We start from the raw sequence: 288,358 nt of genomic DNA on the forward strand, positions 1-288,358 counted from the left end.
CCACACTCTGTTAAGAGAATATGTCTGTTTTCCTGCTTTTTGTCTACTTGCTTACTTACTCAATATAGTTCCATCAAGTTTTCTTACCATTGTGACTTGCCCAGAAATTCTTATTCGAAATCAAAGTCAAGGACCCTCAGTGAAGAGTCCTTACTTTTACAGGAGAATTTCACAAACCCTCTCCTGCCTCCTGTGACAAGAGAAAGGACCAACTTCCTCCCTCCCTTTCTAGAGGATGAGCCCTCCAGGCCACAGCCACATGAATGCCCCCTCAAGGCATTATCTTCTATTATGGGCTCCCATCACTTCAAAGGCTTTATATGGCTCTTTGTTTGGGGCCAATAACCCAATCATTCAGCATTCTCGCCTCAGTGGGAGCTAATGGTAATAGCCTTGCTGAGAAAAGCTGGCTGGAGATTGCTCTGAAGCTGCACAGTTTGAATGGGGTGGAGTGTGGGCTGGTTTGAAGCCAAGTTCAACACTGTCCTCTATGGCATCATAATTGCACTGGTCACCCCGGAAACAGCAGGAGTCCAGGCTGTCCTATCAGAACCCAACCTAACATCAGGATGTTGAGACTCAGAAAGAAAAATTCTCAGTACTTTCCAAAGATCATGCTCAGATCTTTTTCTGAGTGTCCTTCCTAGCAGCCTGGGAAACTGAGGCTCATCATCCCTGTATGGAAAATGAGATTAGTCCAGGAGGAGACCAGACATCTCAAGATAAGATCTGAGTGTGTGTGTGTGTGTGTGTGTTCCTGTCAGTCCCTGGTTTGCCTGAAGAATTTGATGAAAGTCTTTCACCTTTACAAATCTTTACTCATGAGAGTAACCCACCAAATGCCAAAGGGATCTGTGTAGTGGAAATAAGGTACTGCCCATCTAAATCCACATCAAGTTCAAAGCAGTTTCAGGAATAGCTTCACAACCTTTCATTTTTCTGTTAATGAGCTGGAAAGAGTGATGGTAAAGAACTAGATTTAGTGTAAAGAATCACATTAAAATATTTTTTTCTGCCAGTACTGGGGCTTGAACCCAGGGCCTTAGCACTATCCTTTAACTTTTTCACTCAAGACTGCAACTCTACTAATTGAGCTACGCCTCCACTTCCAGCTTTTTTTGTTTGTTTGTTAACTTGACATAGGATCCACAGGCTTTCCTGCCTGGTCTGGCTTTGAACTGCGATTCTGAGATTGTACCCTCCCAAGTATCCAGAATTGTAAGAGTGAATCACTAGCTCTTGGTTCAGTAAAATGCTTTAAATCTTAGTCAGGAATTGAGACTAGCCTAGGCTCCTTAGCAACATCAATCTTCAAGAAACAGCTTTTAAGTTTGAATAGTATGCATTTAAATATAGTAACTCGACAGGTCAGTTTCAGTAAATGGAGGGTTGTGTTTGTGCATGCACGTGTGCATGTGTGTGGCATATGGGATTGGACTCAGAGCTTTGCACTCTTTGCTCAGCTTTCTTGCTCATAGCTGGCACTCTACCACTTGAAGCATACATTCCTTTTCCTGGTTAATTGGAGATAGAGTTTCTCACATGTTTTTTTCTTGGATTGGCTTTAAAATCTAATCCTCCAAATTTCAGCCTGCTGAGTAGCCAGGATAATAGACTTGAGCTACTGGTGCTGAGCAAATTTTTTTAAATCGGTTGTGGGGCTTGAACTCTGGGCCGGGGCACTATCCCTGAGCTCTTCACCCAAAGCTAGTGCTCTACCACTTGGAGCCACAGAGCCACTTCTGGCTTTCTGGTGGCTAATTGGAGATAAGAGTCTCATGGACTTCACTGCCCTGCCTGGCTTTGAACTGTAATCCTCAGATCTCAGCCTCCTGAGTAGCTAGGATTACAGGTGTGAGCCACCAGCATCCAGTTGCAGCTAATTTTTAAGAGAGCTAATCCACTTCACAAACAACACAAGCATGCCAAGACTGAAGACAGTGGAGCCCGTTTAACTTACTACAAAGAGAGATCACAGTTGAAGAGCAATTCCTAGCTAGGAATTTGGCCTACTGGTAGAGTGCTTGCCTAGCATGCATGAAGATTCCCCAGTACCACCTACAGAGAAAAAGCCAGAAATGGTGCTGTGGCTCAAGTGGTAGAGCTCTAGCCTTGAGAAAGCCCAAGGATAGCACTCAGGCCCTGAGTTCAAGCCTCAGGACAGAAAGGAAGAAAGGAAGGAAAAGAGCTAGTGACTTCTTCAGCTTCCTCTCCTCAAAAGACTTGTCTGTGCCCTAACATCCCATGCCTTCCCTAGAATGAAGCGTTTCTGTTTCTGTCACCAGACTGAACCCTGATGTTAATGGTAGCCTGTCAGCTGTGCCATTTGCTTGCAAAAATTAAAGCCTGTCTGCTGAACATCACATAATCTCAGTTCCCAGCCTCCAAGTTAAGGAAAGGGTTTTAAACCTGCTCAATCTAGTCTGGATGCCTTGGTGACACTCACTTGGCTTCATTAAAATTGATTCTAATGACAAAAAAACACACTACCAGGCTGGGCGTGGTGGTTCACGCTTTGTAATCCTAGCTACTCGGGGGGCTGAGATCTGAGGAGCAAGGTTCAAAGCCAGCCAGGGCACAAAAGGACCTGAGACTCTTCTCTCCAATTAATCTCTAGAAAACAGTAAGTGGGCTTGGCTCAAGGGTAGGTAGGGCGGTAGCCGTGAGCTGAAGAGCTCAGGGACAGTGCCTAGGCAGAGCTCAAGTCCCATGACCCCCACAAAAAACCAAAAACAAAAACACCTCTAGAGGTTGGGGATTTGGGATTTAGCTCAGCAGAAGAGCCATTGCCTGGCAAGTGCAAGGCCCTGAGTTTGGTCCTTAGCTCTGGAAATACAAAAACAATCAAACAAACAGCACTAGTGCCAAGTCAGATCCAATCATACCCAAATAATTGAAGAAACAGCATATGGATGCTTGAAAACATCTTTTTTTTTACAAAAAGCTTGATGACAGTATACTGCTCCCCATTCCTCCCCTCCTAGAACCCAAGTATAAATCCAAACAAAGACCTATGAAGGGATATATGCCTTTACAGTATGAGTTTCACTTTATTATTCATTGGGTATTGAATAAAATTTCCTGCCTGCTCCTAGAACTGTTCATATATGAACCATATTGGGTAGGACCTCAGATTCACCCACAGGTCCAGGTTTGTCTGGCCAGAGCAATTTCATCTGGCCACAGGAGTAGGTTTTGTATCACCTCTGTAGCTTGGATTCAGGAGGAGTGGCTGTTACTAATCCTCTGGAAGAGGCTGTGCCGAGAACCACGAAACCTTTACTTCCTCTATGCACTGCAAGTTCCCAACCACAAGCACCAAAGTAGAGGGGCAGGCAGCACACGACCTCAGCAGCCGGAGCACCAGCCTAGCCATGGCCCCTGAGGTAAGTGCTGCTGCCCATCCGGGCCAAACCACAGCTCCAACAGTTTATTCTAGGACACAGGGATGGGCTGCGCTAGAAGGCTGAACAGGCAGGTAGAAGCTTTGGGCCTCTTTATAGTGGGAACACTAGATGAGAAATTGAAAACTTAACTTGGCCACTAGCCACAGGCTAGTGTCATCCTGTTTTTGGCTTTAGTGCCTAATCTGCCAAATATATGGAATTGGTAGAGGCTCAGCTTTGGTGAACTCTAAGGTTCCCTTCAGTTCTGACTTGCATTTTGGATCTCGTGTGCTGTATTGAATTTGCACTGGGGAGGCCTGATACTATGGGGTGATTGTGGGTTGTGTGGCGAAGATGGACTTGTTGGTTGTAACTGGATAAAAATAATATCTGGCTGAGCACCAGAGGTTCACACCTATAATCTTAGCTATTCAGTAGGCTGAGATCTGAAGATCATAGTTCAAAGCCAGCCTGGGCAAGAAAGTCCATGAGGCTTTTCTCTCTAATAAGGAAAGAAAGAAAGAAAGAAAGAAAGAAAGAAAGAAAGAAAGAAAGAAAGAAAGAAAGAAAGAAAGAAAGAAAGAAAGAAGGAAAAAGGAAGGAAGAAAGAAAGAAAGAAGGAAGGAAGGAAGGAAGGAAGGAAGGAAGAAAGAAAGAAAGAAAGGCAGAAAGAAAGAGGAAGGAAGAGAAAAAAAAGAAAAGAAAGGAAAGGAAAGGAAAAGCCAGAAACAGATCTGTGGCTCAAGTGGTAGAGCATTAGCTCTGAGCAAAAGAGCTCAAGGATAGTGCCCAGACCCTGAAGTTCAAGTCCCAGATTCAGCACATGTGCAGGCACGCATGTGTGCATGTACATGTAAGCACACACACACACACACACACACACACACACACAGGTGCAAGTCGGGCATGGGGGTACATCCCTGTAATCCCAGCAAGAGGGTTACTTGAGTCCAGGAGTTTGAGACTAGCCTAAGCCCTTTTTTCACAGGTATAAGTCTCTGAGTTCAAATCCCAGTACCACCCAAAAAATAGATTTCTGCAAGAGCTCTATGAGAGAGTGCAGTTGAAGGCTAAATAGGTGTTCTGCCTATGTAGGGGAGATAAACATAAGGTAGAAAGCAGGGGGCAGGAATTTGGGGTCTTCAGATAAGGGTTGAAAAGAGGAAGGCTAGTGATTGAAAAGATGACAGAAGGTATTAAACTAGATGTGGCCTCAACACTGAGGCCAGCAAGCTGTGCTGTTAGAGAGCACCAAGAGAACTCTGAGTGTGGGAGGGAAGCTTTTTCTCCTGCCCAATATCCATGGGCATATAGAACAGCACACCAGATTGGAAAGTTAAGGACAGTCTAGCCAATGAGAGGGGAAGTTACCATCAGGAGGGGCAGTCCTGGGAGAAAAGGGGTGATAATTTCAGGGTTTGATCTAGGCCCTTAGGGCTTGCCTCCCAGAGCCATTTGCTCATCAGAGAATTCATACTGGGGAGGACAGACTGCAGACTTTTTACAAAGCCCACCCTCCCTTCCCTCTTCCTTCCCTCCTGCAGGTGAGCCAACGGCAAACGCTAGATGCCTCAGACATTGCTTTCTTTCTGGAAAATTCTAGCTCTTCCTATGACTACGGAGAAAATGAGAGTGACATCTGCTGTGTGTCCCCACCGTGCCCACAGGATGTCAGTCTGAACTTTGACAGGGCCTTCCTCCCTGCCCTCTACAGTCTCCTCTTTCTGTTGGGGCTGCTGGGCAACGGGGCTGTGGCAGCTGTGCTGCTGAGCAGGCGCACAGTTCTCAGCAGTACTGACATGTTTCTGCTCCATCTGGCTGTGGCTGATATCCTGCTGGTACTGACGCTGCCGTTGTGGGCAGTGGCTGTTGCCATCCAGTGGGTCTTTGGGTCCATCCTCTGTAAACTGGCAGGTGCCCTCTTCAACATCAACTTCTATTCAGGGGCTCTCCTGCTGGCCTGCATCAGCTTTGACCGCTACCTGAACATAGTGCATGCAACACAGCTCTACCGCCGGGGGCCCCCAACCCGTGTGACTCTCACTTGTGTTGTTGTCTGGGGGCTCTGTCTGATCTTTGCCCTCCCAGATTTCATCTTCCTGTCAGCTCAACATGACAAACGACTCAATGCCACCCACTGCCAGTACAACTTCCGGTTGGTGGGCCAGAGGGCTCTGCAGGGACTACAGCTGGTGGCTGGTTTTCTGCTGCCCCTACTGGTCATGACTTACTGCTATGCCCGCATCCTGGCTGTGCTGCTGGCCTCCAAAGGTCAACGGCGCTTGCGAGCCATGAGGCTAGTGGTGGTAGTAGTGGTGGTCTTTGCTCTCTGCTGGACCCCCTATCATCTGGTGGTGCTTGTGGACACTCTCATGGACCTGGGGGCCTTGGCACGCAACTGTGGCCGAGAAAGCCAGGTCGATGTAGCCAAATCGATCACCTCAGGAATGGGTTACATGCACTGTTGCCTCAACCCACTACTCTATGCCTTTATGGGGGTCAAGTTCAGAGAGCGAATGTGGATACTACTTATGCGCCTAGGCTGTCTCAACCAGAGAAGGCTCCAGCAGCAATCATCATTATCCCGCAAGGATTCGTCCTGGTCTGAAACCACAGAAGCTTCTTTTTCAGGCTTGTGAAGCTGGGATGGATATGCCCTTTTGCCCATGTACCCTAATCCCCTACACTTACATGCACACAATTGGAGCTCTTCCCTCCCTCAACTGCTGGGCTGGCTCTTGTTGCCCCACACCTTGCCCCTGGAACTCACTGGCAGACCTAGAACAGTGGGAACAGCTCCACTGCTTCTCCTTAACTACAAAATTCCATCCTGCCACTTCTGAGGTGACTGCATGGGTCCTTAGTGCTCTTCTACTTGTTAATTACTAAGTAGAACTTGGCCTTCCCCATATGCAAGGAATATGAGACGAACAGCAAAGGTCCTGGTCTCTGCTTCTGTATAACTTTTAATGTGGTCCCCAAAACCTTTATATTTGCTCACTGCTCACCTTTATTAAAAATTAAGCTTAAAACTTTTCAATAAACATGCTAATTTGGACTAAGGTGTGTCAGCAATCATTATTCTAGCCAGCCCTGAGCTCAGGAATGTTCTTCCTGTTTTTTCCTGTCTGGCCATGTCTGTGTAAGCCTATCCTGCCTGTTAATATCTCTATAGATTTTTCTTTGCTTGTCTGGAAATTCTTTTCTCTTCTATTGCCTCTATTACTTACCTGGCAGTGGCTAGTGAGCACTGTCATGGTTCTGAGTGTAGGCAGTGAGCAATTGAGCAGCAGGCTGTTTGGATAGTCTGGTCACACCTTAGTGAAGGAGCCACCAAGTGTATGACTTAGGTCCCTGCACTCTAAAACTACAGGCTGGCAAAAAAAAAGTAGTGGTAATATCAACTGGGCATCCATATGCAGAAAATTAAAAGTGGATTTTAGTTTGTCATCATGCACTCATATCAACTCAAAGTGGATCTAAGAACTCAATGTCAGACATGAAACTTTGAAATTACTGCGAGACGGAATAGGAAAATCACTAGAATGCATAGGCATAGTCACAATTTTTTTGACGTGTCCCAGGGAGATTACATCAAAATAAGTTTCTGGACAGCAAAGGATATCATTACTGAACTAGAAAGACAGCCAACACACTAGAAGGAGATCTTTACCAGTAATATATTGAACAAAGGCTTATATCCAATATATATACAAGGAGCTCAAGAAACTAACCCCTCCCAAGGCTAATAAACCAATTATTAAATGGGTAGAGCAGAAAAGGAGCAACTTCTCAGAAAAGGTATGAATAGCAAAGAAACACAGAAATATTCATTATCCCTACACACAAAGGAAATGCAAGTCAAAACAAATCTGACATTCCCTCTTTCCCAAGTTAGATTGGCCAATATCCTGAATTGGAGCAACAAATATTGATGGGAACGTGGGGAGCAAAGAAACCCTATTACACTGTTGGCAGGAATGTACATTTGTACCACAACTCTGGACACAGTCTAGAAGTTCCTCCAAAAAATAACCATAGATCTTCCCTACTACCACTCCTGTGCATCTACCCAGCTAATTTCACAAGCCAGGATACCCTAAAGACATTTGAACATCCATGTGAACAGTAGCCAAAGGGTATGGAAAACAGCTCAGATGTCCTTCAATAAATGAGTAGATCAAAAAATGTGGTACTGTATTACACAATGGCACTTTACTCATCCATGAGAAAGAATAAGATTATAGGCTGGAAGTTTGACCTAATGGTGTTGTACCCGAATTCCTAGAACCCCGAAAAGACCACCAGAGGCCACATTCAAAGCTAAAGAGCAGGTGTCGTTTTATTTACGAGTCTAGACTCGGGCCTCCGAGTACCAGCAGCCAGCAATGCTGAAAAGGCCCTGAGCAAGAACTTTACACTGCTTTTATAGGGAAAGTACAATTACCTGATTAGCTATTTAACTCAAACCACTGGTCGAATCAGAGCTCAGGTGTCTAACCACTGAGCACCAAGCTATTACCACCTGGGGTTCAAGTACATGGGCCCTAAACAAGTGGGGGAGGGAGTCATTCCCAGAACATGGAACAATCTTGGCACAACAATGGTAGAGTGCTTTTCTAGCATGCATGAAGACCCAGGTTCGATTCCTTGGTACCACATACATAGAAAAAGCCAGAAGAAGCCGGGCATGGGGGCTCACACCTGTAATCCTAGCTACTCAGGAGGCTGAGATCTGAGGATTTCCAATTAACCTCTAGAAAACAGGAAGTATGGCTTGGCTCCAGGGTAGGGTGGCAGCCTTGAACAGAAGAGCACAGGGGCACTGCCCAGGCCCAGGGGTAGGGTGGTAGCCTTGAGCTGAAGAGCTTAGGGGCAGTTCCCAGGATGAATTTAAGCCACATGACCCACAGAAAAAGCCAGAAGTGGTGCTTTGGTTCAAGTGGTTGAGCTCCAGCCTTGAGAAAGTCCAAGGACAGTGCTCAGGCCCTGAGTTCAAGCCACAGGACTGGCAGAAAGAAAAGAAAAAAAGAAAAACACATCAAAAAAAGTCTTTAAAAAGAATAAGATTATGTCATTTGCAAGGAAGTGGATGAATCTAAAACAAATCATATTAAGTGAAGTAAGCCAAGCTCAGAGAGTCAAATGGCACAAGTTTTCTCTAATACGTAGAAGCTAGAAATAAAACACACTAGAACATGATAAATTAAGCAGGACTCTAAGCATTCACACACAGTGAGACCAAAGGAGGATATTTTTAGGAGAGGAACACAACGGTTCAATGCTGATACATATGACCATATAAAACATTATTTATTGAAATGAACTCCAGGAAATGGAAAAAGGTTTTCCTTGCAGCTGTTTTTGATTTGTCTTGTTTGTTCATTTATCTGTCATTGGGAGGGTAAATGGGACACAGAAATAAGGGGACACAGGATAAACAAAGTGTTGAACCATGTATCTCGTGGATGGGATGTTGAGAAAAAAAATGGGATAGAGCGAGGGAATTGGGTGGCATTGTACAAAAAGAAATGTATTCTCCCTGATTTATGTAACTATAACACCTTTGAACATCACCTCTTTAGTGACAATAAAAATATTGCAATACCAAAGGCAAACCACCTAAGTCACAAGACAGTGAGCCCAGGACTCAAAGCATGAAGGTCAGGGCCCTTTAGTATACAGCGAGGTGACTTAAAAGACAAGTGGCATTTCCAAGGGTGACAAGAAGACAGTACTTCTAGTCAGAAGGGAAGAGCAATGTATATTGGGGGAGCATTATCAACAGTCCCAACTGGCTGCATTTAAGGGTTCAGAGAAGGGTTGAAAATAAAACTGAAAGGTAGTTTGGGATCACATGATGGGCCTAAGTTTGATCCAAAAGCTGTGTGGGTCATTTGAGTGACATGAGAAGTGATGCAGGCTCTTACTATGGAAACAGCATTGGGCTTAAAGAAATGCCAACTGGGCTGCAAATGGCTTGCTAACAGTCATTCATATGGGAGGTAGGCTGTGGGGACCAATTATCTACAGCAGGTGCTGGGGCTAATTTTGAGTGGAAGACATAATGGGAGCTACTCAGAATTGCTGAGTTAAGGCAGAAGGTGAAGAACTGACTGCACTGTCAGTTCCCCTTACAAAAGTCACTAATGTGACATGACCCAGTTCCATCAGCAGCTGAGCTACAGAGCAAGACCCTCTCCAAACATATGCACACACCTAACAACAACAAGATATGGTAAAAGGAAGTGAGGATGCTAACCAGCTGACAAATTTCTCTGGATTGATTGGACCCAATGTCATCCCAAGGTTCCTTAGAAGTAAAAGGGGCATAGAAAGGGAAAGAAAGCAGATGTTGCTGGCTTTGAAGGCGGAAGAAGGAACTATAAACCAAGGACGGTTGGTAGCCTCTAGGAGCTGAAAAACCAAGGGAATGGGTTTTCCCCCTGGAACCTCCAGAAAAAAAACAGTCTAATCAACACCTCTACATTAGTCCAGGGTAACTCATCTCTGTCTCTTGATCGCTAAAAATGTAAGGAAATACATCTGTGTTATTTTCAGCCACTGTATTGTGGCAATCAGAGGAAACAAATGCAATGGAATCCAATTCACATCCTGGACATACATCTTGAAGTAAGGAATATACTGAAGCACTTGCGGTCAGGCGCAGAAATAATAAAAAAAAACACAAAGTGAAATGCAGAAAACATTTATTTTTTCCCCGAACTGCATGACCCAGACAACTTCACTAAAAGTCATCAGCAACTCAACTCACAAAACACATTTGTTTTTTTTTCTATGTAGGGCAAATGAAACAGGCTATGTGTACTAGCAGCCCTTTTTGTAAAGTGCTGCAACTTATTCTCTTTACAGTATACTTCTCATTCTCTTAACCCACCATTCTTGAAACTTATTTTTCTTCCGTTTTGTTCTACATGTTAAAGCTATGTAAAGTTAACACCTAAGGTACATCTAAAGGGTTTCAAACATGAATAAAATGAATGCAAAAAAAAACATGTGCTTAAACTCAAATAGACTTAACAGAAATATTTTTTCTAAAAATTGCTTGTCAGTGAACAAATCAGCTTGTAAAATTGCACTCTAAAACAATTTTGAGGATTTTTCTTTTTTCTCGGCAATATAATCCTTGCTCAGCTTTCTCATCACATCCCCATGGAAGTAATGGGGCATCTCAAGCAGCACCTTTCTGTAATTCTGCTTCACATACATGGCAAATGGTCTCACATAGGGCTGAATGGGGGTTCCATCTTTTCGCAGTAATGGTAGCATGACAAGAGTGCCTCTGCATCTGGGGCAGAGAAAACGTTCGGTGTTCAATGATTTGGTGTAGCGGCCAATTCTAATGAAGAAAAGGATAACCATACAACAAAGGAATGAGTTACTAGGCCCTGTATCATATCCAACATGACAGCTTGCGCTCAATACAATTTTTCTGAGAGTATTGTCCCTAGCAGCCCCTGAAGTCAAACTAGCTCAAATTAGAAGGGAAAGAAAAAATCATTTGGGGGGCTGGGAGTTTGGCCTAGTGGTAGAATGCTTGTCCAGTATTCACGAAGTCCCAGGTTCGATTCCTTGGTACTACATACACAGAAAAAAAAGCCAGAAGTGGTGCTGAGGCTCGAGTGGTAGAGCTTCTAGCGTTGAGAAAGTCCAAGGACAGTGCTCAGGCCCTGAGCTCAAGCCCAGGACTGGCAAAAAGAAAAAGAAAAAAAAATCATTTGGATGTCAGAGTGAAAGGTAACTGGAAAAAGTCTTAGAAGTAGGAGATCTGTAAGAACAAGGTTAAAGAACCGCATCTCAATGAATAAAACTGTCATACAACCTACATAGATGACCTACCTGAAAAATAACAAAAGCAAAAGAGGTCTGGGATTGTGGCTCAAGTGGTAAAATATCATCTACCTAGCAGGCTGGAGGGAGGCCTTAAGCTGAAACCCCAGTTCTACAAAAACAGTCTGAGAAAGGTCTTACCTGGTTCCACACTCAACGCATTCATAATAAATTTTGTAGTTAATACTATAGTTGTGGCACCGGGTGATCAAGGGCAGCTCTGGGTGTATCTCATTGCATTTATTAGCATAAAATTTCCATGAATCACCATGAGAATCTTGGACACCATCAATCAGCCAGGAGGCTACATGGCATATTTCATGCATTAAGGTATCTCGGATTCGATCTTGGAATAGAAACAAACAAACAATAATAACCATGAGCATTAAAACCAAGGATGTAGCTGGGCACGGTGGCTCATGCCTGTAATCCTAGCTACTCAGGAGGCTGAGATCTGATGATCATGGTTCAAAGTCAGCCAGGGCAAGAAAGTCTGTGAGACTGTTATCTCCAAACCCCCACCAGAAAACCAGATTGATAGCCTTGAGCTGAAGAGCGCCCAGGCCCAGAATTCAACCCCCACGACCAATCAAAAAAAAATGGGGGCCAGCAGTTTGGCCTAGTGGTAGAGTGCTTGCCTAGGACGCACGAAGACCCAAGTTCAATTTCTCGGTACCATATACATAGAAAAAAAAGGCCAAAAAAAAAGGCCAGAAGTGGTGCTGAGGCTCAAGTGGTAGAGCTTCTAGCCTTGAGAAAGTCCAAGGACAGTGCTCAGGCCCTGAGTTCAAGCCCAAGACTGACAGAGAAAAGATGTTCTAACTTGCTACCCTTTAATACTCACCTTCACCCAACAAAAAAGTATCATGACTGTTGTGTGTGTGTGTGTGTGTGTGTGTGTGTGTGTGTGTGTGTGTGTGAAGGCAGCACTGAGTTTTACCTTCCCCAGATTCTAAAAGTAAAACTTCCACCTACATTAAATTGATTTTATTAACATCAGAAGCTTAGGTGAACCAGTCTTTTTTGAAGAGCTCCGGTGTGCTCATTTTTAATAGGACATGGCTAAAAATATATGAGGCAAGATTTGGTTTCTTACCTCCAGAAACAGAAGGGGAGGGGAAACTAAAGTACAGCTATGGGGATTTGGCTAAGAGAGGCTCCAAGGTCAGATGTGGATCAAATTTCAGCAAAATAAATTTTTAACAACTAATTGGGTTTATAAAGAAATGCCACTCAAAACTCAGTAAGGGTAACAACATGACTATAATTCAAGCTGCTTAGGCGCTAAGGCCAGACAATCACTTGAGCCCTAAAGCTTAAAACTAATCTGGGCAACATAGCAAGACCCCATCTCAAAAAAAGTTTCCTAGGGGGTGGGGGGAAGGAAATGGGGACAAAAATATGAGAAGGGATATCAATGTGTGAGAAGTAATGCACTTACTATCTGGTGAACGTAATTGTAACCCCTCTAATACATTACCCCAATGATTAAAAAAAAGTTTTCTAGCCAGTACTAGTGGATTATGCATGTAATCCTAGATACTCTGGAGATTGAAATCTGGAGGCTTATTGTTTAAAGCCCAATTCTAGAAAAAAAAAGACCCTGTAACTCCCTCCCCTCCAAATAACCAGCAAAAATTAGAGTTAGGAGTGTAACTCAAGTGGCAAAGGACCACCTGAAGAACTGTGATACCTTATATTCAAACCCAATACTGCCAAAAAAATTGTTTCCTGAGAGTTAATAAGGGATAGGGATGTAGCTCATGTCTAACATGTGTGAGGCCCTAAATTTAATTCTCAGTAGCAAAAAAGTATATATTCAGGAGGAGGTAAAAATTGTGAGCAAAGGCTGGGGCCAGGAAACATGAGTATCGTTGTGTATTATGATGCAGCAATTCTACTCCTGAGAATTTACTCAAAAGATTACAAACCAAGGTACAATAAAGCCATCAACACAACCATGAATAAATCAAGAAAATGTGGCCTATATAACTGAATTTTAGTCATCCATTAAAAAGAATGATACTGTACCATTTGTAAAGAAATGGAAAGACTTGGGAAAAAATGCATTAAGTGAATCAGTAAATCAGGCACAGAGGCATGTTTTCCCTTGTATGTGAAATGTTGATTTAGCCTATAAACTCAAAGTAAATATATGAAAGTGAGACAAAAGTATATACAAATATATTAACTGAAAATCCGTAGATTCAAGTGTAATTCCTTAAAAAGATAAAATCCAAGTTCAGGAAAATAAAACACCAGGAAGAAGGTACTCAAAAAGGATAGTAGGGTGGGGTCAAAGGAAAGGGATAGAAGAAAGATAAGAAAAAGTATCCAATGCACATTCTACAAAATTAACAAGAATGAAGGAAGAGTTGGGTGGGGAGGGATGGGTGAGAATGTTGAAAGGGGTGGTACTGATCAAGGTACATTCATAACGGCCTTATTTATTGGTAACTCCTTTGTACAACTACTTAAATAATAATAGTAACAATAACAATAATAATAGAGTTAGAGTCAAGGTGGGCCAAGGAAAGCAGAGATAGATTATAATGGCCTCCAACCCAGGCTCTATTTGTTGAAAAGTTCTAGGTTTCTCAGAAAGAAAGCAACACAGTGGTGCACAGGACTCAATGCAGCAAGAAGAGGCTAATAAGAGGGTTCGTGTCTGAATGAAGGCAACAATGGAGAAAGAAGGTTTGCTGATATGGTAGAAAGAGGAGACCTTGACCCTCAGCTGCTAAGAGAATTGCAGGTTCTGACTCTGGCAAGGGAAACATGTGGACAGGCCTGGTAGAGAGACTGGTGAACTAGATCCCCAAGAATGGTAAGCATCCAACAGTTAATCCAACACACAGTAGCAACAAACATTCTACCCAAGAATGACATTTAAACAGGTGTAGAGGAAGACACAGGTCAAGTGGTACAGCATTTGTTTTATAAGCTTGAGGTTTTGAGTTGAACTCCTAGTAATATAGAAAAGAAGGAAGAAAAAAAAAGCTGCCATGCTCTGTCATTACCTGCAGAGTCGCAGACTTTCAAAGAAATATGAATCCTCGCATGGCGCTCCCTCTTCATGTTCCGAATCTCATTTGCAATACACAAGCCAGCAGTGTGCAGCATCTTTTTATTCCAAACAATGTCTATTGCCTTTGGAAGCTGATAATGAAAAGAAATCAGAAATTTCTAAGCAGACCAGAAACTAGTAACTAAAGATTTTTTTAATAAAGAGAAACTTTTTCCTCCAGATTCTTGGCTCAGAATAAGTTGAGGAGAAAGCTATCCAAAAGGTACAAACATTCCAGGCCGAATAAAAGCCAAGTTGAAATTCAGGTAAGGATGATGTACAGGCAATCTGACAGGGCACAGTGACTCAAGCCTGTCATCCTAGCTACTCAGGAATTTTGGGAGGATTATGGTTTAACTCTAAGACAGGTATATAGTACAAGGCACTTTCTAAAAGTTAACAGAAAGCAAAAAAGGGCTGGGAGTGTAGCTTAAGTGGTAGATCAATTGTCCAGCAAGCATGAAGTCCTGAGTTCAATACCCAGAAAAATAAGTATCTCTCCCAAGCTAATTCCCAAGGTCTATTACCTGGTCCTTTACTACCTAAAACTAATAGAGCTTACTATGCCCTAGGCACTATGGTAGGCCTCATAAATTATGGAATCCAGTTGCAGACCAAAAATTATTTGAAAAAGAAATGACATCTGCTTTGCATGTATCAATTTTCCTCTTACCACTATTCTCCAAGCAATATAGGGTTATATGTGTACTATTCTAAATGCATTCCTATTATAAGTAATATAAAAATATGAGGATATGTGTAAGTTAGAAGCAAATACTTTTCCATTTTATAAAAGAAATATGAGTACATGGATTCTGTTATTTGTTGGGAGTACTATGACCAATCCCCTAAAGATATATAGGGAAAACTATATTGTTATTTGCCTCATTTTAGAAATGGCAAAACAGGCAAACTGAGGTTAAGAGACTTGTCCAAGTTTATACAGCTCTTTGTATGACTGTTCCATATGAACTCTCTGCTAGGAAGTAAAACTTCAAGACTTCTCCTTTGTCACTATTGTTCCTGTTACTTCAAAAACCAGAAGCCTCACTTCCTCCAGGCAACCTTACTTTCTGAATACTAAGGCTCTCAGTCATTCTTCCCCTGCTTGTCCACTGTAACAACCATCTTTCTTATATAGCTAAACCCCCAAACATTCTTCATTTCATATGCACATCTCATCTTGCTATCAAAACTGACACTTCTCCAGGGCATGACACATTGTATAGTACCCAAGAATGGTAGCACAAAGAAGGTGTTCCATAAATGCTTATTCATTGATACTACCTTGTCATCAAAGATGGTACTATTAGCCAGTTCATAGATTCTCTGAGTCAGCTCATCTTTATTGCGCTTGAAATTTCTTCCTGAATATTGTTTCAACTTTTCAATTCCATGAAAGAAGCATCCAGGTATTTTGCATACAGATTTCCTGCAAAGGTGAATTCAACTTTTACATGACTACAGAAAAAAGTAGAAGAAATTTATGCATATGAGTCAAACCAAGGGCCTGGAGTGTGGTCTAGTGGTGAGTGCTTGCCTAGAATGCACAAAGCCCTAGATTCAATTCCTCAGTACCACATACACAGAAAAGTGGTAGAGTGTTAGGACAGTGACCAGGCCCTGAGTTCGCGTCCAGGACTGGCGGGGGAAAAAAGTCAGACCAAGACAGACTGAAAAACTTGCTGCTGCTTCTTTCTTCCAGGTCCTTAGGTAAAGGTGATTCCCAAGCTTCCAATGGTAGCCTTTTCTCAGGTGTGAGGCCTAGTTTTAATCTCAACATGACTGAATCCCACGCCAACAGCTGTAGTCTCAAACCATCCTGATACCTAACCTCTAAATTTACAATTAATTGCTCAGTGCAAATTTCCATCTGTTTCACACAAATCAACTCCCAATACAATATGCTCAATTATCAAACTTCTGCTGGAACTGGTTGAAAACCTCAATGGCATTTTTAATTCATTTTTACCCTTACTCCATGTTCAGCTGGGCAGAGACAAACTAATATTTACTTGTTATAGGATCACTAAGCCAGTCTCTCTCCTTCCCAAGCTCAAGTTCAAGTTCCTTTTCTCCCCTTTATGCTCTGATAAAATGTCTCTCTCGCATGCACACTCTTCAGTTCAAGGCTACCACCATAACCTTGAGCCACAGCACCACTTCCAATTTTCTAGTAGTTAATCGTAGATGAGAGTTTTACAATCTTTAGTGCCTGGTCTTTAGTGCCTGGGCTGGCTTTGAACTGCATTCTTGAGATTTCAGCCTCCTGAGTAGCTAGGATTATAGGTGTGAACCACTGTATTGGCAAGTATTGCTTACTACCAGGCTCTTTTTCTTCTAATCCAATGCCACATACTCCTCCAGATTTGCCTTTTTAGGTCACATTCCAATTAAAATATCCCTTTGGTTTTTCATGACCACTTGGGCTAACGTTCAAGGTTCAAGTAAACCTGATCCTAGCTTCTATTTCTAGCTACCATTTCAGTCTGACCAAAGTGGGCAACATCCCTTAGACACAAATTCTGATTACCCACAACATAGAGTGATCCCATTTCTACTTTTATTGTGAACAACAATCCGTATGGCTTTTTATCATTTGTAAAGAATTTCCTTTCTCATCAGCAAGTGTATTGATTGGTTGAGAAGGGATCTTACAAACTTTTTGCTCAGGTTGGCTAGAACTGCAATCCTCTTGATTTTAGCTTCCCAAGTAGCTAAGGTGACAAGAGCCACTGCATCTGAGTTGTAATATACTTAATCCTCACAAGTACTCTTCAAATAAGTTATTACTATTTCTGCATATCTGACAAGGAAACTGAAGTTCAGAGTTACTTGCCCAAATTTCACAGAGACAATGAGTCTTCTAACCCACATTTCAGTCTTTCTATTAAACCATAAATGCTACTCCATCTTTCAAGGCCTAACTGAAGGCACAAAAAATAACTGCCTCATACAAAAGGTCCCACACCAATAATAAGTATTTGTTTAAACTTCAGAAACATTCCAGAGAAATAAGCCCACAAAGCTAGAAAGATAAAACAGGGGCCAACAGTGTGTAACTGCACATGACTCCAGGGACAAAGATTACAAGATTCATAGGAATCGTCAAACTGCAAAATAAATCCTACTTAAGGAGGCTGGGATGAGGAAGAAATTACCAGACAAGGCAAAGACTTCATCTTAAAGTCTGATAATGGATCACAGTGAACAATTACCTAATTTGGAAAGCAAATTTGCATTAGAAACAGAGCCCATGAAAACCTGAACGCATCTGCAGGATTCAGAAAAGGATGCAATTCGAGTGTGTTCAGACAAAAACTGGCTTTGAGAAATAGCAAGTTTCATCCTCAAGGACCATGTAATTCATTGTAAACTGGTCATCCCCACATCACAGGAACAAATAAGATTCTACACTGGATATACGGGATCCCACAAATCAGCAAGCAGCCTGCATAGGAATAATACTAAGTAAAACAGGAACACTCATACTGACAAAGGAAGTACCACAACAATAGGAAAGAGTCTAAACAGGCTTATCACTTTTGAAGGAAGAACAGTCTTCTCCCTTCTTTTGTTATAGTCTCTACCAAAGCAACCTGGATATGACCCAAGCTATCTATCCCTATAGGCAAAGCAATTTAATATGAACCTAAGAATCCAGAGAAGATAGTTAGAATTGCTGATAACCCCCAATGCCTACCATGCCACATTTTTCCCTGGCCTTAAGATATACCTTAATCCAAAAATGAGAGTTAACAGTTAATTACAGGATGAGAGGGGACCTTAGTGGTAATGTTTGCCAAACATGTATTAGGCAAAACAAAACAAAGCAATGCAAAACAGAAAATGAGCAAGGAGCAGTGGCTCACATCTGCAATTCTAGCTACCCAGGAGACTGAGATCTCAGGATCAAGGTTCAAAGCAAGCCCGCACTAACAACCACAAACCATGAGACATTTATCTACATTTAATCAGTAGAAAAATGAGAAATGGGGCTGTGGCTCAGGGGTAGGGCAGTAGCCTTGCGCTAAAGAGCTCAGGACCAGCACCCAGGCCCAGAGTTCAAGGTCCATGACCCATAAAAAAAAAGTGATCATAAAAATAAACACCAGAGAACAGGGAGATTGGCCTAGTGGTAGAGTGCTTGCCTAGCATGCAGAGACTGGAGTTCGATTCCTCATATATGTATTACATACATGGAAAAGCTGGAAGCGGTGCTGTGACTCAAGTGATAGAGCACTAGCCTTGAGAAAAAAGCCCAAGAACAGTACTCAGGCCCTAAGTTCAAGCCCCAGAACTGGCAAAAATTAATTAACAGAGAGGTCTTTACTTTGCTTCCCTTGAATGATAATTCAAATGTAACTATGAATTGATCCTCAACGGAAGTAAGGACAAAGAAAGATTCTGCTATCTAGAAAATATAAGGGAAAAGTGGAAAAAGTTCCTGGAACCAAAATGAAAACAGGTATGTTGGGAATTTTTCAATTATTATGTCTTCAACCTAAGTAATCAGTTATTTTCAGAAATAAGAGCTTAATATAAATAAGGGAACGAAATTGAGCATGGTGGCATTTGCCTATATATTTATGAGAGGCAGAGACAGGAAATTCTCTAGTTTGAGGCCAGATCAGGCAAAAACTATCCTATCTAAAAACAAAATATAAGCAGGGAGGTGGCTCACACCTATAATTCTAGCTACTCAAGGTGGCTGAGATCTGAGGATCAAGGTTCAAAGCCAGCCCAGGAACAAAAGGACTTCAGACTCTTATCTCTAATTAACCTCTAGAAAATGGGAAGTGGGGTTTGGCTCAGTAGGCTGGTAGCCTTGAGCTGAAGAGCTCAGGGACAGCACCCAGGCAAGGGTTCAAGCCCCATGACCCACAAAAAAATAAAATAAAAAAAGTAAAAAAACAAAAAACTGTGGAAATATAACAATGAAATACTCCTATATATAACTAATGCAAGATATTTTTTAATAATAAAGGGGCTTTAGCTGGGTGTGGTGGCTCATGCCTGTAATCCTAGCTACTCGGGAGGCTGAATCTGAGGATCAAAGTTCAAAACCAGCCCTGGCACAAAATGACCTGAAACTCTTATCTCCAATTAACCTCTAGAAAATGGGAAATGGGGTTCAGCTCAAGGGTAGGGCAGTAGCCTTGAGCTGAAGAGCCCAGGGACACTGCCCAGGCCCGGGGATAGGGTGCTGGCCTTGAGCTGAAGAGCTGAGGGGCAGTGTCCAGACTGAGTTTAAGCCCTATGACCCACAAAAAACTAAAATAAAAATAAATAAATACATAAATAAAGGGGCTTCGCCAGGGCGCAGTGGCTCATGCCTGTAATCCTAGATACTTAGGAGGCTGAGATCTGAGGATCCAGGTTCAAAGCCAGCCCAAGCACTAAAGAATGAGATTCTTATCTACAATTAATCACTAGAAAAAGTGAAGTGACGCTGTGGCTCAAGGGTAGGATGGTAGCCTTGAGCTGAAGAGTTCAGGGACAATACCCAGACCCTGAGTTCAAGCTTCATGACCCACAAATATAAATAAATAAATGAATGAATGAATGGGCTTCAGAAGTAGATTCACTGCCTAGCAATCTAGAGACCCTGAGGTCAAGCCCCAGCACCAAAATTGAAAATCAGTATGAGGACTAAAACCAACTCATTTTACTGTGTGATATTTTATCTTTGATATTTCACAGAAGATTGGGGACATACCTCAGTGGTGGAGCACTCCACAGAATGCACAAGACCTGGGTTCCATCTCCAAAAATGCAAACAGCAAAACAAAACAAAGCCACACAAAACAAACAAAGATACACACAGTAATGAGTGACTGGGTTCATAGAAATCACTGGGAAAACCTGGAAGATATACTTGAACTCCCTTCCTTAGGTGAAAAGAATATATGTCAGCTCTACCTTCTGGACACCTCCATTGCCTTTCTTTATAAAAGGCACACTTGTAGCCACCAGGTTGTACTTTGCTGAAAGAAGTCTCTCATTTGGCTACACACCACTCTATGAGCTGAATTTATAGACAAAGGAATCCTCAGATGCCAGAGCTGTTGTGTGGGCAGAAAGGCCCTACTCTGCCGGGATCTTGGCAGAACATCCACACCCAGTCTACCACTAGGCTGCTGTACAAGAGGGAGGAGTGAAACTGGCAGGTGGCCATATGGGTCCTGACATGTCTTTCTCTCCCCACTCAGTTTTAGAAATCAAGCTCTGTTTCCCCAGTGACATTCCTTTATCCTCTTGAAAATGACTTTTTTACCAGTGGACAGTTGAACAGAAAGCAAGGGTACAACTAATTCCCATGTGATTAGGAATGAACAGTACATACTCAAGTTTTGCAGTGTTATCCTTTCTGGGTCTCTTCATTAAAATCTTAGGTATTTGTCCATTGTCATCTGAAAGTATAATAAGAAAATTAGTATCATCAATCAAAGTTAATTCCATCGATCAAGAGAAAAGTAAGCTCAGGAGGAGTCCCCCCAGGACATCCATTCAAGGGAATCACTGAAACACCAGTATAGTGAGCTGGGTAAGCTGGGGAACTGATGACTATGTCCTTAAAGGCTAGGCTATGTGGGCTACTCAAACACACAGGGGTATAAGGAGTGGGATGATATAACTCATACCCTAGGCAGTACCTTCACTTCTACCTTCATCTCCACTCACATTGCCACTAAATACCAGAGGATTCAGAAGCAAGAATAACTGTCACTCCATTCTTTACTTGAGGAATGAATTGAACATCTGTTACATGCTAATCATGAATCTAGAACCTAAGAAAGACTTTAGCCTCACTTAAGATGAAAAAGATTCCTCCTGTGGGGGAAAAAAAACTACTGAAAGCCAGGCATGGTGGCTCACTGAGATCTGAGGACTGTGGATCAAAGCCAGCCCGGGCACTAAAGTCCATGAAACTCTTATCTCCAATTAACCACTACAAGACTGGAAGTGGCGCTGTGGCTCAAGGGGTAGGGCGGTAGCCTTGAGCTGAAGAGCTCAGGAACAACGCCCAGTCCCAGAGTTCACACACACACACACACACACACACACACACACACACACACACACACACACACTACTGGGAGAATAGACTCGGGATCATTAGTCAACACTGAAGAGATTTTTTTGAAAGAACGCAGGGCCAGGTATGTGGCCTAGTGGTAGCATGCTCATCTAGCATGCACTAAGCCCTGGGTTCAATTCACCAGAACCACATACATAGAAAAAGCCAGAATTTGCTCTATGGCTCAAGTGGCAATATGCTAGCCTTAAGCAAGAAGTGTCCAAGGACAGAGTCCAGGCCTTGAGTTCAAGCTCCAGGACTGGCTAAAAAATTGAGAGTTTGGCCTCGTGGTAGAGTGCTTGCCTAACATGCATGAAGACCCAGGTTCAATTCCTTGGTACCACATACATACAAAAAAAGCCAGAAGTGGTGCTGAGGCTCAAGTGTTAGAGCTCTAACCTTGAGGAAGTCCAAGGAAAGTGCTCAGACCCTGAGCTCATGCCTGGGACTAGCAAAAAAAATTGGAACCCAGGAGGGGGGACCAGTTGTAACTTAGTTTCATAGAGAATCTGACAATATCCTGAGGTCTTAGAAAAAAATGGGATAAAATTCAATCCCAGGAGGAAGGAAAGAATGAAGGAAGGAAGGAAGGAAGGAAGGAAGGAAGGAAGGAAGGAAGGAAGGAAGGAAGGAAGGAAGGGAGGGAGGAAGGGAGGGAGGGAGAGAGGGAGGGAGGGAAAGGGGAGGGGAAGAAAAGGAGATGGGAGATAAAGGCAGAAAGGAGAAAAGGATGAAACAATGGAAGAATGAAGGCAGAAAGAGGGAAAGGAGGAGTAGAAGGAAACAGAAAAAAAATAGAACCCTCTTAGAAAAAAAAGAACAAGAGTGAAATTGCTGCAGGGAAGTAGAAGAAAAAATAAGAAATACCAAAGCATGAATATGTGTATGAATATCTTAGAGGTAGATAGCTTGCATGTATAATGGAACAGAATGAAACCTGTTAAAATTGTTTTAGGAAATGAAGAAAAAGATAAAGCAGAGTGATAGATGAGATTGATTAGAATACATTGTATACTAAAAATATGTGCTAATAAAACAATATTTAAAGTATTAAAAAAGGGAAACACATAGATATTTCCATATTTCTACAAAGATTATTTCCATGGTAGCCAAATCTAAATATTATTGCCATATTGCTGTAAAAGTTCAGAGTTTATAGGGAGGACAGGTAGGCTTGAGCATTAGCACAGGGAAATCAATCAAACAAGTCATAGCAGATACACATGGCCACATTCTCTGAGACAATCATACTTGGCGGCAGGTGTCAAACACCTGTCTTTTTCCTTGTTTGCTCCACTTCACACATAGAAATTTTATCAGCTAACAACTTTTCACCAGTTATATCTAAGCAAGCCTCAGGATCATTTGGTGATTGACCAAGGTTTTCACCAAGATACTGTTTCTCAATGTTATTATCAGATGAATCATATTGGGAGACAGCAAATCCACCCACCTTACTTTTATTTAAGAAAACCTGACACTGGGCCGGGAGTTTGGCGTAGTGGTTAAGAGTGCTTGCCTAGCATGCACGAAGACCTGGGTTCAATTCCTTGGTACCACATACATAGAAAAAGCTGGAAGGGGTGCTGTGGCTCAAGTGGCAGAGTGCTAGCCTTGAGTAAAGCCCAAGGACAGTGCTCAGGCCGTGAGTTCAAGCCCCACAACTAGCAAAAAAAAAGAAAGAAAACCTGACACTGACAATTATATTAGCTTATTAGTGTACAAATTGTTATGGTCATCGTCACTAACTTGAAGGCTTCTGAATGAATGGCTCTGCCACAGGGTCAGACAACACTTTGAAAATCTCATCTGAAACTCCAGATCGAATCATTTACAAATTGTTCCCTCTGCTTCTCCTTAAACCCATCATATTACTGAGGATAAATGGAACAATCTGGGCAAAATGACATTTAAAATCACAGTTAGGGCTGGGAATGTGGCTAACATACATGAAGCCCTGGGTTTGACTCCTCAGTACCACACACATAGAAAAAGCCGAAAGTGGTGCTTTGGCTCACGTGATAGAGTGCTAGCTCAGAGCAAAAAAAGCAACTCAAAGGCAGTGCACAGGCTCTGAGTTCAAGCCCCAGGACTGGCAAAAAATTCACAGTTAAGCCAGGTACCAGTGGTTCATGCCTGTAATCCTAGCTACACAGGCTGAGATATGGGAATTGCCAGCCCAGGTAAGAAAGGCGGTAAGAAAGACTCTTATCTCCAATAGACTACCAAAAAAGCTGAAAGCGGAACTATGGTTCAGGAAGTACAGCATTAACCCTGGGCAAAAGAAGTTCAGGGACAGTGCCTATCCAAGAGTTCAAGCCCCAAGACTAGCACAAAAAAAAAATCGGTAATCTTCTTTCCTTTATGCATTTTTTCCCTATCTGTCTCCTTTATTACTCTGATTTTGCTAAGAGTACAGACAAATAAAAGAGCACTCAAATTGCAGTGGCAGACCATTTTCTCTAAAGAGCACAATGTACTAGCTTAATTTTCTCAAAGAGGAGTCTGTATGCCTGGCTATATTCACATAGCAAAATAAGAGAAAGTGGATGTTTCTTTTGCATAAAGCTAAATTTCTTTTTTTTTTTTTGCCTGTCCTGGTGCTTGAACTCAGGACCTGAGCACTGTCCTTGGGCTTTTTTAAGGTTAGATCTCTATCACTTAAGCCACAGCACCACATCTAGCCTTCTCTGTGTATGTGGTACCGAGGAATCAAACCCGTCTTCTTGCATGCTAGGCAAATACTCTACCACTAGGTCAAACTTCCAGCTCTAAGCTAAATTTCTGTTACAGAGGAGACTGTGATTATGTGATTGTGACTATGTGCTGGCTTAATTTCTGGTACGCCCTAGTTTATGTAACTATACAGGTATTAAATGATAGCTAGCTCTCTTGAAACCATAGCTCACAATTCTCTAGCAAGTTGGAAAGAAGATGGGACCAAGCCTTACTCCATTTTTCTTTGGTGATTCCCACATATACAGAAGAGGAAAAGAAGGAGTTGGAGGTATGGCTCAGATGGTAGAGCATTAGTCATTAAGACAAAGTATCAGGTACCCAAGTAAAAGTCCTAGTCTCAGACCAAAAAATGTGTGGGGAGAAAATGAAGATACAGCAGAACAGCTCCTAGATCCTCAGTCTCAGCTCTTTACTTTTTTCCTTTGCTTTTTGCTAGAGCCCTGGACAAGTAAGAAGTCTTCTGTGGGGGACCCTCAAAATTTAATTAGTATGAACAGTTGTTGCTGTGATAGGAAGTGAATCTGCAGATGTAAGAACCCAGACATTCATATTCCACACATGCAGAGAAAAAATGGTAGCACTGGTTACCAAGGAATTATAAATCCCAACTTTCTCTGCTATGATTTGAAACTGCTAGTAAGGTTTCAAAGCTTACCTACTACTCTAAGAGAGAAATATACTTGCCTCCAGTGCTTATAGTGCATATCATATATTCGTTGGTCATGTGGACATTTTCATCATCACTTTCTGAGTCCATGTTCATATTCCTAAGCAATAAAATACAAAAAGAAAATAAATAGAACTCTAAACATCTATTCTCTTCATGATATTTTCTCGAGTAATTAACTTCTTGCCAATATTTGGTCTTTTCCCCAAGGTTAATTCGTTTTCCTTCTTGGAATTATTCAGGTTTTCCATTATTCCTCATTTTCCATCTTCTTATGAATCTTTACCTTTTTTGCACATACTTTCTAAAGGAGATACCTTTCTTCTGTGTTTAGTAAAAAATGTACACTCTCTCAGTTTATTATCCTAGCAGTACTAGGGGAATAACAGATCAGGGAAAAGTCTATTTGATTCTCCTCCTCCTCATCAACTTAGAGATGCAGTTATAGGACAAAGATGGAAAGTAACAGTTGAAAGTCTACCTTATAGCACATAGGATTTTTTTTCAGCACCACTCTTCAGTCAGAAGCCCACACCTAATTCTGACGGCAAGGTTTCATACATAAATCACAAATTCCTCTGCCAGGATTCACACACAGAAATGTCCTTGTATCACTCAGCTATAGAAAATAAGCTGTTTCCTCAATGATATTCCTTTATTCCCCTGAAGATGCCACCTGTACCCAGTGGACTGAATAGAGAACACGTGTGCAACCAATGCCCATGGGATTAGAAATGAACAGTACATACTCAGTATCAATTTTTTCAACTTCATCATAGCTCGATTTCTTCTTTGAACGCTTAGGATTCTGAGTCTGTGCTTCACCAGCTGAAAGGATCATAAGAAAATTAGTACCATCAATCAACTAAGAGAAAAGCAAGCCAAGAAGAACTCCCACGGTCAAGCACAGCACATTTGTCTATTTAAAAAGCTATAGATGTAGATTACATACACTACCTTTCTGGGTGACTGTCTAGAGAATCACTGACACCAGTGAAGTGAGCCAGGTTGCCCTGTCACAGGAATTAAGAACTATGTCTTTAGAGGCTAAGCTTTAAATATGTCACATGCTAATCATGAAGCTAGACTGAGAAAGGCTTTGATTAAATGAAGATCACCTTTGTGAAGAAGAAGCTACTGAGAACAGACTCCGTATCATGATTCAACACTGGGATCATAATTGATGCATCTGAAGAGACTTTGCAAGATTCAAAACGCAGGAGGAAGTTGTCACTCTAACTATGGCTTCATAAAGGAGCTAACAATGAATATAATGGGATCTTGACTTCTATCCTCAGTAACTCAATCCCCCTCCCCCCTCTCTCTGTCTCTCTCCCAGAGGAAGCAGAGAGAATAAGGCAAAACGAGGAGGGAATAAGAGAGAAAACATTAGGGGAATACATAATGAGTGAATATGCTCAGAATAAAAGATTCAGGAAGAAATCCCTCCAGGGGAGTAAAACAGCAAAAACTTAGAGCTGAACTATAGGAAAGAATGCAAGAGTATGCGTCCCAATTTTCTTTTTTTTGTGTGCCAGTCCAAGATTTTGAATTCATGGCCCTGATACTGTCCTTGAACTTCTTTTATCAAGGCTAGCACTCTACCACTCTAGCCACAGTACCACTTCTGGCTTTTTCTGTTTATGTGATATTGAGGAATCGAACCCAGGACTTCATGCATGCTAGGCAAGCACTCTAGCACTAAGCTACATTCACAGCCCATGTATCCAAAATTTCTACAGCCACTTTTTACTGGAGTGAATTCATCTAACTTCTGCTAGGAAGTTGCTAAAATAGTTCAGGAGTCTGCAGAATAGGCAGTTGGACCACAAATACATCAAGCAAATAAAGCACAGCAAATACACTTGGGCCAATAGCCATATTCTCCAAAAAGACTTACTTCACTCGGCAGGAGTCATGCTTGTATCTTTTAGGGTTTTTTCCTTCTTTTTCCTTGTGCTCTTCAACACACACAGTGTCTTCTATCTCAATTGGATATTTCACATTTGTAATTCTAGGTTAACCTCAGGATCATTTGGTGATTGGCTAAGATTTTCACCAAGATCCTATCAGATGAATTGTACTGGAAGACAACAAACTCATCTTCCTCACTTTTACTTGAGGAAACTTGGTCCTAATCATGGAAATTCCCTTTCATTATTTCAGGAGTACACAAATTGTGTTATGGTCGTAATCAGTACTGATCAGAGACTCCTGGGAAACTAGCTTGACCACAGGGTCAAAAGATGCTAGTTACTCTTCCAAAACCTCTTCTGAAACTCCAGACATAATCATTTGTAAATATGCTCCCTGTACCACCTCCTTAATACACAACATTACAGAGGATAAATTCAACAAGCTGGACAATGTGACATTAAATTTAAGCATCTTGCTTACTTCATGCTGTTTTCTCTATCATTATTTTTTTTGTGGGTCATGGGGCTTGAACTCAGCCTGGGTGCTGTCCCTCCAGCTCAAGGCTACCTCCCTACCCTTGAGCCAAGCCCCACTTCCTGTTTTCTAGAGGTTAACTGGAGATAGGAGTCTCTGGTCCTTTTGTGCCTAGGTTGGCTTTGAACCTTGATCCTCAGATCTCAGCCTCCTGAATAGCTAGGATTACAGGCATAAGCCACCCTGCCTGGCTGACATTATTATTATTATTATTATTATTATTATTATTATTATTATTTTACTGAGAACAATGACAGATAAAAGAGCAATAAAAATCAGTCACAGGTCACTTTCTTGAAATACCATGATATACTTGTTCAATGTTTCTCAAATAGGAGTTTGTATGCTTGGGTATATTTACCATTTTGTAGCAAAATAAGACAATGTAGAGTTTCTTTTGCACTAAGTTTAATTACTATAATTTAGAAAATACTGATGCCAGAGGTAGCTCCCACCTGTAATCTTAGCTAGCTACTGAGGAGGCTGAGATCTGAGGATCAAGGTTCAAAGGGATCCTGGGCACAAAAGGACCAGAGATTCTCTCTGCACTATTCATAATAGCCAGGTGACAGAAACAATCCAGATGCCCTACTGCAGATGAATGGTTACAAAAATTGTGTGTAATACACACACACACACACACACACACACACACACACACAATGGAATTCTAAATAGCCAACAGACAAGATAAAATAATGGCATTTGCAGGGAAGTGAATCTAGAGCGAATCATGTTGAGTGAGACAAGTCAAGATCAAAGGAACAAAAGGTACATGGTATTCTTAATATGTGGCTATCACATCCAAACAGTACAAGAACAAGGACTCAATATTTGTGTACCCAATGCTATGGACATGGGGGTCCTGGAAATACATTAAACACAACTACATAGACATAAAAATTTATGACTCTATAGACATAATGTTTTATTACATAGATTAATATGCATCTATGACATACAAACCCTCAGCCTAATTTTAATTATGTTCTAAAATCTAAGTGCCAGTGATTATATATAGAGATTCCCTTCTTGAATACTTACTTGTTAAATATGTCATTTAAAATATGATATAAAAATCAATGTTAAAAATTCTTTAAAAAACGGGGCACCTGAGACTCTTATCTCCAATTAACCTCTAGAAAATGGGAAGTGGAGCTTGGCTCAAGGGTAGGGTGGTGGCCTTGAGATGAAGAGCTCGGTACAACACCCAGTCCCAGGGGTAGAGTGGTAGCCTTGAGCTGTAGAGCTCAGAGACAGCACCCAGGCCAAGTTCAAGCCCTGTGACACACACACACACACAAAAAGAAAATACTGTTATGTATTTGTCATTATATGTTGGCTAAATTTTGGGTGCTCCTTAATTTATGTAACTAGGAGAGTAATGGTCCTAATAGATGAAAGAGATACCCTATAGATTGGAAGAAAAACTACTAGTTAATATACAACAGTGGCCTAATATTCAGAATATACAAAGGACTCTAGAAACTAACCCCCCTCCAAAATCAATAACCCAATTAATTAATTAATGGGAAAAGGAGCCTAAATAGAGACTTCTCAGAAAAAAAGCAAGAATAAGCAATAAACATCAATGAACAAAGATGTTCAACATCTCTGGCCATAAAGTAAATGTAAATATAAATAATATTGAACTGGGTGCAAGTGGCACAAGCCTATATATAAGTCTAGCTATTCAGGAGGCTAAGTTCTAAGGATGGCAATTCAAAGTCAGATTGGGCAGAAAAGTCTGTGAGTCTTTTAACAGTAGCCTTGAGTAAAAGAACAGTGACCAAGCCCTAGGTTCAAGTCCCAGGACTGACACAAAGAAAAAATTGGGATCCTATCTCATCCCAATAAGAGCAGCCAACATCAAACTAGAACAATAAGAAATAATGGTGGGGATCGGGAAGATCCTATAACACTGTTGTTGGGAATGTAACCTGCTACAACCACTCTGAAATGTGGTTTGTAGTTTCCTCAAAAACAAAAACATGCTGGGTGCTGTGGCTCACACCTATAATCCTAGCTACTCAGGAGGCTGAGATCTGAGGATCCGGTTCAAAGCCAGCCAGGGCACTAAAATCCATGAGACTCTTATCTCCAATTAACCACCAGAAAACCGGAAATGGCACGCTGTGGCTCAAGGGGCTGGGTGGTAGCCCTGAGCTGAAATGCTCAGGAATAATGGACAATGCCCAGGCTCAGAGTTCAAGTCCCACAGCTGACCAAAACAAAAAACAACAACAAAAAAAAATTCCACATACACAACTACTATATGAGCCAGCAATATCATGTTTGGGCATCTACTCAGAGCATTACAAGTCAGTATAGAATAAAGACACTTATACATCCATGTTCCTTGCTGTATTATTCACAATAGCCAAGTTATGGAAACAGCCCAGATCTCCTACAATAGATACAAAGATCAAGAACATGTAGTATATGTATACAGTGGAATTTTGTTATTCTATCAGAAAGAATTATGTTATTTGTAAGGAAATAGATGGACCTAGAAAAAATTATGTTAAGTGAAATCATTCAGGCTCAGAGAGATAAATGGCACATATTTTCTCTCATATGTAGAAACCAGATCTAAAATACAAATATACATGATAATGTATACAGGGATATATATAGGGATACAAATAAATAGAGGGAAGGATGAGCAAATGCAGTCATTATACTCAATGTACATTTCATAAAAATTAAACTACATAACTTGTAGGTAGATATGGGAGAGGAAATGAGGGAGAATGATGGAAAGGTTGACATTGATCAAGATGCATTGTATTCATAACCTGACTTTCAAAACCGTAAGTTCTTCTGACAAGCACTTAATAATAAATATGTTTTCTTAAAAAAATGGTAGCTGGGCACTAGTGGCTCATGCCTAGCGACTCAGGAGGCTGAGATCTGAGAATTGCAGTTCAAAACCAGCCTAGGAAGGAAAGTCCATGAAACTCTTATCTCCAATATACTACTCAGAAAAACCAAGAAGTGGTAGAATGTTAGGTATGAGCAAAAGAAGCTCAGGGACAGTGCCCAAGCCCTGAGTTCAAACCCGAGAACTGGCACAAAAAAAATAAAATAAAAAATAGATGGGGCCCAGAGTTTGGCCTAGTAGCAGAATGCTTGCCTAGCATGCACAAAGACTCAGATTTGATTCCCCAGTACCACATACATAGAAAAAACCAGAAGTGGTGCTGTGGCTCAAGTGGTAGAGCTCTAGCCTTGAGAATTCCCAAGGACAGTGCTCAGGCCCTAAGTTCAAGCCCCAGGACTGGCAAAAGAAAATAGATGGTACCTGGAACAGCTATAAACTTAGCTCATAAGTTTCTAGCAAGGTGAAAGAAGGTAGGGCCCAGGCCTTACCTGTTTCTTTTCGTGTGATTCCCACATGTAAACGGGAAAAGAGAAGCTGAGAGTGCAAAAGCGCCGCTCCCACGTTCTCAGTCACACTTCTTCAATTCTCCATTCTGCTTTTACCTTGGAGCCTTAGATAGGTAAAAAGTCTTTGGTGGGGGCAATACTCCAGTTCTAAGGCAGCATAAACAATTGCTGTTTTGGTAGGAAATGAATCTGGGGTGCTTAGAACCCAGTCACATCCATCTCCAGTACATATGAAAAAAGAAATGGTGCCACTGGCTACTAAGGGATTATAAACTCAATGTTCAGTTTTATGGATCATGAAAACTACTCTGCCAAAAGTTTCAGAGCTTATCTACTACTCAAAGGTAGAAGTATACTTGCCTTCTTTGCTTTGCTTGTTTATCTTAGTTTTCTTTGTTTTTTTCAAGAGTCCAACATCAGATTCAGCAATAATTTGCCTAATCAATGAAAAGAGAGGGTGAGGGAGATCAGAATACTTTCTTTTCTTTATGACAATTTCCATCTTTCCTAGAATGAACAAGGTAAGATGACCTCTTGCCAACAATGTCTTTTCCCCACAGTAACTCAATATCTTTCTTTAGAATTATTAAGATTTTCCATTGCTCCTGATTTTCCATCTTTCTATGTATCTTTCCCTTTTTCACACATCCTTTCAAATGGAAATAATCTGTTATTTGTTATGTATAAACGGGGCACTTTCTCGGTGTATTATTCTTTTATGTGTGTGGGGGGGTCATGGGGCTTGAACTCAGCCTGGGTGCTGTCCCTGAGCTCTTCAGCTCAAGGCTACTGCCCTACCCTTGAGCCAAACCCCACTTCCCCTTTCTAGAGGTTAATTGGAGATAAGAGTTGCCCAGAATGGTTTTGAACCTTGATCCTCAGCTATCAGCCTCCTGAGTATCAAGGATTACAGGCATGAGCCACTGTACCCAGCTTTGGTTCTCCTTATTATCATCATCTTAGAGATGCTGTTGTCTGACAAGGATGCAGAGTGACAATTGAGACAGTATGCCTTAAAGCACTGAGAGTTCTCCTTAGTACCATTTTGCAATCAGAAACCAATATTTCTCTAATGGCAGGGTGTTACACATAGTATATAAATGGTTCTGACTGGAGTCACAACCAGAAATAGGGTAAAATGACCAAGTACCCGATACTAGGGCCAAATCCCTGGCCCCACTAATTGAATCAGACTGAACTTTACCACTTTCTTATATTTTTAAGTCGTATATGACAACTATGACATACATTTTCCTTGTTTTTGGGGGGCAATACAAACATTTGAATTTGGGCCACGAACAATTGTCTGGCTTCAATCTATCCTCTGCATTTTATCTTTGTCAGTAGGTAGGACTACAGGTGTTAAGTCACCAGTGTCCAAATCACATTCCCATTCTCTCCACTCCTTTTCACTCACTTGCCCCTCAAATCACTTTCAGATATTCACATAGCTCTTCTATGAAAATCAAATGAATATTCAAGGATTGTCTACTAATCATGCATATATATTTCAGATATATATATATATATGATATATATGTATAGGCTATATGTATACACAACTATACACACAGACATTCATCATTCCATAAACATCATGGGTTTTTGTATGGGTCCAATTTCCTTCTTTGTAAATTCAGTGGGGAGAATTAAATTTGAGTCAGCAGGCACATGCTTCATGATGTCTGTTTTGTAAAGATACCTATTTGTCATTAGGTGTTTCAGTACTAGCCCTGCTAAAGGCTTATAAGTGTCATGTCCCAAACGGAATTCATTGCCTTTCTCCTGAAATCCACTCTTCTTACTGTATGCCTTCTACAAAAGCCATGAGAGTGTACTATAACATAAAAATTGATTCTGTTTAAATATTTATTCAACATCTACCTGGCACAGACTAGAACAAAACAAATTTTGTTTTCATTTTATTTTTTGAGACAGGGATTCTCCATGCAGCCAGGCTTACCAAATACTTGAAGTGTAATGTATCGGTCTACTAAGGGCTAAGATTACAGGTGGCACCATGTCTACTTAAAACTTGGATTGACACTTGGATTCTCCTATATCTGTCTACTAAGTGCTAGGATTACAGGTATGTGGCACTATGTCCACCTGAAAACTTAAGGCACTTTTATCCTAAACTAAAACTATATTTCAAACAAGACTTCTTAGGAGAATAAGAGTTCACTTAAAATGAGCTGGGAACCGGGGGCTCCCACCTGTAATCCTAGTTACTCAGGAGGCTGAGATCTGAGGATTATGGTTCAAAGACAGCCCGGGCAGGAAAGTTCATGAGACTCTTATATCCAATTAACCACCAGAAAACCGAAAGTAGCACTGTAGTTCAAGTGCTTGAGCACTAGCCTTGAGCTGAAGAGCTCAGGGACAGTGGCCAGACCCAGAGGTCAAGGCCCATGACCAACCAAAATAAATCAATAAACTAAATAAATAAATCTAGAAGGCCGTTTAGCTGCCTAAAAAACTCAAAATCCTGAGCTCAAATTCCAGTACAACCCCCATAAAAAGAACTCAAGTAACCAAGAACAATGCAAATATTTTACATCCTAGTAATAATATCTATATTACTGCACGTTTGTATAGATCTGTCACATTGTACACCTGAAAAGGGTAAATTTTGCCACATTGAAAATGTCCCTTTAACATATAATATAAAATATAATAGAACAATTTCAAAACAAAGGAAGTAAGAAGCCAATTAGAAGGAATCCTTGAGACTCTTGTTGCCAAATAACCACCAAACAGCTACAACTAAATGCATGGTAGCAACTATAAGAAAACCAAAGAAAATGCACAAAGACCCACTGGGTGCCAGTGGTTCACATATGTAATCCAAGCTACTCGGGATACTAAGATCTGAGAATTGTGGTTTGAATCCAGCCCAGGCAAGAAAGTCACAATTAACCACTAAAAAGCATAAAACAGAGCTGTGTTTCAAGTGGTAGAGCACTAACCTTGACCTTCAAAAGCATGAACAAAATTGATCATAAAAGAGAAAAGAAATGACCAATTAATATTTCCATACTTAAAAATTAAGGACTGAAATATAGAAAGCAATGTTGCCTATCATGAGATTTCAGATTTATTCAAGTACTTGTTTTGGTATCCCTATAGTTTATCACCTGGACAACAACCCTTAACCTCACTTTGGCCAGAATAGAGAATTCTTTAATAGGAATAGTACGCTGGCATCATGGGGTAGCCCTATAAACAATCACTCTTTGAAGTAGATGCAGAAGCATCAGAAGTTCAAAGCCAACCTAGTCTACTTAAGAAGAGTTTGACTGTGTGCAGTGGCTCAAGCTAAGATCTGAGGTTCGTAGTTCAAAGCCAGACCAGGCACTAAAGAACCTGAGACTCCTCTCCAATTAATCACCAGAAAACCAGAAGTGGTGTTATGGTTCAAGTGGTAAAGCTCCAGCCTTGAGCTGAAGAGCCCTGGACAGTGCCTAGGCCCAGAGTTCAAGCCCCATGACAGACAGAAAAAGAAAAAAAAGAGTTTGTATCAAAACAAGAGAAGTAGGAATCATACTAGGGAAGGCTGGAATTTGGTTATGGTCATAGCACAGAGACAGACAGACAGATACTGGGCTAAACAGAGCTTGATTTAATACAGGATATGCCATTTCAACTTGGCATCAATATAACCAAAGCACTGGAAGTGGCATTCAAACTGTCCACTTGTTTTTCCTGAGTCGAGAACAGAAGATATAGCTCACAAAGATAGTCATACTTACCCAACTGGTTCTTGCTTTGGGGCCACAGCTAAATAAGACGAAAAATACAGCATTAGAAAGCATAATAAATATAATACAATCTCCCCAAAATTATATCTCCTTGGACTGATTAAAACCTTTGATTCTAAATGCAGCAGTGGTACTCAATAGAAACTGTTGAAAATAAACTATACTATTTATGGGTGGGACATGAGAGAAAGAAAGAGCAAAACAAGGGGCGACATTGTCCTAAAAGGAACATACTCATTACCTGTCTTATGAAATGGTAACCCGTGTGTACATCACCTTTATAATATTTTTTAATCTTTTGGTTCTATTCCCCACAAGAGAAAAAAAAAGGAATTATATCTCGCACAAAGGATACACAAGAGACCCAAAAAGGTTTAAAAAAAGAAAAAAAAAAAAGAAACAAGCTAGAGGACAATGGATAAACCTAGCTATCCAGAAGGCTGAAAACATAAGAAGGAGGTAAGAAGCCAATTAGAAGGAATCCTTGAGATTCTTGTTGCCAAATAACCACCAAACAGCTATAACTAAATGCATGGTAGCAACTATAAGAAAACCAAAGATAATAGATAATGTGTGTGGTCTAGTGGTAGAGTGCTTGCCTAACGTGCACAAAGACCCAGGTTCAATTCCTCAGTACCATATACATAGAAAAGCCAGAGGTGATGCTGTGGCTCAAGTGGCATAGTGCTAGCCTTGAGGACTAAGGACAGTGCTCAGTCCCTCAGTTCAAGCCCCAAAACTGGCAAAAAAAAAGTGAGAAAGAGAGATAATGTGGAAACCTGAATTCAACACCAATACTGGTACAGAAAAAAATTGGAATGAATGAAAAATATATATATATATAATTTCAAGAAAATCACTGACTATAGGGACATAAACCACCAACCTAGAAACCACTGTAAGAGGGCAAACCTAGGATTGCCTTATAGAAAGCTTTTCAAAACTCATTTCAGACATCTACAAAGAAATGTCATTATGAGCATTGTAGTTTAAAGAAAACCCTACTTACAGGTTTCAAATTCATCACTGCTGCTTGAATCCACTGTAAGAAGATGCCTAAAAAAATAACATATTCTCTGTGAAATGAGTGCTACCAATGCTATAAACAAAACAATCAACTTTAAAATCTCAATAAATGTACAAGACATCAGTTTCTAAAATACAAAAAGTTCTAAATAAAACAGAATCAAATTATTCTGAACTATAATCTCTCAAGATGGAAAATAAGTGACCATGTAAAACTAGACTTTTACATTTTTTTATATACAGTACTGGGGATTGAACCCAGGGCATCATGCTTGATAGGAAAGTGCTTTACCACTAAACTATAACCCAGACCGTGATCTCTATTTTCCCCCATGCCAGCCAAATTGAGACTTTCTTTTCTCTACTTATCTAGATGCTGGGATTATAGGCATGTACCACCACACCCAAATGACTCAACATTTATTGAGTATCTTCTATATGCTAGGTACTATGGATACAAATAAAGAATAAAACTTCCAAGAATTTTAGTCTAGTAGTAAGGAGAAAAGTAAATAAAAGTTTGTCATGAGCTTATTCCAGAGTAAATGGAATCCAATACTGCACTTATTTCTGTCACACTGGGAATGGAAGCCAGGGCCTTTCTCATCTTAGTCAAGTACATGAACACATCCCTAGCCCCGACAAATTTCTTTTTTTTTTCAAGTGCCCCAAGGAAATTCTGATTCAGGGGGTTACAAGGCCACATCTTCTGAAACACTACTTGAGTTATTCAAATCTTCTTTTACCTTAAAACTGAGAACTTAAAATGTAATAGTCAAACATTGAATAGTAGATATGGATGGAATACTGTTTGCCTAGCATTCATTAATCCCTACGTTCTGTCCACAGCACTAGAAAGCAAAACAATACAAGACAAAATGACAGAGTAACAAGAAAACTCCATGTGAACAAGCAACAATACAAGTCTTCAAATAAATTATTCTTCCTGTAAACTGATTCATATATATACATATATATTACTAATAAATAAAAGCTTAAAATAAGTTTTAGTGTTATTTTAAGGGAGAAAATTACTTCAATGGATTCTGGATGAAAAGATGTGGTGATTGCTTTCATTTAATAATGTTTTTTGCCTAAATGATCGGTGGTATCAATTTTATACAGCAAAGAAAAAGGAATTGTCTAGGCTTTGGTGGCTCATGCCTGTAATCCTAGCTATTCAGGAGGCTTAGATCTGAGGACTGCAGTTCAAAGCTAGCCCGTGCACAAAAGTCCACAAGATCATCTTCAATTAACTACCAGAAAATCAGTAGTGCTGTGGCTCAAGAGGTAGAGTACTAGCCTTGCAGTGAAGAGTTCAGGGGCAGTGCCCACACCCAAGATTCAAGCCTCATGACCGATCAGAAAAAAAGGTGTATGTGTGTGTGTGTGTGAGGAAAAAAGAGAGGACTACAAGTAATTCATTTCACTAGAACATTTGAACTTTGAAAATTTACAGCAGATAGGGAACATAGCTCAATGGAAGACTACTTGTCAGCATACACAAGACACTGGGTCCCATCTCCATAACTGTAAACAGAAAACAAAACAATACAAAACAAACACAAAGTTAAACACAGAAATAAGAGTGTCTAGGTTCAAAGAAAACACTAAAAACCATCCTCCCTTCCTCCTTCCCTCTAATTCTAGCAGATGAAAAGAACAAATCATCTCCGCTTTCTGGACACTTCCACTGCATTTGTCTTGATATAGGGTAATTTTGTTGCCACTAGGCAGTACCCAGCTGAAAGAAGTCTCTTCTTTGGCAACACACCACTATATGAACTTACTTTAAAAACACAAGAAACCTCAGGGGCAAGAACTAGTATGCAGGGATCTTTTAGCAGAGCGCCCAGACCCAGGCCACCACTGGGCTCCAAAAAAAGGGGGAAGAGGTAAATTGGCAGGTGACTGATGGGTCTTTGCATATGCTATTTACTCAAATGTAAGAAATACAGTTGTTTCTATAATCGAGTCCTGTATCCCCTTAAAGATCCCTTCAGTATCCAGTGGAACAGACAACAAGTGTATACCAATCAATACCTAAGTAACTGAGTATGAATGATACATACCCCTTCTCCCATTTCCCACCAGGTTTCTTCTTAGAAGGCTTGTGTTTTTGTCTTCTGCCACCTGAAAGAATAATATCTGATTTGTATCCTGAAAAATTGGCATTATCCAGCAATTAGGAGAAAGGTAAAACTAAACAAAGCCACAGTCAAACACAGTAAAATACACGAGTAACATCTATTAGCAAAACTATATACAAAGGTTGCATATTTGCTGCCTTCTGAGTGACTTTGTCTAGCTGGATAAGACCATCATAGAAACTGAGGACTATATCCTTAGAGGCTAGGTTATGTGGGCCACGGAGGCACACAGGGGAATAGGAATAAAATGGCTCATATCCACAAAAGCAGACTTCAATTCATCTGCAAACCTAACCTTTCTACCTTCTTCATTCACACTGCTAGTAATTCTACCAGCAGCTTAGGAACTAAGAGTTTCTGTTACTCATTCCTTAAACACGAGTCGCATGCCAATCATGAAGCTACAGCATGAGAGAAAAGAAGATTAAAATGGAGAAGATTCCTCCTGTGAAAAAGCTACTGGAAGAATTGGCTCTGAATAACACTGTGATCACGACTATTGTATCTGAAAAGTCTTAAAGAGGTTGGTAACCTTTTATATTCATAGGAACTACCATCATAGTATGGCCAGATCTTAGGAAAATGTAAAAAGGTTCAATCTCCAGTGCAAGAGAAAGGAAAAATGAAAGGAAAGGAGGGAGATTGAAGGAAACGGATGAATAAAGATAGATGGATAGGGGGGCCGAGAGTTTGGCCTAGTGGTAGCGTGCTTGCCTAGCATGCACGAAGACCTGGGTTCAGTTCCTCAGTACCACATACATAGCAAAAAGCCAGAAGTGGTGCTGTGGCTCAAGTGGTAGAGCCCTAGCCTTGAAAAAATTCAGGGACAGTGCTCAGGCCCTGAGCCCAAGCCCAGGACTGGCAAAAAAAAAAAGATAGATGGATAGGGAGAAGGAAACAAAGGAAGGGGGAGGTTAAGTGAAAGGGGAAGGGAGGGAAATGAAAAGGAAAGAAAGAAACAGAAGAGACGGGGAGGAGAGAGGGAAGGAAAGGGGAGCAGAGGGGCAGGGAGAGAGAATGAAATGGAAGAGGGTAGGAGGGAAGAAAGGAGGAGAAGGAAAAAGGGAGAAGGGAAGTGAGGATGAGAGTTGATAGGGTAGGAGGGAGGAAAGGCAACAATGGAAGGCAGAGGACAGGAGAGAAGATGAAAACCCAGAATGGAATTCCTTGAAGACAAAAATGACAAGGAAAAAATATTCCAATGAGTAGAAGAATACTCAGAAAGATGAGTACAAGACATTTGGTATGCCTCTCACATTTTAAGAAAGATCCTTTCCACTGGGGTGGCCAAATCTAAATGCTGCTAGGAGATTGGGGCTGGCAGACCACAAGTACAGACCACAGCCTGACCACAAATACATCAAACAAATAAAGCACATTAGACTTACTTGGCCAGATATCCCCATTCCCAGGGACACAGATTCGGCATACCTGACTTTACAGGCGGCACACTTAAATGTTTGGTTTTTTCCTTCTTTTTCTTTGGTTGTTCCACTTCACGCACAGGGACAACAGATTCAACTTTTTTACCTGTAAATTGTAGGTTAGCCTTAGGATCATTTGAGGATTGGTCAACTTTCACCAAGATCCTATTTCTTGATCTTATAAATTGAACTGAGCTGGGAGACAGTAAATCCATCCTCATATTTATTTGGCCCTGATTGTGGAAATCCCCTTCTATTTAGCTCAGAGATCTATAAATTGCTGTCATCACCAATCTCTGTTGGAAGAGCCTAGGTGACTAGCTATATAAATAGTTTCCGTTTACCCCACATTATACGCTAAGTATCACATTATTAAGCACAACTTAAAATAAGTGGACACTGTGAACTTAAACACAACAATTTAGAGTCTTGGTTATTTTATTTTGTTTTGTATTCTGTAGTAACAGATATAAAAGAGCAATCAAAGAGCAGTGGCAAATCACTTACTCTACATAGAATAATACATTTACTCAATGTTTCTCAGATAAGAGTTTGTACACATGGATATATTCAATACTCCATAGCAAACTGATAGAACGTAGAAGGGTCTTTTGCATCAATTTAAATTTCTATAATTGAGGAGTTTCTTTTCCTCAAGTTAAAATTCTATGAAATTTCTATATAACTCTATAACTTCTATGTAATCCTAAAATTTCTATATAATTTCCATAAAACTGAAAACTATAACTGACTTTATGTGATTTGTGATTTTCTGGATAAACTTCTCGTATTCTTTAGCTTATGTAATTAGGTAGGTATTTGATAATAGTTAGCACTGTTGAAACCTTAGCTTACAAGAATGGTGGAAAGGTGGAAGTCTAGTAAGGTGGAAAGAAGGTGGGCCTGGGTTACTACTTTCTTGTTCAAGTGATTCCTGTATGTAAAGAATAGATGAGAGTTCGGGCTGGAAGTCTGGCCTAGTGGTAGAGTGCTTGCCTAGCATGCGTGAATACCTGGATTTGATTCCTCTGTAACAAATACATAGAAAAAGCCAGAAGTGGTGCTGTAGCTCAAGTGGTAGAGTACTAGCCTTGAGGAAAAAAAATCCCAAAGACAGTGCTCGGGTCCTGAGCTCAAGCCCAGGACTGGCAAAAAAAAATAGGTGAGAGAGAAGGTAAGGTAACAGTTCAGCAACCCTGGATTCTGACTCTCAGCACTTCTGTTCGGGGTGAAAGTATAAGCAGGTAAAAGTCTAAGGGGGATACTTTAGGTGTAAGGCAGCATAAAAAGTTGCTGCTGTGCAGGAAAGGGATGTATAGGGAGAAAGCAGCCAGTCACTTTCACATCCAGCATACATGGAAAAAGAAATGGTAGCACTAACTACTAAATACTAAAAGATTATAATCCCAAAGTTTAGCAACTTCTACCATGAAACTGCTGGATGATAAAGCAATAAAGCTTCAGAATTCACAAACTTTCTACAGGAGAAGTATACTTGCCTTTTTTGGCACTTTTCTTACATATTTTAGGTTTCTTTTTCTTCAGAAAGATGTCATCATCAGATTCTGAGTCAGTAAAGATATGCCTAAACATGAAACATGAAAAAAGGGCAGGAGAAAGATTTGAATATAACATTCTTCTCTGTGACATTTTCCACCTTTTCTAGAATGAACAAGATAAGATGGCCCTGTGCTAATATTTGGTCTTTTCCCCATAGTAACACAGTTTCCTTTGGAACTATTCAGAATTTCTGTTACTCTTGATTTTCCATCTTTCTATGCATCTTTCCCTGTGTCTCATATTGTTTCAAAAGGAGATGCCTATCATGTGCTATGTATAAACTGGGCATTCTCTCAGTATAGTATCCTAACAATACTGGGAAGACAAGGCCAGAGATATGTCTATTTGGTTCCCTTTCTTATTATCAACTTAAAGTGCAATAGTCTGGCAAAGACAGAGAGCAAGAGTTGACACTGTCTGTCTTAGAAAATGTAGGTTTCATCGTAGCACCACTCTACAGTCAGAAGTCAGCAGCAAATTATGGTAGCAGGATGTCACACATAGCATATAACAGTTCCACCAGGAGTCACACACAGCAATTGCCCTTGCACTACAGCAAGGTTAAATTGTTCCAGCACCTCTTGGGGTCCTTTGCTAGCATTTTTTAGTCCAGGAGGCTAAAGTTCATCACCTTCTAATATTTATTTTCTAAGCATTGCATGATAGATGTGATATATATTATTTAGTTGGGGGACAGTACTAAGATTTCAGCTTGGCCTCACACTTGCTTGGCTTCTTAACATGGCTAAACCACTATGACTTGACCAGTAACTCTGACCCTACTGTTTGATGAATATTTTGAAGATAATGTCTTCCTAACTATTCTGTTTAGGCTGCCCCAAATTCACTATCCCCTGGATCCCACCCTTTTAATTAGGATTATACAACTTAGCATTATAAGTAGTCAGTGACAAACCCGTATCCCTGTTTTATGTACTGTTTCCTAAGTTCCCCAACTCACCTCCAGGATTTTTTCAAAGCCTTCTATGTCAAGCCAATCAACAATTAAGGATTGTACTGCTAATCATAGATGTGTACATATTTGTAGTACTTATATGTGCACTTATATGTGCATGTATGTATACATACACACATGCGTGCATACATACAAACACATATGCCTATATGGCGAATCTGTGGAAGTGATATTTTTAAGTTAGCAAGCAGAAGTTTGATGATGTCTGTCTTGCACAAGTAGGCATCCATCCTCACTAAGCTTATCCTGGGCTCTACTGGTCCTTAGATGTCTCAATATCAACCATGCCTTCAGGCCTCTGAATGTTATATCTCAAACAATTCATTATCCTCCCCCTGAAGTCCATTCTTACAGTATGTCTTATAAAGAAGCCATTATGGTTCTGGATCAGAACATGTGGGAAATCTTGGCAAGCTCATCAAGCATGATTTTATTTAAATATTTGTGCAACATCTATCCGACACAAACTGGAAGAAACAAACTTTTTTAAAACAGGGTCTTCCTGTGTAGCTGAGACAGACAATATACTTCAGATTTTCCCACCTCTGACTCCTGAGTACTGGCCATATGGCCACATCTAGCACAACCATATGGCTAGGCACCTCATTGGGAAAATGCAATTTTACTCTTATCTAGAATATCAAGTTGTTACCTACTTACCCAATCAGTGGTGGCTTTGGGATTGCAGCTAAATTAGATGGGGGGGGAGAAATCCACAGCATTAGAGAGAATATTAAGCATAATACAATCACTCTAAAATCACTATCTATAAATTAAACCTTTATAAAAGTCACATCTCCTTGGGCTAAGTAAGGGTGGGCCTCTAAGTAAGCTTAAAGACTTCGGTTCAACCCCCAGAAACTAAAAAGAAAATTAAGAAAAGTATTAATTAGTCAGTGAGAAAGGAGGCTCACACCTGTCATCCTAGCTACTCAGGAGGCTGAGATCTGAGGATCTCCATTCAAAGCCAGCCAGGGCACTGAAGAATGTGAGACTCTTATCTCCAACTAACCACTAGAAAACTGGGAAGTGGTGCTGTGGCTCAAGGGGCAGGGCAGTAGCCTTGAGCTGAAGAACTCAGGAACAACACCCAGGCTCAGAGTTCAAGCTCCATCACTGACAAAATTTTTTTTAAAAAAAGGGTTTATATCTCCATTGTAGGAATAAAAGATACATAGCACATACAACAACAGAAAACCCAGGAGGTAAACAAACACACACACACACACACACACACACACACACACACACACACACACACTAGAAAAATCAAGCTACAGGACTGTAGCTCAGAGAATGGAGATAGGAAGCTAAGCACACAAGAAGGAGGAATCTTTGAGACTCATCTCCAACTAAGCAGCAAAAAGCTGGAACAGGTGTTGTGGTTCAAGTTGAAAGGTATCAAGTATGGTGGTTCATGCTTGTAATCCTAGCTATCCAGGAGGCTGAGATCTAAGGATCTCAGTTGAAAGCCAGTCTGGACAAGAAAGTCTGAGACTCATCTCCACTAACTACAAAAAAAGCCAGAATTGGAGCTGTGGCTCAACTGGTAGAACACTAGCCTCAAGTAAAAGAAGTTCAGGGAGCCAGGCACAGTGGCTCAGGCCTGTAATACTAGCTACTCAGGAGGCTGATATCTGAGGATCAGTGTTCAAAGCCAGCATGGGCACAAAAGAACCTAAGATTCTTATCTCCAATTAACCTCTAGAAAATAAGAAGTGGGGCTTGGCTCATGGGGAGGACAGTAGCCTTGAGCTGAAGTGCTCAGGGACAGCGCCCAGACTCAGTTCAAGCCCTATGACCCACCAAAAAAAAAAGTTCAGGGACAATGCCGAGACCCTGAGATCTAGCTGCAAGACAAATACATGCGTGTGCATGCGCACACATGCACACATGCATGCACACACACAAACACACACACAGAGATAAACAAGGAAAGGAATTTAGCCTAGTGGCAGAGTGCTTGCCTAGCATGCACAAAGCCCTGGGTTCAATTCCTTAGTACCACATACTTAGCAAAAGCCAGAAGTGGTGCTGTGGCTCAAGTAGTAGAAAGCTAGCCTTGAGAAAGCTTGAGGACAGTAAACATGGCCCTGACTTCAAGCCCCAGGATAGGAAATAAAAAAAGAAAGACACAAGCAGACTGCTGTGGCAAACGTCCACAATCCTAGCTACTCAGGAGATTGAGATCTGTGAATCTTGGTTCAAAGCTACCCCAGACACCAATGTCTCTTATCTCCAGTTAATCACTTGAAAATGGGGAGTGGGGCTAGGCAGTAGCCTTTAGTTGAGGAGATCAGGGACAGCACCCAGGCCCAGAGTTCAAACTCCATGATCAACAAAGGAGGAAGGGAAGGAGGAAGGGAGGGAGGAAGGGAAGGCAGGCAGGCACACACAGGGGGAGAGAGGGAGAGGGAGAGAGAGGGGGAGAGAGGGGGAGAGAGGGGGAGAGAGGGCGGGAGGGAGGGAGGGAGAGAGGGAGAGAGGGGGAGAGAGGGGGAGAGAGGGAGGGAGGGAGGGAGGGAGGGAGGGAGGGAGAGAGAGAGAGAGAGAGAGAGAGAGAGAGAGAGAGAGAGAGAGAGAGCAGAGACACTAAAGAAATAAACTTAACCTGTCATGAAAGAGACTTAGTCACGGCAAATCTAAGAATAGGTAATGCAAAGCATGCCAAATCTCATTTCAGGTATCTAAAAAGACATTTCAATATGAGCCTTGCTGTGGGAAAAGGACTCTACTTACAGGTTTCGAAGTCATCACTGCTGCTTGAATCCATTGCACAAAGATGCCTGAAAAAATATTTTCTTTGAAATGAGTGCCACTTATATAAGCCAAAAAATCTTAGCAGTCTCTAATAAATGAACAAGACAACCACAGTTTTCCAAATACAACAAGTTCTTACAAACTAGCACTAAATAAAAAAAAAATACTGGGGCTGGGAGCATAGCCTGGTGATAGTGTGATCACCTAGCATGCATGAAGCCCTGGGTTCAATTCCCCAGAACCACATACACAGAAAAAAGGCAGACGTGGTACCGTGGCTTAAGTGCCAGAGTGGTAGCCTTGAGAAAAAAGTGTCCAAGGATAGCGCCCGGGCCCCAAGTTCAAGACCCAGGGACTGGCGTGTGCTCTCTCGCTCTCTTGCGCTCTCTCTCTCTCTCTCTCTCTCTCTCTCTCTCTCTCTCTCTCTCTCTCTCTCTCTATATATATATATATATATATATATATATATATATATAATAAAGTTAAGCCAGGCCTATGGCAATATCATGAAGAAGACATTTAATGATTTTAATGATTTCCATTTCAGCCAGACATGGTAGACACGCCTGTAATCCCAGCACTCAGGAGTCTGAGGCAGGAGGATGAAGAGTTCAACATTAGCTTGGGATACATAGTAAGACCCTTTCTCAAATTCCTATCCCTAAAATGTATAAAGATTCCAAACCCTACCTGCAGTGTGGCTCACAGGGTGGCTCACTCCTGTAATCCTAGCTACTCAGGAGGCAGAGATCTGAGGATCAAGGTTCAAAGCCAGCCCAGGCACAATTAACCTCTAGAAAAGGGGAAGTGGGGCTTGCCTCAAGGGTAGGGTGGTAGCCTTGAGCTGAAGAGCTCAGGGACAGCACCCAGGCAAAGTTTCAAGCCCCATGGCCCACCAAAAAAAATTGTTTTAAATAGAGGCCAGGAGAGTGGCCTAGTGGTAGAATCTTTGCCTAAAATGCAAAGCCCTGCGTTTAATTCCTTGGTATCACATACACAGAGCAGAAAGTGGTGCTGTGGCTCAAGTAGTAGAGCTCTGACTTTGAGAAAGCCTAACGACAGTGCCCATAGGCCCTGAGTTGAAGCCCCAGGACTGGCCAAAAAGTCAGTAATTTTTCTGTACAATAATGAGATGAAGACAAATCAGAAAAGCACCTTCATTTGTAATAACCTCAAAACAAAAGCTTAAGAATAAACTAAAGATGTGAAGGACTTCTACAATGAAAACTCTAAAACTTTAAAGAAGGAAATTGAAAAAAGCTTAAGGAAATGAACATTTTTCCATGCCTCCCTTAGTAGGAAGAATAATACCAGAAGAATAACAATACCAAATTTCAACTGTATTGCAGAGCTATAGTAATTAAAACAGTGTGGTACAGGCCCAAAAAAAGGCCTGAGGACCACTGGAACAAAAGACCCAGAAATGAACACATACACCTATACCCACCTAATATTTAATAAGAAAACCAAAAACTACAGGCTAGAAGAACCTTTCTAACAAATCGTGCTGGCAAAACTGGAAATCCATATGCAGAAAACTGAAACTAAGTCCTTACGTATCACCTTGTACCAGCATCAATTCAAAACTGTATATAAAACCTAAATTGAAGACCTAAAACCATGAAAATATTACAGAAAATATTAGGGGAAAATTAGGGCTATTGAACACAGGTAGAAACTTTCTAAATAAAAATCCAGAAGCAAGCTGTGTGCCAGGGGCTCATGCCTGTAATCCTAGTCACTCAGAAGACTGAGATCTGAGGATCACATTCAAAACCAGCCTGGGCAGAAAGTCAGTGAGACTCTTATCTCCAATTCACCACTGGAAAAGCAGAAAACTGGAAGTGGCGCTATGGCGCCAAGTGGTAGAGTGATAGCCTTCAGCTGAAGAGCTTAGGGACAATGCCCAGGCCCACAGTTTTCAAATCCTACAACCAACCAAAAAAAAATCCAGAATTACAGCAAAGAAATATTTGATAAATGGGACTATATCAAACTAAGAAGGTTCTGCATAGCAAAAGACATAGCCAACAAGCTAAAAACATAGCCTACAGAATGGAGAAAATTTTTGCCAGCTACACAACAGACAATGACCTAAAATCCAGAGTACACACGTAGCTTAAAAAAATTAAACCCGGGGCCAGGAGTTTGGCCTAGTGGTAGAGTGCTTGCCTAGTATGCACGAAGACCGGGGTTCAATTCCTCGGTACCACATACATAGCAAAAAGCCGGAAGTGGTGCTGAGGCTCAAGTGGTAGAGTGCTAGCCTTGAGAAAGTCCAATGACAGGGTTCTTGCCTTGAGCTCAAGCCCAGGACTGGCAAAAAAAAAAACTAAACCCAACTGCTACACGATAAAGTTGGAGAGAAACTGAAATTCATTGGCCCAGGCAAAAACTTCCTGAACAGAATCCCAGAGTCACAACAGACTGGAGAGAGACTCAATAATTGGAACTACCAAAAAAAATAGAAAGTTCCTGCACAGATAAAAGCATAGCTACTAAAATAGAAAGACAGCCAAAAAACTGGGAAAAGATATTTACCAATAATACATCAGACAAATGCCTAATATCCAGTATCTACAGGGAACTCAAGAAACTAATCCCCCCCAAACCCAATAAACCATTCACTAAGTGGACAAGGGAACTAAAGAGAAACTTATCAAAAGAAGAGGTTAAAATGGCAGAAAAGCATATGAGAAAATGCCAATCATGCAAGGTTATAAAGGAAATGCAAATAAAAACAACCCTAAGATACCACCTTACCCAACAAAAATGGCCCAAGATTTTGAACTCAGACCATGACAGATGCTGGCTGGGTTGTGGAGAAAAAGGAACCCTACTGCACTGCTGGTGGGATTATAAGCAAGTTCAGCCACTCTGGAAAGCAGCGTGGAGGTTCCTTAAAGAACTGAAAATACTTCACTTAATATGATTTTTTCTAAGTCTTTCCATTTCCTAACAAATGGGTTGATGTCATTTTTTCTGACAGCAGCATAGAATTCCATTGTGTACAAATACCACAACTTGTTGATCCACTCATCAACTGAGGGACATCTAGGTTGGTTCCATATCTTTGCTATGGTGAATAGTGCTGCAATGAACATGGTTGTGCTAGTGGGTTTAGTATGTCCTTGTTTCTGGGTGGTTGGGTAAATGCCAAGTAGTGGAATTGCTGGGTCATAGGGGAGTTCTATGTTTAGCCTTTTGAGGCACTGCCACACTGCTTTCCATAGTGGTTGAACGAGTTTGCACTCCCACCAACAGTGTAGTAGTGATCCCTCCTGGCCACATCCCCTCCAGCATCTGTTGTCATTCGTTTTCCTGATCCTGGCCATTCTAGCTGGAGTGAGGTGGAATCTTAGAGTTGTTTTGATTTGCATTTCTTTTATGACCAGAGATGTTGAGCATTTCTTCATGTGTCTATAGGCCATTTTTGTTTCTTCTTCAGAGAAGACTCTCTTTAAGTCTTTGGCCCATTTTTTAATGGGATGGTTGTTACTTTGGAGGTTAGTTTTGGAGTGATTCAATTTTTTGAGTTGTTGATATATTTTAGATATGAGGCCTTTGTCCGTTGTTTGGTCGGTGAAGATCTTCTCCCACTCTGTAGGCTTCTTCGTCATAATCAGTAGAAACCTTGGGCTCTACTAGCAGAGATTTGCAATAGAGCAAAATCTTGATACATAAGAACATATAATGTGAAGCTAATTGAAAGGACTTCCAGGATAGTGAAACAAAAGCCTTATAATGAATGATTGTTGTCCTTAATGTACTATGTTGTCTCTCATCTCCTTTGCTGTCCCTTGGTTATCTCATATTGGTATAGTATCTCACCTTGTTATCTGATTTATTGAATTTATTTGTATTTGGATATTTGAAATTTGATAGGGAAGGGGGGAAAACCAAGACGGGTGGGGGGTGTGGGGGGGGAGGGATACGGGTACCAAGACATGTGAAAGGGTATCAATGTATGTGAATTAATGCACCTTCTATCTGGCAAATATCATGTAACCCTTTTACTAATTACAATAAAAAAATTTTTTAAAAAAATAGAAAATAAAAAAAAATAAAAAATAAAATGTAAAAAAAAAAAATTTTAAAAAAAAGAACTGAAAATACATCTTCCCTACAATCCCGCCATACCACTCCTGGGCATCTATCCTGAACAGCATAACCCAAGATATGATAAGAACACCTGCTCAGCTATATTCATCTCTGCACTATTCACAATAGCCAAGCGATGGAAACAATTCAGATGCCCTACTGCAGATGAATGGATAAAAAATGTGGTATACAATGGAATACTACATAGCCAACAGACAAGATAAAATAATGGCATTTTCAGGGAAGTGAATGAATCTAGAACAAATCATGTTGAGTGAGACAAGTCAAGACCAAAGGAGCAAAAGGTGCATGGTATCCTTAATATGTGGCTATTATATCCAAACAGTGCAAGAGCAAGGACTCCATATTTGCATACCCAATGCTATGGACATGGTACTGGAAATATAAACACAACTACATAGACTTAAAAATTTATGACTATATAGACATAATGTTTTATTACATAGATTAATATGTATCTATGGCATACAAAACCTCAGTCCAATTTTAATTATGTTCCAAAATCTAAGTGCCAGTGATTGTATACAGAGATTCCCTTCTTAAATACTTGTTAAACATGTCATTTGAAATATGATGTAAAAATCAATATTAATAAATTCTCTAATAAAAAATTAAACCCTCAAAAAACCAACAACCAAATTAATGAACTAATGAGATAGAGTTTTCTCATAAGAATCAAAAATGGCCAATATACACATGAAATGCTCAACATATCTGGCCATAAAGGAAATGGAAATCAAAACAACACTGAGATTCCACTTTACCACAGTTAGAATGACCACTATCAAGAAAACAAGCAGGAGGACACAGCCAAAAGGGAACATTAATACACTACTGGTGGGAATGCAAACTTGCCCAAGCACTATGGAAAGCCATGTAAAAGTTCTTCAAAAATAAAACACAGAACTACCCTATGATCCAGCAATTTCACTTCTAGGCATTTACTCAAAATATTACAAACCAGGGTTCAGTAAATTCACCATCACAACCATACTTATTGCTGCACTATTCACTATAGACATTATATGGATTTAGCCCAGATGATCCTCAGTGAATGACCAGATCAATAAAGGTAGAATACATAACACCATGGAATCTTACTCATTTATTGGAAAGACTGATATTGTACATTTGTAAAGAAATGGAAAGATGTGGCACTGTGGCTCAAAGTAGTAGAGCGATAGCCATGAGCTGAAGAACTTAGAACTTGAACAGCACCCAGGCCTTGAGTTCAAGCCTCACGACAGACAAAAAAAAAAAAAAAGAAATGGAAAGACTTGGAAAAACTTATGTTAAGTGATCCAGGCAGAGAGAGACAAATGATCCATGTTTTCCTTTGTATGTGGAAGCTAGCTGTAACTTACAAACTCATAAATACATTGGGTGGGATGCAAATGTATAAAAATGTATTAACTGGGGCTGGGATATTAGCCTAGTGATACAGTGCTTGCCTAACATGCACAAAGCCCCGGGCTCAATTCCTTGGTACCAGATACATAGAAAAAAGCCACAAGTGGTGCTGAGGCTCAAGTGTTAGAGTTCTGGCCTTGAGGAAAGCCCAAGGACAGTGCTCAGGCCCTGAGCTCAAGCCTAGGACTGGCCAAAAAATGTATTAACTGAAAAATGATAGATTCAAGCAAGACTTTAAATAGTGTAATTGCTTAGCCAAAATCAAAGTTCAGTGAAATAAAATACTAGGAATCAGGCATTCAAAAAAGATGGGGTTGTAGTCAAGAGAAAAGGGGTAAAAAATGAAGAGAAGAGTAGGGGGTAAATGCAGACAAGAACCCAATGTAAATTAAACATCAAAAAACAGAATTGGGTAGATTCAATATGGCGGACTAGATACAGAGCCAATTCTAGAGCTCTGTCTGCTTAATTAGAAATACAAAGTTCCAATCTGGAATTCCAGCTCTAGAGTTGCTGCCAGAGAAAGGCAAGCAGTCAGAGCTTAGAAACATCAAATTTATTATTCAGGACAAGGAAAAAAACCAACAAAACAACACATCTACATAACTAGGTCCCATCCCAGCCTGCCAGGGTATGGCCTAATAATCTGTGCAGATCAAGGCTCAATATACTGTTCAGTGAAGAGCCCCTCTCAGAACAAAACCACGTTCCGGACAAAACTCTGCTTTGGAAAGCCTGACACAGGAAACTGCCCTTAGGTGAGTGCAAACCTCCAGTCAGAATAGCCCATGGTTCCGCTGTGATCTTTGCCCAACTCAGATCTCTGCTTTGCTTAGAGCAATCTGCCTAGTAAGACAACAGCAACAATGAAATGACTTCACAAGTCTTCACAAGTGAAACCCAGGAAGGAGACCAGGAAAACACCAAATATGGTGAGTTACACACTGACCTCCCCTAAGTAGTTAGGAAGAGCAGCTTGGGAGGAACTCCACCTCTGGCTCATGGGACATAGAAAGGTAGGGAGAGAGCATAAACAAGACACAAAATTCTGAGCTCCTAAAAACAGGGACTGCATAGTCTCAGCCTGCCACAAGCATAGTGAGGCTTTAATCTCCTTCAGACTGTGTCAGGAATTTGCACATGGGGAGTTTCGGACAAGGGACCAAGTTTGGTGATTGGTACTCAAGAAGGCATCAGTCTCAGCCTGCACTAGGGAAGAGAAGATTCAGCCTGTGGCCCAGATTGGGAATGGGTGCACCCAGGAAAATGGACAAAGTCAAGAGCTTCTATTCGGAGACCAGACACCTTTTCTTGAGTATTTAACATTCTGCCTTCAGGGAACAAACTTGTACCTAAGGCTTCAGGCCAAGCTTAGCCCCCAATACAGATAAGAACTGATCCCATCAGTAACAGCTATAGAGAGGAACTGAAGAGTGATAATCCAAACCAGAGTCCAACCCCTGAGATCAACCCTCAAGGCTAAGTTATGATAAAGCAAGCCTCCAACCAGTGCTATCTGAAACAGGAGACCAGGCTGGAAGACTCCTGATTACAAAGTTCTACCTCCAAACTCAACCACCAGGGCTGAGTGAAAAATTGGGCTTTGAACCCCAGTATTGGTCTCAGTAGGATATTTAACCCCTGGAAAGTCTTGGCAGTACCCTTAACATCTGAACAACCATAGCAAGTCTCTAACACTCAGTGAGAACACAGCATGGCCTCTAGCCATGGGAAAAGCCTCATGAGACCTCTAATACCTATCAGTAGACACAGAAGAAGACCTAATAGCCCACATATGAATACCACACACAACACTGCCAGTGTCCCACTGGGGGGGTCTACACACACAGCCTTTCCCATTAGTACATCCATGAAGGGGACACTTCTGGCCACCCCAGCCCAGGGACAGCTCCTATTCAAGCCTAATCTTACATACTGAGCAGAACTGTGACAACCTGGGGGAGGTAGTCCTGTATCCAGTTGGACCCCAAAGCCTACATGTATGAGAAGCTGCTGGCTACAACACTGAGCATTTCACCTAGACCAGACAGACTACAAACTCAACCTGGGCATCCATACACGGAACACCCCCAAGCCATAGCATCAGGTATCTGTGCCTAGTTGACCCCCAAAATCCATCTGTGCTTTACCTTGTGGGATACCCTCAGCTGAACATGGGGGATCTATACCCATCCAGTCACAAAAGCCTGTCTAAATATCCTAGTGGGGTGCCAACAACAGCATTCAGCACTGGGGTCTAACTGGCACAAAAGCCTCTGTGTCTCCATCTGCAACACCCTCAGATACACCAGGGATAGAGATGAAACTTAGCTGGACCCAAAATCTTGCTCACACGTTTCTGGAAGACACCAACTATACAGTGCCCACAAGAAAGCCAGAAAAACACAGCCCATTACCACTAAACCTAATAGCTAATCTTAATGATCCCTCCAAACCCCGAACACAAATATATAAATCACAGCAAAGATCACAAAATTCATAAGCAATCAGGACAACTTGCCACTCTCAAAAACCAACAACTCAAGGAAAAACTAGTGAGAGTGAAGAAATATGGACAAGAAAAGAACCATTAAAGGAAGAATGAGCAGATCCAAAACCAAATAAAAGAATTCAAGGAAGAGAATGACAGACTCAGATACGAAGGTAGAAACATTACATACCTCAGTGACAGAAATTAAAGATGAAATTAACACCCTGAGAACTGACATCAACAAAGCTAGTATACAAGTAATGCTCTACCTCCCTACTGCAAAACATTAGAAAGCATAGGCAACAGAACCAGTGAAGTAGAAATGGCATCAGGAATTGTAATAAAACAGAGGAAGTAAAGAAAAAAAATGTTAAAGGAATGGAAAAAAAACCTATCAGAAGGAAGAACACAGCAAATGAGAGATTCAAGAATTGGCAGATCTGGCCAAACGATCAAATCTACACATAGTTGGGATAAACGAGAAAGATGAATTCAAAACCACTGAAAACTTACTTAACAACATAGAAAATTTCCCACATCTCAAGAGAGAATATCAGTTTTGTGAAAAACAAGCGTATAGGATTCCTAAAAGACAGAATCCAGAAAGAAAAAATACCTCTAGAAACATTGTAGTGAAAACTTTAAAACGAAGGAATTAATTTTAAATACATCAAAATCAGAGAAGAAACTTTATTATATGAAAAGATGAAAATTACCATACATTTAAGGCTGGGAGTTTGGCCTAGTAGTAGAGTGCTTGCCTGGCATACACTCAGGTTCGATTCCTCAGTATCACATACATAGAAAAAGGCAAGAACTGGTGCTGTGGCTCAAGTGGTACAGTTTTAGACTTCAGAAACCCCAAGGACAGTGCTCAGACCCCTGAGTTCAAGCCACAGGACTGGCAAAAAATTACTACACATTTATCCACACAAACTCTGAATACAAGAAAAGCCTGAAGTCAAGCTCTGAGTGACAACAATTGTCAACCCAAACTGGTGTAACCAGTGAGGCTAAGATTCACAACTGACACGGAAACTGTAAGTTTTCATGACAAACAAAAATGAAGGGAATTCATGAACACTAAACGAACACTATAAAGGAGACTAGAGGGAAACATGCAATCTGAAGAAAACAAAGTGAAAGAAAGACAGCATTGAATAAAAAAATCATTAGACTAGGAAGCACAAGAAGAGGAAAAAAGCACACTGCAGGAAAAAATAAAATAGCAGGAAATAACTTATTTCTCCATTAAATGTTAAACATCCAGGGTTCAATTCCCCAACCACAAGACATAGAGCAGCAGATTAGATTAAAGAACAAAATTTAAACATTTGTTCTTCCCAAGAAACTCATCTCACAAAGATAAACAAAGGGTGGAAAAGATCTTTCATGCAAATGTATCTTGCAAGAAGGCATGAGTAGCTTTACTGATTATTGGACAAAATAGACTTCTCATTAAAACCAGTATGAAGAGAAAAAGGTAATTACACATTAATAAAGGGAATGGTACACAAAAATCACACTGATTAATATTTATGTGCTAATCAACCTAAATACATTATACAAACACTCAGACTTACAGAACATGATAGACCCCAACCTAACAATTGTGGGACACTTTAGCATACTGCAGAAAACACTCAAACACATGGAGACTGTTGTTCAGTAACTGAACAACAGATATATAGATCACTGAAAAAATAAAATGGGAAGTCAGAAATATCTTAAAATTCCAGGAAAATGAAAACATCTTTCCAGAACCTCTGGGATACTGCAAAATCAGTGTATAGATGCAAGTTCATAGCTTTATGTGCACATATAAAGAGAACACAAACAGCACAAGTAAACATGATACAACAAAAGCTAATAGAAAAATAGGAAGGGGGCCGGGAGTTTGGCCTAGTGGTTGAGTGCTTGCCTAGCATGCACGAAGACCCGGGTTTGATTCCTTGGTACCACATACATAGAAAAAAAGCCAAAAGTGGTGCTGAGGCTCAAGTGGTAGAGCTCTAGCCTTGAGAAAGTCCAAGGACAGTGCTCAGGCCCTGAGCTCAAGCCCAGGACTGGCAAAAAAAAAAAAGAAAAATAGGAAGAAACCAAACCTAAAACTATTAGACAGAGAGAGATAATAAAGATTAGGTCAGAAATCAATGCCTGTAATCCTAGCTACTAAGGAGGCTGAGATCAGAGGATTCCAGTTCAAAGCCAGCCTGGGCACAAAAGACTGTGAAACTCTTATTTCCAGCTAACCACCAGAAAACCAGAAGTGGCACTGTGGCTCAAACTGGTAGAGCCCTAGCCTTGAGATGAAGAACTCAGGAACAGGGCCCTGGCCCAGAGTTCAAGCCCCATGACTGACAAAAAAATTATACATAATGAGCTGGAATGTGGCTTACTGGCAGAGCGCTTACCTAGCATGCATGAAACCCTGGGTTCATTCCTCAGTACCTCATAAATAGAAAAGTTTGCAAGTGGCTCAGTGGCTAAAGTGGTAGAACACTACCCCTTGGACAAAAACTCAGGGACAGCACCCAGGCCCTGAGATAAACCTCAGATCTGACAAAAAATTAAAATTAAAAAAACTATATATAAAATTCATGAAACAAAAGGCTCATTCTTTGAAAAAAATCAATAGAACTGACAGACTACTGGCTAAACTGATGAAGAAAAGAGAGACTCAGATCAACAAAATCCGAAATGTCAAAGGAAATTTTCCAACATTCAAAAATCCAAACTATTAAGGACTACTTTCAAAAATTATATGCAGATAAGCTAGTAAATCTAATGAAAATTCATAAATTCCTAGAGACAGAAACTGCATAAAAGTGAACTACTTTATTAGGTCTATTACACATGAGACTGAGGAATTAATTAGCAATCTTCCAACAAGGAAAAGCCCAGGTACTGAAGGATTTATGGTTGAATTCTACAAGACTTTTAAAATTGAACTAATAACACTGTTACTCCTTAAACTTTTGTGTGAAATTAAAGAAACATCAATTCTAAACTCATTCTATGAAACTAGGATTACCCTCATCCCAAATCCAGGTAGGGATCAAATGGAAAAGGAACTATAGACCAATCTCTGAGGAAAACAAATGCAAAGCTCTTCAATAAAATAGCAGCCAACAGAATTCAGCAAGTTATCAAAAATATCATACATTATGATCAAGCAGATTTTATCCCAGATATGCAAGTCTGGTTTAACATATAAATCAACAAATGTAATACATCACATCAACAGAGCTTAGGATAAAAAACATATGATCAAGGCAATAGATGCAAAAAAAAAAGCCTTCAATAAAATCCTACATCCATTCATGTAAAAAGCTCTGGAGTAGCTACGAAAAGCCAGGAGAATATACCTTAAGATAATAAAGGCTACATATGCTGTCAGATAGTGAACATACTGAATGGTGAAAAAATAAATCCATTCTCTCCAAAATAAGAAATAAGGAAAGGATGCCCACTTCTCCACACCTCTTCAATGTAGTTCTAGAATTCCTAGCCAGAGCAATAAAGTAAGAAAAAGATATAATGATTCACATAGGGAAAGAAATCAAAGTATACCTGTTTGCAGATGACAAAAGGAGTATCCATCTCCAAGCTCCTAAAACTTATCAATAACTTTGGCAAGGTAACAGGATACAAAATTAACCTATAAAAATGAGTAGCCTTTCTGTATACCAACAACACAAACAAAGAAATCAGGGGGGAAGGGGCCAGAAGTTTGTCCTAGTGGTAGAGTGCTTGCCTAGCATGCACAAAGACCCGGGTTCGATTCCTCGGCACCACATACATAGGAAAAAAAAGCCAGAAGTGGTGCTGAAGCTCAAGTGGTAGAGCTCTGGCCTTGAGAAAGTCCAAGGACAGTGCTCAGGCCCTGAGCCCAAGCCCAGGACTGGCAAAAAAAAAAGAAATCAGGGGGGAAACACCATTTACAACAGCTTCCACAACAAAAACAGTATCTAGGAATAAACCTAACCAAAGAAGCAAAAGACCTATATAGCGAAAGCTATACAAATATGAAGAAAGGAATCAAAGATGCCATCAGGAAATGGCAAGACCTTCCATGTTCATGGATAGGCATAATTAATGTTGTAAAAATGGACATACTGCCAAAAATAATCTATAAATTTAATGTGATTTTAGTGAGAGAAAAGAACCCAAAAATTCATATAGAACAACAAAAGACATAAAATAGTCAAAGAAATTCTAAGTAAATAATAATAATGCAGGTGGTATCACAATCCTAGACCTCAAGCTCTACTACAAGAGTTACATTTTTTAATGCTTGCTATTGGCATAAAAATAGACCTCAAGATCAATGGATTAGACTTTTGAAGATTTGGAAATAAAGCCATAACTTTACAGTTATCTAATATTTGATAAGGGAGCCAAAGATATACAATGGAAAAAAAGATAGCCTCTTCAATAATTGATGCTGGGAAACCTGGGCATCCATATGCAAAAAGCAAAAAGGATCCAAGTTTGTCATCATGTACTCAAATCATCTCAAAGTGGATCAAAGACCTCAATGTCAGACCTGAAAATTTGCCGTTATTGCAAGAGAGAGAGGAGAAACACAAGAATTCATAGGCATAAGCAGAAAGTTTGTGAAGAGTCCCAGCATATAGAAGAGATATTTGACAAATGGGACTGTATCAAAACAAAGTTTCTGAATAGCAAAGCATATCATTTAGTAAACTAGAAAGTCAACCAACAATACAATTGGCAAAGGCCTAATATATAAAATATATAAGGTGCTCAAGAAACTAACCCCTCCCAAAGCCAATAAGCCAAATACTAAATGAGCAAAAGAGCTAAGGATCAACTTCTCAGAATAGCAAGGAAACACATGAGGAAATTCTCATCTTCCCTGCTATGAAGGCAGTGAAAATCAAAACAACTCCAATATTCCATCTTATCCCAGTCAGATAGGCCAACATTATGAATTTGAACAATAACTAATGTGGGAGATGTGGGGGGAAAGGAACCCTACTGTACCGTTGGTTAGAGTATAAACTGGTATAACCACTCTGGATAGCAGGCAGGAGGTTCCTAATAAAAACAGAGGGGCTGGGAGTGTGGCCTAGTGGCAATGTGCTTGCCTATCATGCACAAAGCCTGGGTTCAGGTCCTCAGTATCACACACATAGAAAAGCCAGAGGTAGTGCTGTGGCTCAAGTAGCTGGAAGTGGTGTTATATCTCAAGTGGTAGAGTTCTAGCCTTGAGAAAGTCCAAGGACAGTGCCCAGGCCATAAATTCAAGCCCCAAATAAATAAATAAATACAAAAATAAATAAACATAGATCTTCCTTATAATCCAGTCACACCATTCTTGGGCATTTACGCAGATCATCACAGCCAAGATACCATAAAGACATTTGTACATCTATGTTCATTGTTGCGTTATTCACAATAGCCAAGTTGTGGAAATGCCCAGTTTTCCTATAGTAGATGAGTATATCCAAAAAGTACACTGCCTACACACAAAGGAATTTTACATAGCCAGTAGAAATAATAATATTATATCATTTGCAGGAAATGGATGGACCTAGAGAATATCAAGTGAAGTAAGTTAAACTCAGAAAAACAGCACATGAATTCCCTCATATGTGGAAGCTAGATGTAAAATACCAGTACATAATAAATTTTGTATGTCACTAGACATTCACATACAGTGAAACTAAAGGAGGATACTCTTAGGAGAGGAACAGAAAGCCACCATACTTATATGTGTCTGATCACAAAAAATAAGTTAAAATGAATTCTAGGAAATTAAAACAAGGGTTTTTTTTTCTATTATGCTGGGGTTTTTTTTACCTTTTTGTTTTGTATGTTTGTTTATATGTGTTTGAGGGGAAGGCACAGAAATGGAAAGACACAGGATGAACAAATACAGCATTGGAAGTCACTGGTCACTGTGTTGGAAATAAACTCTACAGCCTGTGGGCAGGATGGAAGGGAAAAACAGGGAGAGAACAAGAGAATGGGTGACATTATCCAAAAAGCAATGTGCTCTTAGCCGGGTACAAATGGCTTACACCTGTATTCCTGGTTACTCAGGAGACTGAGATCTGATTATTTCAGCTCAAAGCCAGCCCAATCCATGAGACTCTTATATCCAATTAACTACCAGAAAACTGGAAGTGGCAGTGTGGCTCAATGTAGCAGACTGCTAGGCTTAAGAGAAAAAGGCTCAGGGACAGAGCCCAGGTCCTGAGTCAAAGCCCCACAACTGACAAAAGAAAAAGAAAAAGAAAGAATTGTACATTTTTACTTTGATAATAACAATTTTAAATTTTTTTTAAGAATCGAATATATATCCTACAAAATTGGGAATGGATAGGTAAAAATGTAGAATGTTATAAGGAGTGGCATCGATCAAGATGAATTAATAAACTGCCTTGTTAAATGCAACTCCCCTGTACAACTATTTAAAGATAATATATTAAAAAAAAAAAAAGAGGGGCCAGGAGTTTGGCCTAGTGGTTAAAGTGCTTGCCTAGCATGCACGAAGACCCGGGTTCGATTCCTTGGTACCACATACATACAAAAAAGCCGGAAGTGGTGCTGAGGCTCAAGTGGTAGAGCTCTCGCCTTGAGAAAGTCCAAGGACAGTGTTCAGGCCCTGAGCTCAAGCCCCGGACTGGCCAAAAAAAAAAGAAGCTCAGGACAGTGCCTAGGCCATGACTGCCAAAAAAGAAAAAAAAAATCTTCCTAAAAAAAAAGAACACCTCCTTTGAGCAAAAAAATAAAAAACTGTGCCCAGGTTCTGAGTTCATGCCCCAATACTGGCACAAAAATAAAACGGGAATTGTACTTTTTTACTCCTAAATACTGGCAAGCAAAAACATGAGGATTCCCATTAAAAGGCCCACCTAAACAAAAGTAGCAGAGCGATAGGTTCTAAGCCAACCTGGAGAAGAGTCTGAGAGAATCTATGTTCCAAATAACTTGCAAAATGTCAGACTATAGCAGGGTGCAGTGGCTCACACCTGTAATCCTAGCTACTCAGGAGGCTGAGATCTGAGGATCAAGATTCAAAGCTAGCCTGGGCACAAAAGGACCAAAAACTCTTATCTCCATCTCCAATTAACCTCTAGAAAATGAGAAATGGGGCTTAGTTCAAGGGTAGGGCAGTAGCCTTGAGCTGAAGAGCTCAGGGACAGCACCCAGACCGAGTTCAAGCCCCATGACCCACAAAAAAAAAAAGACTATAATCCAAGCAATATGGCAGAGCACCAGCCTTGAGCAAGAGACAAGAGATGTGAACACAGGTCCTGCGTCCAAGTCCTGGTACTAGCAATAAAAAGAGAAAATGCAAAAGACAGAAAAGAACCTCGAAAGACCATGAGACTCTTATTCTCCAGTTAATCACCAGAAAACTAGGAATGCCTCTGTGGCTCAAGGAGGGGAGCGCTAGCTGAAGAGCCCAGGGACAACACTCAGGCCCAGAGTTCAAGTCCCAACACTTACCAAAAAAAAAGGGGGAAAGAAAACAAAAATGGCTGTGACTCAAGGACGAGGGCGGGCCAAGCATTCAATAACAACAACAACAACAACTACAAAAACAGGGTAAACTGAGAGGACCAAAAGAGGAAGAAAGATTACAAGCAACAAATTTCACGATGTAACATTTGAGATTGGGGACGTAATTCCTTGGCAGAGCATTAGCCAGCAAGGTACTGGAAAAACTTGGAGGAGAGTCAGGAGTTTAATCAAGTGGTAGAGTACTTGCCTAGCGTTCAAGAAGCCCTGGGTTTGATTCCTGACCCCTAAACTGAATTTAAAAAAACAAAACTCAGAGTTCAGAGCTGCTATGTGGGAAACAAAGCCCCATTCTGTCACCTAACTGCAAGGATCTTGGCAGAACACATAAGAGGAAGGAGAGGAGGTAAAGAGGAAAGAGAGGATCTGGCAAATGGCCAATGGGACCATTCATGTACTCTTCACTCAAGCATCAGAAATCTAACTCTGTGCCCACAAACATTTCTTATTCCCTTGAAGATCCCTCCAGTAGAACAAGCAACAAGTTTAAAACCAATGAATGCCCATGTGATTGTGAATGATACTTACTCAGTCTTCCATTTTTCACTTGGGATCTTTGAAACCTTGCGTTTTAATCCTTTGGCAGCTAAAATAAGAATAACTGATTTATAACCAGAATATTGGTACCATCAAGCACTTTGAAAAAAGGTAAACTTTACAGCAATCCAACAGTAAAGCACAGTAAAACAGATATCAACTATCAGTAAAACTATGCATGAAGATTTCATATTGCTGCCTTCTGAGTAACTTTTTCTAGGGGATCACTGACATACCAGTGCTGTGAGCTGGGTAACACTAACACAGGAACAGAGGACAATGTCCTAAGAGGCTAAGTTATATAGGCCACTGTAGGCACACAGGAGTGAAATTACTCATATCCACAGCAGCACTCTTCAATCTGCAAACCCAACCTTTCTTTTTTTCATACATATTTTTATTGTAATTAATAGAAGGGTTACCTTATATTCACCAGAAAGAAGGTGCATTACTTCACCAACATTGATACCCTTTCTCATGTCTTGGTCCCCATTTCTCTCCCCCCACCTCTGCCCCTCATCTTGTTTTCCCCCCTTTCCTATCCAATTTCAAATAACCAAATAAACATATATACAATATATCAGATAACAAGGTGAAATACTATAATATGAGATAACCAAGGGACAGCAAAAGAGATGAGAGATAGTACATTAAGGACAACAATCACTCATTATATGGCTTTTGTTTCTATATCCTGGAGGTCCTTACATTTAGCATCATAATATATGGCCTTATGTATCTAGGTTTTGTTCTATTGTAAATCTCTGCTAGGAGAGCTCAAGGTTTCTACTGATTATGACAAATGAGGAAAACCATTGAGCCTATGTTCTTTTGAGTCTGGCTTACTTCACTTAATATGATTTTTTCTAAGTCTTTCCATTTCCTTACAAATAGGGGGATGTCCTTATTTCTGATAGCAGCATAGAATTCCATTGTGTATAAATACCACATCTTGTTGATCCACTCATCAACTGAGGGACATCTCGGTTGGTTCCACATCTTTGCTATGGTGAATAGTGCTGCAATGAACATCGTTGTGCTAGCGGATTTAGTATGTCCTTGTTTCTGGACGATTGAGTAAAGGCCAAGTAGTGGAATTGCTGCAAACCCAACCTTTCTAACTTCATCTCCACTCACACTGCTAGAAACTCTACTAGGGGATTAGAAACTAAGAGTTTCTATCACTCATTCCTTAAAGAAACTATTAAATATAACTCACATGCCAATTATGAAGCTGGAATCTGAAAGAGACTTTAGTCTCACTTAGAGGAAAAAGATTCCTCCTGTGAAAACTACTGGGAATATACTCATCAGGCTCATGATTCATCACTGTGTGACCATGATTCATACATCTGAAGAGACTTCAAAAATTGAGAGTTGATTGAAGAAACATTTGTACATTCTTAGACTCAAAGTTTGATATAAGCCAAGCATATATTACAGGCATAAGACACTGTGCCCGGTTAAAACACCACATTTTGAACTTTCCGTGTGTGTGTGTGTGTGTGTGTGTGTGTACACGTGCAAGAGAGAAGAAAGAGAGAGACAAAGTATACTATAGCCAGGAGTGTTGGCTCATGCCTGTAATCCTAGCTACTGAGGAGGCTGAGATCTCAGGATCATGGTTCAAAGCCAACCTGAGCATGAAAGTCCATGAGATGCATCTCCAATTAGAAAACCAGAACTGATGCTGTGGCTCAAGGAATAGAGACCTAGACTTTAACTGAAGAGCTCAAGGACAAAGCCCAGGCCCAGAGTTCAAGTCCTGACAGAAAAAAAAAGTCTTGTATTAAAATAAGAAGAGGGCCAGGAGTTTGTCCTAGTGGTAGAATGTCTGCCTAGCATGCACAAAAACCCGGGTTCAATTCCTCGGTACCACATACATAAAAAAAAAGCTGGAAGTGGTGTTATATCTCAAGTGGTAGAGTTCTAGCCTTGAGAAAGTCCAAGGACAGTGCTGAGGCCCTGAGTTCAAGCCCAGGACTGCCAAAAAAAAAGGCCAGGCTCAGGCCTGTAATCCTAGCTACTTGGGAGGCTGAGATCTGAGGATCAAAGTTCAAAGCCAGCCTTGGCACAAAAGGACCTGAGACTCTTATCTCCAACTACCCCTAGAAAACCTGAAATGGGACTTGGCTCAAGGGTAGCCTTGAGCTGAAGAGCTCAGGTACAGTGCCCAGGTGGAGAAAATAAAATAAAAAAGAACCATGGCTCAGAGCATAGCCGAGTGGTAGAGTGCTCACCTAGTGTGCACAAAGCCCAGGATTCAACTCCTTGGTACCACATATTCAGAAAAAGCTGGGAGTAGTGCTGTAACTCAAGTGGCAGGGAACTTACCTTAAGCAAAAAGTGTCCAAGGACAGTGCCCATGCCCTGAATATAAGCCCCAGGACTAGCAAAATTAAACAAAATAAAAAATAAATTTAAAAAAGAACCTTTTACACCATGACAGTTGTGCAGGGAATAGCCAGGTTTTTGCCATGTATTTTATATCAAAATAGAATAAACCATTTTTTACAAAAATTATTTTTAAAAAATTGAAAACCTAGCAGAGATGAGCCTCTTTATGATCAGAGTAAATGATAGTATGATAGAGTTCTATATAAAATGAGATTGAGTTTTAGCCACAGTATAGAACAGAAAAAAACATATAAAACAAAAACAGAGAGAGACACAGAAAAAAAGGAAATTAACAGAAGAGATTGATAAAGTGATGAAGAATCAGTGTGGGACAGGAGAAACAGAAAGAAGGAAAAGAAAAATAGTATATCCTTAACACAAAATTACAAGGAAAATGTACTCTAGAATTATAGAAAAACAAATACTATAAAACAGGAACATAAGAAAGACAATGCCATAAATATGACTCCCACGTTTCCACGAAAGGCCTTTCCACTGGGGTTCCTAAGCCCAACTGCTGCTAAAATGTTGTCATAATGGCTAAAATCCTGTAAGCAGGACAGGCAATCATGTAGCCATATCACAGGAACATCAAAAATAAGTCACAGCAGATACTCTGGGTAGTTGGGCACCCAATTTTTATATAAAGAAACTTGGCACTAATCAGGGAAGTCATTTTCTATTAGCTCAGGAGCATATAAATTGTTTTGTTATTGTCATTTTCAGTAAGAGCTGAAGGCTTCTGGTTGAAGGGCTCTGACATGGGATCAGATATATCTTTCAAAATCTCATCTAAAACTCCAGACACAATCTTTTATAAATATGTTCCCTCTACTACCTCCTTACACACATCACATTACTGAGGACAAAATGAACAAGCTGGACAATGTGACATTAAAAATTATACGTAAGAATCATGCTTACGGGCCAGGAGTGTAGCCTAGAGGTAGTGTTTGCCTTAGCATTAACAAATCCCTAAGTTTGATTCCTCGGTACCACATATACAGAAAAAGCTAGAAGTGATGCTGTGGCTCAAGTAGCAGAGCACTAGTCTTGAGCAAAAAGTGTCCAAGGACAATGCCCAGGCCCTGATTTCAAGCACCAGGACTGGCAAAAAAAGATAAAAAGGAATCATCCTTATTTACTTTATATTGTTTCTATTCTTCACTACTATTATTTTACTGGGAGCAGTGACATAAAAGCAATCAAAGAGCAGTGTCAAATCACTTTATTTTTTATTTCTTATACTTTTTGCCAGTCCTAGGGCTTTCTCAAGGCTAGCACTCTTACAGTACCACTTCCAGCTTTTTTTTTGTATATGGGCTACCAAGGAATAAAACCCACGGCTTCATGCATGTTAGGCAAGAACTATGAGGCCACACCCTTTGTCCCTCAAATCACATTTTCTAAATAGTACGATGTACTTGCTCAGTGTTTCTCAGGAATCTGTGAACTTGGATATATTCACTACTTCATAGGAAAATAAGATAAAGTTGGAGTTTCTTTTGTATCAAGTTAAACTTCTACAATTAATATCCTCATTAAATGTCTAGGATTCTCTAGCTTCTGTAAACATGCAGGTATTAGATAATAATTGGCACTGTTAAAACCATATCTCATAAGTCCCTAGCAAGGTGGAATGAAGGTTAGCTCAGGCCTTATTCCTTTCCTCTTCATGTGATTCCCACATACCAAAGAGCAAAGCTGAGAATGCAGCAGAAAAGCCTCTCAGTTCTTAGTCTCAGCAGTTCACTATCCATTCTTCTTTTAGGCCAGATCTCTATACAGGTAAGAAGGCTTATATGAAGAACCCTCAAAGGTTAAAGCAGCACAAACAGTTGTTGCTGTGATAGAGAATGGATATGGTGGTACAGGAACATAGCTGCATACACATCTAGCACATATGTACAGAGAAATGGTAGCACTGGCTACTAAGGGTTTATAAACCCATTTGCCTATTAGGATTCAGAAATTGCTAACACTAAGGCTTCAGAGATCACCTACTACGCTAAGGAAAAAAATATACTTACATTCAGTGATTATCCTGCATGTCTTAGCTGTGCTGCTTGTTTGGCCATCTTCATCATCAGATACTGGCTCAACAATTGGGTACCTAATAAATGAGATATGAAAAGAGATCGGAACACAACATTCTTCTCTATTGTACTGTGCACCTTTTCTCAAACTAGTACAATGATGCCTTGACAATAGTTCATGTTTACCCCACAATAACTCAGTTTACTTCTTTGAAACTATTCACTTTCCATTACTCCTGATTTTCCATCTTCCTATGTGTATTTCCCTGTGTCTCACATTCTTTTGAAAGGAGATGTCTATCATGTGCTAAGTATAAACTTGGCACTCTCTCAGTGTATATTATCCTAACAGTAAATGGGAAAAATCAGGTCAGAAAAATGTCAATTTGTTTTCCTCCTTAGCAACTTACAGATGAGGTAATAATGAGAAAAACAGTGATAGTTAAAGATTGTCCACCTAAGAGAACAGAGATTTCTCCTCTCAGTATAACTCTGCAGTCAGAAGTCAGCACACAACTCTGGTGGAAGAGTGCCATACATAGCACACAAACTGGGAAAAATCTGAGTCACGGTAGTTTGGATCTTCTCTTTATTACCAACTTATAGATGCAGTAGCTTATATAGTCAGTACAATGATACTCTGGACAATATCGTGGACTAAAGAAAGAAAGAATAAAAGGAAGGAAGGAAGGATAGGTAGATAGACAGGTAGATATTGGACTAAAAACAGAGCTTGATTTTATATAGGCTGAACCATTTAAACTTGGTATGGATATGACCAAAGCACTGCCACAGGAGCTTCAACTGGAAGTTGCATGCAGGCTAGGTCAGAGATAAAAGACATCAGGTAAGCTGTCCACTTTTCTTTTTATTATGAAAGCCAGAGGTTAAGACATAGTTCACAAAGACATTATGAAGAACAAATTGACCAAGTAGATAATGATCCAGAGATGAGGAATGCAATAGTATGTTGAAACTGGTTATGAAGGCAGCCAACCATTTTGGTCTTGCCAGGTACCTCATTGTACTCACAGAGGAAATACATTTTTACCCTTAAGTCTTCTTACCCAGAACATCAGGCTATTGCCTTTAAAAGGAAAGTTTCAAAGACTGTCTTACTTACTCAATTGGCTCTTCCTTTGGGAATACAACTAAATCAGAAGAGAAAAAATACAGCATTAGGAAGGTACTTAAACATAATAAAAATCTCTCTAAAGGGGGAATAAAAAATCTCTACAATCAATATGTATAGATTTGAGCTTGTAAATTCCTGTTCCAATGAAGATTAGATCTGAGTTCCATCCCCAGTAACCAGAGGAAAAAGGATTTACATCTCCTACAAAAGATATACAAAAATACAAGAAAGTTTAGGAACCAAAAAGGTTAAACAAAATTAGAGTCAGGCACCTGTGGCTCACACGTATAACCCTAGCTGCTTAGGAGACTGAGAACTGAGGATCCTCGTTCACAGCCAGCCCAGGGCCCTAAAGTCCATGAGAGCATTGTGTCCAATTAAACACCAGAAAACTGGAAGCTGTGATGTGGTTCAAAGTAGTAAAGTGCTACCTATTTTTTTTCAGTAATGGGGCTTGAACTCTGGACCTGGGTGCTGTCCCTGAGCTCTTCAACTCAAGTCGAATGCTCTACCACTTGTGCCACAGAGCCACTTTCCATTTTCTGGTGATTAAGTGGAGATAAGACTCCCCATGAACTTTTGTGTCCGAGCTGGCTTTGCACTGTGATCCTAAGATCGCAGCCTCCTGAGTAGCTAGGATTACATAGTTGAGCCACTGGAACCTGGCTAAAGTGCTAACTGAGCAAAATTGCTCAGGGACAGTGCCAATGCCCCAAGCTCAAGCATTACAAAAACAAAAACAAACCTAGAAAAGCTAGTTGGCTGTGGTTCCGCCACAATTTTAGCTACACTGAAGACTCAAAATGGAGGATGAAGTTGTGACGCTACCCACAGGAACTAAAGATGTAACTCAAGTAGGCAGAGCATAAACTATAAGAAAAACAAAGTCTTGAGTGGGGAAGCATGGCCTAGTGATAGAGTGCTTGTCTAACATGTATGGAGCCCTGAGTTTTAGTCCTTCGTAACTCATGCACAGAAAAAGCCAGAAGTAGTGTTATGGCTCATATGCTAGAGCACTAGCCTTGAGATATCGCAAAGACAGTGCCCAGTCTCTGAGTTCAAGCCCCAAAAACTTCAAAAAAAAAATAAAGCCTCTGGGTGCTAGTAGATCACACTTGTAATCCTAGCTACTCAGGAAGCTGAGATTGTAGTTCAAAACCAGCTGGGGCAGAAAAGTCCCCCGTGAGCCTCTTCCTCTGCATGACTACTCAAAAACTGGAAGCAGGGCTGTAGATCAAAGTGGAAGAACACCAGCCTTGAGCGAAAGAGCTCAGAGACAGAGCCCAGACCCTGAGTTCAAGCCCCACAACCAACAACAACAACAAAAAAAGCTAAAACAAGCTGATGCATGTAATACTAGCTACTGAGGAGGCTGAGATCTGAAGATCAAGATTCAAAGTCAGCCCAGGCAACATAAAGCCTAGAGACTCTTATCTCCAATTAATCACTATAAAATGGGAAGTGGGGCTTGGCTCAAGGGTAGGGTGGTAGCCTTGAGCTGAAGAGCTCATGGACAACGCCCAGGTCAGAGTTCAAGCCCCATGTCCCCCCCCACACACAAAAAAACTGAAACAGTAGGAGGCCATGTGTTCAGTACCTAATACCCCACAGAAAAGAAAAAGCTTACAATAGGAACAGGAGTATATAAACAGAGGAAAAGCAAATTAAACTTCACCAATCTAGAGAAGCCTTATTTTAGGCAAACCTAGGACTACTGTAGGCAAAGTATCTCAAATCTCATTTCAGATATCTACAAAGACATTTCAACATGAGCCATGTTGTTTTGAGAGAACTCTACTTACAGGATCCCAAGTCATCACTGCTGCTGGAATCCAGTGAGAAAATTCCCCTGGGGTGGAAAAACAGATTCTCTTTTAAATGAGGTCTCCCAACATAAGCAACCAAATTTCAAAACTGAGACCTTCCTATTGCTCCTTCCCTAAAGGCTGGGATTATATCTAGCTGATTCACTATTTATTGAGCATCTACTATTTGTTATGTATGTACTAGGGCTACAAATGGAATGAAACTTCTATAGACCTTTTTCTCTACTGACAAGAGAGGGAAAGAAAATAGACAAGATTTATAAGATTTACTCTGAAATGACTGGAGTAAGAAACTGCATTTATTTTTGTAGTACTGGGAATGCAGGTTTGGACTTTGTTCACCCTAAGCAAGCACACTTCGCAGTGAGTTACATGCCTAGCACTTACAAACATCATTTGGAACAAGCACCTTAAAGAAATTCTGATGCAACAGCCCAGGTGCACAATGGCTCACACCTGTATTCCTAGCTACTCAGGAAGCTGAGATCTGAGGATCAAGGTTTAAAGCCAGCCCAGACACAAAAGAACCTGAGACTCTTTTTTGTGTGTGTGCCAGTCCTGGGCATGGGCTCAAGGCATGAGCACTGTCCTTGGGTTTTCTCAAGGCTAGAGCTCTACCACTTGAGCCATAGCACCCCTTTTGGCTTTTTTCTATGCATGTGGTACTGAGGAATGGAACCCAGGTCTTCGTGCATGCTAGGCAAGCACTCTACCACTAGGCCAAACTCCCAGCCCAAGAACCTGAGACTCTTATCTCCAACTAACCCCTAGAAAACCTGAAGTGGGGCTTGGCTCAAGGGTAGGGTGGTAGCCTTGAGCTGAAATGCTCAGGGACAGCACTCAGGCCAGTTCAAGCCCCATGACCCACAAAATAAGAAAAAAAAGAAAGAAAGAAAAGAAAGAAAAAACAAAAGAAATTCTGTTGCTGTAGGCTAACAGATGACATTTTCAGAAACACTATTTGAGCATTAGTCTTGTTTTTTCCTTATAATTAGGAATTCAAAATATTATAGTCAATAGTCAAGCATGTTGTCTGTCTGACACAGCTACTTAGAAAATTGACCTGGAAAGAAATCATTTTGAGCCCAGGATTTTGGACCAGCCAGGGCAACAAAGCAACATCCACAATTCAAAAGAAAAAATATTCAATAAAATCTGGTGCTGGTGGCTTAAGCCTGTAATTTTAGCTACTCTGTAGGCTGCATTTTTCTGGGGTTAAAGATAAAATGTGTGGTCACCAGGCTATACCACACTCATCACTCTTTGACCTGAGCTTAAAGACAAAAGAATTCTCAGAGGCAAGAGCTGTTGTGTGGGCAGAAAGGTCCACTCTACCAAGTAAATGCTGGGATCTTAACAGGCCCAGTCCACCACTGAACTTCTGAGCAAGAAGAAGTAGGAAACTAGCAAGTGGCCTATGAGCCCTTGCATGTGCTCTTCATTCAAGCATCAGAAATCTAGCTCTGTGTCCAGAATCACACTTTATTATCCCCTTGAAGATCCATCTCGGCTTCCAGTAGAACAGGAAACAAGTGTACAACCAATCAATACTCATATTATTGAATGTGAATGATATATACTCAGTCTCCCATTTTTCACTGATGTCCTTTGAAGACTTGCGTTTTCGTCCTTTGGTAGCTGAAAGAAGAAGAGTGGATATATAACCAGAAAATTGGTACCATCAAGCACTTTGAAAAAAAGTTAACTATACAGCAATCCAACATAAGCACAGCAAAATAAATAAATACCATCTATCAGTAAAAGTATGTAGGAGGGTTGCATATTTGCTGCCTTCTGAGTATTTCTGTCAAGGGGATAACTAAGACATAAGTGCAGTGAGCTGGGTAACAACATCACAAGAACAGAGAACTATGTCCTTAAAAGCAAGGTTATGTGGCCAGACACAGTGGCTCATGCCTATAATCCTAGCTACTCAGGAGGCTGAGATCTGAGGATCAAGGTTCAAAGCCAGCCGGGGAACAAAAGGACTTGAGATTCTTATTTCCAATTAACCTCTAGAAAACAGGAAGTGTCCCTGAAGATCTCAGGGACAGCCTCCAGATCCAGAGTTGAAGCCCCAAGACACACAAAAAAAAAGAAAGAAAAAAATGGAAAGTGGGGCTTGGCTCAAGGGTAGGGTGGTACCGTTGAGCTGAAGAGCTTAGGGACAGTGCCCAGGCCGTGTTCAAGCCCTGTTACCCAAAAAAGTGGGGGCCTGGAGCTTGGCCCAGTGGTAGAATGCTTGCCTAGCATGCACTAAGACCTGGCACCACATACATAGAAAAAAGCTGGAAGTGGTACTGTGACTCAATGGTAGAACTCTAGCCTTGAGAAAAAAAAGTCCAAGGATAGTCCTCAGACCCTGAGTTCAAGCCGCACAACTGGCAAAAAAAAGAAGCTAGGTTACATGGGTCACTGTAGACACACAGGGGCATAGGAGTGAAATGATGTAACTCATACTTGAAGCAACTTCAATCAGCAAATTCGCCCTTTCTTCTTTCGTCTCCATCCACAGTACCAGTAACTCTACCAGAGGCTTAGGAACCAAGCTTACTGTCACTCATTCCTTTATTTAAGGAATTTATAAAACATGAGTCACATGCCAATCACGAAGCTAGAGCCTGAGAGAGACTTTAGCCTCATTTGGAGGGATAAGATTCCTCCTGTGAGAAAGCTACTTGGAGAACAGACTCAGGATCAAGATTCAGCACTATGTGACCATGATTAGTGCATCTGAGACTTTTAAAAGGCCAGGAGAATCCAGGAGGAAGGAGCTGCTTAATTGAATGGCCAGAGGAATTAACACAATGGTGGAGTCCTGTGTAAAATGAGATATAGAATTTTATCTACAGTTTCACACAGAGAAAAACTAAGAAAAACGAAAGTCAGAGAGAGAGAGAGAGAGAGAGAGAGAGAGAGAGAGAGAGAGAGAGAAGAAAATGAACAGAAAAGATTAGAAAGGGGGTAAAGAAGCAGTGAGAAAGAGAAAAGAAAGGGGAAAAAGAGCAGAAAAATGGCCAGGCACTAGGGGCTTACAGCCTATAATCTTAGCTACTCAAAAGGCTGAGATCTGAGGATCATCGTTTAAAACCAGACCAGGCAGGAAAGTCTCCAACTGACCACCATAAAACCAGAAGTGGCGCTGTTGTTCAAAGTAGTAGAGCACTGGCCTTGGGCACAAAAACTCAGGGATAGTGCTCAGACTCTGAGTTCAAGCTAAACAAATAACTGAAAAATAAAAATAGTATATATTCAACACAAAACTTGCACAGAAAAAGTACCCTAGAGTTGTAGAAAAGTGAATATTGAGAAATACGAGCATGAGCTGGCACGGTGGCTCACGCCTGTAATCCTAGCTATTCAGAAGGCTGAGATCCAATGATCATGGTTCAAAACCAGTCCAGGCACTAAAGTCCATGAGACTCTTATCTTCAATTAACCACTAGTAAACCAGAAGTGACACTGTGTCTCAAAGAGTAGGGCACAGCCTTGAGCTGAATAGCTCAGGGACAAGGCCCAGGCCCAAAGTTCAAGCCCCCAATAGGGAAGGAAAAAGAAAAACAGAAATAGGAGCATGATAAAGACAATACCATAGGTATGACTCTCAGGTTTCTACAAAGATCTTTTCTACTGGGGTGTCCAAACACCTAATCACTGCTAAAGAAATTTTCATAACATGTAAATCCTGAAGGCAAGACAGGCCTACCAGCCCTACCACAGGCATATCAAAAAAGAAGGCACAGCAGACAAGCAGGGCCAAATGGCCCCATTCCCAGGGAAAGATGTAGTGAGCATACCTGTCTTAAGAGATGTCACACATATATGTTTGGTTTTTTCCTTTCTTTTCCTTGGTTGTTCCACCTCACCGACAGAAACTTCATCAGTGGATTTTTTGCCTGTAATGTTTAGGTTAGTCTCAGGATCATTTGGTGACTAGTCAAGACTTTCACCAGGATTCTGTTTTTCAATATTATCAGGTGAATTATGCCAGGAGACAGTGAATACATCCACTTTATTTTGTTTGCACTGGCCTGGGTCTTAAAATCAGGGCCTAAGCGCTGTCCCTAAACTTCTTTTGTACAATGTTAGCACTCTAGCACTTGATTCATAGCTTCACTTCTTTTTTTGTGATTAAATGGAGATAAAAAGTCTCATAGACTTTTCCTGCCGATGGCTTTGAACCACAATCTTCAGATCTTAGCCTTCTGGAGTAGCCTGATTACAGATGTGAGCCACAGGTGCCCAGCTTATCCACCTCATTTTTGCCAGTCTTTGTCTTAAGCTCAGGGCCTGAGCACTGTCCTTGGACTTTCTTAAGACTAGAGCTCTACTACTTGAGCCTCAGCACCACTTCTGGCTTTTTTCTATGTATGTGGTACCAAGGATAGAACCCGGTCCAATAACTCTTCCAGAATTAAATCTGAAACTCCAGATAGTCTTTTATAAATATGCTCCCTCTAACCCCTCCTCAAATACATCACTTTACTGAGGGAAAATTGAACAAGCTGGAAAATGTGGCATTAAAAATTACAGTTAAGAGACTGAGAGTTTGGCCTAGTGGTAAAGTGCTTGCCTAGCAGGAAACAAAGATCCAGGTTTGTCATAGAAAAAGCTGGAAGTGGTGCTTGGCTCACATGGTAAAGAAAGTCCAAGGACAGTGCTCAGGCCCTGAGTTCAAGTCCCAGGACTGGCAAAAAAATTACAGCTAAGTATTTTGCTTACATCTTGCTTGTTTCCCTTTTTGTCTTATTATTATTATAATTATTTTACTGGGAGCAGTGAATTTCTTTTGGATCAAGCTAAATTTCTATGACTCAGGAGACGATTTATTTAGTGATTATTTCCTGGCTAAACTTATAGTATTCCCTAACTTGTGTAACTATGCAGGCACTAGGTAGTTTCTTGAGTGGTTGAAACCATAGCTTACAAGTCTCCAGCAAGCACCCAAGCTTTATTCCCTTCCTCTTCAAGTGATTCCCACATATGAAGGAACAGAAGAAAAAAGCTGAAGGCGCAACAGAAAAGCCCCAGTCTCAGCTTTTAATTTGTCCCTTCTGCTTTTAGTATGGATCTCTAGGCAGGTATAAAGTCTTCAGTGGAGGACACTCAAGGATTAAAGCAGCACTACTAAAGGATTACAAAACCCCCATCAGCCTATTAGGATTTAGAAACTATGGAGTACTAAAGCTTCAGAGATCACCTAAGAGATTTCCAGAGGAGAAATATACTTGCCTTCAGTGCTTTTAATGCATATTTTACCTGGGTTGCTGGTTCGGCCATTTTCATCATCAGATATTGCCTCAACAACTGGATACCTAATCAATGAGACATAAAAAAGAGATCTGAACATATTACTCTCTTTATAGCATTGTCCACCTTTCCTGGAATGAACAAGGTTATCCCTTGCCAATATTTGGTCTTTTCCCCCCCAATAAGTCTGTTTCTTTCTTTGGAACTATTCAGATTTAACAGTTTTCCTGATTTTCCATCTTTCTATGCATCTTTCCCATTTTCATACATGATTTTTGTGTGTGTGTGCCATGGGGCTTTAACTATGGGCGTGGGCACTATCTCTGAGCTCTTCAGCTCAAGGCTAGTGCTCTACCATGTTGAGCCACAGTGCCACATCCAGTTTTTTGGTGATTAATTGGAGTTAAGAGTTTCAAAGACTTTCCTGCCTGGGTTGGCTTTGAACTGTGATCTTCAGATCTCAACCTCCTGAGTAGCTAGATAAGAGGCATGAGCCACCAGTGCTCAGCTCATACTTGATTTCTGAAGGAGATACCTGCTCTGGGTCAACTGTAAACTAAGCACTCAGTATATTATCCTATCAGTACTGGGAAAACCAGGTCAGAGATTTGTCTATGTGGTTCTCCTATTACTTAACAGATGCAGTGGTCTAACAAAGACAGAAACCAGCAGTTGACAGAATGGAGGTCTCTCCTGATTACCACGCTACAGTCAAAAGTCAACGCTCAACTCTGGTAGAAGGATGTCACACATAGCATACAACTGCTCACCAGAAGTCACACTCTGTATTACTTAGGTTGAAGTGTTTAAGCACCTCTTGGGGTCCTTTATAATTCGCAGGCTTAAGTCCATCACCTTTCCAATATTTTCTAAGCAATGTATGGTAGCTATAATATATATTACTTAGTTTGGGGGCAGTACTAAGATTACACTTGACCTCACACATGCTTGGCTTTTTTACTTGGCTGATGCTCTACCACTTGAGCAGTGGCTCCGACCCTCCTATTTGCTTAATGTTTTGGAGTAGATACGTTCTTTTTTTCCCTAGCCTACACTGCTATCCTTCAGATCTCAACATTCTGAGTAGCTCAAATTATTGGTGAAAGTCACCAATATCTGGATCTTATCCCTCTTCACCCTTTCCTTCTCATTTACTTCTCTTTCTCAACTCAACACCAGGATTTTCTTTGCTTATTTGTGGTCATGGGACATGTATTCTGGGCCTAGGCATTGTGCTTCAGTTCTAGACCTTGAACTCAGTGTCACACACTTATGCTTAGGGTTTTTTTTTTCACTCAAGACTTTTGTCCTACCATTTGATTTTCTGTTTAACAGATTTCTCTGTGTATGCTGGCTCCAAACTGTGATTCACAGATCTCAGCCTCCTGAATAGCTAGATTACTGGCTTCTCTCTGTGGCTCCCTGACTTCAACTGTCCTTATGAAATCCAATGAACAATCAAAGGTTGAGCAATTAATCCTGCATGCATGTATGTGTATATATGTGTGTATATGTATGGATATAGATGTATACATGTATGTATATACATATGTATACATATACACATGAGCATGCATAGACAGACGCATAAACACAAACATACAGGGTCCAATTTACTTCTTGAAAGTTTTATAGGGAGGACTGATACTTTTGGGTCTAAAGGTGTACTTTGACAATATATATCTATTGTACATGGGTAGACACCTACTCTCACTATGCGACCATCCTAGGTTCTATTAGTCCTTAAATATTTTCATTATTAGTCCTGCCTACAGGACTCTGAATGTAATATTCCACTCACCATCTTTTTCTTGATCCACTCTTCCCATAGTATGCCTAATAGAGACTCCATCTAGGTTTGGACCAAGACGTGGGCATTTCTTGTAAGCTTTATCAAAAACTGATTTTTAACTATAAGCTCACTATCACTTTTCTAATAAAAAATAAGTAAATAAATCACTGAATTTCTTTAAATATTTGTTCAACATCTACTTGGTGTCAATCTCAGGACAGACACACACAAAAAAATCCAGTCAAAAGGCTGGAACACATTTCTGTGAGTTTTTTTTTAATTAGCTTAATTTATTGTCATTATAGAAGTGGTATACAGAGGGATTATTATAGAGATGATATAGAGGGATTACATGAGTCAGATAATGAGTACATTTCCTTTCATACACTATTCTGTGTACCTTCATTTTTCTCCCAGTCCTACCAAAGTTCTATAGCTCACATTCATCAGTGTCCAGTGATTTCCACTGCTGTACTTTTCTTTTTCCCTAGAATTCTACACCATTCCCCAACCTTTCTGAAGATTTATACATGAACACATGCCTACATAAAGTAGACAGAATAATAAAAAGAGAAGTCTTTTGTTTCCATCCCTTGGAGTTGATTTCAATACATACATAATTTTTTTTTGCTTGAACTCAGGGCCTGAGCAATTTTCCTGGGCTTTCTCAAGGAGAGAACTTGACCACTTGAGCCACAGCACCATGTCCAACTGGTGGAAATGAGTTAATGAGGAATCAAACCTGGGTCTTTGTGTATGCTAGGCAAGCACTCTACCACTAGGCCAAACTCCCACCCCCAGTCTATGTATATTTTTATACTTGCATCTTTGTATGTCTCTCCTAAGAGTAATCTCGGTTGGTCTTATTTTGTTTAAATATCTAAAAACCTGTAAAAATTTATCATATCCAGTATATTTTAAATCTAATTTCCACATATCAGAGAGAACAGGCAACATTTGTCTCTCTGAGCTAGGCTTACCTCATTAAGCATGGCTTGTTCTAGTTCCATTCATTTCCCTGCAAATGACATTACTTTATTCTTTCTTTCTTTCTTTCTTTCTTTCTTTCTTTCTTTCTTTCTTTCTTATTTTCTTGGCTAGTTGTGAGGCTTGAAATCAGGGCCTGAGCACTGTCCTTGGGCTTTTTCAAGGCTAGAGCTATACCACTTCACCCACAGCACTACTTCCGGCTTTTTCTATGTATGTGGTACCAAGGAATCGAACCCAGGTCTTCGTGCATGCTAGGTAAGCACTCTACCACTATGCCAAACTCTTGGCCCCTATTTTATTCTTTCTAATGACTATGTAAAATCCCATTGTGTATAGGTACCACATGTTTTGGATCCACTCAACTATTGTAGGGAATCTGTGCTGTTTCCCTATCTTGGCTATTGTGAATAGTGGGGCAATGGACATGGATGTACAGGTGTCTTTATCATATCCTGACTCATGATGCTCAGGGTAGATGCCCAGGAGTAGTTTTTTCAGGAACCTCCGGACTGCTGTCCAGCATGGTTATACATGGTTTACATTCCATTTTTTCCCTCCATATCCCTGTAAACATTTGTTGTCTGAATTCACAATGTAGAGCAATCTAACTAGGGTGAGATGGAATGTCAGAGTTGTTTTGAGTTGAATTTTTGTGATGGTATCCCCCGCCCTGGTCAGTTGTGGGGCTTGAACTCGGCCTGTGTACTATCCCTGAGCTCTTCAGCTCAAGGCTACCGCATTACCCCTGAAGCCATAGTGTCACTTCCTGTTCTCTAGTGGTTAATTGGAGATATGAGTCCCTGTGCTGGCTTTGAAACGCAATTCTCAGATCTCAGTCTCCTAAATAGTTAGGATTACAGGCAACAGCCACCGCGCCCAGATTTTTTTAAAATAAGAAATGGGCTCCTCATATCGTTTTAACTGTCCAAACACTTGAGATTCAACTACCTCTGCTTCTTCAGTTATTAGTTATATGCCACTACACCCAATTTTACTTTTTAAAAAAAATGTCTAGTACTGGGCGCACAGTCTCAAACCTGTAATCCTAGCTACTCAGGAGGCTAAGATCTGAGTATCACAATTCAAAACAGCCCTGGCAATAAAAATTCCATGACTCTTACCTCCAATTAACCACCAGAAAACCAGAAGTGGCACTGTGGCTAAAAGGGTAGGGCTGTAGCCTTGAGCTGAAAAGCTCAGGGACAACCCCAGGCCCAGAGTTCAAGTCCCAATGTATGTGAATTAATGTACCTTCTATCTGGCAAATATCATGTAACCCTTTTATTAATTACAATAAAAAATATTTTAAAAATATGCAGTATCTATATACAGTGGAATTTTACACAAATCCTGTTAAGTGAGGTAAGCCAAGGTAAAGGAAACAAACAATACATGTATTCTCTCATATGCAAAGCTAGATCTAAAATACTGGGGCAAATAAATATTATAGGTCTCTAGGAATTCATACGCAGTGAACCAAAAGGGGATATTGTTAAGAGAACAGAAGGCCACAATTTCTTTTTTTTTGGCCAGTCCTGGGGCTTGAACTCAGGAACTGAGCACTGTCCTTGGGCTTTCTCAAGGCTAGAGCTCTACCAATTGAGCCACAGCACCACTTCTAGATTTTTTCTGTGTATGTGGTACCAAGGAATCGAACCCAAGTCTTCACGCATACTACGTAAGCACTCTACCATTAGGCCAAACTCCCAGCCCAGAAGGCCACAATTTCTGTGTCTGAACAAAATAATATTTATCAAAATATACTCAAGGAGCTGGACGCGGTGGCTCAGGACTATAATCCTAGCTACTCAAGAGGCTGAGATATGAGGATTGAGGTTCAGCTGTTCAAAGCCAGCCTGGTTCAAAGCCAGCTCAGGCAATACAAATCGGAGACTCTTGTCTCCAATTAATCACTATAAAACAGGAAGTGGGGCTGTGGCTCAAGGGTAGGATGGCAGCCTTGACCTAAAGAGCTCAGGGACAGCACTTAGGCCCTGAGTTCAAGTCCCATGACTCCCACCCACCCCCAAAGGAATGAACTCTAGGAAATGAAAACAAGGTTTTTATTTTCCTTTTGCTGTTTTTGTTTTCTTTCTCTTTTGTTCTGTTTATTAGTGTTTGGGAATATAAGGGAGGCAAAAAATAGAGGAACAAAGGGTGAACAAATGGAACAATGGTACTCAGCATTGTGTTGAAAATTAACTATAGATCTTATGAGTGCATGGAAGGGAAACATTGGCAGTGTGTGAGGGAAGGGGTGACACTGTTCAAAAAGAAATGTACTTTTTGCTTGACTTATGTAACTGTATATGGCATTTTATTGTGTACCATATTAAACAAGTCTGCTTAGGAACCATGGTAGTTCAATTACAAAGAAAATAAACTACATGTGCTGTGTCATAACTACAACCCTAGCTACTCAAAAAACTGTGATTGATAGGATCATAGATGCACCCTACCTTAGGAAAGAGCTCCCAAGACCCCATCTCAATAAAGAAAAATAAGTGCAATGTTGCAACCAATGAATGATTGTATTTTTTAAGTGAAAATAGGAAGATTCTGGCTTATTAAAAGGCCTGAAATGGGCTGAGAGCATATCCTAGTGGTTAAGAGTGTTCACCTAGCATGCACAAAGCCCTGGGTTTGATTCCTCAGAACCACATACACAGTAAAAGCTGGACGTGGTACTGTGGCTCAAGTGGCAGAGTGCTAGGCTTAAGCAAAAAATGTCCAAGGACAGTGCGCAGGTCCGGAGTTTGAGCTCCAGGACTAGCAAAAAAAAAAGCGCTGGGAACAGTGGCTCATGCCTGAAACCCTAATTACTCAGGAGGCTGAGATCTGAGAATCTTGTTTCAAAGCCAACCATGGCACTACAAAGTTGAGAGACTCTTATCTCAGGAGAGTCAAAGCAAGCGGGCACAGGAAAGTCCATGAGACTCTTACCATCAACCAATAAACTACTCCAGGAAAAAAAAATGTGGTAGAGCCTTAAGCAAAAGAAGCTCAGATACAGTGCATATTCCTCAAGTTCAAGATGCCAAACAGGGGGAAATATTAAAAAAAAAAAAGAGCATGGCGCAGTGGCTCATACCCGTAATCCTAGCTACTCAGGAGGCTGATCTAAGAATCGTGTTTCAAAGCCAGCCCAGGCACTACATAGCCAAGAAACTTTATTTTATTTATTTTTTTGGCAGTTTTGGGGCTTGAACTCTGGGCCTGAACACTGTCCTTGGGCTTTTTCCTCAGACTAGTGCTCTACCACTTGAGCCGCAGCCCCACTTCCAATTTTTCTATATATGTTGTACCTAGGAATTGAACACAGGTCTCCGTGCATGCTAGGCAAGCACTCTACCACTAGGCCAACTCCCGGTCCCAGAGCCAAGAGACTCATCTCCAATTAATCACGAGAAAATGGGAAGTTGGGCTGTGGCTGAAGGGTAGGGTAGTAGCCTTGAGCTGAAGAGCTCAGGGACATCACCCAGGCCCTGAGTTCAAGTCCCATAACCACTCCCCCCCCCAAAAGAAGCTTGAAAATAGAGGTAGAGGTAGACCCTGTTCTTTTAAAAAAAATAACTTAAAGGCCCAAGCTGGGCACCAGTGACTCACACCTGTAATCCTAGCTACTCAGGAGGCTGAGATCTGAAGATTGTGGTTCAAAGCCAGCCCACGTACTAAAGTCCATGAGACTCTTATCTCCAATTACTAGAAAACAGAAAGTGGGGCTGTGGAAGGACTCAAGCTCTTTATTCCTTTTATTCTCCTTTTACAATTGACTAAGTTATATGAAACCTATAATAAAACATTTCAACAATTTATACTAATAAAACTTTAAAATTATTCACCAGGAGTGGTGGCTCATGCCTGTAATCCTAGCTACTCAGGAGGCTGAGATCTGAGATTCCTGGTTCAAAGGCAGCCTAGTATGTGAGATTCTTATCTACAATTAATTACTACAAAAGGAGAAGTAGGGCTGTGGCTCAGAGGTAGGGCACTAGCCTTGAGGTTAATAGCTTAGGGACAGTGCCCAGGCCCAGAGTTCAAACCCCATGACCCACAAAACAAAATATTAATTTTGAGTAAGTTTTACCAAAATTATAAAACAGAAAACAGCTTTGCATATCTCACCAATCCGGGGCGTGTAATTGACCAGGCTGGTCAGGCTTTTCTTCTGACTTGTCCATTTCTGTAGTGAAGACAAACACATATTTGCTTAAGAAAGCCAGAACTCAGAAGAACAGATCCATTTTTACATTCTGCATTTATATTTGCGTACTACTATTTTATACTCATTTAAAGCCAAAAGCTTGCTTTCTTTTCTTTATTTATTTTTGGCCAGTCCTGGGCTTGGGCTCAGGGCCTGAGCACTGTCCTTGGGTTTTTTCAATGCTAGAGTTGTACAACTTGAGCCACAGCACCACTTGTGGCTTTAATCTATGCATGTGGCACCGAGGAATAGAAACAGGGTCTTTGTGCATGCTAGGCAATCACTCTACCACTAGGCCAAACTCCCAGCCCCTACTTTGGTTTCTTTTAGACAACAGGAGGGTTTAAACCTAGTACCACAGGGTTGCCACTTGAATTACACTTCCAGCTTTCTAAATTTTCTTTTGTTGAATGAAAGTATCTACAATATATTTTTATTATAAAGATGATATACAGAGTTGTTATAATTAGATATGTTAGGTAACTGAGTATATTTCTTTCTGAACAATGTCAACTCTTCCTTCCTTGTTTTCTCCCAGTTTTGCCGTCTCCCTCAACAAGTTGTATATTAAAATATATTTTGATGCTGGTTTTCCCTCATTAACAAAATCACCAGTGGCTCACGTATGTAATCTAACTACTCAGGCGGTTCAAAGCAAGTGGGCACAGGTAAGTCCATGAGACTCTTGCCTCCAATAAACTACTCAGAAAAAAAAAACACCCTGTGGTAGAACCTTAACCAAAAGAACTTCAGGTACAGTGCATATTCCCCAAGTTCAAGATGCAGAACTGGGGAGAGACAAAAAAAAATAGAGAGAGAGCAGGGTGTGGTGGCTCATGCATATAAGCCTAACTACTCAGGAGGCTGAGATCTGAGGATCAAGGTTCAAAGCCTTCCCAGGCACTAAAATCCATAAGACTCTTATCTCCAATTAACTACTAGAAAACCAGAAGTGGCACTGTGGTTCACAGGGTAGGGCAATAGCCTTGAGCTGAAGAGCCCAGGGACAGTGCCCTGTGCCATATTTCAAGCTCCATGACCGCAAAAAATAAAATAGCAATGGCTCCCATTCAGATATGAAAATTTCATTTTGAAGTCAGTCCACGCAAGAAAAATTCATGAAATTCTTTTCTCCAATTAACTACTAGAAAACCTGAAGTGGATCTGTGGCTTAGGAGTAGGTGGGGCAGTAGCCTTGAGCTGAAGAGCTCAGGGACAGTGCCCAAGCCCCGAGCTTCAGCCTCAAGACCGACCGAAGAAAGGGGAAAAAAGGGGAGGGGGAGAAAGGGGGGGCTCAAGCAGGGTGTAGTAGCTCACTGCTATAATCCTAGCTACTGGGAGGCTAAGATCTGAGCATCACAGTTCAAAGCCAGTCTGGGCACTTAAAGTTCCATGAGACTCTTTATTTCTACAATTAATCACTAAAAAACAGGAAGGAAGTGGCACTGTGGTTCAAGGAGTAGGGAAGTAGCCTTGAGGTGAAGAGCTGAGCGACAGCGTCCAGGCCCCAAAGTTCAAGCCCCATGAACAACAAAAATAAAAATAAAAATAAAATAGGGGTCAGGAGTTTGGCCTAGTGGTAGAGTACTTGTTTAGCATGCACAAAGACCTGGATTTAATTCTTCGGTACCATATTCATAGAAAAATGCTCGAAGTGGTTCTGTGGCTCAAGTGGTATAGCCTTAAGAAAAAGCGCAAGGACAATGCTCAGGCTCTGAGTTCAAGCAAAGACTGGCAATAAATAAATAAATAAAATTTTTTAAAAATGCTGAAGTAGTGGAAAGTTCATTGGTCTAACAAGCATGCCCTCAAACCACAGTAGTAAATCAATAATAAACAGCCCAAAGCAGCCAGAGGCTTCTCAGATCACCTCAAATGCCCTGTTGCTGAGGGCCAGAAATCAGGGAGATATGCAACATTCATTTTAGCCACTACATCGTTTTTTCTTCAACCTTGGCATCAATTACCCATGCTCAACACCTACCCAACGTTCTCACTGTGAACATGAATCCAAGCCCACACCCACACTCCTCTAGCCTCCTTCCCACTACTTCTACCACCTTCTGGAAAGCAATTCAGTAGCCATGCACTCATACAGTCCCAGTATGTTACTTCCATAATGCCACACTGGATAATTGTTCTATGAGGTGCATGGTTCACCATCAAGCCCCTCACCTACTTCTGCCTACGTCACTCCTCTAACTTCCGCTTCGCATTAGTAAAGCAGGAACATTAGTCACGTTCGCAGCTAAGACCAACTCTGTAATCTAGTGCCAAGTGATCCTAACAGGCATTGCCCATCCACGTAACCATCTCCAACCTTTACAGACCTCTTCAAGTCTGTCAGTTGTCCAACTAGCCTGTCTAGGACTCCCACTTCAGAACTACGGCCACCTCAGCCAGGCTCCCTCCAATCAGGCTTTGATGTCTCCATCCTTCCACCAATGAGGCTTGGACCTTTCTACCCTTTTCCTTACTATTCCCACTTCCAGCCAGACTCCTAAAGATTAGGCTCCACCCCTAATTGGTGCTCTGTGCTGCCATTGGCTTTCCTGCCACCGGCGCTCTGGCCAATGACAAGCTCCCGCCAAGGCTGCGCTCCCGCCTATGCCGCGCTCCGGCTACCAATACCATGTTCCCGCCTACGCCATGCTCCCGTCACCAATACAGCGTTCCCGCCACCAATACCACGTTCCCGCCTAGTCCGCGCTCCTGCCACCAATACCACGCTCCCGCCTGGTCCGCGCTCCTACCAGCAATGCCACGTGCCCACCACAGCCTCTCCTGCCACAACCACTCAGGCCACTTCGGCTCCCACCTATACTGTACTCCAGCCACAACTACTCCTGGCACAGCTGCTCCCCTGCCATAGGCGCTCCAGTAAGCTAATGTGGCCCCCGCCACATTTGTCACCAAAGCTATAACTAGCACAGCCACTCCCACCACTGTGCCGTTCTGGCCACAGCCACTCTAAGAATCCACAGTTGCTTCTGTCACATCAGCTCCAGCCACAACCACGCACCGACCACAGCTGCTCCCACCCACTACTGCTGTGCTCCGGCGACAGCCTCTCCAAGAAGCCACTGCGACTCCCGCCACAGTTGCTCCAGCCACAGTCGATTCCACCAAGTTGCTCCGACCTCAGTCGTTCTCACCAAGGCCTTGCACCCACTCCAGCCACTCCCACCACAGCCACTCCCCAGCAACAGCGGCTCCAAGCGGCCACTGCGCCTGCCGCCCCAGCCGCTCGTGCACCGCAGCCCCACCTTCATGCTTCTAATGCCTCTCCCCTCCCCCATTGCATGCTACCTTCCCTCGCCCTACTCCGAACCCCGCAACAAGTCTTAAACAGCGTAAGTGAGGCCTGGGACAGAGACCTGTACCACACTGCAACAGTCCCCCTTAAACACCGTCCTTTGCACCCAATCCGGAGCCATTCATCTACAGCTTGCACAGACACACTCCCCACTCCGCCCAATCATCTACTTTCTCCCCCATTTTTGCAATACCAAAATACTACTCAAATTTATCACTCAAAGCACTTTATATACAAACGGCCAATTTTATTTTGCCTAAATGTAAGTAAAGCATGTCAGCAATGAGTGTAAGGCAACCAGCAGTCCTTACTTTAATTAAACCTGCCCAGCCAGTATTAACCTCTCAGCCCACTTCAGCCCACCACGCCACTCACCCGTCCTTGTTCCCGTAGTCTCTAAGATGGCCGGCAAGGCGGGAGACACCCACATTTTTATGGAAGAAGGCGGGACCATAGAGCAGGAAGTGACTTTTCCCGCCCTGTGTGCACCTATCATCACCTAGAACCCAAATCCACACTTCTGCGATTATGAATAAATTATGTTCCCAGCGGTCAACCAGTTTAACCATAAAACCACCTACCATACGTACTTTTGGAATTACGCATATTTCCTTTTCACAGAACGTTTTGATTACTACACAACGTCCACAATGCTACATTTCAATACAGAGGTCATAGACCCAACCGCAATTCTATTAGGGGTTCCTAATTGTTGGCCTTGAATTCGGGCCAAAGCGCTTTCGCTGAGCTCGTTCTCTCATGGCTATCGCTATAGCGCTTTGAGCCACAGCGCCGCTCACACTTTGAGTGGTTAATTGGAGGTATGACAGTCACTTTTCTTCCCTGGACTGACTCTTAACTGCAACCCTCACATCTCAGTGTCTCGACTAGTAAGGATTGCATAAAGACTGATGCTACAAGGTGAATCCAGCCATAAACATTTCATATTGCTGGGCACCGTGGCTTACGCGGCCATTCCTGCTTGAATTTTCTGTTTTGTCTATTTTCATAGGTCTATGCTTAAGTCTCTTAAAGGTTTGCCAACAAGTTGAGCAATTATTAACTGATATAGTATAACATGAAAAGACAATTAGAACTATTATTCAAGAAGTAATAGGTAAGCTGGGCACTGGTGGCTCACGCCTGTAATCGAAGCTACTCAGGAGGCTGAGATCTGAGGATCAAGGTTCAAAGCCACCTGGGCACAAAAGGACCCAAAACTCTTATTTACAATTAACCTCTAGAAAAGGGAAAGTGGGGTTTGGCTCAAGGGTAGGGGGATAGCTTTAACCTTAAGAGCTCAATGACAAGGCCCAGGCCCAGGCCCAGGGAGAGGCAATAGTCTTGAGATGAAGTGCTCAGAGACAACACCCAGGAGCAAGGGTAGGGTGGTATCCATGAGATGAAGAACTCACTGACAGCACCCACGCCAAGTTCAAGCCCCATGATCCACATACACACACAAAAAAACTTTCCTTTTTACGAAAAGTGAGGGTGTTTGTTTTGTTGTTCCTTGCTTAAATCTAACCAGTAGCAGCTACGAAGGGAGGAGTCACCTAGTTCTCTTACAGAAAGGAAGAAACCAAACACCTAGAAATATTGATATATGCTCTTTGTGAAGCCTAAATTAATTTTGAAGTTTCATGAACCTCAGTAAAAAGTTATTTCTAAGCAGTCTCCATTTTGTAAAGTTCTGAGAAATATCCTAACTGCCTCTTCTCAGAAGAACTGTAAGATGCTCCATCAGATGTTTACTCAGACAGCTGGCAAGGACATTCAAAGGTCATCTCATGGACTGCAGCTGTGTTCCATAGCTAGCAAGATCATCCCGACCTAAACTAATGTGGAAAACCATAAGATCAAAGCCAATAAGAAATAATGGAGTGTTCCAATGTAAAAGTTAACCAAAACATGAGGCTAAGGCTGTGAAAATGAAAAAAAAACTTGTTTGTTCCGTACTATAAAATCTGTGCTAATTCTGTACTTGGGGCCTCCAAGCATCACTGGTTTCTAAGGCGCAGAGGACCAAGCTCAACCTTACTAATAAACGGCTCTTTGTTGCTTGCATTGGTCATGGTCTTTCGGGGGATCGGGAACTTTGGGTACAACACTCTTCAGGTCCAGATAAAAGACAAGCAGGAACCAGGGCAGTGGATCAAGTCTGTAATCTTAGCTACTCAGGAACCTGAGATCTGATGATCAAGGTTCAAAGGAGCCAGGCCAGTGGCTCACTCCTGTAATCTTAGCCACTCAGGAAGCTAAGATCTGAGGATCAAGGTTCAAAGCCAGTCTGGGCACAAAAGAACCTGAGACTCAACTCCAGGTTTGAGCTGAAGAGCTCAGGGGCAACGCCCAGGCCGAGGGATAGGGCCGTAGCCTTGAGCTGAAGAGCTCAGAGACTGCATCCAGGACTGGGGGCCACACCCATTCTCTGCTATGACTGTTGGAACCTTACATTTCTCATTAGCAGCTTTAAAAGACATTCCTGGTGTTCATTGCAGTTGCCTCAAGTATTTCATTATTACTAAGCTAGGAATTCAAGCCCTATGACCCACAAAAAAAGTTTCTATTTATGAAAATTAAGCGTGTTTGTTTTGTTGTTCCTAGTTTAAATCCAACCAATGGGAGCTACCAGGAGAGGAGTCACCTAGTTCTCTTACAGCAAGGCAGAGACCTAGCACCAAAGAACACTGATATATGCTCTTCAGGTGCAGATAAAAGACAAGCAGGAACAAGGGTGCTGGATCACATCTGTACAATCCCAATTACTTAGGAAGCTGAGCTCTGAGGATCAAGGTTCAAAGCCAGCCCCGGCATGAAAGGACCTGAGACTCATCTGCAACTAACACCTAGAAAACCTGAAGTGGGGCTTGGCTCAAGGGTAGGACAGTAGCCTTGAGCTGAGGAGTTCAGGGACAGTGCCCAGGCCAAGTTCAAGCCCCGTGGACCACAAAAAAGAAAGAAAAAAAAAAGAGACAAGCAGGAAGCCGGGGGGGGGGGGGGGGGCTCTGTGGCTCAAGGGCTCTGTGGCTCATGCCTGTAATCCTAGCTACTCGAGAGGCTGAGATCTGAGGATCAAGGTTCAAAGCCAGCCCAGGCACTAAAGAACTAAAGAACATAAGGCTCTAACCTCAAATTCACCACCAAAAAACCAGAAGTGGTGCTGTGGCTCAAGAGGCAGGGCGGTAGCGTTGACCCAAAGAACTCAGAACAAGAACCAGGCCCAGAGTTCAAGCCCCACAACCAACCAAAAAAAAGACAAGCAGGGAGATTGGCCTAGTGGTAGAGTGCTTGCCTAGCAATTATGAAGACCCAGGTTCGATTCCTCAGTACCACATATATAGAAAAAAGCTGGAAGTGGTGCTGTGGCTCAAGTGGTAGAGCTCTAGCCATGAGAAAGCCCAAGGACAGTGTTCAGGCCATGAGTTCAAGCCCCAAGACTGGATAAAAAAGGGGGGGATGGGATGTGGCAAACCTCTTGCCTAGAAAGTGTAACGTCCTGGGTTCGATCCGCAGTACCAAGAAAAGACCAAAAAAAAAAAAAAAGACAAGCAGTTACTGGCACAGTGCTGGTGGCTCACCCCTATAAGCTGTTACTCAGGAGGCTAAAATCTGAGGATCACAGTTCAAAGCCAGTCTAGACCGTACACTATGAGACTCTTATGCTCAATTCAGCACCAAAAATAGAAAGTGGTGCTATGGCTCAAAGTGATAGAACACTACTAACCATGAGCAAAAAAAAAAGAAAAAGCTCACAGTATACTGACTCCGTTCAAGCCCTATGAGAAACCAGAAAAAAAAAAGAGAAGTTGTTGTTTGAACAATTTGGGTGCTCAGTTTTACTCCAAATACACTAAAAAGCAAATGCTTTTTGAGCCGCCCCCCCCCCATTTTGTTTTTTCAAAACAAATGCTTTTTTTTTTTTTACCAGTCCTGGGGACTGAACTCAGGGCCTGAGCACTGTCCTTGGGCTTTATCATGGCTAGAGCTCTACCACTTAAGCTTGAAAACAAATTCTTTTTAAACTACTCCTTTCTCTGACAAACACCCATAGTTCTTAAGTTTTTGTTTTTGTTTTCCTTGCCAATCCTCGGGCTTGACCTCAGGGCCTGGGCACTGTCCTGGGGCTTTCTCTAGGATAGTGCTGTACCACTTGAGCCACAGCACCACTTCTGGCTTTTTTTCTATGAGGAATCGAACCAAAGGTTCATGAACGTGAGGCAAGCATTATACAAGTAGACTATGTTCCCAGCCCAACTTCATTATTTTGTTAGAAGACAAAACTTGTCTGAATTAGGTATGTTTTGTACCAGGCATTGTGTGAAGTGTTTTATGTAATTGATTCTTTGGGGTTGTGTGTGTGTGTGTGTGTGTGTGTGTGTGTGTGTGTGTGTGTGTATGTGTGTGTTTGCCAGACATGGGCATTGTGCCTGAGCTGCTTTTGCTCAAGGCTAGCACTTTTCTATTTTATGTGGTACTGAAGAATATAACCCAGCGCTTCACGCATGGCAGGCTAATACTCTACACTAAGTCACATTCCCAGCCCCTGTAATTTATTCCTTTTAATGATACTTTAAAATGTAGGAAAGAAGTTAGGTACAAAAGGCCAGGCTTGGTGGCTCATGCCAGTAATCCTAGCTACTCAGGAGGCTGAGATCTGAGGATCAAGGTTCAGAGCCAGCCAGGCACAAAAGGACCTGAGACTCTTATCTCCAATTAACCTCTAGAAAATGGGAAGTGGGGCTTGGCTCAAGGGTAGGGTGGTAGCCTTGAGCTGAAGATCTCAGGGACAGTGCCAAGGCCAAGTTCAAGCCACATGACACACACAAAAAAGTAAGGTACAAATAGTGTGCTTCTATAGTACTAGTTACTATGGAAGATAAAGTGGAAGTATGGAATAAGCCCAGAAGTTCACAGAAAGCCAGGACAGCATAGCAAAATTACTTAGTTGAAGGATTAAAAAAAAGGCAATTATAGCACTCACTTTACAGATCACATTGCTAAAAAAGATTGAGTCAAAATAGAGTAGTGGTGCATACCTGTAACCTCAGCTACTCAACAGACTTGAGATCTGAAGACTGGAGTTTGAAGCCAGCCATAGCAGAATTCTGTGATATTCCTGTCTCCAATTAACCATAAAAAGCAGTGGAAGGGCATGTGGCTCAACTGGTAGAACAATTGTCTTGAGCCCCCAGGGCCCAAAGTTCAAGACCAAAAAACAAAAAACGAATTCTGCCTGTAGCTGGTGGCTGATGCCTCTAATCCCATTCATGAGGCTGGGATCTGGTGATCCAGGTTCAAACCCAGCCCGGACAATAAAATCCATGAGACTCTTATCTCCAACTAACCACCAGAAAACTGGAAGTGGCCCTGTGGCACAAGTGGCAGAACAATAGCCTTGAGGTGAAGAGCTTGGGGACAGTGCATAGGCCGATTTCAAGTGCCATGACCGACAAAAAAAAATAGTTAGTGAAGCTGTGGTTCAAGCAGTACAACCCTGCCTTCAGAAAGTTTCTGGATCAAGAATTCAAACCCCTGGATTTATAGTTTGTCTGTCTCACTCACACACACACACACACAGGCATATACACACAAATCTGCAGTAAGCCTTGGAGGGCATTTAGAAGGGAAGTTGGAAATTACCCAAAATATTATTGAAAGGAAATGTTTACCTATCAAATTTCTGAAAACTGGAATTACATTCAAGTCTCTAGTGCATTGAGATCTAATCAGCTAAGCAAGCTTGCAATCTTGAAATCCAAACAACTAGGAAGCTAAGACCGGAGGATCACCTGTTTCAGGCAAGTCTGGGTTACAAAGCCAGATCTTGTCTTTAAAAACAAGATACAAGAGCGAGGACTCAATATTTGCATACCCAATGCTATGGACATGGTACTGGAAATATAAACACAACTACATAGACATAATTTATGACTCTATAGACATGTTTTATTACAGATTAATATGTATATGACATACAAACCCTCAGCCTAATTTTAATTATGTTCTAAAATCTAAGTGCCAGTTATTGTATATAGAGATTCCCTTCCTGAATACTTGTTTAATACATCATTTGACATATGATGTAAAAATCAATTTTAATAAATTTTTAATAAAAAAAACAAGAGGGGCTAGGAATTTGACCTAGTGGTAAGAGTATTTGCCTAGCATGCACGAAGATCCAGGTTTGATTCCATACATAGAAAAAAGCTGGAAGTAATGCTGTATCTCAAGTGGTAGAGCTCTAGCCTTGAGAAAAACTCAAGGACAGTGCTCAGGCCAGGAGTTCAAGGCCCAAGACTGGCATTAAAAAAAAATCTACAAAAACAAGGGCTGGGCCCAGTGGCTCATGCCTATAATCCCAGCTACTCAGGAGGCTGATATCTGAGGATCAAGGTTCAAAACCAACCAGGGCACAAAAGAGCATGAGACTTTTATCTCCAATAACCACTAAAAAATAGAAGTGGGGCTTAGCTCGAGGATAAGGAGGTAGTCTTGACCTGAAGAGCTGAAGAACAGCAACCAGGCCAAGTTCAACACCCATGACCCACCAAAACAAGAACAACAAAAACAAGGGCCAGTCGCTTGGCCTACTGGCAGAGTGCTTGCCTAGTGTACAGAAACACCCGGGTTCGATTCCTTGGTACCACATACATAGAAAAAGCCAGAAGTGCTGTGGCTCAAGTGGTATGGTTCTAGCCTTAAGCTCAAGGACAGTGCCCCCCCCCCCTCTCTCTCTCACACACACACACACACACACAAACATGACACAAGAAGGGCAATGGTGGCTCATGCCTGTAAATCTAGCTACTTAGTCTGAGGTCTGAGGCTGGTGGTTCAAAGTGAGACTGAGGACCAAAGTCCTTGAGACCCTTAGCTACAATTAACTACCAGAAAAGCAGAAGTGGCACTGTGGCTCAAACTGGTAAAGGGGTAACCTTTAGCTGAAGAGCTCAGGGACAGTACCCAGTCCCCCCGCCCACAAAAAAAAAACACCTTTCCTCATGCTTGTGTTTGAGTCCAATCAAAATAGGAACTGGAGCTGGGCAGCAGTGGCTCACACCTGTAATCCTAGCTACTCAGGAGGCTGAGATCTGAGGATCAAGGTTCAAAGCCAGACTGGGCACAAAAGACCTAGAGACTCTTAACTCCAATTAATCATTAGAAAGGGGGACGTGTGGCTTGGCTCAAGGGTAGGATGGAGGCCTTGAGCTGAAGAGCTCAGGGATAGCACCCAGGCTGAATTCAAGCCCCATGCCCCCCCACCAAAAAAAAAACTGGAGGGAAAAAACTTGCTCCCAACCACCAAGAAAAACTAAGGGCCGGTAAGAGTGGTAAGAGCTTGCCTAGCATGCACAAAAACCTGGGTTCAGTTCCTTGGTACCACATACATAGAAAAAGTTGGTGCTGTGGCTCAAGTGATAGAGCTCTAGCCTTGAGAAAGCCCAAGGACAGTGCTCAGATCCTGAGTTCAAATCCTGGACTGGTGTGAAGAAGAGGATAAGAGGGGGAGAAGGGGAAAGGGAAGCAGGGAGGAGGGAGGAGAGGGAGGGGAGGGGAAGGGGCAGGGAGGGGGAGGGGGAAAAAGAGAGAAAGCTCCATTTGACCAAAAAAACAAGGTAATTATTGGGCTTGGAGTTTGGCTTAGTGGTAGAGTCCTTGCCTAGCATGCAATAAGACCCGAGTTCTATTCCACATATATAAAAAAGGCAGAAGTTGTGCTGTTGTGCCCTGGCTGCATTGGTAGCCTTGATGAAAGCCCAAGGTTTTTCTATCTAACCCAAATATGAAGATACAAAATACATCAGCCACATTAAGGGAAAATCATTCCTTTATTTTTTTTAAAGATCACAAGACAACATCTCAATTTCTGTAGCACAATTTAAATGCTTTACTTTTCTGATAAAGCAGAGTATAATAGAAAAAAAAACAATTAGTTTCCAGTAATATCTATATCTCTATTCAGAATTAAGTCTTCCACAGACATGTTACCTGGAAATAAAAGTCTGTTATAGTCAGCAAAGCTTTGACCAGAACAGCTACTTTTCGTGCCAGGAGAAAAATTCATCCCTATAGTAGGAATGATGTGCTATGTAAAGTAGCTGTAAGATCACAGCTTTGAGGGCATTGAAAGTATATTATCCTATTCCACGCTGTGTGAATGTCAATCAGTTATCTGTAACCATGCTGGCAACCTTTCACCGATATTTCAGATAAAAAATAAATTAAATCCCTTAACTGACATTTCTTGATCTACATTATTAAAAGGTACACAGTTCATTAACACATAATTCTGGTTCAGAATTACATCTGAAACTCTTTGCTGAGATTTTGGTTAATAAGACTCAGAAATTCAAGTTCTTATTATTCAATAATTTGTCAAATAGGTACATTCAGGCAACAGCTGCAACTACAGAATAGGTGCACTGCCTCAGTGCTTTGGAAAGACATAATCTAGAACACTAGTAGCAGACAAAAATGATCTGTGACTGGATAGTATAAGTGCAGTACAGCAAGACAAAACATATATTCATATGTTGGCTTGTTTAAGCCTCAAGCCCTCAAACTATTCTTAAAAATCAGTAACTTTATTCCTATGGTTTTTAACACCAAGAAGGTCAAGCTCTAGGAGGGCTAAAGTCTAATTTGTACTCCAAACCAAGTACAGTTTATTACTACTGAGGCTGTATCTGTACAGACTTTAAGATTAAGTCCACAGACAGTTATATAATATGCTAACAAAGTCTGAAAAATAATCACTGTATACACTGATGGTCCTTCAGAGATCTTACTTTATATAATAATCTTTTCAATAAACATTACTTAATGTATTGGAGATAACTGCAACTTACTAATCAAATATTTGAATACTTATACTTACCTGGGGTTTCATTTCTGCTGAAAGAAATAGGAAGAACAGGACTCACTTTAAAAAAAAACAAATTTTGAAAGGTAAAAAATCTTACATACACTATCATTTTTTGGAAGCAGCATAGAAGGGGCAGTCCAGTTAAGAGCTAAACACTGGTGAAAAGGTCAAAATTAGGCAAAAAAATCTATTATAAATGACAGTACCACAAATATGTACTTCATGATTAATAACTCCTAAGATTTTTCATTTGGCACCAGATGGTGTGCTAAAGGGAAACACTCTGGGTTATCTTGATTCAGACTTGGTTTTGTTAGTAATTACAGGAGAAGTTTTGAAGGGTCATGGGGGGAAAGAAGGAAACAGGGAGATAGATTAGGGAAAAAATCTGAGTCATCATCTAAAGCAACAAAGCACTGATAGCTCCAAACGTTTAGGTCAGACACTAAAATGACTGATATAGGCTCAAGTGGTTTATAAAACCTATAAAAAGACTACACCAGCAAAGTCCCTGTTAATCTGTCAGCTCACAAACTAAAACAGGGAGCAACATTTTAGCTTAAAACCTTATCTCAGAAAGAATCAAATCACTTCACATGAGTAAAAATACTTGAAACCAAACATTTAAAAAAGCTCCAATATCACAAAGCATAAAGAAAAAAATAATTCAGAAGACTCGATCAATCCATGGAATCACAAAATGGCTGGACAATCTCTATCTCCCCTCCATACTAACCATCCCATGGAAGACCAAGGGAGAATAGACCTTCCAGACCTATGCACCACCTTGTTGCTGCAAAACCCTAGAGATTCCATATGGAACAGTAGTTTCCCATCTCTTGTGTTTCTCCCTATCATGCAGGAAGCAAGTCTGGCTGTGCTATTCTATTATTATATATCACCCATCTGCAACATGATACTGTACAGATAAGTAAAAAGTTGTTAACTAGTTCCCTTTCCCCCAGAAGGTTGAGGCTCAGGTATAGGAGTGATTCTCCTGTGCACAGTCTTTATTTAGGCTGACTCAGTGACTTCAACAGGTTTAATCATGTGGTCAGGTTTGTTGCCAGCTGCATAATGCTCCCACATCTGCAGGTAGAGCCGCTCTAGTTCCATTGTGTATTGTTTGGTGTTGAATAGAGGGCTAGATATTCTCTGTTTCCACACTTTGCCACGAATTTTCTTCAGGCTAGGTAATAAAATAAAAAAAAGGAAAACCCAACTCATAAATCAAAAACTTGGAACAACACTGTAAAACTACTTATGTACCTTTGTGGGGAACAAAACACACAATCGAAGTTCACCCTAGCTTCTTTTCTGGCTGGCCTGTTAACTCAATGCTGAAAACATAATGATCAGAGGTAACTAACATAATGCTAATACTTATAATCAAGTTCCCTGCACAGAAATTTACAGTTTCCTTCCTAAACAAGTACATCCAAGAGATGACATACTTTTTATTTCATTTCTAAACTCAAAAATAACTGTAATAGGATATTACTATTCCTATACGCTATGATTAGAATGGAAATTGCTTCCTGCCAAGTACATGCCTGTACTTCTAGCTGCTAAAGAGGCTGAAATCTGAGGACTGTAGTTCACAGTCAACTTGAGCAAGATAGACCACGGTATCTGTGGTATAAACACCTGTCTAGTAAGCAGGAAGCTCTTAGTTTAAATCCCAGTACTATAACAACTATAACAACAGCAACAACAACAACAAAACACCAAAAAAAAAGCTGGAACTGGAGATGTGGTTAAAGTGGGAGAACATTAACCATGAGCAAAAAGCCTGATGGAAGACATTGGGCCCTGACTTCAAGTCTCAAAACTGGCCTACAAAAAAAAAGGGGGGGCTGCATAATGTGTGTATTAGCCCTCTGACTTATCAGTAATTTTCAATCAATTCTAAAGAAACAAGCCAGGTACCTGGTGATTCACACCTATAATCCTAACTAATAAAGAGGCTAAGATCTGGTAAATCAAGGTTCAAAGCCAACCTGCACAGGAAAGTCTGTGAGAATCTTACCTCCAGTTAACAAAAAGGGAAGGGGACTTTTGGCCTCAGTGGCATTAGGCTTGAGCCAAAAAGCTCAGGAACAGTGACCAGGTCCTGAGTACCCACAACTAGCACACACACAAAAAAAGAGAAATACAGACACATTTGACCACTCAAAGATGTTCACTGAAGCACTGTTTTTAACAGGTCAGGTTCCAAATAAAAATGAAATATCAGTTCATGAAGATTTTAACAATACAGAAAACACTTAAAAGGGATAAGCTTACTGCCATCATTTTCCTCGTGTACCTGAATTATTTATTCAATACAAAAGTATTTCTAGTATCACTAAGAAAATGCTTCTATTTAGAGACAGGAATTAGAGGTAAACAGTACTTTCTGGAAAATAGGGGGAGGAAATAGAACTCTTTAGTCTCTCCCTTTCTGAATATAATAAGTACAAAATTTAGTCTCTCCCTTTCTGAATATAATAAATACAAAATTATTAGTTCAGAAGCTAGAACACAATTGTGTATTTGTAAAAGCAAGAATGTTTGCTGTGACAGAACTGATAAAAAGGCTGTGCATCTCTCTGGGGCTCAACCAAACCTCATTCATATTAATGCTACCTTCCAAAGAGAAAATTTATGTGCTACATAGTTATTTAAATTCTCCATTACAGGAGAATGATTAAGAAGTGATACATCCATACAATGAAATAATATCCAACAATAAAAAATGAATTGGTGGAATTCAAACAGCCTTTTAGAGCATATACTCCATGGTTTCATCTGTATAAAGTTCTAAGGAGGCAAAAACTGATTTATGCTTAAAAACATCTAGAAGTTATCTCTGGGAGTTGGTAAGAGACCGACTGAGAAGTAGCAAAAAGGAACATCCTAGAGGGGAGGTAATGTTCTTTATCTTGATAGAAATTTGAGTTATTACCAGGCCTGGTGGCTCACGCCTAGAAACTCAGAAGGACAAAAAATAAATTTGAGTTGTCAGGTATTTCTCAAAACTCAATGAATACCTGACTCGGGTCTTTCATTATTTATAAATTCTGCTTCAAAAAGGAGAAAGAAATACTCAATTATGGAAAAAAATAGACAGAAAAATGTGTAGTAAAGCAACGATAAAATGTTAATGGTAAACTCTGATAGGTAGATATGCAAGCACTTATAATAAAATTGAACATTTCCACAGCAAAAATGCTGGCATTCAGAAAGTACTGCATGAATCAAAGTTACAAAGGTTTGGTAAGATATAAATATAAGCCCGGCGCGGTGGCTCACATCTGTAATCCTAGCTATTCAGGAGGCTGAGATCTGAGGATCTTGGTTCAAAGCCAGCACAGGCACTAAAGACCACTAGAGACCGTGACACTCTTATCTCCAATTAATCACTAGAAAACCAGAAGTGGCACTGTTGCTCAAGGGGTGGGGTGGTAGACTTGAGCTAAAGAGCTCAGGGACAGCACCCAGGCCCAGAGTTCCCGCCCCAGGACAGACAAAATTAAAATAAAATAAAAAAGATATATAAATATAGGGCAGGCGCTGGTGGCTGACATCTATAATACTACTCAAGAGGCTTTGATCTGAAGATCAAAATTAGAAGTCAGCACAGAGAGGAAAATCTATGAGACTACCTCAATTAACCACCAAAAAGCCAGAAGTAGAGCTGTGACACAAGTGGAATGCTAGCTTCTAGCCCAAAAATAAAAAATAAATTTAAGTTAAATTAAAACAACACAACCCCCAAGCCCTGAGTTCAAGCTTCAAGACTTGCACGAAACAAAAATTTTCACTTTTCTTATATGTACATGATGTTCTAAGGACAGTAACTTTTTTCCAGTCCTGGGCTTGAACTCTGGGTCTAAGTACTGTCCTTGGGCTTTCTCAAGGCTAGAGCTCTACCACTTGGATCCACAGCACCACTTCCGGCTTTTTGTATATATTGGTACTGAGAAATTGAAACCAGGTCTTCATGCATGCTAGGCAAGCACTCTACCACTAGGCCAAACTCCTGGGCCCTCAAAGGCCAGTACTGAGTTTTGAACTCAGGGCCTTATACTCAGCTTGCTTGCTCTGCTGGTACTCTACCACATGAGCCATATCTCTATCCTTGCTTTCTAATGGTTAATTTTAGAGATGAAATCTAGTGCAATTTTAATGTCTAAACTGACTTTGAACTTTGATCCCCCCCCAAAAAAAAACTCAGCTTCCTGAGTAACTACATATAAGCCACCAGCATCCAGCTTTCTGAAAACAAAAATACTTTGCTAAGTGCTTACTATACATCAAGAGCTTCACATGAAATACCTTTTCTAAATCTCACATCTCTGGTTTTTACTACCACTAAGCTCACTTTTATAAGTGGAGAAACAAGGTGCATAGAAATAAACTGGTCTAAGGTTATAAACTCTGTAAATATAAGAATCTGGATTCCAACTCAAACAATCTTAAGTGTGTTTCTTGTAACATACTACTTTTCAAAAAACAAAAGAAAAGTAACACTCCACAATATCCAATGGAAAATAATTTTTTTTGCCAGTCCTTGACTTGAACTCAGGGCCTGAGCTGTCCTTGGACGTTCTCAAGGCTACAGCTCTACCATTTGAGCCTCAGCACCACTTTTGGCTTTTTTTTCTATGTATGCGGTACCAAGGAATCGAACCCAGGTGTTTGTGCATGCTAGGCAAGCACTCTACCACTAGGCCAAACTCCCAGCCCGGCAAAGTCCTTTTTTTAAAAAAGCTGGGCAAGGTAGCAGCACATTTGCATAATACCACCATTTGGATCACAGAAGCAAAAGGACAAGCTAGCCTGACCTGTCTCAAAAAAAAATAAAACAAGAGAAGGAAGGGAAAGGAGGAGGTAAAGGAGAAAAGAATAATCAATTTTATCTTCTTTATTTTTTTGTTGTCAGACCTGGGGACTGAACTGTGGACCTAAGCACTGTCCTTGAGCCACAGTGCCATTTCTGGCTTTTTCTGTTTTGTGATACCCAGGGCTTCATGCATGCAAGGCAAGCACTCTACTACTTAGCCACATTCTCAACTTCATCTTTCCTGTTTCACTCATCTAATATTCAATTAAGGGCTTTGTTTTATGCTACCAACGTAAAATGGTAGAATTAGGGAAAAGAACTAACAATTTTAAGGTTTTTAAAACTTTGAAGGGTTAAGTAGGGTGCAGTAGCTCGAACCTATAATCCTAGCCTACTCAGGAGGCTGAGATCTGAGGATCAAGGTTCAAAGCCAATCCAGACAAAAAAGGACCTGAGACTCTTATCTCCAATTAACCCCTAGAAAACAAGAAGTGGGGTTTGGCTTAAGGGTATGGTGATAGCCTTGAGCTAAAGAGCTCAGGGACAATGCCCAGGCCCAGGGGCAGGGGTAGGGCAGTAGCCTTGAGCTGAAGAACTCAGGGACAGCGCCCACCCCATTCAAGCCTCATGATCCCCCCCCCAAAAAAGGCTTTAAAGGGGTATACCAACTTACTCACCAATGTATGAAAGAACCAGTGTCTCAATGCTCCCTCATCAATATATTTAAAACCTTTTTATTTTACAGTTAAATTATGGATATAACTCAATAATTTATTTTAACTGGCATTTCTCCTAGAGAAGCTAAAACTTTCCTTGTTACTCATTTGTATTTCCACTTCAGTCAGTTCTCTTGTCATTTCCTTGTTTAATTTCCTATATGAGAGGATTTAAAATTTAAATAGTCTTTCAGGTACCAATACCTGGAAATAGGAAGATTCATTCCCTCTTGTTTGCCTTTTCTGAATTTTTCAATTTAGTCATTCATTCTTTAGAGAGTAAAAAACCTAGTGATTAACTTCATTTACGAAATCTTAAATTTCTTTTGCTAGAGATCATGCAACTCACCTATTACCCTTACTTTATGGTTTCATTTTACAATTAGTATGTAATCTATACCTTTAACATTTAATTTGTTCTCAAGAAGCTTTACTTACTATTCTAGATCTGTTCCCAGTTTCACAGCTATGTCTTCATATTCTTGTCTGCTTTTAGCAATCAGTTCAAGACAACCTAAGCAAGTGAGCTGTGAAGCTGCAACTCTAGAAGCAAGAGTCTCTCCTGCAACATAAAAAATTACATTGATTAAAATATATCTATGATCTACAAACCCTTAGCCTAATTTTGATTATGTTCTAAAAACTAAGTGCCTGTGATTGTATATAGATTCCCTTCTTGAATACTTGTTTGTTAAACACGAATCAATGTTAATAAATTCTTTAATAAGAAAATCAATAAAAATACCAACTTTACATCTGAAAAAGTAAACAGCATGCAGTGATCAATGTTATTTACATTACATATTCACATACTACACAAGAGAATAGAGCCAAGTGTTAAGAAAGAAGCAAGTCTCGTTTTCTATCATCATGCCTTCAAAGTTGTACGTGCCTAACCCCCAAGAGGATTTAATATAAAAATTAAATATGAATCTAACGATGTATCAGCAACCTACCTGGCATAGTGACCATGGGTGTTCCTGCCCAGAGGACATCCATTCCTGTGGTGTGTCCATTGCACAGTGGCGTGTCCAGGCAAACATCAGCCAGCTGGCCTCTTCTGACATGTTCTTCTTTAGGAGCCACAGGTGAAAAAATGATACGGTTCTGTGGAAGGCCCATATTTTGTGCATATTGTTGAATATTGGGCTCTCCTACTGCCGGAAAACGCAACAGCCATAGCACACTATTGGGTACACGTTTCAGAATCTAAAAGTGGGGAAATCAGAACATTAACAATATATCTATGTTTCTCAACAACGGTCCCCTTCCCATAGGCTTCCAGTTATAGTAGTATACACTTACCCTCACTATACCATGGACACTCTGTCATGGTTCATGTATTGGGCCTTCACTGTACACATGTTGCTTTTATTTTAATACATAGTTATCCCTCGCGTATCTCAAGAGCTACGTTTCAGAGACCCACATGATAGGTGAAAAACCACCAAATAGCAATAAGGAAACAGCGACAGAGAAGGTCAACTATAAAACGCTGCTACTTCAGATTTTCACCCATCATGGGGGTCTCAGGAACACTCTGTGATAGATGTAAGATCACTGTACTCATTCTTTACATCCAGAAAGTAGCCAACTTTCAACCTAAGTCTCTCTTTCACATAGATTTGGTCAATTGAATTATGCTTCTGTTTAGCTACCCCAGACAGAGTTTGAAGAAAGAAAGTGAATTAGAAAACAAAAAATTACTCATAGGCACACTTGGAGGTAGCTATATTTGGTGGGAACTGATACAAACAGTAGTTTTTGGCAAGAAAGACTTGTTAGGTAGGTATTTTTGGCTTTGTGACTAAGCAGACTGTCATGAACTATTTGGTTCTTTTACACCTTGAAAGCACCACACACAATATATAAACATATAAGTGTGGCTGTATGTTAATAAAGTCTTATCATTTATTGAAAAAAACTAGCAAGAAAAAACTAGCAAGAGCGTAGTGGTAGTATAGTATAGTTTAATGGAAGAATACTTGCTAATATACAAATTAAGTCTTCGAGCACCAAAAATGAAAACAGCAGTCTACTTGATTAGGCCCACTGGCCATTGTTTTCAAGCTCTAGACTTAGACCTACATCTAGTCAATGTACCACAAAAATTCATAAAATAATGCCCCTAGCAGTACTCTTTGCATGGCAGAGTAAGAATATTAATAATAAATAATAACCTGGAAATAGCTCATGCCAGTAATCTTAGCTAATCAGGAGAGTAAGATATGAAGACCTATCATGGGCAAAAAGTCTGTAAGATTCTTAGCTCCAATTAACTACCATAATAAATCTAGACGTAGAGCTGTGGCTCAAATGGAAGAGCACCAGACTTGACCAAAAGACCTAAAGGACAGTGCCCAGTCCCTAAGTTCAAGCCTTAGTTTAAGTATTAAAAATAAACAGATGAATTAAATGTAACACTAAAAACACTACAATGCCAATTCAATTTTGCAGACAAACAATTTTGTTACAAGTTGGTGGCTTTCCAATTTTTTTTCAGAAAGTAGGGATTAAGGAATCTTAGATACACACATATTCCTGTTCCTCCTTTGTCCTACTCATTCATATATATAAACAAAAGAATCAGGGTTCTAAAAACAACAAGCAAGTCTGGCCAGGAGCACAGCCTAGTGGTAGAGTGCTTGCCTAGCAAGCACAAGGACCTGGGTTCGACTCCTTAATACCACATACATAGAAAAGGCCTGGCTCAAGTGGTAGAGCACTAGCCTTCAGAAAAGCCCAAGCACAGTGCTCAGGCCCTGAGTTCAAACCCCAGGACTGGCAAAAAAGGGAAAAACCCACCCAGCCCCCCCTTCCTATTTTTAACCCTACAATAGTCCAAGATAGAACACATAGGTTGATATAATCAACTATTGCTATGAATTTTTACTAGGAGTTCACAGACTACAACCCATAAGTCAAATATAGCAATGCCTTGCGCCAATGGCTCATATCTTTAATCCTAGTTACTCAGAAGGCTGAGCTCTAAAGATTATTCTTCAAATCCTGACTTTGAGTCACTTATCTCCAATTAACGAGAAAAAAAGCCAGAATTGGACCTGTGGCTCAAGTGGCAAAATGGTGGTCTTGAGGGGGAAAACAAAAACAGGGGCCAGGAGTTTGGCCTAGTGGTAGAGTGCTTGCTTAGCATGAACAAAGATCGGGATTCGATTCCTTGGAACCACATACATAAAAAATAAACCAAAAGTGTTGCTGAGGTTCAAGTACAGCACTAGCTTGAGAAAGCCCTAGGAGAGGGAGAGGGGAAGGGGGAGGGGGAGAGGAGGAGATGGGGAGGGGGGAGGGAGGGAGGGAGGGAGGGGAGAGAGAGAGAGAGAGAGAGAGAGAGAGAGAGAAGAAAGAAAGAAAGAAAGAAAGAAAGAAAGAAAGAAAGAAAGAAAGAAAGAAAGAAAGAGAAAAGTAAAGCAAGCGAGCAAGCCAGATACGGTGGCTCACACTTGTAATCCTAGCTACTCAGGAGGCTGAGAACTGAGGATCGACGTTCAAAGTGAGCCCCAGCAAGAAACACTCATTGCCAATTAACAACTAGAAAATGGGAAGTGGTGCTGTGACCCTAGGCGGTAGCCTTGAGCTAAAGAGCACAAGGACAATACCCAGGCACAGAGTTCAAGCCCCAAGACCTACAAGAGAGAGGGAGAGAGGGAGGGAGGGAGGGAGGGAGGGAGGGAGGGAGGGAGGGAGGGAGGGAGGAAGGGAGGAAGGGAGGGAGGGAGGGAGGGAGGGAGGAAGGAAGGAAGGAAGGAAGGAAGGAAGGAAGGAAGGAAGGGTTTAGCCTTTTTGTTTATGTTTATGCAAATATGGTTTAGAGCACTATCATTCAACTCAGAATTGACTCACATTAATGCCCAAGCCAGCCTATTTCCACTTTCTAAAAAGCTAAATGACAGGCATGTTATCACCAGCCCAGAAATTGAGTCTTGTAAAGTCCTTCAACAAAGTTTGCAGACCTCTGGTTTTAGACAGAATTCTTGCTTTAGACAGAAAAAGCTTCTTAAAAAAACAAGGTGTCGGGCCAGGAGTTTGGCCTAGTGGTTAAAGTGCTTGCCTAGCATGCATGAAGACCCAGGTTCGATTCCTCAGTACCACATACATAGAAAAAAGCTGGAAGTGATGCTGAGGCTCAAGTGGTAGAGCTCTAGCCTTGAGAAAGTCCAAGGACAGTGCTCAGGCCCTGAGCTCAAGCCCAGGACCAGCAAAAAAAAAAAAAAAAAAAAAAAAAAAAAAAAAAAAAAACCAAGGTGTCACCAATGGGTCATCAAGGAGATCAGAACAGAAATCCAACAGTTTATGAAAATTAACAAAAAGGAGCACAAAAAATACCAGCTCCTTTGGGACAAAGCAAAGGCAGTACTCAGAGGAAAATTTATAGCTCCGAGTGCCTACAATTAAGCACCTGGAAAAAGAGCAATAAACCAACCCTAATCACAGTAGAAGGAAGCAAACTATTAAAATCAAAGCAGAATTAAATGAATTGGATTCAAAAAAACTACAGAAAGAATCAACAAAACAAGGAGTTGGTTCTTTGAAAGAATTAACAAAATTGACAAACCCTTAGCAAAGCTTACCAAAAAAAAAAAAAGCTTACCAAAATAAACAAAATCACAGACGAAAATGGTAATACCACAACAGAAATTACCAAGATCCAGAGCATCATGAAGGAATACTTTTCAAACCTTTATACCAACAAATTTGAGAATCTAGAAGAAATGGATGAATTCTATAAGGTCTTCAAAGCAGAGCTCACACCAATACTCCTCAAGCTCTTCAACGAAATTGAAAATGAAGGCTCTTTGCCAAACTCATTCTATGAAACCAGTATAACCCTCATCCCCAAACCAGACAGAGATTCATCAAAGAAAGAGAAGTATAGACCCATTTCTTTGATGAATATAGATGCAAAACTTCTCAACAAAATACTGGCCAACCGTCTACAACAACTCATCAAAAAAAAAATTATACACTATGATCAAACAGGATTCATCACAGGGAGGCAAAGCTGGTTCAACATACGCAAATCAATTAATATAATTCAACACATCAACAGGAGCAAGGACAAAAATCACATGATTGTCTCAATAGATGCGGAAAAGGCATTTGACAAGATCCAACACCCCTTTATGCTAAAAACTCTGGAGAAACTAGGAATCCATGGAACATTCCTCAATATAATAAAGGCTGTGTATGACAAACCCACAGCTAGTATTATACTTAATAGTGAAAAGCTAAAGCCATTCCCTCTAAAATCGGGAACGAGACAAGGATGCCCACTCTCTCCACTCCTCTTTAACATAGTATTAGAATTCCTAGCCAGAACAATAAGGCAAGAAGCAAGCATAAAAGGGATCCAAATAGGGAAAGAGGAAGTGAAACTTTCCCTCTTTGCAGATGACAGGATTCTGTATTTAAAGAACTCTATAGACTCCACTCCCAAGTTCCTTGACTTGATTCAAAACTTTGACAAGGTAGCAGGGTATAAAATTAACCTTTAAGGGCCCGGAGTTTGGCCTAGTGGTAGAGTGTTTGCCTAGCAAACACTCGAACCGGGGTTCGATTCCTTGGTACCACATATATAGAAAAGTTGGAACTGGTGCTGTGGCTCAAGTGGTAGAGCACTAACCTTGAGGAAAGCCCAAGGACAGTGCTTAGGCCCTGAGTTCAGTCCCCAGACTGGCAAAAAAAATTAACCCTCAAAAATCAACTGCCTTCCTCTATGCCAACAGTGAGAGGAACGAGGCAACAATCAGGAAAGCAACTCAATACAATAGTCTCAAAGAAAATAAAGTACCCAGGAATTAACTAAGAATCTAAAGGACCTTTTTGATGAAAACTTTAAAACTCTGAAAAAGGAAATTAAAACAGAACTGAGGAAATGGAAAAACCTCCCATGCTCCTGGATTGGAAGAATCAATATCGTGAAAATGACAATCTTGCCAAGGGCTATCTACAAATTCAATGCAATACCCATCAATATCCCAATGTCATTCTTTAAAGAAATAGAAGAGGCAATCCAAAATTTCATATGGAATAATAGAAGACCCCATATAGCAAAAACACTTCTCAGGGGAAAGAACAGCGCAGGAGGAATTTCAATACCAACCTTTAGACTCTATTACAGAGCTATAATAATCAAAACAGCTTGGTACTGGCACAAGAACAACCCTGAAGACCAATGGAATAGAACTGAGGACCCAGATATTAATCCACAGACCTATAGCCACATAATATTTGATAAGCGAGCCAAAAAATAGAATGGAAGAAAGACAGCCTCTTCAACAAATGGTGCTGGCAGAACTGGTTAAGCACCTGCAGAAAACTAAAGTTGGATCCTTCTTTGTCACCCTGAACTAGAATTAACTCCAAATGGATCAAAGATCTCGAGGTAAAAGCCGACACACTGAAAACTTTACAAGAAGGAATAGGAGACAAAGTAGGTCTCCTTGGCACAGGTCGAAAATTTCTTAATAAGGACCAAGAAACACAACAAATCACAGAAAGGCTGGATAAGTGGGACTGCAATAAACTGCAGAGCTTTTGTATGGCAAAGGATATAGTTAGTAAATTAATTAGGAAGCCTATAGAATGGGAAAAGATCTTCACTAACCATATAATAGACAAAGGCCTCATATCTAAAATATATCAATAAGTCAAAAAATTGAATCACTCCAAAACTAATCTCCAAAGAAACAACCATCCCATTAAAAGATGGGCCAAAGACTTAAAGAGATTCTTCTCTGAAGAAGAAATAAAAATGGCCTATAGACCCTGGTTTGAGTCCTTGCTACCATACATACGTAGAAAAGCTCGAAATGGTGCTGTGGCTCAAATGGTAGAGCACTAGCCTTGAGGAAAGCCCAAGGACAGTGCTCAGGCCCTGAGATAAATCCCAGGACTGGCAAAAAAAAATGGGGCCAGGAGTTTGGCCTAGTGGTAGAGTGCTTGTCTAGCATGCACGAAGACCCAGGTTCGATTCCTCTGTACCACATACATAGAAAAAAACCAGAAGTGGTACTGAGGTTCAAGTGGCAGTAATTTGGATTTTAAGAATGAGCCAGGGCCGGGAGTTTGGCCTAGTGGTAGAGTGCTTGCCTAGCATGCACGAAGACCCGGGTTCGATTCCTCGGTACCACATACATAGAAAAAAGCCGGGAGTGGTGTTGAGGCTCAAGTGGTAGAGCTCTAGCCTTGAGAAAGTCTAAGGACAGTGCTCAGGCCCTGAGCCCAAGCCCAGGAGCGGCAAAAAAAAAAAAAAAAAAAAAAGAATGAGCCACTAGCTGCTGGCTTGTATTGTTTTATAAGAGTCCCACTGGCCATCAAACAACATGCCCCTTGTAGAGTCCTTCAGTTTATTACCTAGATGAGCAATGAAAGAAAGAGTACCCAAAGCTACTGTGGCCTTGTGCAATACGCACACACTCGAGTTATTTTATATTCTATAGCTCTCTTCCAAGGAGAAAGCGCTGGCAGAAAGTCTCATGACAGCCACTCAGAGGAGACAGGAAGATAAGTGGAAGATGGTCTTAGAGCCATTCCTCTCAGCCTTTCTTCCTATCCTCTCAGGTTCTGGGAGGTTAATTCCACATTCAAAATTCAGATGGGCTAAGCCTTAAACCTTTGTTATCTTGGCTCCTGTGCACACACATCAAGATCATCTGATACAGTGGTGAAGTCTTTTGCTATACTAATCAACTCATAGGAGCTATCAGCTATACAATTTGTGACATTTAAGTAAAAATATTTAACAAGTTTTTGGCAGGCATAGTGGAACATGCCTATAATTCCACTGCCTGGGAGAATAAGGCAGTTGAATCCCAAATTCCAGGCCAGCCTGGGTTACATAATGAGAACCCTTTTCAAACAAATGAACAAAAGAAACTAAAATAACTACCAACCCAAAGAAGTTTCAAAAGGAACATTTTCATACAAATATTATAGAGATTATAAATTGAAATATGACTGCGCTGTATTTTCAATAAAGTACCAGTATTTCCTGAGATCAGGAATGTAGTTTACTCCAGAATAGTTTCTGAGCATGCCTGGGGCTCTGTTCAATCCTTACTGCCACAAAAAAAGAAAGAAAACTAAATGAACAGGAAAAAAAGAAGGATGTCAGCCGCGGGTGGTGGTTCACACCTGTAATCTTAGGTACTGTGCAGGCTGAGATCTGAGGATCTAGGTTCAAAGCCAGCCCACGCACAAAAGGACCCGAGATTCTTATCTCCAATTAACCTCTAGAAAACGGAAGTGGAGCTTGGCTCAGGGGTACAGTGGTAGCCTTGAGCTGAAGAGCTCAGAGACAGTGCCCAGGCCAAGTGCAAGCCCCATGACCCACAAAAAAAAAGGGAGGGTGCCAAGCAACTCACATCTGTAATTTTAGGTACCCAGAAAGCTGAGATCTGAGGATAAAGGCTGGAGGTCAGCCAGGGCAGAAAAGTACATGAGATTCTTATCTCAAATAACCAATAAAAACCCAGAAGTTGGAGCTGTGGTTCAAGTTATAAAATGAGTACCAGCCTTCCTTGAGCAAAAAAATTATGTGAGCAAAAGAGACCTTGTATTTAAACCCATTTATTGTTTTCTTTTGAAAGTTGCTTAATGTGAAAATTAAATACTGGAAGGAAAGACCTGGGGGACCTCAGTGGCAGAGTACTTGCCTGGCATGCACAAAAACCTGGGTTCAATCCAAAGCACTGAAGGCAAAAAAAGCTTCAGCAAGGTGTAATTTTTCATTAGCAACCAGCTGTTAATCATGAGTTTAGCAGTGGTACTCACTAGACATTATGTTGAAAATGAAGAATACAAGTTGTAGGTGGGGATGGGAAGGGAAAACTTAAGAGAGAGCAAGGGAAGGGATGATACTATCCAAAAAAGAAATGTACCATTTACCTAATATATGTAACTATAATCCCTCTGCACATAATCTTTATAACAATTTTAAAAAGTAAAAAATAGGGGCTGGGAGTTTGGCCTAGGGGTAGAGTGCTTGCCTATCATGCACAAAGACCCGGGTTCGATTCCTCGGTACCACATACATAGAAAAAAGCCAGAAGTGGTGCTGAGGCTCAAGTGGTAGAGGGCTAGCCTTGAGAAAGTCCAAGGACAGTGCTCAGGCCCTGAGCTCAAGCCCAGGGCTGGCAAAAGAAAAGTAAAAAGTAGCTCTTCTGGGCCGGAAGTTTGGCCTAGTGGTTAAAGTGCTTGCCTAGCATGCATGAAGACCCGGGTTTGATTCCTCGGTACTACATACATAGAAAAAAGCCGGAAGTGGTGCTGAGGCTCAAGTGGTAGAGCTCTAGCCTTGAGAAAGTCCAGTGCTCAGGCCCTGAGCTCAAGTCCAGGACTGGCAAAAAAAAAAAAGTAGCTCTTCTGACAAAAAAGAATTGTTCTTATTACCTGACTTACATATGTAACAGTGACTCCTCGGTATATCGCCTTTACAATAACAAAAAAAAAGTATAATTTCAGAAGAAAACTAAAAATAAGTTTACACATACTCACATTTGCCCACATCTGCAATGTAGAAGGGTCAATTTTATACAACTGATTAAAGTTACAATACACAATAGCATCTTCTGGTAATCCATACTGAGAACGGGTGGTTACAATAATGGTACGAGGAACCTCTTCACCAGTTGCAGCTTTATTATTGATCTAAAACAAGGAAGAGAATGATTATAGTTAAAGATAGTGTTAAGGGCTGGGAGTGTATCTCTGATATAGCCGGTTGATTTTTGTGGTGGGGCATCCTAGGGTTTGAACTATGTCCCTGAGCTTCTTTTCCTAGGTCAAGGCTAAACCTCAACCATTGGAGCCACAGCACCACTTTCAACATTTTGATGGTTAACTGCAGATAAGAGTTTCATGGACTTTTGCTCAGGCTAACTCTGAACCATGATCACAGCCTCCTGGGAGGTAAGATTAAAACATGAACCACCAGTGGTGGGTCCAGTTTGTTATTTTTTAATCAATAAATCCATAAGATGTGATGTACATCATTTGCAGTCATGTCCCTGAACTGCACTGAGAAAATATTCACAATTTCCTAAGATGCCAAAAAAAAAGTGTTGCCCAAATGTAGGGGTGCAGTATCTGTACTATAAAATTCTGGCTCTAATTAAAAATGAAACCCCTAATATCTACATAATGAAACCAATTTAAAAAATGTTTTAAGCAATAAAAAAGGAGGATGAGTCGGGCTCATATCTATAATCCTACTCACAAGGATGAGATCTTAGGGTCACAGTTCAAAGCCAGCCCTGGCAGAAAAGTCTTTGTGACAGTCCTATCTCCCAGTTAATCACTCAAAAACTGTGAGTGGAGCACTAATGATAGCACTCAAGCCCCCAAGTTCAAGCCCCACACCAAACACACACACACACACAAAAAAACAGGGTAGGAATACAAAACAGGATAGGAAGACAAGTTCAAGGGCTGCTGGGCTTACACAATAAAATTCTGTCCTAACTCAAAGAAACATATGTGGTTAGTTGGGAGGGTGTGGGGGAAGGAAAGGGGGATAAAAACACAAGAAGGGATATCAATGTTCAAGAAATGAAACCACTACCTGACTAATGCAATTGTAACCCCTCTAGACATTACAATAAAATACATACAATAAAAATGATAAGTAAAATACAATAAGGAGGAGGAGGAGAAAGAGGGCGAGAAGGAGAAGGAGAAGAAGGAGAAGCAGCAGCAGCAGCCACCAGGTATGGTGGCTCACACCTGTAAATCCTAGCTACTCAGGAGGCTTAGAGGATCAAGGTTCAAAGTCAGCCTAGGCACTCTAGTCCCAGAGACTCTTATCTCCAATTAACTACAAGAGAACCTGAAGTGGAGCTGTGGCTCCAGGATAGGGCAATAGCCCTATCTTGAAGAGCCCAGGGACAATGCCCAGGCCCTGAGTTCATGTCCCACAACCAACAAAAGAAAAGAGAAAAACAGAAGAAAAAAAATAGAGAAACATACACAGTCACATACTGGTGGTTCAACCTGTAATCCTAGATACTCAGGTAGCCTAAGATGTAAGGATCACAGTTTGAAACCAGCCTGGGCAATAAAGTCTGTGGGACTCTCTTCACCAAATAACCACCAAAAACCCTGTAATGGAGTTGTGGTTCAAGAGGCAGAGCTCTAGCCTTGAGCAAAGTAAGTTCAGAGACTGTGCCCAGGCTCCAACTTCAATCCCAGGACCAGCACCAAAGGAGGGGGGGGTGAGTGGAGCTCAGGGACATCAGCTAGGACCTGAGTTGAAACAGCACAAGTAAAAAAAAAAATCAGACTGAGTGCTGATGGCTTACATGAAGCTGAGATCCAGAAGCTCATAGTTCAAAGCCAACCCAGGTACTACTGACTCAAAATAACTAGCAAAGTAGGGCTGAAGCTGTAGCTTATATCGAAGAGCACTCACTGGACAAGAGCAAGCCAAGCAAGTTCAAGGCTCTGAGTTTATACTCCAGTATCACAAATTTACAAATTTAGATAACTTAATAAAGGAAGCAAAATCCTACTAACCCAACAGCAAGAATTTGCTTACCTTTTACTTGCATGAAATACATCAAACATCATCACACTTCAGGACTAAACTGCAACTATTCCTCCAAATGGACTCTTTTCCCAAGTCTGTCTCCTCAGATTTACCACCATTTCTAAGCTAGTTAGTAAAATTTGTCTTAGTTTCCAAACCCCCACATTTGAATGTTCTCTTACATGATTATTGAGAATGGCTATTTCAACAAAATTGTTAATCGTGAACATGTCTGGGAGATCCTTGTCTTTTGATATTCTCTTGACAGAACAACATATTTGCTGCTTATTCACAACATATTTGCTGCTTATTCACATAAACACTATATGATCACTAAAAAAATGCTGTGTTGCTATGGTTAAACATGAGCCCAATGTAATTCCATTCACTGGAGGACACAGAATTATAGTGCACTGTGCTGAATATAATGACAAACCCCAAATGCTACATAAGCATTGAGGCCAAGTATCAACTGGAATAGAAAGGGATAGATTAGAAAATAAAACAGGAAGAGATTCCTAGTGGAAATTAAAAGTCTAAGTAGGAATTTCATCACAAAAAATGTGTTTACAGAGGCTGGGAGTATGGTCTAGTAGTAGAGTGCCTGCCTAGCATGCACGAAGCCCTGGGTTCAATTACTGGGTACCACATACACAGAAAAAGCTAGACGTGCTCTTATGGCTAGGTAGTAGTCCAAGAACAGTGCCAGGTCCTGAGTTCAAGCCCCAGGATTGGCAAAAAATATATTTAGAGAAGGAATGAATAAGATACATGATGCCACCATATGGCCAACATATGTATGATATACAGTGAGAGAGTAAGAGATGGGATAAAAGGATGGTATTAATACAATAGTGTCATAGTAACTAAGCTGGCTCAGTACCAGGGACTTTTTGAGCATAATCTATTAAAGATTTCAGTTTCCATTGAACTCACTTCCTCATGTGTAAAACAGTATCAATAATGCTTATGATGACATTTAAAGAAAATAACTGCATTACTTAGTAATATGTAAAAGCTTTTATTCCCTTCTTACCTGTGTGGTTGCCAGTCCATTGCTAATACTGAACCCATTAATTGTTATCTGGATCTGCCCCCTGTTAATCATTTCAATTACTGCTTCTGCAATAGTATTCATAGGAATGACAGGCATATTAAGAGCTGCATTACTGCTGTCTGCATTGTCTCCTCCATCAGAAGATTTCATCTTTAAAAAAAAGAGATACAAAACGCTTAACTAGAGGAAAGATCCCAAATGTAGTTAACTTCATTTCAATGACAAATTGACTAGATTCTGACCTTGACAATTTTCACATCTGGTAGGCTATCAAGAAATGCTTTGAGATCGATGCCATTCAGAACAATCCGATTGTCATAAATGTGCCCATTGGACTTAAAATCAATGACTGCTTTTTTCTAATGGAAAAAAAGTAATTATAGACACGCATCTTAGGCTATATATGGACAATAACAGGCTACAAATGACTAGAATTCATTGAAATACTCCACAGTAGTGTTTTCTATCTACCTTCAGATGAGGGAACATATTAGCATGATCACCAATAAAGAAAGTATGAGGCATATAAGCCAGCTTCTCAGAATATTGCTCAGCAACTTCTGCTGGTGAGGTTTCCTGATCTGTGATGATATAATCCATAAAAAGTGCACCGCTAGTACCAGGATATCCAAGCCACATTGCCTTTAAAAAAAAAGAAAAGAAAAGACAATGAAGACTAAAGCCTTCTTCATTGAGGGTAGGGAGGGAGATGGAGAATGGGAAAAAATGATGAAAGAAGTGACATTGAACAAGATATATTGTTCTCATAAATTGACTTATGCAATTGAAACCTCTTTGTACATCTATTTAACCATAAAAGAAGAACCTTCACTGGTATTCCTATCTTTAAATTCATCAAGGCCAGGATCTGGTGACCTGTAATCATAGCTACTCAGGAGGCTGAGATGTGAGGACTGTGGTTCAAAGCCAGCCCGAGCACGAAAGTCCTTGAGACTCATTTCTAATTAATCACCAGAAAACCAGGAAGTAGCGCTATGGCTCAATGTGGTAGAGCACTGTAAGCCTTGAGCCGAAGGACTCAGGGATAGTGCACAGGTCCACAGTTCAAGCCACACCACAAATTCATTTATTCATTCATTCATCAGTATACATTAAATATGTACAGGTTTTTGTGTTGACTATTCCTCAGAAAATCTTTCATTAAAATACCCTAAGAATTTAAACAATATTGAGTTTTTAAGCCAAGAACAATCAAGAAGGATTTTAGACTAAGCCTGTCTGCTAACCTTGAGCAAAAAGGATCAGAGACAGGGCCCAGGCCATGAGTTCAAACCCCACAACTGACATATAGTAATTTAGTATTGTTCTACACCCAATATTCTACCCTTACACATTTCAAGAACATTAACTTTTAAAAATCATGCATTCTGCCTTTATTTCAAATGTCAGCCAGAGGATTAAAAAAAACCACATAACTGTCTTTTTTAGTCAAATATGCATGGTAAATGATTGCTCTCAGTTCTCTTACCTGAATAGGAGCTGGCCTGAGAGCAAAGAGTTCATTTCGAGCGCCCTTTGTATAGCCATTCATATTTACCAAGATGTGAATTCCATCCTGATGGATACGATCAGCTGCTTTTCCATTACATGGAATCTACAGAATAGAAAACACAACCTATGTACCCTCTTAGACTAATTCTAATTCATTCTACTGGTACTAAATTTTAAAAGCACAAATTAATGATATTACATTAATATAGGTCAGGAATTTGGTTAAGAGTCATGAAAGATTCAGGCGCAGTGGCTCACGCCTGTAATCCTAACTACTCAGGAGGCTGAGATCTGAGAATCAAGGTTCAAAGCCAGCCCAGGTACAAAAGGACCTGAGACTCTTATCTCCAATTAACATCTAGAAAACAGGGAAGTGGGTCTTGGCTCAGGGGCAGGGCGGTAGCCTTGAATTGAAGAGCTCAGGGACAACACCCAGGTTGAGTACAAGCCCCATGAACGCCCCCCTCCAAAAAAAAAAAGAGCCAGAAAAAAGGCCGGGTGCGGGGCTGGGAGTTTGGTCTAGTGGTAGAGTGCTTGCCTAGCATGCACAAAGACCCGGGTTCGATTCCTCGGTACCACATACATAGAAAAAAACCAGAAGTGGTGCTGTGGCTCAAGTGGTAGAGCCCTAGCCTTGAGAAAATCCAGGGACAGTGCTCAGGCCCTGAGCCCAAGCCCAGGACTGGCCAAAAAAAAAAAAAACCGAGTGCTAGGGCTAGGAGTTTGGCCTAGTGGTAGGGTGTTTGCCTAGCATGCACAAAGAACTGAGTTCAACTCCTTGGTACCACATATATAGAAAAAAGTCAGAAGTGGTGCTGTAGCTCAAGCAGTAGAGCTCCAGCCTTGACAAAGTCCAAGGACAGAACTCAGGCCCTGAGTCCAAGCCAAGGACTGGCAAAAAAAGGGTTGGGTGCTAGTGACAGATGCCTGTAATCCTAGATACTCAGGAGGCTGAGATCTGAGATTCATAGTTCAAAGCCAGCCCAGGCAGAAAAGTCCATAGGCCTCTTATCCAATTAACCACTAGAAATCTGGAAATGGAGCTGTGGCTCAAAGTGGCAGACTATTAACCCTGAGCAAAAAGAGCCCAAGGACAGCACCTTAGTGCTGAGTTCAAGCCCCACAACTGAGGAAAAATACAAAAAATTATCAGAACATTATAGAAAAATAAGACAAAAGAAGCAGTTTCTGTCTTCTTCACCTATGTATGGTGTATTCAAGTGTACATCTTTTTTTTGCCAGTTGTGGGGCTTGAACTCTACACCTGGGCATTAGCCTTGAGCTCAAGAGCTCATAGTCAATGTCCTACACCTTGAGCCACAGCACCACTTTCAATTTTCTAGTGGTTAATTGGAGATATGAGTTTCTTTAGTACTCAGACTGGCTCTGAACCAATATCCTCAGATCTGGACTCCTGAGTAGCTAGGATTAAAGGCGTGAGTCACCATGCCTGGTTCAAGTATACATCTTCAGAAGGGTTGGAGGGGAGTACAGAACTCAAGAGAAAAAGGGTGGAAAAAAGAGCAGTGGAGTTCACTGGACACTGATGAAACTGAACTATAAAACTTGTGGGTGGAAATGGGAGGGAGGGACTGGGAGAGAATGAGCAACAGAAGACATTGTATGAAAGGAAACATACTTGTTACCTAAATCAGATAATTGTTACCTGAAACAGGTAATCGTAATCAATCTGTACATTACCATTATAACAATAAAGTAAATTAATTTTTTAATGTCCAAAAAAGGAAGAAGCAGTTTTCTTCAGAATTGAATGTATTAGGGACAGGTTTTAAGATTTGATTGTTATTTGAAGATGGATAGAAGGTTGAAGAATATGGCCATACATGCTCTCAGCATTCAGGAGGTTAAAGCTGAAAGATCAAGAGAGCCTGTGGCTAACTTGTTTAACAGAATGGACTGTGTCCCAAAAATACTTCTCCCAAGGATGAACAAAATGCTAGCCTGGTACTCAGTGTGTACCATGTTGAAAATTAACTATGTAATTTGCAGGAAGAGGTGAAAAGGGTAAAGTGAAGGTGTAATATTGTCCAGAAAGAAGTTTTTATGACTTAATGAAATGGTAACCGTTCTGTATAACATTTTAATAAGAATAACATTTTTAAAAATTTCCTCCCAAGCTGGGTACCATTTGCTCATGCTTATAATTCTATGTACTCAGGAGGCTGAGATCTAAGGATCTTCACTCAAAGTGAATAAGGACAGGAAAATTCATGAGAATCTATTTGGGCTGGAAGTTTGGCCTAGTGGTAAAAGTGCTTGCCTAGCATGCATGAAGACCTGGATTCAATTCCTTGGTACCACATACATAGAAAAGGCCAGAAGTGGTGCTGGGTATCAAGTGGTACAGCACTGGGCTTTGAAAAAAGCCCAAGGACAGTGCCCAGGCCCTGAGTTAAAGGTCCAGGACTGGCCAAAAAAAACTTTTTTTTAAACTACCAAAAAAGCCAGACATAGAGTTCTAAGTCCAAGTTAGGGCACTAGCTTAGAGTGGAAAAATACAGAAACAGGACTAGGAATATGGCTTGGTGATAGAATGCTTGCCTAGAATGCACATAGCGCCCTGGGTTCAATTTCCTCAGTACCACATAAACAGAAAAAGCAGGAAGTGGTACTATGATTCAAGTGGTAGAGCACTAGCCTTGAGCACAAAGAGGCTCAGAGACAGCATCCGGGCCCAGGACTAATAATAATAATAATAAATAATAAATACATAGGAACAGAATCCAAGCCCTGAGCTCAGCCCCAAGATTGGCAAAAAAAAAATACTCCCATTTGAACAAGTAGCCAACCATTTAATAAAATGAATAACAGGAAAGTGAAACATATCTGGGAAGAAAGCACTAAGAGAGGAGAGAGCAACACTATGATGAGATATATACTCTATATACATATTGATATATTATATAGATCGATATGGATCTGACATCCAAACTCTTAACTTAATTCTAATTTTGTTCTTAAATTTATATGCCAGTAATTGCATAGATATTCCATTCTTGAATACCTGTTTGTTAAACTTGACATTTGAAATGATGTAAAAAAATCAGCATTCATAAAATCTTTTAATGAAAAAAAACAATTCAATCATAAAAAAAGGGAAGTACATGAATGGAGAGAAAAAGAGTGAGCAAATGCAGTCATCTTATTCAATATACATTATGTAAAGATTGAACTACACTAACTTGATAGCACGAATGGAATGGAGAATGAAGGAAGGGGTAACATTGTTCACGATGCATTACACAGGGGTGGGGAGTTTGGCCTAGTGGTAGAGGGCTTGCCTAACATGCACAAAGACCCGGGATAGATTCCTTAGTACCACAAACACAGAAAAAGCTAGAAGGGGTGCTGTGGCTCAAATGGTAGAGCTCTAGCCTTGAGAAAGCCCAAGGACAGTGCTCAGGCCCTGAGTTCAAGGCCAAGGACTGATAAAAAAAATACATTACACTCATAAACCTGACTTTCGGAGTTGAAGCTCCTTCATACAACTACTTGATACAAATAATAATAATAAAAAAAAAACCTACATAACTTAAGGGTCTGGCAAGGGTGAATGGGGAGAGAACAAATGAGTGATACTGACCAAGAAGCACTGCACTTACAACCTGACATTTCGAATTGTTAACCTTATTATTCAACTACATAATCTTTTTTGAATGGCCAGAGCACAAAATAGAGACAATAAATGAGTAAAAGGAAAAAAAATAATGGCCAGAACCTGGGTGAGGAGTTACACACCTATAAAGCAAGCAAGTGAAAGACTGAAGCAAGAAAAATGTGAGTACAAGTCTACCCTAGGATATATATTAAGAACAGGTCTTAAAGGAACCAATCCAAGTCACATCAAACTAAACACAAACAAAAATATAGTCAACTATACTTTTCTTTTGCCAATCCTGGGGCTTGAACTCAGGAACTAGGCACTGTCTTTGGGCTTCCTCAAAGAGCTCTACCATTAAAGCCATAGTGCCACTTAACATTTTTTCCAACTTCTGGTGTTTTCTATGTGGTAGACCAAGGAGTGAAACCTAGGGCTTCATGCGTGCTAGGCACTCTATCACTAGGCCAAACTCCTGCTCCTCAAGTGTACTTTTAAAGCAACTGCTATGATGCAAAAAAAAAAAGTTAGGGCATACCATCTTTTGATTTTGGTTCCCAATCTTGAACTCTAGGCTTGGGCACTGTCCCTGAGCTCCTTTTGCTCAAGGCTAGAACTGTATCACTTGAGCCACAGTGCCGCTCTCCAATTTTTCTGCAATTAATTGGAGAAAAGAGTCTCATAGACATTCATTCCCAGGCTGCCTTCAAACCAAGTTACTCAGATCTCAGATTCCCAAGTGTCTTGTACTTCATGTGTGAGCCACCAATTGTCTCAAAACCTTTCTACTAGGACTTCAATGCATACATGCATACATGCATACACACATACACACACACGCATGTGTATGTATGTGTATATATAAATGTGTGAGCTGTCTATCCTATGGCACTCATCTATACATATGTAGGTACATACATGCAAATGGCATTCATCAATTCACATAACAGATTATGTTCATTAGAATGTCACTCATTGATACATATATGCATATATCATTCATCTATTCACATTGCATATTATCTTCATTAACTAATGTGAACAATAAAGTCCATAAAATTAGACGTACATACTCAGCAAATTTATTTCCCAGAAATTTCAACCTTAATTTACCATAAAATTTCACTTAGAGGAAAAAATAGAGCTAAGTACAGAAGACAGGCAAAAGCTAATGTCTGAAAATACTTCATTTATACTTCATACCTCATTTATTTTCCTTAAATGGCCTGTTTATTCTTCATTTTATTAATTTATTAAGCTAATAGTTATTATTTTTTCTATCACAAGTGGTGGCTCAGGCCTAGAGGCATGATTCAAGAAATAAAGCACCTCCCTAGCAAGTACAAGACTCAAGTTCAGAGCTAACACCATAAGTTCAAGTTGACTTAAGTCAAGTTCACCTAAAGAGGCCCAGATCTTAAAATACATTAGAACATAATAAATTATACAAGTTTCTAGGCATTCACACACAGTGAAACCAAAGCAGGCTATACTTAGGAAAAGAAAATACGGTGCAATGCCTATGTGCATCTGATCATAGAAAATATTTATCAGCTGGGCATCAGTGGCTCATGCCTAGAATCCTAGCTTTACACGAGGCTAAGATCCAAGGATCGGGGTTCATAGCTGCCCTGGGCACAAGAATTCCATAGACTCATATCTCTAATTACCTGACAGAAAATTGGAAGTGATGCTGTGGCTCAAATGAGAGAGCACTAGCCTTGAGCTGACAGTACCCAGGCCCAGAGTTCAAGCCCCAGAAGTGCCCCCCCAAAAGAAGCTCAGAGACAACACTCAGGTCCTGAGTTCAAGGTCCAGAACAGTCATATACACACATGCACATGCATGTATGCACATATGTGCGCGCGCGCACATGCGCACACTCGCACACACACGCACGCGCACACACACACACATACATACACACACACATACACACACACAGAGGCAAATTCAGATGAAAAAGGAAAAAAAGTGCTGGTTCAAGGGCTGGCAGTTATACATCCAAGCACAGATATATTACATTTCTACTTTATTTGCAACTTCAAAAAAACTCAAATCATTACAAATGTAAATGAACAAGAAAATTGGCCAAGTGGTAGAGTGCTTGCCTAGCATGCACAAAGACCCGGGTTTGATTCCTCAGTACAACATACACAGAAAAGGCCAGAAGTCAGTGATTGCATATAGAGAATCCCTTCTCGAATATCTGTTAAACATGACATTTGAAATATGATGTAAAAATCAGTGTTAATAAAATCGTTAATTAAAAAAAAAGAAATGGAAAGGCCAGAATTGATGCTGTAGATCAAGTGGTAAAGTTTTATCCTTGAGAAAGGCCAAGGACAGTGCTCAGGCCCTGAGTTCAGGATAAGGACTAGAAAAAAAAAAAAAAAAAGGAAAGGAAGTCAACCCGACTCCCTTTAACAGCACCAAAACATACAGACTATAGCCGTGTGTAGCAACTCATGCCTGTAATTTTAGCTATTCAGGAAGCTGAGATCTGAGGATCAGGGTTCAAAGCCAGTAAAGTCCATGAGACTCTTATCTCCAACACACCTCCAGAAAACAGCAAGTGGATCTGTGGTTCAAAGGGTAGTGTTGTCCCTTGAGCTGAAGGCTTCAGGGACAGCACCCAGGGCAAGGGATAGGGTGGTAGCCTTGGGCTGACCAGCTCAGGGCCAGCACCCAGGCACAGAGTTCAAGGCCTATGACTGACCAAAGAAAAAAGAAAATACAGATTATACCTGGTGCCTATGCAGGAGGATGACATCTAAGAATCACAATTCAAAGGCATGGAAGTCCAGGAGACTCTCTTATGGACCACCAGCAAACCAGAAGTAGCCCTGTGGCTCAAAGTGGTAGAGCACTGGCCTTGAGTGAAAAAGCTCAGAGACAGCAACCAGGCCCTGAGGTTTAGCCCCATGATTGACTCCCCTTTGCCCCCCCCCCAAAAAGCCCACAAAACAAACAATATTTGTATGTATGAGGTTCTGGTTGAATCTCTTAACAAACATACACCCATATACAACTAGAGGTATGGCTCAAGTCTTAACACACCAGCCTTGAGCAAAGAACCTGAGGGAACAGCCACAAGGCACTGTGTTCAAGCCATAGTACTGGCACCAAAAATAATTTTTAAAAAAATCCTCAGTCAAAAATTTATTTAAATTTGATCAAAAAAAAGTTTCAGCTGGGTGCAATGGCTCATGCCTAAAATCCTAGCTACTCAGGAGGCTGAGATCTGAGGATCATAGTTCAAAGCCAGCCCAGGGAACTAAAGTCCATGAGACGCTTATCTCCAATTAACCACTAGAAAATGGGAAGTGGGGCTGTGGCTCAAGGGGTAGGGTGTTAGCCTTGAGCTGAAGAGCTCAGGGACAGCACCCAGGTCCAGAGTTCGAGCCCCAGGATGCACCAAAAACAAACAAAAAAAAGCACAAGGATAGCACTGCACTGAGACCTTGAATTCAAACCCCAACACATGCCCACCACCACACTCATACCCACCCACATACACACACCTCACCTACCTGAGAAAGGTCAATGAAATGATTGGCTTCTGCCATCACCTTCACTCTAAAGTTTGTGCCATCATCTGGGCTCAGGGCATAACAAAATACCTGAAAGGTAGCATAAAATACACGTATTAATCTTGGTTCCAATAGTTCCAAAGACATTAAGTTTAACTAATAGAGTCACTAACACCACCACTATTGGTTATTTTTGTCTTTGAGACAGGGTCTTGCCAGTTCAAGTTGACCTGGAATTCAGTACGTAACTCAGGTTGGCCTCAAGTTTACAATCTTCCTGCCTTAGACTCCCCAGTGCTGGGATTTTAGGCATGTACCAACATGCTCAGTAGCATTTATTTAAAAATAAAAGATTAGAGAAATATTTGTCTTACCTCAAATTTATCTGGATTGTGCATGCCTGGAATAGACTGCATAAGGTGAGAAGTAGGATGATTCCCAAAGTCAGAACTCACATATCCTACACGTAATCGGCCATCACTGAGCTTCAAATCTTTTGGATGTTCATAGGGTGGTTTATGAAGGACATTAATCTATCAACAGAAACCATCCTCATTTATCAAGTATACATGTTCATTTACATCTAAGAAAACTAAAAGACACAAAATGTTCTACACCTACTGAGTAAACTCTAAGAAAACATCGTTTGATACAACCTTAGTAGTTCATATAACATGCTTATCACATGACCTGTTCCTACAACCAATGAAAGAGCCTGAGAAAAATTACAACTCATAGTAATATGAGTATGGTGAACAGAAAATAAACACTAGTCCCAGGACTGGCACTTTAAAAATAAAAATTGTACATAGCACTCTATTTTCTAAAGCAAATTCCAAACTCTTAATGATCAATCCCTATTCTTAATCTCAAAGAGGAATATAAAATATCATACTTTACTAAACATCAATAGTTTTCAATATAAAGGAAAACACTTATTTGTTAATATTCTAAGTTAAGGATTCCATCCTTTGGGTTAAAGGAGTTTATGCTGGAACACAATGGAAGGTGGCTGACAAAGTCTCATTTCCCAGCCTGGGTGAATTTACCTTAATTTCTTTACCCATACATTAAATCTACATCGTTCTCTCAATGTTTTAGTTTACAAAGATTAAAAAAAAAATCACACCTTATCCAAGCAGAGGTTCCCATGCCTCTCAGCAATAGCCTTCCTGAAGCCATGAGAAAGAGGATATAGCATACTATGATGAGGATGCACAGAAGGCAACCTATTCTTCTCTAACTGGTCGGCCACAATACTGACCAATTTCTTCATTCGCTCATCATAGTCTGTCCAATCACAGACAATCTAGGTAGAAGCAAAAAGAAGTTATATGTTTCTGACCTACAATATATCAGATAATCTATTAACAGTTCTGTCTCTAGTCAGGCATGGATTATTAGGGTGCCTAAAAATTAACAGTGATTACAATACTACAAAGACAACTGGACTGTTATTATTTACCTGTAAGCAATGAGCCAAATTACAATAAGCATCAGGAAAATCAGGTTTAAGTTTCAGAGCTGTACGGTAAGAAGCTATTGCTTCTGGAATATTCCCTGAATCCTAGAAATGAATAAAAATGGAACATTAAGAAGTCTCTAAAAATTGAACATTCAGTGTTAAAATGAACAAATGATAGTGAAGAACATTACCTTGTGAATGGAAGCCAGATTGCTGTGGGCATCTGCAAATGCAGGGTTAATCTGTATGGCACGAGTATAACACTGCAATGCTCCCTGAACATCCTGCATCTCCTTTAGAGTATTTCCCATGTTAGAGTAGGCATCCGCAAAGGTAGGGCTGATTCTGAAGGAAAAGACAATGGTTTTACTGATCTACTATAAAAATCTTGAATCCCTAGAATATTAACTTGGTCAACTATTATTAAATGCCATTCTAGAAACTAGGGATATACAGGCAAAGTAGTAGACTGCTTGCCTAACATGCATGAAACACTGGGTCTGATCCCCAGAACTGGGAAAACAGAAAAATAAGCTAGGCGCTGGTGGCTCATGCCTGTAATCCTAGCTACGCAGGAGGCTGAGATATGAGGATTGAGAATCAAAGCCAGCCAGAGCATTAAAGACTGAGTCTTATTTCCAATTAACCACTAGAAAACCAGAAGTGGTGCTGTGACTCAAGTGGTAGAACACTAGCCTTGAGATGAAGAGCTCAGGGACAATGTTTGCCTAGCATGCACGAATACCAGGGTTCAATTCCTCGGTACCACATACATAAAAAAGCCTGAAATGATTCTGTGACTCAAGTGGTAGAGCTCTAGCCTTGAGAAAGCTTAAGGACAGCACTCAGGCCCTGAGTTCAAGCCCCAGGACTGGCAAAAGAAAAAAAAAGAAAGAAAAGAAAAGAAAAAGAAAAGTTAATTTTTATATTTGCTATATACCAAACATTTGGAAATTAAACACTAGAAAGTTAAAAACAATCACAATGCTGTATCTTACCGAATAGCTTCCTTATAATGCATCAGAGCTTCCTGTAGTTTGCCCTGCTGTTGTAAGACACTTGCTAAATTTGAATGGGCAGCAGCAAACTCTGGGAAGACCTAAGAGAGTAAGGATCACAAATTAAAAAATATATATATACATACATATATATACATATATTATTTGGGCTGGGAGCGTAGCCTTGTGTTAGAGTGCTTACCTAGCCTATACGAAACCCTAGGTTCAATTCCTTGGTACTACATACTCAGAAACAGCTGGAAGTAGAGCTATGGCTCAAGTGGCACAGCACTAGCCTTGAACAAAAGTGTCCAAAGGCAGTACCCAGGCCCTGAGTTCAAGCCCCAGAACTGGCAAAAAAAATACTTGCCAAAGCAACAGTAGTAATTTCCCATAACCTAAGAATCTTGTTCAAGTACATTTATAGCCCTGTACTTCTCTCCATCATTTGTCTATTCATCTTTCAAGGGTAGGAGCTCAAATTCCACCTCTTCTATTTGTACCATTTCTTGTTTCAAATATGAGGTACACTTCCTTTCCTCAGTACCACATACACAGAAAAAGCCAGAAGTGGTACTATGGCTCAAGTGGTAGAGTGCTAGCCTTGAACAAAAAAATTTCAGGGACAATGCCCAGGCCCTGAGTTCAAGCCCCAAGACTGGCAAAAAAAATAAGAATAAAAAGACAATTACTGCCTCAATGTTTGGTTTAGTGAATTCAAATGACTTAAACACTATTTTTATAAAAGAGCTGGATAAAGCTGGACAATGGTGGCTCACACTAGTAATTTTAACTATTCAAGAGGCTGAAATCTGAAGATTATGGTTTCAAAGCCAGCCTGGGAAAGCAAGTCCAAGATTCTATGATCTTTGATACCATTTAAACCAAAATGAAGCTATTGCTCAAGTGCTAGTCTTCAGTAAAAAGCTCAGAAATAGCACCCAGGTCCAGAGCTCAATACCCAGCACAAGCACCAAAAATAAAGAGGTAGATCACATGGTACACTTAGGTACTGTCCCTCGATTATCACACAGCCTTAACCACCAACCACATCCCCCCTCAACCTACCTCTAATGCTTTACGATACAAACGAACTGCCTCTTCAATGTTTCCCTGTTCTCGTTTGATGTTAGCTAAGTTGTTTAGAGAGTCTGCATGAGTAGGACACAGACGGAGAGCTGTATTATAACAATCTTCTGCTTCAGCAACCTTGAAAATAAAAATACAACTAATTAAAAAAAAAACTATCCAGAAGGTTCACAGATCCATCCATGATACTGTTCCAACAACCGTAGTAACTAATCTAATGGCTGATAGTACCAAAACTCCAAGCAAACTAAATATTCATCTCAATAGTTACATGTAAAAACAGATAAACTTAATCCTACCAAATAGCAAAGAAGTAACAAAATAGAAATAATAAAACTCCTTACACTGCCTTTCTCTTTCAGAGCATTGGCTAGATTGCAGTAAGCATCAGGGAAATGTGGTTGCAGTTCAATGGCTCGCCTGTAGGTGTCTATTGCCAGATCTATCAGGCCTTGCTCATAGTATACACAAGCAAGGTTTCCGTGGACCACTGCATGATTTGGACTCAAACTTAGAGCACGAAGGTAAGCTGCCACAGCTCTGTGAATAAAGAAAGGTATGCATTAGTGTCAATGAATACATGAATTATAGGTATAACTCATGCTATAATTCATGCTTACTATAGTATACTAAAGCATATCAACTAATTGAAACGCTGAACTTCTGCTTTATTATACTTTATCTAAAGCCAAAAATATCACCTTTATAAAATGTACTTTTCACACAGTGGTTGAATAATAATCCCTTACAAGATTTTCTTCTCAAGAACAATTAATTAAAAATCCAGATTTACATAGGTTACTGAATAAGATCAAGTAATAAAAAAGATAATCATAGCCAGGCGCTGGTGGCTTTCAACTGTTTTAATTGTGGGTGGCTTAACACCCACAATCATAGTTCAGGAGGCTGAGATCTGAGGATGGAGGTTTTCTGCCAGCCCAGGCAGAAAAGGTCATGAAACTTAACTACCAAAAAATACAGAAGGGGAGCTAGTTCCAGTGGTAGAGAAGTAGCCTTGAGCAAGAAAAGCTCAGGGACAGTGCCTAGGCCCTGAGTCCAAACCTAAAGATCAGCACAAACACACACAAAAAAAGATAATCACTTCAACAGCTTTACAATTAAAGGAAATGTCAGCTAAACTCTCAATAAGAGGATAAATGCATGCAGGAAAGACAAGGAAAAATCATACCTCTACACAAATGGTACACTACACAGCAGTCACTCAAGAGGAAGAATATATATTTGAAAAGAAAATGTTTCAATCTGTTACGAACATAATTTCAGTTCATACTCCCAGTATAACAATGACAAGAAGTTTAGCAAAGACACATCTCACCTGTCAAAAATGCGTGCTTCTTTCAAGACATTTCCCAAGTTTATATAAGCATCCAGAAAATTTGGGTCAAGAGTGACAGCCTAAAAATTTTATTTAGAGTTATGTTAAGATTTTGCCAAATTAACTTCTCATTCACAGTGTTATTTTAAGGTCCTTTCATACTTCCAAATACATTTTCCAGAATAATTATATCTTACTTCATTTCTGAACTCTCTCATATTTTATATTTCTGTCTATACTGGGGCTTAAACTGAGGGAATTACACTCTTGCTTAACTCTTCACTCTAGACTGGTGCTCTATCATTCCCCCTTTTTTTGCTAGTTTATTAGAGGTAAGTCTCATGAACATTTCTGTCTAGGTTGACTTTGAACTCTGATCTTAAGATCTCAGCCTCCTGAGTAGCTAGGATTAAAAGCATCTGTCTCCTATTACTTAAAACCTCAATTTCATCAAATAACTTCTCATACTAAGAGTATAGTTCAGTGATATCTATATTGTCTAGCATACTACAGAACTTGGGTTCTTCACCCAGCACTGCGTAAACAAGCAAACAACTAGCTTTCTGTAACTACTATGTTCTTATGAGCAAAAGTGGAAAAAATTAAACGGCAGTGCTGCTGTGGCTTAAAGTGATGGAATGCTAGTTTTGAGCACAGAAAGCTCAGAAACAATGCCCAGGTCCAGGTCCTGAGTTCAAGCCCCACAACCAGAAAAGGAAAAAGTTAAAATTCTAGTTTGGCTGGGAGAAAGCAAGTAAGGGAAGTAGTGACACCCTCCAAAAATGTACTCATAACTTGACTTGTGAAAATGTAACTCTTCTGTATATCACATTTCACTTTTATAGTAACAGTAAAGGTAATTTTTTAATTCAAATTTTGTTCTAATTTAACTGAGCAGAATAGTCCAATCACTGGCATGTTTCATTTTCAACTAGCAAATCTAACTCTAGTTCTAAAGAATAATAGGAGACTAAGTGTGGTAATTCACACCTGTAATCCCAGCTACTTGGGAGGACAGAGCCAGGAGAATCCTGAGTTCAAGGATAGACTGGGACACACAGCAAGGCCATGGTGGAAAAAAAACAGGTTGACATTCAATCCTGATATATACAATATCTTCATTTGGTGTCTATAAGAAATACTTGGGTTGGCCAAGCACGGTGGCTCACACCTGTAATCCTGGCTACACAAGAGGCTAAGATCTGAGGATCATAGTTCCAAGCCAACCCAAGCAGGAAAGATCAAGAGATCCTTATCTCTAATAAACTACTCAAAGAGCCAGAAATGGAGCTGGAGCTCCAGTACTAAAGCACTAGGATTGAGCACCAAAGCTCAGCGACAGTACTCAGGCCCTGGGTTTGGGCTCAGGAGCAGTGGGTGTATGCACACACACATACAAACACTCTCTCAAAAATTTTCTGACCCTATCTCTTGAGTAGCTAGGATTATAAGCATCAGCGACCAGTCTTGGGTTCATTTAATAATTTTCATCATTATTTCAGTTACTGCTGTTATTCCAAGACATATCTTCAAACTATGAGGGAGTCTCTTCAAATTGCATACTAACTTCGTCTTACAATCCAAGTAATACTTCAAGGTTCTTGCTAGCTGGGTACAGTATCACAAGCCTTGTCGTCCTAGCACTTGTGAAGCTGAAGCCAGGAGGATCCTTAAGACCAGAAGATGGGAGACCAGCTTAGGCCACAAAGCAATATCCCATCTCAAAATATCTGATATAACAAAGCATTCTAGACCTGAAATCAGCCTTTTAATCAAGCAGCTCAGCTTTTTGAAGGTAAATCTACCCATTTAAAAAGGCATTTTCAGCCAGGCATGGTGGTGACTCAAGCCTGTAATCCTAGCTACTCAGGAGGCTGAGATCTGAAGATCAAGGTTCAAAGCCAACCCAGGCACTAAAGAGTAAAGAAGGTGAGACTCTTATCTCCAATTAATCACTAAAAAGGGAAGTGGGGCTTGGCTCAAGAGGTAGGGTAGTAGCTTGAACTGAAGAGCTCAGGGACAGTGCCCAGGCCGAATTCAAGCTCCATGACCCACAAAAATTAATTAATTAATTAAATTAAAAGGCATTTTCAGCTGGGCATTAGTGGCTCAGGCTAGCTACTTGTGAGGCTGAGATCTGAGGATTGCAGTTGGAAATCAGCCTGTGCAGGAAAGACTGAGACTTTTTTTTTTGGTGGGTGGTAGGTCATGGGGCTTGAACTCTTGGCCTGACTTAGAACTGCAGTCCTCATATCTCAAGCCTCCTGAGTAGCTAAGATTACAGGCATGAGCCACCACACCTGGTCTATAAGACTCTTATCCCCAATTAACTACCAGAAAACAGAAGTGGGACTGTGACTCAAAATAGTTGAAATAACTCAGTGTCAAAACTGAATTTAAGCCGCATAACTGACCAAAAAAGACATTTTTAATTATTAAACTATATTCTCAATGTCAAGTTGGGAACTATTGTACCGTACACTATGAAATGCTCCAATACTCTCAGAGAAACAAAGACATTATGTAGCTGGATATGTAGTTTGATTATTTTAGTGTGGTAAGAGCACTGTGGATACAAACACCAGTTAACGACTAACCTTTTCAAAGTGATGGATTGCAAGCCAAATCTCCCCTTGTGCATTGAAAACACAGCCAAGATTACTCCAGGCTACTGCAAAGTTCGGTTGCGTCTCAATTGCTTTCAAATAACATGCCTTTGGGGGGGAGGGTTAATGAAAGAAGATGGGAGGGGAAGGAGGTAAAGGGAAAGGGGAAATTTTGTAAAAGGGGGGAAAAAAAAGATTGGGGGGGAGGGAAGAAGGTGATATCATTATTCCTTCTCTGACCAGCCAAAAGTGACCCTGCAGCATAGGCTCGCCTGCGCCAAAACTAATGCGCTGCCACAGATGGCTGCTCCTGCGCTTGCGCCACCAGAACCCAAGTGCAAACCACCATGTTCAGTTCGGCCAACCAATGACCAACCCATTCATAGGGTCTTGTCTTGGAGGTCAGCTGCTGGAAAACTGCGGCTGGACTTCTCTTACCTCAACACCAAAGGAGTCTGGCAATGCTTGCAAGTAATTACCCTGAGAGCAACAATTTAGGCTAAGTATTGCTACCTCCACTGTTTCCCAAAGCATGTTCTTAGAAGGGAGTAAAAATATCACTGACAGGAGAGGGGATGATTTTCATAAACAAATAAATTAGGAAAAGAGGTTTCTTTACTACAGGACTGCCCTGAGCCTTTAATGACACTAAAGGGTTCTCTAAACTTAGTTGTCCATGAAACTCTTCTCTCTCACTGAGCACTGTAAAAGAATGCTAGGGAACACACTTGGGAAAATGTCTCACTACCATCAAAATTATACTGACTCAGATTCCCCAATCTTCAGAGGACTAAAGCAGAAACCTCACATGACCGGATTGCACCTAGGTTGAGGTCCCTGTAATGCAAGCGCAAACATCGCTTGCGCCACCTAACAGCATCGCTCTGCGCATCGCTGCGAACTGCTGCGCTACATACAACACCCCTAGATGCAGCAAACGGCCAACCAGATCCATTAATCTACTAGACAGGCCCACATAGAGAATATTTACTTAATGAGATTAGTTGGACTCGAGGTATGTTATAACCCAATTTTATCCAAAAGGGCTACAGAATAGGACTGAGGGAGCCAGTCAATCAGATTACTCATCTAGTCAACCGTTCACAGGGGCTCATTCGCACGCAATGCGCATTAACGCTGCGCAGCCTTTGCGCTACTGCAGGGTCACAGCGCATCATCAGAAGAGCAGAATGCTGCAATCCAAACAAAGAAGAAAAAAAGGAAAAAAAATGAACAACAAGAAGAGTTAGAAGCTTTTACTAGTAAATTATCTCTAATAATTTTAATATCTTAATTAACTTTTACTTATCTTTGATAGAATTGTGGCTATAGTATAAAACATTCGTTTATATAACTTGCTTGTAAATAAAATTATTTTAAGCTGTTTCTGAAGCCACAAGACAGAAGATTCAGGCATGGAGGCAAATTGTTTTGCTGTGGCAGTTACAAACCCGTTACCATATCTCTCATCATGTGACTTTTCGGTGCGTTCCTTGCTGGAAGAGGAGGAGGAGGTTGTGTGTCTGCCCTAGATCCAGGCCTCGAGCTCCCTTCAGCGAGGCACCTTACGCATGGAATAGGAGGTTTCACCCACCTGAAACCTTCTAAATACAATATCAATGGTGAAAAACCAAAAACAAGAGAGAAAATAAAAACAAGATCATTAGTAAAAGTTCAACAAAGCAATTGAAATTCTTTGGATGTCTATTACATATGGGAATGAGGACAGTCTCAAGTCTGTAACATGGGAAACATGCAGAAGGGAGAGGGTTAATCAGGGCTATTGCATACAGCAGGGATTTTTTTTTTTGCTGGAAGAAAGGCTCTTTGTTTTCTATAAAGACAACTTAATTTTGTTTCCATCTACTGGGAATTTGCTGGCTTGAAATTTCAAATGCACTGATTACAAAAGAAATACATTGCATTTCACTCGAGAATAGTTTCTTGTGTACTAAGTTCTCACCAAAAAGTAAAAAAAAAAAAACAAAAAAAAACAAAAAAAAACAAAAACAAAAAAAACAAACAAAAAAACCCAACATTTTTCAAACTAGGTGTCTCCAGAGCTCTGAAATAAAGAAGTCAGCAACCTAAGGCAGGCGCAATGTCTCAGCCTAAACCGATCTCTAAAGCTGCAGTGAAGTGCAATTCATGTTAGCTGTCCGCTTGGTGGGGTGACAATTAATAGGAGCTTATTAAATATTTGTTCTATAAATTACCAATTAGATTTATCAGCTAAGACTGAAATCAATTATGACTCATTAGCTGGAAACCTACAGAAGGTTAATCCAAAGTGTCAGCAGAATTTATGAGCTATGCACTTAAAACTAGTGCCTTTTTAACATTAGACAGTGCTGAAAAGCCTTCTCCCTCCCTGGATGAATGAAACAAACAGACAGCTACGCTGCGCATACACTCCACGCATTAGCATGCGCGTGGGGCTCAGAGCAACAGGTGGGAGTTTCAGAAGCATTCTGGTTTCTCCCCACTCCTCACCCCTGCAGCGCGGTTGCGTAAGGTGGCTTGTAACAAGACAACTGTATTTGTAAATTTAATTGTAAATTATTCCAAAAGCTTTAATTAACCCAACCTGGTATTCAAATTAATTATTTGGAAACACAGAATGCTAAAAGCCACCTTTCCACTTTGGCAAGTTTTCTTTCGATCAGTCCATTTCCCAAACAAACCAGCATTGTCCTTCTGACTTTTTTTTTAAGGAGGTGGGGTAGGAAAGAATAAAAGAAGAAAGTGAGGAAGAAAAAAGGTAGATGACTAGAATTGGAAAAGAAGGAAAAGAAAACTTAGGGAAGGAATAGGGACAAGAAGGGCAGGAAGTTCCAATTATTAATTTGCAATCATTTTAACAGCCTTTCTTCCACTGTCAAAAAGGGTGAGGAAGATGAAGGGAGTAAGGTTAAATAAGAAATTTTAAATGCCAGTATTACAGGGTAACATTTGGATGAAATTCTTCTCCACTTACAAGCCACAAAGGACTTAGAAGAGCAGCATTTTCAATGGCACCTGCATCATATAGGAGTCTTGAGCCAAATCACAGGCGCTCTGCTTGTCATCAGCAGGCAAGCCTCAGATTTGAAGGAATGTTATTTATTCCCACATAAGATCAAGATGGAGCCAATTGTTACAAAGATGATCTAGCTCAGCAGAAAGGCTCCACAATGTTCAGGTTCTTGCTTTACCCCCAGATTTAGATATGCCAAAGCCTGGTCCTGCTCTAGGCTGAGGCGAGTCATGTCGACAGTTTTCCTCAGTTTCATAGGACTGTTTTGTGAAGACAGCGCAATGAAGAGTTGAAGACTTGGCAAAAAGTACAGGTTTTCATAACACGGATGTTTAAATGTGTTCTATCAAACACCTACCTTGGCTTCTTCCAAGCGACCCAGGGCTTTGAGCAGGTTCCCCAGGTCACTGCGAACACAGTACAAATCCTAGAAACCCAGAAATATTGTCATTAATTATGTTCTGTTCTGTGATCAAAATTATCTTGAAAATACTTCTATGCACCTAGCTTTCTATTATTTTTAAGTCAAGATATATAACTTGGGCTGCAAATGTGGCTTAGTTATACAGTGCTTGCCTAATAGCCATAAAACCGTAGGTTTGATCCCTCAGTTCCAGATAAACAGAAAAGGCCAGAAGTAGCACTGAGGCTCAAGTGGTAGAGTGCTAGGCCTTGAGCAAAAAAAAAAAAAAAAAGGTCAAGGACAGTGTCCAGGCCCAAAGTTCAAGCCCCAGGACTGGCAAAAAAAAAATGAGGGGGGAGACCGGGAGCGTGGCCTAGTGGTAATGTGCTCACCTAGCATGAATGAAGCTCTGGGTTCGATTCCCCTGAACCACACATACAGAAAAAGCTGAAGTGGCGCTGTGGCTCAAGTGGCAGAGTGCTAGCCTTGAGCAAAAAAGTGTCCAAGGACAGTGCCTAAGCCTTGAGTTCAAGCCCGAGGCTTGGCAAAAAAAAAAAAGGCCAGGAGTGTGACCTAGTAGTAGAGTACACACCTAGAATACACAAAGCCTTGAGTTCAATTCCTCCGTACCACATATACACACAAAAGCCAGAGGTGGCACAATGGCTCAAGGGTAGAGTACCAGCCTTGAGAAAGCTCAAGGACATGACTCAGGCCTGAGCTCAAGCCTCAGGATGAGCAAAAACGTAAATATATAACTTGAAAATTTTAGGCACAGGAACACATCCCTCATCTTCAATTCCAAATCTAAAAGGTCTCAAAAATTTCCTTGAAGCCAGGCATTGGTGGTTCAGGCCTATAACATTAGCTACTCAGCAGGCTGATATCTTGAGACTCACAGTTCAAAGCCAGCCTGGGCAAGAAAGTCCGTGAGACTCCTACATCCAATAAACCACCAGAAAACCAGAAATGGGGCTGTTTCTCAATGTAGTAGAGCACTCACCATGAGCAAAAGAGCTAAGACATAGAGCCCAGTCAGAGTTCAAGCCCCACAACCAGAAAATAAAATCACTTGGTTAAATCTAATATAACACTATTTATAGAATTTATTTCTTTTACTTAGTATGAAGGTCCATCATCTGTTTTACTATATGGTGTTTTGCCATTGTATTTTACTGTAATATGCTGCTCAGGCTCAGCTGGGAGATTTATATATGATATTATTCCCCAACATGCTCAATTTTGAAATGAATTTGGCCTCACTAGTTTCAGATAAAAGACTATGACACCTTTCTAGGGCCTCTCTCCTCTCCAAATGTCAGTTGCTAGAAAAAACAATGATTGCATATTTATTCAACTGTTTTATTCACAGTTTTGATGACTCATTCCTGAATCAAGGACCAGAAATTTTCCATAGCAGGGGAAAAACAGTACTGCACTCAGCAAGTGATTATCTATCAACAAAGCTACCCTTTGACACTCAGGCTTATTTAGAAACCTTGACTTCATTTCATGCCTAGGCAGAAGGCTTACCATCCAACTACAGCCTCAATTCTGACACCTGCCACTAGATTATTCATTAGTATTAAGTACCATCTGAGTTGAGTGGGTGAATAATGAAATGCAGTTGACTCTGCTTTTTATTAGCGGCTCAATTGTGTCGCTAGTCATCTGACTCACCAGTGTTCGTCAGTATGAAATGCTCAGCAGATCAGTGCACTTCAATTTCTATTTCAGTTTGCCTTTCTCAGACTCTAGCAAGCAACAACAAGCAGAGATAATAGCAATATAGAGCACACTTATTATCCTAAACCCTTGCATGGGTGAAGGAACCTTAAATTAAGTCCTGAGGTGAAATCTTGTCATGTGCAAGAAAATTATCATATATATCCCTTTTTTTCTTGCCAGTCCTGGGCTTGAGCTCAGGGCTTGAGCACTGTCTTTGGACTTTCTCAAGGCTAGAGCTCTTCCACTTGAGCTTCAGCACCACTTCCGGCTTTTTTCTATGTATGTGGTATCGAGGAATCGAACCCAGGTCTTCGTGCATGCTAGGCAAGCACTCTACCACTAGGCCAAACTCCTAGCCATTATATTCTTTTCTCCACAATCATATTATGATAATTTGCTTTATTATTTACCATCCCCTATCAGAAAAAAAAGTAGAGACTGCCACAGAATGAACAAAAACTATAATTGGCCAAACTGGATTAGCTTTATGAGGCTAACCTGACTTAATACTGCGACTTAAGTAATGACTGATATTTGAGAGTGTGGGTATTTCTCATGGCCTTAAGGAACAGGCCAATACCATAGGTCCCCTTCATCTTATTAGAGACTAGTTATCCTATAATTTTAAATTATCCTATAATTTTATTAATCACCACTGAACCCTATTAGTACTCCCAGAAGTAACAAATACACATTTTGTATGTTCTCCTATCCTCAAATTCTAAGGGAAGACAATTGAATAATTTAATTTGTTCATACAAGCTACTTGTACTACTTCACTGTGATTATATGTCTTTGAAATGTTATCAACTCCTTTACCTTCTCTGAGCCATAATTATCAGAAGTCTCAAAATAATTCTCCGCCAATGACACTAATGACTATTCATTTTAGCCAACTGTTACATAATTTGACCCTCTAGTTTCTATAAACTTTTAGATGGATGCCATCCAAGTCCTGCCAGTGTATATATCTATATATTTAATTGCATCATCTAGAGCCATTACAGCATATTAAATCAAGTTAACACAATACCCATAGTTAAAAATAGATTTTCAAGAGTACTTTAATATAATCAATAAGGCACTTTTAGAAAAAGGTAAAATGCCATATTAAATATAATAGTGAAATCTAACTCTCTTATTTGGGGAACCAAACCTATGTAAATACCCACATGTACATGTGAATACCTAATGTCTAGAAAATATACTTTTGTCAAAAGTTCAAACTCGAAGGCAAACTGTTTCATCTATCAAATCGAAATATCTTCCAAGAAAATCATATCATAAATGCTGGCCCATTCTATGTATCCCAAGTAGTATCTTTCATGAAACCTTTATTCAATTCAATAATAATCTGAAATTGTAAGGAAATAAAGTTGAATTTTTATCATCAAAGGCCTACGAGAGGACAAGGCACACATACTAAATGCCCACAGTAGTGAAAAATTTGAGAAAAGTAGATGAGCTCAAAAGAAGTTTAAGCTGTGCCTCAAAGGATGAATAGAAGTTTAACAGACAAAGGAAGTGAGCAATGTCATCAGGGGAAGTAGTATGACTCATGCTAAGGAGTTAGATGTTCTTGTATAACTACCACTCTGTAAGAAAGCCACTGCTGCCCCCATCTCCAGACCCCTTAACATCTCTCTATATATACACATCACGTAAAATCAGGTCAATAAAAACCTATAGTAGTTTTCAATTGCCTCTCAAATTAAACTCCAACTCTGCAGCCGCTATTCCTTTGAAATCTTCCAATTGACTCTGCTCTGCTACATTCACTTCATGTTACTACTTGACTCACCACTTCAGCCAAGGAAGTCTACTTGCTATTTACCTTCCTACAGAATGCTTACGTTATAAGCACCCACTCAAAAGAATCTTCTGATTAATACTCTCCAACAATAATCATCCAAGGCAAGAACTTAGACCATTTTTTTTCCTTTGTGGGTCAAATCTGTCTCATATGGAAACATACACATTTTTCTCTCTATAACATGTCTCCCCCCAAATCCTAACTATGCACTGTACAACAATAAGCACTCAAGAAATTAAACATGACATTTGTAAGGCAGAACAGAGTGAAATAGAAATATGTAATTTTCTATAGTTCAGCTGTGTAAGTGAGGCTTGAAATAATAAATATGACAATAACACATGATAGTTAGAGTACCAGTGGTAGTAAGCCACCATCAAAGCAGGAACAATCAATGCCAACAACCCAATAAATACAGAATCAGAGCAGCTAGGAGCAACTCAGGGTTATAGTCATTTACACAAATTGTGCAGTTTATGAATAATTCATAAAAGGGATTGCTAGGTATGAGCAATTCTAGTGAGCTATCATGCAAAAACCCCACCAGATGCAGTAATATCTTTAAATATGATAAGCAAAGGTTTTAGCAAAATTTTTAACCATCTAGCACTACAAAAAGCAATTATGAATATCAAAATATGAAACAGATCTATATTTTAAGTAATTCATATAATCAAATTAGAGAATAACTTCTAAATAGACATTAAAAGATAATCATGCTAAAAGCCAGTAAACTACCTCAAATATTTAAATTTTTTACTTTCACAAAACCAAAAGAATTTGAATATATTTTTCATAGAATGCCAATTGGATCTATGAATCAGACCCATAATATAGTAATGATGCTTTTAAGTACTAAGAACACAATGTAAGGTACAGACTCAATCCTATTAGCAATGAATTAACAAGGAGCACTTGATATTTTAAATCGTTAACATTATCAATATCCTCAAATATATTTAAATATCATCACCATGGTATGATGAAATCAGGGGAAATGAAACAAGTATGTTTTCATTAAAACATGGAAATAAAGTGCCTCAATGTGGTCAAAAGGTAATCCCATGGGGGCTGGGAGTTAGGCCTAGTGGTAGAGTGCTTGCCTAGCATGCACGAAGACACAGGTTCAATTCCTCAGTACCACATATATAGAAAACAAAGCTGGAAATTGTACTGTGGCTCAAGTGGTAGGGTGCTAGCCTTGAGAAAGCCCAAGGACAGTACTCAGGACCTGAGTTCAAGCCCCAGGACTGGCACAAGGAAGGGAGGGAGGGAGGGAGGGAGGAAGGGAGGGAGGAAAGGAAAGGAAAGGGAAAGGGAAAGGGAAAGGGAAAGGGAAAGGGAAGGGAAAGGGAAAGGAAAGGGAAAGGAAAAGGAAAAGGAAAGGAAAAGGAAAGGAAAGGAAAAGGACGGTAATCCCACTAGTTTAGTACTAAAAAAAAAAAAAAAGAAAAGAAAGGTAATCCCACTACCTTAGTACTATCTCATGTCTTCTGTGGGCCATAATGTCTTGAGAAGAATAAGATACAGGCCTAGTAGCAACACACAGAGAACTGCTGAAGACTAATTAATACTGTTACAAAAATTACCTATTCATCTGGGTGTAGGGGTTTATGCCTGTAATCCTAACTACTCAGTAGGCTGAGATAAGGATTGAGATTTAAATCCAGCGAGGGCATAAGAGACCCATAAGACTTATCTGCAATTAACCACTAGAATACTGGACTAAAGCCTGTGAGAATCTTATCTCCAATTAACCCGTAGAAAACCGGAAGTGATGCTGCGGCTCAAGGGGTAGGGTGGTAGCCTTGAGCTGAAGAGTTCAGGGACAGGGCCCATGCCAAATTCAAGCTCCATGACCCACCCACAAAAAAAAAAAAAACAGATGACAGGCACTTACTGGTGGTTTATGCCTGTAATCTTAGTTAGTCAATCTGAGACCTGAGGACCACAGTTCAAAGCCAGCCCAGGGAAGTCAAGTCCATAAGATTCTTATCTCTAGTTAACCACCAAAATGCCAAAAGTGGAGCTATGTTGCTAATGGTGGAGGGCTAGCTTTGAGTAAAAAAAGCTCAAGGACAGTACCCAGAACCTGAGCTCAAGCACCAGGACTATAGGTCAAAAAAAGTAACCAATTAAGTAGGCTTTATCAAGTAGGGAGAGAACAAGTGATCTCAGAGTTAACAATGGTTATCTGTAATACCAGAATCCAGGAGGCACAGGCATGAAGAACATAGGCTACATAGTAAGACCTTGTCTAAAAATTAAAACCACAGATATTTAAGCAAACTAATCAGATAAACTTTATTTTCCAAACCTATGATAGCCGTAATCAATGGTTCTCAAACTACCTTGAGGGGGTAGATGCCCTCTGAGTATCCTCTCTTCATCTTTTCTTTTTACTTCATTTGCTTTGAAAAAGTTCAGGCTCAAATTTCATCAGTTCCAGCTACGTGATCCAAAGAAAGTTGCATAACAAGGAGTCCAAGGGTTGTGTTTTTTAACTGGTAAAATTGTAAATATTACCATCTACTTTGAAGAATCTTTGTGAGGATTAAGAAAGACCAGTGAAAGCTACCAGTGGCTCACGCCTGTAATCCTAGCTACTCAGGAGACTGAGATCTGAGGATCAAGGTTCAAAGCCAGCCCAGGCAAAAAAGGACCTGAGACTCTTATCTCTAGTTAACCTCTAGAAAACACAAGTGGGGCTTGGCTCAAGGGTAAGGTAGTAGCCTTGAGCTGAAGAACTCGTAGGAACAATACCCAGGACCAGGGGTAGGACGGTAGCCTGGAGCTGAAGAGCTCAGGAACAGCTCCCAGATCCGGAGTTCAAGCCCCACGACCCACACAAAAAAAAAGAGGGAGAGGAAGAGGGAGAGGAAGAGGGAGAGGGAGAGGGAGAGAAAGACCAGTGGAGCTGGGTGCAGTGGCTCATGCCTGTAATCCTGGCTACTCAGGAGGCTGAGATCTGAAGACTGAGTTTCAAAGCCAGCCAGGGAACTAAAGGCAATGAGACTCTTATCTCCAGTTAACCACTAGAAAACTGGAAGTAGTGATATGGCTCCAAGGGGATAGGGCGGTAGCCTTGAACTGAAGAGTTCAGGGACATGGCCCAGGCCCAGAGATCAAGCCCCAAGACAGACACCCAAAAAAAAAAAAGAAGAAAAAAGAAAAAGACCCGTGATTTGAAGCAATTAGCACAGGGAGCATAGGGAGCACTGAAAACTTTATTTCATAAACAGATGGTAAACAGATGGTATAATAACTGATACTAATTATTAACCACTTCCATGGTAATTACAAAACTGAATGCTTATAATGTTGCTTTTTCGGGATTTCCTATAACACCACTTACAACTCTTATTTTTAAGTTTACATCGAACCATCTGACTACCTAAAAAGTTGTAAGGGCAAGTCTTACATTTTCCTGTCCTGCAGAGACCCTAGTAAAATATGAACTCAATGTCTTTGAGCTGGACCTCACTTGTTCCCCAGAACACCTACATCTTAGACCAAAAGAAAACAGAGTAAAAAAAAACTCTAATGGTGTTAATATTACTACTGAACTATCACTCCTAGTTACATTGAAAGCAAATAGGACATTAAGGAACAATTTTTGTAGCAGTTTTTAATGTCAGTAATTTCATACACTAGCACTTTTAACAATTTTACATTAAAGAATAAGACCTTTCATCCACTATTCTTGGAAAACCAACTGTTGCAACCATGTATCAGAATCTCTCCAAAGATAACCAAAGCTGTGACACATATCCTGTACTTATGTGCTTTTACTTTTATAAGAAAATCGAAGGAGGGCTGAGAGTTTTGCCTAGTGGTTAAAGTGCTTGCGTAGCATGCACAAAGACCCGGGTTCGATTCCTTGGTACCACATACATACAAAAAAGCCGGAAGTGGTGCTGAGGCTCAAGTGGTAGAGCTCTAGCCTTGAGAAAGTCCAAGGACAGTGCTCAGGCCCTGAGCTCAAGCCCAGGACTGGCAAAAAAAGAAAAGAAAATCGAAGGATACTTTTTTATGCACTTTGTAAGATGCATTTTTTTAAAACATAAAGCAGACCACTTTTACTACTTTCATCATGTTAAGCACATAACATACCTCTAAAGTCTTTATTCTATGCAAACATTTCAGTGTCCAAAATATCAAACTATTTTGGCAAAGGGAAAATAACCATTAAAATTTTACTTACAGGATTGTACTGGAGAGCAGAGACATAAGCTTGTACAGCTCCTTCCATATCACCTGCTGCTACTAAGGCGGCTGCCAGATTAATATAACCATCGATGAAATCGGGTTTGAGACGCAGTGCATGTCGATAATGCTCAATTGCCTCCTGTAACTGCCCTCTCTCCTTGTACACATTCCCCAAATTGGAATAGGCTTCTGCTAGAAGAGGATTCTGTTTAATTGCCAAGGTGCTAAAGTGAGCAGATCTGGAAAAGGCGAAAGTGTTAATTCATGGGTATGCATGTTAATATAAAAGAAAGCAAGGCCCATATGTAACTGTTTACAGTTTCTGAAGATCTTTTGCTACTGCTAGTTAGGCAACAGTACATTAGTTATTAATTGGTGTATAGCAAGAAAAAATCATGGAAATCTAAGTTTTTCAAAAGTGGAGGTATCCGGGGCTGGGAGTTTGGCCTAGTGGTAGAGTGCTTGCCTAGCATGCACGAAGACCCAGGTTCAATTCCTTGGTACCCCACATACATAGCAAAAAGCCGGAAGTGGTGCTGAGGCTCAAGTGGTAGAGCTCTAGCCTTGAGAAAAGTCCAAGGACATTCCTCAGGCCCTGAGCTCAAGCCCAGGACTGGCAAAAAACAAACAAACAAATTCTCTAGAGTCTTTGCATCAAGCTTCCACGTTGTAAATGATCATTGAAATCAAGAATTAACATGCTGACCAGGCTTCTGTGGTTCATTCCTGTATCCTAGCTACTCATAAGGCTTATATCTAAGGATAGTGGTTTGAAGTCAGCTCAGACAGAAAAGTTCATGAGATTCTTATCTTAAATTAACTATCAAAAAGCCAGAAGTAAAGCTATGGCTCAAATGGTAGAGTGTTAGCCTTGAGTAAGAAAGCTCAAGGACAGCATCCAGGCCCTGAGTTCAAGCCCCGGGATTGGAATCAAAAAAGAAAAAAAGATTTAAATTAACATGCTATATGCATGAGTCTGATTTGTTGGTATAAATAAAATGATGTACATAGCACATCATTAAATGTCTAAATACACCATAATGACAATTTCTTAAAAGAATGAGAGTACAAATTCTTCCCTTTTACCTAATTCAACTGATTAGCTGAAAGCAACACTTCATAACAACTTAATGATACATTTCCAACTTGAACTACATATGTACCTCCTACCCATAGCATATAACACTAACATTTCTGAGCATATCAGTCTCTTAGTCTGACAAGTCTTATAAAAAGATGTGACTGGATCCTCAAATGGATATTATGAATTTATCTGAAGAGAATTTAAAGCAACAGACTCCGAATGGGCAAAGTCTAGAAAAAGACTCTAGTCATATGATAATATAATCACCACCACACAAAAGGAAGAAAAACCAACAGCTGGGCATGTCACAAGTGAGCCAAAAAGCAGATGTGCGTTGGTGGCTCAGTTGAAACTCAGTACTGGAAAAATGTCAAGTCCAGATATTTCATTATCATTTTTGAGCTCAGCACCCAGAAGCTGATACTCCCACCACATCTCCTACCTGTCCAGCCTTCGACACTGGAAGTGTATAGATGAAAGTAATAAAAGCACACCAGTATTGTCTGGCTCTTGTCTCCAGAGCTGCATGCAGTGTCTTTCAGCTGCCTCAAAATCTCCTGCCTGATATTCCCGATGTGCCAACTCAGCTAACCCTTGGAAGGAAAGCATACGTTTCGTTGGTTCTGGAGAATCATCAAAACATTTGAGGGAAGGAGGGGGGAAAACAAAAAGTTAGAAATGCAAACAAAAAAATGTAAAAACATGGTAAATTCAACTTAAAGATGAAAATGCTTGAAACTATGTAAAGCACTAGAGTGGTCTGCATGGCAATTTATAGCCCCAATTAAACACCAGGGGCAGAATTGGCCCATTAATTCGCTCATCAATACTTTCTTTTCTAAATCATATATATTTACTCCTGAGATTTTAAATATTTTGTGCTTTTAAATTATAAAGATTCATTAAGCATTTTGTAGTTTTAAATTATAAATCATAGGTAGAATCTAAAGATTATACATTTTGTACTTCTAAATTATAAATCATAGATAACAAATATCTAAATGTTCACTACATTTTGTACTTTTAAATTATAAATCATAAGTAGCACCTAAAGATTCATTAAATTTTGTACTTTTAATTATAAATTATAGGTAACATCTAAAGATTCATTAGACATTGTTCTCTATTACCCTTAGTTAATATACTAAAACAAACATTTGACTATACAATCTACAAAGGTCACAAAATTGTATTTAATGCCAAAAATAACCTACTGATTGCCTGGGAATGTGACTTAGTGGTACTGCTTGCCTAGCATGCAAGCAGCCCTGGGTTCCATTCCTCAGTACCACATAAACCGAAAAAAGCATAAATCGCTCAAGTAGTAGAGTGCCTGCCTTGAGCTTAACTCAGGAAGTGGCTCAAGTACTAGCCTTGAGCTTCTTAACTCAGGGACAGTGCCTAAGCCCTGAGTTCAAGCCCCAGAAATGGCAAAAATAAAATAACCTAATGGGAAACAATACATTAGCCCTTGTTTTAGGCTGGAGTTTTAGGGCATGATAATCTTTTAACATGAGTAGGGACACCAAATGTGTTAACTCTTTATATTGATGTGCTTGTATTTTGCAGAACCTACTTTAAAAAAAACAATATATTCAAAATAAGACAAAGTGAAAAACCCTGTAAGATGATGCTATTTTTTGAAATAGCTCATAAAGTAAACTTATTGTCAAACACCAAAATATTTAATAGAACAATCAAATGTCTTAAATGATGATCCAACAGAGCTGGGTGTGGTGGCTCAAGTCTATAATTGTAACCACTGAGGAGGCTGAGATCTGAGGATTGGGGTTCAAAGCCAGGCTGAGCACTAAAGACTGTGAGACTCTTACGTCCAATTAACCACTAGAAAACCAGAAGTGGTGCTGTGATTCTAGGGGTAGGGTGGTAGCCTTGAGCTGAAGAGCTTGGGGACAGTACCCAGGCCCAGAATTCAAGCCCCATGATCAAAAAAATAAATAAATAAAAGAGATTCCAACAGTACATGATGGCTGTTCTACCATCTTCAACTGTTAAAGAGATTTAATTAGCTAAACCTCATGCTGACTAAAGAATTAAGGCATTGCAAACAACCCTATATAACAACCAAGCAGCTACCTACAAGTGCAGTAAATAAAGAGGGGGAGGAGATTGAGATTCTCAAGGCCAGTCTAGGCTACACAGTGAAAGACTCTCTTTAAAAAGAGGGGAAAAAAACCAAAACTTTGTTTTAAAAATTCCATTCTAAAAAGCTATGTAAGTTAGCGCTGTACATACTTATAACAAAATGAGAAAAATGAATAAGCTTGATGAAAATTACCGGGCAGGAGAAAGCAAGAAGAAAAGAAAGTAAAATAGAAATTGATGTGTTAAGGGAAGAAGTAAAATGACCAAAAAGTTTGTTTTGTTTTTTTTAAAGGTTAAAAGGAGAAGATGCTACAATATAAACATTGGATGAAACACAACAGAATAAAAACAAAACCATATTCCAGTGTGGTTTAATACATGATAATAAAGGATAGAAAGCCCCAGGAGGCAGGAAACCTACGTAAATCTCAATTGTAAATATTTATCTATACAGTAACACACATTGGGAATTCAACCACAGCACTTTCTCTGGATAGTGGAATGGAAAGGCAAGTAGTAAGCCACAAATTCCTTAATTTTGTCAAGGTCACAGTGACAAGCTCAAATTTGAGCCTAGCTGCCCTAATCACCGGAGCTGACCAGTGTTCCGGATAAAGGGGAAACGTAAGTAAATTTCCTGTCAGAACAGAATGCACAGCTGAGCAGAAAAACAAAGAGTACAATGGCTAGCATTCAAATCTGGGAAGGGGGCCTCGGGGAGGGTTCTCTCTAACAGAAAGTCGAAAATTAAATTTTAGAGTAGCCTCTTGCTCTTCGTCGCTCAATTTACCAAACTACGTCGTCACTTCGGTTCATCCAGTTCTTTTAATACTGGAAGTGACCACTTCCTCAAACAAAATGAAGGAAAAAAATGACCAACTAGGGAAAAATCTAACAGAGAATCTTAGTCACAGTGGGGAAAATCGGGGAGGGACAAGGGGATTATTAACTCCACTGTCTTATGAATAAGATGCTACTGAATTATTTACTGCAACATGCTCCAAAACACTAAGTAAAACCTTTGACTCATTCCAAGTGCGAAACAACCTAAAATTACCCTCGTGGGAAACCTCAGAAGCGCGGCCCACCTCCCTACCCCGTCCCGGCCCAAATAGCCTCCTTATGGAAAGGTAGCCGAAGGACACTCGTATAATTTGGTTGTTTTCTTATTTTAGTAGCAAACACATGCGACTGAATAGTCTGCTGGGGCAACGGCTTTGCACTTGGGCAGCTACACTCCAGTTGCTTTACAAAACTCTTCAAGCAAGGATGGAAACTTAAAATACATATACAAAGATGTGTGTATATATATATACGCCCTATGAATAAAGACATACCCAGCTAAAGAATGGGGATGGAAGACCCCGAGGCAGCGGCGGAGGAATACAACGAGAAAGTAGCACAAAGCGAAAATTGGGGCGGACAGGGTGGTCTGCACCAAAGCCTTTGCATGAGGTAGCTGCCACCCCCCCAAAGCTAGGAAGTGGAGTGCAGGGCAGACAACCCCAGCAAAAGGAAAAGGGTGTGGTTTCCCGCGGGCAGGGAGGAGCGAGGGTGGGAAAGCAGGGTGGTGGGGGAGGGAAGCGGGTAGAATTAAGCGAGGGCAAAAGGAAGCCCCTGGAAATTTCCAATCGAAACCAGGACCGCTCAACCAAATTAAAAAAGAAAAAAATCGCCCAGAAAGTGCTACAGCCTAACGAGGTGCTGCCCAATGTCCCCTCTTGTTGAGGTTACTTGTAGCACATCGACGAGCTCTTGCTAATCTTTGCGTGATGCAAAGTGAGAATGTGATTACATCGAATGGCACTCCCGCCCGAGATGGGCAGAGAAAGACCAAATGAAGCCAAGGAGAAAAGGGCTGGAGGAGGCCGTGGAGAGTAAAAGAACCGGGCAAGGACCTGGAATTGGGAGAGAAAAAATAGTTGCGACGGGCACTAAAAGGGCAGGGATTCCAACGCAGTTCATCCAAGACATTCTAAGCGCGCACGTGTGGTACAAGCGTCCCGGGAGAGTAGAATACTCAAACATTCACGGGGTTACGAAAAAAACAAAAATCGCAAGCGAAATGCAAGCAGGAAGGACAGAATGTTTAAGGAACAGACGACAGCGGAAAACAATCGAATGCCAGTAGACCACGAAAAACTCAGCAATGCCATTGATGCAATGGAGATGGTTAGAGGGAAGGGAGTGATGAGAGGGTACAGGACGGTGCCAGACCCCCAAAAAGGTGTCTGCCAAGATAGAAAAGGACACTGGTACCTGTACTATCGGCCACGTTGCCCACGGAAGACGCCATCTGGAGCTTCTTGAAGGAGAGTACGTAGGGAGTGAATTAGCTCCTACTGTAGCTACAACTGGCAATAATACTTCTGAAGGCAATAGGAAGGTTTGACGCTGCCGTGTCGGCGTTTGGAAAGGCTTAAGTACGGGCAGCAGTTGCAAGCCTCGAACCTTAGAAACTCCGGTTGGGCATTTACCTCTCGCAATCTTGAAATGGCGGCTATGGCTCCTCGACCGAAACAACACACGCCGGAACTACTTTCTGTTACAATCAAGTGCCCACGCGGAAGTAGCGCTGTAACCAGCACTACCAACAACGTGACTGTAATCAAAGTCACTTGCTCTCAAGTAACCTTCCGCCTAGGGCTCATTGCGACAAACATGATTATATGGATAGCGCATGCGACAACCCTGTCAACCCTACTCCGGCTTAGAGCACTTTGTGGGACGGGAGTGTCCCAAGTTACCGGAGTGAGGCGGAAGGGTAAAAGAAAGAAAGAAAAAAAAAAAAAAAGGACATGTAATCACACGTCGAATACATTTTTGCCAAGTGGTAAAATACATTCTAAATGTTGGCAGAAATACTAGAGACCTGTAAAAAAAAAACTTTTAATCAACTTTTTTCTTACGAAAGACATAGTTACCCTGCCTGTCAGGATGATCCGAAGCAAGTAAATGAAAATATAAATAATTGCATTTCCATTGTTCCAAACGCTGAGGACAGGATTCCTTTTCAAACTCCGTCTTAATTCTGACTCCACCCATTGAAGCACTTTGATGAAAAAGACTGACACTTGGGTCGAGCCAAAAATAATCAAAATAACAGTGTCTGAGACCACTTCGACCGAAATTTCAAAATCGGTGCGGCGATCGGACAGTTATACCCAAGGTAGTAGCGCAAATACTTAGCTCGGGATTAATCTGGGCGCGAGCATGCTGAAAGCAACCGTAAAATGTTCAAAATGATTTTTCTCATTTCGATCCCTGCCGTTCCTGCGAGCTGAGATTGTGGTGTCACAGATACCTGTAAATCGTCACTCTCTGTGAGGTCATTCAGCTCAAGGCAGTTTTCCTAAGCTAAATGCGTTCACTTGCCATCTGTCTAAACCACAAGTCTAGATGGAGTCGTGACTCGCCTTCCTCTGACAAATCAGCTCTTAGCAGGCTAAGGTGGTTTCAAGTTCGACTGTTCAGACATTTTGTCACATTGTTATTGATTTACATATCATCTCTTGTTCGTAACAAGATTAGAGATACATTGGCACAACAGGAAGAAATTATTACAAGCTACTGGAGGCTACAAATTGCATCTCCTAAAGCCTTTTTCTTTGGAAAAGTCTTTGATCTAAGGAAAGTAGGTTACTTGCAGAAAGAAAAAAAAAGCTCTCTCTTATGAGTGGAGAAGGTGACGGAGAGCGTGAGAAAGGGTGGAAGTGACCCTGATACTTTATTTCCAGGTATGAAAATTGAACAATGGGACCTGTTGAAATTGTTTTAAGAAGGCAAAAAAGGGGGAGAGGTTAATGCAAAATGATAGAGGAAGTAAGGTTAATGCCCTGTGTTGTATCTATGAATGGAAATATCAAAACAAAATTCCCTTGTACTAGTAATGTATGAATAAAAATAATTTTGAAAGATGTTTTTAATTTTTAAAAGCTAGATCTATAAAACCTATTCATGGCCACATACATAATTATAGGTCTCTTTAAGAAACAAGGCAAATGATTTTGAAATACAACTATGTATGAAGACAGAACAAGGAATCTAGATAGATTCTGTTGATTTGTTGGGGACTAGTGATAGATAGAAAAGAAATGAGGATTATTCAGAGCAAAACACAATATCTGCACTACTTCTAAACTACTACAGTGTAACCTCATGGTGCAATTATTATACACTAATGAAATGACTGGAAAGTAAAAACAGGTGCTCTGTTGGGAGGCTTGGCAGCAGCTGGAGAATGAATGGCCAAATGAAAAGGGTAAATGAAGGTGAATATGGTCCAAGTGGTTTGTTTTATATGTGTGACAAGAGAGTGAAGTAGCCTTTTGAACTTGTTTTAAGAAGTGGAAAGTGAAAGCCCCAGTGGCTGTACCTCACACCTATAATCCTAGCTACTCACAAGGCTGTGACCACGAGGATCAAAGTCCAAAACGAGCCTGGGCGGAAAAGTCTAAAAGACTATCTCCAAATAACCCGCAAAATGTTGGACTGAAATCTTAATTCAAATGATAGAGTACCAGCTTGCCATAAATAAAGCCCTAACTTCAAACCCAAGTACTACAACAAAGATTGGAGGAGAAAGAAGAGAGATAAAGTGAGGTTGATTGAGATATATTGCATATAGCTGCAGAAATATTGCAATGAACCCTCTCTTATACAATTAATGTATGCTAAAAAAAAACAGAATTAAGGGCTAGGGATGTGGCTTAGTGGTAGAATGCTTGCCTAGCATATATGAAGCCCTAGGTTCTATTCCTCAATACCACATACAAAGAAGAAGCCGGAAGTGGCATTGTGGCTCAACTGGTAGAGTACCTTGAGCAAAAAGAAGCTCAGGAACAATGCCCAGACCTTGAGTTCAAGTCCCAAGTCTGGCAGAAAAAAAAAAGGAAGGAAGGGGTGTGGTGCAAAGTTTAAAAAAGAAGTCAGTGAATTTCTTTGGGAGGAGGGGGAAAGGCATGAAACTCAGAAAATGAGTAGAAAAATGCAGCAGTGGAGCTCACTGGACACTGATGAAAGTTAACTGGACAACTCCTGGGTGGAGATGGAAGAGAACTGACTCAGAATGAGGGAACATAAGACACTAGTCAAGGAAATATACTCAATACCTGACTCATATAATTGTAATCTCTCTGTATAACACCTCTAAAATAACAATAAAATAAATTTTTGTTAATTTTTTTTAAGTTTCTACTACATATCACCTGGACAATATGAAAAATAATGTAGATTTTCTGTTTCCATTTTTTGGACACAGCTACTGTTAACTATGGCTATAAGCACAGAAAAAAATCACATCATTGCTAACTTATTCCACACAATAATCATGCTTCACATCACAAGGGAAAATGACAAAATTTACTACACAGAGTCTCCAGAACTTGATTACCAACCTCTTCCTTTAATTTGGTTTAACTAGTTAAATTCCACTCACCTTCATCAAGTGTGCCATCCCTACCTGTGGTAAATAAACTTTAACTGTTAAACAGAATGCTTCAATCCAGCAGATGGTTTAAATCATGGGTGCTAATTAATTAGGTAAAAAAATTCGAATTAAATACCAGTATGTGGGGCACTGGTGACTTTCCTCTATAAATATAGCTTTTCAGGAGGCTGAGCTCTGAAAACCTGGGCACACAGCCAGCCCAGGGAATAGATAAAGATTTTTTATATCCAATTAACTAGCTGGAAAAACTCACTGGAGGTATGGCTTCAGAGATAGCATGCCATCTGTGAATAGAAAAAGCCAGGTGAGTTCAAGCCCCAGCATAAAATTATTAATAAATGTCAGGTAATGTTTCCACTCAGATAGATTATTCGGTTTATATAGAATATTTGTTAGGTTTTATTTTTGACAACCAGGACTGGAACTCAATATCTGACACTTCCATTCATGGGTTAGCACTCTCACCTGAGCCACCTATCTACCGCACCCCCCCACCCTTATATAGAATATTTGTGACCTAAGATGCTCCTCTTGATAGAAGAGTCACAGGGATATGGTGATACATTTTTGCTGCTATGGAAAACTGTATGGTGGAGCTCACAGTAACTCAAAAGGAAAAAACAAAAATCCTCCAATAACCCCATCTAAGCCAGGAGCCAATGGGCACAATCCTGTAATCTTAAAATCCTCAGTAGGATGAGATCCAGAGGATTACAGTTCAAATTCAGCTCTACATAGAAAAGCCTGAGCAGCCTCATCTTTAATTAATTAATGAAAATTCAAACTAGAGATTCAAGTTGTAGAATACAAAACTGAGATAGGAAGCTAAGCAAGCTTGAGGCCTGGAGTTCAAATTCCCATATAAGCAAAAAATAAAAAATAAAACAAAAAGCCTGAAAGGTAAAGTTTAAAGAACTTATTCAAGCTGGCATGGTGGCTCACGCCTGTAATCATAGCTACTCAGGAGGCTGAAATCTGAGAATGGCGGTTCAAAGCCAGTGTGGGCACTAAAGACTGTGAGACCCTTATCTACAATTAACCACTAGAAAACAGCAAGTGAGGCTGTGGCTCAAGGGGTAGGGCGGTAGCCTTGATGAAGAACTCAGGGAGAGTATCGAAGCCCAGAGTTCAAGCCTGATGACCCACCAGAAAAAAAAAAAAAGACACAAAAAGTCACAACTGAAGGCTGGGAGTTTAGCCTAGTGGTAGAGTGCTTGCCTAGCATGCACGAAGACCGGGGATCAATTCCTCGGTACCACATACATACAAAAAAGCCAGAAGTGGTGCTGAGGCTCCAGTGGTAGAGTGCTAGCCTTGAGAAAGACCAGGACAGTGCTCAGGCGGCCCTGAGCTCAAGCCCAAGATTGGTAAAAAAAAAATGTCACAACAGAATGATTCAGAAGAAATTATTTTTATTATTTAGGCAATAGAATGCATTAGTGTCAACCAGTGCCTGGTGGTCACATCTGTAATGCTAACTACTCAGGAGGCTGAAACCTGAAAGATTGTGGTTCATTGCTATCCCAGCATCCCTCTCCCCACCAAAAAAATCTGCTAGCTCTAACAGCCCAGCAAAATTCCAAACTGGAAGCATGGCTCAAAAATGGTAGAGTACCAGCCACAACAAGAAAGTCCTGCAAGAGCTGAGTTCAAGCCCCAGTACTGGCACAAAAATAAATACATATATACATAGGCAAACAACACTGGTCTCTAAATACCTAGGCGGGAAAAAATTTTGTGGAACTGGAAGAACTTGATGATGAAGGCTTGAGTTGGGCATTGAAGTGCTTTTGTATTTCTGTCTCACTAATTTCTGGTTACTTTGTCTTTCCCCAATTTGTTCCTATTTGGGGGGGGGGGCTGTCACAGGGCTTGAACTCTGCCCTGGGCACTGTCCCTGAACTTACAGTTCAAGGCTAGTGTTTCTATATCCTGGAGGTCCTTTCATTTAGTGTCATACTATATGGCCTTATGTGTCAAGGTTTTGCTGTATTGCAAATCTCTGCTAGTAGAGCCCAAGGTTTCTACTGATTATGACAAATGAGGGAAACCATTGAGCCTAAGTTCCTTTGAGTCTGGCTTACTTCACTTATGATTTTTTCTAAGTCTTTCCATTTCCTAACAAATGGGGCGATGTCATTTTTTCTGACAGTAGCATAGAATTCCACAAATACCACAACTTGTTGATTTGTGGGGTTTTTTTTTGCCAGTCCTGGGCTTGAGCTCAGGGCCTGAGCACTGTCCTTGGACTTTCTCAAGGCTAGAGCTCTAGCACTTGAGCCTCAGCACCACTTCTGGCTTTTTTTCTATGTATGTGGTACCGAGGAATCGAACCTGGGTCTTTGTGCATGCTAGGCAAGCACTATACCACTAGGCCAAACTCCCGGCCCCAATGTTTTTTAATTAGTATCAGTCAGTTGTACAAAGAGGGATTCCTTTTGGTTTTTGATATATCTATATGTGTTTGCTTTCTTTTGGGTGGGGCAGAGAGGGGTGATGGTCCTGGGGTTTGATCTTAGGCCTGGGTACTGCCCTTGAGCTTTTATGCTCAAGGCTAATACTTACCACTTGAGTCACCGCTCCACTTCCAATTTCTTGGTGATTAATTGGAAACGAAAGTCTTGCAGCCTTTCCTGCCTGATCCTGAGATTCCAGTCTCCCGAGTAGCTAGACACATATGAGCCACCATCACCCAGCTCTTGCTATATCCATATATGCATGCAGTGTAACGATTTGACCCATCCCTTCTATCACTGCCTTATTCCTCTCTCCCTTCTCAAACCAGTTTCAGCAAGCTTCCTTGTTTAATTTACCTAAAGTATTCTGACAATATTCACTCCCTTTCTCCATCTCCATTCTCCAATTCCATTACTACCTTTGCTCCTTGTTATACGTGGTAATTCTAGATTTAGAATCATCTGTAAATAAATCAACTGCTTCTTCCATCACAATCATAAACTTTGCCACTCTAACACACCACTCACGGTGTATTACTTTTGCTATCACTGTGTAACCGTGCTACCGATTTCTAGGCTTAAAACACACATTTGGCAGTAGTTGGGCCAAGCCCTGGAAAAAAGAGCAGAGAGGAGAGAGAGCAGGAAGCTGCATGGTCGGCCAGCTGCTGCTGCTGGAAAATGGCTCCACATGTGCAATGAAGCTGAAAGTTACATAGACACAGCATTTCAGGCTCTTCATACATGTAGGATGTAGATCCAGAGAGAATTGTGTCCCTCTAGATTCAGTCATCACTTATAAGAAAGTTACCTTATCTTAAAACAAGCCAGGAAAAAGTAAAAAAATAAATAATCCTCCCAGAAATCTTTGGCCTGAATAAAAGCAAAGCAAAAACTTATTTCAGGAAAACATACACCTTACTAGCCAGAGACTTTGGGAACAGTGATTCCTTATTTAGTAGCTGCTAAGATTAGTAGTTGACCAGCTGCAAAATCAATAGCAGAAACGAAAACCACCCAGAGCAAACACTGAAAGTCTGATGTATACATTCAGAAGACTTTTTCTTTTTTCTTTTTTTTTTTTGCAACATAAAAGCACACTGGCAACAGAAAGCATGTCCTCCAGAGTTCAGCTAGCTGCTTAAACCTTTTCCTTCAGCACTGACAGTCTCTAAGGATGGGTGGGGGAGCAACTTGTCAGAGCTCAAAGACAATGAGGTTCACTTCCCTCTGCAATCACCACTTGGCGTCTTGACTAAAAAAAAAATGTCCATTGTGGGGCTTGAACTCTAGGGATGGGCAATGAGCTCTATAGCTCAAGGCCAGCGCTCTACCACTTGAGCCATAGTGCCACGCTTTTCTGGTGGTTAGTTGGAGATAAGAGTCTCACAGACTTTTGTGTCCCGCCTGGCTTTGTACCACAAACCTTTTATCTCAGCCTGCTGAGTAGCTAGGATTACAAGTGTAAGCTATCAGCATCCAGCCCTGCAAAGTCTTTTTTAAAAAAGTGTGTCTTGGCTGGGAGTCTGGCCTAGTGGTAGAGTGCTTGCCTAACATGCATGAAGACCCGGGTTCGAATCCTCAGTACCATATACATAGAAAAAAAGTCGGAAGTGGTGCTGAGGCTCAAGTGGTAGAGTTCTAGCCTTGAGAAAACCCAAGGACAAAGCTCAGATCCTGAGCCCAAGCCCAGGACTGGCCCAAAAAAATGTGTGTCTTGCTGGCAGGCACGGTGACTCACTCCTATAATCCTAAGCTACTCAGGAGGCTGAGATCTGAGGATCGAGGTTCAAAGCCAGCCCAGGCACAAAAGGACCTGAGACTCTTATAAGTACCGCGTGCTAACCGATTGCGCCACTGGAGCTCCAGGACCTGAGACTCTTATCTCCAATTAACCTCTAGAAAATGGGAAGTGGGGCTTGGCTCAAGGGTAGGGTGGTAGCCTTGAGCTAAAGAGCTCACGGACAGCGCCTAGGCCAAGTTCAAGCCCACAAAAAAAAATGTGTGTCTTTCTGGGTACTGGTGACTCATGCCTTTAATCCTAGCTAGCCAGGAGACTGAGGTCTGAGGATCAAGATTGGAAATATCTTTGAGTGGAAAGCAAGAGTGCAAGGTCTTGAATTGGAGCCTTAATAGCGACTACCACATAGACACACACATGCACACACATGTATGCAGTGGTTCTTTTTTCCAATCCTCACTGAATGATATATGAAAAGATATTCACTATCTCCAGCCTGAAACTATGCAAAGAGCAGAATAATTCAATAAACAGTCCAGAATTTCAGAATGGAGATTTGAATCTTCTTCTTCTTCTTCTTCTTCTTCTTCTTCTTCTTCTTCTTCTTCTTCTTCTTCTTCTTCTTCTTCTTCTTCTTCTTCTTCTTCTGCCAGTCATGGAGCTTAAACTCAAGGCCTGAGCACTGTCCTTGGGCTTTCTCAAGGCTAGTGGTCTGCCACTTGAGCCTCAGCACCACTTCCGGCTTTTTCTATGTATGTGGTACCAAGGAATGAACCCTGGTATTCTTGCATGCTAGGCAAGCACTCTACCACTAGGCCAAACACCCAGCCTTGAGTCTTCTTTTTTTTTTTGCCAATCCTGGGCTTGAGCTCAGGGCCTGAGCACTGTCCTTGGACTTTCTCAAGGCTAGAGCTCTACCACTTGAGCCTCAGCACCACTTTCGGCTTTTTTCTACGTATGTGGTACCGAGGAATCGAACCCGGGTCTTCATGCATGCTACGAAAAGCACTTTAACCACTAGGCCAAACTCCCGGCCCCTTGAGTCTTCTTGAATACATGGTTGTAGTTATGGGGTTTGAACCTCAAGACTACATTTCCCTTTCTTTACTTTTAGAGAAGGTGCTATATATGCGTTGAGATTTTCTGGTTAAAACATAATACATGTTAATGCAAAATATCACAGTGAAAACCCATGGCACAATTAATATACACTAAAAATGTGAATGATAGGAAGGTAAAGCAGAGTCTGATGGGGGCAGGCATTGGCTGGGGGAGGGCTAATGGAGAGGGTAAAAGTCAAAGTACTTTGAGCCAGGCATGGTGCATCATGACTGTAATCCTAGCTATTCAAGAGGCTGAGATTTGTGGATCCCAGTTCAAAGCCAGGCCGGGCAGTAAAGTTCGTGAGACTCTTATCTCCAATTAACCACCAGAAAAGGGAAAGTGGGGCTGTGGCTCTAGGGATAGGGCAGTATCCTTGAGAGCTCAGGAACGGCGCCCAGGCCCAGAGTTAAGCCCCATGACCAAAAAAAAGAAAAGTCCAAGTACTTTATATCCATGTATGAAATACAACAATGAAACCTGTCAAGACTGTTTTAAGAAAGGGAAGGGGACTGGGAGTTTGGCTTAGTGGTAGAGTGCGTGCCTAGCATGAACAAAGGCCCAGGTTCGATTCCTTTGTTACCAAGCCGGAAATGGTGCTGTGACTCAAGTGGTAGATCTCTAGTCTTCAGAAGAGTCCAAAGACAGTGCTCAAGCCCTGAGTTCAAGCCAGGACTGGCAAAAACAAACAAATAAAAAACTTGATGTATTTTTGGAAGTTAGGCTGTGGCTCAAGGGGTAGGGTAGTAGCCTTGAGCTGAAGAGCTCAGGGACAGCTCCCAGGCCCAGAGTCCAAGCCCCAAGACTGACAAAGAAAGAAAGGAAGGAAGGAAGGAAGGAAGGAAGGAAGGAAGGAAGGAAGGTAGGAAGGAAGGAAGGAAGGAAGGAAGGAAGGAAGGATGGGAGGGAGGAAGGGAGGGAGGGAGGGAGGGAGGGAGGGAGGGAGAAAGGAAGAAAGTGAAAGAGAGAAAGAAAAAAAGAAAGAAGAGAGTGTGAGGAGGAATGAGGTTGATGTGCTACATTGTATGCATGTATGGGAATGTCACAATAAAACCCTCTTTGTACAAGTAATGTATACTTTAAAAATCATTTGAAGCGCGCAGAGGCTGAGGCTGGGAATGTGGCTTAGTGGTAGAGTACTTGCCTAGCATGCATGAAGCCCTGGGTTGGATTCCTCAGTTTCACAGAAAAAGCTGGAAAAGATACTGTGGCTCAAATAGTAGAGTGCTAGCCTTGAGCAATAAAAAACCAAAACCAAAAATAACCCTCAGGAACAGTGCCCAGGCCCTGGGTTCAAGCACCAGGACAGTTCTCTTTCCTTGGAAGTTTCGACAATTTCCTCTCAAGTGGGAGAGCACTATTTCCCTAAAGATGACAATCAGGTAAAGTAGAATATGAGCATAGCCTTGGAGTTCTCAGTGCGTCTGTGAATGGCTTGCTCATCGTCAAGAGCATTGACGCAAATCATGATGATATTTCCTTCACTCCCACCATGCATATTTCTAATGCTCAATAACTAAATCTGAACAAACGTCAGTGAGCTGAAAGTGTCTGAACATGAATTCTATCATTTGAATTTTGACCCTGATTCAGTTCTTGGTATTTCAAGAGTTTATGACTATATGCAAATTCATAGCCATATGGTTCTTTCAGGGGAAAGGGAAAGCTAAAATAAAACCTGATAAACAACGCTGGTACTGGGGACAAACCACACGTTACTAGGCAGAAGGGAAGTGAGCAAGGGTGCCAGATGGCTCCTTTCTTTGCTCGGGGTAGTTGTGATGACCATTAGCTTTTCAGCACCATCTTTCTCTTCCACAGTGGAACACTTCACATGAAGCTGAACACTCACACATGGGAGGGGTTGCTTTTATGAACACCTGACAATTACAATCAGTTGGTCTAATTGAACATTCAACTAGGGAGTCTGAAAATGGAGCTTTGTGTTATTCAAGGTCTCGGTTGCCTGGATCTGCAATTTACTCTGTCAGACTGAGCTATCCAGTGTCACAATTCACTTTTATTCTTTATGGTACCTATGTCATTGGTTTTATATCAGAAGAGCAGAATAGACTTATTTCTAGAACTGCTTGTCTGTAGTCAACCAAACACTATTTACAGGAGCAGCCATTCCTGCTTGAATTTTCTGTTTTGTCTATTTTTTAATAGCTCTATGCTTAAATCTCTTAAATGTTTGCCAACAATTTGAGCAATTATTAACTCTGATATAGTAAACATGAAAAGAAAATTAGAACTATCATTCAAGAGGTAATAGATAAGCTGGGCACTGGTGGCTCACATCTGCAATCCAAGCTAATCAAGAGGCTGAGGTCTGAGAATCACAGTTCCAAGTCAGAGAGGAAAGTCTGAGATCCTTATCTCCACTAAACTACCAAAAAACAAAAAAACAAAAAAAAACCTCAGATATACCCAAGTGGTAAAGCTCTAGCCATGACCTAAAGAAGGACAGAGCCCAGGCCCTGAATTCAAGCTCTAGGACCAGCACCAAATAAAGAAACCCCAAAACAAAACAAAAACTGACTCCAATTGGAGACATGGCTTACGTGATAGAGCACCACGTGCTGAAAAAGCTGAGAGCAAGAGGCCTCCAGTTCAAACCCAAATACTGGCCGAAACAAACACAAAACCCAAGACTGGAAGCGTTGCTTAAGTGGGGTAGGACAGCCTGCCTAGTGTTTAAATCCTAAAATAAAATTAAGAACTGTCCTTCTAACTTTCTGGTTTTTGAATCAGTGGAATCATACAGTCTATTTTGAAGACTTTAGAGTCTATTTTACAGTCGATCTTGGTTGACACAGGCTGGCCTAGGATCAGTTCCTTGTAAGAGCTAGCTGACTCAGTTCCTTAGTCTGCACAACCTTTACAGCAATGACAAGATTAGTGCTTGACTAAGTGACAGAAAGTGAATGTGCACCAGGGAGGGTGTGGCTGTTTTTTCAATTCTGCTTATCTACAAGTGGCAAGAAGTAACCCTGAGAAAAGAAGATAGAGGGCTGATGGGAGGTGGAGGGCACAGCTGAATTGCAACTTTCCTTTCTTTTTCCTCCCTCCCTCCCTCCTTCCCTTCCCTCTTTCCTTTTTTGTGGGTTGTAGGTCTTGAACTCAAGGCTTGGACACTGTCCCTGAGCTCTACCACTTTAAGTCACAGAGCTACTTCCAGTTTCCTGGTGGTTAATTGGAGCTAAGTGTCTCAAATCGGGGCCAGGAGTTCAGCCTCCTGGTAGAGTGTTCACCTAGCATGTACGAAGCCCTGGGTTTGATTTTTTTTTTTTGCCAGTCCTGGGCTTGAGCTCAGGGCCTGAGCACTGTCCTTGGACTTTCTCAAGGCTAGAGCTCTACCACTTGAGCCTCAGCACCACTTCCGACTTTTTTCTATGTATGTGGTACCGAGGAATCGAACCCGGGTCTTCATGCATGCTAGGCAAGCACTTTAACCACTAGGCCAAACTCCTGGCCCCTGGGTTTGATTTTTTTTTAGTATCAAATACTTAGAAAAAGCCAGAAGTGGTGCTGTGGCTCATGTGGCAGAGTGCTAACCTTGAGCAAAAAGCATTCAAGGACAGTGCCTAAGTCCTGAGTTCAAGCACCAGGACTGGCAGAAAAAAAAAGGCTCAAATGCCTGGGCTGGCTTTGAACTGCGATCCTCAGATATTACCCTCCTGAGTAGCTAGGATTACAGACATGAGCCACCGGTACCTGGCTCTGGCTTGATTTTTCTGTGATTAATTGGACATACAAATTTCCTACACTTTCCTGCCCAGGCTGGCTTTGAGCCATGATCCTCAGGTCTCAGTAGCTCTGAGTAATGATTAGCTGGGATTACAAACGTGAACCACAAACACCCAGTTTTAACTTTTATTTATAGTATTGCCCCTTTAAATGAGCACACAGGAAACTAGACAATACAGAATTAGAAAAGAGCAAAACAGCGTGACTTTCTCCAAAGTCATTGAAGGACTTTGGAAAAGAGAAACAAAAGCAGGTAAATTTCCAGAGCTAGGCACTTGTAACTCATAACTGTAATTCTCCCTACTCAGGAGGCTGAGATCTAAGAACAGCAATTCCAAGCCAGCCTGGGCAGGAAAGTCTGTGAGATTCTTAGCTCCAATTAACTACCAAAAAGCCAAAAATACAGCTGTAGCACAAAGTGATTGAGGGCTATCCCTGAACAAAAAAGCTCAGGAATAGAACCTGGGTACTGAAGCCCCAAGACTTCACACACACACACACACACACACACACACACACACACACACACACACACACACACACACACAATTATGAGACCCTAAAACATTTGACAATTTCCTCCCTTGTCCCATTTTCAAAGGTTCTGACAGCTGCATGTAGGACAAGAAGCTGGGCTATGAAAGAGCATACACAAAAAGGAAAAAACCCAGCAGGCCTCACATTGCCTGCTGAAAGTAGGTGAAAGGGTGCAGAGCTGCAATGCACACGTGGGATATGAAAATAGCTCTGAAATTCTCTCTCCATCTCTATTGCCAATGTCACTCCCCTCACCCTGGCTTAGCAATTACTGCAGCACTCCTATTGATCTCTGGGGCTTTAGTCTTACCTAATTTTCTTTCTCTACTTGACCTTAGAAAACCTAAAATACAAATCAGAATTAAACCAATACTCAGCTTCACATGTCTAGATGGTTATGCATTAGTTACTTCAGTGATCAAGGCTCTCTCTAGATCAGCTGAGCTTACAAATGGCGCTTCATCGGTTGCCCTGTCATCTTGTTTCAACACTTGGTATTGTGCATTGATTTCAAAAATCAAACTTCTTCACACTTCCTGTCAGGCCTTTTCCCAATTTAATTTTCTTTCTTTCTTGCCCCAATGGCTGTTTCCTCCAGCCCAGTCTGCTTCCTGCTTTTTCTCTGTATGCGCTACCAAGGAATCTAGCGCAGGGTTTCATGCATGCTAGGCAAGCACTATACAGCTAGGCCACACTCCTGACCCTGCTTCACAAATTCTTAAATATTCTTCCCTTTCCACAAAAACAAAAGAGCAACAAAAATGCTATTTCCTGATTTCCTTGGATGTCCTTTTACTTTTGTATTAGTAAATGTTTTTATTGTTATTATAAGGTGGTACATAGAGGAGTTACAGTTCCATTAAGTCAACCTGGAGTGTGGCCTAGTGGTATAGTGATCACCTAGCAATGCACGAAGCCCTGGGTTCAATTCCTAGGTACCACATACACACACAAAAGCCGGAAGTGGTGCTGTAGCTCAAGTGGTAGAGTGCTAGCCTTGAAAAAGCTGAAGGACAGTACGTAGGCCCTGAGTTCAAGCCCCAGGACCAGCGGAGGGCGGGGGAAGAGTATGGGCATTGATGGCTCAAGCCTGTAAACTTATCTACTCATGAGGGTGAGATCTTGAGGATCACAATTCAAAGCTAGCCTAGGTAAAAGGTCCCTGTGAGACTCTTACGACCAATAATACTACTCAGAAAAGCTGGAAGTGATGCTGTGATTTAAGTGGTAGAGAACTGGGTTTGAGTACAAAGAGACCCAAAGACAAGACCCAAGTCCTGAGTTCAAGCCCCAGAACCAGAAAAAAATAAATTTCTTTTTTCACCCCTTTCCTGGCTCTCTCTTAGATTCCCTCCCCCGCCCCGTGTCACTCACAACTTGTACAGTTCATTCTCAGCATAATGTCTAGTAACTACCAATGTTGCATTTCCTCACCCTTTCACTCCTCTTTCAAATTTCAATTCCTCATTCTAGGGGATTTTACTGTTCATAAAGATGACACCAATAACAGTTTTTCCATCCCATGTCGCTCTCAATAACCTTCCTAGTTGCACTTTAGTCTCACAAACACCTGAAACACCACATTCTTTTTTGTCAGTCGTGGGACTTGAACTCTGGGCCTGGGCATTGTCCCTGAGCTCTTCAGCTCAAGGCTAGGGCTCTACCACTTGAGCCACAGCGCATATTGCCACTTTCGGATTTCTAGTGGTTAATTGAAGATAAGTGTCTCATGCCCAGGCTGGTTTCAAACCGCAATCCTCAAATCTCAGCCTCCTGAATAGCTAGGATTACAGGCATAAGACACAGTGCCTGGGTGAAACACCACATTTTGAACTTTGTGTGTGTGTGTGTGTGTGTGTGTGTGTGTGTGTGTGTGTGTGTGTATACACACACACATGCATGTGCAAGGAGAAGAAGAAAGAGAGAAAGTATACTATAGCAATGAGCGTTGGCTCACACCTATAATCCTAGCTACTTAGGAGGCTGAGATCTGATGATCAAGGTTCAAAGCCAGCCCGGGCACAAAAGGACCTGAGATTCTTGATCTTCAATTAATCACTAGAAAACAGGAAGTGGGGCTTGGCTCAAGGGTAGGGTAGTAGCCTTGAGCTGAGCAGAAGAGTTCAGGGACAACACCCAGGTGCAGGGGTAGGGCGATAACCTTGAGCTGAAAAGGTCAGGGACAGCACTCAGGTCTAGTTCAAACCCTATGACCCACAAAAAAAAAAAGAAAAGAACAGAGTGGCCGGAAGTTTGGCCTAGTGGTAGAGTGCTTGCCTAGCATGCATGAAGACCCGGGTTCGATTCCTCGGTACCACATACATAGAAAAAAGCCAGAAATGGTGCTGAGACTCAAGTGGTAGAGCTCTAGCCTTGAGAAAGTCCAAGGACAGTGCTCAGGCCCTGAGCTCAAGTCCATGACTGGCAAAAAAAAAAAGAAAAGAAAAAAGAGAACATATACTATATACTAGGGCTTGGACTAAAGGTGCCTGGGTGCTTATCCCTAAGATTTTTCTTTCAAGGCTGGTGCTCTAGCACTTGACTCACAGGTCTACTTCTGGCTACTTCTGGCTTTTTGATGGTTAATTAGAAATAAGAATATCCATACTTATCTTCATTTCATTTTTCTGTGCAAAGTGCACCTATCACCTCATGTCCTAAATGTTGTATTTTTCCATCTCTTTTGGAACTTTCTCTATGCAGTAACTGCTTTATTATCAGCTGAGCAATATCCGGAAAATTGCTCTGTTTTGAGCATCTTCTCTTCCTTTTTTACTCAGATATTAGGTATCAGAAAATTTCCATTTTTTTTGTTTGTTTGTTTTTGTTGGTCATGTGGCTTGAACTCCTCTGGGCCTGGAGGCTGTCCCTGAGCTCTTCAGCTCAAGGCTACCACCCTACCCCTTGAGCCACAGCACCACTTCCAGTTTTCTGGTGGTTAATTGGACATAAATGTCTCAAGGACTTTAGTGCTCAGTCTGGCTTTGAACCACGATCCTCAAATCTCAGCCACCTGAGTAGCTAGGATTACAGCTACTGGCCCCCAGCCTTTTATTCCCCCTAAGGCTGAGCCATAGCTCCACTTCTGGCTTTTGGTTGTTAATTGGACATAAATGTCTCTCTAATTTTCCTGCCAAGGCTAGCTTTGAACTAAGATCCTGAGATCTCAGCTTCCTAAGGAGGATTTCAGGTGTAAATCACCAATGCCTACCTCCAGTATTTTGTTCTGGTCCTGGGGCTTGAACTCAGGGCCTTGGCTCTATCCCTGAGCCTTTTTGTGCTCAAGGCTAGTGATCTGTGAGCCACAGTGCCACTTTCAGATTTTCTGTTTATGTGGTACTGAGGAATTGAACCCAGGGCTTCATTGAAAAAAGAGTCACTCAGAGGCCAGACATGGGTGTCTCATGCCTGTAATTCTACCTGCTCAAGAGGTGCTCAGTGCCAGCCAGGGCAGGATAGTCTATGAGAAACTTATCTCTAATTAACCACCAAAAAGACCAGAAGTACAGCTGAGGTTCAAGTGGTAGAGCACCAGACTTGAACATAAAAGCTGAGGAATTGTTATTCCAGGCCCTAGCTCAAGCCTCAGGATCAGCACACACAAAACTTCATGGATGTTCCTGTCCTTGCTGGCTTAGAACAGAGAGCCTTAGATCTCAGCCTCTTGACTAACTAGGATTTTAGATGTGAGCCTTGGGCCCCTGGCTGCTACCCTCATTTTTCTTTGTCGGTCATGGGGGCTTGAACTCTGGACATGGGAATTGTCCCTGAGCTCTTTACCTCAACGCTACCGCGTTGCCCCTTGAGCCACAGTGTCACTTCTGGTTTTCTAGAGGTTAATTGGAGATAAGAATCTCCCCGACTTTTTACTTCCTGGGCTGGCTTTGCAACTCGATCCTCAGAGCTCAGCCTCCTGAGTAGCTAGGATTACCAGCATGAGCCTCTGCAACCCGCTGCTACCCTCACTCTTATATACAAGAATTTTCTCCCTTTCTTTTTAGGCAATTAAAAGCAGTCTGGCACGAACCAACCAACATAGCAGTTTCCACTTGACATTCTTGACCCTGAGGAACATTTCCTGGGACCTGTAGAATGTTTTCTCCTTCTTCTCAAAGGCAATGACAGCTCAAGCTCTCTCTAAGTACTCATTGAAATTGGTGAACAGATAAAAGGAGCAGATAAAAAGGTTGGAGTGCCTTCTGGTGCTTATCTTATCAATGAAAAGAGTTCCCAGACTGGAAAGAGAATGTACTTAGGACGATGCAACAGAACCAATAGAAGATGTACTTTAAGAGATGTATTGCAAGAAACCTGTTCACTTATTTGTGGCACGGTGGGTAGCTAAGCTCAGAGTCCACAGGGCCTGCCACAAGGATGGCAGATAGCAACTGGCAAACACTACTGTTCTCAGGAAGAATTTTTTTCTTTTTCTCTATCTTTCTTTCTTTCTTTCTTTTTATGTTGGTCTGTCATGGGGCTTGAACTCTGGGCCTAGGCAATATCCTTGCACACTTTTTGCTCAAGGCTAGCACTTTGCCACTTGAACCACAGCGCCACTTCCGGCTTTTTCTGTGAATGTGATACGGAGGAATTGAACTCAGGGCTTTATGCATGCTAGGTGAGCACACTACCACTAGGCCATGCTCCCAGCCCCAAGGGAGAATTTCTTCTTAAGAGAAATTTCAACTTTATACAGAAAGTCTTTCAACTGATTGAGTCATACTTACTCAGATTATCGCAGAAGATTTCTTTTAAAGTTCACTGCTTAGGGGTGTTGAGTATATCTAAAAAATAGCTGCAGGGCTAGGAGCTCTTGCCCTTAATCCTAGTTACTCTGAGAGAGGAGATCTGAGGATCATAGTATGAATCTAGCTCCTACAGGAAACTTTTTTAGACTCCTTTTTTTTTGCCAGTCTTGGGGCTTGAACTCAGGACCTGGGCACTGTCCTGGAGCTGCTTTTGCTCAAGGCTAACACTACTACTTGAGCCTCATTGCCATTTCTGGCTTGTTCTGTCTATCTGATACTGAGAAATTGAACCTAGGGCTTCATACACATTAGGAAAGCACTCTTCTAATGTCCCACATTCCCAGCCCTCTTTTAGACTCTTTTCCCCAACTAACCACCAAAAAGACAGAAGTGGATCTGTGATTTAAGTGTTAGAGCACTAACCTTAAGCATGAAAAAATCTCATGGACAGGGGCCGGGAGTTTGGCCTAGTGGTTAAAGTGCTTGCCTAGCATGCACGAAGACCCGGGTTCAATTCCTCTGTACCACATACATAGAAAAAAGCCAGAAATGGTGCTGAGGCTCAAGCAGTAGAGCTCTATCCTTGAGAAAGTCCAAGGACAGTGCTCAGGCCCTGAGCTCAAGCCCAGGACTAGCAAAAAAAAAAAATCTCATGGACAGTGCACAAGCCCTATGTTCAAGCCCTAAAACCAGCGGCACACACACATACACACACACACACACACACACACACACACACACACACACACCTTTGAGTTGATAGCCTAGCTAAGCTAACAACTCAGATGACTATTACAAAAGAGAAGAGGAGGGCTAGGAGTTTGGCCTAGTGGTAGAGTGCTTACCTAGCATGCACGAAGACCCAGGTTTGATTTTTGGGGTACTATATACACAGAAAAAGCCAGAAGTGGTTCTGTGGCTCAAGTGGTAGAGCTCCAGCCTAAATATAGTGCTCAGGCTCTGAGTTCAAGCCCCAGGACTGACCTCCCCCCCCCAAAAAAAAAGGCAAAAGAAAGAAAAGAAAATGGAGGAAGGGAAGCCTGGCGAGATGGCTCACACCTGTAGCTTCTTAGTTGGCTGGCATCTAAGGATTACAGTTCAAAGCCAGCTTGAGCACTAAAGTATGTGAGACTCATATTTCTAATTAATCACTCGAAATTGGGAAGTGGGGCTGTAGCTCCGGGGATAGGGTGGTAGCCTTGAGCTGAAGATCTCAGGGACAGCGCTCCATCCCCAGAGTTCAAGGCCCATGATGCACAAAAAAAAAGAAAATGGAAAAAGGGGCTGGAGTGTGGCTCAGGTGGTAGAGCACCTGTCAAACAAGGTATATATCCTAATTTCAACACCCCAAGTATTGCAGGAAAACAAAAGATAAAAAGGAAGGAGAAGGGGAAAGAGTAAGTTAGGAGTTTAGTAGAAGGATTCCATATTTGAGGTTATGATAAGTATAAAAATGGAAAAAAACAGGATAAGTGCTGAGTCAGCAACTTGTGAAAGGGATAGAAAGTATTCTCTGTGAAGGATTTTCTCACCCACTAGATAAAATATTGAATCTCATACTGCCCAAAAGAAGAATTCTTCAAGTGGAGAACAGTTGCCCTCTTCAGGAACAGCAGATTTTGTGGAGGTGGATGGATTGCTGACAATTTAAGAAGTCACCTGATAGAACCTCCTCCAGACCAATTTGAAGTGATAGTGGCAGATTCTTCATGGGAAGAAAGTAGTCTACATTTGGTCTGGGAGTATGGTCTAGTGGTAGAGTGCTTGCCTAGCATACATGAAACCCTGGGTTCGATTCCTCAGTTCCACATACACACAAAAAGCCAGAAGTAGTGCATGTATATGCATGTACATATACATGCATATACATATGTATGCATTGTATACATATATACTGTATATATTGCACACATGTGTATGTATAATGTATCTACATTTCATATCATATATACACACACTATTCTACAATTGATGTTTTTCTAAAATATAAATGAATAAATTATATATATATATATAAATATATACTAATAACTGGCAGGAGCAGTAGCTACTCAGGTGGCTGAGATTTGAGGATTGTGGTTTGAAGCCAGCACAGGACAACAAATCCAAGAGACTGTTTTCTCTCTAATTAACCAGCAAAAAGTTAGAAGTTAAGGTGTGTCTCAAGTGGTAGAGTGCAAGACGAACAAAAAAAAACCAAGTGATCTGGTCGTGGTGGCTTGTAATTCTAGTTACTCAGGAGGCTGAGATCTGAGGATCGCAGTTCAAAGTCAGCCCAGGCACTAAAGTCCAGAATACTCTTATCTCCAATTAACCACCAGAAAACTGGAAATGGAGCTATTGCTCAAGGGGTAGGGTTGTTGCCTTGAGCTGAAGAGTTCAGGGAGAGCCCCCAAGCCCAGAGTTCAAGTCCCACAACCAACAAAAAAAAAAGAAAAAGAAAAAGAAAGAAAGGAGAAGAGAAAATAAAAGAAAAAAATCCATTTGGCAGGCCAAAGGATGAACAAATGCTGCAATGGTACTCATGAGACATTATGTGGACACAAATTGTGGACAGATTTAGACAGAAAAATGGAGAGGGCAGGAAGGGGTTACCTTGTTCAAAGATAAATATATCATTACCTGACTTATGAAACCATAACCCATCTATAAACCTTAATAACAACTTTTTTTTTGGTGGAACATAGGGCTTGAACTCTGGGCCTGGGCATTATCCCTGAGCTCTTCAGCTCAAGGCTAGCACTCTACCACGTTGAGCCACAGCGCCACATCTGGTTTTCTGGTGGTTAATGGAGATAAGAGTCTCATGAACTTTCATGCCTGGGCTGGTTTTGAACTGCAATCTTCAGATCTTAGCCTCATGAGTTGCTAGGATTATAGGTGTGAGCCACCGCACCTGGTTCTCTCTTCTTTCTGTGTCTTATGGTATATTTGCTTCTGTCTGTCACTGATATGGATAGGTAGGTGCCAATGAACCTAGCTATTGGTTAAGATGGAGTGTTGGGAACTTTTATGCCAATGGCTTTGAACTGTAATGTTCCCAATCTTTTTCTTCCCAGTAAAGATTATGGCCATGGGGCCGGGAGTTTGGCCTAGTGGTAAAATGCTTGCCTAGCATGCACAAAGACCCAGGTTTGATTCCTCGGTACCACATACATAGAAAAAAGCCGGAAGTGGTGCTGAGGCTCAAGTGGTAGAGCTCTAGCCTTGAGAAAGTCCAAGGACAGTGCTCAGGCCCTGAGCTCAAGCCCAGGACTGGCGAAAAAAAAAAAAAAAGATTATGGCCATGAGCCACTTGTCCAGGTTTGAAAACTTAATATTTTTACTATATATTTTCTTACAAATTTTAATTTGCTTTTCTTGTCATGTGGGAGATTGAACCCAAAGCTTTACAAGCGCTGTACCAGAAAGCTACATTCTCAGAGATTTAATATTTTTTGTTTGAGACCATTACTTGAACTCAGTACTTGATGCTTTCATTCATCTGCTAGCACTCTACCCATTGAACTATGTTTCCAATCCCTAAAGGGTTGGCCATTTCTATTTTTTTTAATCACAAATAATGCATACGAAAGTACACAGTATATGCTGTTTTCCCACACTGTGAATAATGTGGACCTAAGGCTCCTCCTCTGACCAGTGCCTCAAGCACAAGTAGCTCCCCTCCTCCTCCTCCTCCACCTCCTCCTCCTCCTCCTTCTTCTTTTGTGGGTCATGGGGCTTGAACTCAGCCTGGGCACTGTCCCTGAGACTTCATCTCAAGGCTTCTGCCTTAGCCCTGGGCCTGGGAGTTGTCCCTGAGCTCTTCAGCTCAAGCTACTGCCCTACCCCTTGAGCCAAGCCCCACTTCCCATTTTCTAGAGGTTAATTGGAGATAAGAGTCTCAGGTCCTTTTGTGCCCAGGCTGGCTTTGAACCTTGATCCTCAGATCTCATCCTCCTGTGTAGCTAGGATTCCAGGCGTGAGCCACTGCACCTGGCCTCAAGCAGCACTCCTAAGCCAGGCAATGTTGGATCATACCTAGAATACTGGTTACTCAGGATGCTAAAAAGTGAGGATCATGGATCAAAGAAGAACTGTGGGACTCTTATCTTGTCCTGACCCTCAAATCAAGTCAGTTATGACACCAAAAAGTAATGCTTTTTTTAGACTTTCATCAGGGGAGTCAGGGTCATTCTCATTTCTAGATGAAAACAAATTTAGGTGAGTAAGACAGATGGGGTAGTGATGAGTATACAGCTGTTTGTCACAGGAAAGTTTTTTTTTGTTGTTGTTGTTATTTTTTTTTGCCAGTCCTGGGCTTGAGCTCAGGGCCTGAGCACTGTCCTTGGACTTTCTCAAGGCTAGAGCTCTACCACTTGAGCCTCAGCACCACTTCCGGCTTTTTTTTCTATGTATGGATACCGAGGAATTGAACCCAGGTCTTCGTGCATGCTAGGTAAGCACTCTACCACTAGACCAAGCTCCAGGCCCTGTTTTTTTTTTTAACATGACTTAAGACTTTGGAACAATAAGGCTCTAGCAACAGAGAGAGTATATTTCCCGACTATAGTGTGTTTCTTGAAGAAGTGACAATCTAATCATCTGCATATTTAACAGAAGGCATATTCAAGGGGACTGGGAATCTAACTTAGTGGTAGAGTGCTTTCCTAGCATGTATGAAGCCCTGGGTTCAAGTCCTCAATATTACACACAGAAAAAGCGAAACGTGGTATTGTGGCTCAAGTAGTATAGCACTAGCCTTGAGCAAAAGAAGCTCAAGGACAATGCTGAGGCCAAGTTCAGACCCAAAGATTGGGGGGTGGGGGAAAGAAAGCACATTCAAATTAAAGTAAAAAAAATTGACAAAGGACGCATTAAAAATGACAATAAAGCCAGGTGCCAGTAGCTCATACTTGTAATCCTTGCTACTCAGGCTGAAATACAAGTATCACATTGTGAACTCAGCCCTGGCAGAAAAGTCCTTCAGACTCATCTCCAATTGATTGCCAAAAAAGCTAGATGTGGCTCAAGTGGTAGAGCACTAGCCTGGGGGTGGGGGGGGAAGTTCAGTGTCAGTGACTGAGTTCAAGCCTTAGGACTGGCAAAAAAAAGGGGGGGCATGAAAGATGGGTGCCAGTATTTCATGCCTATAATTTTTGTTTGTTTGTTGGTTGGTTGGTTGGTTGGTCCTGGTGCTTGAATTCTGGGCATGGGTGCTATCCCTGAGCTCTTCAGCTCAAGGCTACCACCCTACCCCTTGAGCCAAGCCCCACTTCCTGTTTTCTAGTGGTTAACTGGTGATAAGAGTCTCACTTTCTTTATTGCCTGGGATGCCTTTGAACAGTGATCCTCAGACCTCAGCTTCCTGAGTAGCTAGGATTACAGGTGAGATCCACCTCCGCCTGGCTAATGCCAATACTCTTGAGTAATTCTGAGGCTGAAATCTGAGGATGCTGGTTCAAAGCCAGTCTGGATATGAAAGTCCATAATACTCTGATATCCAATTAATCACCAATAAACCTGAAGTGGCACTATGACTCAAGTGGTATAGCACTAGCCTTGCTCAAGGGCAGCACCCAGACCCTCAGTTCAAGACCCATGACAAGAACACCAACTTGAAAGGAGTTTGGCAAGACAAAGTTTACTTATGCATAAAGGTATACCATCCACCAAAACTCTGGCAAGCAAGGACGCAGGGCAGGACCCAATAGGCTCTGGCCCCTCAGCTCTCATAGGCTGAGCTCAAGTTCACAATCTTGCAAAGGGATGTGGTTTAATTAACAGGAAGTAATTAAGAGTCTAGGAGGCCGGCGCGGTGACTCACGCCTGTAATCCTAGCTACTCTGGAGGCTGAGATCTGAGGATCAAGGTTCAAAGCCAACCTCAGGCACAAAAGGACCCGAGACTCTTATCTCCAATTAACCTCTAGAAAATGGGAAGTGGGGCTGTGGCTCAAGGGTAGGGCTGAAGCCTTGAGCTGAAGTGCTCAGGGACAGCGCCCAAGCCAAGTTCAAGCCCTATGACCCGCCCCCCCCAAAAAGTCAAGGAGCTCTGAATAGTATTTTTTAATTAAAATGCTCAGAGAAAAGGCTGTATGTAATCAAAATGTAATTAACAAGGGACAAGCAACCTGGCCAAAGCAGAAAAACATTTTTCTCCAGATTGACAGAGGGAAAAAAAAGCAAACTACTTTGGTAGAAAAGATGCACTATAGGAACGGGTGGGGGGAGGGATATGGGGACAAAAACATGAGAAGGGGTATCAATGTGTGACAAGTAATGTACCCTCTATCTGGTGAACATAACTGTAATCCCTCTATACATTACAATAAACAAAAGAAAAGATGCACCATGTCCTGTTATCAGCTACAAGATTCCAGAATGAATATAACTGATAGACTGTCTTCTGAATTTCTGGACTTGGTCAATTACCATTCCCCATCCTCCTTTTTTGTCTTTGCCAGTCCTGGGGTTTGAACTCAGGGCCCTAAACTATCCTTGAGCACTTTGCTCAAGGCTAGTGTTCCATCACTTGAGCCACAACACCAATTCCAGCTTTTGCTGTGTATGTGATACTGAGGAATCGAACCTGGGGCTTTGTACATGCTAGGCAAGCACTATATCGCTAGACCCTCCATCCTCCTTTTTTTTTTTTGCCATTCCTGGGCTTGAGCTCAGGGCCTGAGCGCTGTCCTTGGACTTTCTCAAGACTAGAGCTCTACCACTTGAACCTAAGCACCACTTCCAGCTTTTTTTTTTCTATGTATGTGGTACCGAGGAATCGAACCTGGGTCTTCGTGCATGCTAGGCAAGCACTTTAACCACTAGGCCAAACTCCCGGCCCCTCCATCCTCCTTTTAACAGATGATTCTTCAAATACAGTCCCCTATTTCATTTATTGACCTGATTTCTGTTTTATTCTAATTTCTGGTGCTGAAAACAGAAACTCATTTTTCAGAGTTCTAGATACTAGGAAAGTCAAGACCAAGGTGCCAGCAGGTTCTATTGTGAGGCTCGAACCTCTAAGGAAGAACACTAACACAGAAGAAGATAGAAGAATAAGCTAGCAAGACAGGTGACCCATGTTTATAATTCTAGCAACTCAAAAGACATTTTTTTTCTTTTTTTTCCCACTCATGGGGCTTTTCTAGGCCTTATTCTTGATTTTTTTTTCTTTGTGCGTCATGGGGCTTGATCTCTGCCTGGGCGTTGTCCCTGAGCTCTTCACCTCATGACTACCAACCTATCCTTGAGCCAAGCCCCACTTCCCATTTTCTAGAGGTTAATTGGAGGGTCTCAGGTTCTTTGGTGCTTGGACTGGCTTTGAACCTTGATCCTCAGATCTCAGCCTCCTGAGTAGCTAGGATTACAGGCATGAGCCACTGTGCCTAGCTATCCTTGCTCTTCTTTTGCTCAAAGCTAGCACTCAACCACTTGAGCCACAGAACCACTTCTGACTTTTCAGAAGCACTTCTGACTTTTCTGTGTATGATACTCAGGATAAAAACCCAGGGCTTCATGCATGCTAAGCAAGCACTCTGCCACTAAGCCACATTTCCAGCCCTCCTCAAGACTCTTATCTCCAATTGACCACTAAAAAAGCAAAAGTGGAGCTGTGGCTCAAGTAGTACAGTACCAGTCCTGAGCAAAATAGTTCAGGGACATCACCCAGGCCCTGAGTTCAAGCCCAAGGACTAGGAATAAAAACAAAGAAGAAAGAAAGAGAGAGAGAGAGAGAGAGAGAGAGAGAGAGAGAGAGAGAGGAAGGAAGGAAGGAATGGAAAGAAAGAAAAAAAAGAGGACAAGCTGCAAGCTGAGAAAGCTGGGGCTGGGAGTTTGACCTAATGGTAGAGTGCTTGCCTAGCATGCACGACGACCCAGGTTCGATTCCTCAGTACCATATATACAGAAAAAGCTGGAAGTGGTGCTGTGACTCAATTGTTAGAGCTCTCTCCTTGAGAAAGCCCAAGGACAGTGCTCAGATCCTGAGTTCAAGCTCTAGTACTGACAAAAAATAAAAATAAAAAACAACTGAGAAAGCCTCTCTGAAAAGATATACTTTCAACCTTCCATTTAATGGCACAGAAGGTAGAGTTAGGAGGATTATTGAGTTCGAGGCCAACAGGGGCAAAGTTAGCTAGATCCTATGTCAAAAGTAAAATAGAGGGGCTGAGAGTTTGGCCTAGTGGTAGAGTGCTTGCCTAGCATGCACGAAGACCCGGGTTCAATTCCTTGGTACCACATACATAGAAAAAAGCCAGAAGTGGTGCTGAGGCTCAAGTGGTAGAGCTCTAGCCTTGAAAAAGTCCAAGGATACTCATGCCCTGAGCTCAAGCCCAGGATTGGCTCCAAAAAAAGAGTAAAATAGAAACTGCTCTCCTAGGGCAGGGAGTTTAGCCTGGTGGTAGAGTGCTTGCCTAGCATGCACAAAGACCCAGGTTCGATTCTTCGGTACCACATACATTGAAAAGCCACAAGTGGTGCTGTGGCTCAAGTGGTAGAGCTCTATCCTTGAGCAAGCTCAAGGACAGTGCTCAGGCCCTGAGTTCAAGCCCCAGGACTGGCAAAAAAAAGAAACTGCTCTCCTATATAACTATTATAAGGAATTTGTGTTCGTACTGGTGCTTGAATTCAGGGCTATGAGTTCACTTAGTTTTTTTACTCAATTATGCTACTCTACCACTTGAGGTATGTTTATAAGCATGAACCACTAGCACACAGCTTAAAAAATAAGTTAAATTTGGGAATGTGGCTTAGGGGTAGAGTGCTTGCCTAGTATTCATGAAGCCCTGGGTTTGATTCCTTACTACCACATAAACAGAAAAAGCTAGAAGTGGCACTGGGGCACATAAAGCCCTACCCTTGAGCACAGAAATGCTCAGGGGCAGAGCCAATGCTCTCAGTTCAAGCCCCAGGACTGAAATAAACTACTGATAGCTCACACCTGTAATCCTAGCTACTTAGGAAGCTGAGATCTAAGGATTGTGATTGAAAGCCAGCCTGGTCATGAAAGTCCATGAGATTCTTTTTCTATTTATTTATTTATTTATTTAGCCAGTCCTGGGCTTGAACTCAGGTCCTGAGCACTGTCTTTGGATTTTCTCAAGGCTAAAGCTCTACCACTAGAGCCTCAGCACTATTTCTGGCTTTTAATGATGTATATGGTACTGAGGAATTGAACCCAGATCTTTGTGCATGCTAGGCAAGCACTCTACTACTAGGTCAAAATCCCGGCCCTCTTTATTTATTTATTTATTTATTTAGCCAGTTCTGGACTTTGAATTCAGCGCCTGATCACTATCCTTGGGCTTCCTTTCTCAAGGCTAGAGCTCTACCACTTGAACCACTGCTCCATTTCCGGCTATTTTTCTATGTATGTGGTACCAAGGAATTAAACCCAGGTCTTCGTGCATGCTAGGCAAGCACTCTACCACTAGGCCAAACTCCTGGCCCTCCTGGGATTCTTTTTATTTTATCTTATTTTTTAGTGGGTCATGGGACTTGAACTCTGCCTGGGCGCTGTCCCTGAGCTCTTCAGCTCAAATAAGGCAGTATTCTTGAGCTGAAGAGCTCAGGGAAAATGCCCAGGCCCAGAGTTCAAGCCCCATGACTGACAAAAAAAAGAAAGAAAAGGAAGGAAGGAAGGAAGGAAGGAGGGAGGAAGGAAAGAAAGAAAGAAGGAAGGAAGGAAATAAAGGAAAATACAGAAATAGTGTTGTGGCTCAAGTGGTAGAGTGCTAAGCTTACGCAAAACAAACTCAGGAACAGTGCCCAGGCCCTGAGCTCAACCCCAAGAACTGGCAATTGTTTTTAAAAGTTAAAAAGAAAACAGGAAACAGGAACTGAGACTATAAAAAAACCAACATCCCTGCTAATTTATTTCCGTAGGTCCTTTGCCCATCTTCATCCCTCTGTCTGCAATATAGAGTTCCATTCCCAGTTGCCTATGCAACATACAAATGAATGCTTCATTTAACAATGTATCCTGCATTTCTTTTCTTTGCCATACCAGGGGTTGAATCTAAGGCCAGTTCACAGGAGGAAAGCTTCCAACCACTTGAGCCATACCCTTGGCCCTTTTGTTCGTATTGTTTTGTTTTTGAGTTAGGGTCTCACTACCCTTCCCTGAGCTGGCCTCTGGCCACCACCCCCTAGGTAGTTGGGACGGCAGGCATGTATCACCATGCAAATCTAGCCTTGCATTTCTATTATTCCTTCACCCCAGGAACTTTGTTTTCAATTCCATTTTAGCCTGCACTCCAGGGCCATACTCTGGACATCTTCATTTCCCAGAAGAAAAACCATTCTCTGAAATCTTAAACCCCAGTCTCACAACAAAGCAAAACTACTACTACTTCTGGACAGGATTAAGTAATTTAACCTACCACCAACCCAACAGCACTAAAAAGAAAGGACAAGTTATATCAAGCAAAAAAAAATACAAACCAAATGAATGGGGCATGGCTCAAGTAGGTTTCATCTTCAGTACAGAAATGAAACAACCAGCAATAATAAAAGAGTAGTCTGTAAATTCCTACAAGTTACCAGAATGCTGTGGACTATGACTGGACTATAAACTATGCAGGAAGTACTGTAAAACAAAAACAAAACAAATAAAAAACCAGATCTGCTCCAGGCACTGGTGGCTCACACCTGTAAGTCTAACTACTCAGGAGGTGGAAATCAGGATCCAAGATTAGAATCCAACTTGTGGCAGCAAGGTCCGGGAGAGTCTTATTTCCAGTAAACCACCAAAAATGCTGGAAGTGGATCTGTGGTTACAGTGGTAGAATGCTAGCCTTGAGCAACATTGGGTGCTCTGGGACAGCACCCAAGGCCTGAGTTGAAGCCCTAGGACCAACACACACACACACACACACACACACACACACACACACACACACACACAGGACAATATGATTCACAATGAGGGGGAAAAAAGGACAATTAATGGAAATAGACTGAAGTATTGGTGGCTCATGGCTGTAATCCTAGCTACTCAGGAGGCTGAGATTTGAAGATGGTTTGAAGCTGGCCTGGGCAGAAAAGTCTGTGAAACTCTTATCTCTAACCACCAAGAAGCTAGAATTGGCAACGACGTGGCTCAAGTCCTATAGTGCTAGTCTCGAGCAAAATAGCTCAAGGACAGTGCCCAGTCCTTGAGTCCAAACCATTGTACTAGCGCTGGGGGGAATAAAGATTATGCAAACTTTTTCCTAGGAATGTTTGAATGATTCAAAATATAAAAAAAACCCACTATAATATACTACATTAATAGAAGAAAGACAAAAGCTACTAAACCTCTCTATTGATGTAGAAGAGGCATTTGACAAGGTCTAATATTTAAGACAATTATAGGGGCCGGGAGTTTGGCCTAGTGATAGAGTGCTTGCCTAGCATGCACGACGACCCAGGTTAGATTTTCCGGTACCACATACATAGGAAAAGGTGGAAGGGGAGCTGTGGCTCAAGTGGTAGGGTTCTAGCCTTTTGAAAACCCAAGGACAGTGCTCAAGCCCTGAGCTCAAGCCTAGGACTGGCAAAAATAATAATAATAATAATAATAAAGAGAAGTATAGGCAGTGGTGTTGCACCTACAGTCCCAAGTATTCACAAGGAGAATCATTTGAGTCCAGGAATTTGAGACCAGTGAGGGCAACATAATGACAGCCTATCTAAAACAAACAGCAAAGTCCAACAACAACACAGAACCGATACCATTTCATGTTAGAAGCACTCAAAAATGAAGATTGCAATGGAACTAACTCAACAGGATCAAGGCCACATATGGAAATACCAGTAATGACATGCTCAACGATAAAACACCAAAAGCTTTTTTCCTAAGGAGCAAGACAAGTATATCTACCCTAATACCAACGGTTCAAAACACTGCTTGGAAAGTCTAGCCAGAGCAAATAGGTAAGGAAGTATGGTAACAGTGTTACAGATATGGCTTAAGTGGCAGAGCTGGCTGCCCAGCAAATATGAAGCCCTGAATTCAAACTCCAGAAGAAGTAAACAATGTAAAGCAGGAGGCACTAGTGTTTCATACCTGTAATCCTGGCTATTCAGGACGCTGAGATATGAGGATCTTGGTACAAAGCCAGCCCAGGTAGGAAAGTCTGTGAGACTGTAGTTTTTTTCCCCCAGTGTTGGGGCTTGAACTCCGGGCCTGAGTATTATTCTCAGACTTTCTCAAGGCTAGAGCTCTACCACTTGAGCCACAGCACCACTTCTGGCATTTTCTGTGTATGTGGTATGGAGGAATCAAACTCAGGTCTTTGTACATGCTAAGCAAGCACTCTACCAGTAGACCAAACTCGTGGCCCAAATCTGTGAAACTCATCTCCAATTAAGACTAGAACTGTCACTATGGCTCAAAGGGGCAGAGCATTATCTTTGATGAAAAAAGAAAAAGCCCAGGCCCTGAGTTCAAGTCCTAGCACACACACACACACACACACACACACACACACACACACACACACACCCCACAAAGATATAACAGCTATTCAAATCAAAAGAAATAAATCTGTAATCTAATTTGGCCCTTTGATACTTTGTTTTATGCCAGCTCTAGGGCTTGAATTCAGGGCCTGGGCACTCTCCCTAATCTTTTTTGCCTAAGACTAGCACTTTAACACTTTGAGCCACATCTCCACTTATGGTTTGCTGGTGGTTAATTGGAGATTAGAGTCTCACAGACTTTCTTCCCCAAGCTGGTTTTTAACTGACATTCTCCAAATCTCAGTTTCCTGAGAAGCTAGGATTACAGGCATGAGCAAACACTATACAACCTATAATATGCAACCTTAATTTTGTTCATAACACTTTCACCTCCTCACATATATTTATTTTCTCTCCCCCCCAAGAAAGGAGGGACTTTGTTTTGTCCAAGATTATTATATTCCCAAAACTTATTTCAGTGTCACATGTATTACTCACTCAGTAAATATCTGGGAATTTGAGAGTAGGATGGAAGGCCTGCAGGAGTGAGTTCTTGGCCAGGACGCAGTGGGCCTGGGAGAATTGGCTGAGCTCTGCGTTGCTACTGCCCTTTCACATTCCAGATACATGTGTGTGTATAGTAGCCAGAAAGCTGTCAGGAAGACAAAATTTGTTTGTTGGCAATCCTTTCTTGTGGCTGGGTGTTTTTAGAAGCCTAGCTAATGCTGCAGCAGCTGTGTGGTTCATGTCTGATTTCTGTCAGCCTTGTGTTTTTCAACTGTTCAGTGGACATAACATGTAGCACTCAATGAGAGAGGTCACCAGGTGTGTAATTCATAGCATATGTAGGCCAGCCATCAGTGGCTGCGGTTATAATGACAGTAATTTGGCAGATGAATTCAATTCAGGAAAGGTAAATGATCTTAGCACAGCTCATTGTGATGAGAGAGGGCCAGCATCTACAATACAAGTGTGCTGACCCTTCAAAGTGTATCCTAGATTGAGCCATGGCTCAAGTGCTAAGAATACCATCTGTGAACAAAAAAAAAGCCAGGGGCCAGGAGTTTGGCCTAGTGGTTAAAGTGCTTGCCTAGCATGCACGAAGACCCGGGTTCAATTCCTTGGTACCACATATATAGAAAAAAAGCCGGGAAGTGGTGCTGAGGCTCAAGTGGTAGAGCTCTAGCCTTGAGAAAGTCCAAGGACAGTGCTCAGGCCCTGAGCTCAAGCCCAGGACTGGCAAAAAAGAAAAAAAGCCAAACAACAGTCTGAGCACCAGTGGCACATGCTTGCAAGCCTAGCTACTCAGAAGGCTGAGATCTGATGATTGCAGTTTGAAGCCAGCCTGAGCAGGAAAGTCTTCATGGTTTGTATCTCCAATTAACCATCAAAATGCCAGAAGTGGAAGTGTTGCTCAATTGGTAAAGTGCTAGCCATTCTTTTTTCTTTTTTGCCACCTTTTTTTTTTTTTTTTGCTCAGGGCCTGAGCGCTGTCCTTGGGCTTTCACAATGCTTGCACTCTACCACTGGAGCCACAGCACCATTTCCGGCCTTTTTCTATATATGCTTTTCTATATATGCTTTTTCTATAGAGTGCTAGACAAGCACTCTACCACTAGGCCAAACTCCAGGCCCTAGAGTGCTAGTTCAAGGACAGTACTCAGGGCCTGAGTTCAAAGCTCAGACCTGACATGAAAAATGAAGGATGGAAGGAAAGAAGGAAAGAAGGAAGGCCAGTTAAGCAATAGCAGGAATCTCTGAGTTCAAACTCTGATATTGGCAAAGCACTTGCCCAGCATATGCAAGAACATGGGTTTCATCCCCCGTATTACATAACAAAATAAGACCCTAGACCTATTTCCAGCCAATGACCCTGTTAGAAGGGTAAACAATGTTTCCTAGAGTGCATTACATTGCTGAGCTATGAAGTCATAAACTGGTGTGTGTGTTTCTTTTTCCTTTTCATTTCTTTCTTTTGTTCTTTCATTTTGTCCTGGGGCTTCAACTCAGCCTGAGCATCTGTCCCAGAGCTTTTATGTTCTTCGATCATTCTCTACCACTTCTGACTTTTTTGTGTGGTTAATTAGAAACAGGAGTCGCACAAATTTTCCTGCTCTGGCTGCCTTTGAACCTCAATGATCAGATCTCAGCCTCCTAAGTAACTAGGATTACAGGCTTGAGCCACAAGCGACCCAGCAGAAGTTCACATTTTTTTTTGTCTGTTGGGGAGTTTGAACTCTGGGCCTGGGTGCTGTCCCTGAGCTTTTCAGCTTAAGGTTAGCGCCCTACCACTTGAGCCAGAGTGCCACTTCTGGTTTTCTGGTGGTTAATGGGAAATAAGAGTCTCACAGATTTTCCTGCCTGGGCTGGTTTTGAACTGCAGTCCTCAGATCTCAGCCTCCTGGGTAGCATGAGTTACCAAGGCCAGCCTACTTCACAGTAGTTTCAGTCTATGATCCTCCTACATATAACTCCTGAGTAAATGGCATTAGGCATATATACAACCACACCTAGCTTGTTGGCTGATATGAGCTCTTAGTAATTTCTTGCCAGGGTTAACCTTAAACCATTATCCTGATAGCCTCCTGAGGGGCTGGGAATATAGGTGTGAGCCACCTTTTGTGTGTGTGTGTGTGTGTGTGTGTGTGTGTGTGTGTGTGTGTGTGTGTGTGTGTGTAAGACATCCTTCCTTACACCAAGACTATAGAAATAATTTCCTCTAAAAAGTTTAAACTTCAAACAATCCAGATGCCCTAGTGCAGATGAATGGATACAGAAAATGTGGATATATATATATATATATATATATGGTAAAGATTACATCTCTCTTTTTTTTTCTGCCAGTTCTGGGGCTTGAACTCAGGGCATGAGCACTGTCCTTGGGCATTCCTCAATGTGAGAGCTCTGCCACTTGAGCCATAGCACCATTTTTGGCTTTTTCTGTTGTATGTGGTACCAAGGAATCAAACCCAGGTCTTTGGTATGTTAGGCAAGCACTCTACCACTATGTCAAACTCCCTGCCCCCCTTTTTTGCCAGTCTTGGGGCTTGAACTCAGGGCCTGGGCACTGTCCTTGGGCTTTATCAAGACTAGTGCTCTACACTTGAGCCACAGCAGCATTTCTAGATTTTTCTATGTATGTTGTATGCTAGGCAAGCACTCTACTACAAAAGAACACTCGGCCCAGTATATTCTTTCTTTTCTTTCTTTTTGTTTTTGCCAGTCCTGGGGACTGAGCACTGTCCTAAAGCTTTCCTTAGGCTAGTGTTCTACCACTTGAGCCACAGCACCACTTCCGGCTTTTCTGTATATGTGGTACCAAGGAATCAAACCTGGGTCTTCGTGCTTCCTCCTCCTCCTCCTCCTCCTCCTCCTCCTCCTCCTCCTCCTCCTCCTCCTCCTCCTCCTCCTTCTCCTCCTCCTCCTTCTCCTTCTCAGTCCTGGGCTTGAGCTCAGGGCCTGAGCACTGTCCTTGGACTTTCTCAAGGCTAGAGCTATACCACTTGAGCCACCACTTCCGGCTTTTCTGTATATGTGGTACCAAGGAATCAAACCTGGGTCTTCGTACACCCTAGGCAAGCACTACACCCTACCACTAGGGGAGACTCCCAGGCCCCTAGCCAAGTACATAGTACATTTCTTCTTCTCCTCCTCCCCCTCTTCCTTTTCTCTCTTCTTCTTCTTCTTCCTCTTCTTCTTCTTCTTCTTCTTCTTCTTCTTCTTCTTCTTCTTCTTCTTCTTCTTCTTCTTCTTCTTCTTCTTCTTCTTCTTCTTCTTCTTCTTCTTCTGTTTTTTGCCAGTCCTGGGCTTGAGCTCAGGGCCTGAGCACTGTCCTCGGACTTTCTCAAGGCTAGAGCTCTACCACTTGAGCCTCAGCACCACTTCCGGCTTTTTTTTTTCTATGTATGTGGTACCTAGGAATTGAACCTGGCTCTTCATGCATATTAGGCAAGCACTCTACCACTAGGCCAAACTCCCGGGCCCTACATTTCTTTTTAAAAGAATTTTATTGTAGGGGCTGGAAATGTGCTTACTGGTAGAGTGCTTATCTAGAACACATGAAGCACCAGGTTCGATTCCTCAGTATTACATAAACAGATAGACCTTGAAGTGGTGCTGTGGCTCAAGTGCTAGAGCTCTATCCTTGAGAAAGCCCAAGGACAATGTTCAGGCCCTGAGTTCAAGCCCCAGGCCTGGCAATAAAAAAAGAAGACAAAAGAAGGAAGGAAGGGGACCAGGAGTTTGGCCTTGTGGTAGAGTGCTTGTCTAGCATGAACAAATACCTGAGTTTGATTCCTTGGTACCACATACATAGAAAAAAGCTGGAAGTGGTGTTGTGCCTCAAAGTGGTAGAGCTCTAACCTTGAGAAAAGTCCAAGGACAATGCTCAGATCCTGAGTTCAAGCCCCACGACAGGCAAAAAAGTATTAAAAAAAAGGAAGACAGGAAGGAAGTTAAAGAAAGAATGAAACAAGGACATTTTAGGTTCTGATTTGCTTATTTAGTTAATTATTTGGGGCTGCTCCTGGGACTGTAATTCAGGGCCTGGGTGTTTTCCTTGAACTATTTTTTTCTAAAGTCCAATGTTCTACCACATGAGCCACAGCTCCACTTCTGACTTCTCAGTGTTAGAAATAAGAGTCTCATGGAGCCTATAATCCTAGCTACTCACGAGGCTGAGATCTGAGGATCACATTTCAAAGCCAGTCAAGGAATGGAAGTCCATGAGGCTCTTATCTCCAGTTAAGCACCAGAAAACCAGAAATGGAACTGTGGCTCAAAGTGGAACAGTGCTAGTCTTAAGTGAAAAGAGCTCAGGAACAGTGCCCAGGCCCTGAGTTCAAGACCCATGACTGACAAAAAAAGAAAAAAAAGCTAGTCTCATGGATTTTCCTGTGTAGGCTGGCTTTGAATTGTAATCCTGAGATCACTGGTCTCCTGAGTTTTTAGGATTAGAAGCATGAGCCATCAGCATGTGGCTTTATTTTTTTACTTTAAAATTTTTACTTTAAAAATTTAGGGGCCAGGAGTTTGGCCTAGTAGTAGAGTGCTTGCCTAGCATACACCAAGACCCAGGTTTGATTCCTCAGTACCACGTACATAGAAAAAAAGCCAGAAGTGGTGCTGAGGCTCAAGTGGTAGAGCTGTAGTCTTGAGAAAATCCAAGGACAGTGCTCAGGCCCTGAGCTCAAGCCCAGGGCTGGCAAAAAAATTATTGTGAGAATGATGTATAAAAGGGTCACAGTTACATTCATAAGTGAGCATATTATTTCTCAAACATTGTAACCCCTTTGCCTGTTTTTCTCCCGCTTTCCCTCCTCCTTTAAATTTTGTTTTATTTTAAATTTTTTTAAAAATAAAGGTGATGTATAGAGCTCTGATTTATTTTTAATTATTAGAATGAAATTTTAAGTCAGATACTATAGTGGCTCACACCTGTAATCCTAGCTACTCAGGAAGCTAAAAGGATTTAGAGGATTGAAGACAGCCCTGCCAAGAAAGCCCACATTATTCAGTGATAAACACACAGGTCCTGAGTTCAAAATTGAGGACCAGCACAAGTAATACATTTTTTCCCAATTTACTTTATTTTCATTTTAGAGATAATATACAGCAGGATTATCTTTACATACATTCAGAAATAAATACATTTTCTTTTTCATGATGTCATTTATTCCCTCATTCTCTCTCATTTCCACCCACAAGTTGATAAGAAATAATTTTAAAAATGTTTGTTATTATAAAGGTGATATACATAGGGGTTACAGTTACATAAATCAGGTAAGGGGTTCATATCTTTTTAGACAATGTCATTTCTTCACTGACTGTCTCCTAGTTATTCCCTCCCAACTGCACTCATATGTTGTCTAGTTCTTTTTTTTTTTGTCAGTCCTAGGTCTTGGAATAAGGACCTGGGCAATGTCCCTGGTCTCTTTTTGCTCAAGGCTAGTGCTCTACCACTTTAAGCCACAAAGCCACTTCTGGTTATGTGGTGGTTCATTGGAAATAAGAGTCTCACAGACCTTCCTTCCCCGGACTGACTTTAAACCGAGATCTTCAGATCTCATTCTCCTACGGTGTTAGGATTACAGGAGTGAACCACAAACGCTAGCTTGTAGAGTTCATTTTTAATATAATGTCTAGTGAATGCCACTTCTGCATTTTTAACCCTTTTTCCTTCTATTTCTGATACCTCTTACCCTCCCAAAGACATAGAAAGAAACAAGAGAAAAAGAAAACTAAAATAAATGAAAAAAAACACCTGTTTCATTACAGAAAAATAAATACAAGGGAAGAAGTAAAATTTATTTTGCTGCAATTCAGTAAAAATGTGTACAATGTGCAACACATATCCCTGTGAAAATAAGGGGCAAATCAGATGTACACAGAGCAAATATCCGAAGTTTCACTTGCTTGTTGCTTCCGCTTCTCTGCTCATATCTAAATCTGTCCTGCACTCAGGTTTCCCATCCTCTTCACCTCTCGCAAAACTCCAGAGCTCCTCACAATAGTCGAGGTGTGGAAACATCCCAGATGCCCTACAACAGATAAATGGATCAAGAAAGTGTAGTATATATCTACAATGGAATTTTACTCATCTATTAGAAAGAATAAGATTATGTCATTTCCAGAAAAATGGATGGACCTACACCAAATCATGCTGACACCAGCCAAGCTTAGAGAAACAAATGAGGCTCATTGTCTCTCATATGTGCAAGCTAGCTCTGAAATGTAACCGGACGTGATAACCTATACAGGATTCCAGGCAGTCACACACAGACTAAAAGGAAGATACCCTTAGGGAGGAACCCAAAGGTGTAACTTCTTTGAACATGTAAAATGTATTATTTTTTCACCAGCCCTGGGGCTTGAATTCAGGGCCTAAGCACTGTCACTGAGCTTCTTTTGCTGGAGGCTAGCACTTTATCACTTGAACCACAGCACCACTTCCAGCATTTTCTGATTCTGTGACATTGAGGAACCAAACTCAGGGCTTCATGTACTCTACCATTAAGCCACCTTCATAATTCCTTAAAATACATTTTATAGAAATTAATTCCAGGAAATGGAGTGTGTGTGTGTGTGTGTGTGTGTGTGTGTGTGTGTGTGTGTGTGTGTCATGGGCTTGAAATCTTGGCCTGGACGTTGTCCCTGAGCTCTTCACTTCACGGCTATTACTCTACCATTTGAGTCACAGTGCCACTTCTGGTTTTCTGGTGGTTAATTGGAGGTAAATATTTCACAGACTTTCATGACCAGGCTGGCTTTGTACTGTGATCCTCAGATCTCAGCCTCCTTAGTAGCTAGGATTAGAGGCGTGAGCCACCAGCTCACGTGTTGCTACGTTTTTTAAAAACGCCTCCAGAATTCACTAGTGGAAGGAAGCTGCCCTGTTAATTGCCTAGAAAAAAACAACAGGTCCTTTCACTGAGGGGAAGGGCCATGAACTCAGTCAAGACCTGGGCACTGCCCCGAAGCTTCTTTTGCTCAAGGCTAGTGCTTTACCATTGGTGCCCCAGTTCCACTTTGGCTTTTTGGTAGTTATTGGAGATAAATGTCTCATGGGAACCAGTGTCTCAAGCCTGTAATCTTACTTATTCAGGAGCCTGAGATCTGAGGATCATGGTTTGAAACCAGCTTGGGCAAGAAAATCAGTGAGACTCTTCAGTTAATCACTAAAAAGCTAGAAGAGGAGCTGTGGTTCAAAGTGGTAGAGTGCTAGCCATGAGCAAAAGAAAACCTCAGCTGGGTGTGGTGGCTCCTGCCTGTAATCCTCAGGAGGCTGAGATCTAAGCATCGTGGTTCAAAGCCAGCCTGGGCACTAAGGACCATGAGACACTTACCTCCTGTTAATCACTAGAAAATTGCAAGTGGGGCGGTGACTCAAGGGGTAGGGCGGTAGCCTTGAGCTGAAGAGATCAGAGACAATGCCCAGACCCAGAGTTCAAGCCCCATGACTGCCCCACACACACAATAAAATCTGAGTTCAAGCCCTAGGCCCGATACACATATACAATATATATGCCTAAGTCAGTGTGCTTTAACTTTTTTTTGGTTTTGGTCAGTCATGGGGCTTGAACACTGGGGTTAGGAACTATCCCTGAGCTCTTTTGCTCAAGGCTAGCACTCTACCACTTGAACCACAGCACCACCTCTGGTTTTTGAGTGGTTAATTTGAGATAAACGTCTTATGGGGACTTTTCTGCCTGGGCTGGCTTTGAATCACAATCTTCAGATCTTAGCGTCTGGAGTAGCTAGGATTATAGGCCTGAGATACTAGTTGCATGGGCTAGATTGCTTTAACTTTGTGCAAATAATACTTGTAGATTTTTTTTGTTTTTAGACAATATATTTATTCTGAAATTTCAAATTTTTAACATTAGGAAAAATGTGATTACTTGTAGATCCTTGAACATTTTGTTCTGGGTCCCAGTGGCTCACAGCTGCTACTCATCCTACTCACTCACGAGGCTGAGATCTGGGGATGGAGGTTCAAAATCAGACTGGGCACGGAAGACTGTGAGACTTTAATCTCTTACCAAAAGGGTGAAAGTGGTGTTGTGGCTCTGGTCGTAGAGTTCTAGCCTTGAGATAAAGAAGCTCAGGGACAGAGATAAAGAAGCTAGGACCAGGCCTGGGTTTAAGCCCCAAGACTGTTAAAACAGAACAAACAAAAACCATAAATGTGGTAGATTTTTTTTTAACAATCCTGGGGCTTGAACTCAGGGCCTGTGCACTTTTCCTGAGCTTTTTTTTTTCCTCAAGGCTAGCACTCTACCACTTGAGCCCCAGCACCATTTCTGGCTTTTTAAAAATTCTGTTGCCTGTCTTGGGGATTGAACTGAAGGCCTGCCCTCTGTCCTTGAGCCTCTTTGTGCTCAAGACTAGTGCTCTACCACTTGAGCCACTGTGTCACTTCTGGCATTTTCTGTTTATATGGTACTGAGGATATATATATGCTAGCAAGCACTCTACCACTTACTCACATTTCCAGCTCCACACTTTCTGTGTATGTTCTGCCCAGGAACTGAACCAAGCGCTTCAGTCATGCTAGGTAACATTGTATCAATCCCCACCTGATAGGTTTTACAGCATAGATTCATTCCTCCCCAGATGTTAGTGCCCTAGGGACCACAAGTTTTGGAACTGTGTCGTCAGCCTGTTTGCTTGTTGGTTGTTTGTTCATAAGTGTGGAAAAATTATACTTCTCTTTAATTTCCACTTCCTGAATACAGCTATATTCCTGGGCTGCCTTCTTATCTTAGTTACTGTGCTTGAGGATATTGGAAAACTCTTTAATCACAGGGTATAAGTTACAGTGGTATAAGTGCTTGTCTAGCATCTACGAAGACCTGAGTTTGATCCATAAAACCACATGCAAAAAGGGCAAAAATCAGCTTGTAGTCTGTCTTACCTACTGAGTAATAGTTATATTCTTTCTCTCTCTTTTTTTTGCCAGTTCTGAGGCTTGAACTCAGGGCCTAGGCACTGTCCTTGGGCTTTCCCAGGCCTAGTGCTCTACCATTTGAGCCACAGCATAACTTCTGGCTTTTTTTTGTGTACGTGAATTCAAGATCCTGGAGTGGCACAAAACAAAGCAAAACAGATAGTATTATGTTTTTCCTTGTATTTGGAAACTAGAACTATACTTATCCATAGGCATATATATACAGAAATATTCCTGCATATATAATAAATATATATCCATATGTGCATATACATATATGTATATGTACACATATATACCTTTATATACAACATACACATCTTTACCTATATATAAGATATATAGGTAAACAATCTAACTATGAGACTACTTAGAAGAACAGAAAGGGGAATGGGAAAAAGAGGGTAAATAATGAATTATTAATTTTGTCGGTTGTGGGGCTTGAACTCTGGGCCTGAGCATTGTCCCTGAGCTCTTCAGCTCAAGGATATTACCCTACCCCTAGAACCACAGAGCCACTTCCCGTTCTCTAGTTGTTAATTGGAGATAAATCTTACATTCCATCAGTATACAAAACAGCAGTGAAAAAAAAAACACTCAGCTAGCCAGACTCATTGGCTCACGCCTGTAATCCTACTACTCAGAAGGCTGAGATTGGGGTTCAAAGCCAGCCAGGACACAGAAGTCCTGGAGACTCTTATCTCCAATAACCACTAGAAAACTGGAAGTGGTGCTGTGGCTCCAGGGGTAGGGTGGTAGCCTTGAACTGAAGAACTCAGGGAAAGCGCCCAGGCCCAGAGTTCAAGACCGATAACTGACCAAAACAACAACAACAAAAGCAAAAAACAAAACAAACAAAACCCCCTCAGCTACTGAGCGCTAGTAGTGCATGCCTATAATCCTAGATACTCAGGAGGCTGAGATATGAGGATTGAAGTTCAAAGCCAGCCCAGGCAGGAAATTCCTTGAGACTCTTCAATTAACCACCAGAAAACCAGAAGTGGAACTATGGCTCAAAGTGGTAGAATGCTAGTCTTGAGCATTTTGCTCAGGGACAGCACACAGACCCTGGATTCAAGCCCCACAACTGACATTTTAAAAATAAGAATAAAAATAAAATAGGGATGAGGGCAGGGAAAGAAAAACAAGTTCTAGTCAGGGGTTGGTACTAGCAATAGGGGACTGAATAACAAGGAGAATGAATATAGTCTAAGTACATTGTATGTCTTGAAATTATTTTAGGAAGAGAGGAAAGAAGCAAGGGAAAATGAAAAAGGAGGGAAATTGACTGGAATGCATTCTATACAAGAGTGAAAATGTATTGAAATCCCCCTTGTAAAGCTAATGTATGTTAAAATAAATAAATACATTTAGTAGGGTGCCAGTGTCTCATGTTTATAATACTAGCTACTCAGGAGGTTGAGATCTGAAAGTCAAGGTGTGAAGTCATCCTAGACAGGAATGTCTGTGAGACCCTTAGCTCCATTTAGCCAGCAAAATGCTAAATGTGCAGCTGTGGCTCAAGTGAAAAACAAATTCCAGCCTTGAGCAAAAAAACTAATAAGCAAGCGAGTGTAAGGCCTAGAATTCAAGTATGAGTGCTATCAAAATAAGTATTTAAAAAGAAATATTTTAGTTCAATCATTTGTAAAATGTATAACTGTGAGAAATTGCTGGCAATAAATGGTGTTCACCTATAAACTATTTTTCATATGTAAATGGGTCAAGCTAACATAAAGCATGAAATCTGCTATGTGATACTGTCAATTAATGGTAGTTACTGAAATTATTCTGGAAATGGTATAATTTAAAATGAATGGTGTTCTTACTGAACACCTCAAAGCTCAGAGGAAATAAGCACAGATAAACTCCTAAAGCAAATTATTTGGCTTTTTAATAAAACAGTGAAGGCCTGAAGAAAAAACTAGAATTGGGCAAGTAGACATTAAAACTGGGAAAGGTACTGGATACCACCTGGCTTTCCCATCAGAAAATACCTCTCCAATGCTATGTAGGCAGGTGCCAGTGGCTCATGGCTATAATCCTAGCTACTTAGGGGGCTGAGATTTGAGGATTATGGTTCAAAACCAGCCCGGGCACGAAAGTGCATGGTGAGACTCTTATCTCCAATTAACCACCAGAAAACTGGAAGTGGTGCAGTGGTTCAACATAGTATAGCACACTAGCCTTGAACTAAAGTGCTCGGGGACAGCACTCAGGCCCAACGTTCAAGCCCCATGACTGATCCTCCCCCAAAGAATTGTATACCCAAATGTCTTTACTTTGTGGGAAATGGGAAAGTAAAAGTTGTCTAGATTTCAAAAAGGAAAACAAGGAAACTATAAACTACATAAAAAAGAAAACTCTAAAACTATAAACCAGGCACCAGTGGTTCACACCTGTGATCCTAGCTACTCAGGAAGCTAAGGTTTTAGGATCACATTTCAAAGCCAGCTAGGTAGGGAAAGTCTGTGAGACTCTAATCAATCAAGAAACCAAAAGTGGAGCCATGGTTCAAGTGGCAGACAGAATGCTAACCTCAATCATAAAGGCTAAGTGACAGTATCCAGGCCATGAGTTCAAGCCCCAGTATTCACATACACATGCACATACAGTATAGAATGGTATGTTTTATGTTCATATATATCTACTGGAAAACACGGAGAAGAAGTGCTGCAAGTCAGTATTTCTCAAATTTGGTTTGTTAAAGAGTCACGAGGGCTGGGAATTCGGCCTAGTGGTAGAGTGCTTGCCTAGCATGCATGAAGACCCGGGTTTGATTCCTCAGTACCACATACATAGAAAAAAAAGCTGGAAGTGGTGCTGAGGCTCAAGTGGTAGAGCTCTAGCCTTGAGAAAGTCCAAGGACAGTGCTCAGGCCCTGATCTCAAGCCCAGGACTGGCAAAAAAAAAGAGTCATGAGGGATGCTTTTATTTTATTTTATTGGGCCTGGGAATGTGGCTTAGTGGTAGAGTACTTGCCTAGTATTCATGAAACACTGGGTTTGATTCTTCAGTACTACATGAACAGAAAAGGCTGTGGGTCAAGCAGTAAAGCACTAGCCTTGAGACTGAAAGACTCAGGGACAGAGCCTAGGCCTAGAGTTCAAGTTCCAGGACTAGAATATATATATTTACATATGTGTGTGTATGTATGTATATACATATATATATATATATATATATATATATATATATATATATATATATATGGTGTGTGTGTATGTGTGTGTGTGTGTGTGTGTGTGTGTGTGTGCTGGTGGTGGTACTGGGACTTGAATTCAGTGCCTCACATTCTCACTTGCCTATTCCCCTTATGTCTGACTCTCTTATCACTCGAGTCACACTTTTACATCTTATTTCTTCCTCCTTCTTTTCCTCCTCCTCCTTCCCCTTCTTTCTCTTCCTTTTCTTCTTCCTCTTTTTTTTGCCAGTCCTGGGGCTTGAACTCAGGACCTGAGCCCTGATCTTGGGCTTTCTTAAGGCTAGAACTCTACCACTTAAGCCCCAGCACTGTGAGGGGGGAAAATGGGGAAAAATGAGGGAAAGGTTGATACTGACCAAAAAAAGAAAAAAAACACATTGTACTCAATGTGACTTATAACTACTTAATAATGTAAAAACTTAATAACTACTTAATAATGACAACAAACTACTTAATAATATTCACAACTACTTAACAATAAAATGGGAAAAATATAAATATATAAAAAAACTAGAAGTGGAGTTGTGCCTCTCAGTAGGCACACCAGTCATGAGCACAATAGCCAAATGAGAGTGCAAGGCCCTGAGTTTAAGTCCTAGTACAGGCACCAAAACCCAAAAAGTCAAACATAAGAGCTGTATCAATTTATGCTCCCATCAGTCCTGTATAAGCAAGTACCTGTGGGGAGTAGGGGAGCAACCCAGTAAGAAAATACACTTAGCATGACTGGGAGTTTGGCCTAGTGGTAGAGTGCTTGCCTAGCATGCACGAAGACCAGGGTTCGATTCCTCGGTACCACATATGTAGCAAAAAGCCAGAAGTCGTGCTGTGGCTCAAGTGGTAGAGCCCTAGCCTTGAGAAAATCTAGGGACAGTGCTCAAGCCCTGAGTCCAAGCCCAGGACTGGAAAAAGAAAAAGAAAATACACTTAGCATTCATGAAGCCCTGTATTGCATTCCCAGCACTTCCCCCGCCCCAACATACAAAATGTTTAATGGGTAGCAAACACTATTTATTTATTTTTGGTTGTGGGACTTGAACTCTGGGCCTGGGTGCTGTCTTTGAGCTTTTCTGCTCAAGGCTATTGCCCTACCCCTTGAGCTACAGCGCCACTTCTGGTTTTCTGGTGATTGTTTCTGGAGATAAGAATCTCATGCACTTTCATTCCCGGCCATGATCCTCAGATCTCAGCCTCCTGAGAAGTTAGGATTACAGGTGTGAGCCACCAGTGCCTGACCTATTCTTAGTGTTTTACAATGCATTATTAACATGTGTGTGTGTGTGTGTGTGTGTGAGCCCAAGGTCAGGCCTGAGCTCAAGCCCAGGACTGGCAAAAAAATAAAATCTCATGGACTGTACTGCCTGGGCTGGATCTGAACAGAAATCCTCATATCTCAGTCTCCAGATTTGCTAGGATTAATGGTGTGAGCCACCTATTTCTTTTGTTCTTTTGAGAAAAGGTCTCACATATTGTCCAGGTTAGCTTCAAAACATCTGACTAGCATCCTAAGTAACTAGAATTCCAGGTACATTCCACTTTGCCTGGTCATTTATTTAATATTTATGATGACTCTATAATCCTGTATTTTTATACATGAGAAATGAAAGCCATAAGAACCAGAGTATGAACAGATTTAATTTCAGAGCCATGTTTTTTTTTTCCTGTTCCCTCCTCCACCTCTCCATTCCTGGGCTTGAACTCAGGGACTGAGCACTGTCCTTGGACTTTCTCAAGGCTAGAACTCTACCATTTGAGCCTCAGCACCACTTCCGGCTTTTTTTTTTCCCTATATATGTGGTACCAAGAAATCGAACCTGGGTCTCCGTGCATGCTAGGCAAGCACTTTAACCACTAGGCCAAACTCCCGGCCCCACTTCGGGCTTTTTTCTATGTATGTGGTATTGAGAAATTGAACCCGGGTCTTCGCGCATGCTAGGCAAGCACTCTACCACTAGGCCAAACTCCCAGTCCCCTTGAGCCATGTTTTTTTTTTTTTTTTTGCCAGTCCTGGGCTTGAGCTCAGGGCCTGAGCACTGTCCTTGGACTTTTCTCAAGGCTAGAGCTCTAACACTTGAGCCTCAGCACCGCTTCCGGCTTTTTCTAAGTATGTGGTACCAAGGAATCGAACCCAGGTCTTTGTGCATGCTAGGCAAGCACTCTACCACTAGGCCAAACTCCCGGCCTTGAGCCATGTTTTTAAGCAATACTTTTCTTTTTTTTTTTGCCAGTGATGGGGCTTGAACTCAGGGCCTACATACTGTCCTGAGCTTTCTCAAGGTTAGCGATTATACCACTTGAGTCACAGCACCATTTCCAGGTTTTTCTGTGTATGTGGCATTGAGAAACTGAACCTTGGGCTTCATGTACGCTAGGCAAGCACTCTACCATTAGGCTATGCTCCCATTACTTGAGCCACGTTTTTAAGCAACACTTATTTTTTGCTACTCATGGGGCCTACATACTGTCCTGAGCTTTCTCAAGGTTAGCAATTGTACCACTTGAGCCACAGCACTACTTTCAGTTTTTTTCTGTGTATGTGGTACCAATGGCTCTAACGCAGGGCTTCAAGGATGCTAAGCAAACACTCTACCAGTAGGCCAAACTTCTGGCTCCTAGATTCTTTTCTTTCAAGGGGAGAAACAGGGTCTCCCTGAGTAGTACAGGTTGGCCTGGAACTCTCCATCCTCCTGCCTCTACCTCCAGAGTACTGGGATTACAGTCATATACTATACTACTACATCCAGCTAATAGTATCTTTTGCTTGTGTTTGTGCTGTCCTGGGGTTTGAACTCAAATGCCTGAGCTTTTGTAGTCAAGGCTAGCACTCTACCACTTGAGCCACAGCTCCAACTCCAGCTTTTTTATGTGATTAATTGAAAATATGAGTCTCAGGAACTTTTTTGCCCAGGCTACCTTTGAACTGAAATCCTCAGGCCTCAGCCTCCTGAGTAGCAAGGATTACAAGCATGAGCCACCATATCTTTTTTTAAAAATTTATATTTATTTATTTATTTTTGCCAATACTGGGGCTTGAATATAGGGCCTGGGTACTGTCCTTGAGCTTTCTCAAGGGTAGTGTTCTACTACATGAGTTACAGCACCACATCTGGCTTTTTCTGTATATGTGGTATCAAGGAATTGAATCCAGGGCTTCATGCACGAGAGGCAAGCACTCTACCACTAGGTCATACTCCTGGCCCTGTATCCTTTTTTATAAACTCTAAACTCTTTTTTTTTTACCATTTCTAGGCTTGAACTCAAGGCCTGAGCACTGTCCTCTCCTCAAGGCTACTACTGTACCACTTGAGCCACAGCACTACTTCTGGATTTTCTATATGTGTGATACTGAGGAATTGAACCGGTTCTTCATGCATGCAAGGCAAGCACTCTACTAGTAGGGCAAACTCCCAGCTTATAAATCCATTTTTTTGGGGGGGTTGTGGGACTTGAACTCTGGGCCTGGGTGCTGTACCTGAGCTCTTCAGCTCAAGGCTACTGCCCTACCCCTTGAGCCAGAGTGCCACTTCCAGTTTTCTAGTTAATTGGAGATGAGCGTCTCAGGGACTTCTGTGCACCCAGTTTAAACTCAATTTTTTTTTGCCAGTCCTGGGCTTGAGTTCAGGGCCTGAGCACTGTCCTTGGACTTTCTCAAGGCTAGAGCTCTACCACTTGAGATTCAGTACCACTTCTGGCTTTTTTCTATGTATGTGGTACTGAGGAATCGAACCCAGGTCTTCGTGCATGCTAGGCAAGCACTCTACCAACAGGACAAACTCGCAGCCCTAAACTGAACTTTTACTATCGGTTTTGTCAGTTGTGGAGATTGAACTTAGCCTGGGTGCTGTCCTTGATCCTCTTTTTGCTCAAGAGTAGCGCTCCACATCCAGTTTTTGAGTGGTTAATTAGAGATAAGAATCTCATAGGCACTTTTCTGCCCGTGCTGGCTTCAAAATGTGATCCTCAGATCTCAGCCTTCTGAGTTGCTAGGATTCCAGGAAGGAGCCACTGGTGCCCAGACTTATTTTTAAATACTTGTACAAAGGAATTGCCATACAACAAGTTAGTATATGAACACAATGAATCTTGATCAATATCACCCCTTACTATTAATATAGTTAGGACAATATCCAGGTTATTTTAGAAATCATTCACTGGAGCATCTTTGAACTGTCTCTAGATTCTAAAATGGTACATGAGGAATGAGGCAGACAAGTACATCCCTGTTCAAATTCTGAAGAACATTATATGTTCAGGAAGTGGCGCGGTGGCTCAAGGAGTAGTGCGCTGAAGATCTGAGGGACAATGCCCAGGTCCAGAGTTCAAGTCCCAAGACCAACCAAAAACAAACAAACAAACAAACAAAAAAGAACTTTAACAACCTTGTATTGAGTTCAAAGCCGGGCACAGTGGCTCACATCTGTAATCCTAGCTACTTAGGAGGCTGAGATGTAATGATCAAGATTCAAAGCCAGCCCAGGCACAAAAAGACCTGAGATTCTTATCTCTATAATTACCCTCTAGAAAACTAGACGTGGGGCTTGGCTCAAGGGCAGGGCAGTAGCCTGGAGCTGAAGAGATCAAGGACAGTGCCCAGATCAAGTTCAAGCCCCATGACCTCCCCACCCAAAAAAGAACATTATAGTTCAGAAACATTAATGAGCCAGGCAATGGTGGCTCATGCCTGTAATCTTAGCTACTCAGAAGGCTGAGATCTGAGGATTTTAGTTTGAAGCTAACCCACGCAAGCAAGTCCATGAGATTCTTACTTACAATTAACCACCCAAAACCCAGAAATGGTACTGTGGCTCAAGTGGTAGGGCACTAACTTGGTGCAAAAAGAAGCTCAGGGATAGTGCCCAGGCCCTGAGTTCAAGGCCAAGGACCACCACCACAAAAAAAAATAATGGAAGTTAGGGTATGGTTCAAGTGATAGAGACAGGTCAGCAAGCTTAAGGCCACAAGTTTAAACTTAGTTCTGTCAAAAAAACCCAAAAAAGTAAAGAAGCATTAATGAAATTTCAGGGCTATTATTTTATGATTAATATTGGTGGGAAGGGGAAAGGATAGCATAGTTTCATTTGCCTATATATTGAGAGACTAACTCTAAGTTTTGGGGGCACTAAAGTAAAATTTGTGGTGAAAGAGAACTCAGGCAGTCTCCAAAAAAGATCAAAAGCAGGCGAGCTAGTAGATCTAAACTAAAATTGAATATAACTTATTCATGTCTCTATGCATTTACACACAAATAGATGAAAGGAGGATACACTTAGGGGAGAAACTCAAAGGTATAACTCCTCTGAACATCTAAAGTATTATTTATCAAAATGAATTCCAAGACATGGAATGGTTTTGCTTTTGTCTTTTTTTTTTTTGCCAGTCCTGGTGCTTGAACTCAGGGCCTGGGCACTGTCCTTGGACACCTTTTGCTCAAGGCTAGTATTTTGCCACTTGAGCCTGAGTGCCACTTCTGGCTTTTTCTCTGTATATGGTTCTGGGGAATTGAATCCAGGACTTCGTGCATGCTAGGCGAGCACACTACCACTAGGCCATGCTCATGGCCCCAATTTTTTTGTCTTTTTAAGGGGGGCATTATGGGGGAGCACACACAAGAATGGAGGGAAGATAAACAAATGCAGCAATTATATTCAATATACACTATGTAAACAATGAACTATGTAAAATAATGAACTATGTAAAAAAATGAACTTGTCGGCAGGGTCAGCAAATTGAAGATGGGGGAAAACAAAGGAAGGGTGACATTGCCCAGGAAACATACTTTTGTACAACTCCTTAGTAATAATAACAAAATACTTTTTTTTAAAACAAGTCTAACCAGGGTACTGGTGGCTCATGCCTATAATCATCAGGAGACTGAGATCTAATGATCTTGGTTCCAAGATAGCTGGGGCAGGGAAACTCATGAGAAACTTACCTCCAATTAACCACCAAAAAGCTGAAAGTGAAGCTGTTGCTCAGGTGGTACAGTCTCAAGTGAAAAGGCTGACGGACAGCACTCATGCCCTGAGTTCAAGCCAGTACCAGCACAACAAAACAGAGAACAATTCCAATTGAGCAAAGTGTGAGAATCATTGCTTATTCAGAAGCGGTAACATTGATTTTACTATGTGCCTGTGTTAGTCTGTTTGTTATCACGGTTACAAAATACATGAGAGGCTAGGAACTTTGTAAATAGGTTTTATTTAGCTCAATTTTTGAAGCTGACAGTCCAAGAATGGGTGGTTCCATAGATTCACCTTCTGGTGACGACCTCCTTGGTTTTGGCGCATCATGGTAAATGGCTTCATGGTGAGAACTCATTGTAACAGATCACATGGTAAAAACAGGAAGCCAGAGAGTAGGAAGGAGTCAGAGATTTTTTTAATTTAATTTTTTATTAGCAGAAATAAATTATACAAAGTTTAATTCATATTTACAGTTGCATACAATGTACTTTGATCCAATTCAATGCATTTTTTGTTACTTTTGTTGTTATTGTTGTTGGTCCTCGGGGCTTGCATTCAGGGCCTAGGCACTGTCCCTGTGCTTTCTTGCTCAAGGCTAGCATTCTAACCACTTTGAGATACAGCTCCTCTGCCAGTTGTTTGGAGATAAGAGACCCAGAGAACCATGATCCTCAGAACTTAGCCTCTGGAATAGCTAGGATTACAGGTAAGAGCCACCTGCTGCTGGCTTGTTTTTCTCTTATAATTCTAGGTATTAAATCTGGGGTCTGTGTACAATAGACAATGGATCTACCACTAAGCTACATTCTTATATTATTTTTTTTGCCAGTCCTTGGGCTTGTACTTAGGGTCTGGGCACTGTCCTTGGACTCTTTTGCTTAAGGCTAGCACTCTGCCACTGGAGTCATAGTGCCACTTCCAGTTTTTTCTGTGTATGAGGTACCAAGGAATTTAACCCAGGTCTTTGTGCATGCTAGGCAAGCACTCAACCACTAGCCTACACTCCTGGTTCCCCATATTGTTTTGAGATTTTTTTTGCCAGTCCTGGAGCTTGAACTCAGGGTGCGAGCACTGTCCTTGGGCTTTCTCAAGGCTAACACCTTTACCACTCGAAAAATAGCACCACTTTCGACTTTTTTCTGTGTATATAGTACCAAGGAATCAACCTGGGTCTTCGTGCATGCTAGGCAAGCACTCTACCACTAGGCTACACTCCCTGTCCCAAGATAAGTTTTTCCTATACAGCCTAGGCTGGCTTTGAACTTGCTATGTAGCCTAGCTGTTCCTTTTGCCTTAACTTCCCAGTGCTGGGACTATAGACATGTACCACTAAACTCAACTTTACCTTAGTTTCTATTTTCTTTTTTTTTCCCAAGTCCTAGGGCTTTAACTCTGGGCCTGGATGTCGTCCCTAAGCTTCTTTTGCTCAGGGCAAGTGCTCTGCCACTTGAGCTACAACACCACTTCTGGATATTTTTTAAAAAGTAGTTTATTGGAGAAAAGAGTCCCATAGTTTCCTAACCCAGCTGGCTTTGAAACTTGATCCTCAGACCTTAGCATCCTGAGTAGGTAGGATTATAGGCATGAGCCACATGCACCTAGCTTACCTTAGTTTCTTAATACGGAATGCAAAAAATGTCTCATATAAAATTTTGTGAGGGTTCAGAATGTGGCTTAGTGGTACAGTGCTTGCCTAGTATGCATGAAGTCGTGGGCTTGATTCCTCAAGACCACATAAACAGAAAAAGCTGCAAGTGGCACTGTGACTTAAGTGTCAGGCTTGAACAAAAAGCTCAGGGACAATGCTCAGGCTCTGAATTCAAGCCCCAGGACTAGTAATAATAATAATAACAACAACAATAATAATAATAATAATAATAAATGTTATGTGTATTTTTTTTCCTGGAGGGAAGGATCCAAAGCTCTTACTATATTTTATCTTACATATATGGGAACTGGGGATTGAACTCAGGGCCTGGGTGCTGTCCCTTAGCTTTTCTGCTCAAGACTAGTGCCACACACCTCTACTTCTAGCTTTTTCAGTGGTTAGTTGGAGATAAGAATCTCACAATTTTTTGCCCAGGCTGTCCTAGGAATCACAATCCTCAGATCTCAGCCTCCTGACTGGCTAGAATTATGGAATGAGCTGCTAGTGCTCAGCAAGATTATATATATCACTGTTAAGTATAAAAAACAAAGCTCAAAGGATGGAAGTTAAGATCTATGAAATTTTACGATACTGGGAAGCTTCATCAAACTGAATTAGGGACTGGAGAAAGTGAAAGTGGAAGGCTTCTCTACAAGTGGGAGGCTTAGAAAAGACTGAAGAGTCAGCCCCTCTCATTTTCTTTCACTGTGAAAGCTTACTTAACCTCTTGTTTGGGTTGGGTAGGAAATAAACGAGACTAAGTTTATGGCTAAAGTGGTGGTAACTCACTGGTAAAGCATGTGTTTAGCATGCATAAGGCCCTGGGTTCAATTCCCAGGGGGTGGTTATGTCTAGGGTTTAAGGTCTTATCCACATGGTCAGAACACATGTTTAGCACTAAGCTAAATATTTACTGATATATTTTATAGTGGAAGAAATTGAAGCAAGTATTCTTGGCACTTAGAACTCTAGTTCTCATTTATAAATTCTTTTTCTTAAGCATTTAATGATCATTCTACTTTGGCCACTTACTTGCTTTTCCATTATATCGAGTTCCTTCCCTAAGTAGTGCTGGTTTTAGAGGGGTAATTTTGTGATGATTGATATGATAGTCCCTATACCTAGTAGAATTTAAGCTAATTCAGCTTACACTGCTATCTACTTGTTACATGTTATATGTTAACTGAGTCAACTTTTATACTACACAGGATATAAGCTCACAAACACAGGATATAAGCAAACATTTTTTATTTTAATATAAATCAGGATGAATTATATCTAAGAAAGTTGAAAATCCGTAATAATGGTGCTGCCTGACAATACTGGATTCCATGTTCCCAAAATGTAAATCGAAACCTACACGGGCAAAATTTCAAAAAGGTGATTTTTAAAGTCTTAAATTTGTAGAAATTAAAATTTATATATACTTTTAATGGTAAGTTGTGTATATTTATAATAAATACAAAATATTAAGAACAATTATGTAAAAAAGATCTTGACAAGTTAGTAACCAAAAAACAAAATTTCAATTTGCAGCAATATGCCTGATAATTTAAAAAAAATTATTCTGAGCTGGGTGCTGGTAGCTTGGGCTTGCAATCGCAGCTACTCAGAAGGCTGAGATCTGAGGATCACAATTTGAGAACAACCCAGCCACACAAGTCTATTAGACCCTTATCTTCAATTAACCAGCAAAAAGCCAGAAGTGGAGGTATGGCTCAAGTAGCAAAGCACCAGTTTGGAGCAAAAAATGTAAAAAAGAGAGTATGAGCCTCAGAGTTGAAGCCTCAATATTTATTTGGACACACATAAAACTATGGTTCTATTTTTTTTTTTTTGCAAGTCCTGGGGCATGAACTCAGGGGCTGAGTGCTGTCCTTGGGCTTTCTCAAGACTAGAGCTCTACCACTTGAGCAACAGCACCATTTCTGGATTTTTTTCTATGTATGTGATAATGAGGAATCAAACATAGGTCCTCGTATATGCTAGGTGGCAAGCACGCTACCACTAGGCCAAACTCCCGGCCTACTTTTTCTTTCTTTCTTTTTTTTTTTTGCAAGTCTTGGGGCTTGAGCTAAGGGCCTGGGCACGATCCCTAGAGCTTTTTTTTGTTCAAGGCTAGAGCTCTACCACTTAATCCACAGCACCACTTCTGGCTTTTTCTATGTATGTGGTACCAAGTAATTGAACCAAGAGCCTCACGCATGCTAGGCAAGCATTCTACCATTAGGCCATGCTTCCAGCCCCTATGGTTCTATTTTAATTCTAACATATTTGTATTTATAAGAGCATTATTATTCAAAATGCTGGTATTACTTCATTGACTATCTGCATCAGAATTATATATGTGTATTACAAACACACACTCCAAGCCAGAAACTAAAATTAAAATAAGCAATCACGACTCCTTTTTGAAGCATACTAGTTAACAAACAGCTTATGAGTCCCTGGGTTTGATTCTTAACACCACACAGAAAGAACCACTTGGTCCTTTGTAACATATACACACCACCTCACTTTTCCTCTATTTGGACTCAAGAAGACTGAGTCAGTCTTTTCTTTTTTCTTTTTGTTGGTCATGGGGCTTGAACTCTGGGCCTGGGTGCTGTCCCCAAGCTCTTCAGCTCAAGGCTACCACCCTACCTCTAGAGTCACAGCACTTCTTCCAGTTTTCTAGTGGTTAATTGGAGATGGCTTTGAGCCTCCATCTTCAGATCTCAGACTCCTGAGTAGCTAGGATTACAGGCGTGAGGCACCACACCTAGCTTCTTTTCCTTCCTCTTTCTTTCTTTCTTTCTTTCTTTTTTTTTGTCAGTGCTAGGCTTGAGCTGAGGGCCTGAACACTGTCCTTGGGCTTTCTCAAGGCTAGAGCTGGTACACTTGAGCCACAGTGCCACTTCCAGTTTTCTTTTTCTATGTTTGTGGTACTGAGGAATTGAACCCGGATCTTCGTGCATGCTAAGCAAGTACTGTACCAGTAGGCCAAACTCCTGGGATGGGCTGTTTTTTTTTCTATCTTTCTTTCTTAGACAAGGTCTTTCTGGCTGCAATCGCTTGATTCTTCTGCTCTGGTGTCCTGGAAGCTGGGACTACAAGTACTACTACACCTAGATGAAGTGCTTTTTTATTTTGTCTTGTTTTTAAAAAAAGTACAGCAGGGAAGGGCAAACATAAAGTAGCACTTGTTTGCCTTCAAAGGTGAGGGAAGGGGAAAGTAGATTATAATATTTAGCAATATTTTTGGCCTTTTTTATTCTGTGTCAGTCCTGGGACTTGAACTCAGGGCATACGGACTATACATGAGTTTTTTTTGCTCCAGGCTAGCATTCTACCACTTGAGTCACGGCTTCACTTCTGTTTTTTTGATGGGTAACTGGAGTCTTACAGACTTTCCTGGTGTGGCTGGCTTCAACTGTAATCCTTACATCAGCATCCTGATTAGCTAGGATTACAAGTGTGAGCCATCAGAATCTGGCTGATCTTTCTTTTTTCTTTTTTTTGTGGGTCATGGAGCTTGAACTCAAGCCTGGACATAGTGCCTGAGCTCGTCAGCTCAAGGATACCACCCTACCCTTGAGCCAAGCCCCACTTCCCATTTTCTAGAGGTTAATTGGAGATAAGAATCTCAGGTCATTTTGTATCTGAGCTGGCTTCGAACTCTGATCCTCAGATCTCAGGCCTCCTGAGTAGTTAGGATTACAGGCATGAACCACCACATCCAGCTTGATCTTGCTTTTTTTATGACAGGTCTATGTCGTCAAGGTTAGCTTTAAGCTCCTGGACTCAAGCAACAAATGACCCTTCTGGCTCAGCCTCCCAAAGTATAGCTGTGACTGACAGGTTCATTATGACTAGCTTGTATGCAGCAAATACTATGACTTGTACATCTTGTAGTGAGTTCTTGAAATTGGGGTGGAGGAACTTAATGATCAATAGAAAAAAAATACTGTTTTGAGACCACCATCCCAGGCTCTACTTAACCTCTATGGAAACGTTATCCATTACATTCAGGATAAAGACAAACCTTCACAGTAGGGCCTATAAAATGCCTACAAGCATGTTTATTTTTTGGTTTTGTTTTGTATTTTTTGTTTTTGGCCAGCCCTGGGGCTTGAACTCAGGGCCTGGGTATCATCCCTGAGCTTCTTTTGTTCAAGGATAGCACTCCACCATTTGAGTAGAGGGTCACGTCTAGCTTTTTCTATTTCTGTGGTACCAAGGAATTGAATCCAGGGCTTCATGCATGCTAGGCAAGAACCCTACCACTATCTACCTTCCCAGTCTGAAGCATGGCTTTGAAGCTCCTTCCAGTATACTACTATGATGACGACAATGACAACGACTACTACACATCCATACACAGAGTCCCCAATATTCCAATACTTCTGGCTTCCAGTATATTCCCCTGTATGACTGAACAATTTTCCTGGTTTGTAAAATGAAATGATACCTATTCTCATAGGTGGTTCATAATTAGATGAGGTTAAATAAATGGAACTCTGCAGAGAGGCTTATACACTGAGTAATAGCTCTTTATCAAGCTCTGAGAAATCATTTCTATTTCCTCACATTTGATTCTTCATACCACTTGCCATCTGGTTCACCAATTGCTAAATCCAAATGACAAAATTTCAGATCTTATTTGATTGCTCTTTCTGTAGGTACACACAATTGCAGATCACTCTGTGACCCTTTGAAATTCTCCATTGGTTTCTATCAAAACAACATCCTAAGCCAGGTGCCAGTTGCTCATAATTATACTACTCATTACTCAGGAGGCTGAGATCTGAAGATTACAGTTCAAAGCCAGCCTGAGCAGGAAAGTCCATGAGACTTTGTTTTCCAAAAAACTCTTACCCCCGAAATGAAAGTGGAGCTGTGATTCAAGTGGTACAGCACTAGCCTAAGGGAAAAAAAAGGCTCAGGGACAGTGACCATGCCTTGACTTTAAGGCCCAGGACTGGCTTGCTATATACACACACACACACACACACACACACACACATACACACACACATACACACACACACACACACACACACACACACACACACACAGAGGCATGAAAGACCCCCCCCCATACACACACATGAAAAAACCCCCAGAGAAGTATGTGGAAATCAGTAGGTATGATTTTGTTTTTGGTACCAGCTATACTTATGACTTTCTTGGTAGTTAACTAGAGACAAGAATCTCATGAAGTTTGGGAGGAGAGAGAAAGAGGGACAAACCATGAGAAGGGGTTAGCAATGTTAGAGAAGTAGTGCACCCACTACCTGATGAATGTAACTATAATCCCCCCATACATTACCCTGGTAATAAAAAGGGGGGGGTTTGGTCTAGTGGTAGAGTGTTCACCTAGTATGAACGAAGACCCGGGTTCGATTCCTCAGTACCACATACATAGAAAAAGCTGAAAGTGGGGCTGTGGCTCAAGTGGTCGAGCACTAGTCTTTAGGAAAGCCCAAGGACAAAGCTCAGGCCCTGAGTTCAAGCCCCAGGACTGGCAAAAAAAAAGAATGAAAAGAATCTCAGTTTTGTGCCAGGGTTGGCATTAAACCATGATCTTCAGATTTCAGCCTCCAGAATAGATTGGGTTAGTCATGCCCCATAGGCTTCCCTACAGCTTTTTATTTTATTTTGTCGATTGTGGGGCTTGAACTCTGGGTATGGGTGCTGTCCCTGAGCTCTTCACCTCAAGGCTAGCACTCTACCACTTGAACCACAGGGACACTTCCAGTTTTCTGGTGGTTAACTGGAAATAAGTGTCTCACAGACTTTTGTGCCCAGGCTGGCCTTGAACTGCAATTGTCAGACCTCAGCCTCCTGATTAGCCACAGGCACCCAGATTCCCTATAGCCTTTACAATAAAGTCCAGATTCCTCACATTTCTCCAGGATCTGGACTCTTGCTAATTGTAGTTTCAACACTTGCCAGCTCTTCCCACGTACATCACTATTTTACAGTTCCAAGCTCTTTACACATTCTATTCCCAAAACCTAGTGCCTTCTGTGTCTGGCTAGTTCCTACTAGACATTTCTGAGAAGGTCTCCTTTGCTCTGGCATCTGTTTACATGACCCCATCCTTCTTTATACCTTCAAAGTACACTATGTAGTTTGACATTTACCACAATTGCTTATGGATTTGTCCATTACCAGAATGGTACAGAGTGTTTTGTGCTTCTACTCCTTGACAGTTGTTTTGCTAAGTACCTCTTGAGAAAAAAAATCACAACAAACTGGTACCATTTAAAACGAACACTGTCTACTAGGGATAGGACTCAAGTAGATACTTACTATTCCTCTTTAACAAGTATAAGGCCCTGAGTCAAAGCCTTAGTGCCAGAAAAAAAGAGAAGAGAACAATATTTCCCTTGTGGATTACATCCTTAGTAAATAATTCACTGAAGGATCTCTCCACAGCTCCACTTCCCATTTTCCTCACTCACTATGTTAGCAAAGAAGCAAGCAAGAAAGCAAACAAACAAAAAACCCAAGAGTGGCAGTGAGTGTGGCCTAGTGGTAGAGTGCTTGCCCTGGGTTTGATTGCTGGGAGCCACCTACACAGCAGGAAGTGGTGCTGGGGCTCACGTGGTAGAACACTAGCCTTCAGAAAGCCCAAGGACAGCACCCAGGCCCCGAGTTCAAGCCCCAGGACTGGCAAACAACAACAACGAAAAACAACAAAAAAAAACCCCAAGACCAAAAAAATAGTACCACCACCCCCCAAAAAAACCCCTAAAATAGGATTCAGAATAAATCACAAACCCTGGGAGTGTTAAGGTTGAACTGCTTTCTTGCCCAATCTTTTTGTATGTTCTCTTAAGTATACAAAAATGGGTCTTTAGGGCTGGGAGTGTGATCTAGTGGTAGAGTATTTGCCTAGCATGCACCGAGTCCTGGGTTTGATTCCCTGGAACAACATATGCAAAACAAGCTGGAAGGGGCCGGGAGTTTGGCCTAGTGGTAGAGTGTTTGCCTAGCATGCACAGAGACCTGAGTTCAATTCCTTGGTACCACATATATAGAAAAAAGTCAGAAGTGGTGCTGTGGCTCAAGCAGTAGAGTTCCAGCCTTGACAAAGTCCAAGGACAGAACTCAGGCCCTGAGTCCAAGCCAAGGACTGGAAAAAAAATGCTGGAAGTCGTGCTGTGGCTCAAGTAGTAGAGTGCTACCTTTGAGAAAGGGCAGTGTCCAGCCCTGAGTTCAGTCCCCAACACTGTCAAAAACAAAAAACTGGGGGGGGGATGGGTCTTGATCCTTCATCTCCCAAAATAAATGAAAAATTATTAAAGTTTATTTACTACTCTGTAGCTATTATTTTCAAGAATTATCTTAATCATAACACTGTCCTCATTAACAGCTGCACTTTACTGACTGGACATACCTCTCTCTGCTTTGGATAGACATTTAGCTTGTTTCTAGTTTCTTATTCTCTCTTTCAGTAGTTCAGCACTTTATTCAAGCTACTATCCCATTTCTACTTTTGTCACAAGATAATCTTCCTTAGGCTGGGCAGCATATCACTCCTGTAATTCTAGCAACTCAGGAGACAAACCTCACGATTATAGTTTGAAATGGCTTTATGCAGAAAAGTCCTGGAGATTTTTATCTCCAATTAACAAGTAAAAAGCTGGAAGTAGAGCCCTGGCTCAAGTGGCAGAGTACCAGATCTCATTTAAAAACAAAAAAAAAAAACAAAAACCTAAGGGACAACAACACATAAGCCCTGAGTTCACACCCTAGTACGTGCAGGCAAGGTATACAGGAACACGTATGCATGTGCACTCTCTTAAACACACACGGATCTTCCATATTTCATAGAGGAAGTAAGAATGTATTTAACATCTCCCTATGTATACTGATCTGTAACAGCATCATTTCTCCTTATAAGGCAAACTTCTCTACTAGTGTTTCCTAAATCCTTCCTGTACATACATTGCCTTATCCTTTGCTTTTTCCAATTCCTCTTATACTCCTTTCTTCCCCTAAGTCTTTTATAAGCATAATTATATTTTACCTTGTCTTCCTCTTTTTTTGCCAATCATGGGGCTTGAACTCAGGGACTGGGTGCTGTCCCTGAGCTTCTTTTGCTCAAGGCTAGCACTCTACCATTTGAGTCAGAGCCACTTCTGGCATTTTCTGTTTATGTGTTACTGAGGAATTGAACCCAGGGCTTCATATATCTAGGCAAGCATTCTACCACTAAGCTACACACCCAGCCTGACTTCCTCTTTTACCCCTCAAAGCTTAGTCTCTGGAAATAGTAGTGTTTCCAAACTTCAACCTTACCTCATTCCTGCATGGATCCTAATCTACTTTGCTAAGATTACTTTTGCTAATTCATGTCACCAGGGAATTGGTAACTGCCAAATTGAAAGATTCTCTCTCAGGCCCGATTTTACTTACTTCTCTGTAGCATGTATATGTTTCCCTATTTTCTGTACTTTGAGAATTATTATGCTGTACGTTTTCTGTTGGTGGCCTGTAATTGTTCTGCACCAATATGTTCTCCATGTTCTGACACATACACCTATTCCTAAGGTTGTAAAAATACTAATAAGCTTTCTACCTAGCATACATCAAAACTTGCATGTTCCAAATAGCCATTTGTCTTCCCTTTTACTTGTTACCTTCCCAGTGAACGGTATCTCTAGTCAATTGTCTAGAGAAACAGGTTTGACTCTCTCACACTTTTGTTCCTTTGTTTCTTCTTCTTTTCTTTCTTTCTTTTTTTTTTTTTTGCCAGTTCCAGGGCTTGAATTCGGGGCCTGGGCACTGTCCTTGTGCTTTCTCAAGGTAAAGCTCTACCACTTGAGCCACAGCACCACTTCTGGCTTTTTCTGTGTATGTGGTACTGAGGAATGGAAACCCAGGGCTTCATGCATGCTAGGTAAACACGCTACCACTAGGCTACACTTCTAGCCGGTTTCTTACTGTTGTAATAGTCACTAAGACAAATCTCTTATTTCCCTGCTACTCTCATGGCCTTAGTCATAGTTTGGTCTCCACCATCTGGCATTTGGTATCACTGCTCTCTGTCCTCTCCAACCTATCCATGGACACACTACTGCCAGAGAGATCTCTAAAAACACATTTACTATTGAGGCTTGGAATCCTATCACATATGTTGTCTATGTTCTAGTCACACAGTGCTATCTGTAGTTCCATAAACAAATTTTTTCGTATGTCTAAACATTTTCTTTTTTTCCCTGCCAGTCCTAGGGCTTTCCTCAAGGCCTGGGCACTGTCCTTGGGCTTTCCTCAAGGCCTAGTGCTCTATCACTTGAACCACAGCACCACTTCTGGCATTTTTTCTATGTGCGAGGTACCGAACCTAGGTCTTCGTTCATGCTAGGCCACTTCTACTACTAGGCCAAACTCCTGGTCTCTTTTTTTCTTTCTTTTTTTTAAGGTCAGTTGTGGGGCTTGAACTCTGGGCCTGGGTGCTGTCGCTCTCGGCTCTACCACTTTGAACCACAGCACCATTTCTGGTTTTCTCATTAATTGAACATAAGTCTCATGGACTTTGGTGCCCAGGCTGGCTTTGAACCAGGATCTTCAGATCTCAGCCTCCAGAGTAACTATTGTTACAGGTGTGAGCCATCAACGCCTGTCTGTTTATACATTTTCTTCCTTCTACCTAGAATGTTCTTCCACTCTTAAGCCTTATGACTTATCTACTAAACTTTTCCTTTTTTTGGTATTAGTCCTAGGGAGCTGTCTCGGAGCTTTTTTGCTCAAGGCTAATATACTGCCACTTGAGCCACAGCTTCACTTCTGGCTTTTTTAGTTCTTAATTGGGGATAATGTGTGTCAAGAGCTTTCCTGCCAAGGCTGGCTTCCAGTCTTGATCCTCAAATTTCAGCTTCCTGAGGAACTAGGATTACAGACATGAACCACAGGTGCTCAGCTACAACCAACACTATTTATTTATGCCATTTCTGGGGCTTGAACTCAGGGCCTGGGCACTGTCTCTGAGCTGCTTTTTCTCAAGGCTAGTGCTCTACCACTTAAGCCACAGCACCACTTCCAACTTTTTTCTGTTTATGTGATACAGAGGAATGGAACCCAGGGTTTCATGCACTCTATCACTAAGCCACATTCCTAGCCCCAACGATCAATTTTTATTAAGCTCAGGCATGAATATGTCACTCATTCTAGAGCTTAAGTTCACTGCAATTAGAAACTATCTTCTGTGTTAACATGTGTTCTTGGTCATTTAGGTTAAAAACACCTGTTTTGAGCCAGGAGCCTATAATCCTATAATCTGGCTATGTAGGAGGCTGAGATCTGAGGATTAAGATTTGTAAAGCCAACTCAGGCAGGAAAGTCTATGACTTTTTTTTTATCATGGGGTTGAACTCTGTGCCTGAGCACTGTGCCTGAGCTTCTCAGCTCAAGGCTAGAACTCTACCATTTCATCCACAGGACCACTTCCTGTTTGAGACTAAGACTCTTATCACCAATAAAACTGCCAAAAAGCCAGAAGTGGAGCTCTAGCATTTAACAAATCAGTTAATGGCTCAAGTCTTGAAGCCCTAAGAGTGGCACATGCACACACACACACACACACACACACACACACACACACACGAAACCAAAAATAGATGGTTTGATGTGGGCTTGGTTGTACATACCTGTAATCCCTGAGTCGAGAGGATCACAAGTTTGAGGCTAGCCTGAGCTAAACAATGATTCTCAGAGAGACAAAATGGTGGTTAAAGTTGAAATCAATGAATATCATCATAGACCTATCCAATCTTCCAAATTAAAACTGTTTTTTGCCTATCTCCAAATGCCAATAATTCATGAAGTCCAGTTCATCCTATTTCCTCTAAAGAAGCCTTGAATCCATCCCCTCTTCCCTCTTCTCTATTCGAATATTACAACCCTACTTCAGGTTCCATTTCAACCCTTACTTAAACTATAATTGTCTCCATCCAGACCATTATCCACACTACTGCTGGAATTTTTTTAAAAAATTTATTACAAAATAATACATACTTATAAAATCCAAATACAGAAATAAAAGCACAAAACCTACCCAATATAAATATAGCCATATAACTTTCCTTCCATTCTCATTTGCCAGAGGTTATCTGTGCGAGCAATTTAGCATATATCCTTTCATACTTTTCTCTTTTCTATATACCAGTGTTTATCATCTCATGAATATAAGACATAATCTTGTCTTTTACAAAATGGGATAATTTAGGTCTGTTACATGATTCAATTTTCTTTATTTAATCCGCTGAAAATTTCTAAAATACAAATCAATCCTCTAGAATTCATTTCTCATAATATAAAATTCCTTCATTATCATCACTCGTTATATAATATTAATTATAAAAACTCATGACAATATGCTTCCTGTACATTTTTCACCTTGAGTCACTGAAAGATTTAGAACATAAATCACCTAAATCCTTTCTGAAACAAGGCAGGAACAAACAAACTAGGAACACACTCTGTCCCTTCTAGATTTTGGCCTTTTCACTTCATCATATACTCTGCCTGGACTTTTCTATCTGGCAAGATCCTACTAGTTGATTCTTCAATAACAATAACACCTTAAAAATTTGGCTCAAAAAAGACTTCCCTGACCTTTCAAACAGGATCACGCCTCTATTAACCCCTATACTTTATAGCTAGCTTCTGAATCGCACTTACCTCATAGTTCTGTAATAATTTATGAATGTATTTTGAATTCTATCCCTTCCTCCCCCAATTTCATGGTGAGCTCTTCGGGTAAAAGGCATGTGTTTTTGAATCCTAAGGATCTGTTTGTGCTTATTATGCAGCAGATACTTAGTAATGTATCTCTGGAGGATTTCATGATTCTGGAAACATTACTGAGCATCTTCTTTGCACACAGCCATATCTTAAGAATGAGAAGAAACAGAAGGCAAGTCTTTGTCCTAAGGAACTCATCACTTTCCTACCTTTTCCCCTGGGAGAGGAGGAATAAGAATACATATACATGGTAACATATCATTTCTGATATACAAACAGTTTAAAAAATATAAAGTTATTTGCCTCAAATCCATATAGGAGCAAGGCATTTAATAACAAAGGAAGTAAATAACCAGATAAATGGACAGCTTGTCCAATAGGTTTGTTTTTAAGTGTGGCACAGAGCTCACCAGAACCCAATTCTCTGTTCTAGCAGGGGGAAGCCTATTCCAGCTTGCAAATTAGAAAATGAAATGATACCATGCTTAGAAAATTTCTAATACATTAGTAGGACATAGTTACTAGTCTTTTATAATTTTTTCTGTCCTCAGGGAAAAATTATGCCAGTAGCAATAAATGGCATTAATAGAGGGTACTAGAGAAGAGTAAGGTTTCTTTCTTTTTGTGTGTGTGCACTAAGGGGAAGGAAGTTGCTTTGTTTCAAATTAATAGGTAACACTGCCCCAACAAGATCAGAAGAGGTGATTATCATTTACTTATTATTAAAAGTAAGGTGTTAATCTATCATTTCAGGATCAGACATTGTACAAATATAACAAATTGGGGAAAGGTGAACCACCTAGGCTGGAGGACAAGGAAGGCTGACTAAGGAGACCCAAAAGAATCCTCATTCATCAGAGTCCAAGTCACTGTCCCCAGCAATGGAGTGGAAATCCTCACTGTCCTCCTCGTCCTCTGACAGGTGGACCTGGCTTAGTACACTTGGCCCAGAGCGCTGCTCTTCCTCCTCATCTTCTTCCTCCTCTGATACCTCATACCCACCGATGCTGCTGAAGCTTGTGTCTTGGTTGTTCGACTTGGGATCAGGCTCCTCATAGCTCCCATAACTGAGAAGAGAAACATGTCATCTCTCAAGCTTGGGAACCACCCTCTAGCTAACCATTCCCATTCTCAGCACCACCAAGGAATCAGCCCATCTCACCTCCTCTGGACACTACGGTGAACAATTCTGGGCTGTTCTACAAGCCCCGAGAGAAGAATGATCCTGTGCCAAAACATCAACTTTCCTACTTCATATACACAAGAACCTGAATGAAAGTCACTCTCTTACACCTGAAGGACACACACTGCCAGATAGCATGACCACAAATTCTCTGACACCCTGTTTCATCTACCAGCTAACAGTGTCACTCACCTATGTATCAGAAATTAGTCAAAGATCCTGATGGTTTTCTCTTCAATGGTATCTTGCCTCTAATTCTCTCATTTCTATCTCTACTCTGCCTGCTTGAGCTTAGTCTTTTAATGTTAGTTCCTGTATGCAGAAATAAGTCTTCATGCCTCTAGTCCTGTTCTCCAGTTAACTCTTCACATTCCTTGCCAAAGTACTCTTCAGTTTTTGTTTGTTCCTTTATTTTCTATCTTACTTAAAAAAAACACACAAATGATGCATGTTCACTGATTAAAAAAATTAGAATATCAGAAAAAAAATCACCAGTTAACTCCACCATTCAGAGATAATCTTTTGGTATGGGACTTTCCCATTTTTTTCTATGCACTTTAGATGCCTAAAGTTTTTATTTACAAATGAGAAACTCTACATATTCTTCAGGAATATGATTTTTTGCTAATGATTATAACAAACATCCTTCTGTGTCAATAAATGTAAGTCTATAGCATAAACTTAATAGCAGCAAGGTATTCTGCTGTAAGGCTATACCATGATTGTTTTCACAGTCTGATAGTAGGACATTTAAACTGTTTCCAGCTTCTCTATTAAAAAACAATGCTGCAGGGGCGGGAATTTAGCCTAGTGGTAGAGTGCTTGCCTAGCATGCACAAAGACCTGGGTTTGATTCCTTGCTACCACATACATAGAAAAATGCCAGATGTGGTGCTGTGGCTCAAGGACAAAGCTCAGGCCCTGAGACCAAGACCAGGACTGGCAAAAACAAAAACAGAAACAAAAATGCTACAATAAACATCCTTATACAAACATCTTAATGAAGGTGTTTCACTATTTCCATAGAAGAATTTCCTAGATAAGGAATCGTAGAGCCAAAGGGGATGAACATTTACATTTTTTAAATGTATTATGACAAAATGTTATGCTTCTCTCTCACCCACCCTGCTTTATCAATTTATATTGCCATCAGCACTTTGGAAATTTCTTTCTTCCTCTCAATCTTTCCAATACTGGAAATTTACTTTTATTTTCACCAGTTTGATAGGTTAAGAAAAGCTGTACTTGATTTTTATTGCATTACTTGTTAGAGAAGTCGTTTTTTTCATATATTTATTGGTCATTTACACTTCTTTTTTTTTTTTGCCAGTCCTGGGCTTGAGCTCAGGGCCTGAGCACTGTCCTTGGACTTTCTCCCAAGGCTAGAGCTCTACCACTTGAGCCTCAGCACCACTTCCGGCTTTTTTTTCTATATATGTGGTACCAAGGAATCGAACCTGGGTCTTCATGCATGCTAGGCAAGCACTTTAACCACTAGGCCAAAATCCAGGCCCTCATTTACACTTCTTTTGAGACTTATTTGTTCATGTTTTTCGCTCCTTTTTTAGGAGGGCCCACAGGAATCTTTCGAAAACATAAATCACATTGTGTTATTCTCATTTAATGCCTGCCTAACACATTCAAATCCTTCATAATCTAGTCTGTACTTCCACGTGTGTGTGTGTGTGTGTGTGTGTGTGTGTGTGTGTGTGTGTGTGCCCGCGCACACACACACGCATCGGCACATGCGCTGGTCCTAGGACCTAAACTCAGGACTTGGGTGGACTTGAGCTTTTTTACTCAAGGTTAGTGCTTTACCACTTGAGCGGTAGCTCTACGTCTAGCTTTTTCTTGTGGTTAATGGGAGTTAAGAGTCTCATGGACTTTCCTGCCCAGGCTGGCTTTGAACTGTGACCCTCAGATCTCAGCCTCCTGAGAAGCTATGATTACAGGCATGAGCCGTCAGTGCCCAGTTTATAACTATATCTTTAAATCTTTTTTTGGTGCCAGTCCTAGGGCTTGAATTCAGGGCCTGGGCTCTGTTCTTGAGTTCCTTTCTGTTCAAGGGTAATGCTCTACAACTTGAGCCACAGCACCACTAACCGTTTTTCTATGTAGTTTAGTGGAGGTAAGTCGCAAAGTCTTTCTGGCCTAGGATAGCTTCAAACCATGATCCTAGGATCTCAGCTTCTTTGAGTAGCTAGGATTACAGGCATGATCCACTGGTACTCTGCTTCTTTAAATCATTATATGAATGATGGATATTACATCCATCAGTCAATTGCTCCAGCAACACCAGATTACATTATGTTCTCTAACAGTGTTTTATGATCCTAGGAACTGTGTTGTTGCTGGTCTCTAGAATATTCTTTGCTTTCTTCTTTATCTAATAACTATTCAAGTTTGGCTTGATTTTCTTCTCTAATCAACTCCCCTTCTCATCCCTCTCTAAGTCCCAGAAAAGTTTTGCAGTTGCTTACAAGAACAGTTTTTATGTTACACCATAATTATCACCTTTTATCTGTTTTTCTGTTTTAGGTTTCCTCCTATCCTGAACTACTTTTTTTCCCCTTTTGGTATTGTTTTGGTGCCAGTCCTGGGGTTTGAACTCAGGGCTTTGGTGCTGTCCTGAGCTTCTTTTGCTCAAGGCTAGGACTCTACCACTTGGGCTGCAGCTCTACTTCCAGTTCTTTTGGGGGGAGTCAGTGGGAGATAAGAGTCTCAAGGACTTCTCTTCCTGGGCTTGTTTTGAACTATGACCCTCAGATCTCAGCCTCTCAAGAAGCTAGGATTATAGGCATGAGCCATCAGCTCAGCTTATATTTTTGGTGCCAGTCCTGGGAGCTTGAACTCAGAGCCTGGGTTCTGTATTTGAGCTCTACTTCAAGCTTTTTGGGTTACTTATTGCAGACATGAGCTACTGGCATTCTGCTTATCCTGAACTTAGGCTAGTGCTCTGCCACTCGAGCCATAGCACCACTTCCAGCTTTTTCTGTGTATGTGGTACTGAAGAATCAAACCTGGGGTTTCATCCATGATATGCAAGCACTCTACCACTAGTCCACACTCACAGCCCTTATCCTGAATTTTTTTTGGTCAGTTGTGGGACTTGAACTCCAGACCTGGGAATTGTCCCTGAGCTCTTTACCTCAAGGCTACCACCCTACCCCTTGAGCCACAGTGCCACTTCCAGTTTTCTAATGGTTAACTGGAAATAAGAGTCTCCATGGACTTTAGTGCCGGGGCTGCCTTTGAATGGCCATCCTCAGATCTCAGCCTCCTGAGCAGCTAGGATTATAGGTGTGGGCCATCACGCCCAGCATGTCCTAAACTTCTTAAAGCCAAGAACCACATCTTAAGTTTTTTGTTTGTTTGTTTGTTTGTTCCTGGGGATTGAACTCTGGACTTGGGCTCTATTCTTGAGCTTCTTTTCCTCAAGGTAAGCACTCTACTATTTGAGTCACAGCTCCATTTCTGGCTTTTTAAAGTCTAATGGACTTTCCTCTCAGGGCTGGCTTGGAACCATGATCCCAGACCTCAATCTCCTTAGTAGCTAGAGTTATAGACATTAGCCACTCATGCCAGATAATTTTTGTTTTGTTTGTTTTTGCCAGTCCCGGGGGTTGAATTGATGGCCTGGGCACCATCCCTGAGCTTTCTCAACCTTAGCGCTCTACCACTTAAACCACAATACCATTTCTGGCCTTTTCAGTTTATGTGGTACCACGGAATCAAACTCATGTCTTCATGCATGCTAGGCAAGCACGCTACCACTAGGCCACACTCCTGGTCCAGTTGTTTTTATACTTACTATATTTTCCAGATGAATACATAAAAGATTGCTTGCTTGCTAGAGATAATATGTTTACTTTAAATCCAACATGCCAAAGCTAAACTTATTTTACACTCTCAATTTCTTCTCCTTTCCTTATCTCAATGGGCTCACTTGCAGTCCCACATATCTTATATCCACATCTCCTAAATTCAATTGATTTATCTTCTAAACAGTGATTAATATGTCCTTTCATTTTCTCATCAGACTGACAGACTTCTGTTGATCTCTTTATTATTTGTCTAACATTGCCCAGTAGGGGATAAATAACACTTAGCTCTTTATCATATGAACATGCTGATTCCTTTGCTTTTTTTTTTTTTGGAGGGGGTTCGGTTGTGTGGTGAGCCTGGGCGCTGTCCCTGAGCTCTTCAGCTCAAGGCTACAATCCTACCCCTTGAGCAACAGGACCACTTCTGGTTTTCTGGTAGTTAATTTGAAATAAGAATCTCCCAGACTTTTGAACTTTTGTGCCCAGGCTGGCTTTGAGATCGTCAGATCTCAGCCTCTTGAGTAGCTAGGATTATAGCTGTGAGCCACCAGACCAGGATTAGGTGTGTGTGTGTTGTGTGTGTTAGGCAAGCACTCTACCACTAGGCTATGCTCCTGGCCCAATTCCTTTGCTTTCTGTTTCTTTGGGGCAGAATTGCAAGCTCAGGCTAGTCTTGAACTCAGGATCCTACTGTATCAGTCTTTGAAACAGGCATGTTTCTACCACTGTTGGTAAACTCCTTTTTCTTTTCTATTTTAATGCTGATCCTGGGGCATAAACTCAGGGCCTGAGTTCTGTTCCGGAACTCTTTTCTCAAAGCTAACACTCTACCACTAGAGATACAGCTCTAATTCTGGCTTTTTTGGTAGTTAACTGGAGATATGAGTCTTGTGGACTTCCTTACCCTGGGTAGCTTTTAATTGTGATTCTCAAATCTTAGCCTCCTGATAGCTAAGATTATGGACATAAGCCACTGGTACCTGCGGAGTTCCTTTTAGATTTCTTACAGAACATGATTCAATTGCCTTAACATGCCATTTAAACTTTTCTACAATGTAATCTCTTGCTAATTCTAGAGCCTCAACTCTCCAACAACCCACCCCTCCCACCTGCTTTTTTGACAGTACTAGGGGTTGAACTTAGAGCCTGGTCCTTGCTAAGACTGGCTTAACATCTCTTAGAAATGGCTCTAGCCCTGCTTCTCATTGGTTATTTTGAGGACAGGGTCTCACGTCCTATCCGGGCGTATGCCTCAGTAGTGATCTACCTAATTTTAGGCTTTATCATCCCTGGGATCACAGGCACTTGCCAAAGCTTCTACTTCCCTTCTGTGGAGATGCATGTCTTGCCTGGGCTGGGTTGGCCTCACAATCCTCTCAATCTCAGCCTCTCCTGTAACTCTGGATTGCAGGTAGACACACTATTGTATCCAGCTAGTCTAAGAAGAGGTCTTGCTAACTTCTCTGCCTGAGCTGGCTGAAAACCGTAACCTTTCTTTTTTTTTCCAGTCCTGGGCTTGGGCTCAGGGCCTGAGCACTGTCCTTGGACTTTCTCAAGGCTAGAGCTCTACCACTTGAGCCACAGCACCACTTCTAGCTTTTTTTCTATGCATGTGGTACCGAGGAATCGAACCCGGGTCTTCGTGCATGCTAGCAAGCACTCTACCACTAGGCCAAACTCCCGGCCCACAGCAACCTTTCTTTTCTCAGGCTCCCACATAGAATTACAAGTGTGAATCATGTGCCTGGCTCAATCTCCCTTTTTGCTCTCAAACATAGTATATATTATGGTTCTATGCTTTTAAACTTACTATTTCATCTGTAAAGCTTAACCACCTGCTGATATAGCATCTGCTTAGAATTCGGCCTTTAAGGACCAGTTCCAATGTTCCTTTGTCTGTGAAACTTGATCCTGCCTCTGTGTTCTCCTGGCACTTTGTACTTGTACTTTTTATTTAGCTTTTTATTGTGGGGGTGGGAATGGGGGTGGAGATAGGGGTGAGATAGGGTCTTGCTATGTAGGCCACATTGGCCTTGCTGTTACATAACCCAGGCTGGCCTTGAAGCTGCCTGTCTTGGCATCCTGAAAGCTTGAATTATAGGCATGTACCACCACACCCAGCTCATAACATTGTGTTATTTGTAATAACGTGTGCAGTCTCTTTCATTAGAAGAACTCAAGGGCAGGACATGTCTTGTTCCTCTGTGTATCCCCAGAGCCTCTCACAGTACCTAGCCTTAGTAGGTGCTCAGAAAATATTTGATGGATGAAAGCAATCTGATGCTTGGGCCCTTTGACATCACAGTTGGACACTGATGCCATCACCCTGTAACATGTTGCAGCTGATTACCTGATGTTGCTATCTTCCAAACCACGTGAAGTCTCCCCACCGTCTCCCTCATAGGACATCATACTTTCTTCATTTTCCATCCCCATTCTTGTATTCTCCTGAAGCATGCGGGGCTGTTTGGGTCTTATACCACTGGTTCCCACATCAGAATCACTTCCACTTTCACTCAGCTGAATAGCTGTAAAAAGACAAGTTCTGGTTCATTAATAGATAAGCTTCCTGGAGTAGGAATTCAACTTAGTAGAATATTTGCCTATTATACATACATGAGAGAAAGAAAGGAAGAGAAGAGAGAAGAGGAGATAAGGAAACAACTTTAAAACTAGTTCCTCTCATACATCTATACATGCACTGTACCTGCATTTAACGTGTGTGTGTGTGTGTGTGTGTGTGTGTGTGTGTGTGTGTGTGTGTGTGTATTCTAGGGCTTTAACTCAGGGCTGTTTTCATCTTCAACAAGCATCCAAGTGAAAACAGCTACTTGGACACTGCCTTTTAAATGCTCATCTTTTGTGTCTTTTGTATGTGTATCTTTACATCCTCTATGGCCATTCTGAGTGCATAGTATCCTCAGTTCTATTAATGGAACTTCAATAAAAGAGGGAGCTTTTTTATAATAGCATTTACAGCCAAGAGCCTCTTATCCAGTACTGACAGTGCTACAGTGAATTCTACAGGAGCTGAAGTGAAGTAACAAGACTTACCAGAGAAAGGGTTATCCCCTTCCTCATCAGTTCCAGCATCTTCCTCATCATCTTCTCCTTCTGACATAAGCAAATCCTCATAAAGGACACTGGATTGAGGCTGTTGCACAGTTCCTTCCTCTTCATCTGCAACAGCATCATTTCCATCTTCACCTTCCTAAACGAAATCAGGTACAATTTAGAGTCCCACCCATCCATCTACTGCCTGAAGCTTGCTGCCTCACAAGCTGAGTCATTTTGGTGGATAAACTCTTTTAGCTCATTCCAAGGATTAAAGGATAGAGACCCTCTAAAGTCACCTTGGGATTTGACCTATCCTGTAATGTTGGCCTTCCAATCATATAAGGGCATTAACATAACCACATTTACTAGAGCTGTAAAGAAATCTCAGGTTTTCCATCTTCCTCTTGCTCATACCCTTAAGTATCTATATCTACATCAAATTCTTCCTCACTTAGCCTACTCTGGCCCTGGCACACCTGGATAAGAAACACAAATGTGCCTACAGGAGTAAATCAAGGTTGCCCCCCACAACCTCCCTGCCGGTCCTTGAACTCAGGGCCTGGATATTGTCTGAGCTTTTGCGCCCAAGGTTAGCATTCTACTACTTGAGCCAGAGATTACTTCTCGCTTTTTTTAAAGTTTATTGGAGATAAATGTCTCATGTATTTTCCTACTTGGGTTGGCTTTGAATAGAAATCCTCAGATCTTAGCAACCTGAGTAGCTAGGAGAGCCACCAGCACATGGCTGCCAGTCATTTTCCCCTCCTAGTCCTATGGCATTAAATGCTGTCTCTGAGCACTTTCTGCTCAAGAATAGCACTTTACCACTTAAGCCACAGTACCAGTTCTAGCTTTTTCTGTGATTAATTAGAGAGAAGTATCTCACAGACTTTCCTTCCTGGGCTGACTTCAAACTGGGATCCTCAGATCTCAGTCTCCTGAGTAGCTAGGATTATAGGCGTGAGCCACTGGTGTCTGGCTGCCAGGCATCTTTGATGTATGTTAAATGTCATTTTTCTACCCTTGATCTTCAAGACATAACAACAATCTCAATCAGAAAAAGAACAACCTACCTGTGTTACTTGCTTTTCTGGAGTAGCAGTGGGAATATCCAGGACAGACAGACTGCTCTCATCTTGAAATACAGAGGCATCTCGAGACACACTGAGGGATGTGGTGGTATCATATAAATCAGGAGGCTATGGCATAAAACACAGAGTTTAGCTTCTACTAAGTGGAAGAAGTTAAGAAACACAGAGAATTTCCCTTTAAACCATTCACTGTAAAAAAAAAAGTCATGCAGAACAATCCAGTTAAAGAAAAAACATAGTTTAGCATAGCTTTATAAGCAAAGTTTTTGGAATCTTACAAATGTTGCCTATTCTAGTATGTATTCGAAACCCTAATACAAAAACATATAGAAGCTAAGGGACAATTTTATGCTTTAACAGCCTCTGTAGTTAGAAAGCTACTTTCTTCTAAGTCTTATATTATTGTCTTTTGGCCCAAGATTTATCAGTGCTCTATTGTTTATTTAAAGATATATAAAAGGAAACAGAATAAAGGGAGTTTAATTCTAACCAGAGCATGAAATGTCTTGACAGTTCATGAGCTTGTCAGAGGTGCTACAAAACAAAATGGTGTAGTGAAAAATCAATGGGCTTTGGAATAAACTACCCTCAGTTTGAGTCTTGGCTCTATCACTTACTCCATGATCAAATTTAACAAAATACTTAATCTCTCTAACTCTTGTTTTCCTCCACTGCAAAGTATGGATAATGATGTCTAACTCACAAGTGTATAGTGATGAGATAGTTATACCTAATATTTCATACATAATAAACTATGGATCCCTTCCCTCTTAATTCTCCTAAGCAGAATAGGAATTTAGTGAATGGCTATACAGTGATAAGAGTGAATAGGTACAATTTTATAATATAAAGTAAAATTAAAAGAACAAGACACAAGAGGCTTGGAGTTTGACCTAGTGGTAGTGCTTGCGTAGTATGCACAAAGACCCAGGTTCGATTCTTCAGTGCCACATAAATAGAAAAAGCTGGAATTGGTGCTGTGGCTCAAGTGGTAGAGCTCTAGCCTTGAGGAAAGCCCAAGGGCAGTGCTCAGGCCCTGAGCACAAGACCAGGACTAGCAAAAAAAAAAAGGACAAGACACAAAATCATATCGATGAATTTCATTTTAAAAGGATCGAAACCCAGGTGCTGCTGGCTCATGTCTATAATCCTAACTATTCCGAAGGCTGAGCTGGATGGTGTCTCACGCTTGTACTCCTTGCTACTCAGGAGGCTAAGATCTAAGCATCAAGATTCAAAGCCAGCCCAGGCACAAAAGGACCTGAGACTCTTATCTCCAATTAACTTCTAGAAAATGGGAAGTGGGCTTGGCTCGAGGGTAGGGTGGTAGCTTTGAGCTGAAGAGCTCAGGGACAGCGCACAGGCCGAGTTCAAGCCCTTTGACCCACAAAATCAATCAATCAATCAATCAATCAATCAAACAGAAGGCTGAGATTTGAGGACCACAGTTTAAAAGCCAGGGTGGGCAGGAAAGTCTGAGACTTATGTCTAATTAATCACCAAAAAGTTGAAAGTGGAGCTACTGCTCAAAGTGGAAGATGACTAGCCTTGAACACAAAAAGCTCAGGACAGAGCTGAGGCCTAGTTTGAGACCCAGGATTGACACAAAATAAAAAGTATTTATAAACACACAACAAATATTAAAATAAAAATTTCAAAGTGGCAGATGTTTATTCTGAGTGACAGAACTATCAAGAAACAATATTTCTTACTTGCATTTTACTTTTTCCTTCCCCCAACCAACAGAAAACCTAGATATGAAAGCCTGTACCATAGCTCACACCTGTAAATCCTGGCTACTCAGGAGGCAGAGATTTGAGGATTAAGGATTAAGCCAGCTGGGGAAAAAAAGGACTTGAGACTCTTATCTCCAGTTAACCTCTAGAAAACTGGGAAGTGGGGCTTGGCTCAAGGGTAGGGTGGTAGCCTTGAGTTGAAGAGCTCAGGGACAGCACCCAGGCCAAGTTCCAGCCCCATGACCCCCCCACACACAAAGAAAACCTAGCTATAAGTCAGGTATGGTGATGCACATCTGGAATCTCAGCACTCAGGAGACCAAGGAAGCAGGATTCTAAGTTTCTACCTAGCTGGGCTATATAGTAAGACCATCTTAAAAGGAACAATAGTAACAAACTCCACATAAGTGTTACTGTGTGTCTTAAAAGCAAACAGGCAAGAAAGACTGACAAGAAGATTTAGAAAATGGAGGCAAGACAGAATTAAAAACATTACAGAGCAGATAAACCAATTAGATCAGAAGGGAAAATGAGGAACTTTCTGCAAAATCTTTAGGATAGCAAGGAAAGTAAGAACTGTGGGAAACTACAGGGTGAACAGTTGTAAGGTATTGAGCTGAATGCATGATGTAATACCAGGTAAGTGGAAATACTCGAGTGAATATTGACAACACCATTTAGAAATGGTCTGTTTATGTGTGAATGCCCCCAGAGTCTTATATAACTTATTGTGACCAGAGGCAATGACTCAGGGATGGGGTCTTTTAAAACAGAGATATATAAGTGAAGGTAATGATGAGTGAAATGGAAAAATGAAGTCATACGATCCATCGCCTACTCATCATATGAAACCTTAGTGTCACAAATAACAGGTGTTGCTCAGGAAGAATAGTTGACAGGTTTTCCTCAGTCATGTGGGGTATGGAAAAGAAAGGAAGATGACTTTCAGGCCCAAGGCTTATACTCACCATTGGACTAGGCTTAGATGGTAGTCACAAAGTACTAGAACTGAGCAAATCATGTGCCATTCAGTTGGTAAAGTCTTCTGGAGAATGATAGCTAATACCCAAGTTTTAACTTACCAGAAAGTACCTTATGGAAGCTGTGGGCCTATTAGCAAAGAGGGCCTTCCTGGGCAACATCATTCACCCAAGCCCCCTTGTCCCAATCTGCCCACACACTTCAAGAGCCTTTCCTTGTTCTGGACCTTGAAGAAGTATCTGAGAGATCTTTTTACCTGGCCCCTCAGTAACCTAGGTTTGGGGATGAAAGAGAAAGTAAAAGATAGACAGAGAAAGTATAGGAATGTGACACAGAGATAGCAATAATCCAGCAGAGATCATATACATTATATTGTGAGTTCAGTGAAACCTGAATAGAATAGGAAAAAAAAATTCCTAGGGGAAAGGGGTGATCCCGCATATAAAATATTTGATTAAGCCGGGCACAGTGGCTCATGACTGTAATCCTAGCTATTCAGGATGCTGAGATATGAGGATCATGGATCAAAGCCAGCCCGGGCAACAAAACTCCTTGTGATGACTCTTATCTCCAATTAACTACCAGAAAACTGGAAGTAGTGCTATGGCTAAAGTGATAGAGCAGTAGCCATGAGCTGAAGAGCTCCGGGACAGCACCCAGGCCCAGATTTCAAGCCCCAGGACCAACAAAAACAAAACAAAACAAAACAAACAAAGCCTGGCACAGTGGCTCATGCCTGTAATCCTAGCTATTCAGGAGGCTGAGATCTAAGGATCATGGTTCAAAGCAAGGGCAGGCACTAAAGACAGTGACACCTTATCTCCAATTAATCACTGGAAAACAGGAAGTGGGGCTGTGGCTCAAGGGGTAGAGTGGTAGTCTTCAGTTGAAGAGCTCAGGGACAATGCCCAAGTCCATGGGTAGGGTGACAGCCTTGAGCTCAAGAGCTCAGGAACAATGTCCTGGCCCAGAGTTCAAGTTCCATGACTCACAATGTAAATAAGTAAATAAAGAATAAAATATTTGGTTAAATTTAAAAGAGACTCTATGGCCAAGAGTTTGGACTAGTAGTATAGTCTTGCCTAGCACGCACGAAGATCTGGGTTCAATTCCTCGGTACCACATACATAGAAAAAGCCACAAGTGGTGCTGTGGCTCAAGTGGTAGAGCTCTAGCCTTGAGAAAGCCCAAGGACAGTGCTCAGGCCCTGAGTTCAAGCCCCAGGACTAGAAAAAAGAAAAGCAAACAAACAAAATAGTCTCGGGGCTGGGAGTTTGTCTTAGTGGCAGAGTACATGCCTAGCATGCACACAGACCCGGGTTTGATTCTGTGGTACCACATACATAGAAAAAGCCAGAAGTGGTGCTGAGACTCAAGTGGTACAGCTCTAGCCTTGAGAAAGCCCAAGGACAGTGCTCAGACCCTGAGCTCAAGCCAGGGACTGACAAAAAATGTCTCTAGGGACTTTATAGACAAGGTTCCAACAGAGAATATTTACTCAATGTCTACTATGTGTCAGGCAAATCAACTAGTTGATTGAAAAGCAGATTTTAGAGAAAAGGAAACTGAGTTAGAGAGGTTAACTTCCCAAGATCACAAAACTAGACAAGCGAAGAACTAAGACTCAAATCCAGGCCTGTTTTACATCAAATCTCATGTACTTTTCATTCCACCACAGGTGTCTCCAATTGAGAAGCCAAGCACTGTTATACAGTGTTTACGTTCTACTCATCAAATATGCCAATGCTCTACGAGTATAATATTCAAGAAATACTATACTCTCAGTATAACCAGAGTCTAGCCAGAAAGTCTAAAATTTACTTATCCATCTTGCTTTCCAGTGTTTTGACATGTTCACTTAAGAACGTTATAAATATTACCCAGGAAAACGGGTGGCATGGTAACTACACTAATGTATCTCTCAAGGAAAAAATAATGAGGCATCATAAGGCACAGTAACAATGGAGTTCATGTCTATAACTAAACAGCCTATACTTCAGGGGATGTTCTAGAACTCCAAATTTTATGGACAGAAGAACTAGAGATCTAGAGGATACCTCTGTCTATAGCAGCCAGGATTCAGTATTCTACCAAATACTGTCAAGACAACTTAGACCCCCAACCCCCTTCATTCACCCCATGGCTACTGCTTTTGGATTCCACAAGGCCACCAAGACCCATGGCCCTCACTCACCTTGGCCTTTGAGAAGACAAGAAAGCACACGAAAGGCATATGAAGAGGAAGGACAGAGAAGAACGGAATCTCAGTAAATAGCTCTGAAAACAGGCTCCCAAATTCCCAAACCAATAAAAAATTCTAAGAAAAAGTTTATTGTCCTTAGACTCACCTGAGGTGTGAAGGGCCCTGGTGTCATTGGGTCCAGACTTTCTAAATCTGCTTCCTCCAAAGCTGCTTCTTTAGCTGTACAAATATCCTTTTCGAGTTGAGTCAGATGTTCATCATACTAGAAAATGAAGAGGAAAATTACTTGCACATCCATGGTCACTGCTGCATTATTCACAATAGTCAAGTTATGGAAATAACCTGGATGCCCTACAACCGATGAGTAGATCAGAACAATGTGGTGCATATACATTATGGAACAGTTACTAATCTATTAGAAAGAATAATATTAGGTCATGGGGAAGTGGCACTGTGGCTTGAGTGGTAGAGCATTAGCCTTGAGCTGAACAGCTCAGGGACAGCACCCAGGCCCAGAGTTCAAACCCCACCACTAACAGAAAGAAAGGAAGGAAGGAAAGAAGGGAGGGAAGAAGGGAGGGAGGGAGGGAAGGAGGGAAAAATAGAAAGAAAAAGAAAAAGGAAGGAAAGAAGGAAGGGAAATATTCATTCAACGGGCGTGTTGGCTCACTTCTGTAATCCTAGATACTCAGGAGGCTGAGATCTGAGGATCATGGTTCAAAGCCAGCCTGGGCACTAAAGTTCCTAAGACTCTTACTTCCAATTACCACCGGAAAACCGAAAAACCAGAAGTGGCCCTATGGCCCAAGTGATAGAGCCTTGAGCTGAAGAGCTTAGGGACAATGCCCACGACCAGAGTTGAAGTCCCATGACCGACAAAAAAAAAAAAATATTATGTCATTTGCAGGGAAATGGATGGACCTGGAATAAATCATATTAAATAAGTCAAGCTCAGAGAGACAAACAGAGCATGTTTTCTCATACGTGGAAGTTAGATGTAAGATGTATCCAGACACAAGTTATACAAGACTCAAGAGGCATTCACACTCAGACTGAAGGAAGATATTGTTAGGGGAGGAACCAAAAAGTTTAACTCCTCTGAACATTTAAAAGATTACTGGAAGGGCCGGGAGTTTGGCCTAGAGGTAGAGTGCTTGCCTAGCATGCACAAAGACCAGGGTTCAATTCCTCAGTACCACATACATAGAAAAAAAAGCCAGAAGTGGTGCTGTGGCTCCAGTGGTAGAGCTCTAGACTTGAGAAAACCCAAGGACAGTGCTCATGCTCTGAGCCCAAGCCCAGGACTGAAAAAAAAAGTAAACAAAAAAAAAGAAAAAAGAAAAACCAAACAGAAAAGTAAAATATCCCTAAAAAAAGACTATTGGAAATGGTGCTGTGGTTCAAAGTAGTAGAGAGCTAGCCTTGAACTAAAGAGCTCAGGAATGACAGTGCTAAGGCCGAGTTCAAGCCTCAGAACTGACAAAACAAAAAGACAAGGAACCAAGGTGGCTCATGCCTATAATCCCTAGCTCCTTAGGAGGCTGAAGTCATAGGCTCACAGTTCAAAGCTAGCCGGGGTAAAATGCTCAGGGATAGTGTCAAAGACTCAAGTTCAAACCCCAATATCTCTTTGCACATGTGCATGCACACATGTGTGCAGATCACAGTTCAGGCTGTGTGCAGATCACAGTTCAAATCAAGCCTGGGTAACCAGCTCAGGGACAGTGTCAAAGACCAAAGTTCAAATTGCAGAATCTCTTTGCACATGTGCATGCACACAGGTGTGCATGCGCGCACACACACGTATACACACACACACACACACACACACACACACACACACACACACACACACGCACGCGGAATGTCTTGTTGAAAGGAACAAGAAGACTGCATAGAGCTAGATCACAAAGGGACCTTCATCCTACCACTTACCTCGGTTAATGTCTGGTAACAAACATTCACAATCTCCTGAGCAGTCTTAGTATATTGACTCTCAGAACCTATAAGTGAAATAAAAAAATAACAGGGCATTATTCCTAAGTGGGTTTTTTTCTTTTTGTGAGTTATGCGGCTTGAACTCTGGCCTGGCATTGCCCCTCAGCTTTTCAGATCAAGGCTACTGCCCTACCTCTGGAGTCACAGCCCCACTTCCCATTTTCTAGTGATTAATTGGAGATAAGAGGGTGAGTTTTGAACTGTGATCCTCAGATCTCAGCCTCCTGAATTGGTAGGATTACAAGTGTGTGTGAGTCCGCTTTTTTTTTTTTTTTTTTTTGCCAGTCCTGGGGTTTGAGCTCAGGGCTTGGGCACTGTCCTTGCACTTTTTTTTGTGGATTGTTGGGTCTGGTGAGCTCTTCCATTTAAGGCTCCAGCACTATCCCTGGAGCCACAGTGACACTTCATGTTTTCTAGTGGTTAACTGGAGATAAGAGTCTCATGGTTCCCTGGCTTGCCCTTGGACATTTTTTTTGCTCAAGGATATGGCTCTGTTACATGAGCCAGAGCTCCATTTCTGTGTATGTGGTATTGAAAAATCAACCCCAGGATTTCATGCATGCTAGGGAAGCACTCTACTACTAGGCCACAATCCCAGCCCCATCCCTGAACTTTCTTTCTTTGCTCCAGCTAGTACTCTACTACTTGAGTCAGTCCTACTTCTGGTTTTTTGGTGTTTAACTGCAGATAAGAATCTCAGCCATTTTCTTGCCCATGCTGGTATCCAACTGTAATCCTAAGATCTCAGCTTCCTGAGGAGCTAGAATTACAGGTGTGAGTCACTGGTGCCCAGCTATGGAGTCATTTTCAAATGTGTGTACCTGGCAAAATAGGGAGTTACTTTTTAATGGATATAGAGTTTTTGTTTGGAAAAAGTTCTGGAAATGGAAAGTGGTAATAATTTCACAGTACTGTGAATATATTAAGAGTGATTTGGTTGGGTGTGACAAGAGGCTCACATCTGTAATCCTAGCTACTTAGGAGGCTGAGATCTGATAATCACAGTTTGAAGCCAGATGAAACAGGAAAAACAGTGAGACTATTTTTTTTTGTGGGTCATGGGACTTGAACTCGGCCTGCTCACTGTCCTGAGCTCTTCACATCAAGGATACCACCCTACCCTTGAACCAAGCCCCACTTCATGTTTTCTAGAGGTTAATTAGAAATAAGAGTCTCAGGTCCTTTTGTGCCCAGGCTGTCTTTGAACCTTGATCCTCAGATCTCAGCCTCCTGAGTAGCTAGGATTACAGGTGTGAGCCACCATGCCCCGGCTACCACAGAGACTTTTAACTACAATTAAGAACCCAAACAGCCAGAACTGGAGCTATGGATCAAGTGACAGAGTGCTAACCTTTAGCAAAAAAAACCCCAAAGAGATAGTCTCCAGGCCCCGAGTGCTCCCAGGACCAGCACAAGGAAGGAATTAAGGAAGGAAGGAAAGAAGGAAGGGAGGGAGGGAAGGGAGAGAGAGAGGAGAAGAGAGGGAGGGAGGGAGTGAAAGAGGAAGGAAAGGAGGGAGGGATAGAGGAGAGAGAGAGGAAGGGAGAAAGAAATGAAAAAGAAAGAGACAGAAAGGAAGCTGTATGTGGTGGCTCACGCCAGTAATCCAGCTGAGATCTGAGGATCAAGGTTCAAAGCCAGCCTGGGTACTAAAGTCTGTAACACTCTTATCTATAAATAACCACTAGAAAAACAGAAGTGGCGCTGTGGCTCAAGAGGTAGGGTGGTAGTCTTGAACTGAAGAGCTCAGGGACAGTGCCCAGGCCCAGAGTTCAAGCCCCATGACTGACAAAAAAAAGAAAGGAAAGACAGACTGATCTGTATACATTTTAAGGTTAAAATAACAAAATTTTAAAATGATGAATATTTTATAATAATGGAAATCTGGCTATAATGCAAAAAGATTGACATCAAAAGCCCAAGGTAGGATTGAGGAATTTTGGTTCTCTTTCACTATGTGAGCTTTATGCCATGATTATAAATACATGCTGATGGCTCACACCTATAATCCTAGCTACTCAAGAGGCTGAGATCTGATGATCATAGTTCAAAGCCAGCACAGGTAGGACAGTCTATGAGATTCTTACTATCAATTAACCACCAAAATTCTGGAACTGGTGCTGTAGTACAAAGTGGTAGAGCACAAAGTAAGCACAAGTGCTCGGGGACAGTGCCCAGACCCCTAGATCAGGCTCCATGAGCAATAAATAAAATAAAATGAACATATGTTAGCCCTAAACACTGTCAGGATAAAAAAGAACCTTATTTATTAGTAGAGGCTTTATAGCCCAGAACTGGAGAATGGTATTATGTAAATTCTTTTTTTTAACATAGGAAAAAAGTTTCTCTTCAAACATTATTGATAACCATCTTCTTACGGATGTACACTTGTTTGAACCATGTATTAGGTAGAGAATACAGAGACCTCCAAAAACGGTAGGACTAGTTAAGGGGTCTTCTGTTGCCCCATTCTTGGGGTTCCTGTCACTCTATTATTTTATGTGTATATGAGGAGTGTTTGGGCATTACAATCTGGTGTTTTTCTCTGAGACTCTCCTCCTTTGGTCTCATTGTGCCTGGGTGTCTTGAGTCCTGTTTACTTCGTTGTGTCTCACTATATTTTAAATCTAACATCTATTATGTAGATTCTTTAAGCATTCTTTTAATATATTAACAGTGTTGAGTCATCTACTCATATTCATTAAACAAACTCAAAGCTGGGGCTAGGAGTTTGGCCTAGTGGTAGAGTGCTTGCCTAGCATGAACCAAGACCCAGGTTCAATTCCACAGTACCACATACATAGGAAAAATCCGGAAGTGGTACTGTGGCTCAAGTGGTAGATTTCTTGCCTTGAGAAAGCCTATGGACAGTGCTCATGCCCTGAGTTCAAGCCCCAGGACTGGCCAAAAAGAAAAAAAAACTGACTCAAAGATTTAGACTTAGCCCAGTTAAATAAAAAGCAGCATATGTACAATAGCAACAATACAAAACAAGAATGTTCGATAGCAGTAAAAACGGTAACATATAGAAAAGTGAATTAACACAGTTGCCTAATAAAACTATATAAAGATAGCTGAGAGTTTGGCGTAGTGGTAGAGTGCTTGCCTAGTATGCATGAAGACCCAGGTTCGATTCCTCCATACCACATACATAGAAAAAGCTGGAAGTGGTGCTATGGCTGAAGTGGTAGAGCTCTAGCCTTGAGGAGGCCCAAGGATAATGCTCAGGCCAAGTTCAATAGACAGGATTGGCAACATAAATAAATAAATAATAAATAGATAATAAATACATAAATAACGACCTTATTTTAACTATATGAAAAAAAGTTAAACTTAACGTGAGGTATGTGAATAAAAAATTTGAATAAAGAAACACTGTTTCCAGGTAGAAAAAGCAACATTATAAAGACATACACTCCTTGCAAATTAATCCATACATTAAATAAGTAATGTATTTTTTTTTGTCAGTCATGGGGCTTGAACTCTGGTCCTGGGCGCTGTCACTGAGCTCTTCAGCTCAAGGCTACCGCCTTACCCCTTGAGCCACAGTACCACTTCCTGTTTTCTAGTGACTAATTGTAGATAAGAGTCTCTTGGACTTTTGTAGGACTCTAATGCCAGGGCTGGCTTTGAACCACGATGCTCAGATCTCAGCCTCCTGAGTAGCTAGGATTACAGGCAGGAGCCACTGTACCTGACAAGCAATTTATTATGTATGTATGTATGTATGTATGTATACTTAAGGCAATGTGAAAATCTAGCAAAAACATTCCTCGTGTTTACTTAGAATAATTTTTTAAAGACTGACAAGACATTTAAAATTATAAGCCTTTAACAATAAAGTGATCTCTATTGGTGGTTAACAGTACCAGGTCTTCACAAATAGCTTAATGAAGCAGAAGAAAGAACAATTAAGTTCTTGAAGTTTTCCAAATATTTCATTAAATTCATACTGTTGTTGGCAATCTGTGACAACAACCAGTCTAACACTGAATATCTCCATTAAAAATGGAGCTTATTCAGAAACAAACAAAAAACTTCTCTGAGATAAGGTCTTGCTATGTATTTCAATATGGCCTGGAACTTGATATATTAGTCCAAGCTTTCCTCAAACTCATAACCTTTTTATTTCAGCATCACACATTCTTGGATAATAGGTTTGAACCATCACACCTAGCACACTTATTGTTTTATTAGTGTCTTCTGCATTTTGTAAGAGTACCTAACAGGTCTGCCCTAACACAATCTGCATGACATTAGCCTTTCTTAAGCACCCTTGTTTATCATTTGCAATACATTTGCAATATAATTTCCAAAACATCATGAACCCATTAGCAAAACTATTGCCAGAATTCTAGGTATTTTTAGGAAATACCAAGAGAGATAATTGATGAAGCATTTCTACTCTCTAATGTCCAATGAGTAATAAGAAGTATCAACCTGGAGTATAAAAGCCTAGGACAGTGGCTCATGCCTGTAATCCTAGCTGCTCAGGTTGCTGAGGTCTGAGGATCAAGGTTCAAAGCCAGCCCATGTGACTCATTTCTGATTAACCACCAGAAAACTGGAAGCGGTGCTCTGGCTCTAGGGTAGGACAGAACGCAGGTCCTGAGTTCAAGCCCCACAACCGACAAAAAATAAATAATAAAAATAAAAACCCGGGCCGGGAGTTTGGCCTAGTGGTTAAAGTGCTTGCCTAGCATGCACGAAGACCCGGCTTCGATTCCTTGGTACCACACACATAGAAAAAAGCCGTAAGTGGTGCTGAGGCTCAAGTGGTGGAGCTCTAGCCTTGAGAAATTCCAAGGACAGTGCTCAGGCCCTGAGCTCAAGCCCAGGACTGGCAAAAATAAATAAATAAATAAAAATAAAAACCCAGGATCAGTGTTCAGCCCCTAAACTCAAGACCCAGGACTAAGTGGGGCAGAGGGAGGGAATCTCATCTCCCACCACTTCCCTCCTCTAGTCAAGTACAATTCCTAAACTTGTCGTGGTTTTCATTCTTTTACAGTACCAAACATTCTGCTTTCCTTACAGAATATGCCATCCCTCATTTTTCTGTTGGTTGTCCCTTTCTTCACCTCTTCTTTCCAATTTTCTGTCTCTGCCAAGTAATATGGTAAACTTAAGAGCCATACTACTTGGGCTGTTAAATTCTTTTTTTTTGTTTTGTTTTTTTTTTCCTCCCCAATCCTAGGGATTGACCTTAGGACCTGTCCCTGAGCTTCTTTGTGCTCAAGGTTAGCACTCTACCACTTGAACTGTAACACCATTTCCCACTTTTTCTGAGCAGTTTATTGGTGATAAGTCTCAGGGACTTTTCTGTCTGTCTGGCTTCAAGTTACCATCATCAAGCTAAGCACTTGTAGCTCCTGCCTATAATCCTAGCTACTCAGGAGGCTGAGATCTAAATCGAGATTTTTTTTTTTGCCAGTCCTGGGCTTGAGCTCAGGGCCTGAGCACTGTCCTTGGACTTTCTCAAGGCTAGAGCTCTACCACTTGAGCCTCAGCACCACTTCCGGCTTTTTTTTTTCTATGTATGTGGTACCAAGGAATCGAACCCGGGTCTTCGTGCATGCTAGGCAAGCACTTTAACCACTAGGCCAAACTCCCTGCCCTTGGGCTGTTAAATTCTTAAATGAGATCTCAGCATCCTAGGGAATTTTCTCAAATGTACTTAAATGCTCTTTGTTTGCTTAAAGAGTCATATGGCATTGTCCAGTATTTAATTCCTTCTATGTTTTCCAATTTAGGCTAAAGTAAAAATTATTAGTACTGGGGTTTTAACTCAAGGCCTCATGTTTGGTTGACAGGTACTCTAAGATTTGAGCTATCCAGGCCTTACAAACTTAAGTATGGCACATTAAGGTCCTCTGGGATTTGACTCCTACCTAACTCTCAACATCTAACTGATTACTGATTCAACAACATATACACTTAAAATGCAACCATAGCCAGCATGGTGGCTCACATCTGTAATCCTACCTACTCAGGAGGCTGAGATCTGAGGATCAAGGTTCAAAGCCAGCCAGGGCACAAAAGGACCTGGGACTCTTATCTCCAATTAACCTCTAGAAAAAATAGGAAGTGGGGCTTGGCTCAAGGGTAGGGTGGTAGCCTTGAGCTGAAGAGCTCAGGGACAGCGCCCAGGAAAAGTTTAAGCCCCATGACCCACAAAAAAAAAACAAAAGCTACCCATAGCCAGGCAGTAGTGGTTCATGCCTATAATCTGAGGTACTCATGAGGCTACGAACTGAGGATCATTGTTCAAAGCTAGCTTTAGCAGCAAAGTCTGAGATTCTGATCTCTAATTAAGAGAGAAGGCCAGAAGTGGAGCTATGGCTCAAGTGGTATAGCGCTATCCTTGAGCATACAGTTTCAGGGACACTGTCACCCTCAGGGGAAAAAAGGTAAGTTATTATAAAAAATGCACCCACAAAACTCTGTCTTTACATATTGCTACTCTCTTTCACAGGTTCTGTCTACCAAGGATCATTGATCCTTTAGAATTCAGCTTAAGTTTCTCTTCCATTCTGACTTAGATTTTCTGACCTGTGGCACTCTGTATATTTCTATCAAAATATTTAAGTGCTAGACTTTTTTCTTTCTCTCAATTTGGTATTTATCTGTAGTATCGATTCATCCTAGTGCACATAAAAAAATGTGGGATGGGAGTTTGACCTAGTGGTAGAGTACTTGCCTAGCATGCACAAAAACCCGGGTTTGATTTCACGGTACCACATACATAGAAAAAAGCCAGAAGTGGTGCTGTGGCTCACACAGTAGAGCTCTAGCCTTGAGAAAGTCCAAGGACAGTGCTCAGGCCCTGAGATTAAGCCCAGGACTGGCAAAAAAAAAAGAAATGGGGTCTAGTCGTGTGGCTTGAACTTAGGGCCTGAGTACTGTCCCTAAGCCTATTTGTCCTACTGGAGTCTTAGCTCCACTTCCAAGTTTTGGGGTGGTTAACTGGAGTTAAGAGTCTCACAGATTTTCCTATGTGGGCTGACTTTGAACTATGATTCTCAGATCTCTGCCTCCTGAGTAGCTAGAATTACAGGTGTGAGCCACCAGCACCCAGCTAAAACCCAACTTTCATTACTTTATAAAACTTGCACTAAGTCTTAGTTTAAGACACTCCTCTTCTGTATGTCTTCTATTGCAGCATTTACTGAGCTGCATTTTAACTACCTCTCCACCAAATGAACTGTGAATTACTTGAGAACAGTGAGCATTCTTTATTTTCAGTAGAATAATTAGCTACATGACTCACTGCTCAAACAGGAAAATATACTATTCATGTATTGAACAAAACTCCATGAACTAAGGAAATTTGCCAAGGTCTACAGCCACACATTTTCCTAAGCTCAATTTATGGGGCAATTTTTCACACCTTGTGGAAATACAGTGGTGACTCAAAGCTCAAAGCAATAGCTGCTGCATATTATATTATTATTATTATTATTATTATTATTATTATTATTATTATTATTTGCTGGCCTTGGGGCTTGAACTCAGGGCCTGGGCACTGTTCTTGAGACTCTGTAATCAAGGTTAGTGCTTTACTACTTGATCCACAGAGCCACTTTCTGTTTTTCCTGAGTAGTTTACTGAAGATAAGGGTCCCATGGACTTTGCTGCCTGGTCTAGCTTTGAACCTTGATCCTCAGATCTCAGCCTCCCGAGTAGCTAGGATTACAGGCATGAGCCACTGATGTCTGGCTTTACTTTTTATTTATACTCAGATTTTTTCTGTTTTACAAATCTTTAAAAGTAAGCCAAGCCTACTTTTCACCATAAAACTTTAATGGTAAGTGGGAGCTAATTACTCACACCTGTAAATCCTAGCTACTTGGGAAGCTGAGATCTGGAAAACCAAGGTTCAATGCCAGCCTAGAAAAAGTCCATGAGGGGCTGGGAATGTGGCTTAGTTGTAGAGTGCTTGCCTAGCATGTATGAAGCCCTGGATTCAACTCCTCAGTACCATATAAATAGAAAAGGCCAAAAGTGGTGCTGTGGCTCAAGTGGTAGTATGCTAGCCTTGAGCCAAAGAAGTCAAGACAGTGCCCAGGCCCAGATTTCAAGCCCCAGGACTGGCAAAAAAAAAGAAGAAAAAAAGAAAAAGAAAAGTCCATGATGCCCTCCCTAACCCTTTTCAATCTGAACCATGTTGAAGGCTAAAATAGGGAGGATCATGTTTCCAGGCCAGCTAGATAGAAAAATATATAAGATTCTATTTTAGGGGCCAGGAGTTTGGCCTAGTAGTAGAGTGCCTGCCTAGCATGCAGGAAGTCCTGGGTTCTATTCCTCGGTACCACACACACAGAAAAAGCCAGAAGTGGTGCTGTGACTCCAATGGTGGAGGGCTAGCCTTGAGAAAGCCCAAGGACAGTACCCAGGCCGTGAGCTCAAGCCCGAGGATTGGCACAAAAAAAAATTCTATTTCAGCTGTAGTGTTAGAATAGGCCTGTGAGGACCTAAAGTAGCAATGATAGTAACCTAATGTAAGGTAGATCACAGCTTAGAAGCATACCTGAGTGGTGAAACCTTATCTCACTAAGAACCTCAAAAAAATAAGCTACAGATATGGTTCAAGTGAAGAGCATGATCCTAGCAAGTGTGAATCCCTGAGTTCAAATTCCAGTACTACTAAAAAAATCTTGGAATTAAACTTTATATAACACACACTCCTATGACTAATTTAAAAAAAAGCAGACGAAATCACTTGTATTTGACTGATTCAATCATTGCTCAAGGTGGTTTTAGGTAATACCTTGCATAGATTGATGGAAAAAAGAGAAAAGTTGAAATACCTACCATTGTACTTAACACTGTTGGCCAGAATAAGGTTTACATCATCTAGAAAGCTCTCCCGACTCTGGTATTTGTGCTTGGAAATATTCTATGATAAAAAGAACCAAGGACTCAAATTACATGTATAAAATACATCAACTACAAAAATGCATTTTTTTTATTAAACCACTTACCTTACGTATAGACTCTAAATCCATTGGGTTGACAATTACTTTGTAATAATCTGGAACAAACTTCTTATTGACTGGGTGATGAAATGGCCAAGACTAGTAAAAATAAAGCATGGGAATTAAATGGAAATCAGTCCTATTACAGAGATTCTCAAATTTGCTGAGTCACAAATACGTTTCACAGCCAGGTGCCGGTGGCTCAAGCCTGTAATCTTAGCTACTCAGGAGGCTGAGATCTGAGAATCATGGTTCATAGCTAGTCCTGGCTTTGAGAGACTCTTATCTCCAATTAATCAACAGAAAAATGGAAGTGGCACTTTGACTCAAGTGACAGAGCACTGAAGAACTCAGGGACAGCACCAGGCCCAGAGTTCAAGCCCCATGACAGACAGACAGACAACTGTTATGGACGCTTTTCCCAGGAAAACACAAACACAAAATTTTATATACAGTTTAAGTCATGGATTTTTTATTTTTTTGTGTGTTCCAATTCTGGGGCTTGAACTTAGGGTGTAAGTGCTTCTTTTGTTCAAAGATAGTACTCTTAACACTTGAACCACAGTTTCACTTCCACCTTTTAGGGGGTAGTTTATCTGAGATAAGAGTCTCATGAGGGGCCGGGAGTTTGGCCTAGTGGTTAAAGTGCTTGCCTAGCATGCATGAAGACCCGGGTTCGATTCCTCAGTACCACATACATAGAAAAAAGCCCGAAGTGGTGCTGAGGCTCAAGTGGTAGAGCTCTAGCCTTGAGAAAATCCAAGGACAGTGCTCAGGCCCTGAGCTCAAGCCCAGGACTGGCAAAAAAAAAAAAAAAAAAGAGTCTCATGAGCATTCCTGCCCAGGCTGGCTTTGAATGGTTTGAATGGTGATTCTCAAATCTTAAGACAGCCGATCACAGACATGAATCATTGACGACTAGCACATGGATTCTATTCCCTGACAGGATAAGGACCCCAAGTGCCTGGATAAAAGTACCATTTCTCTCTTTTTCTGTCTTTCCTTTTCTTTCTTTTTTTTTTTTTTGGTCAGGCATGGGGCTTGAACTCTGGGACTGGGCACTGTCCCTAAGCTTTTCCGTCCAAGGCTACCACTCTGCCATTTGAGCCATAGTGCCATTTCCAGTTCCCTGGTGGTTAACTGGAGATAAGAGTCTCACAGATTTTAGTGCTTGCGGTTGGTTTTAATCTGGATTCCTGAGATCTCATTGTCCTGCGTAGCTAGGATTACAGGTGTGAGTCACCGGTACTTGGCTAAAAGTCCTATTTCTAAATAAATATAATTCTTCTCCTTCTCCTTCTTCTTTTTTTTTTTTTTGGCTGGTCGTGAGGCCTGATCAGGACCTGGGCACCATTCCTGAGCTTCTTTTGCTCAAGGCTAGCAGTCTACTACTTGAGCCACAGTGCCAATTCAGGCTTTTTCTGAGCAATTTATTGGAGATAAGAGTCTCACAAACTTTCCTGCCTAGGCTGACTTTGAGATGCAAGCCTCAAATCTCAGACTCCTGAGTAACTAGGATTACAAGAATGAACCACTGGTGCCTAGCTTAAATACAATTCTTATTCCACAGTTTTATAGCATTACAAATAGATGATGCAACAAAAACAAAATACAGAGCCAGGCACCTTGAGTTTAACAACTCAGGGACAACACCCAGGCACAGAGTTCGAGCCCCACTACTGACAAAAAAAAATAAGTACAGAATTTATAGGGAAGATCATTACAGCAGTCTATAGAAGCCAGGTGCTGATAGTTCATACCTATAAGCCTAGCTACTCAAGAAGCTGAGATCTGAGTATCATGTTTCAAAGCCAGCTCAGATAGGAAAGCTTGTTGATCCTCTTGTCTCAACATAACTACAAAAAAAGTTGTAGTTGGAGCTGTGGTTCAAGTGGTAGAGCACTAGCTTTGAGCAAAAGCTCTAGGGCAGCACCTAGGCCTTGAATTAAAGCCCCAGAGCTTGCAAATACAGACACAGAAAATTTATAGAATTAGCTGTCATAAAAATTTGAAAAAAGAGATGGAGTTATGGCTCAAGTGATAGAGCACATCACCTTAAGGCTCCAAGTATCCACCACAATGTTCCAAAGAATATTGCAAAAAATAGACAGCAAACACAGGTAATTATCAAATTTGTTTGTACAAAAGCATCTCTAAATCGTGAGTCTTCCAGTAGCTGGCATCCTTTCTTTCTAGGACTATTCAGGAACGATGACATGCAGAATATATCCAAAGACTACTGCCCCACCATCTTTCAATAAGGTACTTACACAGCAAAAAAGGTTGATGCTTAGAATTGCATACCCATTTTTTTCAACTAACGTACAACACTGCTCAGAATCTCCAGCATACATACACAATGCATACCCTTGCTTCTTTCTTTTCCTGTGTACTCTTTAGAGTATTTAGTACCAAGACCACTTACGTCTGGAACTGCCATCATTTTCTGAGTTACAATATTATCCAGAATGAAAGAAAATGCCACTTGGTCATCATCATCCAGCAACGGATTGATTGCTTTCTCCAAACGAGCTAATTTGTCTTCTTTCTAAAATAAAATAAAACATAACAAAGCTAAGTCAGGTTTCTTAAGTGTGACAACCATAGAAAAGCCAAGAATGAGATGGGGCACAGTGGCTCAAGCCTGTAATCCTACCTACTCAGAAGGATGAGATCTGAGGATCAAGGTTCAAAGCCAGCCCAGGCACAAAAAGAACTGAGACTCTTATCTCCAATTAACTCCTAGAAAATGGGAAATGGGGCTTGGCTCAAGGGTAGGGTGGTAGCTTTGAGCTGACAAGCACGGGGACAATGCCCAGGCCTGGGGATAAGGGTGGTAGTCTTAAGCTGAAGTGCTTAGGGACAGCACCCAGGCCCAGTTCAAGACCCATGACCCACAAAGAAAAGCAAAGAAAAGCCAAGAATAATCCAAAAGGCTAGGGATGTCACTTGGCAGAGCACTTGCCTACCACAGGAAGGCCCTGGATTTGATCCCCAGTACTAGAAAACAAACAAATAACTAAATGTAAGGTTTTTTTGTGTGTGTGTACGAAGATTTAATCCAGTAAACTGACTTAAAATTCTATTAGGAAAAACTTCATGTCCCAATTGGTCTACACTGTCATACTTAACTCGTGTCTTCTACAATTTTACACTTTGTAAATGTAGATTAAGTTTGCAATTCTCTGATCAATCAAGTTGAAAATCTTTTCATCTTTACAGGTTACATATTCTTCTTTTAAAATAGCTACTTAAATGTTAACACTATCATCACACTTCTATTTTTATAAACATACAAGGTGCCACAATCATTCTCAGTAAGAAAATAGGGCTAAATGCTGGGAGGGTATAGTTCAAGGAGTAGATCAACTTGCCTAGTAAGCACAAGTCCTGGCTAAAAGTCCTATTTCTAAATAAATATAATTCTTCTCCTTCTCCTTCTTTTTTTTTGGCTGATCGTGGGGCCTGATCAGGACCTGGGCACCATTCCTGAGCTTCTTTTGCTCAAGGGTAGCAGTCTACTACTTGAGCCACAGTGCCAATTCAGGCTTTTTCTGAGCAATTTATTGGAGATAAGAGTCTCACAAACTTTCCTGCCTAGGCTGACTTTGAGATGTGATCCTCAAATCTCAGCCTCCTGAGTAACTAGGATTACAAGAATGAACCACTGGTGCCCAGCTTAAATACCAAAGAAAAGGAGGGGGGGCCAGGAGTTTGGCCTACTGGTAGAGTGCTTGCCCAGCATGCATGAAGACCTGGGTTTGATTCCTTGGTACCACATGCATAGAAAACCTGGAAGGGTTGCTGTGACTCAACTGGTAGAGTCCTAGCCTTGAGGAAAGCCCAAGGACAGTGCCCAGGCAGAGATCAGTCCCCAGGACTAGCAAAAAAAAAAAAGAGGGGGCACGTGTGGCTCATGCCTGTAATTCTAGTTATATAGGGGGGTGACATCTGAGAACCGTGGTTTGAAGTCAACCTGGGCAGGGAAAGCCATGAGATTCTTACCTCCAATTAACTAGTGATGAGCAAAACGCTGGAATTGGACCTGTGGCTCAAGTGATAGAGTACTAGCCTTGACTGAATAACCTAAGGGATAATGCCCAGGCCCTGAGATCAGGCTGCTGTATTGGTAGAAAATGTGTGTATATATATAATTTTTGGGGGGTCAGTCATACTATTTGAACTCTGGGCCTGGGCACTGTCCCTGAGCTCTTCAGCTTAAGGCTACTGCCCTAACCCTTGAGCCACTTCCAGTTTTCTGGTGGTTAATAGGAGATGAAGAATCTCACGGATTTAAGTGCTCAGGCTGGCTTTGAACCCTTATCTTCAGATCTCAGCCTCCTGAGTAGCTAGTATTACAGGCATGAGCCACTGTGCCCGGCCTCTACTTATGGTTTTCTAGTGGTTAACTGGAGATAAGAATCTCACAGACTTTCATGCCCAGGCTGGCTTTGAACCAGTTGTAAGATCTCAGCCTCCTGAATAGCTAGGATTACAGGTGTGAGCCACAGGTGCCTGGCTTATAATGGTAATTTTTTTTGTGTGTATGGGTCTTGGGGCTTGAACTTGGCCTGAGCGCTGTCCCTAAGCTCTTCAGCTCAAGGCTAGCACCATACCCTAGAGCCAAGCCCCACTTCCCATTTTCTAGTGATTAATTGGAGATAAGAGTCTCACATTCTTTCCTTCTTGGCCATGGAGCTTGAACTCATGGGCCTGGGAGCTGTCCCAGACTCAAGGCTAGTGCTCTATCACTTTGAGCCTCAGAGCCACTTTAGTGTTCTGGTGATTAATTAGAGATAAGAGTTTCATGGACTTCCAACTCAGGCTGGCTTTGAACCATGATCCTCAGATCTCAACCTGAGTATCTAGGATCACAGGCATGAGCCACTGCACCCGCCCTAATGGCAAATCTTTTCAAAGATATGTATATAGAGGGTCTGAGGAATTAGCTCTGTGGGAGAATGCTTGTTTACCAAAGGCAAGTCCCTAGTTTTGTCTCCAATACAATAAAAAAGGAGCCCAGAAAACGGTATGTAGACATTATCTCTCCGAAATTAAAATCTTTGGGCCAGGAGTGTGGCCTAGTAGTAGAGTGCTTGCCCAGCTTTCATACAGCCCTGGGTTTGATTCCTCTGTACCACATACACAGAAAAAGCTAGAAGAGGCCCTATGGCTCAAGTGGTAGAGCACTACCATTGAACAAAAGTGCTCAAGAACAGTCCCTAGGCCACTAGTACCAGCAAAGAAAAAAGAAAAAAAACCTCTTAGATAATGAAGCACTGGCTAGTCTTTTAGCTACAGGTACCTTCTTGGTAAATCACTTTTCCTTCCCAGTCTTTTTTTTTTTGGTGGGTCATGAGGATTGAACTTGGCCTGAGCACTGTCCCTAAGCTCTTCAGCTCAAGGCTACCACCATACCCTTGAGCCAAGCCCCACTTCCCATTTTCTAGTGATTAATTGGAGATAAGACTCTCAGGATAAGATTCTCAGGTCCTTTTATGCTTGGGCTGGCTTTAAACCTTGATCCTCATATCTCAGCCTCCTGAGTAGCTAGGATTACAGGCATGAGCTCCTGCACCCCACTTTTTTTTCTTCTTTTTTTTTTGTCAGTCCTGGGAACTGTCCCTAAGCTCTTGTTTTTTGTTTTGTTTTGTTTTTTGTTTTTGCTCAAGGCTAGCACTACTTGAGCCACAGCACTACTTCTGGCTTTTTCTGTGTATGTGGTACTGAGGAATCCAACCGATGGCTTCATGCATGCTAGGCAAGCACTCTACCACTAAGTCACATTCCCAGCCTTCCTTTCCCTTTGTAAAGTCACAGTTTTGGATCTTAACACTAACTTAACATTTAGTAGTCAAAATGCCCACTGCAAGTTATCTATTACAGATTAAGCTTTACCCACCTATAAAAGGACTGACCTATATATTCTTAAGGTTCTTTCAAGTTATCTCATAACACAAATGTCCAATTCCCCATAAACTCTTTTTTCAGTTAAATTTCCTATTCTGCTACCATGCATCTTCACATGCCATTGTCTTTGTTTCATCTATAGTGATTTACCTCTTTAAGCTTTTCATCGCAGAGATCCAGCATGGATTGAGAAATCTGGGTCAATGAGTGTTTTGGCCCTACAAATTAACAGTACAGAAGGAAATATTAAAAATGGGAGGCAAAGAGTTGTCAATACCATTTATTCTTTCAATACATTTAGTTGAGAACTTTGTACTGGTGCTGTGGCTTAATGAGTACAACAGTAGCCTTCAGCTGAAGAGCTAAGGGACAGTGCCCAGGCTCAGAGTTCAAGCCCCATGACCCCCAAAACAAAACAAAACAAAAAATCCTGTATGTATCACGAGTCAGTGTAGCTAATAGATAAGGCAAATTCATAAATCTACTTTCATTTTTCATGCCCAATATATAACAGGTACATATATGAGTGAATAAATTATTTTAATTATCTGGTTTATATCCATGCACTTTAATATTATTACTGACTGTTTTTCCTTTTTTTGGTTGGTCATGGGGCTGGAACTCTGGGCCTGGGTGCTGTCCTTGAACTCTTTAGCTCAAGGATACCGCTCAACCACTTTGAGTCATAGCACCACTATCATTTTTTGGTGGTTAATTGGGCTAGCACACTACCATGAGTCACCCTACCACTTGATCCGCAGCACTTCTGGCTTTTTCTATATATGTGGTACTGAGGAATCAAACCCAGGTCTTCGTGCATGATAGGCAAACACTCAACCACTAGGCCAAACTCCTGCCCCCTGCCCACTGCTATTAATACTTAGAAAGTTATTCCTGGTTGGGGAGTGACAATTTGTTTAAGGAGATAAATGGATGATTTATAGTATTTCTGCTTAGTAGGAAAATTTGTAATTGTAATTTTTGTTTGCAGAACTCATGCTACATGATGTTTTTACAATATCTGAAAGAAGTTTTACCACATATCAGAGTACTGCTTCAGGATGAGCACTGATGGCTCATGCCTTTAATCCTAGCTACTCAGGAAACTGAGATCTGAGGGTCATGGTTTGAAGCCAGCCTGAGTTAGAAGTCCATGAAACTCTTATCTCTAAATAACTGCCAGAACACTTAAGTGGCTCTGCGGCTCAAAGTGATAGAGCACTAGCCTTGAGCTAAAACATTCAGGGACAGTGCCCAAGCCGTGAGTTCAAGCTCTATGGTCAAGGGAAAAAAAGAACGCTACTCCAGCTTCTGTGAAATCCCTATCAAAAGATTCAGAAAAATCCTTCAACTATTCCACCTATTTCCTATAGTCTCAGGTTATAGTTGTTGTAATTCAAACTAACCTTAAATAATTAGCCAGGCACACGTGGCTTACACCTATAATCCTAGCTACCCAGGAGGCTGAGATCTGAGGAGCACAGTTCAAAGCCACAGACTTGGCAGAAGAGTCTGAGATTCTTATCTCCAATAAACTACTCAGAAAAGGCCAGAAGTGGTGCTGTGGCTCAAGTGGTAGAGCATTAGCCTTTAGCACAAAGACAGTCTAGGATAGCACCCAGGCCCTGACCTGAGTTCAAGCCATAGGTAAAAAAGTAAAATAAAATAAAATAAACAATAATTAAAATACTTTGCAAGCTGGGCTAGTGGTACAGGCACATAATCCTGCTACTCAGGGGGCTGAAGCAGGAGGACAGAGATGAAGACCAGCATGGAAAAGTAAGACTCAATCTAAAAAAAAACACAAACAAAAAATACTATACATTTTCATCTAGCCAACAATTCTGACTACTTAGTTTTATTGTCCTTTGCTAGATTATCTTTCTGTTTATCCTCTGTCCTCCTTCTATGTTAGCATTCTCCAGAGCCTAAACCTTAGTTCTATTCCCAACTAATTATTTATATTTGGTGATTCAACTATTTTAAGAACTATGACATGTTCAATGAGGAGACTGTAAAGAAAAATAAGACAAGAGTTATTACTGTAGAGAATTCCTTTGATTAACCAAAGAAAATAACTTGAAAATAAAATCACTGCAAGACAGAGCAAAAACACTTTACACACAGGGATGATTAACAATACATACTAAACAAGATTGGTGGGCTCAAGTAGCAGAGCGCTTGGCTAGTAAATGGAAGACCTTGAGTTCAAATCCCAGTACTGCAGTAAATACATTGGTTGCACACGAAATAGCTAAGAATCAAACCTGCTTATTGGAGAGTAAGAAAGACTTGTTTGGACTCATATTCAGACAAAGTCATTAAAGCAGAGTAGAAGTCTAACAATTACACGGCAGAGAAAGAGACCTAATGAAGGGAGGAAAAGTATGCAAAGATTGCTTACTTTGGCAGCACACATACTAAAATTGGAACAATACAGAGAGTACTACCATGGGAAGTGTGGCCTAGCAGTAGTGTGCTTGCCTAGCATGCACTAAACACTGGGTTCAATTCCTTGGTAGCAAATACACAGAAAAGGCCAGAAGTGGTGCTGTGGCTCAAAGTGGTAGAGCACTAGCCTTGAGAAAGCTCAGGAACAGTGCTCAGGCCCTGAGTTCAAGCCCCAGGTTGGGCAAATTTAAAAAAAAGAATAACTAACATGGTACCTGCACATGGATGACACAAAATGTGTGAAATATTCCATTGGAATGAAATGTCATTTTCTCATGTCATAGCTATGCTATACAATCTAATGTTCCCATTGTTTTTGTTGTAATAAGCTTCTCTATAAATTTTACTATATGTAAAAAAAGGTGTAAGCTGGGCACTGGTGGTTCATGCCCATAAACCTCACTTATCAAGAGGCTGAGAGCTGAGGAGCAAGGTTCAAAACCAGCCTCATGATTATCTCCAATGAAACACCAAAAAGCCAAGGATGAAACTGTGACTCAAATGATAGAATACTAGTGTAGAACAAAAGGCTCCAGAACGGTGCCTAGGCACTGAGTTCAAGCCTCAGGACTTCTACAGAAAAATAAATTTTTTTGTGGGTCATGGGGGTGGAACTAGGCCTGTGCACTGTCCTTGAGCTCTTCAGTTCAAGGTTACCACCCCTACCCCTGGGCCTGAGCACTGTCCCAGAGCTCTTCAGCTCAAGGCTACCACCCTACCCTTGAGCCAAGCCCCAGTTCCCTTTTCTAGAGGTTAACTGGAGATAAAGAGTCTCAGGTCCTTTTGTGCCCTGGCTGGCTGGCTCTGAACCTTGATCCTCAGACCTCAGCATCCTGAGTAGCTAGGATTACAGGCGTGAGCCACTGCGCCCAGCTAAAAATATTTTTTTTAAAAAAAGGGAGGTACACCTTATAGAACTTGGTTATTTACAAGTGTGGAAGGATGGAACCAATTACAACTGACTTCTAAGATGCAGAACTAGACATTAATGCTATGAATCTAAATAGACAATCAGATGAGTCACCAGTAGGGCAGTGGGAAATAAGAGATATTCGGCAGACAAGTAGTAGCAATGTACCAGGTGCAGATTTGGACTGAAGTAATGAGAATGAATAATAATAAGTTATTACACAAAGGATTGCTGGAAAAAGGAAGAGGAGTCAAAGGTGGCAATAAATACATGAAAGTTTAAGGAAGATTTCTAAAGGTTCTCAGCACCATTAAGCAGATATACAATGAGTCTTCATATGCACTAAGATGTCTGGAATAAAAACGATGGATACTACTAACAAGTGTTGATAAGGATAAAAAGAAGTAGGAACCTATATGGTGTGCATGGCAAGATCTGATGCAAGTGCTTTAGAAACTGACAGTCATAAGTCTTTAAAAAGTTAAAACATAGCGCCAGGCACTGGTGACTTATACCTATAATCCTACCAAATCAGAAAGTTAGGATTTGGAGGATTATGGTTTCAAGCTAGCCTGAGCACTGAAACTTCATCATGAACAGCGAAAAATCCAGAATGAAGTCACGGTAGAGTAGCAGCCATGAACAAAAAAGCCAAGCAACTCTGAGACCCTAATTTCAACCCATAGGGGTTAAGGGGAAGAGAATAATGGAGAGTGATGGAAAGTAAATAATACCCAAGTACACTGCGTTCATGTAAAGAAAAAAAGAGGGACAAACTGATATTTCAATAACTATTGAATAAAAATTACTTCTGACTGGACACTTCTCACTGGACCAATAATCCTAGCTATTCAGTAGGCTGAGGTCAAAGTGGTAGTTTGAAGCCAGCGTGGGCAGGAAAGTCCATGAGACTCTTATCTCCAATTAACCCACAAACAGCCAGAAGTGGAGCTGTGGCTTAAGTAGTAGAATGCTAGCATATAAGAGCTCCAGAAAAACACTTGAGTCCAAGTCCCAGGACCAGCAACAACAACAAAAAATTACTTCTAAAACACAGCCAATGGATCCAGGAATTAGGTAAAGTATTTGAGCAGAGGGCAAGTTCAGGATTATAAGGCATGAATGGATAGTAAAAAAGCATAGAGAATATATGGAATATGGTAGGTAAGAGTAAAGACTCTGGAGTTATATATACTTAAATACCTCACTCTGCCCTATTTGAGTTGCATAGCTATTTTAGTCAAGTTATTTGAATACCACAGGCCCAAAAGGGATGTAGTGATATTGTACCTGTAATCTCAGGTAGTTATGAGGCTGAGACAAAAGGATCACTTGAGCCCAGGAATTTGAGACCAGTTTAGGAAATACAAGAGCTCAATCCCTCAAAAACAAACAAGATCCAAAACACCATAAGCCTGCAGTAGAAAATGAAAATTACAACAGTGCCCATTTCAAAGATTTCTTTTTGGGGGGGGCGGTTCATGGGGGAACTCTGGGTCTGGGCACTGTTGTAAGTGCTTCAGCTCAAGGCTACCACCTTACCCTTGAGCCAAGCCCCACTTCCCCATTTTCTAGAGGTTAATGGGAGATAAGAGTCTCAGATTCTTTTGCTCCCAGGCTGGCTTTTAACCTTGATCCTCAGATCTCAGCCTCCTGAGTAGCTAGGATTATAGGCATGAGCCACACTCACCAGGAGGCTTCAAAGATTTCTTATGAGGAAGAAGATAAGATGGATACTATGATACATACTTGCAATCCATATATACACATATATGTGTGCATAAATATATACATATACTTATATACATATCCATATATTATGTCCATATATATATAAAATTTGATTTAGAACTACTCATGGAAACTCATCATAGAAAGGAAAGAAAGGGCATTATAGAGGGAAGACTGAGAAAATGCACCAAGAAACAGAATAAAATAATATAATGAATTATAATGGTGAGTGTGGCCAAGAATCTGTATGGGGTATGGTAACTAGTTACTGGAGGGAATACAGATTGGCTAGCTTGTGAAAAGCTTTCAATGTAGATACTATTGATCCGTGTTTAGAGATAAGAAAACTTGAAGAGGCTATAAAAATAACCTATCCACAATAACTCCAGATTTCTACACTTAAATATGAATTCATGGTCAACAATTTCTTCCTCCTTGCCTTTCCAGCTTTAGAACAACATATAACAGTGTCTATAACAAATCTGGAAACAGAGTTCAAGACTCACACATATAAATATAGTCACAGGCATATACTTTACATAGATTCACCCCCCCATCAAATGCCTCTCTTCTGTTTACTTCTGTTACTTCCTCCTTCTAATTCCCTATACTTAACTATTTTATTTTAATAGATAAGACTCCAAATTTGGGGCCAAGAGTTTGGTCTAGCATGCACAAAGACTTGGGTTCAATTCCTCAGTACCACATACATAGAACAGCTGGAAATGGTACTGTGGCTCAAGTGCTAAAACTCTAACCTTGAGAAAATCCAAGGAGAGTGCTCAGGCCCTGAGTTCAAGCCCCAGGACTGGCAAAAAAAAAAGACTCTAAATTTTCCAGAGACTATACTAAAAATTAAGTGATGGTAATAGAAAAGCGATGCTTTCTAAATGACAAAAAAAACTTGATTTTTTTTAAGACCCACAAATGCATTAATGCTTTGTAACCCTTTCACTTACTGGAATTTAGTCTGAATATAGAAAAGCTTGCGATAAATAAGGTCTGAAAGGTAACCTTTACAGTAAAGGAACAAATGATTATTACCATTGTAGGTTGCACTATTTTTCACAATTAGCTCCAAATGTTCCCTAAACTCTTCCCGAGATGGGTAGAGTCGTTTGCGCACATTTTCACGGAGTGTTTGGAGATCCATTGGTCGAGTGATGATTTTGTAGTAGTCCTTTACAACCTTTGCATTGACTGGAGTATGGAAAGGGTATGTCTGTAAAAAGAAGAAACAGCACTCGTCACAAAGAACACTTGTCAGAGCTAATCCTTAAATATTATCACATCTTCCTCATCTACTTGGCCATAAACTCTCAAAGAATCTAGATGGAATACGTTTGTTTCTTACATAAAGTTACTAAAAAGGAACAAACAAAAACTACATCTCAAAGAAATAGGATTTCCGCATACCTAATTTTATACACTACTGCCCTCTACCTGAAGTAATGGATAAAACAATAAGCTTTGCTATTGTAGAAACCCATAGGCTCACGTTTGGAAGATCTCTCATGTCATTGATGATGGACTCCAAGATAGATGAAAGAGTCACCATAGGGTCAGTCCGGCGCCGATGGATAGATTTATGAGGTCTCTGAAGAGAAACAAGGAAAAAAATGCTTTAGGTTCTCTAAATAAGCAGGACTATTACAGAAATCTTATAATAAACAGTATAAATAATTTTCAGGGAATGGCCAGAGAGATAATCTCTCAGAGCTATGTCATAGAAGACTGAACAAATTAATCACATTTGATCAAGAGGCAATGTAGATACTCACATTCAAATAGTCGCAGTGAACTGTGGTTCCAACCCGTCGTTTCTTCTTGGGAGGAAGTTGCTGTTTAGGGAACTTGAGAACCAGAGATTTTCTGCGAACTTCATCTGCACTGCAATCAATAACATTTTTCATAACATGTAGCAACTCTTTCTAGTTTCCAAGAGAAAAAAAAGTGTATAACAAAGAGTCCCACGTGGTCCAGTAGTGTGGCCTAATGATAGAGTGCTTGCCTATCAAGCACAAAGCTATGGCTTAGATTACTTGGTACCACATGCACAAAAAAGGCTGGAAGTGGTACTGTGGCTCAAGTGGTAGAGCATTAGCCTGGAAAAAGCTCAAGAACAGTGTCCAGGCCCCAAGTTCAAGTCTCAAGCCTGCAAAAAGAAAGGCCCAAGTTATATGAGCATGAGCCTGGGGAGAAAAAAGCCAGCTCAGGCAAGTACTCATAGGATCCCCAAATAAATAAAGAACAAGGCAAGTCACAACATTATCTCACTTCCATAGACAAAAGGAATTTAAATCATTCCAGTTCTAACATTTTACCTTGGGTTAAAGAGCTGGGAAACTTGACTCTCCAGAACAGAAGCGAAGAGAAAATTAAAAACCAGGGCAAGAAAGCTTACTAGTTTGCATTTTTTCATTTTACCCTTAAGGCTCAAGGGATTAAAATAGCACATTTTGCTGGGTGTCAGTGGCTCACACCTATAATCCTTCTTATTCAGGAGGTTGAGATTTGAGAATTGTGGTTCGAAGCCAGCCCAGGAAGAAAAGTATGTGAGACTCTCAAAAAAAAATAAGAACTGGGGCCGGGAGTTTGGCCTAGTGGTTAAAGTGCTTGCCTAGCATGCATGAAGACCCAGGTTCGATTCCTCGGTACCACATACATAGAAAAAAGTCGGAAGTGGTGCTGAGGTTCAAGTGGTAGAGCTCTAGCCTTGAGAAAGTTCAAGGACAGTGCTCAGGCCCTGAGCTCAAGCCCAGGACCGGCAAAAAAAAAAATAAGAACTGGAGGTGTGGCTCAAGTGGTAGAGTGCTAGCCTTGAGCAAAAGAAGTTCAGGGACAGTGACCAGGCTCAGGGATAGCACCCAGACCCTGAGGTCAAGCTGCAAGGCCAGCACACAATTTTTTTTCATTCATTTATGATAGTTTGGGGTTTGAACTCATGGCTTGGCACTTGCTGGGACAATGCTCTATCTACCACTTAAACCATAAAACTCCTGTCCTTTTTGCTTTTGTTTTGTTGTTTAAAAAAACTGTGGATTACAGCCAGGAAACATGCTTCCAGCAACTTTCTGTATTATTTCCCAGATAGTGTCATATTTTATGGCAGAGGATAGACTACGCTGGTATTTGTGTTGCTGAGGAACAGAAGCACATGGCATTATATCTAGCCATTGGCTGAGATGGAATCGCTTCAACTTTTATGTGTGGGCTGGACTCAAATTGCAGTGATCCCCTTATCCTCACCTTCCAATTAGCTAAGAATACAAGCTTGAAACACTACTCCAGACCTATTTTGTACTTAACACAGAGAAAAACAAACAAAAAAATACATCTATTTTCTGGTTAAGAATCAAGAGAAAAGATACCAAATATGAAATGGGGACAATCTGGGTTCAGTATGAAGTTGTAATTTAAACTATGAGTTCCTAATTTTGTCTGTTAGAAAGTCTAGAATCAGTATCTCAGTGGTAAGTCTAGAATCAGTAACTCAGTGGAAAGGAGCATACGTAACACTTAGAGCTTAGCTTCTAAATGCTATTCCCAACAGAAGGAACCTGGGCTCCTTGGAGAAACTGGTTAATCCTAGTTCTAGGAACTAGAACTAGTAGCATTTGTACCATGGAGATTTAAAGCACAGGCTGAAGAATGTCCAACCTGAGGCCCCTATAAAGCTGCTGAAACCATCTGGAACATATGGGACAGATATGTATGCTTTTCAATGGCTGCCCACAGTCATCTACCTGAATTGGTATGACCCTGCAAATTATATTGTAACAATTCAAATGGCCTTTGGTAGAAAAAAAAATATTCTAATTCTGAAATGGTCGTTGAAAAAATAACTCAGGATCTGGCTTAAAGGAATAGATCTGGGATATGATCTAAGCATCAAAATTAATGCTGACCAGGCACTGATAGCTCCTGTATGCATCCTAGCTACTCGCGAGGCTAAGATCTGAGGCTTGCATTGCCAAGCAGCCCTAGCAGGAAAAACTGTGAGACTCTTATCTCTTAACTTACTATTAGAAGCTGGAACTTGAAGCTCAAGGACTATAGCCCCAACCTTGAATGAAAAAGCTGAGTGAGAATGTAAATCTGAATTCAGGCCCATGCCCTGCTGCCTGCCACTAAAAAGAACCCCAAGAAACATTTAATGTTTAAACTGGGACTGGATCCAGAACTGGGAAAGGAAGCAATATAAGAACACTGAGACAACTAGGGAAAATTGATTAAGGCTAAGGTTTGATTATTATATGTTACTAAATGTTAATTTTCTTAGGGAAGAGAACAGTATCATGTTATTATATGCCTATTTTTATTTTTTTAGTCCTTTATGGATTATATTTTATTCATGTAAGCAAGCACTTAAATTGCACATCTGATATGCCTATTTTTAAAAGATGTATGGTAGAGACTAGAAAGGAAAACCCTGTAATTTACTTTCAAATGCTTTGGAAAAAATTAAGATGAAAATAAATACAGAAAATGTGAACTGGTAGATTTAGGGTAACTATATTTTACATTTTCAATTATTCTACAGATGTGCATTTTTCAAACTAAAACATGAGAGCTAGGCAATGGTGGCTCATGCCTGTAATCCCAGCTACTAGGAGACTTAGATCTGAGGATTGTGGTTCGAAGCCAGCCCAGGCAGGAAAGTCTGTAAGACTCTTATCTCCAATAAGCTACTCTGAAAAGAGGCACTGTGGCTCAAGTGGTAGAGTGCTATCCTTGAGAAAAAGAAGTTCAGAGACAAAGCCCAGGCCCAGAGTTCAAGCCTCAGTACCACCCCCCCAACAAAAAAGCTCAAAAGGTAGAGCACTAGAGCCCATGAACAAAAAAGCTTAAAAGTGTCTAGTCCCTGAATTCAAGGCCCAGGACTGGTTCTAAAAAATAGGAGGTAAGGAAAGCTGGGTATATAGGCTGATGATAGTGCTCTAGCCTAAAGAACATAAAGCCCTGGGGTTCAATTCCAGTAAAACAATCAAACAGGTAAGAAAAGTTTTATCTTGTAAATATGGTAACTAAGGCTTAACAAAAAAAGGAAGGGGCCAGGCGTTTGGCCTAGTGGTAGAGTACTTGCCTAGCATGCACGAAGACTTGGTTTGAGTCCTTGGTACTACATACATAGAAAAAAGCCAGAAGTGGTGCTGTGGCTCAAGTAGTAAAGCCCAAGCCTTGAGCCCAAGGACAATGCTCAGGCCCTGGGTTCAAACCCCAGGATTGGCAAAAAAAAAGGAGAATGCTAAAGGGCAAGCAGGAGAGCCTAGCATAATGCTTGAATTTTATTAGAATAGAAATCCACCAAAATTTCTATACCATTTAGAAACATACTACATTCTCCTGTGCTACGTACCAACATTCTAAAAGATCTCTCCCATAGCACTTCCTGTTTATTACTCTTACCTCTCAATTAGCTGTTTCCCCAACACAATCTTGGTCCCTTCAACCTTGATAAGTTCTTCATTATCATTATGAATGACTGTCTTTTCCAACTCTTCCTCTTGCTCCTCAGTCATAGCAACAGGGTTGGAAGGTGGGGCATTTGTTTGGTAATAAAGGGGGCAGAATTTGTTTGTCCTCATGTGTCCAATGGCACCACATGCTCCACATTTTAGCTGCAAAAGGAAAAAATCTATGTCTATGATAAGTAGATTAGAACATGTTAGAAGTAAGCAAGTAAGAAATATCACACACACACTAGAAAAGACACAAGGACAGCAGAAATCTTGCTCTAACAGAAGCCACTAGACAAAAGTACAAAAATAGGATGAAATCCAAATTTCTTGAAAAATCAAAGGGCCAGGTGCCACTGACTATAATTCTACTTGGGAAATCAATGGCTTAAGGCAAGCCCTCTTTTCAGCAGAGCTGAACACTGTGAATCTTGCTTATTATCCTAGCTATGACAGGAAATCTAACATGTGTGGATTGTGTCATGTGTGCAAATGAACAGAAGGCAAAATTAATAAAAATCAGGGCAGGAAGCCAGGCACTAGTGGCTCATATCTGTAATTCCAGCAATTCAAGAGTCTGAAATATAAAGAGTATAATTTGAAGCCAGCCTGGGAAGACAAGTCTGTGACCAAAAACATAAAAAGCCAAGTTGTGGGTTTGAGGCCCTAAGTTCAAGCCCCATTACTGACTCAAAATAATTTATCTGAATGTATAAAAATAAAATCTCTTGAAATTATATTAAGGAGTTAAGGGATTAAAGGAGTGATAGAGGGGTTAGATTAATATGATGACATTGTATAAATGTATTGAAATATCACAATGAAACCCTCTCTTATAGGGTTCATACAAAGGCCAGGAGGACAGGCTAGTGGTAGAGTGCTTGCCTAGCATGCATGAATCTCTGAGTTTGATTCTTCACTAACACATACACAGAAAAAGCTGGAAGTGGCTCTGTGGCTCAAGTGGAGGAGCACTAGCCTTGAGAAAGCCCAAAGACAGTGCCCAGGCCCTGAGTTCAAGCCCCAGGACTGGCAAAAAAAAATAGAGGGGCCAGGAGCGTGGCCTAGTGGTAGAGTGCTTGCCTAGCATGTAATAAGCCCTGGTTTCAATTCCTTGGTACCACATACACAGAAAAAGCCAGAAGTGGTACTGTGGCTCAAGTGGTAGAGTGCTAGCCTTGCAAAAGCCCAAGGACTGGCAAAGAAAATAGAGTTCATACATATTAAAAAAAGAAAACCGGAAAAATAAAAAATGAGAGGGGTTGAAATTGATCAAAGTACATTCTATATATATATATATATATATATATATATATATATATGAAAATACCACAGTGAAACTCCTTTGTACAACTAATATACAGTAATAAAATGAAGTTAAGATTACAAAGAAAAAGACTTTCATTTCTAATGTTAGTTGGGAACTGTGGTAATATTAAATATGCAGGACAAAGATTAGGAGGTTCAAATAAAATCAACTAGTGGGACTGGGAAGGTGCCTTAGTAGTAGAATGCTTGCCTAGCATGCATGAAACCCTACATTCAATTCCTTAGTACCACATAAACAGAAAAGGCCAGAAGTGGCACTGTGACTCAAGTAGTAGAGTGCTAACCTTAAGCAAAAGAAGCTCAGGGACAGCACCTAGACCCTGAGTTCAAGCCCCAGGACTGGCAAAAATAATAATAATAATAATCAACTAGCAGGGTGGACTCTCAGCCCCTGGTCAAAACAAGGAAAAGCCTCAGTAGTATCAAGTGTCCATGTCAGTTTTGTAACTCAGTCCCTTTGGTAGCTCAGACCCCAGTTTTATCTGTAAGTGGAGAAAAAAACTTCATCATATTTAGCGAATATTAATACAAGAAGAACACTAAATATGGCTTCAGTACATGTTAACAACAGCACTTTACATTGAGAAAAGTATCATTTTATAGGAGAAAACAGGTTTGGGCAAAGGTTATTATCATATTAAGTAGCAGAACCAGAACCTAAATTTAGCAAATTCATGGTTTCCTTCACTAACAAAGTTACTTCTTCTTATAATGTACATTATATAGTAGTAACTAGTACATATTATAGTCTCCAGAATCCTATCTCAGTGATGAAAAACAAACCATATTCCATGTGTTTAATTTCGCTACTATTTTTTTTTGCCAGTCTTGGGCTTGGGCTCAGGGCCTGAGCACTGTCCATGGACTTTCTCAAGGCTAGAGCTCTACCACTTGAGCCTCAGCACCACTTCTATGTATGTGGTACCGAGGAATTGAACCCGGGTATTCATGCATGCTAGGCATGCACTCTACCACTAGGCCAAACTCCCGGCCCTAATTTCACTACTTTTTAAAGAAACTTTTTTTTTTGCCAATATTAGCACCTGAACTAAAGGTTTTACACTTGCTTGACTTTCTTGTTCACAGCTGGTGCTTTACTACTAAAGGTTACATCTCCAGTTGGCTTTCAGTTCGTTAACTGGAGATGAATTCCCTGATACTTTTCTGCCCAGGTCGCCTCCAAACCTTGACCTTCTAAGTCTTAGGCTCTTGAGTCCTAGGGTTACAAGTGCTGGTCATTGGAAGCTGGCTCATTGTGTCTTTTAGAAAGTATATTTTTACAAAGGAATATGGAGCAATATGCTGGTGGATCACACTTGTATTCCTAGCTACTCAGGAAACTGAGATCTGAGGATTGTGGCTAAGAGTCAGAGGTAGAGCTATAGCTGAAATGGTACAGAATCAATCTCAAATGAAAAAGCAAATAATGGACAGCATTTAGGCCCCAAGCTCAAGTCTCAGTACTGACACCAAAAAATATACATTAAACAAATAGATAAATGATAAAAAAAGAATATGGAGCTGGAGATAGAGCTCTGGGGTACAGAATTTGCCTAGCATGTATGAAGCTCTACAAGTATATAAGTAGGTAAAATAAAATGCAAGGGACAAGAGGAAAAAACTGGGAAAGAGCGAGGAAAGGGGTGACACTATCTAAAAAGAAATGTACTCATTACTTGACTTACATAAGTTAACCTTTCTATGAACCATCTTTATAGTAACAATTTGTAAAATGGGGAAAAAAGAAAAGAAAATGCAAGGTACCTACCTTGATGCCTAGAAAATATTTCAAATGAAGATAAGTGACACCTAATGAAAACAATGGTCCTAGATGAGTGTGGTGTTATCTTTACCACTCACACTAGTAACAACAAAACACATAAGCACTTCTAACATTTATAGTACTGCAGTAATTTCCAGTAAGGAAATGGTAAAAGCTAAAGGAAAAATGTGTGCTTCCTTCCTTTGCTTTATAAGTTGCAATTAAACCACAATATACTAAATTTTTTTGTTTATTCAGATAGTCAAGCAATAACAAATTTACTTTTAGATCAGGGCGTTCCTTCATTTTTTTGGGCTTCTTCTCAGGAGGACCTTTAAGCTTTTCCTTTTCCTGGTTCCGTTTAAGCCTCCTTAGTTGCTCCTGAATCCTTCGCCGTTCTTTTCGCATCTCTTCTCTATGCTGCTCATCAAAAAGGGCAAATTTTCGACTGAACAACAGAAAGAAGTGGGGGGGAGAGACACAAGATCATAAGTAAACCCAAATCAAAAATGATGTTCTGGATAGGTAATATCACAGAATGAAAGTAATATATCCAGGCTAAAATTAAAGGAACTATATGCTGCTCTCATCACCTTCAATAACACTCCATCAGCAGAGGCATCTCTTTAAATCCTGAGGAAGTTCTACATTTTTTTCCTTTTTTTTTCTGAGGTAACGTCTCACTACATAGTTCAAGTGGCCCAAGAAGGAACTATGTATCCCAGGCTATTCCAGAACTCATAACCCGCTAGTATTTGCTTCTGCAATACTAGGCTTACAGGCAAACCAAACAATCAAAATGCAAAGAAGCCTGGCAGAACATAACATGCTTTTATTTTTAGCTAACAAGTAATTTTCCTGGTTATTTGGCTCTGCTCAAAAAGATCTAAAGACAAGGTGGTACCTCATTGTAACAGACTTCCAGGGACAATTGTACACAATCATATCACTAAAATTCAAACACACACCTATCCCCCATCATTATTGTTCTCCCCATCACACTTCAAAGTGGTAACTCAAACTTACATGACTAGGAGAGTGAGGAAAATGGTGATATTACCTAAAAAGAAATGTACTCTTTTACCTGACTGATTTAACTATAACCCCCTATTTATAGCACCTTTATAATAGCAATAAAAATTTTAAAAACTCACATGAATTCTTCATCTTTTGTAGTCCGTATGCGCACATAGGCATCCATGACAGCTGGTTTTCGGACTGTCTCACATCGAACATACTCTTTACCCTCTTCATCTTGAAAAGTGCGATATATCTTAAGACAGCGGCCAGTGGCAGAAGAGTTAAGGCTAGTCACAGAAGCTGTGTCATCATCTCTGTGATTATTTCCCCCTCCTGCTGAGCCTGCAGCTGGTAAGGAAGAAAAAGATTTCTAAACAAATGTCTGGGTGTTGGTGGTTCATGCCGGTAATTCTAGCTAGTCAGGATGCTGAGATCTGAGGACTGAACCCAGCCCAGGCAGAAAAGTCTATGAGACTAGCAACAATCTAGAAGTAGCTGGGTGCCAATGGCTCACATCTCTAATCTTAGCTGTTCCAGAAGTGAGATCTGAGCATTGCAATACAAAACCAGCCAGGGCAGGAAAGTCTGTAGACTCTTTAATTAACCATCAAAAGTTAGAAATGGACTAGAGCTCAAGTGGTACAATTCTAGCCTTGAGCAAAAAAACCCGTCAGGGATAGTGTCAAGGACAGGCACAAACAAATAGCAATATCAAGCTGGGTAAGGTGGCTCACACCTGTAATCCTAGCTACTCAGGAGGCTGAGATCTGAGGATCAAGGTTCAAAACCAGCCCGGGCACTAAAGTCCATGAGACTCTTACCACCAGATAACCAGAAGTGGCGGTATGGCTGAAGGGGTAGGGCAGTAGCCATGAACTGAAGAGCTCAGGGACAGTGCTCATGCCCAGAGTTCAAGTCCTATGACTGACCAAAAAAAAAGTTATATCAAAGTCACCATGAGACCATGAGTCCCAAAAGTACACTGATTTATCCTTTCCTGATTTCATTTCAATACTGCCAATTTCCTTTTGCCCAAGAGTTCTGAAGATACCATAAAAGCCAAAGTGGATTTGTGGCTCAAGTGGCAAAAAGAGCAATAGCCTTGAGCAGAAAAGCTCTGGGGCAGCATCAAGGCCCTGAATACAAACCCCAGGAGACACAGACACACACAGACACACAGACACACAGTCACACACCAACCAAACTGCTACCGACTAAAATAGATGCCTAGAAAACTCATTTGAAGTATAGCACTGCAACCCCAGTTTGTTCAAGTATATGATAATGAATTGGCAGCATCTATTCAATTTGCCCCCATGGATAAATCTACAGTGCAGTTTGTAGAAATCTTTCTACCTCACCTACTGACTTCTATATCCCATACTTTGTCTGCCTCCAGCTTCTCTTAGGTATAATCCCTATAGTTATTTATGCTCCTTTTGACCCATCTCATTCTTGTCTGGAAACCTCTCACCAAGTAGCATCCTCTGTAGTTCCTTTCTCTCCTGTTCCTCCCGTTCACGTGAGAGCTGAGAGCTGGTTTTCTTGTTCTGCAACATATTCTCAATATTTTTTCCCATTTCTTCAAAGTCACTGTCTTCAGCTGAGCTGCTGTCTGTGTCAGTTGATAAGAGTTCGGTTGATGACAAAACCCTAAAAAAAAGACCACAGGACACACTAAAGTATAGCAAGAGTTAAAAAAAATAAAATTGCACTAAAAGCAAAAAAAAATACTTTAAAAGGCATACGTAGCTGGGCAAAAGTGGCTTACACCTGTAATCCTAGCTATTCAGGAGATTAATATCTGAGGATCATGGTTCAAAGCCAGTCCAGGCAGAAATATCTGTGAGATACCTACCATTAACCACCTAAAAGCTGGAAGTGGACCTGTGGATTAAGTGGTAAAGCACTAGCCTTTAGCAAAGAAGCACACAGGTGGTACCCAGGCCTGAATTCAAGCCCCAAGACCAGTATCAAAAAACAAAACAACACAACAGAAAAACAAACAAACAAAAAAAGCAAACAGAGCCAGGTACTAGAGGTTCATGCCCATAATTGCAACTGCTCAGAAGCTCAGATCTGAGAATCCCAATTCTAAACCACTCCAGGCAGGAAAGTCCATGAAATTCTCAGTCCCAATTAACTAGCAAACAGCTATACGCAGAGCTACAGCTCAAGTGGTAGAGCAGCACCAGCTTTGAGTACAAAGCTAAGAGTTTAAGGCCCTGAATTCATGCCTGTATACACACACACACACACACACACACACACACACACACACACAGAATCCACTAAGATGTGGCACTCTTAACATGGTGTCATTGTAGCTCAGGTTAGCCTCATTCTCTCTCCCACCCCACCCCCACCCCCCTTCTCTTTTTGGCCATCATGGGGCTTGAACTCTGAGCTGGGGCACTCTGCATGAGCTCTTCAGGTCAAGGATAGCGCTCTACTACTTACTGGAACCACAGACTGATTTTTGGTTTTCTGGTGGTTAATTGGAGATAATAGTATCACAGTCTTTCATGCCTGAGCTGGCTTTGAACTGCAATCCTCAGATCTCAGCCTCTTGAGTAGCTAGGATTACAGGTGTGAGCCACCAGCACCCAGCAATCACAGGTCATTTTTTATAGTACTTTACGATTATATCACAACTAAATCTTCAGGGGAAAAAAGCCCTATTACTATTACTATTGTTAGTTTCCAGGCTCAATCCTAGTAAGCTGCCATGAAAATGTGAGCTCAAGCTTAGCACCTTCTAGACATTCAAAACCTTTACTAAGTACCTTTGAAGGGGGCAGGTCTTCTCATAATATTACTGTAGATATTAGCCTAATAATTCAGATACTATTCACATTTTTAGGTGAACTCCTTTACACTGTAAAACAGTATCTGGTGCTACAGACATAGCTCAGAGATAAAGCACTTGACTAGGATTCAGAAGGTCCTTCGTTTGATTCTCTGTACCACAAAAACAAAACAAAAGCATAGTATCTAGGACCTATTTCCCCTTTACAGCTTGAGCTTCTTAGAGCACTGAAACAGCATACTTGTTTTGAAGATCAAAAATGCGCTGACATTCCTCTTTGTAACGCTCTTGATGTTCGGCCACAGAAAACCTTGATCCCCGGGCAAATTTACTCATGGGCCCCTCTCCAGAGCGGGCTTGTTCTGTTGACATGGTACGTACCACATCAATAACTTCCCAGCGGGACAATTTTTTAATCTATGAGACAAATACATACACATTCATATAAATACATATAGTCATACATACATACAAATCATTCAAGAATTTCAAAAGAAAAACCAGGGTCATAATTAAGCAGACTTAAACTTTGCGAAAAGGCATCTATGATATTCTGTAATGAATACACCACAAAGCTCTTCAGATATTAATACTGTTTCTTACATTTTTTTCTCTATATAAAGCTTCTAGATGCCCCAAGTTCTCCTCTTTTACACTCACCTCTTCCTCAGGCACACCAAATTTACGCAGAAGTTGCTTGGCATTTTTCAAAGAAAGGCGACGAAGGTCTGCATCTGTTCCTGTCACAGTCTTCTTCACTGGCTGAGGCTCCTTGTCATCCTGCCTCAAACGAAAAGCCAAGTGAGAATCCAAGGAGTCCAGTTCATTAAAGTAGTCATTTATGTCATTCTGACAACTTAACATCTCACATCCATTCCATCCCACTCCCCAATCCTCATTTCCTCCATGATTTCTTCCTAGAAATTCAGATAACATCCCCTTTGTATAACACCTTAAGGACAAAGAAAAAAGAATTTTTGTACAGGTCTCCAAGCTTTATTGTTCTCTACTATTTGAGTCACACCTCTACTAAAAGCTGTATTGGTCAAGAAACATTAAACTTAATATTTTTCCATTTGTATGGGGTAAACACAGTGTATTAAATATGTAAGGTCTTATCTATATGGGATTAGAGAAATTAGTATTCTCAATGATGGAAAAAGAGGTTTTTTTATTGTAATTATTAAAAGGGTTACATGATATTTGCCAGATAGAAGGTGCATTAATTCACATACATTGATACCCTTTCACCTGTCTTGGTACCCATTTCCCTCCCCCCCCCGGAAAAAGAGTTTTTGTACAGGTCCCCAAGCATTATTGCCCTCTACTATTTGAGTTACACTTCTATTTCCAGATTTTTTTATAGTAGTTTATTGAAGACAGGAGTCTCACAAACTTTCCTGCCCAGGCTGGTTTTCAACTGCAATCTTGAGATCTCAGCCTCCTGAGTAGCTAGGATTATAAGCATGAGCCACTGGTGCTTGACTAACAAAAAAGAATTTTTAACTAGAAATTCAAGACAATCTCACCTTCTGCTGTGTTGGTTTGTTTGGAATCTTCACATAGGAGAATCCTTCACCACAGCCTGTGGGATCTGCCACACCAGTCACCTCCAATAGACATTTTCCTTTCATGGCAGCAATGAAAGCTCTTGTGGTATTCCAAGGAGCAGTTCGAACCTAAAGTACAAAAAAAGGATTCTCACAGGCATGGGTAACATTTGCACTATGCACAGTCATTAGTCAGAAAAGGAGAAAAAGGACAATGAGCAATGACATGCTTTCTAGATTAACCACAAAGACCAACTATTAAATACAGCCACCGAGTAATTAACTCTTATCTTCGATACTACTTAAATCATACAGTAAACTGGATGCTGATGTCTCATGCCTGTAATTCTAGCTACACAGGAGGCTGAGATATACTCAGGAAGAGGATCATGGTTTAAAGATATCTCTGACCAAAAAACCTGTGAAACTGTCTCAAATTAAGTACCAAAAAAGCCAGAAGTGGAGCTGTGGCTCAAGTGGTGGAGTATTAGCCTTGAGCAAAAAAAGCTAAGGGAAAGCCAGGTGCCAGTAGCTCATGCCGGTAATCTTAGCTACTCAGAAGGCTAAGACCTAAAGATTACAATTTGAAGCCAGTCTGGGCAGGAAAAATCCATGAGACGCATCTCCAATCAAACACAGAAAAAGCCAGAAGTGATGCTTTGGCTCAAGTGGTACAATGCTAGTCTAGACAAAAAAAAAGATTTCAAAACAGCACCCAAGCCCAGAATTCAAGCCGCAGGACCAACACATAAAAAGCTTAAGGACAGTGCAAAGGTTCTAAGATTAAGGCCTCAAGCCAGGGAAAAAAAATTCAAATAAAGCCAGTAAAATGGAGGTAAAGAGGCTAATTATGGTAAGAAATATTCAGCCTCATATCCTTTAGGCTTCACTCAAACTATAATGATGACCACCAAGGTCCAATAACAGCAAGATGCAATCAAAATTCATTCCATTCCTGCCTGTGGCTTTATCAAAAGGTACTTTTCTACCCAGTGAAACAGAAATTTAAGACAAGAATTGAGAACTGGAGGTATGGCTCATGTGGCAGAATTCCTGACTAGACAGAATAAGACTATGAGTTCAAACCCTTGTACCACCAAAAAAAAAAATAATAATAATAATTAAAAAAGAATTGCCAGGCACCAGTAATGCATGTCTATAATCCTTGTTATTCAGAAGGCTGAGATCTGAAAATAGCAGCATGAAGCCAGCCCTAGCAGAAAGTCTGTAAGACTTTTATCTCCAACAAACCCCTAGGAAACTAGAAGTGGTGCTTGGCTCCAAGCTGCAGAGTATTAGCCTTAAGGAAAAAATGCTCAGGGACAGCACTTAGGCTCTGAGTTCAAGCCCCACAACTGAGGAAACATAAAAATAAAAATAAAATAAATAAGGCCAGGAGCTGGTAGCTCACTCTTGTAATTCTAGCTACTCAGGAGGCTGAGATCTAAGGATCACAGGTCAAAACCAGCCCAGCAGGAAAATCCAAAAATCTGTGAGACTCTTATCTCCAATTAATCACCAGAAAATTGGAAGTGGCACTATGGCTCAAGTGGTAGAGCCTTATCCTTGAGCTGAAGAGCTCAGGGACAGCACCCAAGCCCAGAGTTCAAGCTCCACGACCAAAAAAAAAATAATAAAAATAAAATAAATAAAAGGAGCCGGGAGTTTGGCCTAGTGATAGATTGCTTGCCTAGCATACACAGAGACCTGGGTTCAATTCCTTAGTACCACATACATAGAAAAAGCCGAAAGTGGTGCTGTGGCTCAAGTGGTAGAGCTCTAGCCTTGGGAAAGCCCAAGGACAGTGCTTAGGCCCTGAGTTCAAGACACAAGACTGGCAAAAATAAAGAAATAATTTAAGCTACGTGCCAGTAGCTCACACATGTAATCTTAGATACTCAGGAAGATTAAAGTTCAGAAAAAAACATGAAACTTTTTTTTTGGTGGGTCATGGGGCTGGAACTCAGCCTGGGCGCTGTCCCTGAGCTCTTCAGCTCAAAGCTACAGTCTTACCCTTGGGCCAAGCCCCACTTCCCCCTTTCTAGAGGTTAATTGGAGATAACAGTCTCAGGTCCTTTTGTGACAGGGCTGGCTTTGAACCTTGATCCTCAGATCTCAGCCTCCCAAGTAGCTAGGATTATAGGCATAAGCCACCACGCCTGGCTTCCTGAGACTCTTATCTCCAGTAAACTACACAGGGGGAAAAAGTCAGAAGTGACTCCGTATTTCAAAGGGTAAAGGACTAGAGTAGCATAGCTTAGTGGTAGAGTTTGCCTAGCATTCATGAAGCCCTAGGTTCAATTACTCGGTACTAATGAGAATTTAAAAACTAATTCAAACCCCAATACCACTAAAAGATATGTGCCCAATCAGAAGAGTCAAGACTATAAAAAGATGAATTCTCAATTTAAAATTGGGCAGAGGCGGGTCGTTTCTGCAATTCTACCTATGTAAGAGGCTGAAATTTTAGGAACAAGGTTTAAAGGTGTCCAAGACTGACAAACCTGAGACCTTATCTCTGATTAACCAGCTAAAAGGTGGAAGTAGAGGTATGGCTCAAGTGGTAGAGCACAGCCTTGAGCAAAGCTAAGAGACAGTGCCCAGGCCTTGAGTTCAAGCCCCATTTTAAACACTAATAAATAGATTCAATGTGAACTGGGAGCCAGTGGCTCATCCTTGTGATTCTGACTACTCAGGATGCAAAGATCTGTAAAAATCAAGGCTTAAAACAAAGTTCAGACCAGACACTGGTGGCTCATGCCTATAATCTTGGCTACTCAATAGGCTAACATCTGGCTATTATGGTTTGAAACTGGTACAGACAGAAAAGTCTGTGAGACTCATATCCAATTTACCACCAAATACACCAGAAGTAAAGTTGTGGCTTAAGTGGTAGAATACTAACTTTGAACTTTTGAAATTTAAGTGACAGTGCCCAGGCCAAGACTGACCAGAACACACACACACACACACACACACACACACACACACACACACACACACACGCATGTCCAGGCAGAAAGTACACATACACACGCATGTCCAGGCAGAAAGCTCAAGAGACTCCTCCACCTCCAAAATAAGCAAGAAAAAAGCCAAGTAGTCAAGCAAACGGTGGAAGGGCCATGAGTTCAAACCATGTCACTGGTAAAAAAAAATTTTTTTTAATATTTAGCCGGGCACGGTGGCTCACATCTGTAATCCTAGCTACTCAGGAGGCTGAGATCTGAGGATCACAGTTCAAAGCCAGCCCAGGCACTAAAGAATGAGAGACTCTTACCTCTAATTAATCACTAGAAAATGAGAAGTGGGATGTGGCTCTAGGGGTAGGGCAGTTCAAGCTCCATGACCCACAAGATAGATAGATAGATAGATAGACAGACAGACAGACAGACAGACAGACAGACAGACAGACAGACAGACAGAAAAACAGGCTGGCTAGTTCAGTCACAGCGCCACTTCCAGCTTTTTCTTTTTTTTTAATTTTTTTTATTGTAATTAGTAAAAGGGTTACATGATATTTGCCAGATATACTTCCAGCTTTTTCTATGTATGAGGTAGCGAGGATGACCGGGAGTTTGGCCTAGTGGTTAAAGTGCTTGCCTAGCATGCATGAAGACCCGGGTTCGATTCCTCAGTACCACATACATAGAAAAAAGCCGGAACTGGTGCTGAGGCTCAAGTGGTAGAGCTCTAGCCTTGAGAAAGTCCAAGGACAATGCTCAGGCCCTGAACTCAAGCCCATGTCTGGCAAAAAAAAAATGAGGTAGCGAGGAATGGAATTGAACCCAGGGCTTCGTGCATGTTAGGCAAGCACTCTACCCACTAGACCGTGCTCTAGGCCCACATTCCTTCACTTATCATTCCATCTTCACACAACACTTAAAATTTTTTAAGTACATATTAATGGAGTACATGTAATATTTTGATATATGTATATATTACATAATATTCAAATCAGGCAAACACATACCTTCAAATGTGTATTTTTTGAGCCCTAATCTGATCTCATTTTCTGCTTGCTTTTTTTTTTTTGCCAGTCCTGGGCTTGGGCTCAGGGCCTGAGCACTGTCCTTGGACTTTCTCAAGGCTTAGCACTCTACCACTTGAGCCACAGCACCACTTCCAGCTTTTTTCAATTGGTACCGAGGAATCGAACCTGGGTCTTTGTGCATGCTAGGCAAGCACTCTACCACTAGGCCAAACTCCCAGCCCCTTTCTGCTTGCTTTTATAGTCATTTACATACTTAACTAATTCTTTTTTTTTTTTTGGCCAGTACTATGGCTTGAACTTAAGAGCCTGGGCACTATCCTTGAGCTTACTCAAGGCTAGTTCTCTACCACTTAAGCCACACCACCACTTGCTGCTTTTTTTGTGGGGGAGGGTCTATTGTGGGGCTTGAAATCTGGCCCTGGGTGCTGTCCCTGAGCTCTTCAGGTCAAAGCTACCCCTCTACCCTTTGAGCTACAGCCCCACTTCCCATTTTCTAGTGATTAACTGGAGATAGGATTCTCATGTTCTTTAGTCCTTGAGCTGGCTTTGAACCATGATCATCAGATCTCAGAATCCTGAGTAGCTAAGATTACAGGTGTAAGCCACTGTGCCTGGCTTGCAGCTTTTTCTATGTATGTGGCATCAAGAAATTGAACCAGGTCTTTGTGCATGCTAGGCAAGCACTCTACCACTAGGCCACACATTGGGCTCCTTATTTAACTCTTAATGTACCAATGGATTATAAATGCAATCCTAGCTACTTAGGAAGCTGAGATCTAAGGATCTTAAGATCATAGTTTGAAACCAGCCAAAGCAGAAGTGAGATTCTTAACTCTAATCACCCCAAACGCAGAAGTGGAGCTATGGCTAATATTGTAGAGGTCCTGTTAGTGAGAAATAACAGCCATCAAGTTCAATGTTGTATGGTCAGTGCTGTAAGAAGAAAGTAAAAGGAAGCCAGACATACTGGCTTAAAGCGTAAAGCATGAGGATCACAAGTTTGAAGATACACTGATTACTTCAAGTGTAGCCTTGGCTATAATATAATGTCTTGTCTTACAAAACAAAACATAAAAAAGTAAGAAAATGAAAGAAAGAAAAGTCATGAAATGTACACAAAAAAGGCAAGGAAAATGCAAGACTGGAGGTATTGCTCAGAAATACAAAGACTAGCAAGCAAAAAACTATATTCAAACCCTAGCACTGAAAAAAATGGAGTAAGAAGGAACTAGAAGCTGATGGCTCATGCTTATAATCCTATCTACTTAGGAGACTAAAGTACAAAGGATCCCCATTCAGAGCAACAGAAGAAACAAGGGATACCCTGAGCCAGTTACTGGCTGCTTACAATTGTAATCTTATCCACTCATAAGATAGAAATCTGAGGATCAGGAGTTCAAATCCAGCCTGGGCAGGGAGGTCTGAGATTTTTATCTCCAATTAACCACAAAAAAAGAGGCTGGAATTAGTACAAGTGGTAGAGTGCTAATCTCAGGCAAAAGAGCTCAGGGACTGTACATAGGCCCTGAATTCAAGCCTCAGGACCAGCATACAAACAAAGAAAAAAAAAGGGGGGGGGAGTTTGGCCCAGTGGTAGAGTGCTTGCATAGCATGCACAAAGACCTGTGTTCGATTCCTCAGTACCATATACATAGAAAAACTGGGAATGGCTCTTTGGCTCAAGTGGCAGAGTACTAGGCTTGAGGAAGAAGCCCAAGGACAGTGCTAAGACCCTGAGTTCAAGCCCCAGAACAAGCAAAAAAAAAGGGGGGGGAATACTGCCTCAAAAATAACTAAGGCAAGGCTGGGACCATGGCCTAGTGGTAGAGTGCTCACCTAGCATACATGAAGCCCTGGATTTGATTCCCCAGTACCATATACACAGAAAAAGCCAGAAGTGGTGCTGTGACACAAGTGGCAGAGCACTAGCCTTGAGCAGAAAGTATCCAAGGATAGTGCCCAGGTCCTGAGTCCAAATCCCCAGGACTGGCAAAAAAAAAAAAAGCAAAATAAAGCAAACCAAAACAACAACAACAAAAAAACACAACTAAGGCAAACTGTAATCCCACTGTACATCACTTTTAAAATAATAAAAATTAAAAACAAATTATTAAAAAATGGCAACCAGGAGCTAGGGCTTTACACATGTATCCTAGCAACTCAGGAGGCTGAGATCTGAGGATCCTAAGTTTGAAGCTAGCCTGGGCAGGAAAGTCATGACACTATCTCCAATTAACTACCTCAAGAAAGCTGGAAACGGAGAAAGAAGACCCTGTCTCAAAATAAACCAAGGCAAACTCTATATCACCTTTATAATAACAATAAAATTAAAATAAATAAGGCTGGGAATGTAGCATAGAGATAAAGAGACTGCCTAACATGTATGAAGGAAGCCCTGGGTTCCATTGCTTGGTACCACAAACACAGAAAAGGCCAGAAGTGGCTCTGTGGTTCAAGTGGTAGAATGCTAGCCTTGAGCAAAAGTGCTCAAGGACAGTTCCCAGGCCCTGAGTTCAAGCCCCAAGACTGGCAAAAACAAGCAAACAAATGTGGAGAAAATGAGGGAACAGAAGATACTGTAGGAAAGAAAGTATACTCATTACCTGACTTAAATAATGGTAATCCCTCTGTACATCATCTTTCTAATAATAATATTTTTAAACTAAATAAGTAAACAAAATATTACACATACACACACACACACATATACACACACATACAATAACCATGGGAACCAAGCACGAGTGGTTCACCTTTGTAATTCTACCTACTGAGGAGAGGCTCCAGTTTGAAGCCAATCCAGGCAGGAAAGTCTGTGAAATTATCTCCAGTTATCCACCAAAAATAGCCAGAAATAGAATTGTGGCTCAAGTAAGTAGAGTGCTAGCCTATTTTTTCTTTTTTTTGTCAAACACAGGGCTTTAACTCGAGGCCTAGACGCTGGCCCTGAGCTCTTCAGTTAAAGGCTATCTTCAAGGTCAAGGCTGGTACTCTTACCACTTGAGCCACAACAGCCACTTCTGGTTTTCTGATAGTTAATTGGAGATAAGAGTCTCACAGACTTTAGTGCCCCGGGCTGGCTTTGAACCACGATCCTCAGATCTCAGCCTCCTAAGTAGGTAGGATTACAGGTGTGAGTAACCAGTGCCTGGCCAGAGTGCTAGTCTTGAGCACAAAAGCTTAGGGACAGGTCCTAAATCCAGCCCCAGAATGGAAACAAACAAAAGAAAAAGAAAAACAGGGCAAGAGACATGGCTTAAGTGGTAGAATGCCTGTCTACATAGCAAGTAAGAGGACATTTTTCTTATTTCTTCTTTTTGTGCTAGTACTGGGGCTTGAACTCAATCATCACCTCTCGTTTAGCTTTTATACTCAAAGGTGGTGCTCTGCCACTTAAGCCATACCGTCACTTCTAGTTTTTGCTAAATTATAGGAGGGAGACCAGATTCTCAGGGTTTATCTCCCTGCATTGGCCCTGAAATTCAATCCTGAATTCTCAGCATCCTGAGTAGCAAAAATTATAATCATGAGCCACTGGATACCTAGCAAAAGAATAGTTTTATGGTAACCAACAACCTGAAGTGGCAGTGTGACTTAAGTGATAAGAGTACCAGCCTTGAACTTGAAAAGGTTAAACAAGAGAGCACAGCTCTGTCCTCAAGCCCTAGTAGTACTGGCAAAAAGACAAAAATATAGCCAACAACTAGGAAGAAGTAAAATGTTCCTCAATGGTAATTAAATAAACTGTAATTCCATGCTTTGGAATACTGTGCCACAATGAAAAGAAACCATCAATACACATGACCTAGATGAACATGTTCACCAAATTATGCTGGGAAGGGCCTGGGAATGTGGCTATGTGGTACAATGCTTGCCTAGCATGTATGAAGCCCTGGGTTCAACTCCCATTACCACATTCTCAGTACCACATAAACAGGAAAAAAAAACAACAAGCCAAAACTGGCACTGTGGCTCAAGTGGTAGAGTACTAGCCTTAAGCAAAGGAAGCTCTGAGATAGTGCCCAGGAACTGAGTTCAAGCCCCAGGACTGGCAAAAACAATCATGCTGGGAAAATTAGATATACACAAATGAAATAATGAAGTTGGACCCTTAACTTATAGCATATAAACAAATTAACTTACAACAGATTTGAGACCCAAACATTAAAAGTACAGCTTTAACACTTTTAAAAGAAAACAGGGGGAAAGCATGACACTGGATTTAGTGATTCTTTTTGCCATTCCTGGGGCTTGAACTCAGGGCCTGGGCATTGTCTTTGGACACATCTTCCTAAAGGCCAGCAATCTGTCACTTGAGCCACAGCACCACTTCTGGCTTTTTCTGTGTACAATGCTTGTACTAGGCCACAATTCTGGCTTAGTAATTATTATTATTATTATTTTTTGTCAGTCCTAAGACTTGAACTCTGAACACCATCACTGAGCTTTTCAGCTCAAGGCCTACCCCTTGAGCCACAGAGCCACTTCTGGTTTTCTAGTGGTTAATTGAAGATAAGAGTTTCACGGGTCTTTAGTGCCGAGCTGGCTTTGAACCGTGATCCTCAGATCTCAGCCTCCTGAGAAGCTAGGATTATAGGCATGAGCCACCACGCCCAGCTAGTAATTATTTCTAAAATATAACTCAAGTAACAAAAGCAAAATTAGGCTGGGGATATAGCTCAGTGGCAGAATACTTGTCTATTTTATGCAAGGCCCTTAATTTGATCCCTGTATTGAAAAAAAAGGAAAAATATAAATTTGGACAACATTGGGCTGAGAGTATGGTCTAGTGGTAGTATCCTTGCCTAGCATGCACAAAGCCTTGGGTTCCATTCCATGGAACCACATACACAGAAAAAGCCAGAAGTGGTGCTGTGGCTCAAGTGGCATATTGATAGCTAAAAAAAAGAAAGAAATGTGGACTACATCAAAGACAACCACCAGGGCTGAGGCAACAGGGTGTTAACCTAGCAAACATGAGGCCTGTAGTTCAAGCCCCTATATCATCAGAAAAAGAAAATACCCATCAGAGAATACAATCAGAAAATCCTACAGGAGAAAAAATACTTCTAAATCACTTATATAAAGGGGTTAACATCTAGATTTAAAAATTATTTTTGGGGGGCAGGGCGGGGGATCATGGGGCTTGAACTCGGCCTGGGTCTGCCCCTGAGCTCTTCAACTCAAGGCTACCACACCGTACCCTTGAGCCAACCCCACTTCCCATTTTCTAGAGGTTAATTAGAGGTAAAAGTCTCTGGTTGTTTTGTGCCCAGGCTGGCTTCAGAGCTTGATCCTAAGATCTCAGAGTCCTGAGTAGCTAGGATTACAGGGGTGAGCCATGCGCCTGCCTTCTAGATTTAAGAATTCTTACAATTCAAAAAAAATCAAAACCACATAATAGGAAAACTGGCCAAAAGGAAGGGAAAGGTGTGGTTGTGCACATCTATTAATTCCAGCTATTTCACAGGACAAGATTAAGAGGGTAAAAGCTAGTCTTGGCAAAAAAGTTAGTGAGCCTCCATTTCAAACAGTGTACTGGGTATGGTGGTGCATGCCTATCATCCTAGCTACAATGGAAGCATATATAAGAGGATCACTATCCAGGCCAGCCTGAACCAAAATGTGAGACCTTATTTGAGAAATAAAATAAAAAGTAGAGTACCTAGCTAGCAAGCATGAGACTGAATTCAAGCACAATATTATGCCTCCCCTCCTAAAAAAAGAAAGAAAGAAAAGAAAATTGGCAGAAGATCTAAAAAGACATTTCTTCAAAGAAAACAAAGTCAAAATTACGAGATACAACTTCACCACTACTTGCAAGCTCCAGGGGCTCATGCCTATAATACTAGCTACACAGGTGGCTGAGATCTGAGGATCCCAGTTCAAAGACAGACTGGGCAGGAAAGGCCTTAAGACTCTTATCCCCAGTTAATCAGAAAAAGATGAAAATGGCACTGTGTCTCCAGAGGTAGAGTGCCAGTCTTGAGCAAAAAGAGCTCCAGGTCAGCACTGAGGCCCAAAAACTCAAGCCCTAGTTCTGGGGAAAAAAAGGGAATAACCAGTGGTTCATGACTATAATCTTAGATACTCAAGAGGCTGAAATATGAGGATTATAGTCTAATGCCAGTCTGGGCAGAAAACTCCGTAAGACTCATCTTCAATCAACCACTAAAAAGCCAAAAGCAGAGCCGTGGCTCAAGTCATAGAGCACTAAACTTAAAAAAATAAATCAGAGACAGAAACCAGGCCCTGAGTTCAAGCCCCAAGACTGGCACAAAACGAAAAGGGAAAATAGCCTGGATGCTCTATCACTGAGATATAGATCATAATTTGAAACCACTCTAGCAGAAGCATCAAAAAGACTCCATTTCCAAAATAAACAATATAAAGCTAGAATGGATACATGGTTCAAGTGGTAGATTATCAGCTGAGTAAACATAAGACCCTAAGTTCCTATTACACACACACACACACACACACACACACACACACACACACACACACACCAAAAAAAAATCACACAAGGACTGGCAAGTATATGAAGAAACTGATATCTTATACATCGCTAGCAAGAAGGTAAAATGATGTAGTATGGAAAAACTTGAAAATAACTAGTAACAGAAACTTGAAAATAACTAAAAACAGAATTATTGAATGATCCATCAACCTTATTTTATTTTACTTGCCAGTCCTGGGCTTGAGGTCAGGGCCTGAGCACTGTCCTTGGACTTTCTCAAGGCTAGAGCTCTACCACTTGAACCTCAGCACCACTTCTGGCTTTTTTCTATGTAAGTGGTACATCTTATAATAGCCTCAAAAAATTTAAATACCCCCGAGAGTTTGGCCTAGTTGTAGAGAGCTTGCCTAGAATGCACAAAGACCTGGATTTGATTCCTCGGTAGCACATACGTGGTGCTGTGGTTCATGTGGTTGAGCTCTAGCCTTGAAAAAGCCCAAAGGCAGTGCTCAGGCCCTGAGTTCAAGCCCTGGGACTGGCAAAACAAAATTGTTTAGCAAATCAAGTACTGATGGATCTTACCCCTAATCCTAGATATTCAGGAGGCTAAGATCTGAGAAATACTGTTTGAAGTCAGCCCAGGCAGAAAAATCTGAGGGACTCATCGCTAATTAACTAGGGCTATAAGTGACTTAAATGATAAAGTTCTAGTTCTGGGTGAAAAGGCAGAAAGTAAGATTACCTGCAGTTGAAGCCTCATAGCTATACAAAAAAATTAAAAAAGATGACTGAAGTGTGGCTTTAATGGTAGAGTACCAGCTAAGTGAGCGAGTGAAGCGACAATAAGGCCCTTAATTAAGCCAAATACTGAAAAAAAAACAACTGCTGCTAGGCATAGTATGCATGCTTCTAACTCTGAAACTTAGGAAGCCGAGGCACAATGCTGAGAGTTCTAGACTGGTCTGGGGTACAAAGTAAGACCCTATCTCAAAAAGACTGTAGCCAGGCCCTGGTGGCTCACACCTGTAATCCTAGCTACACAGGAGGCTGAGATCTGAGGATCAAGGTTCACAGCCAGCCCAGGCACAAAAGGACCTGAGACTCTTATCTCCAATTAACCTCTAGAAAATGGGAAGTGGGGCTTGGCTTAAGGGTAGGGTGGTAGCCTTGAGCTGAAGAGCTGAGGGACAGCACGTAGGCCAAGTTCAAGCCTCATGACCCCCCCCCCAAAAAAAAGGCAGCCCAGGCAGGAAGTCTGTAAGACTCCTATCTCCATTTAATCACCAGAAAACTGGAAATGGTGCTTTGGCTCAAGTGGTAGAGCAGTACGCTTGAGATGAAGAGCTCAGAGAAAGTGCCCAGGCCTAGAGTTAATGCCCCACAACTGATCAACATAAAAAGAGAAGGAAATAGTAATAGACAAAACACTTTCAATCATGACTATAGCAAAAAGGAAAAGTAAAGCTTAGTAATATATCTGCCAGGTAAAATGTATTTGCTTTAAAAAAATGTTACAGGGGGTGGAAATGTTGCTCAGTGGTGGAGTGCTTGCCTAGCATGCATGAAGCCCTGAGTTCAATTCCTCAGTACCATGTACATAGAAAAAGCCAGAAGTGGTGCTGTGACTCAAGTGATAGACTTCTAGCCTTAAGAAAGCCCAAGAACAGTGCTCAGACCCTGAGTCCAAGACAGGACTGGCAAAAGAAAAAGAAAAACCTAAAAGAAAAAGTCAAAAATTGTACTGTGGCTCAAGTGGTAAAGCACTAGCCTTGAGCAAAAAGAGCTCAGGGACAGTGCCCAGGCCCACAGTTCAAGCCCCAGGACTGACATTGAAAAAAGACTGCAAAACCTTACTTCATCATCAATCTTCATTTGGAAATCTTCTTCATTTTCTTCTTCTGGAGCAAAAAATGACTTTTCTCCATAGCCAGCATCCTAGAAGAGGACAATTCCATGCATAAATAAGTCGGCTGTGAAATATTTAGCAGATCTTAATGAACACTAATTACAGAAAATTAATGCATATTTTGCACAGAGAACCAATTCAATGTATATATCACCTTAGATACTATTATTATTATCACCTTAAGATAATATTAGAAGGTACATTCCAAACTTATTGGGTTACGGATATAGTTCAGTCTTAGAGCACACTTCCCTAGCAAGGCCCTGGAGCCAGTACCTAGAAATGCAATTAAAAAGTTTTTAGCTCAGTTCTGGTGGCTTTTACCTATAATCCTAGTTATTCAAGAGACTGAGAGCTGAGGATCAAAGTTTGAAGCCAGCCCAAGCAGCAAAGTCCATGAGAGTCTTATCCTTTCAAAAATTTGGAAGTACTAAAAACTAAATGCCAGTGATCATATATAGAGATTACCTTCTTGAATACTTGTTTGTTAAACACGTCATTTGAAATATGACGTAAAATCAATGTTAATAAATTCTTTATTAAAAAATAATTGGAAATAAAACTTGTGGCTCAAGCGGAAGACCACTAGCCTCAAGCAAAAACGCTTAAGGACAGCACAAAAGCCCTAAGTCCAAGCTCCAGATTTGGTACAAAAATGCATACAAGGCCGGGAGTATGGCCTAGTGGTTAAAGTGCTTGCCTAGCATGCATGAAGACCTGGGTTCGATTCCTCAGTACCACATACATAGAAAAAAGCCAGAAGTGGTGCTGAGGCTCAAGTGGTAGAGCTCTAGCCTTCAGAAAGTCCAAGGACAGTGCTCAGGCCCTGAGCTCAAGCCCAGGCCTGGCAAAAAATAAAAATAAAAAATAAAAATAAATGCATACAAAAAACTAAAAAGGGCCGGGAGTTTGGCCTAGTGGTAGAGTGCTTGCCTAGCATGCACGAAGACCCGGGTTCGATTCTTCGGTACCACATATGTAGCAAAAAATGTCAGAAGTGGTGCTGTGGCTCAAGTGGTAGAGCCCTAGTCTTGAGAAAATCCAGGGATAGTGCTCAGGCCCTGAGCCCAAGCCCAGGACTGGCAAAAAACCCAAAAAAAACAAAAAAACAAAACTAAACAGGGCAGGGAATATGGCTTAGTGGTAGAGTGCTTGCCTAGTATGCATGCAGCCCTGGGTTTAAATCCTCAGTATCGCATTCACGGAAAAGTCCAGAATTGGAACTGTGGCTTGAGTGGTAGAGCACTAGCCTTGAGTAAAAAAAAAGAAGCTCAGGGACAGTACTCAGGCCCTGAGTTCAAACTCCAGGGCTGGCAAAAGAAAAACAACAACAAATAAACAGTATGGTTTTAATCTCTAGTACCATATAATAATAGTAGTAGTAGTAATAGTAATAATAATAAGCAGAGGTGATTACTAACTCAGTGACAACTGTCCGATTGTATCCCAAGCAGGCCTTTTTTGTGCCCCTCTAAACTATACATACAGCACCCATCATCATCATCACTGCTGTCAGCTCAGGGGCTTACATCACAAAAAACTAAAGTCAACTCAAATGGATGAGCAGCCATTTTTATTGATGATCCTGGGGCTTAAACTCAGAGTTTGGGCACTGTCCGTGAGCTTGTTTTGCTTAAGGCTAGCACTCTACCACTTGAGCTACAGTGCTACTTCCAGCTTTTTCAGTATATGTGGTATTGAGGAGTCAAACCTAACACTTCATGCATGCTACTTAAGCACTCTGAGCACTAAACCACCCTCAGATTTTTCTTTTCAAGATTAGCATCCCCATGGGCCAGGAGTTTGGCCTAGTGGTTAAAGTGCTTGCCTAGCATGCATGAAGACCCGGGTTCGATTCCTCGGTACCACACACATAGAAAAAAGCTGGAAGTGGTGCTGAGGCTCAAGTGGTAGAGCTCTAGCCTTGAGAAAGTCCAAGGACAGTGCTCAGGCCCTGAGCTCAAGCCCAGGACTGGCAAAAAAAAAAAAAAAAGATTAGCATCCCCTATGTAAGCCACCACTCCTCTTTCAGCTTTTTTCATAACTAATTGTAGTTAAGAGTCTCAGGAAAAGCCAGATGCTGGCAGCTCATGCCTGTAATCTTAGCTATTTTAGGAGGTTGAGATCTGAGGAATGAGGTTCAAAGCTGGCCCTGGCTTTGAACTGACAGGAGGTGGAGGGGGGGAGAAAGAAAGAAAGAAAAGAAAGAAAAAGAAAAAAAGAGTCTCAGGGACTTTCCTGCCCATGCTGGCTTCAAACCATGATCCTCAGATTTCAGCCTCCTGGATAGCAAGGATTATAGGCATGAGACACTTGGACCCAGCTATGAGTAAGCATTTTGAAAGCAAAACAACATGGCCGGGAGTTTGGCCTAGTGGTAGAATGCTTGCCTAGCATGCAAGAAGACCGGGGTTCGATTCCTCGGTACTACATACGTAGAAAAAGCTAGAAGTGGTGCTGTGGCTCAAGTAGTAGAGCACTAGCCTTGAGAAAGCCCAAGGACAATGCTTAGGCCAGGAGCTGGCAAAAAAAATAAATAGTATTTTTTTTAAAAATGAACCACAGGCCTAAGAATGTACTTACCTTCAGTCGCTGCTCTGCTGCTATCATGCTATAGTATGCACAGCACTGCTCTGGTGATACCATAGCTCTGATCTCCTCTTCTGTCGGTAAACGAAAATCAGACTTCAGCACCCACCAGTTTGAGTCCATCCCTAGAAAAGACAGAGACCGTCATTGATGCTTTAAAGATAGTAAAAACTGACTGAGGCAATGTCACAGATAGTAACACCATAAATGACTGGTTAAGAAAACCCTACTAGCTTTCTTGTATCTTATATAAAACATCTAACAATCACACAGAATTTCTCAGCAACTAATTATCAAAAAGTCACTCAGGGGCCAGGAGCATGGCCTAGTGGTAATAGTGCATCTCTAGTATGCACTATGCACCAAGACCTAGGTTTGATTCCTTGGTACCACATATACAGAAAAGGCCAGAAGTGGTGCTGTGGCTCAAGTGGTAGAGCGCCAGCCTTGAAAATGCCCAACAATAGTGCTCAGGCCCTGAGTTAAAGCTCTAGTACTATCAAAAAATGTCAATCAGCCTAGAGCTATGGCTCATATCTGTAAATTCTAAACACTCAGGAGACTAAAATTTGATAATTCCAGTTCAAAGCCAGCCAAGGCAGGAAAGCCCCTGAGATTTTTTTATCTCCAATTAACCAGCAAAAAGCCAGAAATAAAGGTATGGTTCAAGTTGGAGACTGTTAGCTTTGAGTGAAAAAACTAAAAGAGACCAGCCTGGCCCTGAATTCAAGCCCTGATGCTGTCTTGCTTTTTGTTTTCAAGGGTAGTCAGTTTCCACATCCACTGTTAAAAGATTTGCTACCTTTTTTTCTTGGTGGTGGTACTGTTTTTGCTTTTGTTGTTGTTTTCCTTTCTGTGGAAGAGAGGTAGACACAGAAAGGAAGGGAAGAAGGGTGAACAAATGCAATCATGCTACACAGTACACACTGTGTGGACAATGACATACGTAATTTGTGGACAAGGATGAAATGGGAGAATGGGTGACATCACTAATCCTAGCTACTCAGGAGGCTGAGATCTGAGGATCAAGGTTCAAAGCCAGCCAAGGTAGGAAAGACCATGAGACTCTTATCTCAAATTAACTACCAGAAAACTAGAAGCAGTGCTTTGATTCAAGTGGTAGAGCACTAGCCTTGAGCTGAAGAGCTCAGAGTCAGCACCCAGGCCTAGAGTTCAAGCCCCACAACTGACCAAAAATTTTTTTAAAAAACATTACCTTCTCCCTTTTCTGTGTCTGTGTCAGTTCTGGGGCTTGAACTCAGGGCCTCATGTTCATGCTTAGTTTTTTTCACTGTCTCACCTGATCTATACCTCCACTTCCTACCTTTTTCTGCCTGCAAAATTTCCTATATAATTAGCTATATGTTTATTGCTTAGCTGAAAATCATTTAATTCATTGGAATTAGGAGAGAATTAAGAGAAGACAAACAAGTAGCCACACTGATGACCTGTGCGTTTGAAGTCAGCACAAAGCTTTAGCCTTTTTCTGATGCTGCTTTCTGAATGGGAAGGAAAGGCCTTTTTTATATCTTCCATTCGGATTCGTCGTGGCCGATCTTTACTCTTCCAAAAGAGGCGATAAATAAAAACCTGTGCAATAAAACAAATATATGTTATTAGGAAAAGGGCAGAAGTTCCAAACAAGGCTGCTTTCTCTTGCTCAACTGATATGCTCTTATTTTTCCTAAAGTTCCTTTAAACCCACGTATTTTTTATGTGTATCTTATTCCTTCCATACTCCATTCTTACCTGCAGAAAGTCTCGAATATGTGTATTGGCCCTTTTGGAGTTGGGCCCAGGAACTTCAAACAAGGGACATTGCTGTCCAACCACAAAAATATCCACTAGTTCCCGAATATAGTAACTCTGTCTTGTTCGAATGATCAAGAAGTCAGTTTCTGGCATCTTATGAAGATAAATTGGTGCACGAAAAAGGTTGTTCTCAAAAGCCTAATAGAAATAGACACAAAAATCATATTAAGAGAAAACCTAGGAAATTAACAGAATAATAAGAAGGAAATGAAGCTTTTTGTTTTATTTTGAATTGTCGTGGGAATTGAACTCTGGACACTGTCCCTGAGCTGTTCAGCTCAAGGCTACCAGCCTACCCCATGAATCACAGCCCCACTTCTGGTTTTCTGGTGGTTAACTGGAGATAAGAGTCTCAAGGACCTTAGTGCCTGGGCTAGCTTTGAACCACGATCCTCCCTCAGATCTCACCCTCCTGAGTAGCTAGGATTACAGAAGTGAGCCACTGCTCCACAGCTTTTTTTTGGGGGGGGGAGTTGGTTTTAAGGCTTGAGCTCAGGACCTGGGCACTGTCCCTGAGCTCTTTTGCCCAAGGTTAGTGCTCTACCACTTGAGCCATAGTGCTACTTCCAGTTTCAAGAGGTTAATTAAGAGTACCATTCTCAGGTAACTGCTTTTTTTTTTGCCAGTTCTGCGGTTTGAACTCAGGGCCTGAGCACTGTCCTTGGGCTTTCTCAAGGCTAGCGCTCTACCACTTGAGCCACAGCACCACTTCTGGCTTTTTCTGTGTATGTGGTACCAAGGAATCAAACCCAGGGAATCATGCATACTAGGCAAGCACTCTACCACTAGGCCACACTCCTGGCCCTCAGGTAACTTTTTTTTATCCCAGACTGGTTTCAAATGTGATCCTCAGAACTCAGTTTCCCAAGTAGATAGGATTACAAGTGTGAGCCACCAGTGCCCATGTTTATATATTTATTTTTTTTAATCTTCATTAGATTATCTAAGGCAAGGGAAGTCTGGCCCATGAAATCATGTTACTTGATAGGACAGATACTTATGCTTCTTATCTATTCCTTTTTGTTGTTGTTGTTGGTTGTGGGGCTTGAACTAAGGGCATGGGCCCTGTCCTTGAGCTTCTTTGTGCTCAAGGCTATCACTCTAACATCTGAGACACAATATCACTTCTGCTTTTGTGGGTCACGGGGCTTGAAATTGGCATGACTTGGGCGCTGTCCCTGAGCACTTCAGCTCAAGGCTAAGGCCCTACCCTTGAGCCAAACCCCACTTCCAGTTTTCTAGAGGTTAATTGGAGATAAGAGTCTCAGGTCCTTTTTTGCCCAGGCTGGCTTTGAACCTTGATCCTCAGATCTCAGCCCCCAGAATAGCTAGGATTACAGGTGTGAGCCACCACTCCTCAGGCTTCTTCTTCTTTTGTGTGTGTGTGTGTGTGTGTGTGTGTGTGTGTGTGTGTGTGTGTGTGTGATTTTTTGGAGTGGTTAATTAGATAAGAGTGTCAAGGAGACTTGGTTTCTTGTCTGTTTCTTGCTAAGTACCTGTATTAATTTTGTATGACCCATGAATGCTCTTCTAAATGTCTAGAGGGTCCTTTAAAAAAAAAAGGCTCCCAAGTGGGGCTGTGGCTCAAGGGGTAGGGCAGTAGACTTGAGCTGAAGGGCTCAGGGACAGTGCGCAGGCCCAGAGTTCAAGCTCCACAACCAATAACAACAACAACAAAAGGCTCCCCACTCTTGATCTAAGGTGTACTCAATAAAATAAATAAGCATACAAAATGCCAAATAATATCTATTATTATCCAATGTCTATTAGAGTATCAACAAAGAATCTTTAAAAATAAAAAGTGAGCCAGGTACTAATGGCTCATGCCTGTAATTCCAACTACTCAGGAGCCTGAGACTCATAGGATCAAGGTTTAGAGTCAGCCTAGACAGAAAAGTCCAGAACTTTGTCTTAACAATAACAACACAAAAAGTACAAAACTAAGCTGGGTGCTGGTGGCTCATGTCTATAATCCTCGGTAATAAAGAGACTGAGATCTGATTAATAGAGTTTGAATCCAGATTGGATTCTGCGTGAGACTCTATCTCAAATTAACCACCAGAAAGCCAAAAGAGAAGCTATGGCTCAAAGTGGTGGAGCACTAGTCTTGAACACAAAAGCTCAGGGACAGTGGCTAGTGTAAGGTCTGCCAAAAGGAAACTCCACGCAGTTCAGGAGAGGGTTTATTGTATGAGGAGAGAGTTGACCTCCTGCTGCCCAAGATGGAGTCAGGCAAGCAAGAGAGCTTATGATGGGAAGTAAGAGATTATATAGGGGGAGGGGTATGGCCACAGTGGAAGCAGATGTAATCTCAGAGGATGCGGAAATACCTCAGACTGGGGGACCTCCCATTGCCCCCAAGAATGCCAGTTGCCAGGGTTATAGTTGCTGAGCGGGGATTTCCAGGGTGCTGGGGGAGAAAGCCAAGAGAAGAAGTCATTTCTTCCAGGCGGATCTAACACCTAGGTGCTGAGTTCAAACCCAGGACCAGAATACACAAACAAAAAATGGACTTTAGCTGGACATAGTGATTCACACCTACAAATCCAGCTACTTAGGAGGCAGAGGTACAGACAATAATGGTTCAGTCTCACATAAAAATGCTTTGGGAGGGGCAGGGAGTTTGGCCTAGTGGTAGACTGCTTGCCTTGCATGCACGAAGACCTGAGTTCGAGTCCTTGGTACCACATACAGAGAGAAAAGCTAGAAGTGGAGCTGAGGCTCAAGTTGTAGAGCAAGTGCAAGGACAGTGCTCAGGCCCTGAGCTCAAGCCCAGAACTGGCAAAAAAAAATGCTTTGGGAGAATAAGCAATAATATAATAATATTGGAATAAACTACATTAAAGGATTAAAGGAAATAGTTACGAATGGCCATGATAAATGAGGGACAGGGGAATAAAGTAGAACAATGCTATTTGATTTCCTCAAGCCATTTGTGGTCCACTGTATTTCCCCTTAAAATTGTACAAGCTGTCAGGTGTCAGTGGCCAGTGGCTCACGCATGTAACCCTAACTCAGGAGGCTGAAATTTGAGCATCATGGCTCAAATTCAACCAAGCAGAAATGTCCATGAGACTCTATCTCCAATAAATTACCAGAAAAGCCAGTTACGTTGAACTGTGGCTGAGGTGGTAGAGCACTAGCCTTGAACACAGAAGTTCAGCGATACAACTCAGATCTTGAGATCAAGCCACAAAACCAGAAAAAAAGGATGCACAAGCTTCAATCAGAGTGGCTCTAGTCTATACTCATTTGAACAAAGAACTAGCAAACATTTCACTATGGTACATTGACCACAACTAATTGTAAACAACCTTTTAAATTTGCTTTACAATGCTAGAAATAGAACTCAGGACCTCTCACATGGTAAGCAAGACCTCTACTACCAAGTAGCATTTCCAGCCCCCAAAATATATCATTTTCAATATAGGATTTAAAATATTCATAAACTATATTACATTATTAATTCAAAGTTGACTTCCTAAAATATCCCGTGTATTTAAAAATTATATTTACTTTTCGTATATAATACATAACTAGAAACCAGTTTCAAGAAAAATATTGTTGAGTTTTGTATTATGGTAATTTCCCTCATATTTGATATATGAATGGTATCTCTCAGGGTGCAGTCTTGGGATTAGGCACTGTCCCTGAACTTCTTTTGCTCAAGGCCAGCACTCTACAGCTTGAGCAACAACACAACTTCCTGTTTGTTCTGTTTATGTGGTACTGAAAAATCAAACCCAGGGCTTCATGCATGCAAGCACTCTACCACTGAGCCACATTCTCAGCCCATAAGTAGTATCTTAATCAGCTAAAGTTAGTTCTTTCTGGCAAAGTTAAGTTTCTTTCTGTCAATTTACTTAGGAGAGAGTGAAAAAAGAAAATTAATCACCTGTAGTAATTGGCCAGGATGGAGGGAGCCCAGAAAAGGTGATGTATGGCAGTAAACAGTTTCCCCATATTTACAATCTGGTGCTCCAGGATCTTTTCCAGGTTTCTACGAGAAACAGAAAACTCAGTTAATGCAATAAATACATTTATATATTATGCTTCATAAGCACGGCATTTATATAAAGTATATGAAGATCAAAATACATAAACTATATAAACATAAAATACATGTTCACAGATTATCTTTAAGTATCTTCAGCGATATTAACAACAAATATATTTTTTTGTCAGTTGTGGGACTTGAACTCTGGGCCTAGGCGCAGTCCCTGAGCTCTTTAGCTCAAGGCTACCATTTAACCCCTGGGCCTGGGCATTATCCCTGTGCTCTTCAGCTCAAGGCTACCCACCCTGCCCCTTGGGCCACAGCCACACTTCTGGTTTTCTAGTGGTTAATTGGATATAAGGGTCTCACATTCTTTAGTGCCTGGGGTGGCTGTAAACCACAATCCTCAGATCTCAGCCTCCAGATCAGCTAGGATTACAAGTGTGAGCCACCATGCACAGCAACAACAAATAATTTTTAGCAGACTCACTCGTTTGTAGTAGTTTTTTATCTTGGTTGCCATGCCAACTTGCATCATTAAGGGTCCATTTTCTTCACTGTACTCTGCAAGAATAAGATCTCCATCTTTGCCTGTGAGGTCCTGAGGTGTGCGCATAAAAAACATTTCTCCACCACCTGAAGCTTGCCTTTCCTGTTCTCTCATCTGTCAAGAACAAAGAAAATACAATCAAGTTCCTGACAGAACAAATACACACTGATCTGATGACAAATTGATTCAAGCACCAAAAGTACTTTATAGTATTTTTCAATTTCACTGTGGGTTTTTTTGGCCAGTCCTGGGTCTTAAACTCAGGGCCTGAGCACTGTCCATGGGCTTTCTCAAGGCTAGAGCTCTTTCGAGCCACAGCACCACGCCCCACTTTTTCTATGTATGTGGTACCAAGGAATTGAACCCGGGTCTTCGTGCATGCTAGACAAGCACTCTATCACTAGGCCAAACTCCCAACCCCATACAATTATCTTTCTATAAGTCTTAGTTGAAAATTTTTGAAAGTTGCAATAATTGTGACACTTTACCTTTAATATATTTTCATATGCATGTTTTAATAAAGATACTCTCCTAAATAACCAAAACAGGGCTGGGAGTTTGGCCTAGTGGTTAAAGTGCTTGCCTAGCATGCATGAAGACCTGGGTTCGATTCCTCGGTACCACATACATATAAAAAAGCTGGAAGTGGTGCTGAGGCTCAAGTGGTAGAGCTCTAGCCTTGAGAAAACCGAAGGACAGTGCTCAGGCCCTGAGCTCAAGCCCAGGACTGGCAAAAAAAAAATAACCAAAACAGCATTCTATAACACAAGAAAATAATTCTCTAAAAAATCAAAAATCCAGAATTATTTTGCCCATCTGTACTCCAATTATTTTATTTCTTTTTTTGTGTGGTTCATGGGGCTTGAACTCCGCCTGGGTGGGCACTGTCCTTGAGCCAAGCCCCACTTCCCATTTTCTAGTCTCAGGTCCTTTTGTGTCCGGGCTGGCATTGAACCTTGGTCCTCATGTCTCAGCCTCCTGAGTAGCTAGGATTACAAGGGAGAGCCACCATGCCCAGTAACTTTTTTTTCTATCCATGGTTCAACCATACCTTGGCCTTCTTTTTTATGTGTTTTAGTAAAGGCTGAACTGCATGGGGACCTGGCTGAGATAGTGCCCCAAAGGAATATTTTTTCAGTGGTGGGCGATGGAACTGCCGGAGTTTGATGGGTCCCATGTGGGTAGGAAAGAAGGGTTGCCGTAATTCCACAGCAGGAATTGAATGCTAAAAGAGGACATAGAAGATACAGAATATGAATAAGTCATTCCAGATAAGATTTTCCATCAGAGAAGAGCATGCAGGTACCCCACAACAATAGAAAAATTGAATCTGTACCTGGATAATATTCCCTCCAAAAGTACCTCGAAGTCCTTGCTGTTTGGGGTAGTAATACTCATCATTCGAGAGATTCCATGGATCTTTCACTTCCGGTTGAGACATGTTCTAATGATAAATCATCAAATAAACCTCAGTCAGACTACCTTTCTTCATTGTCTTCCTCCCTTCCTTCCTTATTTTCTTTCCTTTTTTTGCCAGTCCTGTACTTTGAACTCGGGGCCTGAGCACTGTCCTTGGGTTTTCTCAAGGCCAGCACTCTATTACTTGAGCCACAGCACAACTTCAGGCTTTTTCTATGTATGTAGTATCAAGAAATCAAACCCGGGTCTTTGTGCATCCTAGGCAAGCACTCTATCACTAGGCCAAACTCCAGGCCTGTATTGTCTTTCTTTGTATTTATAAACACCAAGCCCCTTTTGCCCTCACAGACCTGTTGTGGTTCCTCCTTAATAACTCCCGTTTTCCCTAAGAGAATTCGACTCTTCTTCAGGGATGATTCTTTCTTACTTTCTTTAGAGGGGGAATTAGAAGTGGCCTCTTCTTTCTCATCAGGAATTTCTGAGAATAAAATAAAACAGACTCTGGAATTGGATTCCTGAATAATCTAATTTTTTTCACTGACATTTTTGCAGTCCTTAATTAGATCTCACACCCCAGCCCAGAACACTTCTAGTCCATAACTTAATGTAATGAAACTATGTGCTTGACATGTTAAAGGTGCTACTTTCAACATTCCTACATAAGTTTTCTTTGAGAATAGAAATACTAAAATCAGCAACAGCACTGCTATCTCAAAGTGTTATCGAGTAGTTAAGTTTCAAATTTGACCTTCTCCAACTTTTGTGATGTCTTCTTGCCCTTTGACTTTACCAGCAGACTTTTCAAAGATGGATAAAGAACAGTAGGCTCTACCAGTGACATACCTAAAATAAGGTTTTCATCATTGGGATCAAGAGTCAAAACAGGAGGTTCCAACAAGCAGGGCATAGCCTGAGCATCCCAAATGATATTATCCTCCCAGCGTCCATATACCAAGTCTTCATTATCAATGGGAAAAATGGAATACCAAGGTTTATCATCATCCAAAGTGGCTGTAAAACCTAGACAAAATAAAGTAAAAAATAGCAAAAAGAGAATGAAATAGACAAACTTATACCCTTTCGATCATGGCCCTACCAAAGAGAAAAAGTAAAGCTTAGCTGTACACCTTCCAAATAAAATGTATTCCTGCTAAAAAAAATGTTTCAGATGGTGAGAATGTAGCTCAGTGATAGAGTGCTTGCCTAGCATGCATGAAGCCCTGAGTTCAATTCCACAGTACAACATAAAAAGAAAAAGCCAGAAGTGGTGCTGTGGCTCAAGTGGTAGAGTGCCATGAACAAAAGAAGCTCAGGGACAGTGCCTAAACCATGAGGTCTTGCCCAAAGCCTGGCAAAAAACAGTTTCAGATATGGACTAAAGTTTCAAGCAAGGCTCACATGGTGGAGCACGCAATTAGCAAGAACAAAGCACAGTATTTATACTTCAATTTTTTTTGCCTGTCCTAGAGCTTGAGCTCAGGGCCTGGGTACTATACTTGGGCTTTTCCTCAAGGCTAGCAATCTACCACTTGAGCCACAGTACCTCTTCCAGCTTTTTTTTATGCATGTGGCACCTAGGAATCAAACCCGAGTCTTCATTCATGCTAGGCAAGCACTTTACTGCTAGGCCAAACTCCCGACCCGTATAGTTCAGTTTTGATTAAAGAAAAAACTCGGGCTTGGAGCGTGGCTTAGTAGTAATGTCCTTGCCTAGCACGCACGAACCCTGAATTCTATTTCTCAGTACCACAAACAGAAAAAGTCGGAATTGGTACTGTAGCTCGTGGTAGAGTGCTAGCCTTGAGAAACTCAAGGACAGTGCCCAGTCCGTGATTTTAAACCACAGGACTAGCAAAAAATAAACAACCCAAAAAGACATTGTGAAAAATACCAAATATATAATTTTTTTCCAGTTCTGGGGCTTGAATTCAGGGCTAGCGCTCTACCACTTGAGCCACAGCACCACTTCTGGCTTTTCTTTGTATGTGGTACCACTAGGCCAAATTCCTGGCCCAAAATATATAATTTTTAAAAATTGGGGTTGGAGGGGCAGGAATTTGGCATAGTGGTAGCATGCTTGCCTAGCATGTACAAAGACCCATGTTCCATTCCTCGGTACCACATACATTAAAAAAAAAAATCTGGAAGTGGTGCTGAGGTTCAAGTGGGAGAGAGCTCTGGCCTTGAGAAAATCCAAGGACAGTGCTCAGGTCCTTAGCTCAAGCCCAGGACTGGCAAAAAAAAACTTTTAAAAAAGAAATTGATGTTGGGAATGTGGCCTAGTGTTAGAGTGCATGCCTAGCATGTATGAAGCACTGGGTTTAATTCCTCAGTACCACATTAACAAAAAAAGCCAGAAGTAGTGTTATAGCTCAATTAGTAGAGTGATAGCTATAGCAAAAAGAAACTCAAGGACATGGCCTAGGCCTGAGTTTAAGCCCCAGGACCGGCAAAAACAAACAAACCCTGAAACTGTCTGTAATATATCCTTACAAACCCAAATATCCATTGTAAACCCTTAATATACTATCTCTTACTCAGCATTACAGACACACACACACACACACACATACAGCCAGCTTTTTTTCCATTTTTACTGTCATTTTGTTTTAAATTTCGATTATAAATCCATTTCTATAAGACATCAAATATGCTATTTGTTGCATAGCTCATATTCTTTTAATTTTACATGTTTCTTTTAAGTAAAAAGACATGGCCTAGTGGTAAAGTTCTTGCCTACTATGCACAAAGCCCTGTGTTTGATTCCTTGATACCACATACACAGAAAAGGCCGGAATTAGTATTGTGGCTCAAGTGTTAGAGTAGAGCCTTGAGGAAGTCAAAGGACAATGCCCAGGCCCTCAGTTCAAGTCCCAGGACTGGCAAAAAAAAAGATATACAGCTGAGCTCTGGTAGCTGAAGACTAGCTAGCCACTCAGGAGTCTGAGATCTGAGGAACTGGGCTCAGAGCCATCCCCGGTATGAAAGTCTGTGAGACATTTATCTCTAATTAGCCACTAGAGTGATAGCCTTAAGCTGAAGAGCACAGGGATACTGCCAAGGCCCTAATTTCAAGCCCTATGACAAAAAGAAATAGAGAGAGAGAGCGAGATAGATAGATAGATAGAAAGAGAGGGGGGGGAAAGGAAGGGAAGAGAAGGGAAGGGAAGGGAAGAGAAGAGGGGCAAAAAAAGGGGGAGGAGAGGAGCTGGGCACCAATGGTTCATACTTATAATCCTACCTACCTACCCAGAAGACTGAGATCTGAGGCTCAAAATTCAAAGTCAGCACAAGCACAAAAGTCTCTGAGACTTTTTTTTTTGCCAGTCTTGGTTTAAACTCAGGGTCTGAGCACTTTCTCAAGGCTAGAGCTCTACCACTTGAGCCATAGAACCGCTTCTGACTTTCGTATGTGGTACCGAGTAATCAAACTCGGCTCTTCATTTATGCTAGGCAAGCACTCTTCGCACTAGGCCAAACTCCAAGCCTTTTTTTTTTAATTTGGACTGTCGTGGGGCTTGAACTCTAGGCCTGGGTGATGTCCCTGAGCTCTTCAGCACAAGGCTAGCACTCTACCACCTTGTGCTACAGCACTACTTTGGATTTTCTGATGGTTAATTAGAGATAAGAGTCTCACAGACTTTAGTGCCCAGACTAGACTGGATTTGAACCATGATCCTCAGATTTCAGTCTCCTTAGTAGTTAGGATTACAGTTTTAAGCCACCACCTCCAGGTTGTCCCTGAGACTCTTATCTTTAATTAACCACCAGAAAAAACCTAAGTACCTAAGATTGCATTTGTAATCCAATGATACATTAAGAATTAGTTAAATAAAGAGCCAGTTGGTAGAGTGCTTGCCTAGCATGCAGGAAGTCTTGGGTTCAATTCCTCAGCACCACAAACATAGAAAAAGTCAGAAGTGGTGCAATAGCTCAAGTGGTAGAGCCTCTAGCCTTGTAAAAGCCCAAAGACGGTGCTTAGGCCTTGATTCCAAGCCCCAGGACTGGCAAAAAAAAAGAATACCTGGCCAGGCACCAGTACCAGAATCAGTTAGCAGCCAGCCTGCCAGGAAAGTCCATGAGATGCTAATCTCCAAAAAAGTATTCAGAAAAAAGACAGGCACTATGTCTCAACCAGTGCTAGCCTTGAATACTCAGGGACAGCACCAACAACCTGAGATCAAGCAAAAAAAAGAGACAAAAAAGTGTAAGTAACTGTAAGCATTCTGTATATCAGCTTTAGAATTAACAACTACAGCCGGTGCTGTGGCTCACTCCCGTAATCCTATCTACTGAGGAGGCTGAGATCTGAGGATCAAGGTTCAAAGCCAGCACGAACACAAAAGGACCTATAAAACTCTATCTCCAATTAACCTCTAGAAAATGGAAAGTGGGGCTTGATTCAAGGGTTGGGAGGTAGCCTTGAGCTGAAGAGCTCAGGGACAGCGCCCAGGCCCAGTTCAAGCCCCACGACCCACAAAATAATAATAATAATAATAATAATAATTAACCTTCTCCTCAGTGGTTAGTGCTGAGAGTGCTGAGTATATGCTCCGGGCTCCAAACACATATTTATTATTTAAAAAATAAAAAAAAATCTAAAAAATCCTTTAAACCCCCCCCAAAAAATTTACAAAAAATCTGTGTGTCCCCCTCCGGAGACTTACTTTTCCCCCTTCCTCCTCTTATAAAATAACCTGGTGAAGCAGCTAAGACCAACCTGCCCGCCAGCCCGCCCCCGGCCTTGCAGAAGCTCCAAGAAGAAACCCAGAGACCTTCCCATGCTGCCAGCCTCTCACCCAGCCTGCAGCCACCCCCGCGGCGGCCGTTGACCCCGCGGTGGCCGTTGACCCCGCGGTGGCCGTTGATGAGTCATCGTTTCCGGTTGATTTTTGTCCCTCTGCGCTGCGCCCCCTCCCTTCCCCCCAGCTCCCCTCAGGGCCTCATGATCATGGCCTATAGCCCAGCGAGCAGCCATGCTGAGATGAACTACAGCGTCCCCCAGCTATCCCATGGCCTTGCTCTACGTGGAGGATCTACACTCCGATGTGACCAAGGCGATGCTCTAGGAGAAGTTCAGCCCAGCCAGGCTCATCCTCTCTATCCGGGTCTGCAGAGACATGATCATCCGCGGCTCCTTGGGCTACGCGTATGTGAACTTCCAGCAGCCGGCGGATGTGGAGCGTGCCTTGGACACCATGAATTTTGAAGTTATAAAGGACAAACCAGTACGTATCATGTGGTCTCAGCATAATCCATCACTTCGTAAAAGTGGAGTGGGCAACATATTCATTAAAAATTTGGAGAAATCCATTGATAATAAAGCACTATATGATACATTTTCTGCTTTTGGTAACATTCTTTCGTGTAAGGTGGTTTGTGATGAAATTGGTTCCAAGATTTTGAGACACAGGAAGCAGCTGAAAGAGCTATTGAAAACATGAATGGGATGCTTCTAAATGATCGCAAAGTATTTGTTGGAAGATTTAAGTCTCATAAAGAATGAGAAGCAGAACTTGGAGATAGGGCAAAAGAATTCACCAATGTTTACGTCAACAATTTTGGAGAAGATATGGATGATGAGCGCCTTAAGGAACTCTTTGGCAAGTTTGGATTTGCCTTAAGTGTGATAGTAATGACTGATGAAAGTGGGAACCAAAGGATTTCGATTTGTAAGCTTTGAAAGGCATGAAGATGCACACAAAGCTGTGGATGAGATGAATGGAAAGGAGCTCAATGGAAAACAAATTTACGTTGCTCAAACTCAGAAAAGTAGAACAACAGACGGAACTTAAGCACAAATTTGAGCAGATGAAGCAAGATAAGGTAAGGTCACCAGATACCAGGGTGTTAACCTTTATGTGAAAAATCTTGATGATGGTATTGATGATGAGCGACTCCAGAAAGAGTTTTCTCCATTTGGTACAATCACTAGTGCACAGGTTATGATGGAAGGTGGTCGAAGCCAAGGGTTTGGGTTTGTGTGTTTCTCATCCCCACAAGAAGCCACTAAAGCAGTTACAGAAATGAATGATAGAATTGTGGCCACAAAGCCACTATATGTAGCTTTAGCTCAGCAGAAAGAAGAGCAACAGGCTCACCTCACTAATCCGTATATGCACAGAATGGCAAGTGTATGAGCTGTGTCCAATCCTGTAATCAACCCCTACCAGCCAGCACCTCCTTCAGGTTACTCCATGGCAGCTATTCCATAGACTTAGAACCGTGCTGCATACTTTTCTCCTAGCCAAATTGCTTAACTAAGACCAAATCCTCACTGGACTGCTCAGGGTGCCAGACCTCATGCATTCCAAAATATCCCCGGTGCTATCTGCCCAGCCACTCTTAGATCACCATTTAGGACTATGAGACCAGCTTCTTCACAGGTTCCACGAATCATGTCCACACAGCGTGTTGCGAACACATCAACACAAAAAAGGGTCCACATCCTGCAGCTGCTGCTACAGCAGCCACTCCTGCTGTCCACACCGTTCCCAAGTATAAATACACTCCAGGAGTCCACAATCCTCAGCAATATCTTAATACACAGCCACAAGTTACCATGCAACAGCCTGATGTTCATGTACAAAGTCAGGAACCACTGACTGCTTCCATGTTGGCATCTGCCCCCAAGGATGTTTCCACTTATCCAAGCCATGCATCCTACTCTTGCTGGTAAAATCACTGGCATGTTGTTGGAGATAGGTAATTCAGAACTACTTCACATGAGTCTCCAGAGTCTCTGTGTTCTAAGGTTAATGAAGCTGTAGCTGTACTACAAGTCCACCAAGCTAAAGAGGCTGCCCAGAAAGAAATTAACAGTGCCCCTGGTGATCCAACTGTTTAAAAATTGATCAGAAACCATGAAAAATATGTAAACATCAAAAAACTTGAATATTATGAAAAAATTACAAAATATAAAATAAATTTTAAAAAGGAAAAGAAACTTTGAACCTTATGCACCGAGCAAATGCCAGGTCTAGCAATCAGTGCTAGTCCTAGATTACTTGATTTAAAAACAAAAAAAAACTACAAAAATAGTAAAATATAAAAATAAATTAATGTTTTATAGACCCTGGGAAAAAAGTTTTCAGCAAAGTACAAAAATTTAAAGCACTCCTTTCTTTGTGTAATTCTTTATAGGATGTCAGTTCTTTTTTTTTTTTAAAGACTCTTTTATTTTTTTTTATTTTTTTTTATTTTATTTTTTGCCAGTCCTGGGCTTGAGCACCACTTCCGGCTTTTTTTTCTTATGTATGTGGTATCAAGGAAATCGAACCCAGGTCTTCATGCATGCAAGGCAAGCACTTTAAGCACTAGGCAAAACTCCCAGCCCTAGGATGTCAGTTCTAAGTAAGAGAATTGATAAATATGCAAGGAAACATAATTTGGATTAAAAAATTCTTGCTTTACAGTGAAATATAATAATTAACTACAAAAAGAAAACTACCAAAAAAAAAAGAGAGCTCAATTACACAAAATAGATGACTGAGGAAGCACATTATAAAGTTAATAATTGTAAGGCATCAGTGGCTCATCTTGTAATTCTAGCTACTCAAGAGGCTAGCTAACCTTCAGCAAAAATCCTCAAGGAAGGAATTTCAGGCTCTGAGTTTAGGCCCTAGGACTGATTAAGGAAAACAAAAAGTCGTGGCCAGGAGAATGCTTGCCTAGCATGCACGAAGATCCCAGTTCCATTCCTTGGTACCACATACAACCACATACATAGAAAAGGCCAGAAATGGTGCTATGGCTCAAGAGCTCTAGCCTTGATAAAGTCAAAGGACAGTGCTCAGGCCCTGAGTTCAAGCCCCAGGACTGCTGGCCAGGAGTGTAGCCTAGTGGAACAGTGCTAGCCTTAGGTTTGATTTCTCAGTATCACATACAAAGAAAAAGCCACAAGTGGTACTGTGGTTCAAGTGGTAGAACACAAGCTTTAAGAAAGCTCAAGGCTAGGCACAGTGGCTCACGCCTGTAATCCTAGCTACTCAGGAGGCAGAGATCTGAGGATCAAGGTTCAAAGCCAGCCCAGGCACAAAAGGACCTGAGACTCTTATCTCCAATTAACCTCTAGAAAATGGGAAGTGGGGCTTGGTTCAAGGGTAGGGTGGTAGCCTTGAGCTGAATAGCTCAGGGACAGTACCCAGGCCAAGTTCAAGCCCCATGACCCACCAAAAAAAAGGCTCAATGACAGTCCCAGTCCCTGAATTCAAGCCCCAAGACTGGCAAAAAAATTTATACTCTATTTTCAAGCTGCATGGCATACTTTTTTAAACCTAACTTTTTTTAACTTAAGAAGAAAAGCATACTTTAGAATTACAATGCTAATGGTGCTTTGGAAACAAAAATATTCCATGAAAATGTAAGTAATGTTATGGGTTGGGAGTTTGGCCTAGTGGTAGAGTGCTTGCCTATCATGCATGAAGACCTGGGTTCAATTCCTCAGTACCACATAAATAGAAAAAAAGGCTGGAAATGGTGCTGAGGCTCAAGTGTTAGAGTTGCAGCCTTGAGAAAGCCCAAGGATAGTGCTGAGGCCCTGAGCTCAAACACAGGACTGGCAAGGGAAAAAAAGAAAATATAAGTATTGTTATATTACAGACATCAGTAACTTCAACAATGCTTTCAGCTGAATCTGAGGATCGCAATTCAAAGCCAGCTTGGGAGGAAAGCCAGTGAGACTCTTATCACCAATTAACCATCAAAAAGGCAGAAGGAGAGCAATGGCTCAAGTTTAAAGCACTAGCCTTTAGCAAAGAAGCTCAGGGAAAGCATTCACACCTTGAGTTCAAACTCTATGACCAAAAACAAAAACAAAACAAAACAAAAGTCCAATACTCTAAGAAGCCAGGATTTATCCTAGCTATTTGAGGAAGAAAAATTTACAAACTAAGAATCAAAGCCCAGATCCAAGACATTTCATTATCTCCACAACCCAAAAGATCACAGCTATAATTATCTGAGATAAAGTAAGTATGCTAGATACAACTTGCACAAGAACATACCTTGCTGAACATTGTATGCCATGGCATTCCTAGTCATACTGGAAGGAAGCCAACCTGCCAAGCTTGCTCGCTGAGGTTTTGTCTCTTTATGTTTGACATCTTCCCCATCCCAGATGATATCATCCTCCCAATGCAGTTGAGTCACCATTAGAAAGTTTTCATCAGCCAGAAGATCAATGCCATTGCTTTCCTCAAGCTTCTTTAAATCCTGCAGAAATGTGGAAAGAGGGCCGGGAGTTTGGCCTAGTGGTAGAGTGCTTGTCTAGCATGCACGAATACCTGGGTTCGATTCCTCGGTACCACATACATAGAAAAAAGCCGAAAATTGTGCTGAGGCTCAATTGGTAGAGCTCTAACCTTGAGAAAGTCCAAGGACAGTGCTCAGGCCCTGAGCTCAAGCCTAGGACTGGCAAAAAAAGAAAAAAAGAAATGTGGAAAGAACAACAAATCTCTCATAAGTCCAAAGTCCCAACATAGCAGAGCACTGTGGCTCACACCTGTAACCCTAGCTACTCAGGTGGCTGAGATCTGAGGATTGCAGTTCAAAGTCAGCAATAAAGAACCTGAGATGCTTATCTCCAATTAACCACCACAAAAATGGAAGTGGCACTGTGGTTCAAGGGGTAGGGCAGTAGCCTTAAGCTGAAGAGCTCAGGAACAATGCTCAGGCTCAGGGGTAGGAGAGTGCCTTGAGCTGAAGAGCTCAAGGACAGTGCCCAGGCCCAGAGGTCAAGCCCCATGACTGACAAAAAAAGTCCCAACACAAATCCCAAATCAGATTCATGAAACATTATCTAATCTGTTATTTTAGGGCTCAGAATGTAGCTCAGTGTGCTTGCTGAGCATGGGTGAGGATTTGAGTTTGATCCCTGACACTGAAAAAAAGAAAATCCTGAGTTGGAGGCATTACTCAGGTGGCAGATCACCTATCGACCAAAAGCACAAGGACCTAAATTCAAGCTCTAGGATGGCCCTAAGTACCAAAAATAGGTGTTTGAGAAAACCGCCTGATAATGAAATATTCACTGCCTCTTTTCCCTTTTTGAATATAGAACAGCACTCAATTCATAAACAAGACCCTTAAAATGGTGCTCATTAATCAAGGTGATTTACCATACTAAGCAAAGACTTACACACCTAAATTTTGTATCAAAGGAATCTGACCCAGTATTTAACTAAAAAGATTAGTAAAAAAAAAATGTCAATGCTATAAACATATATAGAGAATCCTTTCTTACATATCAATCCTGCTTACCTCCATCATTCTGCATTTTATCATAGGTTCATGTTCATTTTTTCTCAGCTTGAATCCATAATCAAACCCACTGCCATCTTCAGGGACACCTAGCATATCATACCACAGTCGAGCAGGACCATAACGCCACTCGGCCACTCTTGGTTTGGTATCCATCACTTTATCTGTATCTCCAGTTAACTGGGAAAACTTTGACTCAACAGGAGCCATCATTGTGATCTGTAAAATAGCAAAGAAGTAGAAAGGAAAATCCTTATCCCAGATGTCCTAAGACTTCAAGAAAATAACAATTTAG

General features: G+C 41.2%; 4 protein-coding genes and 1 pseudogene across 9 annotated transcripts in view; 2 read left to right on the plus strand and 3 right to left on the minus strand.

The window, feature by feature from the left end:
- The first annotated feature begins 615 nt into the window (after positions 1-615).
- On the plus strand, positions 616-6,442 carry Cxcr3 (C-X-C motif chemokine receptor 3). Its single transcript, XM_090325851.1, has 3 exons — positions 616-870; positions 3,213-3,386; positions 4,931-6,442. The coding sequence occupies exons 2-3, from the start codon at positions 3,291-3,293 to the stop codon at positions 6,023-6,025; spliced, it is 1,191 nt and encodes a 396-aa protein (XP_090181977.1). The 5' UTR covers positions 616-870; positions 3,213-3,290; the 3' UTR covers positions 6,026-6,442.
- Positions 6,443-10,111: 3,669 nt separating this feature from the next.
- Gcna (germ cell nuclear acidic peptidase) lies at positions 10,112-65,984 on the minus strand. The gene is made up of 18 exons (XM_090326410.1): positions 65,963-65,984; positions 64,834-64,916; positions 60,398-60,455; positions 44,269-44,315; positions 42,190-42,217; positions 40,493-40,578; positions 39,001-39,099; positions 37,492-37,552; positions 35,403-35,449; positions 34,385-34,412; positions 30,993-31,069; positions 25,541-25,619; positions 24,809-24,891; positions 20,651-20,717; positions 15,592-15,736; positions 14,258-14,396; positions 11,379-11,583; positions 10,112-10,746 (listed from the first exon to the last, which is right to left on the minus strand). Exons 4-18 carry the CDS (start codon positions 44,300-44,302, stop codon positions 10,488-10,490), a joined length of 1,437 nt encoding a protein of 478 aa, XP_090182536.1. The 5' UTR covers positions 44,303-44,315; positions 60,398-60,455; positions 64,834-64,916; positions 65,963-65,984; the 3' UTR covers positions 10,112-10,487.
- A 1,792-nt stretch (positions 65,985-67,776) lies between these two features.
- Positions 67,777-143,389, minus strand: Ogt (O-linked N-acetylglucosamine (GlcNAc) transferase). Of its 3 annotated transcripts, XR_016533806.1 has the most exons (26): positions 143,144-143,389; positions 139,221-139,401; positions 137,690-137,933; positions 129,900-129,968; positions 126,517-126,633; positions 123,920-123,999; positions 122,928-123,123; positions 122,563-122,703; positions 121,495-121,595; positions 120,688-120,841; positions 120,497-120,598; positions 120,161-120,340; positions 119,406-119,564; positions 119,032-119,121; positions 111,857-111,982; positions 110,839-111,009; positions 110,610-110,726; positions 110,347-110,517; positions 107,282-107,434; positions 98,722-98,974; positions 98,204-98,327; positions 79,958-80,015; positions 73,060-73,115; positions 71,598-71,696; positions 69,381-69,438; positions 67,777-67,823 (listed from the first exon to the last, which is right to left on the minus strand). XR_016533806.1 is itself a non-coding variant. In XM_090326409.1 (22 exons), the coding sequence occupies exons 1-22, from the start codon at positions 143,178-143,180 to the stop codon at positions 93,236-93,238; spliced, it is 3,111 nt and encodes a 1,036-aa protein (XP_090182535.1). In that variant the 5' UTR covers positions 143,181-143,388; the 3' UTR covers positions 92,682-93,235. The 3 variants fall into 3 exon arrangements, 2 of the variants coding, with proteins under 2 accessions (XP_090182535.1, XP_090182534.1); XM_090326409.1 differs by lacking the exons at positions 67,777-67,823; positions 69,381-69,438; positions 71,598-71,696; positions 73,060-73,115; positions 79,958-80,015 and adding an exon at positions 92,682-93,410 and having other exon boundaries at positions 139,221-139,371; positions 143,144-143,388; XM_090326408.1 differs by lacking the exons at positions 67,777-67,823; positions 69,381-69,438; positions 71,598-71,696; positions 73,060-73,115; positions 79,958-80,015 and adding an exon at positions 92,682-93,410 and having other exon boundaries at positions 143,144-143,388.
- A 60,936-nt stretch (positions 143,390-204,325) lies between these two features.
- Taf1 (TATA-box binding protein associated factor 1) overlaps positions 204,326-288,358 on the minus strand; it is a 92,764-nt gene continuing 8,731 nt past the window's right edge. For 2 of the 4 annotated variants that reach the window (XM_090325928.1, XM_090325926.1), the window contains exons 7-39: positions 288,064-288,282; positions 286,809-287,016; positions 278,647-278,823; positions 278,154-278,281; positions 277,721-277,828; positions 277,436-277,609; positions 276,325-276,498; positions 275,733-275,837; positions 271,775-271,975; positions 271,474-271,615; positions 270,828-270,878; positions 270,020-270,150; positions 267,385-267,465; positions 255,056-255,205; positions 254,187-254,306; positions 253,768-253,943; positions 252,192-252,370; positions 250,852-251,065; positions 249,980-250,145; positions 246,557-246,768; positions 242,929-243,037; positions 242,646-242,744; positions 242,192-242,369; positions 236,206-236,273; positions 232,571-232,693; positions 230,152-230,244; positions 229,982-230,066; positions 221,105-221,172; positions 219,315-219,431; positions 214,232-214,357; positions 213,156-213,312; positions 212,452-212,629; positions 204,326-206,161 (exon numbers count right to left, since the gene is read on the minus strand). In XM_090325928.1, coding sequence (XP_090182054.1) covers positions 205,942-206,161; positions 212,452-212,629; positions 213,156-213,312; positions 214,232-214,357; positions 219,315-219,431; positions 221,105-221,172; positions 229,982-230,066; positions 230,152-230,244; positions 232,571-232,693; positions 236,206-236,273; positions 242,192-242,369; positions 242,646-242,744; positions 242,929-243,037; positions 246,557-246,768; positions 249,980-250,145; positions 250,852-251,065; positions 252,192-252,370; positions 253,768-253,943; positions 254,187-254,306; positions 255,056-255,205; positions 267,385-267,465; positions 270,020-270,150; positions 270,828-270,878; positions 271,474-271,615; positions 271,775-271,975; positions 275,733-275,837; positions 276,325-276,498; positions 277,436-277,609; positions 277,721-277,828; positions 278,154-278,281; positions 278,647-278,823; positions 286,809-287,016; positions 288,064-288,282 — 4,737 coding nt within the window. In that variant the 3' untranslated portion in view covers positions 204,326-205,941. The remainder of the gene's footprint in view (positions 206,162-212,451; positions 212,630-213,155; positions 213,313-214,231; positions 214,358-219,314; positions 219,432-221,104; positions 221,173-229,981; positions 230,067-230,151; positions 230,245-232,570; positions 232,694-236,205; positions 236,274-242,191; positions 242,370-242,645; positions 242,745-242,928; positions 243,038-246,556; positions 246,769-249,979; positions 250,146-250,851; positions 251,066-252,191; positions 252,371-253,767; positions 253,944-254,186; positions 254,307-255,055; positions 255,206-267,384; positions 267,466-270,019; positions 270,151-270,827; positions 270,879-271,473; positions 271,616-271,774; positions 271,976-275,732; positions 275,838-276,324; positions 276,499-277,435; positions 277,610-277,720; positions 277,829-278,153; positions 278,282-278,646; positions 278,824-286,808; positions 287,017-288,063; positions 288,283-288,358) is intronic. The other 2 variants (XM_090325929.1, XM_090325927.1) reach the window with 1 other exon arrangement.
- On the plus strand, positions 282,807-284,650 carry LOC150040922 (polyadenylate-binding protein 1 pseudogene; annotated as a pseudogene).

This window comes from Megascapheus bottae, chromosome X (genome assembly GCF_031878675.1).
Source record: "Megascapheus bottae isolate mThoBot1 chromosome X, mThoBot2.hap1, whole genome shotgun sequence".
Classification (NCBI taxonomy): domain Eukaryota; kingdom Metazoa; phylum Chordata; class Mammalia; order Rodentia; family Geomyidae; genus Megascapheus; species Megascapheus bottae.

Coding starts and splice junctions, on each gene's coding strand:
- Cxcr3 (XM_090325851.1), top strand. CDS start 3,291: ATGCACTGCAAGTTCCCAACCACAAGCACCAAAGTAGAGGGGCAGGCA. Junction 3,387..4,930: donor GCCTAGCCATGGCCCCTGAG/GTAAGTGCTGCT, acceptor TCCCTCCTGCAG/GTGAGCCAACGGCAAACGCT.
- Gcna (XM_090326410.1), bottom strand. CDS start 44,302: ATGGATTCAAGCAGCAGTGATGACTTCGAAACCT. Junction 24,892..25,540: donor GTTGAAAAAATTGATACTGA/GTATGTACTGTT, acceptor TTTATTGCTTAG/GAATATGAACATGGACTCAG. Junction 15,737..20,650: donor GATAACACTGCAAAACTTGA/GTATGTACTGTT, acceptor TCACCTTTGCAG/GAAATCTGTATGCAAAATAC.
- Ogt (XM_090326408.1), bottom strand. CDS start 143,180: ATGGCGTCTTCCGTGGGCAACGTGGCCGATAGTACAG. Junction 126,634..129,899: donor GTCGCTTGGAAGAAGCCAAG/GTAGGTGTTTGA, acceptor TCCCCCCCAAAG/GCATGTTATTTGAAAGCAAT. Junction 124,000..126,516: donor CAATCCATCACTTTGAAAAG/GTTAGTCGTTAA, acceptor TAAAATTTTTAG/GCTGTCACTCTTGACCCAAA.